The sequence below is a fragment of the Rhododendron vialii genome, chromosome 12a, assembly GCF_030253575.1.
Source record: "Rhododendron vialii isolate Sample 1 chromosome 12a, ASM3025357v1".
In the NCBI taxonomy this organism is placed as follows: domain Eukaryota; kingdom Viridiplantae; phylum Streptophyta; class Magnoliopsida; order Ericales; family Ericaceae; genus Rhododendron; species Rhododendron vialii.
The window spans coordinates 532,442-762,928 of NC_080568.1; the positions used below are offsets into that span (position 1 = coordinate 532,442).

The window sequence follows — 230,487 nt, forward strand, 5'->3', positions numbered from 1 at the left end:
TATGTTTTGACCGGCCCTTCTCCCCAATCTCACAAAAAAAAATGATAAGATTTGGTGAGAAAAGACTCATCTTTCTTATCTCTCTCTTTTTCATCATCCAAACGAGCTGTAAACTTGGAGAAACTAGATAAGAAATGAACTAAAAGATGCCAAATTTCTCACCACTTCTTTTTCTGTTGAATAAGAGAATTTTCATCTCTCAGTCATTGCCCTGGACAAATTCAAGCACAAAGAAAGTATAAGGCCCCATTCCGGAACTCAATATAAGTACTTATTTTTTAAGAAGACAATTTTAAACTAAAAAATAATGTGCTTACGTAATTAATTTTCCTACCAATATGGATCTTATTTGATACTGTAGATCTTATCGAGATCTTTTATACGGTGTAAAAAAAATCAAAAAACTATTTCTCATTTACATTATTTTTTAGTTTAAAAATGTGAAATAAATACTTATTTTTTAAGAAGGTGTTCTGGAATGGAGCCTAAGAATCACCATAAAAGAAAGAAAAAAAACCCTAGGATAAGAACGATGGTGCTTAACAAACAGAAAGTCTACACACACATACAATCTGTGCACAGATTTTATTGTGAAGTCCACCACGGATCCCACACAAATCATCCGAGCTGTTCATTAAATGTAAAACATTTTTTCAAAGGTCCCCGTAAAAAATAATCTCAATCCGATATCTATAAGTGCTCGATTAAATCATATAACTTTTTATTATCCTGAAATCTAAATGAAAAGTTAGATGGTTGGATGAAGCACCTATAGGTATTGGATTGAGTTTATTTTTTACGGGTGCCCTTGAAAAAATGTTTTACATTTAATAAACGGCTCGGATAATTTGTGTGGGACCCGTGATGGGCTCCACAATAAAATCTGTGCACAATCTGTGCACAGATTGCTGTGTGTGTAGCACAGTTCCTTAACAAAATCTACTCCTGAGCACCATCATTATTCACTACGACTCAACAGTAACTGATACCAGGTGGCAGGGGTTATGGCGGCAGGGGTTTGCAGGAAGCAAATAGGGTTGGTAGGTTTGGGCTTAGCCCATTTTTGTTGGCCACTTCTCAACGTTTAGATCTCGGTTATCCTTAAGTTATTAATATTTCTTTTCGGTTGCCATTGTTCTTTTAATTTTTATATCCTTACAAAGATTAATGAAATTTCTATTGCCAAGAAGAAAAAAAACACTAATACGGAATACCAAATAAATAATATTCCAATGCTCTAAAAAAAAGAATTAATCAGTGATTAATCGCCGATTAATCTTTGGCAATGTCTATCCAATTAGGTCCGACTAACAATTAATTGCCGATTACTAATTAATATGCACCGATTAATTGCCAATTGCTCCGTTTAATCGCTCAAAGGTGGCCGACCGCTTGACTAGCGCCTAGTGACTTTTAGAATATTGTAATATTCTCTGCGAAAAAGAACAAAACCAACAAAAGGTAGCCATAATCCAACCCCTGAATCCTCCCCTCCACCTTTAAGATACAAGTCTGCACTGATCATTTGAAACTCATCAATATTTATATTTGATTTCCTAAAGGCTAAAAAACAATTGAGTCATTCAGATCAGCGGTATTCCCTTCTTTTTTTCTTTTTCTTTTTTTACAAATATATTTCTATTGTCCCGAACCTCGTCATAACCACGAGGAGAAGGCAAGCCCAACACTCAATCTCGGATCAAAACCGACGATGTTACCATGGCAATTGTGCTGCAATTCACCTGATTTCCAGTAGACAAGAATAATGATAGCCTTTTTGTCTCCCTCAACTGCAGTAACCTTCGAGAGTTCAAGGTGTATGCTGCAACTATGAGCTGGCCATGGCATAAGTCTGGAACAAATAAGATAAAATCTTCTTGTAATCGCCGATTTGAGTTCCAGTGTTGGGATCAACTATGTAAGGCACCTGGAAAATAAAGATACAACTTTGCTCATCAGTACTTGCATGTCTTTGTATGGACGTGCATCAAATTATGCAGAATACTCTTTAACCAGATGATGTTTTGAGAATTTGATAATATTCTTCGCCCTCTGTTTTCCATTTCAAGCTGTGGCAAGATAGTCCACAGAAGAATATATTACTAGGACGCCAAGGGAGCATTGCCCAAGAACATCATGAAGAAAGGGGAAGAACGCACAAAAGATGCAATTATGACCAGAGCTAGCCCTCACAAAAGTTTAAGTCTACTATAAAATCTACTAAAGAAAAGGAGATAAAATTTCTCCTCCATCCAACACTGAAAAGCTCTAACCCACCTCAGCCCACAACCAGAAAGCAACATACTCTACAATGCTCATGCCACCTCAAAATGATTATTGAAGTGAAAAAGAGCCCTAAGACACATTCTAGCAAGTGATGTAATAAGGAGCCTGAGAGCAATCGCAGCTGATACGGGCAATTGGTATGGTTGGTATATGTGGCAAGAACAAACTGCAGAACTTCTACCAATAGTAGGCACAAACTGCAGCTCTCCAACTGTGGACCCCAAGGAACTCCCTTGCTGTTACCTTTTGTTTTCAAAACCATGATAAGTCATATTGATTAGATAGAACTAAATGGTGATCAGAAAATGTCAAGGACTAACCTCTTTCGATCCAGATGCCTCAACAAGTAAATTTGTTCGTCGGGATCCCTCTCCGACAGATTGAAGGACATAAGGAAGCTCCAATTCACAGAGTGCTTCCCGCACAATTCGAGCATACTGAGAAGGAATAGTGTCAAAAGATACTTTGCATAAAACAGAAAATTGCTCTAGAATTGCAGATTTGTAGTCAACACTATGAAGGAAAAAGTTCTTCTGAATCCTTTGGCTTTGGTTATGGCATTTTCATGAGTCGTGCATCCTTCTGGGGGCTATGACTACACTGGGATTTTCATCAGTTGGCAACTCAAATCAACAAAGTCTTGCGCTAATTACTTCAAGTTATCCAGGTAAATTATGTTTTGCAATATCTGTTGAGCATTTAAGCCATAATTTTTGTTATAACACCTACGTAATGTGCCTTTCCTTAACCCAGAGTAATCTTGTTCTTCCACATTTTCAGCATTATTGTTATCTTTTTGTTGCATTTCTAATTTCTCATCACAAACTTTTCAATTTGGACTTGCCCAAAAAATCTTTTCAATCTGGAAAAGCAGGAAGTGGAAAAAGAAAGGGACAAAAATCTGAATGATTTGCCCACGGATTTACCACACATTCGTTGTCTTACTGGATTGTTTTCATAGGAGAAAAGTTCCAACTTCTTGGGTGGTGGCTCTGTTCGGGCCTTTTCCCATAATGACATCCCTCTTCCTGCTCGAAGAATGGTTGGCATCCATCCTGTAAGCAGTGTGCTGTTTGATAAAAGATGACTAGTTATTAATTAAACATTTGAAAAAAAGAGATAACAAACTTACGGACATGGATTTTGAATGAAGAAGCAAGGTAGCGAGCACATAAATTGAATCGAATCTCTAGGCCTGCTCCTTATGATGCTTTCCAGCTTTGATTTGGTGCATGGTTCCACGACATAACGTCCCTTGAGTTTCTTGATTTTTGGAGGTGTAGGGAGGTCACTATCTTAGTGATAAACTTTCTAAGAGCAGCCACTTCGTGCATTTGTTGCCAAAGGTTAGGTGTGTTTCCAATCGTTCCCCTCCCGTATCTCCAATTTAGGGATGGCAATCATACCCGCCCCGCCCCGAACGGGGCGGGTTTTACACCTCTTTTTCGGGTATTCGGTCGAAATAAGAAATCTGAAACCTGACTGGGTTCGGGGTGACAGTGCCCCGCCCCTAAACCCGCCCTGCCCCGAATCCCCTTTATATATATACATACATTAGTTAGGGTTTCCTTCATTTTTTTCTTAATTTTAGACCCTTACAGCCGCACCCTCTCCTCTCTTCTAAGGACCGATCTCTCGTTCTCTCTCTCTCGGATGCCGAGTATTAAATATATATGGACATATCCAGCTGATCCATTCAAAATGGCAGTGCACTGGATGCCATAGTTGTAAAAAGTACTCTCCTAAACCATATGGTGGAAGCCATCTTCCATTTGTGTCAATGTTCCAGCAGCAGCTAGTCCTTCACGGCGGCGGCGAGCCCTACGCCATCGGATCTCAAGCGGAAGCATTTGAGCCGCTGCACAGAGAGATGAGGGGGTCGAGGAGGTTAATGGAGATGCTGCTGATTCGGACAAGTTCGAAGCTAAACGGCCTGTTTGGACAAGGATCCCGATGGCTTAATTCCTCTCATTTCTCTTTGGTGGTTTAATTTTGTTTTCCGACAGAACATTTTCTTACACTCTGAAGATAGATTTTAAATTTTTTAGCATAAATTTTGAGTTGAGATGTGAAAATTGTGAAGCTTACCCAAGATTTTTTCAGCATTTTTGCATTCTGATTGAGAATTGAGGAAAAAGGAAGGGGCGGGGCGGGGCGGGTAAACCCGCTACCCGATAGGGGCGGGAACGGGGGAGATTTTTATTACCCGGTCGGGTTTCGGGGCGGGGGAGGTCGGGAATTTTAGGGTCGGGGTCGGGGTACGTCAAAACCCGCCCCGTTGCCATTCCTAATCTCCATTGATTGGAGATTATAAGAGTCCTATTATTGTTGTTGATATAACGAACTTATGGATAAAAAACCAGACAAAAACTGGAACATAGATAATCAGAAGAAAGTTGTTAATGTGTCCAATGTGTATATATACCAACCACTTTGACAATTATAAACCATCATCATCATAACTATTGTTCACTTGTTAAATGTGTTAAAAGGATGACAGGAACCAATAAAAAAAATGCTCATTTTGAGAGAGGTGCTAGCCTAACCTGTCTTCCTGTCTATGCAAACTTCTTCATAGACTTGTGATACCAAAAAAATCAAAATATATACTTCTCAATGATCTCCGAGTCTCCTGCCATTTTAGTTTCCTCCCTAGAACCACTTGTGAACTTACAATTAATAAATCATAACATGGATTTGGAATCTGATATGCTTACAGCCCAAGAATTCAAGGTTCAAGCATTTTCCTTGTCAAACAAGAGATTTGCATGTTGGAATACCTTTCTAGAAGACCAATTGAAGGACTTCTTCCGTTACCATATTGCTGGAATAAGTATTTGACGATCTCACCTGGCAGACAAAGAAGCATGATAAACATCTAAGGGATAAAACTTGGCCAAGAAGCATGAGAAAGAATAGAGTTTGAACATGAGTAGAAATCTTGGAAGTTGAACATAAGAAAAACAAGGTGTGGAAGAAAAACTAAACAGCGATGTATAATGATGCTTATAAAACCGGATCCTCCAACCTAACAAGGCAGAGTATACCCCAATAAATGCATATTTGGTGCAAAAACAGAACAAAATATCCTAATTCATCCTCCCAAAACCTCAAAAAAGACAGTGACTAGACAATGATGGAATGAGTGAACTACAAACGAACAACCCATTTCCATCGGTCATTCTTCACAGTGGTTGCCTCAATAAATGAATACATATATTGACAACTTAATCGACAAACTTAAACCCAATAACCATAAAATATATAGACTATAGAGCCACAAATACTAGACAATAAGGATATATACATCAGAGGAGTAAGGACAATGGAGTTCACTACTTACCACTTTCATACATTGACATTCCAGTATTTGGGTCCATGAGGAAAGGAAACCTGCAAAAGAACCTCTGTTTAAAATTCTAAAGATGACAATTATGATTACAATGACAACTGTGATGAAGGTAAGATGTGAAATGTGATCTAATGGAAGTTTCACTTAATGCGATAATAAAGATGCATTATGTCTACAGAGAGTAATTGTCAATATCGTGGTCCATGATTCCAGACATGATTACTAATCCGGTATCCATTTAATATAGTTGATCAAAAAATAGGACTTGAAATGAATATGGGACGACATGAAACTGTTTCTGTCAGAGCCAGTTTTCTTCTTTAAACCAATAATTCAAGAAGTTGTCCCGAATTAGAAGGTCAAAACAAGAGAAGAAAAATTTGATCGAAAAATATTCCAAGGAAAAGTTACATACTGCTCTTTGCCACCAACACTCCTAACCATTTCCCTGTGTCTTATGGAACCTTTTGGGCAAGGATAGATCTGCAAATATGTAAGAAGTAAATTATTTAGATTCAGACAATACCAAATGGAAACATTCTAAAACTTCAGTTTTGAAGTAATCTAGTTGAATAACAGGCTGTCAAGAGGGGCATGCAAAATGGTTGGCATCTATATATTAATTGATGCTGGAAGAGAACTCTATAAGCCAAAGGCCACTGTAAGACTACACAGAAAACAAAGCTACTGAGGCTGCTCTAGAGAAGCTTCCTTGAGAGTGTATAAGCAACTAAACTCAAATCTCTATTTTTGCATTATACTTTTGAACCTCCCACAATGGGGCGGAAAAGAAATACCACTCAAGCTATATGGAAAGTTGCAGATCATGGTTTAATTAAAGATGAACTCAAAACCTCATTGTATCAACAGAACCTGTTCCTCACCTCTACTGAAAGATCAAGCTCAGTTATGGCCTCTCGAACCCTCCTGCAAAAAGGGCATGCCTCTGTTGAAAACCCTTTAAATAATAAGTATCCCAAAAACAAAGGCACAATAGTCATTCTCTTTATGGCATGCATCTAAAACTTAGTTGGAAGTTATCTCGAATGGTTAGTTCCATTATTGTTTACACCCATTTTTGGCCAAAAATCAAGAAGTGGATTTACGGGTTAAAAGGTGGCCTTGAGGGTCACAGCTCTAGCCTTGAAAGACCTTACGACCGGTTGCCCACGAATTAGGGCCGGTTCTTAAGAAATGATAGGCCTCCCATCATGGCCCAACTCAGTTAAAAGGCCCAAGGATTAAATTAATCCACTAGCTTGAGTATTTTGTCCAAGCCTAATCCAAGTTCCTAAAGGTAACAAGGCCCACGAAATAGGCCCAAATTGATAGAAACCCTGGTTTTTTCTCACCATGCTTGGGCTCAGAAGGCTTACAATGGGTAAAGGCCCGTGACTTACCAACAAGTTCAGGCCTAATTAAGAAATAGGCCCATTACTTTAAGAGAGCATCTTTAAAAGCCATTGGGCAATGAGGGGGCCTCAAGCTACTCACAAGTAGCTCAAAGGCCTCGAAGCTGCTTACAGGCAACTCAAAGGCCCCGAAGCTACTCACAAGCAGCTTAAAGGCCTCAAGCTGCTCAAAGGCCTCGAAGCTGCTTACAAGCAACTCAAAGGCCTCGAAGCTGCTCACAAGCAGCTCAAGGGCCTAGAATATTCTTGCTGGGCAGGAATGGGTAAGCTGCTCACAAGCAGCTCAAGGTCTGAGCTGGCGGGACCCCATTCTTCAGGATGATGCAAAGACCAGCAACAGGTGGTGTGCATGCAACCCATGAAGATACTAGTGAATGACTCCTACAGACCTAAGCAAGCTGCTCACAAGCAGCTCTCCTAGGCCTGCTTGATCTTTTTCTCGATCCTTCTTCCGTAAAGAATCAAGCTCAAAGGGTTTTTGGGACCCACTAGAGGTGAAAGGCCCAATGAAATGATAGGAAGGCCTGGAATATTTTTAGTCAACAGCTGTGGTGGGCCCGGAAGGTGGCCATGCAAGCAATAGCTTGAGTAGTGAAGCAACTCAAATGGTCTGGATGCTGCAGGGCCTGAAATTCTTTGTGCCCTTTTGCAGAGTTTAGCACAAAGAGGGAGGATTTCTCAAGCCTTTGCTGTATTCTTGGAGTATAAGGCACGTTTTGTTCAGAGAGCAGCCCCCTCATTGGAGCATTTTGGAGCTGCTCAAGCCCAAGCCTTTGCTAGAAGGCCACTTGGCAGCCATGCATTGGAGCATTTTGAAGCAGCTCAAGGCCTGTAGTCCCTATAACTCTCAGTTTTGGAGGCCTTGGAAAGGGTCCACAACCTCAAAGCTCACAGCTTATGCACTTACATTTTCATTCCTATCAAGCAATACTTGTATTCACTCTAAAAATAGTTTAAGTTTTCATCACTTTCCCTGTACCCAAACCTCATTAAACCGTTAATGGAGTTTGTTTAGTTCAAGTTTAGCTACGCTTTCCCTTTCTTTCCATTGTTCTAGCTGACGATAAGAAAACTTTAAGTCCTTAGCCCGCAAAGGCAACCAACGAACCATCACGAGGCCTTACCCTTTGGGCCTAGCACTATCGTTTGAAAGAAGTCAGATTTTTGAGGCTTCCAGGCCTTAAAAACAACTTGGACAGCGGACTTGTCCTGGCACGCCCGCAACACATTTGCCAATTCGGTTTCGAAGCATTTTGTGGAGAAACAATTATGTAACCAATAATTTATTTAATTTCTACCTCTATGAAATGACTAACCAACAGTTCAACTGTGGCAATATGCCCCCTCAGCACATCATCAATCACGGTTTCCAAAATGGAACCAGGTTCCTCTCATTTGATCATAACGTGAGGAAGATGGGGCCTGTCACTGTCCCATTTTAATGATCTGATGTTCATTTTAAAGGTTTCAATATGAAAATCATTCAAGAAAAAAATTAAGTTAACCAAACATCGATTGCCATCTTAACAAATCAGACGTGTCTTGAGCAATAATCAGAATTTTGAAGATCCGTTTCAATTCTGAACATCTATTTCCCTTGAAACAAATATAATTCAACTAGGCACTCACCAATGGAGTATCAGATTAACTGAGTTTCTTATGGTGATGATTTACATACTAGGATCTACAAAATCAACGGCTTGGATCATCAAGATTAGACAGTTGGCGGTCCTGTTTCTTCTCACATGAGGGAATCACATGCGAGGATTCAAATTCAAACAAGGGAGACTGAAAAGAAAGTCTTTTCTGTCTGTCATGAGGAGCACGTGCAGATAGCTATCTTAAAGATCAGAACAAATCATACCAAATTCAAAAAGTTGCAAATTATTTGGAGGATCCACTGCACTCATCTCTTGGCTGTGCAAATTGTCTGTTAGTGACCTTGAACCCCATGGCAACCTTGCCAAGGTAGACAAGGAAGATGTCGCAACCTGTTGTCAAGAAGAGTCAATAGGCATCAAAACAACTAGAAAGATAAGAACTTGAAGCCATTGAAATGAATACAGCTGTCAATACAGTGTTGGATATTAAAACAAAGTAACTATAACCTTAATTGAGCCGTTAAATAAAATGGAGACAAGGTATTCTCATTGATGCTTTCTCCAAACCCAACAGATACAATTAGAAAAGTCAATTGCTCTTCTCTTGTACATATCACATATCACAATCCTTACATTCATCCATGAGCTGGATTTTAGGTATGTTCCTCAGTGTTATCCATATGTATGTTCAAATCTCCGACCACACTGAATAGAGGGTTTTGTGGCCCGCAAGATGCCATACCAGGTCATATGCCGTATTATCCAGATTGTAAGAAGCTGCACACGTACTTACCAAAGTCCTTTATTTTAAGTATATCAAGAAATATCCTTCTACTTATTTTAGTACATTTGACTGGTTCTAGTTTTTTGGATTGGTATCCTGAAGTTGGGCCTCTCTTGCTCAGGAAAAATGAGATCACGATTCACAATTAAGAGCAATTGAGTTATCATCACATATAACCAAGAAAATGCTAAAAAAGGAATTACATGATTGACAAATAGTACCTCCAAAAAGTAATTCCGTTCTTGAGCTGGATCCCCTCCCTGAAAGAAGCAAAGCACACTAGCAAATAAAGAGAAAATCATAGAAAAGCCCAGATGAATCTAAGGCCATTAAGCTACAGCCCTCTGAGACATGGGACATCCGATCGCAATCTTTTTCTTTTGTTTCACCTTTTCAAACTAATCAGGTGGTAACAAATGCACACAAGAAGATCACTTCCGGAAGAGACATGAGTATACAAAACTAAACTACATGCATGTAGTGTAGGAATTCAACAATTCAGGCAAGAAGCAATGTGGAGTCAATAACACACTAAGTGTATGCACTATGCACATATACAGATCCACGCACAGTGAATCAACCCATGCTAAGCACGATAGAAAGATAACACATGAACACACTTGGAAGGAGTAAATAAGGGGATGCATCAGTGTAACACTTTGCTGCTTCACCTTTGAAAATACTAATAAAGAAGGGATCATAATATGTATGGTTGATACTTGATAGTAGAGCAATTTATTGGCAGCAAAAATTTTCAACCTCAGCACAATTTCCTCCAACATTTGACGCCCTTCATCCTGGCAGCTTATTCATTTTATTTTGCAATTTGCCGGCCATACAACACCACTTGAAATTCTGAGCAAACAAGCCAAAGACTTGAAATTTGTATTGCCAAATCTCGTGTCAAACTTGGCACAAGGTTTGGTGATGCTATTTTTGCCTCATGATCATAGATGGTATTGTGCAAGAGCGTAAGTGAGCGACAAAGTGTAGGAGGCGTGACAGAGACATGGAAGATATGGTGATAGTTAACAGAAAAATGACACTGATAATAAAATGGCCTATGCACCATTCGAGCAAAATTTATAGCATTTTGGCACGGTAGCATGCCAAATTATTGCTTTGGGATTGCCATTTTGGCAATGAGTCAAGGGAACAGCGCACTTGCTCAAATGAGGCCACCAAAAACAATTGATGAGCAAACAGAATAAAAAGACTTCCTCTTTGTTTTTTCTTCTGCCATTTGCAATAATATCATAATCTTAAAAAGAAAATGAAGAGAGATAAGAATCTAAAAGAGCAAGCACAAAACTTCAAAAACAAGAAATGGGGATGAATAGAGACTTACGGAGAAAAGCTTGAGCAAGGGACAGAGAACAGACAAGAAGCTAGTTGATGGGTTGCTCCCACTAGTATCTTTGGAAATTCCATCATTCCCCTGCGTGAATTGGGTAGTAATTTGGACATCCCCATCTGGGTCAGCCGAATTCGCACGAAATCTGTTTCTGTGAGAATTCAAATTCCCATTGATCGATAGTCTTGGAGGAAACCCAGAAGATTTTAGAGTAGAAACTGGAGTTGGAATGGTCGGTGAAGATAAGCAGCCATGGATTTTTGAAGGGGAGAGGGGTGGAAGTGAGAGAGTGGGGGAGGAGTGAGAGTATGCCACGGATAACATTGTCATGATTCACAAGTGGCTGTGGTTGTTGCTCTTTCCCTCTACTCTTCATATGCCCAGAAATGCTACTTGTACAGAAAATGGGGCACGGACAGTATGTACAGCGGGCGTTTGGGCCCGTCTCGAGCCCAACAAAGATAATCGGAGCCGCTCATTTTGTTCAATATATTTTTCTTAAGGTCTCCATGAAAAATCAGCTTCATCCGACATCGATAAGGGCATTTACAAAGCGTCCAAAATTGCTTTAGAAAATTTCTAAATCGATTTTGGATGCTTCGTAAACGCTTTTGTCAATGTCGGATGAAGCTGATTTTTTACAGGGACCTTACGCAAAATATATTGAACAAAATGAACGATTCCGATTATCTTTGTTAGACCTGAACGGGCCCAAACACGGACTGTACGCGCTGTCTGTGCCCTATATGCTGTACCAGTAGCAGCACTCATGTGCCCCATTCACATTTTGTATTGAAAGTTTTTACACTTAAAATTTCCCATAAAAAAAACGGTACACTTAAAATTTTTTCATCTTATTTGTACTTTATAAAGTCATGTGATTTGCTCAAACTTTATACTAAAAGATTGGTGACAACAAAAAGTTGACCTCAATTTGGATCGTGAACACTTGCTATGCGAAATGCACAACATACAATCAAATACTTTCCTTTAAAAAAGTTGGTTGGCCGACCATCCAAATCATAATTTCTTGGAGCAAAAAAGAAATTTCCCTAATGAATTTTGAGCAAATAGTTCACAGCCTTTCTACTGATCAGGATGATTTACTTTTGTAGGATCAGAATATTTAGGTTTCTAGTGTTTTATCTGAACGTTGGAAATACGCTATAACGGGTGATTGGAAGAAAACCTGATACTTTGTTAAGATGTCATGGAATTCACATTGGCCTTGACTCGAGCTCGAATCCTGGATTTGTTAGGAAATTTACCAAGGGAAGGAAAATTAAATGCCAGGAAAACCAAACAAACAAACAGCTCCATCACATCAAAAACTTGGTACGTTTTCCCTGAGCTTATCCTTTCACCCGAAGCTTCCTCCGATACTATCTCGTGATCAGAGGTTCAAGCCAAAGAAAAAGCGTGAACGCAATGATGATATAGGACTGCTTACATGATTACATCAACCGGTTCACTTACCTCGCAATGAGGGAGCCTTGAGCATGCAGCCGTCCCCAAACACAGCTATCACTAACCCATAGGTTCATACAATATTATAGGCTTAAACTAAGATACATTACAAAAAAAAAAAACATGGCTTGTATAAAAAAGAATACACAATAGCAGATCATCCATCTGGTCATAAACCACAAACATACTAATTTCCCATACAAAATTCCCAAAAGTGTGAATCAAGTTTCAAAATAAGTCACATAAGTCTAGTAGTTGAAACAGAATAGCTGTCCTCATATATTGCAAAAGATAAGTTAAAATCTAAACGAGAAAAGTAGTTCGCAGAAGGAATCACTCAAAGATGGCAGTGAGGTTTCCTGGAGATGGAGGATTCTGCCGTAGAATCGAAATATTGGGGCCAGCTCTTCTAACAGCATCAGGATCTGTTACAGACAAAATTTCCACCCGCTCGAGACCAAGCTGCCGCTTTAGCAACTCTAAGTTCTCCTCCAAAACCTCTACCTCACCGAATGGCAATCTCAAATCCAACGCCTGAACCCCAACAGCCATAACCTCCTCTTTCTTAAACCTTAAGAAAGGCATACAAAGATTCTGGGTCTGCTTAAAATTTGCTTCCTGCCCAACTTCACTCTCCTTCAAGGCCACCATGATCTCCTGGTCGGGAGCAAAACTGTGTGTGGCAGTGTCAAAGTTACTTCTAAGGATATTTAAGCATTCCCTTTTCCACCCGTCATATTGCTCATTCACGAATATCAAACCATCTGTCGGTTTGCTTTGTTGACTTGACACATTTACCTCTGCTTTCTTTGACCCAGAAACTTGTTTCTGAAGCAACTTCCTCATCGAAACAATCGAGTCTTGCAAGTATGTGTTGGCCCTTTTAAGGGTAAGATCAGGTAAATCACATCCAGGAAACCCCGCTTTAATGACAAACCCTTCCTTCTTTAAAAGCTCCTTCCAAACATATTCGGCATAATGAGGGCAAATTGGTGTTATAAGCCTTGTCTGCACATCCATAAACCTCCACAATAGGTCCCGGTTCATGCCCCCGGACCCACAAGAAAACCTGTACTCGTCCCTAGCAGCCTGAAGATCATAGAACCCACTTTTAAGAGCTGCTCTAAATAAGTACTCACCATAGTTCTTCTCCGTCATTTTCACGGCAAAATTTATCTCATTTGCAAAAACGCGATCAGCGTAAGTAGTAGGGGGACCACTTCGTAAAGAAGATTCAGCAGCAATAACCTCCTGCATCCATGCGATCTCTTTCGTGAGCCTTAGGATTGCAGCATTGGCCGTTTCGAAAACAAAGTTGGCATCATCCATTCCATCACCGGCATCAGCAAGGGAGAATCGTGTGGCATCCGCTGAGAACTCTTCAATTGCTTGGCGCAATGTCCTAAAATTCCCTGTTGACTTCGACATTTTCTCGGCATTCAACATAATGTGACCATTGCATCGAAAGCCTTGAGGCCAGTGATGGTTGGGCAAAATTGCTGTGTGGTTATAGATGCAGAAGGTGAGATGATTTTGGATCAGATCCTTACCTAAAAGGGTAAAAAAAAAGCCATGAAATGTTAGTATGATTGCACCAAGAAAGCTGCGAACGGAAGGAAAAGGCAAAGAAAGAATGCAAGAATGGGCTGTTAAATCACTAGGCAAAGCCAAAAAATGGCCATCACCAACATAATGGTCTTCAATGTTGCTGAATCAATGCTCTTAATTTGGCAAAGGCCAAATGAATGCCATATCCGGCATTTGGTACCAGTATCTTCCAAAATCTTGGCGGTACTTCTCTCTTTCTCTTCCTGATGGGATCCACAAGTACAAGTGGGAACTGACCTTTTAAAAAAGGAATTGAAGAAATAGCATTTCTAGAATTGGAAAAGCATTGCTTAAACTTTGCATCAGATGAGGTAAAGATGAATAAAAGCTATTTTAGCTAATCAAAAGTACAAAAGTTCTCCTGCAGCAGATGAGGTAAACACGTTGGTATAGTGACTCCAGCTACGGTTCTTCAGTAGAACAAGCGAACAATTATTCAAAAGTTACCCAATTTTTTATTGTTTCCTCTCTCTGTCTCTCTCTCCCCTCACCATTCATCGTCTGAAAAAACAAGAGGTCGATCTATTTGGTTGCACCAGGCCGGACCGCCGCTGCCGATCCAGCCTCTCGACCCCTCACCATTCATCGCCGGGCCGCCGCTGCCGGTTCCGAGTGGTCGATTGTGAGCTGCGACCCACGCAGAGGTTTCTCTAACCTCGTCCATGGCGAATCCAAGTCCCAAAGCCAAAGTCGCCACCATATTCTTCGTATGTGTATCAGTGTAAGCATTAATAGGGATGAAATTGAGCCCTAGATATAGATAGGTGTACAGGAGGAAGAAATGGGATGTGGTTGTTTTGTTCTTTCCTGAAATGAAATTGAACCCTAGATAGATATAGTTGTTTTGTTCTATTTGCTTCAAACACAAATCTGGGGAAGGAGAAAATATTAAAAAAAAAGAAAAAAAAAAGATACTTTAATAGTATATAGGTAAAATAGATAGTATTGGTGTTGTGTTGAAAATGATGAATAGCAAAATATGCACTATTCACTAGCATTTTTAGCTAAACTGGTGTACATGTTAGCATTCTATACTGTTGCCTTTGAATAGCTAAAATGACCAATTCCACGGGAGGTGCTGTAAATATAGTACTATGCGACATAATGTGGTATATCAATCGATCAACAGGTAACTTAATGACGATGACAATGATGATGATGATGATGATGATGATGATGAGATATGCCTGCAGATAAAGGTGATGATCACAGAGCTACTGTTAAAATGAAAACAGACTAGAAAACATGCAAGAAACAAACGAAACGAAACAAAACAAAAAAAATCTATACATACCTGAAACCCGTAGATCAAATGGATACCAGTACTCAAACTCTTGTTTCATCTTATTAAGAAGAGGAACAGAAATATTGGATGATAGAGGGCAGGGCCCACCACAGAACAAGAAATCCCAGACCTCATCGGTCAGCTGCTCTGGTTTCACTGACGATGTATCAGAACCATACATATCACCTCTTTGTAACAGATGACAGACGGTATAATATGCCATGTAAAGGGTAGAATCAGAAAGAGACTCTACAAGAAACTGTTCGTCCCAAGGAATATGAGTGCCAAGCCCAAAATTACGAGAACAAGCCCATTGATTTAGCCAACTCAAAGTATGCTCAAAGCCATGCCGTGTTTCATCACAAAAGAGATTCATACTAGCCAAACACTCCTCTGCTGCCTCCTTCCAATTTGATTCCCCATAAGTGATGTACCACTGATCAGTCAAAGCCACAACACACTCATCCCCTGATCTTGAAATGACCTTCTTCTCAGGCTCACTGTAAATAACAGCTTCTCCATGCTCTACAAGCCTGTTCTTGATTAAATTCTTCGCATCCTGGACTCTTATCCCTGCATGTTCTCCCACAAGCATAGTTCCCTCATAGAACCCTCCTTTATATATTTTTTTCTTGGCCTCATCAAGCTTCTGCCTCTCATTCGGGCTCTTCATCTTCATGTCTAGGCAGACCTTCTCAGCAGCTTTATCTCCGAATTCTGGGGTGTTAATGATTGGAATGACTTCAAATGGTAGGATCCACTCGTCCTTCACACCAAGCTTGGCCCTGAAAGCTGGTTTTGATTTCAATTCATAAAGAGACATGAAATCATCAGGTGAATCACTGGGGACACTGGTCACAATCCCAGTACCCTTGTCCGTGAGAATTGACAACATGGGCAGAGAGTATATAGTCTCATTGAAAGCTAAAGGAGCCCTCAAAGGCAAACCAATCAAATCATTCCCAGTCAACTCAACCAAACAAGTAGGTTTTTCTGGGACCCGTGACAGTTTCTGATACGCAAGATTAAGAGCCGCCCTCTCTGTCGAGATAAAAATATCAGTTTCATTGATCTCAAAAGCTCCATATTTCCCCTCTGGTAGTACCCATGCATTAGTTTGACCATACATAGTCTCGGGTCTCAATGTTGCAGCCACCAGGTACACTTTCCTTCCCTCCAGAGCTCTCAATTTTGGAGGAAGAGGTGGAATGACCTCCATTTTTATCAATGTGTATTCTTGAGGAATAACACCTTCCCCTGAAGCTCGATCATGATCAGCGCATGGTTGACCATCTAAGGGGGAGTATACAGTGTATCTCAGGTCCTTGACAATTTTACCCAACTTCTTCAATTTCCTCAACTGCCACCGGACAAAAGAGTCAAAAAATGGGTTTATGTAAGTCGTGATGAAAGTCCGTCTCCAATCACAGCCAAGGCCGAAAGCCTTAAGGTCTTCTACAGCCAGAGGGGGAAAATAAGTAACCCAGTAAGATGGATCTTGAAACTTGGAAATGTCCTCATCAGAGAGGCCATAACTTCGCATTATCTCCCACTGGTACTTATCGCCACCTGTTTTCGCTGTTGCCTTGGACTTTTTTCCCTTAAATTTATCTGGGGCAACCTCATTTCCAGTATTAGCTTCCTCTGGTTGCGGTTCTGGATCTGTGATCTTCTCCTCTGCTATGGTAGGAAAAACAGGTGGATTACCAAATTTTTGAATTTCGCGACAAAGTTTGTCAGCAGAGGCCTTAATGGGCATCCCAGTACAGTGGAAACCAAAAGGCAAGAGCACATTGGCACCTCTCAATCGGTGATAGCTTGCGGCAAATTCAAGCTTGGAGAGAGAGAATGCATGTCCCAAGTGAAGGTAGCCGTTCATGTAAGGGAAAGGGAAGTTCCCAAAGAACTTCTCACCTGGTTTGGGAAGAGTTTCTAGAGAATCAGCCCTGAAAACTTCTTTCTCTTCCCACCACTTCTGTACCTGTGCCTCAATTTCCAGAAGCTGGTCTCTTCGTGCAAAGCTCTTCCCACTCTCTGTGTTTGATGCCATCTCCTTATCAGCTGTTGCCACCTCTTGACCAGCAAATTTACAGAAACTGCAGAAAAGAAAAAAAAAACCAAAGATCTTCAGGAATCAGGACGTACTAAATATAAAGAGAAAGTCCAATATCTTCAAATTGTCAGAATTTTTTTTCTTAGCAAGTAGATCCAAGGTATAGGAAACATAACATACAAGGAAAAAAGCCAGAAGAATAGGAGAACGCAATTCATATTTGATGGATAGAAGAAAAGAATTAAGGGAAAAAAAAATCTACACATCAATTGAAATCTACATGCTGATTAAGAATAAAATGACATGGGCCTGAACGGCTGATCTGACATGTCATATTTGCAAAACCCAGGAGAGAAACTGACGTAAAATATCCCATTGTCTAAAGACCAAGGCCATCCCTTACTGGAAACATATTGGTATCAATATGTAATACCACACTATAGGTCTTATATATTTCTCAAACATTGTAATATGTAGTCAGAGAGCTTGAAGTACATAGTTAGACATTAAGCACCGAACCACTTCTGTCCCTGACTCCATTTTGATTCCTGTGCACTGATCCATTTCGCGTAAATTGCTCCTATATATTCTCTTACAAGGTCAGCATACTAGTTTCTCAGGTAAATTGAAGTGCTTGCCATATGAGACTCTCACAAGATAAATTATATTTCTACTTGGTATATATTCCTGCAAAACTGGGCAGATAGATGAAGGCATCTGTCTGCTAGGACCAATCAATCATTCAAGTCATAATCAAAAAATGGAATTATGAAAAACCTTTTGCTTGGTTATTATTTGTGGAATTATCTGATAAGGTGGTCATGACAAGACGGTCAGTTTAAACGTGATAAAGAAAATAAAACCAGGAGAACAAACGGTATATGTAGACATACATGCATTATGCATACAGCATACTATATTACCATCTCTAGTTTAGTATACATACCGTCATTCTGTTTGTCGAATCAGATTGTCAAAGCAATAAAAATATAACCCCATAAATCAAACTGAAACCCGCATCAAATGGTGTTTATATTCTCACCTTAGTTTTAACTACAATTTACAAAGAGTCCGTCTGAAGCTTTGGCTTGTAAAGATGTCTGGGTCATAGGACTCCATAATGTGCGCGTGCGCGCGCGCGCGTGTGTAGAGTGTAGAGTGTTTTTCTACACACATCTACTCCCTTACCATATGCAACAAACAAAATTACCCCATCCATCTGCGCATAGTACATTTTCAAAACTTGGAGACCCTTCAGCAAACGGAAAAAAAGATTGGTAAAGGGTCACTATTTCAACTGTCGGTTTAGCCAGAACTGAACCAGGCAATCATAGACTCATAATCAAACCATAAATTCATTAAAGTATGTGTATACGCATAGACACGCATACAGTGGTTTGAAATTACATAAATCATAACCCCAAAATCCAAAATTTCCCCAAGTAAATGGTCTTATGTTCCCCCCCCCCCCCCCCCCCCCCCGAAACGTAATATAGGAAAGCATGATGAATATTGTATACAGAAAATCTCAACTAAACAAAATGACTCCAAGTCTCTCACAATAAGAAAATAAGAAGTGCAAATACAAAATACCAACCGAAAGAAGCAAGATTGCTGAACCAAGCAGACATTGCACCACAATACCACATCTATGCTAGCAATCTAACAAAAGCATCATTGTTTACCAGCTTAACAGTGTACTTATATCAGAAAAATAAAGCAGAATTAAATAGCTCACAGCCTAGCATTGAGAAATATCAAGATTCTCGACCATCAATCATTTACAAAGCTTAGTGGGAAACCCTCTTGGGCTATACAAGAAAAACGAAAAGAAAGCAGCACTTACGCAAGAATTCCACTAGTCAAAAGGTCACCAAACTGCACACAAAGCCAATAAAAAATATCATTCATTTCTGTGATGGTTTTGCCTAAATTCAGAGATAAGGAAATAAACTGAAACTCACAACGCAGGGATAATTTGTAATTCGTGGATGCCACCAGAGCAACTGCTTGTACCAAATGCCAGAGAGATGATGTTTGCCAAACCTTTCATTGATTTGCAACAAAAACACGTCACATTGAAATTTTAAAATGATGAAAAACAGACAGACAGATGAAATCATGAACCAGACCCTTTGGATTGTGATAAAGGAAATGAATAAGGAAGGATAGTAGTTTCACAGCCAAACAAAATGTACCAATAAAAATTCATCGTTTGTTTTCATTTTGTTTTATTAGTTATTAGAAATTAGTTAGTGGGGTTATGTAGTTTTACCCACTAGGAGTCGTGTTGTTAGTGGCGTTATGTAGTTATCCTACTATTTAGATTCAGTTATTGTTATCTTGCTCTATATAAACAATGTTTGTTCATGAATAAAAGAAAGTTGAATGTTATTAGAAGCAAGGTTGTCAAATCGTGAATCGAATCGAGAATCGAAATGGTTCTTTTCTAAATCGCGAATCGAATCGAATCGTGAATAGCTCCGATTCGGTCATAATTTTTATAATGCATGGAAACATGTTTATTGTTTAAGGTAACAAAAAATGTATACTATAAATAAAAGTTTTAGACCTAAATCAATAAAAATCTTTCTTCTAAATGATGATTTGATAACAATGTGGATTTATAGGTAAGCTACTTCTATTGCAACTTCCAGGAGATGAGGATTCGTGAATCCTACTTATGGTCATTTTTGTGAAAAAAAGTGTTTGTAGACACCCCAATCCGGGCCCCCGAATAATCTTCAAGTTCCTCGATGATGAAATAAGGAAAAATATACCTTCAAGGCTTGGATTGTTGCTCCTTTGTTAATCCACTAAACCTCAAGAAAACTCATTTTCTAAACATGTAGGGTGACCCCCGGTTTAATTGCAAAGAGAAAGATGCCTTTGCTTGGTCAAAAACAACTTTTTCCATGACATACTAATGGTAAAATGGTCACACATTTCAATGTATAAAACATCTTTGAATGAAACCAATTGGGTTAGAAAGAAGACTCGACAAGCTTTCCAATGCTTTGAACCGCGCTCAAATCCAAGTTCTGGAGTGTCCAGGGTGCCCCCGCGAAATTTGGTGTACTGTGTTGTCACATAATACCACGTGGCATTTCAGAAACACCGCGCGGCATTCCAAAAATCACTTCACCATGCGGCCTTTTCCCGCGCGGCATTCCAAAAATCACTCCACCATGCGGCCTTTTCCCATACGCGTCAGCAGACTGGTCAGAGCGCATTTTTTTGCCTTTGGGTGCACTCCAAGCATATTTTTGCCTATAAATACACCCCTCCTTTAGTTGAAAGGCACCCCTTGAATCCTGAGAAAAGCCATTCTAAAATTTTCTGGGATCCCTCTTCTCTCTTTCTCTTTCTCTTTCTACATCAACTCACAACCCACAAGCTGGTCCATTACAAAATCAGTCTAACACTGATTTCTTTCTCATTCTTCCTACAAAAGCTCATCAAATATTCACAAAACTCATACAAATCTCCCTAAACTTAGAAACTCAACTGATTTTAGGAGTTTTCAGTCCAAGTCAACCTCCATTCCTCCATCTTCAAGCACATCCAAGCTTCGATCAAAATGTATAAACAAATTCCTTGGGCTAAACCACGTTTAGCTTTGAGGGGAGCCGATCGAGGCCCTTCTCGCTCTTTCTACACTAAGTTTGGGTTTCAAACAAGATTCAAAGCAAAAAACAGTCAAAAACCAAAAACTGCACTGAACTCGGTGAGCCGTATAGTGCTTTAAGGCACCACACGGTTTACCACGGAACGCCGTGCGGTATTTTAGCCTTGGTTTCCAAGTTCATCAATACTTGTGAGATATGAGGAGTCTTCAAACATTTTTGTCAGAATAGCTTTTACGTCAAAAATCAACTCTACATTCGGAGAAACCTTCTTAAACATCTTAAAAGGGGTTTTGACATGTTTCTATGTGACAAAACGAGCCGAATAGACTAATAAAAACATTTTCAGTTTTCATAATTAGTAAAAGTTCATTTTCCAAATTAAAAGGCAGAGGCTCATGCTATTGCATAAAAGCAAGGCTATTCTGAAATATGTGAAGGCCAAATGCCGTGTGGGGTTATGGTTTAACCGTTTGGTGTTTTATGCTACACTTAATATCTCCTTTTTGTATTTTGCAGTTTCTATCCTCACATGCATCCACATATGTTGTACACTGCTCACCTACATTTATTGTAATAGTTTGGTTAACTTAGAATCTTGCTTGCTACTTGTTTGATCAAAGTTAAGTTTTTCGAACGATATTAAATTCCCTATTTAAAATGCTTAGTAGAGACCGGTTTTCACTGGGCGAGACAAAACCTTCCCTGCTCGTAACGTGGCTCCCAAACCCAAAATCTCAACATTTTTCTGAACCAAAAGCCTTGTCATTTTTCTAAAACAAGCTCTCGGTTTTCTCGAATCATCCATATCAAAAATCCGGGTGGCAACTCTCGGGCACACCGGTCGGGGAGCCCATAGAGTTAAAAGTACAAAACAAACCTTTAGAAGGTCTATAGGGTGGTTGTATTCTATTTTTTCTTTGTTATTTGCTATCACTCTCGCAATAAATCTCTCTTTCTTATTACCTATAATACTACATGAGGAGAAACATAGACTAAGTGAATTGAAAGATTCACCGATTCGATACACCGATTCGGATCACCGATTCATAACTATTTCCGATTCAGGCAGTCTATTCGTATCGATTACCTACTAAATTGTACGATACGAATCGTGAATCGTATGATTCTAACAACCATGATTAGAAGTCTTTACTTGTGAAAAGCATAGGTCCGGTTCTCCTCAATCAGAACCAATTGGAGGTCTTCCCCTCTCGAAGTGGGACTCTTCTCTCCTTTCATTCTATTATAAATTTTTGTTACAAAAAAGTTGGTATCATTGTTTTTATTCATTTACAATTTCTTACAATTTATCAACATTTCAAGTTATCCAAACCTTATTCACATAATCATTCCCCAGCTCCCATTCAATACTTCATCTGCGCTCGCGCTCACAATCATCGCTCTTACGAATTTTTGTAGTTTCAAATGTTTTTGATACACGCTTTCATGCAGGTTATGCACACAACTTAGTTTCGTTTCGTTTCTTTTCTTTTCCTCTCCTCTCTCACAATCTATTCTAATCTAAAAAAGGGCTATCCTATTTGATATGAACCAAAAACAAAACAAAAAAAATTGAAGTTGTGTCACTAAAGCTAGCTCTTTCCAAAATTTCCCAAAAGAAAATACTGTACATGTTTTAAAACTTCTTTCTTTGCAAGAATGATTAACTGCTTGGGCCAACAAGTAAAACAGAAACCCAATAACTTGACCAACGTAATCGCTTGCAAATCATTAACTTCTTGAGTTTGAGTTGTGCGAATAGGGTTGCAACTGCAATTCTAGCCAACTATGCTCTTCTGTAAGTTTTCTCTCTTTATCTCTCGTACATTTACAAGTTGTGAAATCAGTTTCCCCATCCATATTGGTTGAAAGAAAAAATTCTGACCTACCTTCACTTTGTGAGTTCAATTTTGGACGGTGGTTGCTTTCTACTCTACACGGGTGAATCGTTTATGAGCAGAGACGGAACTAGGATTTTATCCTAACAGCGGCGAAATGTATACTAAAAAAATAAAAAAAGATGCATTACAATATTAATAATCATCGACCCATAGAAAAACTTAAAATAACGTAACAAAAACTATAATAAATGATATTTATCATTTGCACATGAAGTAAAAAAAAGACTAACTTTAATTTAATCTATCCACTAAATTGAGGCATCTTGAATTACACCTCGTCTTTAATATTATTTCACTTTGGCCCATTAAATTTCGTTTTGGAATACTTTTTTGGGTCTCATTTCTTGAAAAAAAAATAGAGAATATAGGACTAGTATATAACAAAAAATAAAGGAAAAAATATAGCAGTAGCGAGATTATATAAGTTGAGAAGAAAAAAATATTTTTACATATAATAATTGTATTTTTTAAAAATTTTGTTGTGAGAATCGCCGCCACTAGACCTCCTGGTTCCATCCTTGTTTACGAGAATAAAATAGATTTCACACGCATCATGTTAATAAATGTGCACGAGTGTGTGTGTATATATATTTCTCTAGAAGAGAATGCTCGATGTGGTATTGGCCACCTTGTAGTCGAAAGAAAGAAGCTGAGATGATGCTGTGGTGTACCTGGAGACAGGCTGCTGCCAATTGCTGGGTGCTGCCAGCCGTCTTCTTTCTTCCAAGTCGAAACCCGAGCAGTCAGTCAGTCTCTCTCTCTCTCTCTCTCTCTCTCTCTCTCTCTCTCTCTCTCTCGGTTTGCAGGAGTAGAAGTTTATCGACAGAACTGAGAGAGAGTGGCGCGCCCGAGCAGTGGAAACAAGGACTCTTCTACTGGTTAGTTTTTGGGAGTGTTTATTACTACTACTTTACGTTTTATTCATTGCTGTCATAATTTTCTCAAGGTAGAATCCCCTTTTCCCTTTCTTTCATTTTCATACGCTACAGCTATTAATCCTTTCTGTCATTTTCTCAAGGTAGAATCCCCTTTCCCTTTCTTCATTTTCATAGCTACAGTTATGAGAATAAATTTTATCCTTCCCTTTCTTCATTTTCATACGCTACAGCTATCGGAATAAATTCAATCCATCGTTGGAGTAAAATTTCATTTTTTCACTACCGTCTATTATAGGTCCTATCGAGTGTCTATTATTATGATCTGAACCGTTCTTATTTTAAGACCCGTAATACAATATTGTCATGCAAAAAATCAGCTTGGTCAGAATTCGATAGATATATCAAAATTTGAATTTTGGTTTATAAAATGGACGATCTGATTTCTGTTAATAATAATTAAGATAAATTATCCATTTTACATTGATACACTACTATGTGAAGTCTATAAGATGAACGGTTCAGATCAACAATAAATATATGGTATGACCGAAAAAGATGGTGGAAAAGTGAAATTTTCCAACGCTGGTAAAAAAATTTTAATCTCTGGAATTTATTCTCATAGCTGTAGCGTATGAAAATGAAGAAAGGGAAAGGGGAAGAGATTCTACCTTTATTTAGAAGAAGATTCTACTCAGAACCGGAAAATAGATAAATCGATAAACCCAACATAAAAAAAAACGTAAAAACAGATTGCCTCAAAAAGTACCTCATATTTCAGGCTGTACTCAGATTTTTCATCAACCTAAGCTCTACACCAACACACAGAGAGAGAGAGAGAGAGAGAGAGAGAGAGAGAGAGAGAGAGAGTTCACGCTTGAAACAGAAATAGAGTAGCAAATAGGAATATCTAGGGCTTAGGTTGTTTGGATTTGGATTTTGAGAGAGGTTTTTTGAGTAATAAATGGGAAGAGATTGGACGAAAAATATATATGTGATAATAGAATCATGCACAGAGGGAAATGGTGGAATCTAAAGACTTTCTGATTGAGTTTTGGCTTCAATAGATGTGTTGTGGGCTATTAGAAGGCCCCGTTCCACAACTGAGAATAAGAACTTATTTTTTAAGAAGGTAATTTCAAACTTTAAAATAATGTGTTTACGCAAATAATTTTCCTATCAATATGGATCTTGTTTAATAGATCTTATCGAGATCTTTTATACGGTGCAAAAAAAAATCAAAAAATTATTTTTCATTTACATTATTTTTTAGTTTGAAAATGTAAAATAAGTACTTATTTTTTAAGAAGGTGTTCTGGAACGGAGCCTTTAAGCTTGTTCCATAAATCATTTTTAGTTCTTTAGGGTTAGAGGGGAGAGAAAGATAATCTTAGAGTTTACGAGTTACAAATTTGGGTAAATTTGGAGCGGCTCGTAGTTTGGTAAAAATATTCGCAGCCCATAATTTTTTATTTGGTTCGGTTGGTTTATCTAAGATTGTTAGATCATGTGACCGAACCGAAAATCGAAACCAACCGAACCCTACTTTGGACCCACTGTACTAATATTTTTGCCCCCACTAATTTGTAAAGATTATTGAAGTGAATCATGCAAAGCCACTTATATTTTGTTAAAAATCATCTATGTTGAGTCCATATTTACGTTATACTTTTCAAATAAAAATTAATTATGTCTACACATTGCACATTTTCACAGACATCGAATCAATTAACGAAAATCCATGATCAAATCATGGCAAATTATATAAAGGAAATTGATGACTCCCTTTTTTTATTCCTTTTTTTTTTATTGTTAAAAATGTGTATTTTTTTTTTTGTGGAAAAATAGGAGTAAAAAAAATTAATAACAAAAAAAAAGGGTGCGAATATCAATTTCGAAATATGAAAAAGAAACACAGCAATATGTTTGAAATCTCCGGTGAGAGTATCCAACGGTGACAATTGCCGACACCAAAGGACGCATCTCACTGTCGGTCAGAAAGGGCGAAAGAAAGATGAGAGGAGTCGTTGGTGCACGCGGGAGAAGTTATCTTCAAAGGCTATGGAGAACGAGAACGACGACGGGTACAGGAACAAGATCGGTTTCCACTGGGGATGAACATGGCGGCGATGAGGTCCTTCAGAGCTCAAAGGTCAAGATCTTCGACCGAAATCTCAAACGCAGACAAGTTAAGCTCCCTCCCTTACTATACTGTACACCTCAAAACCTCCAATTTGTAACCTTTTTGCATTTTTCTGTTTGGGTTTCTGGGAAAGTGCGAAAAATGTAAAATTCCCAAATTTTTTTTTTTTTGTTGGTAACTAAAAGGAAGGTCTGGAAAGGGAAAAAAAGATCTTTTGCTGACTAATTTGCTACCGAGATTACAATCCTTGTAAGAGGCATTGACAATGCGAAAGCCGAAATGGGATACGTCTTGAATTATCAAATTTTTGGGGGGCGAAAGTTAGTGTTGGAGAATAGTTAGATTAGCACGGCAGAGGAGTTGAACTACTGAAATTCTTACTCTTACCACGTAAGTGCACCCCTTATGCCATTGGACCAAGGCCTTTTGGGCCCGACATTATGGAATTAATCTTATTGATCGTATTACGACTGGTGGATGATATTCTCCTACTAGAAGAAAATCTAGTTCCGGTGGGTAGATGCAATTTTTAAAATTTTGATTTTCTCTTATTTAAGTTGTGTATCTCCATCACTTGTAGTGGCGCTCTTGAATTATCATTTGATTTTGAGCCTGGTCGAGTTTCACTGTTTTCTTTCTAATTTTAGCTCTTTTTGAGTACTTTTGATAGATGCTAATTCTTGTAACTACGTTTCAATGGAATAATGAAACCTCTTGACGTGATACCATTCTGTAAGGTCATGGTTGGTAAAGAATCTACTGTTTTACTAGTTCTCAAGCTCAAATTAATAGAACCATGCAGCTTGTGCAGAATTATAGTATTATGGTTATAGCTCTGTTAGGTTTTGTTCCCCAATGTTGCTTGGATGATTGATTTTTGTCATTACCAGTAAGTTACTCAATTTAGCAGTTTACAAATTCCTATGTAAGGTTTTGAAAAGACCTTGCTGATATTAAAAATTATCACCATCCGTTGCTCTCTTGGACTTATTATCCAGACCAACTTGTTGGATGGCTTAAACACTTTTGCTTTGCTACTGATTCCCATGCAGCTTTATGATATGCACATATTCCTTTTGTCTTTTCGTGATTAGAGCCTATGGAAGTTTCTACATATGCCATTCAGGTCTTTACCATTATCATACATATATGATATAACGGTACCCTCTCTTTATTTGCAGCGTGACAGAGCAGCATGGTTAATGCGCACGAAGGATTCTCTTGTCGACACTGTGGCGGATAATCTTTTGGATAGGTTGGAGGTATCGAGCTATTTTGCGTACAGAAGTTATTGGCATGCGATGATTTATAATTGCTTCAAACCGACAGAAACTCACTTTTCATAATACCTTACTCTTCTAGATTTCTTTTTTAGCCACAATGGTTAAAGATTCTTCTTTTTCTCTATTGTACAACTAGGGACTCTCAATATGTCCCTTGCTCTTTTTTTTTTTTTAATGAAGAAGCTGAGTTCCTGTAGAGTATGAAGCAACTTGTCATAAAAACATAGAACTATGTGTTGTCAAAAAAATTCTAGATAATTTGGTATTATCCGGTGTATTATTTGATAGTTCAAGGGCATGTTACTTTCACTCCAACCAGATGTAATTGGATGGTTTCCTTCTTAAGACATTTTGCCTTTTTTAATCTCAATATATATTCTTTTTTTTTTTGGGTTACAAATATATATTCTAATAAGTTTGTATCTTTCCTTTGTCTTGTAATGTGCTTATTTCATATAAGATCATTCTTATCACGTGTGCAAAACATACTACGTCTTATAGGACTTTTGTGCTCATATAGAAGTGTCATTGCTGTTTGTCTAGGACTGCAAGAAAACATTTCCCACAGCACTATGTTTGGGTGGTTCCTTGGAAGCCATTAGACGTTTGTTACGTGGACGCGGTGAGGATTTAATTTAAGCTTTTCGATAAGTTCTGACCATTTTTATTATTTAATTGGTATGTACCAGTGAAAAGCTGATTATGATTCATGCCATTGGATTAAAAAGCTTGTGTTTAAGGTTTAGAATTCTAACGAAACATACTAAACTAAGCACATTCTTCAATGTTAGGTGCCGTTGAAAAGCTGATTATGATGGATACATCATATGATATGGTGAAGTTGTGTAAAGATGCTGAGCAAGATGTGACTGACAAAAACATTGAAACATCATTTTTGGTTGGTGATGAAGAGTTTTTGCCCATAAAAGAGAGGTATGCATGTCTTTATAGATTTATATACCATGCGCTAGGATGATTTAGAGGAGATATATATTGATGCTGGCATAATTTTGCACTTCTTGATTTGAAGTTCTCTAGATCTGGTGATTAGCTGCTTGGGACTCCATTGGACAAATGATCTGCCTGGGGCTATGATACAGGTATGTGGTTCTCGTAGTCTGAATGATGTTTGGACTGCAAAAACTAAGCTACCGATGTTTTGGTTGCCTGCGTGTATCTGTGTGAGACACAACAACATATTAAATCTTTTTTTCAGATTTTCTTTCTTTGGGCACTAGACACTTACAACATCTTAGTTTTATTTGTAACAGTCTAGGTTGGCACTGAAGCCCGATGGCCTATTTTTGGCTGCTATTCTTGGTGGAGAAACATTGAAGTTATTTCTGTTTCCTTTTTTTTTTTTTGGTTGGAAATCTGAAGCTAATGACTTATTTTGCTGAATGTAATGCCTGAATTTTTATTTTTTTTTCTGTTTTCGTTAAATTGTGACCAGGGAGCTGAGAATAGCATGCACTGTGGCACAGATGGAGCGTGAAGGGGGCATCAGTCCACGATTATCCCCCTTGGCGCAAGTATAGATTTTTGCTGAATACTTCTTTGCTGGATAGTTAGGACCCTAATCTCTATGGATCTACAGTGGTAGCCTTTTTGTGTGCATGTACTTTTTTTTGGGGGCTAATTATATTGGACTTTTGTAGCTTAATTTGACGCAAAATAGCTTCTGAGGTTCAGAAGAAGTTGTAATCCTGGTTAGCCACAGAATGTCTAGAGTTTCAATATTGTTAACAACATAACATTCAAATGAGCTCTCACATACTAGTTCTAGTTCTAAAAGTTTAAGGTTAAATTGAATTTTTTCCCTTTTCCCTCTGGATGCTCGTTATATGGGAGGAAAGAAAGAAAAACTACATACGGGTGACTTGCCATGAAAAATGCCTGCCTTTCCCAGCGTGAAAGAAGTCCTTCTCTTTACTGCATTACTTGGGCCTCTCTCTAGCATAAACCCGGCCTTCAAGCCCAAGCCCAGGGAGCTCGCCCTACTGAAGTACCAAAGGTGTGCTCAGCCCGGTTTGTGCTTGAATTGACGGGATGAGGTCACAAAGAGGGCAGTAGCGCTTCCATTGAAACGCTTCCCCCCTCCCTCCCTCCTCTCAAAAGATGGTCAAGCTTTCAATACTAGTGGTTATACTGCCATTTTTCCAATATTGTTGAATAGCATGGCTTGGGGCTGTGGTAAGTCAGTAACTCTCGTGAGAGAGGGCACGGGTGTTTAGTGTTTGACCACAACAAATAAGATAAAAAAATGTCAAACTACTATACGTGTCCTCTATATTGTTCAATTTGTGCAGATTTTTGGAGTTTATCATCATCATCATCGTCAAAGATTTACGTGGTAAAACACATCTTTCGGTATTTAGGTGCACAGAAACACATTTTGTTTCTTGAGGTATCAGTCTGTTGGATGCCTCTGAGTTGAATAATTTGGGCAAAGGATGGCTTCTCTGCACCTTCCTCACCTTGTCTTTATTATATTTTCTGTTGATATTTATTTCCTTCTCTGTACTCTTTTAGCATGATCGGCAAAGTTTATCTTTTTATCTTGCATTGTCAAGGCTACACCTACTTATACATAGCTTATGACTTAAATTACTCTACTTATTATTTATGTTCTCTGGGTCCTTTAGTTGGGCAATTCTGAAAAACATAGTGCTATGGATCGTTAAGACTTTTCTCCTGTGACAGTCTTCCCTCATGATATATTTTTTGAAAAAACTTTTGCGTATATATCAGAGGTTGATAACTTGTCTCTTCTCTTGTTTTCTTGCATGTGTTATAGTATCTATTCTATGAGTAAATTTTAGTCATACTTTTCCATTTTAGAGAATTCTTGTTAATTATGTGGTGCATTGCTTTGTATTATGATGATGATACTAGGTGGTTTCTGTTGTTGCTGTTTTGGCTCATTTTTGTCGTTCTTATCCAGGTGCGGGATGCGGGCAATCTTTTGACTAGAGCGGGCTTCAATCTTCCTGGTGTTGACGTTGATGAATACACTGTTAGATATAATAGTGGTGAGCTTTTTCCTCTGCTAGTGTGATGAATAACTGAACATGAGTTGCATTTTGTTTACATGATGTTATCCCTGTGATCTGATCCCATAGTTTTAATAGCCTAGTCTGGTAAGCATGGCGTGGACATGGCATACAGTCATAACATCACCCAGCCACGCAACATGGCAATTTCTAAATATGGTTAGGATGTAAACATCTATACTGAGAATAGTAATAAGTAATTGAAGAAATGGTTAAAGCCTAATTTCTGCTGTAATATTTCACAAGTTTGAAATTGTAAGTCTGAGGGTGTCAAAATTCTAAGGTAAAGCAGGGATTAACCATCCAGTTTTCTCTAATATTTGAAGTCTGCAATAAGACTTCAGATGCGTCCCGTGCATGTGGAAGCGATGAATGTGTTTCGTGCATTTGTTCAAGGTGTGTTTTGGTTCTAAAATGTTGGGAGAATATTGGACGTGTTGGTGTATATGTCCGACATTGTATTTGTGTGTATCCATAAGTCACCTGTCTCCTAGGAGGTGTCTCTGCTTCCAGGATGAATTACTTGGAAGTCTAGACTTCCCTCTTGTAGGAATTGCTGCTTTTCCAACTTTTCATGGTTCTTTGTTGGATTCTAGTTAGAAAACTCGTCTTGGCTTCAATCATGTGCATGAAAACTGTAGATAAGTATAGAAAGCAAAAGAAGATAAAGAGAAGAAAGGGCAAGTTTGAAGCCCCGGCATGCATTCCCAGTTCCATTAGCAGCCTTGGGACTGGGAGGCTTGTAATGCTGATTTTCAGAGTTGTTTTTTGGTTTGCCCAAGCCAATGTTGGCAGGCATAAAAAAGAGCTGAACTTTTAATGAACAACTTGGGCTCAGCTCACTTAAAATATTGTACACTTGTGGGTGGGAATTCCATGTGTGTTTTCTATTTCAACACTCCTTAAGCACCTCTTGCCAAAGATACTTATCATCAGTTGTTTTAGGCACACCTTTAAATAAGCACCTCGACAAAAGTATAGCCACCACTAATTGGCACAAATTCTCATATCTAGTTATGGAAAGCCTCTTTCAAAACTGTATGTCCTCGAACATGAACAATGAATCAAATGTGTAATCCTGGTTTTTGTTGTGGAAACTCTGTCCCTGCTCCTCTCTTCTTTGTTGATGGAACTTGAGGATATATATTCTAATTCCAAGTTTGCTCCTTCATTTTTTCTGCTTTGTAATGTAGCTCTGGAGCTAATTGAGCATCTGCGGACAATGGGTGAAACCAATGCTCTTTTACAAAGGAACATCGTAAGCTCTACTGGAAGACCATTGGCTTTAAATTGTCTTTTAGTTTTACAATTGAGAGCAGGGCTTGTTAAAAAGTGTTCTTCTTTTGTTTTGTTTTTACTCTTGACCAAACAATGTCAGATGTTGAAGAGAGAAACAGCGCTAGCAACTGCAGCTATTTATGAGTCAATGTTTGCTTCAGAAGACGGCACCATCCCTGCAACTTTCCAGGTGAAACCTCATAGATTACTTTTCAGATTTATAAAATTCCACAGGCAGCATAGTCGTTGCAAAAGATAATGATGGTTAAAAACATTGAGATAGTCTTGGGTATAACTTTACCCCAAAAGCTAGCTATGCCCTTGTGCTTATACATTGCACATACCCGAGCAAGGTGAAAACTTGAGAGGATCTATGTCACGCCCCAAATCCGGGAGCATGACCGGCCGTGTACCATGAAGCAATCATGGGACACGAAGCCTAATTAAAAATATTTTTTAACAACTTGAAACAAATAAAGAAAAACTGGATATTTTATTAAAGCAAAATGTGCAAACTCAAAACCAGTAGTTTTGTTAAACAAGATGGACACAACATCCAATATTCTCCAACTCCAAATTTAACAATGAACTGCCGATAAATAAAAGTGAGGAAGCTATTTGACAATATAAAAGAAATAAAAATGCAGACGCCCTAGAGGTCCAAACAGAAGGTCCCGACAATGCCACAGAGTTCACTACAATGCTCCATGAACTAACCTGAAAAAAAAAAGTGGAATAAATCCGTCAGCTGACGAGCTCAGTGAGTAGTTAAGCATGCTAAGGGTGATAATACAAAGTGGCATACTTTTGAATGAACGATAATGAGGGTTCCAAAGAAATGGTGTCAAATTAAGGAGGGTCGAAGGTGCAACGAATAATACCAACAAATTAACGAAGTCAATAGCTCAACAAATAGTATCCACAAGACGAATACAGATTAACGAATAACATGAACAATAATCAAATCAACACAATAATTATACCAAACCATGAGTCCAATAATATCCGAACGATGAACAACGATAAACGGGAGTCTAAACCAAAGTGGGAACCATAATCACCAATTACCAAGTACCAATTACCAAATCATCAACTGTCAAATATTTTCTCAGGGCTTAGCCCGTTGGATCCAACACCGCACTTAGAGTCACCACAGGATGGCGCCTGGGACCTTTTCCCTAAGCCGATCCGGAATAGGGCCACATGGTATTTCACAAGTCTTTTCCCTATCCGTTGAGCACTAGAATCACAGGGTATTTCACAAGTCTTTTCCCTAGTGGTCAAAGTCACCATGATATCTCACGGGTCTTTTCCTTGGACTTTAATAAATATCAACACAATTTATGGTCCCAAACACAAATAGAACAACGGCAAGCTGGAGGCACCTGCATCAGGATTATTCTCCGTGCCGTTGCAGAGTCACAATAATATGAAGAAGTCAACGAATCGACGACAATAAAAGTAAGGGCAATCAATCAATCACAAATATTATCAAATAACCTTGTATGCCAAAGGGTACGTCAATTGTCAATAATTATGAGAGCAAAGAACAAGATTAATATTTATCGGATTACAACAAATACCGAATTGTCAAGAATAGATTGGCTCAAGAGGATTTCCAAAGGGATCACATGCTTAACCACTCACCTTAAATCCGAAAGGATGCAACCAAATGCCACGACGTTGATAACAATCCACTAGTCTGTATCGCAAATAAAAGAAACACATCGAATTATAAGTGCTTGAATGATCCCCTATGCTGTAACTAGTCAACAGTTAATGAATATATATACTACTAGTAATTGAATTCCTAAGCCTAAAACTAGACTAACTTACCAGGACCTTTACTAATCAAATTAACTCCATTGCCTGATCAACACCACATTAAAAATACCACCATCACCTCTCGCCTTCACGCACGGCACACACACAGCACTACATGCACGCACCTATCTCTCACTCTCTCCAAACAAAACTCTAATTTTTCTAATAAATGAAGAGGAGAGCCATAAGGGTAATAGAATAAAATACTTATAAGAAAAGTGATCAAAGTCTTACCGAAGAACAAAACTTCTCGACCACTACTGCTCTATTTCGAAGAACTCTCAACTGCCGCTTCTCTCTTCCTCCCTCTCGTTCTCAACATTTTGGAATAAAACAACCCTACTTCTCAAATGTTTCCTCATCCTAACAAACTGCCCACGTTCAAACTTAAAACTTATCTTGTCTATTTACACAATCAACCCAACATTATTCTTTACGTTAACTAATCACTTGCGGGGACCCATTCCCAATTTAACCAAGGGAGAACCATTAGAATTAAGAAAGCTACGTCGCAGTGTGCCATCAGCAGGCCTTTTGTGACATCGTCTTCATCCTATTAGCCATTTCTAGCATGAGATCAATGTCGCTAATAAAACATAAGGCTACGTTGTACAGATTCAGGTGTCTAGGTGAACCTACTTGGTTACTTCTCAGAAGTATAGTATTTTTTTGGGCAGTGATTTCTTCTTTGCTGCACTAAAGCAAATATCTTAATTGCTTTCTTAAAGGAACTCTTATGGGGAACTTTAGGATGTTCTTTATAGTCCTTGCGAATAATTTCCCTACGCGAACTCTGGAATTTGCAGGTTATCTATATGACAGGGTGGAAGGAGCACCATTCACAGCAGAAGGCTAAAAGGAGGGGATCTGCAACAATTTCGTTTAATGACATACAAAAGCAATTTACCAGGGGTAGAAGCGGCTGACTCTCTCTCTCTCTCTCTCTCATAAACACATTTTATTCCATCAATTTCTACTTTTTTCTTCTTATTGTCGGCAAATGTGAGAAATGTTTGGTTTTGTAATGTTTAATGGGCAAGTTGTTAAATAGCTTGTAAAAGCAGCTAGCTGTTACGTTGCTTGCTGAAATGAGTGGGTTAGAGAGGGAGGAAAGTACTGGAGTTGGGGATCCCGCATTTAATTGTTCACTTATTTAACCCGGAAGAGTTGGCCAGCTGGTTTTGGCATGAGATTTAGAGTTTTGCTTCCTTCAGAGTTGTAGGCGCAAGTGCTCTCACTCGATTTTGTAAAATTATAATAAATTTTTAAATATTTAAATAATTTTATATTAGTGTTCCAATTGAATATTTGTCTGATTTATTTCATAGAGTGCTTGAATATTCGTTTTGGATCTTGATCCCCTGTGAGGATTTTCACAGAGGATCCGGATCCCTTTTTTGTGTGCGAACACACTATTTTTTGTTAATTATAATTGTTTGGGAAACGCTTTCATTTTAGCACATAAGTTTTTATTAAACTGGAAAACAGTTTGACCCCATTCCACTTACAATTTTTTTCACTTTTTTAATTTTTTGGTTTTGTACTTATTTTGATTTTTTTTTTTTTTGCGTATGTTAGTTTTGTGTCAAATTTTTTTTGACTTTTTCATTCGACTCAATGAAATTCATTGAGACGAATCGAAAAAGTAATTTTTTTTTTACTTTTACTCAAATATTTTGAACAATGACCACTTTTAAGTAAAAATAATTAATGCAAAACGAATAAATGCAAAAAAAATTTAAATAAAGACAAAACAACATTTTTCCTTAAAGTGTTTTTTTTTTTTTTTCCCTAAAAGTGTTAGCGGAACACTACCTTAAAGTATTTTGGGAGAATCCTAATATGGTAATGGTGGATCCCAGTGCAGTAGGAAGACACGTGAAAGTAATCAATTGGAGCTCCGTTCTATTGTCCATAACTTAAAATTTAAATTTTTTATCCTTATTTGACTTTCATTTGGATAAGTTTGTCCTAAAAATCTACAATAAAGCTTGCTTTGACTGGACTGGAGTATATTACATGGGGAAAAACTTTTTCACCGGGTGTGCTGTAAAAGAGTATTCGCGGAGGTGAATCTCAATTATTCAAAGTGTTTTGAACGATTTGAAATTTAATGCTACACATTTTTGAGAAAAAGTTTAATAGTTTAACTTAACTATTCCGCAAATTTTTTCAAAAAAAAATCTGAACTACTAATTGCCTAGACAGTGGTTAAGATTGAGCATCCCGCAAATGTCTTATTCCCGTAAATTGCTAATCCCCAGCCCCACCCCCCACACCCACAGCCACACACACACACACACCGGCCCCACCTCTCTTTTCCCGAACTACCCCGCCTCCCCCTCTCTCTCTCTCTCTCTTCTTTCTTTTCTTCCTTACAGTTTCCATTTTTTTTTTTGTCCCTTTTCTTTTCAGTTTGGTTTTTTTTTTTTTTCATTTTATTTCCTTTTCTTTCTTTCCAGTTAAAATTTTTTTTTCTCTTTAATAATAGGTTCAAGTCTAATTTTAGGTTTTGTAAAGTAATTAAGAGAAAAAAAGTGTTTCAATTGATCATGTTTATACGACTATTTTATTTTTATTTTTTTGTCCTTTATAGATTAAAAAATATAATTACAAAAATAAGTGTTTCAATTTTCAATTCGTTTGAAAAGGAAAAAAGAAAGTAAAAGAAATAAAATTTCTGTCCCAACCACACTTCTTGATTGAAAAAAAAAAGAAAGTAAAAGAAATAAAATGAAAAAAAAAATCAAACTGGAAAGAAAAGAAAAAAAAAGAAAGAAAGAAGGAAACTGTAAAGAAAGAAAGAAAAGGAAGAGAGGGAGAGGGAGCGAGGCGGGGGTAATTCCGGAAAAGGGGCGGTGGGCCCGGGGGGTTGTGTGTGTGTGTGTGTGTCCGGGGGAATAGCAGCTTTCCTTATTAATGAACGGATTGGATCGTTTGTGTGGGACCCGTAGTGGGCCCGACATCTCGATCAGTGCAAGATCTGTGTAGGTATCATTTCTGTATGAGTCCTGCTTCCGGTACAGATTTTTGTGCACAGATTGTGCACAGATTTCGTTGTGGGGCCCACCACGGGTCCCACACAAATCATCCAAGCCGTTCATTAAATGTAAAACATTTTTTCAAGGGTCTCCGTAAAAAATAAGCTCAATCCAATACCTATAGGTGCTTCATCCAACCATCTAACTTTTCATTCAAATTTTCGGATAATGAAAAGTTATACGATTGGATCGAGCATCTAAAGGTATCGGATTGAGATTATTTTTTACGGGGACTCTTGAAAAAATATTTTACATTTAATGAACGGCTCGAATGATTTGTGTGGGACCCGTGGTGGGCCCCACAACAAAATCTGTGCACAATCTGTGCACAGATTGTATGTGTGTGTAGCATTTCTGTTTCTGTATATACATACATACAGTGAACAGTAATGCTACACGCACACCGAATGTGCACAGATTTTGTGCACAGATTTTTTTTGGGGCCCACTACGGGTCCCACACAAATAATCCGAGCCGTTCATTAAATGTAAAACATTTTTTCGAAGGCCTCCGCAAAAAATCAGCTCAATTCGATACTCATAGATGCTTGATTCAATCATTTAACTTTTCATTATCCTGAGATTCGAATGAAAAGTTAAATGATTGAATCAAGCATCTATGAGTATCGGATTGAGCTGATTTTTAGCGGGGGCCCTTGAAAAAATGTTTTACATTTAATGAACGGCTCGGATTATTTGTGTGGGACCCGTAGTGAGCCCCACAAAAAATCTGTGCACATTTGCTGTGCGTGTAGCATTACTAAAAAATAAGCTCAATCCAATACCTATATACTTCATCCAACCATCTAACTTTTCATTCAGATTTTCGGATAATGAAAAGTTATACGATTGGATCGAGTATCTATAGGTATCGGATTGAGATTATTTTTTACGGGAACCCTTGAAAAATTATTTTATATTTAATGAACGGTTCGGATGATTTGTGTGGGACCCGTGGTGAGCCCCACAACAAAATCTGTGCACAATCTGTGCACAGATTGTATGTGTGTGTAGACTTTCTGATGAAACGGTGTACTTCCGATGAGCTCAGTCATTCAATCTCACAATTCCACAACCGAACACCCCCACCAACCCCCAGATCATCCCAATTGAAATTTCTGTCCCAACCACACTTCTTGATCCACCGCCAAAAAACCACAGCTCTCCATGGGAACTGCTGGATCTACCCATCAACCCCAATCTCTCCTCAACGAACAAGGAGAACAACATCTACTCCCAAAAGCCACCAAACCCCCCACCAAACTCTCCCTCCTCCCCCTAATCTTCCTCATCTATTTCGAGGTGGCCGGCGGCCCCTACGGCGAAGAACCCGCCGTAGCCGCCGCCGGCCCCCTCCTCTCCCTCCTCGGCTTCCTCATCTTCCCCTTCATCTGGAGCATCCCAGAAGCCCTCATCACCGCCGAGCTCTCCACCGCCTTCCCCGGCAACGGCGGCTTCGTCATCTGGGCCCACAAAGCATTCGGACCCTTCTGCGGGTCCCTCCTCGCCACGTGGAAACTACTCACGGGCATCTTCAATCTAGCCTCCTACCCAGTCCTCTGTGTCGACTATCTCCAGTTGGTCTTCCCTTTTTTCTCCTCGGGTGTGCCTAGATATCTAGCTATCCTGTTCTCAACTCTGTTCCTGTCATTCTTGAATTACACTGGGTTGACCATAGTTGGGTACACTGCAGTGTGTTTGGGACTTGTTTCGCTTTCCCCATTTGTAGCATTGACATTGTTTTCAATTCCTAAGATTAACCCTATCAGGTGGGTTAGCTTGGGTGAGAAAGAAAAGGACTGGGCTTTGTTTTTCAACACACTCTTTTGGAACCTAAACTTTTGGGACAGTGCTAGTACATTAGCTGGTGAAGTGGAAAACCCACAAAAAACATACCCAAAGGCATTGTTTTCAGCCGGGATTTTCACTTGTTTGGCATACTTGATTCCTCTAATGGCTGCAACTGGGGCTGTACCTCTAGATCAAGAGGATTGGGTTAATGGGTATTTCGCGGATGTCGGCGAAATGGTTGCGGGGAAGTGGTTGAAGTACTGGATCGAGATCGGTGCGGTTTTATCTGTCATTGGGCTGTTTGAGGCTCAACTGAGTAGTTGTGCTTATCAAATTCTTGGTATGGCTGATTTAGCTGTTTTGCCTCGGTGTTTCGGGGTACGGTCCAAGTGGTTCAACACACCTTGGGTTGGGATTCTGGTACCAACATTGGTGGCATTGGCAGTTTCTTATCTGGGTTTTGAAGACATTATATCTTCGGTGAATTTCTTGTACAGTTTGGGGATGTTGTTGGAATTCGCATCGTTTCTTTGGCTGAGGAGGAAGATGCCGGAGGTGAAGAGGCCTTATAAGGTTCCGTTGCCGTTTTCCGGGCTGGTGATCATGTGCTTGGTACCATCTGGGTTTCTGGTTTATATTATGGCTGTTGCTAGTAAGGCTGTGTGTTTGGTGAGTGCATTGTTGACTCTGGTTGGGATTGCTTGGTACTTTATTATGAAGTTTTGCAAGTCAAAGGCTTGGATTGAGTTCAGTAGTGGTGGAGAAAAGGATGGAGATGAAGATTAGGGTGTTGAAGGGATGATGTTTGCTTTTTTTATCCTTTCTGGATTGATGAAAATATTATTACTATAACGTTGGAGTTTTTAATTGACTGATTAAGCTGCTGCTAATTTTTATATCTCGCCTCTAAATCTTGGAATTTGCTCAATTTGGATGACGGAAATTTAAAGAGGAGTGATAATGTAGTACCGTATCCTCATGACTTCGGCGTTTGGAATAGACCACAACTTCCCAGATTATGACCTGATTTGTGTTTGTGGAAAATTGATGGTCTGGTAGCGAAATGCTAGTATCAGAGTTTCGATTCTGTTTCTTCGATTCCATCTCGAGAGTAGTTCTTCCATTAGTTTTCTCTGAAGTGCAAAATGGCCATACAAGGGGGAGGGGGGTCAATCATGTGCATTTTGCCCAAAAGTTACAATGTTAATCCGATTTGACAACAGTGCATCCTTGGTACTTGACAGGGCTACAAACGAGTTGAGCCGAGTTTTCACGTGTTTGAGCTCGGCTCTTTCAGAACTAGTCTACCTCGAGTCGAATCAAAATGATTGAGCTTGAGCGCTTAAGCTTGGCTTGTTTGATATTGAGATGTTCGAACCTCTATAAACGAGTTGAGTTTTTACAAACGAGCCAAATTTTTATCGTTGAGCCGAGCAACAATTAACTCAAGCTTAACTTTGTTTATCAAACGATTTTTAATACGAGAACTCGAGCTCGCCTCGTTAATTAAACTGAGCCGAGCCAAATCTATAAGGAGCCAAACTTGATACAACCGAGCCAAATTCATAAAGAGCCGAACCTCAAACTACTCGCGAACTGCTCGAAATTTATCGTTTTCACCACTACTATGCATTTTGTGGTGTCCACCGTCCACCAACCCAATACCTTTCGTTAGAATATAGTAGCATATGCTCTCTCGCTCTCTCTCTCTCTCTCTCGATTTTACCCAATTTCTCTGTCCCACACTTCTCCTCGTTCATAACGCTCGCAAACTGAATCGGACCCAAATTTCCCACATAAGTTGAGCTCTGGAATCCATTTCTCGCGAAACTAGTTCCGAGTACCCATGGATTTATGTCCTGTGCATGTCAAGAACACGCCCCAAATCCACTCTTTGCTCAGAAATTCCGTTCCAGATCGGCCCATTTCGTTCAATTTCGCGATCAGAGTTTCGAGAGGGAAAATTCCCGTGTATCGGTCGTTGGTTGTGAGAGCTGCTGGAAAGAAGAATCACGGCGGTTCTAATTCCTCTTCCTCTTCTTCTTCTTCTTCGGGTACGACGTCGCTAAATTTCTGGTTTTTATGAAGTTTGTATCCTTGTTGGATCTGATTGGTGATTTTCAATTTCATGTTTTTGGGTTCACGCGCATCATGTTTTGGTAGATTTGTCGCTGTTTAGAGCTTGTCCTGCCCTTAGTGATATTTTTACTCAAATGTGAGTAAAAAACCTTCATTTAATATGAAGCAACTTGGTTTGATTCAAGTAATGAGTGCCAGTGGAGAGAGACAGATAGAGAAATGAGAGTAATAATTGTAGAGAAAATTTGTTGTGACCGTGCCGAGAGAGAGGGATGGTTCTGGAAAACCAAAGCGAAGCACAAATTTGGGTAGAAGCTTCTATAATTGCATGGTTTTGAATATGATAGGGAGAAATAGCCTTGCAAAATTTGAGAGAACTGTGACGGGACTAAAGAATGAAGCTTTTCTTAGTCTCAAAAAAATTGCATTCCCTCGTCTATTGTTTTTTTATTCCTGAGCATACGAAGGAATCTGATGGATTAGTTAATTTACATGACGTAAATGTTGTGAGAATACGGTTATTTGGGTACCATAGTAGTAACCAGCAGCCCCTTTGGATTGAAGGGTTTGGTGAGAAATGGAAAGGATAGAAAGGATAATCTCACCACTTATTTGGTTATATTCGTGAGAAATGATGTGGAATGTGTGTAAATTCAAGGATTATTCTTTTTTTGGATTATTTTTTTTCCTCACATTTCTTTCAAAAAATGATGAGATTTTGTGAGAAACCATAACTCTTTCTTTCTCATGAAATCAATCAATCTGAACGGTTTGTGAGTAATAAACAATGAAAAACAAAACAAACATCTGATAGAAATGCTTTGTGGTTCGACTAGTTGCCATGTCCATGGGGCAAGACGGCAGTGGGATTCTGCTATGGAGAAAAAATTTACTGGTTGTCTCAATTATTTCTCACAATCTAACCCCGGATCCCCAGTGCACCTGAAAACATGCCCTAACTCTTTTATACCAGATACTTCATATACGAACTCTGTGGATCGTTGACTCTGTCTCCATGATTTCCCTCTTCTTCTTTTTTTGATAACTCAGGTGTTGGGCTAGCTTACGCGTACCTCAAATAATCTTACGGGACCAATCTCACCGCCCACTTGCGGGGGTTCCATTTAAACTTTTGCTCTGTATGGACGAGCCCCAAAGGAGTTGATAGCACCTGAGGGACACAAAACTGAGAAACTTTAATGGGCTGATTATAATTACCCAAAAATCAAAACTTTTGTAGAATTTGGCAGCAGACACGTGATTGAAAACATGCTGGGGGAACCCGTTCAACAGTCAAAAAAGTTTGGACTGCATCTGCACTAGATGGTAATTATATCCAGTTTTTTGCTTTACGAAATCAAGCTTGGTGCACCAGGTTTAAATTGTGATCTCCAGCCAGTTATATACCATTTACTGACTCCATCTGACTGATTGTTGGTTCATGCAAAACGAGAGAGTGTATCTGAAGCATCCTGTTAAGAAAAATGGTCAAATTTGTGCGATTTAGTTTAGCAAAACAGTAATGTGGTAAATTTGAGCTATATTTCTGGGCTTCGGGAAGGATCTGTACTATTGTCCAGAATTCATTGACTTTGTTAACTTCTCAAATGAAACAAGTTGTGTGTACTTGGTATTCGTTTTCTAAAATTGCAGGGGATGGTGAGCACTCGATTCCAGAAGGAGATGGTGCGAAAAGAGACGATTCTTCACGAGATACCACCAAATCTAATGACACTAGCTCACATAATTCTCATCGTAAACCCTTGGACTGGAGAGAATTTAGAGCATTTCTCTGTGACCTGGAGAAGGTATGATTAGTGTTTTCTTTATTATCTTGTTATTATTTCTTTGTGGAAGATTTATTTTATTATTATGTTTTAACTCAAAGAATAGAACATTGATGAGGAAAAGATTACAATTTACAAGCATAAAGAGTACATAGCGTAGAGCCGTAGACTACAATACTACAATAGCTACCTAGCAATAGACACAAAAGAGCTAGAAGTCCGTCAATCAATGGACAAGCTACCTGCTAAATACTAGTTTTTTGAGAGGCTGGTTAGACGGATGGCTTCTCTGGGAGCTCTAGAGTTCCCACAAATCCAAGCCTGTCCATAGCTTCCCAAGTACTGCATAGCAAATGGCCAAGTGCGTAGTTGGAGTCTTGACGGGACCGGATTAAAAAGTAGATTTTATACAAATCATGAAAACATTGAAAGAGCATTGTTGAACCCATTTGATTGCAAAAAGGATAGCCCTGCAGTAGTAAGCATTTTCCAATCCTGCTGAGCTAAAAGAGATTGGTTGAGGTCCTGGAGGAGACCGAAGTCTCTCGGTGCTTACCACCTTCCATTTTAGAAGCACATAAAGATTTACAGTCTGGCTAATAACTTGGCCTTCTTTTATTTACTAGTTTGAAATCAGAATGATTCACAGTTGATGATAGGACATAATAGACTAAAGAGAGGAGATTACTGATTTAATTGATGTTAGCCACTCACCTTGTGATTGCGTGAGAGCTTTCGAAACTTGGAGCTTAGAGGAAATGTCGTGTAATAAATGCAAAAGAATCTTTATTCCCCTCAAAGCCACTTTAAGAGGAATCCCAAGGTAATGAGGGCTTTGGTCGAGGAGAGGGACCTTGAAAAAACTATTGAATATCCTCCATGTGGCTATTCTGCAGTGCTGAAGTACAGTTATCAACAATTGGAGTTGCTGAGACCAATACAGTTATGCTGTTTTAAGATATACTGCATTTGTGTAGGGATTCGTTGAGGATAACAATTGCAATATTGAAATTCTTTCCTTTGTTTGAGATGATGGACAGTCTATTTTTGTGAAAAACATGACCTTGGGTGGTTGGACAAAAGAATTTTGACTTGTTTGTCATTTTGTCAGATGGGAGTCACTGAAATTCAATTTCATTTCTTGTGCCTGATGTGTTGTATTTTACCATGATAATGAGTTGTCTGCCAATTTGGTCGATCCTGTTCATAATTGTGGCCTGAAATATATGCCTTTCTCTGAACATTTTTATTTACCAGTGGTCTTTCTCTGATGTTGTAAATCCACTTGTGTGTTTTTAACTGATTTACAATACAATATCTCAATTGAATTTGGCTTATTTTGGAGAGAAGTCAATTTTCAAATAGTAGAGGGTCTTTCTTTTTTCTTCTATATGATCAGGATATTTAACACACGTGCTCTCTAAATGCTAAAATTTGCTTTTGAGAACTTCACTAGGCTGAAACTGCAAGCACCGGCTCTCACAACAAAGACAAAGACGGTGCTCATCTCAATTCAAAACCACTTGGTCTGAAGTGGGCCCACCCAATTTCATCACCAGAGAACGGCTGTGTTCTTATTGCCACAGAATTGCTTGACGGGATTCGCTCGTTTGAAAGAACAGTTGTTCTCCTCCTCAGATCTGGAACCAGGAATCCACGAGAGGGTCCATTCGGAATCATCATAAACCGCCCGCTTCCCAGGAGGATTAAAGACATGGAACCCACAAATCCCAATCTTCGAACGACATTTGCCGAATGCTCTTTGCATTTCGGTGGAGTTCTCGAGACAAGTACGTTCCTTTTGAGAACAGAGAAGAAAACCAAACTTCCCGGTTTTGAGGAGGTGGTCCCGGGTTTGTATTTTGGCGAACGAAACAGTTTGGATGACGTTGCTGGGTTGGTGAAGAAAGGGGTGCTTAAGCCTCAAGATGTAAAGTTCTTTCAGGGATACGTGGGGTGGCAATTTGATCAGTTGAAAGACGAAATAGAGTCGAAGGGTTATTGGCATATAGCTGCTTGTAGTGCGAATTTGGTACACGGGGCCTCGATGGAGGGTTTGTGGGAAGAGATTTTGCAGTTAATGGGTGGTGATTATTCAGAACTGAGCCGTAAGCCAAAGCAAGATATGTAGATGTTTATATGGTAATTGGAAATAGTTTGAGAGGTGGCATTAAGGTACGTGTTGATCTAAATGTACATATCATCGGTGGAGATTTGAACGAGTAATTCTTGTTTTGTTTAGTGACTGAATACTTGGTAATTTTGGTTTACTTATGTAAGCATGCTCTTAATATTATGAAAACAGGCTAGTAATTATGAAGTTCTTTTTGTTGTGGCTGGTTTGGATCATTGATGATTTCTTGCGTTTCCTTAAAAATGAATAGTTTGAATTATCCAATTAGTTTGATATGACCTTGAAGCAAAACGCCCGGAGAACTAGTTTGGAATATTGACGTCTTGTGTTTTAGAGGGTGATGTTTGCTGAATGAACGATTTCGATCAATGTTTTGTGGGTCTAGGATGAGACCGTATATATTGAGTTTTTACTTTTTAGAGGGTCTTGAGATTGGAGTATGCAGGTAAGCGTCTCTCCTATTTGGGTGGCTCACTCTGCATTCATCACATTGATCTGAACATTCTTAAAATCATCCAAGCCACACGAATGGATTAATGCATCATAAATATCAGAATAGTCTATTTTCAAAATTATACTCGACCTTTGGTTTGGTTACAATAACGAACTTCTGATGTTTGATCGACTCGATGCTGCTTGTCGATGAAAATATGAGAAATGCAAATTGCATCGTTTAGTATATAAACACAGTATCAAGGTCAGCTTGCAAGTTGTTTCAACATAATTTCTCTCCAGGAGCCTCTTTTGCTCGATTTTGGGTTGTATTCTAAGCATTGTTCAATGAAGTATCAGATACATTCGAGATTCCATTTCCCAAGCTGTTTACGCAATAACATGCCCTCTATAAATGTAATGACACCAAACAAACACTGAATCTGTTCCCGTGGAACCGTCACAAGGAAGAACTGGATATGCGTATATGCAATGACTAAGAAACAGGAACCTTCAGCTGTACATACAATGCAGATTTCCTGCCCCAAACAACTTACAGCAAATCGAAGGAGTCGTCAGGGACAAAAATGGAATGTAATACCCCTAGTACAGAAGTGCAGATATGACCACCTCGCTCTTGGATTCAACCATATCAACTGCTTCCAACTCCCGGCAAAGACTGATTACAACTCCCAGCAAAGACTACTTCCAATTCCCGGTTAAAAAAGCAAGTTAGCTCGGAGACTGATATGGCTGAATTTGATGAGATTCTTTCCTAAAAGGATGGCAGAATCTAAGGACTAGGGATACCGAGCGTTTCCATTTTGGTGCTGTGTATTGTTATTTTGATGATCGTAGCAGTTCCTCTTGGTCCTTGCCTTGTCAAGGCGTGCTTTCCGAACTGCCTCTTGAATTTGTCTTTCGTGCTCCTTGAGCATGTCTTCCATGTTCCCACCTGGGGGCATCAATGGTCCAGAACAGTGGATCCTGCTTTTATTTGGTACATAAACCTGAGTAACAACAAAATGGCAAAATGATGTTGTGAACAAACGGCGCACCAAAAATACGAAGCAGTGGAACAAGAATAACATTTTCCTGATCCAGGCAATGGCAAATTCGTGTATGTGTAACCCCAGCTAAGAAGTACGTGTACTGATACAGGATAAGGGCATGTAACGACACACTACAGACAAGCGGACAATCATTTTCTCAGAAATTAAGATACGAATGAGTGGAGGATACTTTGAATAAGGAAATGCATATTCTATATATAAATCAAGGATTGACAGAACAAACAAAACCATTATTTCTACCGAGGTAGAGATAAAACTGAAATAAGATAATGATTATGAGGATGCGCCTGCGCTTCTTAGGTAGCAGTGTTAGTCCCAACAATGCAAGATTTTGAGAATGCTTATGCTGCTATGCATGATCAGGATGGGTAATTAAACTTCAGATTATGGGTTATACTGGATAGATAGTTAAATCCCAGAATCTGCATGCAACATTATTAGAAATTTGATTTAATGATACAGAAGCAGCATACCCTATCCTTCCCAGACATCCCTTCATCCTTCTTAGAACAATTGGTGTACAAGCCTGCTCCCTCCTGAGGCATGTAAGATGTCTGTCTTCTCAGATCTGTCCTGCGTCCCGAGGAGCCAATTCTTCCCTCTGGACAATGATGCCGATCCGCTACCTTTTTTGTCCATGTATATCCTACTGCACTGGGATGAACCATAGAGGCAGAATGGGAGAATCCATTCTTTCCAAGTCCTCCGGGCGGGTCAATTGGGAAACCAGACCCACCATCCTCGTGGGGATGATATTTCACACTGATACTTTTAGGATTTGGCTCTCCCTGTGGTCTCTAAGTTAGCCATGAAATTTTTTTGAAGAAAATATGGAATACTAAAGGACCTAATAACTATTTGGAAAGAGATACCTGTAAAGTGACCAGTCCCTGTGTATCAAATTCAGGCGTAGGCACCTCTTTGCATTCTCTTGAACCTCGTCTTACGGATTCATGTCCGCGTCCTTGTACAGTCTCAGCTTTTCTCCTGTCGTAGTTATTAAACAAATATTAATGTCCGGAGAAAATAACTTGTCACTACAATGCAGGAAAAGGAGCAAATGAACAATAAATTTTCCATCTACTTTTAGAATTATCAACGCTTCTATTCAAGTGGTTGTCTCCTAGGAAAAGTAGCTGTCAACAAATCCTGGGTTCGGCCTCTTCGAGGTTACAATGACGCTTTCAATGGTGCTTACAGAAAAGATATTCAAAAGGGAGGTTATGTCTTTTAGCTGAGGCTTTGCTGCTAGAGAGAGAATTAAAGTATTGGAGATCTCGTTAGGCTGGTCTTCTGTGGTCATTGACAGCGATTCTCAAGTTCTTATTAAGATGCTTGCTCCTGAAATTGTTGTAAGCCAGCAAGTTTTCATCATATTCTTTGCTTGCATGGTTCTTTCCATGCTTGTTTGTTCAGGTTTTGCGATGACAGGTCACAATTGTGCAGCTCATCTGAGCTAGTTTCACTATCAGCTTGGAGGGTTCTTTTTGGAGAAAATTCCATCCTTTTCAGGTTACTCTCAAACACTCTAAGACCCCTTTTTGTGAAATCAAGTAGAAGGGTAATTCCAAGAATTGACTGAGTGAAATCATGCACTGCAAAACACAGCAAAGGCTTTTTAGAAGAGGTAGAATAATTGCACCAGCATGAATGTGTTAGCATCAAGCTATCAGCTCTGCAAGTAATTTCTGCAGATTCACAACTAACACCATTTAACACATGTCACTAAAAACCTACCAAGTCATTCCATATCGACAAAGAATAGATGGAAAATGTTATGCTTCAATATTGAGCCTCTGAATAAGACGGCTCATCCTTTACGCAATGTGAGTTCACACTTGACACGTATATTTACTAGAATTATGATACATGCATAAAAGAGTGTACCTTCTTGCTTCCTCCTCTCGAACCTTGACATCAAACTCCTTGCTTGGAGGATACTTTGGTAAACTTGCTGGATCACAAGGGAATGGCTTTGTCGTGAAGAACTGAACAGCAGAATTCACAATTTTCTGAGAGTGGACTCCAAATGAAATAAATAACGGATGCAAAAAGGCAATATACAATAAGGGGTGCATAAACAAATGTGCATCAAAATATTTTCAAACTTTTGACCAGAGCTGCAACCGCAGGATTCAAGAATTACTCAATGCATGAAAAATATTCAAACCCAAGAACCAACTTATGAAGAAAAGGAATTCACATAACTCGTGCCACGAACATGTGAAATTTTAAAGGACTTGACATAGCTAGTTCTTTTTCCCACTTGGAGCCCCTGATAATAAGATCAAGGATGCCACCGAGAAGTGTTCTGTTTTCTACCCTTTGCCTGGGTTATAGAATTTTTTGATTTTCTAAATTTGTTTTGTTGCATGTCAAAGTTTCATGTGAAGAGCCAAATTCCAGTACTCTGGGAAACCACTTTCTCAAAATTACCTCACTACCAAGTGCAGAAGCAGCAGTGCCCCGCTGCTCAGGTTCAATTGTGAGGAGGACATCAATAAGAGCCAAAGCTGAAGAAGGGAAATCCTTGAATGTCTCGGCAACACAGCGCCTGTAAGGATGCTGAGGCTTAAAACTAGTAGCATGTGGTAACTTTGATTTCCTCCAGTATTCCTCAGACGGTGAACCACAAAACTTGAAAATCTTATGCATTTGCTCAACCTGAGAATAGTTTTGGATGAAGCTATTATGAGTTAACTTCCGTATTGAATCACTAGCATTTTCATACCAATAGAGCTTGTTGAACAACCTTAATCATCACTGTGAACAGATTTAAAAACTTTCAAAATAAGTATAGCTAGCTACTAAATAAACCATAGATTGCCAAACCACCAAAGCATAACCAATCAGAAAAACATTTGGATGGCGTATGATGTGAAAGGGTCATAGTTAAACATGAGGTGGGAAAATCTTGCAATTTGGGTATTATTCAGATGAATAAACATGCAAACTATGGAAGCTAGGAGGAGGAGGTAAAATAGTCCAACAAGTTCTGAAATATGAGATGGAAAACACTAGCAATTACTGGTAAAATCACGTTTGTTGCAGAAAATGACCCAAAACCAAGGTGGCAATCTAGAATTGTACAGAAAAGAATCAGAAACTAATATCATTTCCAGGACTAAACACTTAATGTGACTGTAAACAGAATAAGGGTGTGTTTGGTGTTAGAGCTTGTACCTCCAAAACTAGTATACGAGCTTGGACAGCCTCTCCACTCATTGTCAAATTGGTTTTGAGTTGGATACTTTAACAAAAGTTGAGGAAGGGAGGAGAAATGATAATTACCCTCCTTTTTTGGCTCTTAATAGGGGAGGAAAGAGAGCAAAAAAACTAATGAATCCTATCTCCCACCTCTTTTCCATAAATTATCTTTCTGCTTCTTCTTTGCTAGATTCATTGCATGTAATTTTCTTCCCCTTTCCTCTTGAAAACTAGACATGAGAAAATATTTTTCTTCTCACTTTCCTTTTCAGTGTAAAACCAACCAAAGGAAAATTAGTACTTATCGCAGAATTTCTCCCTAATTACTTTCTCTTTCCCTTCCAAAAGTTCCAACACCCTAAGAAAGATTCAAAGAAGAAGATGAAGGATGACAAGAAGAACCTCAATGTCATGCACAAGAAGTACCAAGTAACAAAATCAAACAATGCAAAAGGAAAATACCTCTGTTCTTCCGGGCATGATTGGCTTCCCTGCGAACAACTCCGCAAGGATGCAACCAGCACTCCAGAGATCGATGCCAACTCCATACTCAGTTGCACCAAGCAAAAGTTCTGGAGCTCTATACCATAGAGTTACTACACGACTTGTTAATGGCTGCTTTTGATCATGCTGAAAAAAGTTTGCCAGACCAAAGTCTCCTATCTTGAGAACCCCATTGTTGTCAATTAGAAGATTTGAACCCTTGATGTCTCGATGCAAAACCCCACGACTATGGCAGTGTTCAAGTCCACAAAGAAGCTGTTGCATGTAGCATTTAATCTGCAAGCCCACCACAGTATCACATATATGGGTACCAAGGAAATCAAACAGTCCCTGTCCCAAATTTTCTTCCCTTTTTTTTTCACCTTTTGATTTCCCAAATCATTTGATGATTTCAAATAGCTAAAGAACAATATTCTAAGGTATCCCCTTTTGCCCTTCTCTCTTGAAGTTTAAGTGATAAAGAGCCCAACTAGTTAAATAAACAAAACAGCGGGTAATTTTGGAGAGTTGATAAAATGGACACAAAAATTTGGGCAAGTATCAAGTCAATCATCAGGTCTTTTGTTTGATATACAAGTTGGCATACAAGCGGTCCAGTCGACGTACTAAACTTCGCAACATAATTGACCAAACCAATCCATTTGGATTCATCAGATAAGAACTGCCATATACTTTTCCAAATACAATCCAGTCAGATTCATCAATTTCTTCTCCGATTCTCTATTTCAACTAACCAAATTACATTCTTATTTTCTTCCAAAGCTCATAAATTTTAAAATGGATAGAGAGATAAAGAATGAGTTCTAAACAACCATAGTTGTGCCTTCACAATACAAGCTTAAAATTTCCAGCAATACATGTCATTCCTGTAAAATTTCAAGGTTCAACTTTACATTAAGGGCCCTTGTGTTTGACTGGAGTATTAATGAAGGGACTCATTGGATAAGTGATCCTGTCGGACTAAAAGTGATGGGATTGATAATACCACATCCCCAAGGTATTACGTGCCCATGGTTTGGGAGATAATATATGCAATGACAACAGAATCAACCAAATATTATACGTTCCCTTTAGATATGTAGTCCAAGCCAATGAATTATGACAAAGACCTCATGATTAGAAAAAAATGAAAGGCATTACCTGTGGTTCAGTGAACTTTATCTTAGGAGATGCTGCAAGACCGGCAAGATCGTGTTCCATGTATTCAAATACAAGGTACAAGCTTCCTGACACCCTCGAAGTGACTAGACCCTCAAGCTTCATTACATTTGGGTGGTCCAGTTTCCGCAAGACGTGGATTTCCCTAGCCATAAAACGAACACTCTCTGGATCCATATTTACAAATCGCACTTTCTTCATTGCAACAACTTTGCCAGTTTTTAGGTCCCGGGCCTTATATACACTGCTATAAGTTCCTTGTCCGATCTGTATAAACATAAAAATCAATTGAAAGTCAATGAACATCCGTCAAGAACATTAGCCTATGGAATTTTCCAAGTGTAAAACTGACTTCAGAAGTTACAAACCTAAGTTATTAGAGAAGTTTTCATGGTATCAAAGGTCACACAAGCATCTATTATTGTTGTCTTTGGCTTCATTTCACAAGACTCTATACCACTTATGCATGCCTGTAATTTAAAACCATATAGATGTTTCGAGTACTGCTCCACAGAATTTAGCTAGAAGGGTAACTTGTGTTCAAGAATTATCATTTTGAATTGCATTCATCATATGACAACATGCAGCTCAAATTGCTCAATATATGTGAATCATTTCGTGCTTTATACACCTGTTCTTTCGGTACATCTATGCCATTTAAACTTAGGTTGCAAAGCTTAAGATCAAATTGTGTTCATTTGGCTGCATGATACACCTGGTTTTATGAGATATCACTTCCAAACTTCATGGAGGTCAATTCACATAAGTAATGCATACCATGCGGAAAATGATTTTATATCCACTGATGCAGTATGCCCGCTAAACAAGAATCATCCACAATCAAAAAAGAAAGCCACACCCTCTTCGACATAAATAGAGAATAATTTGGTGTTGGTTGGTTGTCTATTCTAGTCCAGATATCTCTTATCATAAGTCGGTTAAGTAAAGGAACAACCCATTCACGTGGAAAAACAAGAAAAACTACAATCTAGAGAATCTACCCGTGTATGCCAATCAAAACGCAATTTCAAGAACAAGCTAGTAAATGTAAGAGAAGTAAGAAACTGACTTTGTTTAACTTCTCGAATGAATCTGCGCTTCGAGGAACCCATCCCTGGATGGCCTCTCCGGCAACTGAAGTTAGCCAAGATGGCCACCCTGCAGCAATTTGTTCTCCTTCTGTCCCACGTGGCATGCTGATTATCCGTGACATCGCCGCTTGTCCTTCCATGACTACAACATCCAATGTAGCTCGCCTTTGATGGTGGCCGCTTATTGGCCTTTCAACAATTCTCGTTTTCTTCTCTTCGTCATCTTGTTTACTCCTTACAGAGCTCCTTACAGAGCTCATACTGGCTTGTACCACGGGCTTAGATATCGTGTGAACAGACTCATCGTAAACTACAATCTCCTCTCTCTTTGAGGGAGCAAATGATGGTTCTGAAGATTTATTTAGCTCTTTCTCAGTCTCATTATCGACAACATAATCATCTGCATTGGATCCTTTAGAGCAAATGCAGCCCATCTTTAGGAATTGCTACCTGTTTTTATCAAATAGGTAAGCCCTCCAAATTTGCACTACAAGTACCCTTGTGCAATTCCTTTTTCCAATTCTTAAGGCGCCTTTCAATTTTCGATATGTAAAACCTTGATACTCTCCAATTCATCCCATTTCTCAATAAGACCACATTCATCCCCAGCGCCAATTTGATGATAGGAATCAAGCCACGACTCGGAATCCTCTTGTAATTCAATGGCTTAGCTTTTGAACGTAACATAAATCAGAAATTTCTCAAAACAAAGAGCATAGAGCCTATAACTCCAATCAATTTCCCCTCAAACATCCAGAAATTTGCCTCGCCTAGCGAAAATACCCAGTTCTTCAAAACAACACACGGGTAACGTGAAGAAACAAATATTGAGGGGAAAAGGAGAAAAAGAGGCTCAAAGTGGGCAGGCAGAATTCAAAATCTGTTGTTACAATCAAGAACAGGAAAATGTCATTAATGTGAAGTTCTCCTGAGGGTGGAATTGAAAAATGTATTTCAAAACAAGAATGGTAAAATTGCTAAGAAAGAACGAAACCTGACAAAGGCCCTCTCACAAGAAGAATAAAGAATCAAAACCCAGACCTGAAATCCAGCATTGATAGCATTTATACAATATGTTGACCTATATGTACATATCCTTCTGGTTGATGCAGGATTTCTGGTCAAGGTGTTAACCTAAGGGGGAGATTCTGGGTTCCCAAAACAAAAAAAGTTGTGTTATTGTGTAGTATATTTATTCACAGCCAAAATGTAATCGTTTTGATTTTTTAGAAAATGGGAAATGGGGTGAGAGAAAAAAAACAGAAATTGAAGGAGATGGACAAAAATGGCAAAAAAATGGAGAAAAAGGTAAATAAGGAAAGCTTTGAGGGTTTTGAAGATTGATCATTCATTTGGGTTGTGTGTGTGTGTGAGAGAGAGAGAGAGAGTGCAGTGAGTTGGGTAGTCCTAGAAATGAGCATGGCCAGAGGTTTTGCAGCATGGTAGTATTGACAATGAAAGGTCGTGGTGGTTACAAATTGCCGCGTTGAATTGGAACAGTTTTGAGCTCTTCCCAGTTCCCACAGGGCTGGGATCCTATATCCCTTGTCCCTACCCAAATGTCTACAGTCTACATGTCACCCTTGGTCACAAAATATGCATGCATGCGTGTGCTAAAGCGGGAAACAGACCTCAAAGACGAGCTTGAAAACATCTTTTGAAAATTTCCTAAAATTCTAAAGTTTATGAGAGAAAAAATTGAAAGTGCAAGCGTAAAACAATAACCGTGAGTACAAGCAGTGGATCCTAGTGTAAAATTGTGAGTAAAAGTCACAATCTATCACCACCAAGTTGCTAGTTCAACCGCTTGAATACTTTAAAATTCGTCACTCAGTGCATAAATTCGGGTCTTTATAGCCATTTGATGGAGCTGAACATATTATTTCGTGTTCCTAATATACTTTGGAACCTTCACTTTTGCTCGACGCAGATACGGTAAGTCAATGATGCAAATGAATCGAGTCAAATTCGAGCTCAAATTTTAAATTCGTTAAAGAATTAGTCGAACTCAAACGCTGCGATGTTTGGTAAGGGCCGTAAGGCTATGCTTTGCATTCATAACCAAGTAGCCTATCTATTTAGCTGATACAAAAAAGTACGTCACCACGTGTCCAAGATTTTGATGAAAGAACTCGCGCCTTTACTCTTTCCTGATCCCGGCAAACCACCTCCGTCTCCGACCGACGAGCCCCTTGTTACCCAAATAATGGCAACCTAAAAGGGGAATAGAGTTGCTATATAAAAATGCCACTAAAGATTATCTCTAACAAATTTTTAATCAAAATAATATGAGCAAATAAAAAGGATAATTAGAGAGATAGAACCCGATTATAGTGGTTCGATCCGGATTTGTCCACGGTCCGGCTTAGTCCACTTCTCCTTAAGTAATTACTTGAAGGTTTCTTTAATCTTAAAAAAGATTACAAGCAGTAAGTCTCGCGGGTGTTTACAACGACCTTATCCCCTAGCTTTCCCGAGAAGCTAGTGCAACCGCAAGAGTTTTCTCCGAAAACCTCTAAAAAACAATAACACCCAAATTCAAACCCGAATTTGGTCTTCTAAGCTTTTAAGTGATTGACTCAAACATTCGCTTAGGAATTAGGAATTACAAGTACGTGGAGAAAGTGTGAAAATTATCGCTCACGACTTGTACAAATTTTCTCTCAAGAAAAATATGAAAGTGGAAGAACAAAGAGAATTTAGACTTTGATCTTTGGAGAATTTTCTCTTGGAATGATATGGAATGATGTAGCTAGGATTGGTACTCATTAATGAGCTCTTGAAAGCTTATATAGTCATTCAATCTCCTAGTAGCCGTTTTGTAGAGTGATAGAGCCGTTGTAGAGTTAATTTAGGAAAAATATAGCCGTTGAGATTTTGCTGATCTGCAGAAATCTGTATAAATATATTATACTACCTGTCGTCCGGCCGGTTGACCGGGAGGTAATCCGCTCTCTCAACCAGTTTGTCATTCAGTGAAGTTCGGTTGACAACCTCTTCTGTTCAGACAGTCGACCTGTCAACCAATTCGTTCGTCAACCTGTAGCTCAAAATTCAAAATTCATCTGAATAATTCCGTTAAAGCATGTATTAAGCTTACTAAGTATTTGTAAATATTAAACATTAAATCCAAGAGACTTTATGCAATGTTTCAAAGCCTAGAAAATTTAGTCCGAAAAAGACTTTTCGATAGATTAGCATTTACCGAAATATCATCAAAATAGATAATATTATTTTTTCAATCATTCATCAAAATAAATATATAATTATATTACGTATAATTTTCCAACAAATTAATATGCTTACGTTTTTCCAACACCCCTCGCTCCACCGCCCTTTGCTTCCCTTCCGTCTCCCTTATCACTCCTATCATCTCGTAAATCTCTCTCAACAGTAACATGCATCTCTGTAGTCTATATCCACACAAGCTACATTATCAAATTCTCCAATTTTCCAAGCTGAAATCGACCGCATAAGCGCAGGCTAGTCGAATCACTGAGCCACTTCATTGACAACAGAGGCACAGAGCAGCCTCTCTCTCTCTAAATCAATTTGAGATGCTGATTCGTAACTTTGAAACTCTACTGCTCGATATCTTCTTTGTCTCGGGTGAAGCTCTAGCTAAGGCTAAGGTTTCGAAAGATTCGTTTTTTGGTTCAAAATCTGGAATCAATTTCAGGGGAACTGGTACAAACGGATCCCAGCCTGGGTAATTTCTGCAAATTTTTACGCTTCCCTGAACTTTACTCTATACTGTTGGGATTAAATTCTTCCACCGGCGTGGCGAAGGTGGGTTTTCCACCACTGCCATTATGGCCCTATCGGGGGTCTATTGTTGTTATAATCTGAACTTTCATTTTGTAAGGCCCACAAAATTTTATATCATACACAAAAAAAATCAGCTTGAATTTTATTTATAAAATGGACGGTACAAATTGTCAATACTTTTAAAGTTAAATAAATCGTCTATAATTATTTTATGAACAAATTCAAATTTTGATATACCCATGGATATCTAATCAAGCTAAGTTTTTGAAATAAATGTACTATTCTGTGAATTCTATAAAATGAACGGTTTAGATGACCAATAAACACATGATGGGGCTCATAACGACGGTGTTGAGAACCATGATTTCCGTGGCGGTGAAAGGAATTTAACCTCCTTGTATGTTGCTCTACTAACAAAACAAAAACCTTTTAAGAACCTCTACTAATGTTGAAGTTGATGGACTGAGAGCAAGACAGCTAGTAAAATGAAGTATATGGTTACTTCGTAGACTCTCATAGCAAAATAATTCCTGAAGCTATTAAAGTTTTGTTCGGTTCTTAATTTGAAGGTTAATGCTAAGGACATGGATATCTGTGCACAAATCCATACAGATGTTTTTGGAATCGTTTAATGTATGTGGGTCCTACATGTTAAATGTAGAGCTTACACATCAAACGATTCCAACCATATTTGTGCTGAATCTGTGTCTGCAGCATTTTTTTAATTATGCAAGTTCATTCGAGAAAAAAAAATGTTATCTTTATATGGTAAGAGAAAAATATTCATCTTGATGAAAAAGTTCAGTTGATAAGTTTGATGGAGAGTTTTGCCAGTACAAATTTTGAGTCAGAGAGAGGCGTAACGTACAAGATGCCAAACTGGGGAGTTGGATTGGCATCAGTTTTCTTTTTCTTTTTCTTTTTTTTGCATGCAGAACCTCCAAACCAGTCCTCCATTCGTCACACCACCAGCCTGCAACCCCCAACACGTGTGTTCACCACTTAATTGCCAACCCATTTCCCCCTTCTCACCACCCTCTTCTTATCTCTTTTTCTTCTTCTTCTTCCTCTTTATTTCTCTCAAAACAACTAAAAACCCAACATTTATCTCTTCATAATATTTGTGGGTTTGATCTTTCTGTTGTAATGGATTTGATAAACTCTGCGCTGAATTGGGTGGTACCGCCGGCAAGCATGGTGATGCTGGCCTTTGCATGGCCGGCCTTGTCTTTCATCAGTGTCTGTGAGTGGGTTTACAGCTCTTTGTTTAGTGAAGACATGGAAGATAAAGTGGTTATTATCACTGGAGCTTCTTCTGCCATTGGGGAGGTAACCCCTTCAACCCCCTTCTTTCTTTTAATGCTGTCAACATACAATTAGCCCTGTTAAGATCAAGATTGGATAGATTGGATTTCAACCTAAGGTTGTGGTTGGTAGGATCGGTTTCAGATTATCAAAATAGAAAAAAAGAAAAGAGAGAAGAAGTAAAAGATAAAATGTTGACACATGGGGACCTTCTTATGTCCTTTCTTGCTCTTCTTTTGGGCATCCAAGTATCTACTATCTTGATCTTTTTTCATTCCACTTTTGTGATGACAACATCTTCTTAACTTGCTGTTTGGTGTCTCTGTTTTCTATTAAGCTATTATTTCTCAATCAATTTGGCTTAAGCAAACACCTCCTGATTATAGGCTTTCTATCATGCAAACTGTCGTTAAATCATCTTAGGCACCTTAATATAGTACACGAGTGGAGGGAGAGAAAGTTAGGGCATTGCAGTATAAAACCTTGAATGGAAGAACCTTGATTGGACTGACTGAAGAAGATATTAGAGCTTCCATAAGCTCTTGGAGAAATGTAAAGAAGACTGATTGAAATAGATTGATAGCTAGATTAGATTGGTGGGCCTCTTGCAGGATTTGATCCTTGAGTTGGCTTTGTCTCTAGCTCAGTTCTGTTTTGGTAGTTTTGGTTTGCTTGGTCTGTTGATGCCGTCCAGGATTGTCTCTGGCTGGCTATGGTTGTCATGGCTTAGGCCGTTTTGGTTTGGGGTTTGTTTTCTTAAATGAAATCAATTTACCAAAAAAATAGTATCAGAACACGAGGCCAAAGATGTTTGGCGTTTAATTTACCAACAGCCAATATAATGATACATTTCAGTTTCTGCTTCAATCAGCTTGCTGCCAATTGACCATCTAGTCTTCTAACACCATCCCCATGTACTAAACCAAACTTTTCGCCGAAAAAATGAACCCCAAAGCCTTCCCTTTTATTACTTTACCCATCGTATTTGGTTTTAGTTTGTGCTGACGGTAGCAGATCAATCAAATTGCTGTGTGTCCTTCCATATAGACACATGCTTCATCACTCATCTAAGTTAGCATCACGTGGACTGTGCAATTTTTATGCCATTTTCCTGATCAAGTCCTAGAATGTCTTCTTTTTTATATGTAGCAAATAGCCTATGAATATGCCAAAAGGAAAGTCAATCTCGTATTGGTTGCTCGGAGAGAGACGAGGCTATGGGGGATTGGTGAGAATGCAAGATGTCTGGGTGCAAAGCATGTCATGATAATGGCTGCAGATGTTGTCAAGGAAGATGATTGTAGGAGATTCGTCAATCAGACCATCAACTTCTACGGGCGGGGTAAGTCTGGATGCTGGCCCCTATCACTTGTTATGGATGGATGTATCTAGACAGTATCATGGATGCATATATATCGTGGTTATTTTAGTAACAGTGCTTATTGTCAACATGAATTGAAGAAAAAAATGGGCGTAAAAGCAAAGCATGCCTGAAATTATGTGTAATCAATCAAAATGCTTACATCGTGGCACTTGCACCAATCCTACTGAATTTGTCCACGGCCATGGATTCTTGCAGAATCCACCAATAGGAAAGAAAATGATGGGGAAACTCGGAGTTCGTGTCGTCCTTACTTCAAGTACATTTTACTGTATACCTTTTTGTTTCTATCTATTGTCTTAATAAATCTGTCCACAAGTCCAAGATCCAATCACAAAGCAATGCAGTCCATCTAAAGGAGCATCTTCTCCAACCAAATGAAGAAAATTAATTCTGTAATTTCTGTTGTGCTTTTTAGTTTCTTTTAGTTAGTGTGGCATATTATTCTTATTTTGAATTTTCTGCAGTGGATCATCTGGTAAACACAGCAAGTTTGGGGCATACGTTCTACTTCGAGGAAGCTCCTGACACATCCGTGTTTCCCGTTTTGATGGTAATGATAGAAAGAAGCAATCTCAATTACAAGAAACCTTAAGCAATTCGCTACAAATTAGATGTACAGATTAAGATGCACCTTTATGTTAGTTGTCACCGAGAGGCTTTGATTTTATTTCACTTCCAGGACATAAACTTTTGGGGAAATGTTTATCCTACCTATGTTACTCTTCCTTACCTACGGCAATACAATGGCCGGATCGTAGTTAACGCATCGGTGGAGAGCTGGTTGCCCTTGCCAAGAATGAGCATATACTCCGTGAGTAATTGTGAATGGTACAGTGCATGATGTTTTAATATCCCTTTAAAAGATGAATCAATCTGTTTGTTCTCTGTAGCTTGTGAAAGGAAATATTCTATCTTGCAGAATGATTTTAGTCATGATAACTATTATAGCCTTGATGGCATAAAAAGAAGAGGAAAATGTGTTTTTAAGCCGGTTAAAGAATCAGGTTGTCAAAAATAAATTCACGGTAGGACTGATGAGGGGACTGTGCGAACATTCCAACATAACTTGAGCACAGTCTAATTACAAGCTAAAGGCAATATGATAATTATCGAACTAACTGGATTGGGCTTGGATTCCTTGGAATGACATTTTTTCTTCAGTCATAAGCAAAATTAGTATCATAAAATTATGAAATCTATCATGGAGGTTCGTAATATACGTTTAGTTTAGTTTTGAAGATTTCAACCCCTTATGGAGATTAAAAGCTACGACTAAAATAGGTTGAATTGGAAAAATGCTAGAATCCCTACTTTGTGGGTTATGTAATGCATGATTCGAATTTCTGAATTACCAAAAAAAGAAGCAGCATGATTCACACAAATATATGGATGAAATCAACCAATCTTCCCAATGGCAAAGGAACTTCATAAGCATAGAAGATAGATTCTGCCAAACTGCGAAGGTCCTGGCTGCCGCCTTAGTCCTCCCAGAAAATTCTCCTTATCCAAAGGCCCCAGTTGTCCAAATGCCTTACAAGATAGGCTATTTGGTTGTTGAGTCTGAGGCTGCCAAAAACCTTAGGCCACCACTCTCTTCTTCTTTTTTGAAGAAGGAGAAGGGACGAGACATGTGGTGCAGACCGTGCGGTGGTGCCAGTGGATAGGTTTTATGCACTGTTCTGTGTGCTCTGTTGATTGTTGTTTTACTTGAGAGGTTAACTGGGATTCAATGGACATTAAGTGATTCTATCTGAGTTTATTTTATATGTTCTTCGTACGGTTGTCAGAAGCTCATTCGAGCATGTTTCCTGGTTTTTTCAACTGCAAAGCAACTACTTAGTGGTGTTGTTCTGTGCTTGATTTGTTCTACTAGGCAGCGAAGGCAGCTCTAATAAACTTTTATGAGACCCTGAGGTTTGAAATTAGAGAGGATGTTGGAATAACACTTGCAACTCATGGTTGGATGGGGACTGAAATGCACAGGGGCAAATTAATGGTAGAAGAAGGTGCAGAGATGCAGTGGAAGGAAGAAAGAGAAGTAAGTTGCTTGTCATATAGTTTGTGCTTCTCCATTGCTACATACAATTTGGGCTGTCTTGGTAAACATTTTCTCGTGAAATAAATGGCTTTTAGTTCCTACTCACATTTGGAAACAAAAGTGATCTGAATGATACCTTTAGCATTTCATTCCACTCTACAACTTGCAGCCGTGTGATTTAAGTCTTCTATATGATCAACCAGTGACATGTTTCGCATTTGGATTATAATGTGGGTAATGATCCTAGTTGAGTTCGCAAGTTGGATCTGTAGAGGGATTTTTGGGTGATAATGATTAGGAATGGAAGAAGATATTCTTTGTTGGTGTTGTATTCCTCTCTCAAAATTGCAGTTACGTGATTAAAGTATCTTATATGATCAGCGAGGGACGTGGAACTTTTTGTATCATCATGTGTTAAGGACCTTAGGTTGTTTTTGGATGTTGGATTTGTAGAGGGTTTTTTGGCAGGAAATGAAAGGGATGGGAAAAGATATTCAAAGGTATCCAAATCTTTTCTTATCTATCCACCTTGCCTTTCTTTTTCCTTCACAAACCATTAATGTGAATACAGCCTTATGGAATTCGGTTGTTCCTAGAATGGAATCTTTGAGTTCGAATTGCCAAATTAACCAATACGCTTTGGGTGAAGGTACATGCTGCCGACAGAAAAGTGGAGGCATTTGCAAGGTTGATTGTTTCCGGTGCTTGTCGAGGAGATGCATATGTGAAGTACCCAAGTTGGTACGATGTGTTCCTCCTTTACAGGGCATTTGCGCCGAATATCCTAAATTGGACATTCCGCCTGCTTTTGTCAAACAATGGGGCAAGAAGAACGTCCCTCGTCGGAACAGGAAGGCCTCTTCCAGAGAGTTCTCCTCCTAGGAAGCTTCTCACCAGTCCTTCTAACTTCTCTCAAGCCCCTCTTCAGCAGCAGCCGCTGCAGATGCAGAGAATGGAATAGAAGTGTTACTGCACGTATCACTTGAGTTTGAGTTTGCTTCGCACACATGTTTCTGTTGTGTTGTGTTTTTAATGCTGTTGTCAGATTTTTGCGGAAAACATTTCAAACGGATTGATTTTATTGTGTGGTGAATAGTGAATAAGCCTTTGGTTGGTCTCTCTGATGTCTGAAGGGAAGAGTTGGGAATTGACATTTTGAATGAGGCAGATGAAAGAAACTCTAAAAGAGGCTTTGGTATTGGTACTGATAGAGAATTAACGTCAGATGATTTCCTGCAAATTCTCTTGCTCTTAACAGTTGAGTGTGTGTTGGGCCACAAAGTTATGGTGTTTTACTGAATTATCCATCTGATATTGGCCCTTCAACTTCCCAATTCCTTTCATAGATTTTCCTGATCTGTTTGTAACTTTAACGCAAGGGCCATAATCTTCTTGCAGGCAGGGTTTCTCCTTGTGCTAGGAATGGTCCTTCTCCAGTTGTGTAGTGTTTCCGTTTGGAGAATTTCCATTAGAATTGCCAACGAACCTCTTCCATTTGGAGAATTTCCATTAGCATTGCCAACGAACCTCTTCAATTGAGTGTTAGGGTTTTGGTCTCAAGTGTTTGGGTTTTGCGAGACCAAAATCAGCTGGGTCCTCCATCGATCAATATGTTCCTATCTCCTGTTTTTCTGTTGGTAAAATCTGTGTTCCTTCTAACCCATTAGAAGGCGTTTGTTAATGTTAGGGCACGCATGACGGTTATATACTACAGATTCAAATTGTTAGGGCACGCGTGACGATTATGTACTACAGATATTACCAACCAATTTCCTTCTTGATTCCTGGACAACCCAAATCACCCTTTCCAGAGACAAAACAGAAGGGACTAAAAAACTATCGAAAACAAAACTACGTCAATGCTAATTCTCAAGACTCGAGAGAGAGAAAAATTACAAACAAATGACAACTGAATCAATAACCCTTTTCTCTAATTTGTTATCTGCTTCAATCATTGGTGTTCCTCAATCGCTCTGAATCACTGGAACTGTTGGTTTTTCAGGTTCGCAATATTGCCCCATCATTTTTGCAGCCAATGGAAGCCCGGCACACTTCTCAACAATCTTCCCTTTCAAATCCTCCAACTGTTTGTGATATTCCCTGGCTGAATCTACGAAAATCTTCCAGCAACTCTCCGGATCAAAAAAAGGCATTCTATGCAAGTTATCCTCACCCACCATTTCAAACGCCAATTTCTCAATCCTAGTATTTACAATAACCGCTCCCCCATACCCTTTCGGCAATCCGTAGGCAAGTTTTTCAGAGCAAATGTATACATCTTTCTCTAAAGAACAGAAAGTACAAAAATCAACGGACTGTACTTTTCTTCTTCGCTCCATACATCATCTAGTACAATTAGGTACCTCTTGCCTGTTAATTGCATGCGGAGTGCCAAGAGAAGCACTTTAAGGCCGTCTTTCTCTTTTGCCGAATCAGTGAGGGTTTCTTCAACTCCAAGAGATATCAACATTCTCCTCACAATCTCCCTTCGAGGATCAGAATCATCATTGGGCTGTTTTGACACGCATACCCAGATTCTTGGAAAAAAGTGGTTCTTCACTTCTGGCTTGTTGAAAACCAATTGGGATAGTGTAGTTTTTCCTATTCCTATCATCCCAACAACTCCAATCACACTAAACCGAAGATCATCGTCATCGTTCCCCGAAATGAATCTTTTCTGAAGATACAAGGCTTCGACATGAATTCCATGAACCTTAGTTTCGTCCACGAATTCATCACTCCATCGATAAACTTGAATTTCTTCACCCAAGATGGGTTCATTGCTAGTTCCACCCACTGAATGAGTAATATGGCTTCCATCAACCACATAGAGTTGCTTACAAATCATATCCAACTTTGCGAATTTGAAAACGAGTGAAAGGGATGTCGGGGAGTATGGGTTTTTGTTCTTCTTTAGCTGCGTTTGCCGTCTTCCCAACAAGTTTTCGAGGGTGTAAAGCTTTTCCCTCAGATTTGTTGTGTGATTTGGAAAGTCAAGTAATTCCTTCACACGCTTGAATTTGGGAGAGAGTTGAGCTGGTTTGGCATGGATACGGTGTTCTGCTCTCTCTGATTCATCAAGTGCTTTCTTTAGTTTGGCTACAAGGTACTTTTCAACATCGCCAGCAATTTCAGGACTCCCCAATAAGATAGCCTTCTTGTTTCTCTTTTCCCTATTAGTGGGATTGATCCTCTGATAACCCCCTCCCTATACAAAAACAATTGAACACTTGGCCCCACTTTGGGGAAAAACTCCACACGCACACAAATATTCAATATATCGACATCAACATTCGTGGCTCCACCACGTGTTGAAAGGGGTCAAGCGATTCAAAAAACTAACTAAAATTTTGTACATTTTACATGTAACTCAATTTTTCTTTAATATTTTTGGCACTGAATAATTCATCCTTAACCAAAGTAAATCAAAAGTCTCTTAAATTTGTGAGTAAGTAGATAATATGCCTCATCAAAACAAAAGAAAACAAAATGGGCCACAATTTTTTTACCAACTCGTCTATTGGAGAAATGAGCAACTGTATTACCAAACTTTCCTCCAACAGAATGCAGGCTAAACATGCCAAGTATTTGTAGGATTTATTTCTTGAACCTTAAGATCTAACAGCGAGTATCTGCATATGTATTCACACACACATATAATATTGTGTGTGTGTGTGAGAGAGAGAGAGAGAGCACATATAATATTGTGTGTGTGTGTGTGCGTGTGAGAGAGAGAGAGAGAGAGGACCTTGTTCGTTGAGGCCTTCCTTAATTCTGCTGTAAAAAAAAGGCGTTGGTGTTGAGGAAAAATCAGCATAAACCTGGTGAAGCCTTGTTCGAAAAAATCACTCTTGGCTTTAATAAGTCACAACAGCGCTTGATTCTTCAATGAAGAATCAAGAAGACACATATAGCAACAAGAAGACACATATTCAATGCAACAAGAAGACACATATAGCAAATACAAACAGTTAGAGACACGTACACACGAGCTTTAGTCACATAATCCTTCAGTAGAACTGTCTGCTCTCGTTCTCAATCCTCGCTCTCGCGAAGTTAAGTAGATTGGGATGCTTTTTAAAAGATGCTTTCACGCACGCGCATTATGTGACTTAGTACATGAGATACAACCAGCTAGTGAATCATGAAACAATTTACAAAGGATTTTTTTTTTGATCAAGGAAATAAATCCATTCACAGAAACAAAGCGGCACTTACAATGGATCCCAACTGAAAAAACAAAGATAAGAACAAACAAGACTTCTAGCAAATAAAAACAGAATAGAGACTAATATCTATGATCTATATATGAGCCTAAAACTCTTAACGCATACTGCAAAACAGACCGAAAACAAGTTCAGCAAGCTATGACCAAAAACCCCCGAGTGTTGCTTAGCTGCAAGCCTGCAACTCAAAGTATTGTAACGGCAATGTGGAATCCAAGCAATACAAGATATAACAAACCAAAAATCCAAACACCATTACCATCACCACCACTACTGTTGAATATTGAAACAACACCGCGGTGATGCAGCAGCAGCTGAGATAAAGGAAAAAGAGCAAAAAACACAGAAACTCTCAAACCTGAGATTGGGAGAGAAGAACCCTCACCAAAAAGGAGAGGTTACTAAATTGAGAAAAGTCATCACTGATGAGGAAGGAAAACACCCATCAAGGGTAAAGCCCTTCCCTCCCGCCCCTGCATATGGGTGGTGAAGACCCTACTGGGAGTGAGGGGAAGGAAGAGAGCAAGGCAGTTAGGTTTTTATTTGCTTAGGGAGAGAGGATTTGGGTTAGAGAATGGGGAGAGTTTCAAATTGAATGGTGCAACAGAAATATATTCAAAAGAATAGCCCAAAAAGAAATCACATACTGTTGTTTATTTTGGCGTACACATTGTTTGTATTGCTCATCTCATTTTTTCTTCATCCAAACTCCACACTCGTTGCATGGGAATGAAGTCAGTCTCAGGCATTCTACCTTCTCCAAGTATCTCAAGTTCGGAAATAAATCCTGCAGTTCCCTCTAATCCAGTCAAGTACTTAAGACTTAATTTCTCCACTTCCCACCTGACCTTTTCTAACCCCACATCTACTACATTCTTGCCATCAAAATCCTGGATTGGACCCAGATCAGAGAATTTACCTCCTCTGATATCAAGCTTCCTTAAGCTCTTCATATTGCTAGCCATCAGCCATTTGGGTAGAATCATCTTAGGGAAACACTGAAGTTCCAGTTTTATCAGTTGCAAGGTAAGCACTTGCTCTACTCCGCTGTCATCTTTCTTGTCAGTCTTACAACCCTTAGCTCGTACAGAGCCCCTTCCCCAAGCGATTGTTAGCTTCTTCAGAGCGTTGTACTGATTCAAAGCATGCAGATCTCTTTTTGATGGAAAATCATTGTCACTGGTGTGAACACCCAATTTTCGGAGGTTTGTTAATTTTCCCAAATCCGTTCGATTGCAGGAGGTTTTTCGATCAGAATCTCCAACCACAAAGCCACTAAGGACTTCGAGTTTGGAGAGCAATGCAAGTCCCTTGGGCATATGATCCAAAAGGTAACACTGCGACATGTCCAAGTGTGTAAAATTCTTGAGCAACCCAATTCCTTCTGGAATCACCTCAAGGTTGTGACAAGCCCTAATGTCAAGGATCGTGTGGTAAGCTCATTGAGCTTCAAAATGGACTCAGGAAGCTGCACAATTCTAGAGATTCCTTGAAGACTCAAAAACCTGAGGTCTTTGACATGTTCCAACCCATCCAAAACAATCACATTTTTCATCTTCAGAGTAATGGTGTCCTCAACTTCAATGTGATGCTTGCCCGAGGCTTGCCACCTTCCCAGGTAAAGAACAATGACGTTGTTCATCTTTGCAAACAATTCTGGCGAGAATTGAAGAGTGTCCTCATCAATATTAAATAATGAATGAAGTTTTTCTAAATGCTCGATCTTTGTTAACCCTTTACCCTTTAAGCATGCCCGAAGAGAACTACAGTCATCCTCTTTAATATTGCCCTCATCATTAAAATCGAAGAAGTTATCTCTCTTGGCAAGCTTAATCACCATAGAGCGAACAAAGGGTGCATCTTGCATATGTCGTCCTCAAGGCTAAGATTTTTGCGCATGTGCGCAACAAATCCCTTTGCAACAAGATTGTTAAAGTACTCATTGGCGAGGGAGACTCAAATTCTTGCTCAAATTTTTAGAAGGCTATTTTGATGCCGCTTAAATTTATTCAAATTTTAGAGTGCTGAAATTTATATGGAACTTTTACTCAAATAGAGGCTGGAGATGCTCTTAGGAAAGAAAATTGAAATACTATCAGAGAACAAATCATTAAAACTATTTCAAAACAAATCAATAATGTCACAAATTCTATGCTAGCAATCCTCAACTATAAAAAAAAAACTCCAACAAAACACTACGTAATAAAACCCAGAAATAAAAACCAAAAGAAGAAAAGAAATCTCACGTCCGCTGCCGTCATTTGGCCTGGTTTCGTTTCTCCCGCCGTTGTTTTCATTTGGCTCTGGCTCCGTCAATCTGGGTTCGCCGTTGTTGTTGTTAACTGATTTGGGTTTTGGATTTTGGTGCTTGAATGTGAGAAGAATGCATATACAAGTAGATTTGGTGGATTCCTTTTTCGGTTTTGGTAGATCTACGACTAGTGGTTTTGAATTTTCTTTGGGATTGGTCGGCGGGATCAGGATTGAGTTGCTGGAAATGGAGTAGGAAGAGAAGTTTGTGTCTTCGATGGGAAAGATCTCGTGAGAAGTGCCCGAGGAGGAGGGGACATCAGATGGCAAGGACATTTTTAGTGGTTTATTTTGAATTTTGACGCAACAGAGAGAATTGAGGAGAGTGATGCGTTTCCGTTAATGATATACGTACCGACAGATTTGTAGGGAAACCGTACTGACCGGCCGCGCCGGGCTGTCTCCGGCTCTCGGACGGCCGATCCGAGCCGTCCAAAAATTTTATAAAAAAAAATCGAGGAGCCTTTGCAGGAATCAACGGCATCCGATGTGTGCATGGTGCTTGATCTAAACACCCTTTTTTCATGTATATGTAGATTGGCCCCGGCGCGGCCGATCGTTACGGTTTCCCTACAAATCTGTCGGTACACATAGCATGACTCGTGGGTTTCAATGGAACTGGGAGTGGGAGTAAGGCTTCGTTCCAGTTTCGGAAAAAAGAAATTTTTAGAAAAGTACGGTAATTTTAAACACAAAAATTATGTAGTTACATAAATAATTTTTTTATTAATATAAATCACGTTTAATATATTTTATTGAAATTTTTTAAACAGTGAAAAAAAATTAAAATTTTATTCTTATTTTTATTATATTTAAACTTAAAATTATCTTTTTTTTAAAAAGAAAGCCCAACCACACCTGATTGATGAGAAGATGTGAAGATGGGGTTTATTTATTTCTTTACCAACCTGTTTACACACACTGATGTTCAATTTTCGGGTCAGAAGAATAAAAAGCCCAGTTGGTTTCTACTTATGTCGGCATGTTTGATTCGGAGGGAAAATTTCAAAAAAACCTCTGAACTTTCTGACAACTTGCAAAAAAACATCTGAACTTTCACTATTTACAAAAAAACACCTAAACTTAGCATTCCGTTAACAATTAGGTCCTTGCCGTCGAATTCCGTCTAGTCCTAATGGATGGAGCTAACGGAAGGCGTTAACTTTTTTATTTTTTTTTTACTTTTTACATTCAAAAATTACTTTTAACTCTTTCTTTTTTTATTGGTAAATAAATATGCAATAAAGTTCTTTTTTTTCCTTACTATTTATCAAAAATTACTTTAACTCTATTTTTTACTATTTACAAAAATAACCTTAACTACCATCTTTTTTGTTACTTTCAAATTTTACGTTTCCCCTTCTTTCTCTCTCTCCTCCTCTTTTTTTTTAGAACTTTAACCCCACTCCACCAATCAATTGCCAAAGCTCTAGTTGTAATTTCAGAAATTCAAAATTGCTTTTAACCTCCTTTTTTTCAGCATTCTTGTTTTTTATATTTTTTACTTTCAAAATTACTTTTAACTCTTTATTTTTAGTAGTAAATAAATATGAAATAAAGTTTTTTTTTCTTACTATTTATCAAGAATTACTTTAACTGTAATCTTTACTATTTATAATAATAACTTCAAGACCCATTTTTACTTTCAAATACTCTCTCTCTCTCTCTCTCTCTCTCTCTCTCTCTCTCTCTCTCTCTCTCTCTCTCTCTCTCTCTCCACTGATGAAAATCCTCCCCCCTCTTCTCTCCACCGATCAGTTTGGAGAAACCCAAAATTCCTCTATCAATTGGTTGTGGGGTTAAATTTGAAAGTAAAAAAAAAAAAAAAAAACGGGGCAGGTTGCGGGGAAGCAGGGGGTGTTAAAATAATTTTCGTAATAGTTAAAAAATGGGGGTGAATAATTTTTGGAAAAGAGAAAGCAAAAAAGAACTTTATTGCATATTTATTTATGACTAAAAAAATGAATGAGTTAAAAGTAATTTTTGGAAGTAAAAGTAGTAAAAAAAAGAAAAGGTTACAAAGAGGAGGTTAAAAGAACTTTTGAATTTCTGAAATTGTGGCTAAGGCTTAGGCGGTTGGTTATGGGGTTAATTGGTGGTGTGGAGTCGATTCTAATAAGAAAAAAAGGGGGAGAGAGAGAGGGGGGAAAGGTAAAATTTGAAAATAAAAAATAGGGTTAAAGTAATTTTTGATAAATAATAAGAAAAAAAGAACTTTATTGCATATTTATTTACCAATAAAAAAATAAAGATTTAAAAGTAATTTTTGAATGTAAAAAGTATAAAAAAAAAAAAAAAATTACCGCATTCCGTTAGCTCCATCCGTTACAAACTAACGGAATTGGACGGCATGGGTCTAATTGTTAACGGAATGCTAAGTTTAGGTATTTTTTTGTTAATAGTGAAAGTTCAGGTATTTTTTTGCGAGTTGTCAAAAAGTTCAGGGGTTTTTTTGAAATTTTTCCCAAATTGGATGGGCTAAGATGCCAGCAATGAAAAGCCCAACCAATTTGGAGCATCTTGGTGTAAACACCCTATTTTGGATTATCTGGATTAGTTTACTTACGTTTTTTGATTCTGCGATGATGATCAAGGTCAAGAACATCTCGAGATTGTTGGAATGTTTGAGCTTTGAGTATCCCGAACCCCATTCAAACCTTTGTCGAACCTCTTTCAAACCAGAACCAAATGGTTTCAGCAAAACCTGACTGGCTTATGCCAGTGCTATGCTGGCGTGCACTAGTAAACTGCCACGTGTCAGTCATCGACTGTTGACTCAGTTACCACCGGCGCACGCTGGTACAAAGATGGTGTATGCCAGTCAAAGCTAGTCAAATCGTGTCACGCCCTCGATTTTCAACATAAATAAATATAGCTTGTCATAAATAAAACTCCTCACATTTTTATTTTTTTTTACATATTACTCCAAAAGAGTCTACCATATCCTAGTCATTAAATTACATATCCAACTCTAAGATTTTGAACAGATTACATCATTAAAAGAAATAGAATTAAGGTTCTATTACAGTCCAAAAATATGTTTTGCCAAAATGTCCATGAGTCTCATTTACCACTTCTTTCGAAAATATGCACTAGAATGCATACACTTCACTCCATGCTACTGCTCCGGGATCACACCTGAAAAATAATAGGTTGAGCTACACTAGCCTAGTAGAGAAATCTATACAACCATTATATGCAAATAGGAGGACAGGCAGAATGAACAAAATAGGTATGCTATGTCTCAATTTTAAAACGGAATGGAAGATTATAGATATCTCACCGTCGTTCATGATAATATAACACCAAGGTTCTAGGCTAACCACAATGTCCTATTCCGAATACTCCATCTGCTCCCCGACTTCACCTTAGTCATAACAACACACGTTTAAAGAAAACAACCTATCGATATATGTCTCTATGGTAGTGTTCGACGATCAATCACTTCTATTGTATATTCATCAAACAAACCCTTACATTTACTTATATCAATCACCATTACAAAATTCACGTCACACGTCATAAACGAGTACTCTTCCCGGGCCGTTTGTGGAGTCCCGCTACTCCCTACAAGTACTTCCCTCACAATAGGAACTGAATCACATCACATTATATAGGTCACCGTACCACAATTCCTCTAATACATTTCACAACTCAACCATTGATCTCAATCACATATAATGAATTCACAACGAATAGTTATTCACATAGAAATAGTACGGATAATCTCATCTCAATCAACTCGCCATCATTACGTTATTAGTTTCTTATCACCATACAAGCACTCACATTTCAAGGGATATTCTCTTACAACAAATCATAGACTTCTACCTTACAACTCATGCAACCATACAAGTTACGCAAGAGATGTAGCACATATCAAACATAAGAAAAATGTATCATGTACCCGCGCCTAGCATTGTTTAACCTAAAGGAGTGTTCTACATGTTTGTTCCTCATATCGCATGTTAACACATACAACCTTAGCCCACCTGTATTCCTTTTGTTCTGTAAACCCTCGTTTCGGTGTCAAATGACTCATACGGAACCCAACGACCACTACAAAGCCTAGTATACCACTAGTCTCGTCGAATCACTCAATTAAGTACTTAGATGAACCTAAAAACATCCGTGTTTCACTCCACGATTCTAAGGAAGAATGACTACCCAACGTATATGAACATATCTATCTTATTTTGGCTACCAAACCTTATCGGTTAAGAATTAGGAGATGAGACCGCCACCATTGGAAAGTAGATTTCCAGTACATGAATTTCGATATAAAATTTGCCCAAAACGGTGTTCGGATGAAAAAAGTTATGCCCTTTCGAAGTTTTCCAAAAATGCTGATTTTTTATTTCCTACCGGTAGGAGAATGAATTTCACGAAAATAACATTTCTGGACAGCTTTCCTACCGGTATGGCCAAAACTCCTACCGGTAGGACTTGGGTTTTCAGCGCACGATTTCAGATTTCGCGAGAACAAGTCTAGCAACAAAACCAACGATTTAAGGCATGATTCAAACACCAAATCATCACATTAACACATAATAGAAGTGAGAAATCCATACCTCAAAGATCAAAGCCGAACTCACGAACTCCGAGCAAGCCCTGGCTATCCTAGACCCGAAATCCACCGAGAACACCTCCTCTGAATTTCAGTCCACCGATACAAACTCAAGATCGTGGTTATTAGGTGAAGGAGGAATAGATCCCTACGGATTTGAGGAGTATTGAGCTTGAGAGAATGAAAGAGCAAGAGAGAGAGAGAGAGAGTCGGATGGGAGAGAGAGAGAGAGAGGCGTGAGTTGTGTGGGTGTGTTTTGGGGAAAATTTTACCCTCCACACTCACACACTCCTTTATATATATGTACACATATGCATAATACATTAACACCTCCAAACTCCCAAATTCGAGCACATTGAACCCAATTCACATATTCACATCATATTTCTTTTTACGTAAGCAATTATACAACATCAAATTTATTGAAATAAAAATACGGGTCTCTACAAATCGTCACTATTCAACCACATGCTCAAGACTTTTGCAGCCACCCAGTACATTGCACAGTATCCTGATGATTGCAAAAAGGCCGGGCTGTCCCCTTCTCTCCTACATCTCCTTTCAACCTAAGTCCCATGCATTTAATGCATAGGAGGCTCCTTTCTTAACCTAACCAGCCTAAAACCAAGCTGGTTACCAGCTTCTTCAGTCCTCCCTTGAGCTATAAATACCTCCCTTGCATTTATATGCAAGGGGTTCACAAGGTTACACTCATTTAAGACTCTAAGTCTCTTTTTCTCTTCATTTTCCTAGCTTTCTTGCTCTTTCTTCCTCTTTTACTTGTAAGAGTAAGCAAGAAGTCTTTCCATATTCCCTTCACACCCTTTCACTCATCATTCATCCCTCAAACCTCAAGTTCAAAGCTCAAACACATCCATCAAACTCAAAACCAAAGGTATATCACATTTCGTAACTTCCTGTTCTGATCCCTGAGGGGGGCTAGCAGTGTCAAGGAAGGTAATTTATACCAGTCCTGGTCCTAAAGCTGGTAAGATTTCAAATATCGTGCTGGGTTATTAGTGGCGCACGCCAGGATCATTAAGCCGTACGCCAGTCATGGCAGTATGTGCAGTACTGGCGTGGGGATCATTGATCATCCATCTTATGTTTTTCTTCATTTTACCACCTTATAGCATGCTAACAACCAGTTTACTGTTTTCTGTATCTTAGCGCTGTGTAGCTGTTTATTTGTTATTTCTGTGTTAGAAGGCCTCTGGGATCCTTCTGGTCATGTTCCAGAACCCAGACGATGTAAAGCTAAGCACTAGGCAAATGAGAAACTGGCGTACGACCATTATATCATGGTCCAGTGACTGGCCCTTGCATGGCTGTTAAGCTTTGGCCTCTGTTTTTCTTCCCCACACTGTTTATGGGATGCTCTGTTTATTCTTATTGCCCAATGTCATTTCTCTTGTCTGTGACCCCATATATTTTGCCTTATAAACTGTGTGGTTTATCCTGGGTGTGCACTGGTCCTTTCCAGAGCCCAGAGGGTTGAAAACAAGAACTATAAGTTTAGGTTATTAGTGTACGCCAGTCATGGTGTGACGTGCGCAGATCAGGTCAGCATGCAGAGGTTCATCCAGTGCATGCAGGTTTTTTCCTGAGCACGATATTCCCGACTATTGTGTCCCAGTCAGTTTAAAATACTCACACAAGTGCTTGTTCTCAATCTATATTTATTGCTTAAATTAATCATTCATCACATTTTGTCACATAATGCTACTGGCTACGGTTTTAACTCTATTTAACTATTCCCCCGCCCTAATTGGTTAAAAATGATTAATGAGAAAAAAATGCAAATGTTTTACAAAAATGCCCGAGTAGAGACCGATCTCCGGATTGGGCGAGAGGGCTGCCATAAAACCCTTCCCTTCTTGTAACCTAGCTCCCGAACCTCAGATATCGAATGTGACGACGGTCCAGTCTATGCATTTTTTAAAATCAAACAACGTAGCAAACGTTTCAAGTTCGGTTCATTGGGTGCATACCGTGAAACCCGAGTAGCGGATCTGAATTGTAGCGTTTCGTCTCGCTTTTCCAAAAAGGGCACACCCGATTTTATCCACGAAAGTTGAACTTTCGGGGCGTGTGCCCACACTTGGCCCATGACAGAGTTTGTTAGGTCATTGTTTCTTGGGAAAATGACACCTAATGACGTGTTTGATAATTAATATCCACCAAGGATATTCTCAATATTAACAAATGTTCTCAGCATGTTCTTGGCAGGTATTAATTATCAAAACACGTCATGAGCCCGTCATTTTCCCTTGTTTCTTGGGCAATTAAATTAGGGAAAAGACTAGGGATGTGTATCATATGCACCCCCAAAAATATTATGCATTGTAGAGAAAATGTTACAAATCGTATAAAAGTTATGAGATACACTAAAATGTTATGAATCATAATTAAAATATTACGAAACAAAAGTTACAAAACACACTAAAATGTTATGAATGAACTATAAAATAAATGCATATAGTACATCTTTTTTAAAGGGTATGTATTATAGACTTTCCATTAGATTAGATTAGTTAAAGCAAGCCCCAAGTAAATTGTGTTTTCTATCCAAATTTTGAGAAAGCAGTTGGCGACCCGTGAAAAGGGTCCCTCAAGGATTCGGAGGGATTGGTAGTTGAATTAGGTATAACAAAGGATTTCTATGGGACAAAATTTTAAAGTGGGGTTGGCTGAAAATTTCCAAATACAACTACTGATATCGATGAGAATGTAACAAAACTATATACAGATCTGTGGGCACACGCCCCGGAAAATCTATTTTCTGTGCATAAAATCGGGTGCGCCCTTCTTGGGAAGCGCGGCAAAACGCTTCGATTTAGAGTCACCACTCGGGTTTCGCGGTATGCACCCAAGGAACCGAACTTGAAACGTTTTGCTACGTTTGTTTGATTTGAAAAAGGCTTGTAGACTGGACCGTCGTCACCTTCGATATCTGAGGTTCGGGAGCCAAGTTACGAGAAGGGAAGGATTTTATGGCACCCCTCTCGCCTAATCCGGAGATCGGTCTCTACTCGGACATTTTGTAAAACATTTGCATTTTCTTCTCATTAATCATTTTTTAGCCAGTTAGGACGGGGGAGCAGTTAAAGGGGATTAAAACTGTAACACGTTGCAGTTATGTGACAATGTATGACGAATGATCGATCTAAACAAGTATAATAGATTGAGAACAAGCCCCTGTGAGGATTTTGAACAAACTGGAACATGCTGTCCCGGAACAAGGCACGCAAAAGGAAACTGTATGCACTGGCCAGGCCACTGCATGCAGAGACTACTTGCATGCGCCACCGGTATACTGGCTTGCGCCGGTGAATCTAAACTCACAGCTCATATCCCTCAACCCTCTGGGCTCTGGAAGGACCAGTGCACACCCAGGACAAACCACACAGTCAAAATGGCAGGATAAAATACAGTTACAGACAGCAGATATGATTTTGAGCAGAAGAAAAGACAGTATACCCCATAAACAGTGTGGAGAATATAAACAATGACCAAGGCCTAACTGTCACGCAAAGGCCAGCCACTGGATCCATCGTGACTGTCGTACGCCAGTCCAAAGACAATGTACGCCAGTTATACTACTTGGTCAGTGCTTGGCTTTGCATGATCCGGGCTTTGGAACATGACCAGAAAGGTCCCAGAGGCCACTTAAAGCAGAAATAAGAAATAAACAACTACACAGCTCTATGATACATAAAGCGATAAACTGATTCTTAACATGCAAAAAGGTGATAAGATAAAAAGAAATGAAATAAGAACAGGATGATCCGTGGTCTCCACGCCAGTGGTGCACGTACAGCCATTACTGGCGTACGGCTTGTGGTTATTGCGCGCGCCACTTATCATCACACACGATCATTGAATCTTTGCTAGCTTTGAGGCCAAGACTGATATTGATTACTAGCCTTGACCCTGCTAGCACCCCTCATGGGTCAGAATAAGGCACAGAGCAAAAGGTGGTATACCTTTTGGATTGAGCTTGGTGATGGATTGAAGCTTTGAGCTTGAGGTTAGGAGGATATATGGAGGGTGTGGGGTGTTAGAGAGGTGTGTGGGTGATGTTTCCTTGCTTGTGCCTTAAATGGATGAAAGGAAACAACCAAGAAAACAAGAGAAAAGAAAGGAATGGCTTGAGAGTCTTAATGGAGCCAACCCCTTGCAAATGAATGCAAGGGGGGTATTTATAGCACAAGAGTGACTGAGGGAAGGGCAGTAACCAGATGGGTTAAGGGCTGGTTTGGCTAAGGAGAGAACCTCCCATGCATTAAATGCATGGGACTAGGTGATGGGGGATGTAGGAGAGAGAGGGGAACGTCTCTGCAGAGTATAATCATCAGGGGAACTGTAGCCTACGTCAGGGTGGCCACAAAAGTCCCGAGCACGTGCTTGAATAGTGATGATTTGACCGGGTTTTACTAGCGTACACCGTAATGGTACCTGCGTGCGCCGGTGATAACTGAGTCAACGGTTGATGACTGACACGTGGCAGTTGACCAGTGCACGCCATGAAGATACTGGCGCAAACAAGTATGGTTTTGCTGAGGTCTTTTTGGTTTTGGCTTGAAGGGTCTGGGCAGAGCTTGACAAAGGTTTTGAGTGAGATTCAGGACGCTCAAAACTCAAACACCACTAGCCTCGGGGTGTTCTTGACCGTAATCATCATTGGGGAATCAAAAGATTGTAAGTAAATTAGTCTGGACAGTCCAAAATAGGGTGTCTACAAGATCACGTGAGGGCTATTTTTGGGTCTCACACAAATAATTCAAATAATTTATTTACTTTTAATTTTTTTTAAAGTGGCTCAAGGATCGGATAACTGTAAATGTTTGATCCAATATTTCAATTTTTTCATTCACAATACAGGATCCTGGATGCTGAACGAAAATTGGTACATTAAATCAAGTACTTGACTTATCCAATTGAGTTGATTTTTTGTAGAGGCCAATCGAAACGATATTTTAAAATTAATGAATTATTTGTGTGGAGCTCAATGTGGACAATGCGCCATGTTCAGTAGATTCTCATTTGTACTCGTAGACGGGTTCAGGGATGTGAATAAAGACAAATCACGACAGTTATGGTAAAGGAAGATCATTCATAGATGTTCCGAAATTCCTTCATTAACGACATTTTTGAATTAAGAATTAGTTCATTCCTATCATATTCCTTCGTTAAAAATTTCTCCTTTTTTCCAACCCATTTGGACATAATGAAAGGACGTGCCAATTCTTGAAATGAAAGATATCACCCCTAAAATTCCGATAACACAACCTTATCACATCAACCTTATCAGGGGGCAGGATGACAATTATGTTAATTTGGCTATGTTAAAACTCATGTTTTAATTTGGCTATGTTGGAGAAGTTTGGCTGGCGGCTCTTGACTTGTGATCAATTATCTCTTGTAAGTCGGGGGAGTCAGATTTTTTTTTTTCCTAATCGATAGAAAAAATCGTTTTACATCATATATAAAGTACAAAGTAATAACCCGTGACACTATATCAATTGTGAGAGTTCACGAGACAACCAAATCTAACAATTCAACCAATACAAAAAATAAGCCAATTATAGGGTAGAAATAAAGAAAGAAAAAAAGTTTTCGTGTTTCGTGATCGAATCTTTGTTTGCATGATTGTTTTGGTTCATTTTTGTGTTTTGTGATCAAATCTTTGTTTGCCTCTGAGCTTAGTTTTGTAAGTGTCGGATGGCATTTTATTGAATGCAATGCCGCATAAAAAAATACAGTAAAAAATAAAGTTTAATAAACGTGCATGGACATTTTTACCTGAATGGAGATGACTCAGTCAAACCATGACTGGTTTTCAAACTGCCAGCTAAATTTCAATGGATAATGTAATTAGCTGGACTTTTTGTTGCTCTGAGCAATACATAAAGTCATCTGACCCGGTCTAAGTCCAAATTAATCACGTGCTAGCTCTTTGGTTTCCTATCTCTCGTCAGCAGAAAATTACTAGGACGCGGGGGCTCTAGGCACAGCACCCCTGCTCACACCAAAAAATGGTAGTACATTTGAAGGGAAAAAAAATTTATTCTTTCATATTTGTAATCCTATGAAGAAGAAACGTGATTATAAAAATCTTAGAAATAAAATTAAATTATGTCTTTTTAAAATAATATGATCAGAATAATAAGATCTTCACACTGATTTAAACGGATTGAAAATTGGAGCAGATAATTTTTTAACTGTATTTTTAATATATAAACCGTCTACAAAAATTAAGTGCTCCAATTTTTAATCCGTTTGAACAAGTGTGAATATTTTATTATTCTGAACATATTATTCTAAAGGATCATAATTAACTTTTGTCTCTAAAACTCTCATAATTAAGAATCTATTTTTTATTTAAGATCCTGTGATACAGAAACATGATTATTAGAGCCTTAAAGACAAAAGTTAATTATGACTTTTTAGAATAATATGTTCAGAATAATAAGATCTTCGCACATATTCAAATGAATTAAAAATTGGAGCATTTAATTTTTAGATTGTTTATATATTAAAAATACAGTTAAAAAATTATCTGCTCCAATTTTCAATTCGTTTAAACCAATGTGAAGATCTTATTATTCTGATCATACTATTCTAAAGAGACATAATTAAATTTTATCTTTAAAGCTCTTATAATCACGTTTCTGTTTTATAGAATTGCAAATAGGAAGACTAAAATTTTTTTTCTCCAAAATGCTACCGTTTTTGGGTGTGGGTAGGGGGTGCTGTGCCTCCTGGCAGCCCCCGCGTCCAAATTACTAATGCGGTTTAGAGAAATACTTCAGACCAATTGCATGCATTGTTAAAGTCATTTTTTGGTCTGTTTTTTTTTTCTCGAAAAACAAAATATTTTATTAATTCCAAAAGAGTTATATCGAGAGAAAAAGATAGGCGAGCAAAACTTGCTCAACCACAAAACAAGAAACACAAAATCTCGAAAGGGGGTCATTTTTTGGTCTGTTACGATGTCAAAAAAAAAAAAAAAAACAGCAATAGTGTTGGACAGTTCTAGCCCTGTTTTTGTACAATTTAAATCCAGATGATTCGAATTCATCTCTCTCTCTATATATATAGATCAAATGGCTTGGATGATGTGAAGAAATGACAATTAATGCATTCGACAACAAAGATGGCATTACCAATATTTTTGGCATCAACAAATGACAAATAGTGAACTTAGATTTTGCTATATACTGTACAAAAAACATCTCGATTGGCCAAAACTGCATAGGATTTTTGTATACGATTTAAGGGTAGAAGCCAGCTGCCAAATTATAGCATGCACTAGCTAAACAAATGAGGACTTGCTCCTATGAATTACTACTCACGTACTAATTAAAGGCAATTAATTCAAGCATGACTCTCGGTCCATTTCATTTCATGAACAATTTTATGAACTGAAAGTCATGTATCCTAACATTTTTTAAAATAATCGCCAAACAGGATTAAATCGTTCAACCAAACTGAACACCGAAAACAAATCGGTGAAATTTAGTCGCGTTTTTTAATAGTAGTTTTGAATTGTTTGGTTTTGAAACACGAAGAACCTGTTTGATTTTAAGAAGTTAAATTATTTCAAGTTTTAAGTTGTATAGCTTTTTTACCCCCTTTATTGGATGAGCACTTAATTTAGGAGTAGTTCAATTTGTAATATGCAATTATACAACTTATCAAGCAAAATTGCATGTACTTTCATGATGAATTATAAAAACCTACACCAAACTTATCTAGAATTTATTTTAAGTTTTTAAGTGATCGAATACTCATAATTTAAATCTAACTTGTAAGTGATAGCAAACGGATCTTAAATAAACTGGCATTCGCTTCTATTTCAACTGAAAGGATTTATACCTATCCTCGTAAACACACATCCCCTTAGGATAGAGTACATTATGTTTAACGAATGAAAAAAAATTTGAAAGAATTTACACACGGAAGAAAGCCGAAACAACCGATTTCTTTATATTATCTGCATAACATCTGGTACATACTTCATGATTAGTTCGAGGGAGAAGTAAAACATAAATAGCACCCTAGCTTCCATTCATTTTGGAGCTTTCCTTCAACTATTGCTGTGAACTCACTGCTAGGGTTTTCCCCCTGACCATACAAAATAATTCTGGCATTGTATTAGCTGGCTCAGATATCTGGTTATGAAAATATACAAATATTGATCAGTAACTGCACAAATCGATCACGTCAAACCAAACAGAACCTCGTGTCCAATAATTCCTCCCTTCATTGTGGCAATATCTGTGTACATTATTATATTTCTTTACGTTTTAATATCAACTGTATATATTTCCCAAAGACCAAAATAATGGCTTTGTAAACACTTACTCAGAGATAATCTTCAACTGAAATATTCAAACTCTCCCCTCCTCTCACCTCACTACTCCTCGCCTCCCAATTCCCAAAACTCCCCTCTTCATTTCGCCAAGTTTCGTTTTCAAAACCATCGACCACCTTCTCTCCACTGATCATCTTCCCGTCGCAACCGTTCGTTACTTCAACGGACGGCTGCTTCATCGCAAACTGCGCATCAACCGCCATCCCAGCGTCCGAGGCCGCCTTCTGCACGGACGTTGGCGACATCCCCGTACGCACCGCCGTGGGCAACGTTAACGGGAAGTTAAGCTTCTCGAGCGAGGAAGGGCCGCGGAGGCAGTAGGACGCGATGTCGTGCGCCACTGCGGCCGCCTCGGGAGTGGAGTAGGAGCCGAGCCAGAGCCTGTGTTGGGTTCCGGGCACCCGGATTTCCGACACCCATTTCCCCCACTTACGACGCCGCACTCCTCTGTACTTCTTCTGTGAGTCCGGTGTGCTGCAATTGCTTGTGCTTCCACCTTGATCATCTGAGCTACTCATTTGAACTAGTAGAACGTAGTTGTAGATATATATACGTTGTTTCTAAATTGAAAAGTTGCTGGAAATGGGAGGAGTGGTGAGTGCTGGAAATGGGAGGAGTGGTGAGTTATGAAGGGAGGAAAGTAGAAAGGAGTAGAAGTTTATATAGGTTGAAGAAGGGGAAAGTCAGAGGAGAGGAGGTGGGATATTTATGGTTTGTGGTTGTGGGAGTGTTTGGGAGGGCTGACCTTTTAGATAGAGAGAGAGAGAGAGATAGATGTGGGGTTGGGTGGAAAGTCAAGATTTTCAAAGGTCAAAGAAAAGAAAGGATTTTGAAGGCAACTGTTCCACTCATTAAAAATCAAAAGGCTTTTTGTAATTCAATGGGTGTGGAATGAGTCTTTTGGTTTGCCAAGTGGGGCTAGTGGGTTATTACTATTACTACGCGACGTTAAGCTCACACGTATATTAGGAGTACTTGGTTGGCCCCTTTCAAAAAAAAGAATAAATTCTTTACACGAGTCCGAACCCCTTGTCCGAAATTGTCTGTCCCCCTCCTTCGTCCCGGTCCTCTATTTCCGCCACGTATCAACTCCTTTTTTCCCTCTAACAGCGTCAACTGCTCCCTTTTCTATTCGATTTTAATTTCATCCTCTTTTTGATATATATTACAAAATATTGTTAAAACATTAAGTGTTTCAAATTTTAATCTGTTTCAACATGTGAAAAGATTTTAATTTTTTGATTATTTTATCCTAAATGGTCATAATTAAATTTTGACTATAGAGCTCTCGTTGATTAATCCTAAAAAAGGTCGTAGAATCAAATATCTCTTAGAGCTAATCAACGAGCCATAGAGTCAAAATTTAATTATTACCATTTAGGATAAAATGATCAGAAAACTAAAATCTTTCCACCGGTTCAAACGGATTAAAATTTAGAACACTTAATTTTTTAACCATATTTTTTACAATATATAAAATGTCTAAAGAGGTTGAAAAATTAATTATTCCAAATTTCAATCCTTTTGAACCAAATGCATTTTTTAATTTAAAGGCCTAGATTTGCGCGTCGAACACTTATTTATGGATGGAGAGAGTAATTACTAATAAGAAGAAAGCATATTAGGATTAGCTACCTTCATTTATTTTCAAGTAATAATAGGTGGCATAATTAATATTTTCTAAAAAAATAATGATTTAGTTAATTTAAGGGCCATTTGTTGGTCCAAATATGAAATGGGACGAACTTAATTGAAATGCAATGCATTAGATACTAATATGCATAGCACAAGGAATGAATACGTAACAATTTTTTCAGTTACACCTCATCATGTGTACAATTTTCTTGACAATTTAAGATGTTCGGATAATTTACGTGTAGCTCGACTAATTTTCAAAGGACTAATCTCATTGTTCACTTTCAATGGCCCATGTAAAACCAATGCAAAGTCGGCCCGTATTGATAGTAAAGATTTTGAACATGAAACTTGAAAAAAAAATATACACCATTAAGTCACGTACAGATCTAGAACATTAGACCAACCACAGGTGTCTCCTAAATTCCTGTAATTCATAAAAAAAAGTTATTAAAAAGATTTCAATTTATATCGGCACATGCATTAGTACATCACTACATCATGGGCATTCATGGCTGCAACAGTAGCATATATAAGATCAAATAGAGTGTGTGTGCAGTGTGTCTATATAGATATATATAAAAGGTATCCGTCGGTGGGAAATATTAAAATAAGGATAAGGTTATAGGTGGGGTGGATAAATATTCCATTAATGTCTCAACAAGAAATTAATTAATCCCTAGGCTTTTGACCAAGTTCTCAATCAATATTAATTAATACTTCTATCTAGGTTATAAGGTCAGCTAGCCCACCCAGCAACTTTCATGATGCATTCATTTCTTTCTGGTCAATTTCAGGTCGGCTCAAATATTTCAATTAACGTTTCAAGGCCCCGTTTAATTGGTGCAGCGTATGGGGTAATTTAATTTGGCCCTTTCTTCCATTGAAAGGCTAGTACAACTTTTATTGGAAGCTTATATGTCGACAAGGCTATAAAAAAAAATTAAAGAATAAATAGAAATGTTGTTTCACTCAACACATAGTTTAGTTACCAATGGCACACCCACTACGGAGAAGAAATTTCACTGCAACGGTTATTTATAACGTCTTCTCTTATGATATGGGTCCCATCCCATGCACGTAAGAGAGGCGTTACAAATAACTTGCGTTGAAAATTATGTATTGAAAATTTTGTAGTCAGTAAATTAGCTAAAAAAATTGAACCGCAGTTTTAGTGCACGGTATTTTTGTTACTCCATTGGAAATGCTCTAATTAACTCATTGTTTTTCTTCTTTCTTTTTTTAAACAGGAGTCCGGGGACAGTTTACACGTACCTCATCTAATCTTCAGGACTATAAACCTACCATCTACTAGCGGAAGCCCCACTTAAGGTCAGAGCAAAATACTTCGCATGGACTAGCCCCAAAAGAATTAATAGCACATGAGATCTTTTCGAATCTGAGATCTTAAGAGAGAATGAACTCTTAAGTACATACCTTGATCACTAGGCTAACCCTTGGGATTACAGGATCATTGGTTTAAGGAATGATTATTAGTGACACATTGCCAAGAAAGACTCAGTAAGAGCATTCTCATTATAATAAGCAAATGGATGTGAATAAACAAATTTAATAACAATGCTAAAAAAATATCTCACATTGTAATAAGTAAAGTTACAAGTCTTTTAGCAGATAACCAAATTTTACCCATTTCATAACCAAACTTAACAACTTTTACAAATAACCAAAACTCAATAACTCAAAAACACCCCATATTGCAATCGTCTCATTGAGACGAATAATTTGATGTGGTCAGATGTGTGATTGGAACTCATTTGCGATGGGACAAATGTGCATTGTATATTGGGTTTTTTGTTGTTGTTGTTAGGGATGCAAAAATAACCAATGTAGAGATAGAAGTTGTTAAATTTGATTATGGGCTAAATGAATAATCAAATGCTGACGTGACATATTTTGGTTATTGATTTTGATTATTAGCATTGCGGATGCTCTAAGAATATACTTTGCCGGAAGGTCATCTTAATTTGGAGCCCATCCGGCCGGATTGCGGAGAGTAATTACAAATTTCAAAACTTGGACCATAATGGGCAGTCAAATTGGAGATTACAAATACAACAAGTTGTAGTAGAAACTTTTGTACCCAACGACTTGGCTTGAATAAAATGACTAGCATACTTTTCCTGTACAAGAGACTGTTGATCTTTTCGGGAAAGAAAACCTATTCATAGATAAAAAATTTCGGTAAACCTGAGGGGTTGAACAAGCGGTGGTGCTTGAAATTTATTTATAAGCTTATTCAGAAGGACGTGGCGCTTGTATTTTACTAATTGTAATGGACTTTTTTGGTTGTTGGTATTCAACCGTGTCTAAGGATACTGGTCTATTCCATGTGTTTCATGTTTGATTAAGACTGAGCAAAATGTCAACTTTTGCATGCCTGTTCTTCCATTAAATTTCTACAGTATATATTTCGGATCTGGGGACGCTGCCAAGCAGTCCCTGTCGAACGGGTGAAGGGCGCATCCGGACCGTTCAAAAGTGTTTTCAGCATTCCGAATTAAAAAAAGTCTATATTTTAATCCAGACCATTGATTGCTGAGATGGACGGTCAGGATGTGCTTGGCAGCGTCTCCGATTCCCATTTATCCAACCTTGTCATGGACCGAGTTATCCAACTTCAAGGTACATGGTATTCTATCATGTCATTCTATCCCAAGTTGAAATCGCATAACCAAATTTAGGATAAACGGGATTAACAGATAACTAATCCATTCAAACAAAGATATTATTCTTTCTATTATTTTTGGTGAGACTTTCATCCTAATCAAATAGATGTGAGAAAAAAAGGTACGCCGTACATTTTCTCTCGCCACCCTAACCCCTCTTGAGGCTCCAAGCAGTACCACCACCTCCGATGACTTCCCCTACATCTGGTGACTCCGCTCACCCGCAATCCCTCTCCACGATCATACAACCATGCCTGATTTAGGGGCGGAATGTACAACATTACAAATCGTCAAAACTTCTTCAAAGAAATAATGCAGCAGATAGAAAATTTTCGGGATAAGCTAACGAGATCAAGTCTGGAAAAGATACAATTAGCTATTGCATGAAAAGTCCAATTAATGTTCTAATTAAAATGGGAGATGAGGGGTCAAAATGACACAGGATCGGAACATCCATAATGCAGCAGGGATATTACTAAATAAGGAATCGGGTAAACAATCACGCAAATTAACAAAGCATATTCGGAAGAGATCGATCGATCTAGTTACAAGCAGCATTCTACAGTTAAAAAGGATGTGGAAAGCCTGGCCAATCAACCATCATGCTATATATGTAGAGGGGAAACAAGAGGAAGGAAAGGGAAAATAATCAGCTTAATTGCTTGGAAAGCAACAAAAGGAAAAGGGAAAAACTCAGTTACAGAAAGCAAATGGGAGAAAGCTGAGACTTCATGCATATAATGTTGCACCTAAAACTTAGGTATTGTCTCAACTACCAATATGAAGATATATATTCTGAGGGAAGGGGGGAAACTTCTTACAAGTTTTGCCCCAACTTTGTTTTCTTCTCCTACCAAGTGAATCAAACGATAACTCCTTCTCTTCTTTTCTCATACGAATATATCACAGCATTGAAGTCACAAAAATCTGGATTGCTGTATCGTAGACAAATGGTAATGGGGTTCCTTGTTCGATCTGATTCAATTTGGTAGCTATTCTCAGGCTCTCCATTTCCATATCCGATGCAAAATGAACAGAAGAGTACAGAAAGGATTGCTGAAAGAAATACAGTGTATATTACATATGGTACTTCTCATAAATACAGCTCAATGAAATCACACAGTTTCAAACGGCTGTGACCCTCCCTGCTCCTTTTGGCATACTGCATATGTGAAAAAGAAGGAAAGAAAAAAGTGTACAAGATTAAGGTGAGAGAAGCAACATGAATTAACTTAAAGCAATTGAAAATTGACAACGGAAAAGATAAAACAAGGAAACGAAACTGACCGCGTCGTTCCGTGTCAAAAATAAATTTATAAAAACTTGGAGTTAATTACTACTCCGTAGAATAATGGTCAAGACTGAGTGTCGATCCACAGGGACAGTATGACCAAGTTACTATAATTTCAATTGATTTCTAGATTAATTCGGAGGAAAAAGATTTGAGTTGTTTGATTTCAGAAAACTAGTACTAATTAAGAAAGCTACTAATTATTTGATTTGAAAACTGATGAGAAAAAGACTTAGGGTTTCGAATCCACCCCGACCACGCAACAACGATATGCATAGGCTAGGTTTAACATTCAAATCATTAAAGACTATTGTTAGAGCTTGCAATCCCTTCCGATAATCGTCAAGAAGATAATTGAATTGTTAAAAAAGCATAGACTATCCCATAGCACGTACCGTCTCACTAGCCCGGTCTGGCCGCCTAACAGCACGATCCGTTTAACGAGCATAATCTATCTCAGAACTCCAACCACAATCAAAAAATACCATTATTTAACTCCGTATTTGAAAACCGCGAATATTACGAAACAGATTGAAAGTAGTAAAATCATTCCATAAAACTGAAACGAGTTCTAATTAAACAATCGATCCGAATATTAAAACCTAAACCTATACATATACAAAGTTACTTGGTACGGTGCTTCATCTTCTTCCTAGGGAATGGAGTTAGCCGCTCATGGTAACCGGGTGTTCCTCGCGAAGTCGTGATCATCCAGCTGAACTCCTCTTCTTCCCTTTATATCAGTGATGCCGATTATTTTTTCCATGTCAAAAGAAAGACATCTTTTCCTATTCCGACTCCCTCTTTTATGGTAGTACTTTCCAAACCAATCTATCCCTTCCTTTGGGTTTCCCAGCACAATTTTGGCAAGGCAATTACACTGGGATTAGTTTTTGATTGCCGAAATTCCTCTATAACCGAAATTGGATTTCACTAAACATCTTTTATTCATATAATAATACAGCTGGCCCATCTCTTGAATTAAGTGGTCGACTCTACTTATTAGTTTGCACATCGCGTAAAATTGGATTTATTCGCTTATTTTTGTACCAAATCCTCAAATGCCTACAATCACCGCAAAACACTAAAACGTGTTAAGTAACAATGTATACGGACCAACAAATGCATAAATTAATGGGTACTTTTCAGCCAGCACCCATCAGAAACGTTTTCTGACTAGAAAATATGTCATCTGTGAACACGATTTCTTTGTCATTCCACAAAGAAGAAATTGGAGTCTAGTTGAAAGCAAACAGCAAACCACCATCCTCACCTACAACACATCATCATCTAATTTATCGCATATCACAGACAACTAAACATCATGAGCAGCACTTTCTGCCTTTTTTGTTATTTACATTTTACTGTTCTTCAAATTTTACCTCATCAACATTGACATCACTTGCAGTTATGCCAGACTAGCTGAGCCCTTCCGCTGAAGACGATTTCTGCGGATGCATCAGCTATTGCACCTCCTTTTATGCTGATGTATATATTTTCGTCATCAGTTTTCACTGGATAAACGAACAGATCCCCCAAAGCAGGTGTGAGAACTCTCAGAACAGGATTCTTCGGATACCATTCCTTGATGGAGCCAGTTCTAAGATCAAACGTGGTATCAGTTGTTGGGCAGATGATACCGAGAAAAAGTTTCTGGCATTGTATAGTATCAGCCGGCTCAGATATCCGGTTATGAAAATAAGTATTGATCATTAATTAAACAGCAAAAATCGATCACGTCTAAGCAAACAGAACCACGTGCCCAATAATTCCTCCCGTATTATTCCTTTACGTTTGTATATCAACTGTATATATATATTCCCCAAAAGACCAAAATATTTGCTTTGTAAACACTTATACTCACAGATAATCCTCAACTGAAATATTCAAGCTCTCCCCTCCTCTCACCTCACTACTCCTCCCCTCCCAATTCCCAAAACTCCCCTCTTCATTTCGCCACCTTTCGTTTTCAAAACCATCGACCACGTTCTCTCCACTGATCATCTTCCCGTCGCAACCGTCCGTTACGTCAACGGACGGCTGCTTCATCGCAAACTGCGCGTCAACCGCCATCCCAGCGTCCGAGGCGGCCTTCTGCACGGACGTTGGCGACATCCCCGTACGCACACCAGCGGGCAACATCAGCGGGAAGTTAAGCTTCTCCAGCGAGGAAGGGCCGCGGAGGCAGTAGGACGCGATGTCGTGCGCCACCGCAGCCGCCTCGGGAGTGGAGTAGGAGCCGAGCCAGAGCCTTTCTTGGGTCCCGGGCACTCGGATTTCCGATACCCATTTCCCCCACTTGCGACGCCGCACTCCTCTGTACTTCTTCTGTGAATCCGGTGTGCTGCAGTTGCTTGTGCTTCCGCCTTCATCCGAGCTACTCATTTGAACAAGTAGAATGTAGTTGTAGATATATGTATGTTGTTTCTAAAATTGCAAAGTACGTTGCTGGAAATGGGAGGAGTGGTGAGTTATGAAGGGAGGAAAGTAGAAAGGAGGAGTAGTTTATATAGGTTGAAGAAGGGGAAAGTCAGAGGAGGTGGGATTATGGTTTGTGGTTGTGGGAGTGTTTGGGAGGGCTGACTTTGAATTGGGTTGAGCTAGCCAATAGGGGAAAGGAGACGGTGGTTTTTGAAGAGGAGAAGAGAAAATAAGGAAGGGAGACTGTGACAGTTTGTGGGTGGTTTTTTTGAAGAGGAATGTCAAATCTCTAGTGAGAAGGCGACTGTTCGTGATCCACTCATTAAATATCAAAAAAGGCTTTTTGTAGGAGTAATTGATTGATGGCTGTGGAACGAGTCTTTTGGTTCGCCAAGTGGGGCTATTGCTATTACTAGACGACGTAAGCCCACACGTAAGCTTATTTTGTTGTTTCAAAAAAGAAGTGCGATATAAAATACAGAAACACTACAGTCACCGACCGGGAAGGTCGGTGACCGGCCACCGACCCTGTGTAGGGTCCACTCCGGGCCCCGCACGAATGATCCAAGTCGTTCAATAATTTTTTTAAAAAAAACCGAGTGGGCTACGTGTAAAATAAGCTCAATCCGATGTGTGTATATGCTCGTCCGAGCTGTTCCAAAATCAGATAATCCGAGCCGTTCAAAAATGAATGTTTGGAACGAGCATGTACACATATCGGATTGAGCTTATTTTCTCACGCAGCCCACTCGGTTTTTTTTTTTTAAATTATTGAGCGGCTCGGATCATTCGTGCGGGGTCCGGAGTGGACTCCACACGCGGTCGGTGGCCGGTCACCGACCCCAAGGTCGGTGACTGTAGCATATGAGTAATTATTATTCTACTACTAAGAGCATCCGCATTATAATAAGTAAATAGATGTGAATAAGCAAATTTAACAACAATGTTCAAAAAACACCCCACATTGTAATAACCAAAGTTACAAGTCTTTTAGTAAATAACCAAATTTCACCCATTCCATAACCAAACTTAACAACTTTTACCAATAATCAAAACTCAATAACTAAACTCAACAATTAAACTCAAAACTCAAAAACACCCATATTGGAATCGTCTCATCGAGATGAATAATTTGGTGTGGTCGGGTGCGTGATTAAAACTCATTTGCGATTGGACAATTGTGCATTGTGTATTACGGGATTTTTTTTGGTTAGAGATACAAAAATAACCAATGTGGAGGTAGAAATTGTTAAGTTTGATTATGGACTAAATAGATAATCAAATGCTGACGTGACACATTTTGATTATTGATTTTGATTAGTACCATTGCAGATGCTCTAAGAAGAAAGCATATTAGGATTAGCTACCTTCATTTATTTTCAAGTAATAATTGGTGAAATAATTAATACTACTTGCTAAAAAAATACTAGTAATGATTTAGTTAATTTAATTAAGGGCCATTTGTTGGTCCAAATATGAAATGGGAGGAACTTAATTGTAATGCAATGCATTAGATGATACTAATATGCATTGCACATGGAATGAATACGTACGTGACAGTTTTTAAGTTACACCTCATGATGTGTACCAGTTTCTTGATATTTCAAGATATTCGGGCTAATTTACGTATAACTTGACTAATTTTTAAAAAACTACGTAATTCCATTGTTCATTAGCAAATGACCCATGCAAAGCCCCCGTATTGACAGTGGAGATTTTGAAAAAACATACACCATTAAGTTAAATATCTAGATCTAGATCAACCACAACTGTCTCCTAAATTCCTACTGTAATTCATAGAAAACTGATGATTTATTTAAAAGATTTCAATTTCTATCGGTACATGCATTGGTACATCATGGGCATTCATGGCTGCAACAGTAGCATAATAAGATCAATATCTTTTTAATTTTTTTAGTAAGTATCAGTCGGTGGGAAATAATAAAATGAGGACTGAGTGTATAAATGGGGTCGATAAATATTCCATTAATGTCTCAACAAGAAATTAATTAATCCCTAGCTAGGCTTGACCAAGGTCTCAATCAACATTACTACTAGGTTAACTATAAGGTCAGCTAGCCCACCCAGCAACTTTCATGATGCATTCATTTCTTTCTGGTCAATTTCAGGTCGGCTCAAATATTTCAATTAACGTTTGAAGGCCCCGTTTGGTGCAGCGTATTGATAGGGTATTAATTGGAGTATTTATTAGTAGTACAACTTTTATTGGAAGCTTATATATGTCGACGAGGGCTATAAAAAAAACAGAAAAGAATAAATAGAAATATTGTTTCACTCAACACATGCATAGTTTAGTTACCAATGGCGCACACTACGGGGAAAAAAGTTTCAATGCAACAGTTACTGTATTTGAAATGTCTTAGCACCTGATATGAGCCCTATGTATGTGTATGTATCATCCCATACACATGAGAGAGACATTATAAATAATCGTTGCATTAAAAATTTTCTCGAGGATTTTTTGTCTAAATAAGCCAATTGGTTTTTTTTTGTCTTTAATTACTCAAAAATTTTTTTCTTCTGTATTTGTTAGTTTTTCGACAATTTTTTGTGGATTATTGTGTCGTTATGACGAAATGAATCTAAAAAGTAAAAAATTACGATTGAAACACAATTTTTTTGAATAAAGACAAAAATGAGCCGATAAGCCAATTAAACCTACCGTCCACTAATCCTCGAGACCATAAACCTACCATCCACTAGCGGGAGCCCCACTTAAAGCCAGAGCAAATGCTCCACATAGACTGACCCTAAAGAATTGATAGCACATGAGATATTTCGAATATAAGATCTTAGGAGGGAGTAAACTCTTAAGTCCTGACCTTGATCACTAGGCCAACTTTTGGGGTTACCGGAGCATTGGTTTCAGGAATGAGATTAGCAGTACAAAAATGCTACTTACACAACCGTTGTATTGGTTGTGTGCGTAATTCTGATCGTCCAGATGTATTTGGACGGTCTAGATTTAAAAAAAAACTCTTCTAAGGAAAAGTTTAACTTTTATGGAGAACAGTTTAAACGAATCCTGACCATTTATTATAGCAATGAACGGCTAGAAATTGATTATTTGTTATGTTTTACACAACCGTTGTGTATGTAGCACTTTTGTTAGCAGTAAGAATATACTTTGCCAAAAGGACATCTTTGAGTCTCCTCTCTCCACCCCTAACAGCTGCCGCCCCTCCTCCCCCTACCCTAGAGTTACAGCGGTAGGAGGGAGGAATTTCTCCGGTATTTAATTTCCTTCTCCCAATCCTTGATCTGGGAGTTTTCCTCTCTTTCCTCCATCACTAAGGCCCCGTTCCACAACTGAGAATAAGAACTTATTTTTTAAGAAGGCAATTTCAAGTTTAAAAATAATGTGTTTACGCAAATAATTTTCCTATCAATATGGATCTTGTTTGATAGATTTTATCGAGATCTTTTATACGGTGCAAAAAAAATCAAAAAATTATTTTTCATTTATATTATTTTTTAGTTTGAAAATGTGAAATAAGTACTTATTTTTTAAAAAGTTGTTCTGAAACGGAGCCTAATTCACCCCATTCTCCTCCTCCCCCAACCTCCATTTGGCCCATCCACTCTCCTCCATAGCCCCTGCTTCGGATTGGGCCAGATTTGGGGATGAGATGAAGCAAGGTGGCTCCTCCCCCAACCTCCATTTGGCCCATCTACTCTCCTCCATAGCCCCTGCTTCGGATTGGGCCAGATTTGGGGATGAGATGAAGCAAGGCGGCTCGGTCTGTTAAACAGAACCACTGATATAATTTTAGTGTTAGTTAATTCCACTTCTGATTAGCATTAGTTAAACTGTGTTTAGTTACACGTGTAGCAATTCTACGGTTAGTTCGTTAGTGGAATGTGTTGCTGAGAGTTGGAATGGGTGATCACTTAATAACATTTGAGACTTCTCCACTTATTGTCAATTGGTTTTGAGATGGATATAAAGTTTTTATATGACATCAGAGCAGAGCCCGTTCCACTCCACATTTTATAAAAAATTTACAATCCACATTCCACTATGACAGACCAGTAAAAAAGCTGCACGATGATAGAACCCAAAAAGTGGTCACGCGTGCAGACCTCAAATGCGGCTGCATGTGAAGAGAGATGTTAAGAAAATGAATCTCACATTGCTAGGAAGTGGAATGAGTGATCACTTAAAAATATCTGAGACCTTTCCACTCATTGCCAATTGATTTTGAGATGGATATAAAGTTTTTATACGGTCTTCTCCAGCAAATAAGTTGCTCGATCATAGGTGGTGAGTTCCGGCGACATGGACGGTGGCTGGAGGTTTTATTTCTCTAGTTTTCTTTTCATTCTTCTTTTCTTTAGGGATGGTTTGTTGTGATCTCCCTTGAGGAGTGTTTTCTCACTTTTGCGGGCAGTTTTCTTTCCAAAAATGATACTCACACAACAATCAAAATATAATAACTTACATAACCTCTCCCATGCATATGGGCTCCACACACACTACTATGTGTGGGCCCCACATATATGTGAAAGGTTGTATAAATTATTGTGTTTGGATTATTATGTGAGTAACGTCTTTGTTTTCTTTCCCTTTGTGGGTGTTTTTCAATGGTAAATTGGCGTGTTATTTCTATGTGTGTGAATTTAATTTTGTCAGGAGTGTAGGTAATAGTGCGATTTATTGCATGCTAGTAAGGGTTTTGAAAAATAGGTGTTTTTACTTGGGACTTGTAAGAGTTTTGAAGAATAAGTGTTCTACTTGCGAAGTCTACCTGCTGTCGTGGCTGTCCACACCTTTTTGAAAGATATAGATGTCCTCTTTATTTGTTCTTTTCAAGATTATCAATGGTACTGGTTTAGGGGGAAAAAAAAAGTCATACTTTGGAGCCTATCCGGACTACTTTTCGCAGAGTAATTAGAAAATTCAAAACTTGGACCATAGTGGCAGTCAAATTAGGTCCCGTTTCATAAATTTTTAAAAAAAATACTAAGTAGCTTATTTCATATTTTTAAACTTAAAAATAATAAAAATAAAAATTTTTTTTTAATTTTTTTTTGCATCGTATAAAAGATCTCGATGAGATATTTCAAACAAGATCTATGTTGCATATTTTTAAATTTTAACAAGTTCATAATTTTTGAACTTGAAGTTACCTTTTTAAAAAATAAAGATTTTTTTTGCTTTCTGAACGGACCTTAGAGATTATAAATACAAAAAGTTGTAATAGTAGAAAGTTTTGTATCCAATGATTTCGCTGAATTTGGACGATTAATTTTGAAATGACTGGCATAGTTTTCCTGTACAAGAGACTGTTTCTTTTCGGGAAAGAAAACCTATTTCATATCATACTAGATAAAATTCTGGTAAACCTGAGGTGCCAAGCAGTCTTGCATGGGACTTAAGAATTTGTTTTTGTTCTAAGTTGAATTTTTTTTGTCAATAACTCTTAGAATTATCTTAGGTTTAAGCGTGTGAAACGACTGTGGAAAAGACTGTATGAATAAGTTCGAAGTAGTATGCATAAACTAGTTCGAGACACTTTTCATTATCACAAAAATAATTTTGTAATGATTTTTGTGGCCAGAAATTATCCTTCAATGCTTAAAATTACACACAACACAAAGTCACAAACACTAACAAACAAATTTTGAAATGCATTTCTAAGAAAATGAAATGCAAAATCATTTTTTAAAATTTATTCAGAAGCAAGCTTATTCAGAAGGACGTCACCCTTGTATTTTACAAATAAGTGTTGTGCGGCACAATGTTATGCACATTCGGACAGCCTGTTCGGTAATCATCGGTTCAGATTTCAGCTCGGCAATGAACGACTTAAATGCTCAGATGGTAGAGATGAGATTTGGACCGTTAAATTATCGAATAAACAATTCAGATGCCGCACATCACTGTGCTGCTGTGCGGCTGGTACTATCCCCGAGTTCCAAATTGTAAGCTAAAACATTGGACTTTTTTGTTGGTATTCTACCGTTTCTAAGGATACTAGTCTATCCCATGTTTCTTCATGTTTAAAACTGAACTAAATGTCAACTTTTAAATGCCTGTTCTTCCTTTAAATTTGTACTACCTCCGTCCCAATTTAATTGTCACTTTTGAGAGTTCGTGCCACTTTTCAATTGATTATATCTTGTAATTTATAATGTTTTAGGTGATTTTGAAAACATTGTATTATAGAACAAATCGAAATCTATCAAACAAGATCTATATTGGATATAAAATTCATTACCAATTTAAATATATAAATAATTTTTTTTTATCCAGTTAGAATAGAACTGAGACAAGTAAATTGGGACAGAGTGAATACCATATATCTGACCGAGTTATCCCAATTTCAAGGTACATGGTATTTTATCACGTCACTCTATCCCAAGTTGAAATTGCATAACCACCGTATATCTGACCGAGTTATCCCAATTTCAAGGTACATGGTATTTTATCACGTCACTCTATCCCAAGTTGAAATTGCATAACCAAATGTGCAGGACAAACGTGCAGGTTTAACAGATAACTAATACATTCCAACAAAAATATATTGTATTTTTTTCTACAATTTTTTTTTGTGCGACTTTCATCCTAATCAAATAGATGTGACAAAAAAAAAAAGCTGTACATTTTACTTTTCTTTTCTTTTACTTCACTTTAAATCATTCTCACTTTTTATAATCTTTTTCTCGCTAATCAAACATGCCCTTAGTATATAAGGCTGTTTTTGGGAACAGAACAAGTTTTATGATTGTGAAAACAGAGAAGATGGTTCGACTTATAGTCAAATCAAGTTTCCATTCTCTCGCAACCCTAACCCCTCTAGAGGCTCCAAGCACTACCCCTGCATCTGGTGACTCCCCTCACCCGACATTACAAATCGTCCAGCTTCTTCAAAGAAAATAATGCAGCAGACAGAAAATTTTCCGGATGAGCTAATGAGATAAAGTCTGAAAAAGATACAAGTGCATGAAAAGTCCAATGAGACGAGGGGTCAAAATGACACGGGAACATCCATAATGCAGGGATACAAAATAAGGAATCGGGTAAACAATCACGCAAACAAGCGTATTCGGAAGAGAGTTACAACAGGCATTCAGCAGTTGAAGGATATGGAAAGCCTGGCCAACCAACATGCCACGTTTCGCAGAGGGAAACAAGAGGAAGGAAAGGGAAAATAATCAGCTTGCTTGGAAAGCAACAAAAAGGGAAAAGGGAAAAACTCAGTTACAGAAAGCAAATTGGAGAAAGTTGAGACTTATTTCTTTTCTAAGTCACAAAAATGGGGATTGCTGTATCATAGAAAAATGGTAACGGGGTTCCTTATGCTCATTCAATTTGGTAGCTATTCTCAGGCTCTCCATTTCAATACCCGATGCAAAACGAGCAGAAGAGTACAAAAAGGATTGTTGAAAGAAACATATTAGTGCATATGGTACTTCTCATATATACAGCTCAATGAAATCACACAGTTTCAAACAGCTGTGACCCTGCTCCTTTTGGCATACAGCATATGTGAAAAAGAAGGAAAGAAAAAGTGTACAAGATTAAGGTGATAGAAGCAACATGAATAACTTAAAGCATTTGAAAATTATGAACGGAAAAGATAAAACAAGGAAACGAAATGTTTTCTGACTAGAAAATATGTCATCTGCGATCACGATTTCTCTGTCATTGCACAAAGAAGAAATTGGAGTCTAGTTGAAAGCATTTGTAGCAGAGTAAATGAAGTCCAAGAAACCTGTTCCTTTGAGTAGACCTTTACCAGTTAATAGCTCAAAATCCAACAGCAACAGGAAGCCGATTACAGCAGCCTTTCCATTTATCAATTCATTCTTCTGCGTGAAACCAAACCCCTCTTGATCCTCATCAACCACCATCCTCACCTACAACACATCATCATCTTTAATCGCATATCACAGACAACTAAACATCATGAGCAGCACTTTCTGCCTTTTTTGTTATTTACACTGTGCTTCAAAATTTACCTCATCAACATTGACATCACTTGCAGTTATGCCAGGCTGAGCCCTTCCGCTGAAGACGATTTCTGCGGATGCATCAGCTATTGCACCTCCTTTTATGCTGATGTATATATTCTCGTCATCAGTCTTCACTGGATAAATGAACAGATCCCTCAAAGCAGGCGTGAGAACTCTCAGCACAGGATTCTTTGGATACCATTCCTTGATGGAGCCAGTTCTAAGATCAAATGTGCTATCAGTTGTTGGGCAGACGATACAGCCATCCTGAGGAGAAAAAATTTCCATTCAGATTTTATGATGCCAAGGAAAAAACTGCATGCAAACGTTCTTCTTCCATGAAGACAAGTCATATGCACATGTTACACGAGAGGGAAAATAGAAAATAACGAAGATAAACTTTGTGACTGACATTGAAAGGGTCACAAGTAGGAGCATATCAATAGTTTCTCACAGTGAGTTCAGACCTCATCCTTGGAGTTTCTGGGAATAGTTACAGATTCCAACCATCATCAGACCATGAAATTATCCAAGGGAAGAAATCGACTCAAATACCCATTGAAACATGAACGTAGTAGAATTGACTGGATCGTATATCTCTTGCTGCCAAGCAAATGCCTATAGTTTCCATCCTTTTGGCTAAAAACTGCCAAAGATGCATAGTTGCAAGGACAAATTTGGTAACGAGATAGTTATCAGCAAAGCATGCACTTTTAGTGCGAAGGATACAGGAATATCTATTATTCTAGCAGACAAAGAAAATCAAATTATGGACTGCCAACTTCTTTTCCACAGCAATAGACTTTGAGCTCTTAGTGTTCTTTGGTCTACCGTCTACCCGAATTGGTGGATGGGACGGGAGCCATAACAAAAAAAAAAATGGTTACTATTTGATAAGATTTTGGGAATGAGAGGACTGGTCATTCATTGGCCTCCTAATGGAATGGTAATATGCCTAAATTAGTGAATGACGATAATATCCACCATGTCATCTTTCTAGCTAACCAGACTATGAATTGACCAATTTGATAAGATTTTGGGAATGAGAGGATTGGTCATTCATTGGCCTCCTAATGGAATGGTAATATGCCTAAATTAGTGAATGACGATCATCTTTCTAGCTAACCAGACTATGAATTGACCAAATATTCCTAAGAATATTTAGGTAAAGGTGATGATAATGCATTTTACGGGGGGGTAGAGGCGGTGTGGTGGACCATTCACCCATACAGAAAATTGAATACCATACAGAAAATTGAATACCATACAGACATGTATAAAGGAATGGCAGGGAAGACTAGGAACTAGTGTCACCAAACTTGATAGGTCCACATTGCATACTTTCCAGCACAATTGCATTTATTTAAACTTTAAACCAAAGGGAGTATGCACGACAAAGTTTTCGCTCATGATTCCATCGAACCACCACTCCCACAACCAGCTGGTGCTTCTCTCCCAAGTTCTCAACTGCTCTCTTTCTTTCTCATATCAAGTATGTATGTCTTTTTTTCCCCCTTTCTGCCTCATACTAAATTGAACATATTCTCTACTAAAAGTTGCAGGAAATAGTCTCCACAAGCAAACCGAAATCTAAGAAGCAAAGTCTACAATCTTTTCCAGAGCATCATTCTTTGTACTTTGCTCACATTTGTAGTTACTAATACTAGTAAAGAGTTCTTATTTCATCACACTTTTTTTTTCGACAGCTCAAGTGTATGTGCCAGCTTACACTCACCTCGAAGTAATCTCGGGAGACCAATCCTACTGTTCACTAGCCGGAGGCCCAATTAAAGCCAGAGCAAAGCCCATATGGAACACTTGAAGTGTGTTAGTACGTCCACTCCCGTTGGATGAAAGGGTTTCATGAGAAAAGAAAGGGAAGAGTTATGGTTTCTCGTGAAATCAATCATTTGGATTGAGCATTTTGGTGAGAAATGGGGAGAAAAAGTACGAAAAAGAAATATTTTTATTGGCCCTTCCCCTTTCTTGTCTCATCCTTTCCCACCATCCAAAGCGACTGCAAGCCATAGTATGAGAAACCAAATTTTAATTTTTAAAAGTTTTCTGCATTTTCGATAACAGACACGAACCGGGTAATGCCCCATTAAAATAAATCTTAATATAAAGACCAGGGGTTTGCTCCCTAGTCCCTCCTATGGCCTCCATTCGAAACTTCCTAGCTCCTTTGGGGACATTTGCTAGGTTGTTAACTTTAGGGCCCGTGATTAATCCAGGTCAGGGGCCGACCAACGAGGTGCAAGTGGGCCGGGTCCTTGCACACCTCCCAATTATCCCATTGTTCCTACTACATTTTAGGTTTTGTTTGTAAAAATTATGAAGAAAAAGGTCTCTCAAAATTGTGTTTTTGTTATATATAAGGTACAAATACATGTGATTTGGTCCCCGCAAGATAGCCCAGACCTCAGGTTATCATAAAATAAAATTCTTAACCGAGTAATTAAATGGGGCAATGGGCATTGACATAGATTACCTGAGTAAGCTTGGCATTGAGCAATCCTTCACTGTAAGCCCCCTCAGCAGGTGACTTGTTCTCAATCGCGAAAACCTCATCTTTATACCACAAAAGCAGTATAGTCTCCCCGTCTTGAATTATCACCCGCCGCTCTCCCCTCGGCAGCGCCGTCAACGGCACCACCGGGACCCACTTCTTCCCCAACTCACGTGACTCCTCCGCCACCGACACTTCAGTGGCCTTACAAACCGTTTTCAAACGGAGCGAGATAGCGGGTGAAAAACTTACGGGTCTGGGCCGGCCCAATGGGAGCAGCAGCGAGCGGTGATGGGGAGGAGAGGGGATGGCGAGGAATCCTGAGGTGATGTTTGGGGCTGCGATGGCCATCGATTATTTGGGGGGTAGAGAGAGAAAGCTTTGAGTTGGAAGAGTGAGAGGAAGGAGAGGAGAGAGAGAGAAAGCAAGGGAGGAATTTCCATGGCCACAGAAACTGGATAATGAGCAGAGTGGGGAAGGGAAGGGTTCGGGAAGGTTTAAGGCGTGCGTGTGTGCGTCCGCGCCAGACGTTGGTTACAAACAGTGTGTTCGGTTGCTAATTAGTAAGTTTTAGTTTTAGTTTTGTTTCTAATCATTACCTTATATCTTTCTTCAATTATTATCTTATATTTTTAATTATTAATTTTATTTCTGTCTCCATCTCTTTCCAATGATTACCCCTTTCTCTAATTATTACCATATTTCTCTCTCTACCTACTACCAAAATTAAACTAAACTAAACTACCAACCAACCAAGCAAAGCCAAAAGCGACCGAATATCAACATGTGTCGAGCTTTGGAGTGTATGAGTTCGGCCCCATTCCAGTTTATAGAAAAAGAAGGCAATTTCAAGTATAAAAATTATGTGTTTACACAAATAATTTTTTTACTAATATGATTTTTATTTGATAAATTTCATTGAGATCTTTTATAAGGTGCAAAAAAAAATTTTAAAAATTATTTTTCATTTTCATTATATTTGAATTTAAAAATTATTAGAATAAGGTAAACCGGAACAGGTCTTCAACTGTTATAAGAGGGTTCAACTCAAGCTCAAATTGAGCATAGATGTTCAAACTCGAGCTTGATTGATATTTGAAAACTTTGAGCTCAGTTTTGATAGCTAAACGAGCTTCTAAAAACGAAATTGAATTTATTTAAACGAGTCGAGTTTATGGCTAGCTTGAACTCGGCCAAACAAAGTGAAAAATTCTTTTCAGGCTCGGTTTGCTCAGTAGTAGCAAATGTGTCGAGTCTCGAGTTGCATACAAAAAGCGCAGGTCCTTTGCAATCCTAATTGTGAAGTCATGTTTCAATGCAAAGTTGGGAGATATTTGATGTACACAAACTCTTTATTCATTATTTCGTGGGGTTCTAATGGATCAGACAATTTTGGATATTTTTGTAGCCAAATCTGTGTACATAGATTTGTGCAAATAATAACATTGCTCGTTTTTCCATACTTTTTCACCACCGTTTTTGACATAATGAAAACACATACACAATTGGCCTTGTTCGTTTGAGAGTTTTGGGGGAGATTTTTAATAATAATAAATAGAGAGATAAATAGAGAAAGTTTGTTGGAGACCATGCCCAAAAAATTTGAGTCCCCCAAATGAACAAGGTCTTGACCATGATTGAATTGATATGTGATATTTAAATTTTGAAATGCTACAATATTTAAAATGCCAAAACTCATTAACCTTCTTCTATTGGTAGAGAAATGCTTTCTTATTTTTTTTGGTTAAATGCAAATTGCATGTGTGGGCTCCATTAAGATAGAAAGAGATGTGACATTGCCTAACTCTGTTGGGTCTTGCATGCTAGTCAGTAAAAGGTCGATATAACTACCGTCATTGACCGTAGAAGAGCTCTAAAACATGGAATACAATTGAAAAAACTCTGGTTGTGTTTGGCTGAGAGTTTAGTTTAGTTTAGTTATGGTAATGGGTGGAGAGAGAAATAGAATAATGATTGAATATAAGGGTAATGATGAGAGAGACAGAAAGATGTGAAAGTAATAATTAAAAAAATAGAATAATGATTGAAGAAAGAAATAGAGTAATAATTGAAAAACAAAACTAAAACAAATGGCAAACGAAAAAAAGAAGATCTATGCTTTGAACAAATGTAGATGACCGTGCATTTGCTAACTGCGCACGCAGTTTTCATTTATTAATCAGTCAGGTAATTGGTTTTATGTGGTTTACCCATGCGTAACGAATTGAGTAGCAGTAACTTTAGAGTTTGGGATCTCAAGGTTATCCCCCTTGGCCCTTGTTTTTTGTGTATTTTCTTTATTAGAGGTTTTTTTTATATTTTTATTCCTCAAACTATTATCTTCCTCTTTTTTTTTATTACATCCTTAAACAATCAAAGTCATTTGCTTTTTTTTCTTAAACTATTCAAATCTTTTCCATGTCCAATTAGTCCTTTAATGAGTCCAAACATCATTCTTTTGGACTCAATAGGTGAGATTAAAATAATTTAAAGATAAAATAAACCATAATAAATATTTATGATAGTTCAATAGGTGAGATTAGAATAATTTAAAGATAAAATAAACGATAATAAATATTTATGATAGTTTAAGAACGAAGTAAAAAAAGTAACCATAGTTTAAGAGACTTTTATGCAGTAATGAGATTCTGAGATGGATCGAATTCTACGTATTATGACGGATCGAAACTTTTTTGTGCCGTAGTTGTCAATACTACTTGTCAATTGTTCTTCTTTCAACGCCATTTCTGTTCTGTTAGTTTGCTTGGCTTGGCTTGGCTTGCGGGGAAAGACATCGAACCAGGTAGTGCACTGAGGGAGGGGCCTCAGTACCCACACGCCGCGTTTCAACGCACAATTTACATACGAGTATTTTCTTTGGTATATGCCGTCTCCTTCTCCATGTTATCTGCGACTGAGAGGCCTTTCTATATCCCAAATCCAGAAGTTCATCCCTAAGGAGTGGAAACAAATCAAGTCATCCGCAACCGGGGAACGTGATGGTTCCAGGGTCGATTCTCTTCTCACATCTCTCCAAGACTTTGGATCGAAAGGCCGTCTTTTTCAAGCCTTCAGGACCTTCTCTCTCATCCAATGCCAGTCTTCTTTTGGTGTTACCCGCGACGCAATTTTGAAAGCCGTTTCTTTTCTTCTGCTGTCTTGCTCCGACCTGAAGTCACTTTCAGAGGGTAGACAGCTCCATGCCTTCATTATCTGTTTAGGTCTTGACAAACATCCCGTATTGATTCGCAAGCTGATCAACTTTTACTCGGTCTTTAATCTCCTTGCCGATGCCCATCTTGTAACTGAGACTTCGAAAAGTTTGCACCCTTTTCACTGGAATTTGCTTATCTCTGCTTACGTGAGAAACGGGCTTTCGCGGGAGGCTCTATCCACCTATGGGCAAATGGTGAACGCTGGAATTAGACCTGATAATTTCACATACCCATCTGTTCTCAAGGCTTGTGGTCAAGAACTAAATCTGGATTTAGGGAGGGAGGTTCATAAGTCTATTGATGCTAGCCGTCTTGATTGGTGTTTGTTTGTGCAAAATGCCTTGGTCTCGATGTATGCCAGGTGTGGGGAAGTGGATGATGCTCGGAAGTTGTTTGACGAAATGCCCGAAAAGGATGTTGTTTCTTGGAACTCAATGATCTCTGGATATGCCTGCAAAGGTAGGTGGCGAGAAGCTTTTGAGCTTTTTGAAAGCATGAGAATGCAGGGAGTAGAATTGAATATAATAACCTGGAACACCATAGCTGGAGGGTGCTTGAAAACTGGAAACTATGAAGGTGCAGTTGAATTGCTACCACAGATGGAAACTTCTGGCATTCCTCTGGATTCTGTTGCATTGCTTATTGGTTTGGGTGCATGCTCCCATATGGGTTCACTGATAATGGGGAAGGAGATTCACTGCGTTGCAATTCGTAGTAATTTTAGTGGACTTCATAATGTTCAAAATGCTTTAATCAATATGTATGCCAGGTGCAAAGACCTAAGGCATGCACACAATTTATTCCAATCATTAGAAGCTAAGAGTATGATAAGTTGGAACTCTATTATTTCTGGTTACGCACACTGGGACTTATCTGAGGAGGCCTCCTATCTATTTAGGAAGATGTTGTTTTCTGGCATTGAGCCTAATTATGTGACAATTGCAAGTATTCTTCCTCTTTGTGCCCGAGTGGCTAATCTGCAACATGGTAAGGAGTTTCACTGTTACATTATAAGGCGTGTTTGGCTCGATGATTACTTATTACTATGTAATGCTCTTGTGGATATGTACGCAAGATCTGGAAAAGTTTTTCTAGCAAGAAGACTTTTTGATATGCTAAGCAAGAAGGATGAACTGACGTACACTTCATTAATAGCTGGTTATGGGATACAAGGAGAGGGACATGCTGCAATAAAACTTTTTGAAGAGATGATCAGGTTCCAAATAAAGCCAGACCATGTAACCATGGTTGCTATTTTGTCTGCTTGTAGTCATTCGGGTCTTGTAACCCAAGGTCATATGCTTTTTGAAAAGATGTTGACTGTCTATGGTGTAATTCCTCGTTTAGAGCACTATTCTTGCATGGTTGATCTCTTTGGTAGGGCTGGTTTACTGAAGAAAGCAGAAGAGATTATCAGAAGGATGCCTTACCACCCAAGCCCTGCTATGTGGGTCACTCTTATTGGAGCATGTCGCATCCATGGAAACACAGAGATTGGGGAATGGGCGGCTGAAAAATTGTTGGAAATTAGGCCTGAAACTTCTGACTACTATGTTCCGATAGCTAATATGTATGCTTCAGCTGGATGTTGGAACAAGCTAGCTAGGGTAAGGACCTTCATGAGGGACTTGGGTGTGAGAAAGGCTCCAGGCTGTGCTTGGGTTGATGCGGGTGCTGGATGTTCCCCTTTTTTCGTGGAGGACACATCGAATTCCCAATCAAATGAGATATACCCTTTGTTGGGGGGATTGACAAAGCAGATGAAAGATGCTGGTTATGTTGTTGCTGAGGATTTTGATTTGGATGATGAATTTGAGGAGTATGATGAACAACTTCTGTTAGCAAAATAAGCTCTTTGGTAATTTTCTTGCATACTCTTCTCAAGAATCTTCTGAAATGCCATGCTACATCCAAACGGTAATATACTAATAACCAATAGCATTAATGGAATTTTAGTCCTCATTGTTTTGTTATTGTGGGACATCCTCTGATCATCATTGTATTAACTTTTATATTTGTGTATGTTTTTGTATCTTGAATCTGCGATCTTGCTCTCTGGTATATAGTTGATGTTTCAGTGGTAACCACTGGTTGAATTCCCCCTCTGCACATATGGTAGAGCTAGTTAGTTGGTTACATTCAAGGTGGTTATTTGTTTTTGTTTAACCCAACTGGTAATTCTTTTGTCCCTACAATTACCGGATTTGACAAAGCATCTCTCAGCTTAAACTATCTCCCAGCTTCTGTTGCACAAGGGTGAATTGATATGCTATCATATGACCCAATCCAAGGTCCCACCCAGTGTTAAATTTTTTAGTGCTTGTACTTATGATGAAGACTACGGATACTGTATCAAGATTCATGGAAAATACAATGTTTTGTTTGGGTTGCATTCCCCCATAGCTAACCTGTCACAACCAAATGGCTGTAATAAAACAATGGAGGGTAAAACCCCTAGCTGTTGAAACCATTGCTTTGTCCCATTTGGTGTTTTTTTATTCTAGTGTTGGTTGGATTCCCCTCCCCTCTCCCCCAACTTGATGTATCCTTTGTCAAGTTTTCCTTAATAATAAATTTATTGCCGAAAAAAAAAAAACGAAAATGTGAAGTTGAGGGGTGATTTTGCAGAACTCTGAAAGCACTTTATTTTGTTACAGTACCCTAGCAGACTAAGTTTCAGATACATACAACTTGCAATCCTAGGAGAATAATATTCATTTTCACCCGCTAATTCTGTCCTACATGTGAGACCAGGTTTTCTTCTCTGTATTTTTTTTTGTTTTGCAAGAAGAAACCTGGAGTCTTCAGTTCCATAGTGAGATTTTTCCATTGTGCTAATTGTTGTTTTTAATTAGACTGGTCATTTAGTTCTAGGCATCTAGTGCACTGGCTGATTTCTGCAAGCTGCCAAATTTGGTATAACTGGTTGTTTAATTTTTCTGTTTATTTTCTTGTTAATTTCCTTTTTAGTTTTCTACTGTAGGATAGCAAAGAGGAAAAGCTAGCTTGATCTATGGCCAGCTAAATTTGCACAAGTTTTATGACGAAGTATGGCGAATACTTGGAGAAAGACTGCATAATTTGACGCATTTGAAGAGGTATGCTAGGATGCTACACTTGATGAATACTGTAACTAGTTTTTAGATGGAATTGGTGCTCTAGGGTATGTGATTTTCTTGATGTGCAAACTGAGCTCTGCTTCGTAATATGCAGCAAAGAGGAAGTCGCAGCTCGCAGCAACAGAACTGGGGCATCATATCAGGTATGGACGCTTTACCCACTAGCCAAACCACCACCATCTTATTATACCTCCTTTTCTCCCGATAATATCAATGGATAGGTTTTGACAAAGCATCATCACACATGCACTATCTCAGAGCTCTTGTTGCACTCAAAGCATCACCCAATCTAGTGTATGATTACTTGTGGAAATCTGGGTCTTCTTCGTTTGTTTATTTTCTGGGACAAAACAAAAGCAGCCGAAATAGTGCGGCAGAATTCAACATTTGGACCAATGTGGGGTACCAACAAACATATGTGGACCCACCGTCTGTTTGGCCCACATGCTATAATAGAGACTCCCTTTTTGACAAATCATGGCCTCAAGTTCAAAAGCTACCTCTTGGGCATTAAAAAAGCTAAAAAATTCCTGCATAATACCCCAACAGATTTGATGATGTCTTACTAACAAGAGGGTGTTTTAAGAAATCACATAGTTGGATGGGTTTGGTTTTTGTTGAATTTGGTTTTTTGACTAAGGACTTTTGTTGAATGGTAGTTGTGCCTTAGTAGATAAGTCCAAATATTCGGAAATACAAACATGTCAATGTCGATGCAGTATACAAAACCAACTTGAATTAAACCTTGCTTCACAATCAGTTAAGGTGGGCTTATATGAATCTTGCTCGCCATTTGATTTGTCAAGGTCTTTGCGTTCAGGTAGATATAATGGATTGGAATCTTATCTACCATATTATCCCATGTTAATAGTCTTTTCATTTTTCTTTACTTTTTGGATCGGTTCTTTTTGTTTCTGTGACCAGTATACCTTTATCTGTTTCACTCATCGTAATTGTGGTATTAAATACTTTCTGAGATCAGAACATGATTTAAACCCTTTGCAGTTGAACTCAAGAAGTTATTTGCTCACAAAAACGCAGAGGGATTGGAATATGGCAGTGGGTGATAAGCCTCATGTGGTTTGTATACCATACCCATCTCAAAGCCATATCAAAGCAATGTTGAAACTTGCTAAACTTCTCCACAATAAAGGTTGTCACATAACCTTTGTCAACACAGAGTACAACCACCGACGCCTACTCAAAGCGAGAGGACCGAATTCTCTCGATGGCTTGCCTGATTTTCGATTCGAAGCAATTCCCGATGGGTTGCCTCCTTCGGATGCTAATGCCACCCAACACATACCGTCTCTTTGTGAATCCATTAGAAAGAATGCACTAGCACCATTTCTGAGCCTTGTTTCCAAGATCAATGATGGTTGTGCTTCTCCACCTGACGTGCCTCCGGTTACTTGTATCGTCTCTGATGGGTTTATGAGTTTCACCCTTACAGCTGGTGAACAGCTAGGTGTCCCTGTCATATTGTTCTTCACCATGTCTGCCTGTGGTGTTATGGGCTTTTATCAGCTGCATGTTCTATTGGAAAAAGGGCTTACACCACTGAAAGGTACATTTTGACTTTTTTTGTGTATGAATCTATGGACACTCGTATAAGACTAAAGCTCCGTTTGTATATGAATCTATGGTTTCTTATGTTTGGTTGCAACTTCAAAATGGATGATACTATAGGCTTTGGAAAAAAAAAATGGTTAGAGCTGGTGGTTGTGGGTGATGGGTGGAAGATACAGTTATGGGTGGCGGTGGGTTGTGGTTGTGATAGAGTGTTAGTGGTGGCGGTGTGGTAACCTGAAAACCTTTTCCCCAAGTTCGACTAATTTTCCTTTGAGTTTTATTTTTCCATGTACCAACACCAGCTAAAGTAACACAAAAATCATTTTTTGCCGAAACAAATGAAGTGTATAATCTATGATGCACGGACACATACACGGAAATTCTAAAAAAATGGGGACACGGACACAGCGGGAGACACGCCGCGTGTATATTTATTTATATTTTTTTTCAAATTTTTTCCAAGTTTAAATGGTAAAATGTGGACAAACGAAAAATCCATAATTCCAATATCATTCAAACAAAACAAGACATCCATAAGTTCAATACAACTCTATTAAAAAATTACAGTCTGACCCCTAAATTTTTAAAAAAAATTACAGTTTGGTCCCCAATTTTTTTAAAATTACAATTTGACCCCCATTTTTATAAAAAAATTACACTTTGACCCAGCTGTGTCCCTCTCAAAAATTTAATTTAAATTACGTGGCGTGTCCTATACGTGTCCCCGCGTGTCCGACACTGCAATACGTCGACCTCTAGAGGTGTCGGTGCTTCATAGTGCATAATTGAATTCTTATTTTGGTATTCTGATGAAAATCACATGTTTCCTATGCTAAAATAATATTGTTGGGCGCAGATGTAAGCTATGTAACAAATGGGTACCTTGATACTGTCATAGACTGGATTCCTGGAATGAAAGATATTCGTCTGAAAGATCTTCCAAGTTTTATTCGAACCACGGATCCAAACAATATACCTTTTAACTTCTGCATGGAAGCAGCCATGAGGGCTTCCAAAGCTTCAGCAATCATTCTCCACACCTTTGATGCGTTGGAGCAGGATCTATTGAATGCCTTCACTGCCATCTTTCCAATTGTATATTCCATAGGACCACTTCAGTTATTTTTGAATCACATATCACAGAAAGACAAGTCGGAGTCCATCGGATACAATCTATGGAAAGAAGAATCCGAGTGTCTCAAATGGCTGGATTCCAAGGCACCCAGATCCGTAATTTATGTGAACTTTGGTAGCATAACGTCAATGACCAAGGAACAACTAGAAGAGCTTGGGTGGGGACTTGTGAATAGCCACCACAACTTTTTGTGGATAATTAGGCCTGATTTGGTAATGGGTGATCAATCAGACTCTGTAACTTTACCGCCTGAATTGGCTGCGGAAATCGAAGAAAGAGGTCTAATAGTAGCATGGTGCCCACAAGAGGAAGTCCTGAACCACCAATCGGTTGGGGGATTCATGACTCATTGTGGGTGGAATTCAACTATAGAGAGCTTGTCAGCGGGAGTGCCAATGATCTGTTGGCCGTGTTTCGGTGATCAACAGACAAATTGTCGTTATACTTGTACAGAATGGGGGGTGGGGCTGGAGATTGATAGTGATGTGAAGAGAGAGGAAGTGGAGAGGCTTGTTAGAGAGGTAATGGGAGGAGAGAAGGGGAAGAAAATGAAGAGCAAGGCTATGGAGTGGAAGGAATTGGCAGAGAAGGCTACTGGTTCAGATGGGTCATCCACTTTGAGTTTAAACAAGTTGGTGGACAAACTGTTACTCTCAATGGGTGGCTAGGATCTGCAACTGTTTGCAGCATTCCAAAATATACCTCTGTTTTCTGTGTGAAATCACACTAGATGTGATGTATGTGGTTGTTTCATGGAGTAGTTACTTGAAGGGGGGAAAAACCTCTATTTAATCATGGCATCTTTTTCTATTATTGGGTTTTCCTTCGTTAACGGTTGCTTGTTTTGGGGGATCGACAGCCCCTCTTATCGGTTCATATAGTGAAATGTTTCAAAGTGGCTTGGCTTCTACTATGATGGTTATTTTGATCGTTTTTGTCCATGCAACTACCTCTTATGCTGGGCAAATTCGTGTGTTTTGTGTAAGGTTATTTTTATGGATGTATCGCCATTGCTAGGTAAATGTCTAAATACTTCTGTTTGTTCTTTCTTTTTGTCCGATATGTGAGATCTGGTTTTCTTCTCTGTATTATTATTATTTTATTTTATTTTTATTATTATTTTTTTTTGAAAGAAGAATCCTCAAGTCTACAGTTCGAGATTGAGATTTTGCTATTAAGCTAATAGTTGTTTTTGATTGGGCTGGTCATTAAGTTGTAGGCATCTGGTGCACTGGCTGATCTCTCCTGAGCCACCAAATTTGGTATAACTGATTGGTTGATTTTTCTTGCGTATTTCCTGTTAATTTTCCTTTTAGTTTGTTACTGTAGGTCCATCAAAGAGGATTCTACGTCTGAGTGTGTAAGACTTGAAGCCTACGTTGATCTATGGCTAGCTAAATCTGCCCGAGTTTTAGGACAAAAATTGACACATACTTGGAGATAGAGTACATAATTGGACATATTTGAAGAGGTATGATAGGATGCTACACTAAATGAATATTGCAAGTTATTTTCTGTCTGAATTAGTGCTCTAGGGTGTGGTATTTTGTTATTGCACAAACTGAGCTCTGCTTTGTTTCATTTAGCAAAGAGGAAGTTGCAGCTCGCAGCAGCGTGGCTCGAACCGGGGCATCATATCAGGTATGGACCCTTTAGTCACTAGCCAAACCCTTGGTCACACCTAAATGGTATTAACCATCTTCTTTCTACCTCCTTTTTGCCGATAATATCAGTTGGTAGGTTTTGAGTCTTTTGACAAAGCATCACTCTGACATGAACTATCTCACATCTCTTGTTGCACTCCTGTGAATTGACATCCTGCCATAATCACAAATCAGGAGCCTATCATTTTTTCTTCAAGTTATTGGCATGTTTGTTTTTAGAATGCTTTTACCGAAGATGAAGACTAGAAATGCTGAGGGAACCCCCAACTCAAGTATTGCTATGTTAGGGATAGTCGAAAAGCCTGGCTTGTTTCGGAACTCTCTTGTTCCCATTGTGACACTTGACGGACTAGATATGTAACATAACGTCAAATTTGGCTAAAGTCTAGTAGAGATGCAAAAAGGCCACAAAATATTGATTTTTTGTTTGTTTGAGTTGTCTTTCAACCCGTCTATGGGTACCATTCCAAATTCACATAGATTGGCATGTGGGATTCACTTGCGGGTTCCGCACAAATGATCCGAACCGTTAATTGATTTTAAATATTTTTCCAAGGGGCCTTGTGAAAAATTAGCTAAATCGGAAAATTGGTACTTTAGATCAAGCACGCGCAATTATTGAAAACAATACTTTAAAAGTAATGAACGGTTTGGATCATTTGTGCGAGACCCAGAAGTGGATCCCATGCGCCGATTCGTGCACATCTCGTCGGCTCCAATAGTATTTTTGGTTCAGTGGTTTTTAACCTCCCAAATCTGGTCTAAACTCTTTTAGTACTTTTTTCGGTTCCTTTCATTGAGACAAGCCGATAGAATTATGACCAAAATACAAAGCAAAATCAGAGAAGTCTCAAAAAATTCCAAAAAAAATGCCAAGCTTTTAAGCTATCCGAACCCAAACCAACAGTTTGTAAAAGTGGCCCTTTTGGCTCTTGTCTTTCACAATATATTCTGGTAATAACATTTGTTTGTGTCACTACTGTGTATTTCAATGATTCTACAATTTATGCTTCTGTAGTTCAAAGCTGACAGGGCCACCAGAGACTGTTCATCAGATTAGTGGTTCTTGTTGCTTTACTGATTCTTCATCAGATTTCGATAGAGAGGTATTTGGAAAGAGTAGTGCTACAGGTGAAATCGTCGGGACAGCCACGCCGGGCAGTCTCCGGCCACCGGACGGCCGATCCGAGCCGTCCAAAAATTCTAAAAAAAAAAAAAGGGGGCCTACGCGAGATTCAACGGCATCCGAGGTGTGTAGGGTGCTTGATCCGAGGTATATATACATATATTCACGAAAAAAGGGTGCTCGGATCAAGCACCCTACACACCTCGGATGCCGTTGAATCTCGCGTGGGCCCCTCGTTTTTTTTTTTAGAATTTTTGGACGGCTCGGATCGGCCGTCCGGTGGCCGGAGACTGCTCGGCGCGGTTGTCCCGAAGATTTCGGTACCGACCCCGTCGGTACCAATAGCATTTTCGATTTGGAATCAGAATTGGTAATACTGAAATAAAAAGTCAATTGAAACCTTACTTATATAAGAAGTTTTTTGTTTGTTTTTGGAGCATATGTAAACAAAAAAAGCACAAAATCACACACATCAGAAAAAAGATGGTGTAAGCTAGCATAAGAAGCTAACACGTGCCCGCTATAATTACCAAATTCAGAAACACTACAGTCACTGACCGGGAGGGTCGGTGACTGGCCACCGACCCTGTGTGGGGCCCACTCCGGGCCCCGCACGAATGATCCGAGCCGCTCAATAATTTAAAAAAAAAAACCGAGTGGGCCATGTGAGAAATAAGCTCAATCCGATGTGTGTGCGTGCTCGATCCGAGCCGTTCTAAAATCAGATGATCCGAGCCGTTCAAAAATGAAAGTTTGGAACGAGCACGTACACACATCGGAATGAGCTTATTTCGCACGCTGCCCACTCAGTTTTTTTTTTTTAAATTATTGAGCGGCTCAGATCATTCGTGCGGGGCCCGGAGTGGACCCCGCACGCGGTCGGTGGCCGGTCACCGACCCCCGGTCGGCGACTGTAGCACTGCTCTACCAAATTTGGTGGATGGTTTTTCATTTTCTGAGAAGACAACGAAAGGGGCCCAAATAGTACAACAGCATTCAAAACTTGGACCAATGCACAAAACAGGTACGGAGCCACTGACTGTTTGACCCACATACTATGTAACAGAGACATTATTTTCGACAAATCATGGCCTCTAAATTCAGAAGCTACGTCTTGGGCATGTAAAAACAAAATCCATGATATCCCAACAGTTTTGATGAGGACTTACTAACCAGAGGGTGTTTTAAGTTATCACAGATGATTGTATGGTTTTGGTTTTTCTTGAATTTATGTTTAAAAAATGCTAGCATCACAAACAAGTACGCACATATACAAACTCACTCACGTTCGCTGTGGGTACCATACACACTCATTCACTATGAGCTCACACAGTGCACACCTCCAGTGTTTGTGGGACCCATAGTGAATGTGAGTGTGTTTGTGCATTTGTTTGTGGTGCTAGAATGATAGAATGATTGTGTTTGTTCTGATTAAGGGTTTTGTTTCTCTTTAAATGAAAGATAAAAAATTTGGCAATACGAATATGTCGTTGTCAATGCAGTATACAAAACCAACTCGAATTAAAACCTTGTTCCCCAATCAGTTGTGTGTGTGTGTGTGTGTGTGGGGGGGGGGGGGGGGGGGGGCGCGGTGTGTGGGGGGGCTTATATGGCAATTTGATCTGTCAAGGTCTTTGCGTTCAGAAGGATTTAATGGATTGGACCACACGGGTCCAGGTTAATCGAGGCCTTTCCTCTTCCTAGCATTTACAAAGATAGTAACCTTGTCCTTTTAAACTTTGACTTTTGCATTAGCTGTTTCCGTTGTATGTGATTGATATGCTTCAATCTCATTCTCGGCTTAATTATGGTGTTACATATTTCTTGAGATCAGAACATGATTTAAGCCCTTTGCAGTTGAACTCAAGAAGTTTGTTTGCTTATAACGAAAGAGGGATTGGATATGGCACAGGGTGATAGGCCTCATGGGGTTTGTATACCACTCCCAGCTCAAAGCCATATGAAAGCAATGATGAAACTAGCAAAGCGCCTCCACCGTAATGGCTTCCACATAACCTTTGTCAACACAGAGTACAACCACCGACGTTTACTCAAAGCTAGAGGACCGAATTCTCTCGATGGCTTGCCAGATTTCCGATTCGAAACGATTCCAGATGGGTTGCCTCCTTCGGATGCTAATGCCACCCAAGACATGCCTTCTCTTTGTGAATCCATCAGAAAGAATGCTCTCGCGCCATTTCTGGGCCTTGTTTCCAAGATCAATGGCAGTAGCGCTTCTGCATCGGACGTGCCTCCAGTTACTTGTATCGTCTCTGATGGATTTATGAGTTTCACCATCACAGCTGGTGAAGAGCTTGGTATCCCCGTCTTGCTATTCTTCACTCTGTCTGCCTGTCGTTTCATGAGCTTTTATCAGTGGCCTGTTCTAGTGGAAAAAGGGCTACTCCACTGAAAGGTACATTTTGTATTGGTTCTGATGAATCTATGCATACTCATGTACGACTAAAGCTCTGTTTGTTTTGCCAAAAATTGTTTCTTATGCTTGGTTGCAACTTTCAAAATGATGGTACCATTAGCTATGGAAAAAAAGGAGATTACGGGAGGTGGTTGTGGGCTTGTGAGTGATGGGTGTAAGTTATGGTTATGGGTGGTGGTGGTGGGTTGTGGTTGTGATTGTGTGTTAGTGGTGGTAGTGGTAACCTGAAAACATTTCCCCCCACGATGGATTAGTTTGCCATCGTACCAACACCAGATTAAGTAACCCGAAAAGATATTTTTGCGGAAACAAATGAAGCGCATATTTGAGTCCTTATTTTGCTATGGTAATGAAAATAACATGTTTCTTATATTGTTGGCCGCAGATGCAAGCTATCTAACTAATGGGTACCTCGATACCAACATAGATTGGATTCCTGGAATGAAAGATATTCATCTGAAAGATCTTCCAAGTTTTATTCGAACCACGGATCCAAACGATATTACTTTTAACTTCGGCAGGGAAGCAGCTGAGAGGTCTTCCAAAGTTTCAGCAATCTTTCTCCACACTTTTGATGCGTTGGAGCAGGTTATACTGAACGCTTTAACTGCCATCTTCCCATCTGTATATACGATAGGCCCACTTCAGTTACTTTTGAATCACATATCAATGAAAGATGAGTCAGAGGCCATCGGATACAATCTATGGAAAGAAGAATCTGAGTGTCTCAAATGGCTCGACTCCAAGGAATCCGGATCAGTAATTTACGTGAACTTTGGTAGCATAATGTCAGTAACCAAGGAGCAACTAGAAGAGTTTGGGTGGGGTCTAGTGAATAGCCACAACTTTTTGTGGATAATTAGGCCTGATTTGGTAATGGGTGATAAATCAGAATCTACAATTTTACCGATTCAGGCTGCAGAAATAAAAGAAAGAGGTCTAATAGTAGCATGGTGCTCACAAGAGGTAGGTAGTCCTGAACCACCGGTCAGTGGGGGGATTTTTCACTCACTGTGGATGGAATTCAACTATTGAGAGCTTGTCAGCAGGAGTGCCAATGATCTGCTGGCCGTTGTTTGCTGATCAGCAGATGAATTGTAGGTATGCTTGTACCGAATGGGAGGTGGGGCTGGAGATTGATAGTGATGTGAAGAGAGAGGAAGTGGAGAAGCTTGTTAGAGAGCTAATGGGAGGAGAGAAGGGGAAGAAAATGAAGAGCAAGGCTATGGAGTGGAAGGAACTGGCAGAGAAGGCTACTGATTCAGATGGGTCATCCACTTTGAGTTTGAACAACTTGGTGAACAAACTGTTAATCTCGAAGGGTGGCTAGGATCTGTAACTGTTCCCAGCATTCCAAGATATACCTCTGTTTTCAGTTTGATATCGTACGAGGTTGTTTTTGTGGATGTATCGCCATTGGTTGGTAAACGTCTAAATATTGGGCGTCCTTTCTGTCGTATTTCCATTTACTTTCCCTACCCATTTTATGAGAGGGGTATCAGAGCTCTGTAACATCATACTGTAATAATTGGGATTTTATAATAATTGTTGGAGCTTTCTAATGTGATGATTAAGATGGAGTTATGAGCTAAGTCCTTTTAGGTCCCATTCCGGAACGGGTTTTAAACCCTTATTTTTAAAAAAATCAATTTTAAGCTAAAAAATTATGAATTTATTAAAATTTAAAAATATGCATTATGAATCTTGTTTGAAAGATTTCGATGAGATTTTATATACGATGCAAAAAAAATTAAAAAAATATTTTTTATTTACATTATTTTTGAGTTTGAAAATGTAAAATAAACTGCTTATTTTTTAAGAAGGTTTCTGGAACGGAGCCTTAATCTGAAGACTGCAATTTTATGACAAATCGCCTTTCTTAGGGTCTGTTTGGGATCTAATTACATTTTTTTTAAATTCTCAATTCTAAATTGTACAGTAGATTTTAGAACTTTGAAATATAATCGAAGGGGCACTTATTAATGTCACACATGCGACACTTTTCAAGAATTTACAATGTCATGGAAAGAGGAAAGCAATTTACACGTACATAGAATCCATCATTTACGAGGACAAGTATACCCCTGTACATGAAGCACAGGCAATTGCAGGACTAGGAGAAAACAAAAATTTGCCATTGTTCTTATTTTTAGTATGGCCGTTGTTCTTATTGATAGGCATTAAAGATAATTTCTCAATTTCACCCTGCTTAATTAGTAATGTTGTCCCAATCAATGAGTCATCAAATTATCCAACCAAATTATCAAAAAAACAAACAAATAATCGTGTTTCTACTATACTCCTATATAAATTGTGATAAAACCTATAGTGATATTGGATGGGAATCAATGTCAGAAATGATAGATTGCTGAGATACTCGATGAGTAAGATATTGTTAGTAGCATCCCCAAATGATTTTAACACACAAACACATGTATGTTTCTCAAAACATGAAAAATCATCAGAGACTTTTACGAATTGATTTCTGAGAGTGAATTATAAGAGAGTAGCATTGTGATAACCCGAATTTTTGTTATAAAAATTTGAAAAGTAACTTTCAAGCTTCCTTCTTGGAATTCCGCTATCGTGGTTAAACTCAGAATAATTTTTACAATCTACAGTGATTTTTGGTATTTTTCTGAGAATGGAACCCGGATAGTGCTACCGGACGGTCACCGATTTCACACTATTGGTGGGATTATTTTCCCACCTTAACGCCCTGTTCGGATGCCGAATTTGGAGGCCGGATATGGAGCCGCCTGGATTTCATCTCCTAGTCCCGCTCATATCCGGTCTTTGGTTGCATTTTTGGGAGGGTGGATTAAAACCCTGTTGGGACTACAAATCCACCTCCAACAACAGTGTTTTGGGTGGATTTGCCAAGCGGAGCTTTGCACCTAAATCCGGGGGATTTGGGACTCTTTTATCCCTCCAAATATACCCTCATCCCCACACAGTGTTTTACGAAGACGAAGAAGAGAGAGAGGAGGTCGAATCCAGCAACCTTGATCTTTAGCTACGGCAACCTTGAGATCTGTTCACGGCATCAAGAGATGAGAGAGAGAGAGAGAGACCGACGAGAGAGAGAGGAGGAGGAGGACGAGAAGTGGTACCTCACAGAGCTCGTCGGGGTTAGAGAAGAAGGTGTACCCCTGTCGGCGTCCAAAGAGGAGTGGTACCTCTGGCCTCTGGGATGGGGTTTTTTGTTTTTTGGGAGGAAACGATAGAAACGAGGATGGAGGCCATGGGGCTGTGAATATCTTACATATACATATGATGGGGTTATATGTGAATTGTTTTTTTAGCCATAACTGTGTATTTTTACTTTTTTTTAGCCATAACTGTGTAAGTGAATTGTATTTTTTTATATAAAAATTTCACCTTCCAATTAATTTTTTTAAAAATATTCCGGAAAATACTATTTTTTTTCTAATAAATAATATGGTTTAAATATTTGTAAAATAAAATGAATTTATTTATCCTACAATTAATGACAAATATGCATTTACTTTAATTATAATTAAGTAAACGAATTTTGATTATTTAAAAATCTAAGTGGGGGCAATTTAGTTATTTGACATCTAATCCCATCATATTCACCTTCTGTATCCTTCTTTTCAAAAAATCATCTAAACACTTCATTACAAATCTACCATTTTTAATAGGTGAAATCACCATTCTCAATATATCACCCCTCATTACATATCCACCTTCAAATTTACTTTTATTACATATCCACCTAAAAACAAATCTTCCATCTAACCGGACAGCAAGTTTCCGTCAGTGGAGGACTTCATGCTTGCAGATAAGGTTGAGTTGGATGTGGAGCATACTCATTAAGTTTTGTCTAAATCACTCTCCATTTCGTTATAATATTCGGAGCAAAGTACAGAATACCTCCCTGAGGTTTGGATGTTTGACAAATAACCTCCCTGACGTTAACTAATGAGCACATCACCCCCTATAGTTTTGGAGTAAACTGCAACTGTTAGATTTTCCATCCAAACTAACGGAAAGTGTAAGACACGCGCTAGTTACGAGACTTGTCCTGAGCAAAAAAATTAAATAAAGTTGAATTTCAATGTAAGAAGACCACATTACCCTTCTTCCCCAAAACAATGTTGAAACTTTTGAGTGTTCTTTTTTTTCAAAAATCAAGTCAAAAAGTTGATTTTTGAAAAGGAAGGTAAATTTTTCAAGTTCAAAAATTATGTGTTTACGTAAATAATTTTTCTACCAATATGAATTTTGTTTGATAGATTTCATTGAGATTTTTTATACGATGAAAAAAAAATCAAAACATTATTTTTTATTTTCATTATATTTGAATTTGAAAATTGAAGAAAAAAAACTTTTGTAAAAAGAAGGGTTAGCGGAACCTTCCCAATCCCACTGCTCTCGTCCATCTTCTACATACCAAACCCTCTCCATGTAACATAGCTGCTCTCTCTTTCTCTCTCTCTCTCTCACGCACCAACTCTAGCTCACAAACTCCAGAAGAAATCCAATTTCGAACTCGCCGCCGGCGCCGGCGCTTCCAGCAAAGATAAGAACATTTGCTCTCTCTCTCTCTCTCTCTCTCTCTCTCTCTCCTCTTTTCTTCGTTGGACTGGGTGTCTAATTTTTGGAATCTGCCTTATTTGCTTTGGGCAGATAGGAACATTTTTGCTTTGGGTTTGGCTTGGGGTCGATCGAAACAAATTCGGATTTGGTTTGAGAGAAAACGAAACCAATTTAATTTTAGTTTCAGTTGAGTGGTTTTGATTTGTTTTTGATAGCTTTGTAATTTTTTATTTGGGTTTGGCTGGGAAAAAAATTGAAATATATCTGGGTTTGGTTTGGGAGAAAATAAAACCAATTGAAAATTTAAAAAGCCCTTGAAGGTTCACACCAGTTTCTTTCTCCCTAAACCCAGACTTTCCATGGCCATCAATATCTATCTGAATCAAATTCATCACTTTGACTTTTGTTTTCATTATCTTTCTAAATCCTTTGGTAGCAAGGGGGATTCTTCCATTTGATTTCTCCGTCACTGGTTTGGTGGCAAGGAGTAACGTGTTAATGTCGATGTCGTATGTCGTGCTTCTGGCCTCCGGCCATCGTTAGACATGGTGGGTTTTCTCTCCGGTGATAGTGCAAGAGAGGGGTTTTCTGGAGATGGGTGTTTCAGATTTCAGAGAGAAAATGGGTTTTGTTTTTGTTTTTTTAACAGAGTTGGGGAAAGGGTAGCGTGGTCTTTTTACTTTTGCCATTAACGGAGTTAGGTGTTGCAGTTTACTTCAAAACCAGAAGGATGTGATGTGCTCATTAATTAACGTCAGGGAGGTTATTTGCCAAATGTCCAAATCTCAGGGAGGTAACTCTGTCACAGCAAATACATTTCCCTCTTTCCCTCTATGCCATGATCATTCTCTGATCTCCTCGTATCACACGGAAATTACACTGCCCCACCTTCTTCTCCGGCAAAAAAACCTCCGCCTCCGGAGACCTCTCACTCCTCCGGCGGTCCACCCTCCGAGCTATTCCGCAACCACCCCACAGTTGTCTAATATAAGCAGCCCCCCTCTCTTTTCCAAGGTTCCGACGTAAATTATTAGCATTTGTAAGCGGGTAGCTTTGGTTCACACTGCAAATGTGAGTTACGAATATACTCTAGTTAGTAGTTACATAGTTTATTTTTGACTTAAAGACTTATTTGGTCCTCACAAAATTGACTCGGTTTCAATTTCGTCCTCCTAAAATTTTTTATTTCAATTTTACCCTCACAGTTTTAACACGATTTCAATGTTACCCTTCCCATTAAGTTTGGACAAAAATTTGCCCGTGTGGCAAACGATTTTGTTGTTTGTGGGCCTCTCTTTTACACGTCAACTGTAAACAAACCAGTCATCTCTTTAATGCAAAAAACAAAAATTTAAACAAATTAGTAGAAGTCAGTCAATGTGGGACTACAAAATACATAGAAAGCCAGATGCATTGATTGCCAACAAAAAACGTACTTGGGACTACAAAAACCTTAAATTACTAAAAGATACTTATAAAGTAATTAAAAAGGCCAATATCTTCTTTGTTTTTTCAACGAATACAAAAAAGGCTTAGGAATTCTCTACACAAATCACTCTCAGTCTCACCACATGGGTGGCTTTTGTTTTTTCAACGAATACAATACAAAAAGATGGTGTTTAAAAATAAAAATACTATAATACTTAGTATTTGTTGCCCAAGTATTATTTAAGATAGATTTAGCCGAGAAACCAAAAACCTCAATACCATTGATTTACCTTGGCTTTTAGCATGTACCACTCCTGTTCGAGTTGTTGACCCTTGCGCGTTGATCTTCTCTTGATTTCGCCAAGATTGTCTAGTTAAGGGGTGGGTTTCGGCAGAAACATTTAGGGAAGGTGTTTGTTCGCTGGGTTTGGAGGGAAATGATTTGGGGGATTTAGGTTTAGGGTTTTTAGTCTCTGGGGGACGAAAATTGAGGGGAAACGAAGAGATAGGGAATGGATTTTGGTTTTTAGGATTTTTTCTTTTACAGGTGGAGGATGACTGTGTAAAAGAATGTCCCACAATCACCCAACTGTTTGCCACACAAGCATTTTCCATCCAAATTTAACAGGAAGGGTAACATTGAAATAGTGTTAAAACTATGAGGGTAAAATTGAAATGAAAATTTTTAGAAGGACGAAATTGAAACTGAGCCTTATTTGTAAGGACCAAATAAGTCTTTAAGCCTTTATTTTTAATGTGTTGCAACAATGAAATGTTGAATTTGTGAAATTAGACGACTTGTACAGAAGTGTCTAGTGCATAATGAGCATACTGGAAAGATGGAATTTCAATGATAAGCATGGGATTTGAATTTGAAAGGAAAAAGAATGAAATGTATTACGCATATCGAAAATAAAATCTGGGCGTTGAGATTTGGCGCCCAAAGTGTTAAAGGATATAGCCGGGTATCCTATTCCTAGGTCTTGATATCATTTCCTGCCTATGGGGTCGCTCCCCAGATCAGTTGCCGGTGTTCCGCTCATGATAGATGCATCATTCGATATGCGTATTTTTTCAAATGTGGTTTAGCAATTTCGAGCCTGAAAACTAACTTTTCTTTTGATAGTGCGGTTTAACAGTTTCATGCCTTAAAACTGACTTTAATTTCTCCCTTAAACAATTGTTTATCATTTTCTTATGAGAATATCAAATTGTTATCTGATTATTTCCCATGTTAATTATGCAATCTTGGTATATCGTGACGCTGAATGGAATGGTTTTGTGCTTATGAAACCATTTCAGGACATAGGGATAAAGCAAGCTATGCTATTTGGTTATCGTACAGTTAATAGTTGGTAATTGTTGTTTCTAGACTCAAAATTGTAATAATTAAAAGTTGTTTTTATTTGGTGGTGTTGTAGTTATGGGCCACGGTATTGTAAATTAACGCGGTTAGACGAGAATGCTTTTTCTATTGCACATTAGACAGCTCTGTATGTATTTTTATGCTCCTATTTATCAATTCATTAAATTGGTATATGATTCTCAAAACATGAAAAATCATCAGAGACTTTTATGAATTGATTTTGAGAGTGAATTATAAGAGATTATGAGAGTATTTCAAGATTATCCAACTGCTCGGATTCAATTTTTGGTATATGGGATGGATTGGTTAGATTCAAGGTAGATGAAGAATCAAGGAAGAAGATGATGGCATATTGGACATTTCATAATTTCCTTTAGCAAATTTTGAATTTTTCCCAATTAATTGGGTGCATCTGCATGTTTTCACAAAGCACAGGGGTGCATCCACACCAAATTAATCCTAAGGGCGTGTAGCCACACGTGGTCCAAACCACGAGGGTAGGACTTTGCCAAAAAAAAATTTGCAAAACCTGCCACAAGATCCGCATTTTGTGGAGTAGACCAAATTGTCTTTATCATTACAATAAATTAAGCTTATCGCCCAATCAAAGTTTACAACCTCACAACAATTTGGGACTGCAGATGATGCGTTTCCTTGTTGAAACATATATGTGCAGTAGATTAATTGCATTTACTCGTCAACTTTGTTCTAGGATATTGATTTCAACCTACGAATTTGCAGTGCAAGAAGTGATATACGAACTCATTTCAAAGAAGCAACAGGAGGGATACTGCAGATGGAAGTACTGAAGAATGGTGATAAACCTCATGTGGTTTGCATACCATCCCCTTTCCAGAGCCACATAAAAGCTATGTTAAAACTAGCTAAGCTTCTCCACCATACGGGTTTCCACATAACCTTTGTCAACACAGAGTACAACCACAAACGCTATCTCAAAGCTAGAGGACCCAATTCTCTTGACGGTTTTCCAGATTTCCAGTTCAAAACGATTCCAGACGGGCTTCCTCCTTCGGACAGTGCTGAATCCTCTCAATGCGTACTTTCTTTATGTGAAACCATTAGAAAGAACATGCTATCGCCGTTTCTGAACCTTGTTGCCATGTTGAATGACAAAAGTGCAGCTGCCTCATCATCTGGTGTGGCGCCTCCGGTTACTTTTATTGTATCAGATGGATTTATGAGTTTTACTATCACAGCTGGTGAAGAGCTAGGTATCCCTGTCGTAATGTTCTTCACTCTGTCTGCCAGTGGTTTCATGGGCTTTTATCAGTTTCATGCTCTAATGGAAAAAGGCCTTACTCCATTGAAAGGTATGATTCTCTTGATATAGTTTGTAGAATTATGTGTCCTTGATGGTGCTTATGAAATGGCGGTGGTAGAGATCGAGGGTACTGGTTGTACTTGAGTGTAGTGATGGTGTTGTCGTACTAGTGCTAATCGGGAAAGGATTTACGGAATTGATAATCGCACTCTCCAAATTGTTAACCACACTCCCTTTTGGGAGTGCAAAAAATCAAGTCCAGTCGATTTTCGCACTCCCCTTTTGGAGAGTGGTTAACAATTTGGGGAGTACGAAAATCACTCCCGAAAGATTTATTATGTTTTGAAGATTTCCTATATTTTAAAGCATAACTAGAACTTAATTTGCAATTGTGATTGAAATCAATTCTTCTTCTTTTTTATGCTTGTGTATTATTTGTTTGCAGATGCAAGCTATTTAACAAATGGGTACTTGGATAATGTCATAGATTGGATTCCTGGAATGAAAGATATTCGTTTGAAAGATCTGCCAAGCTATATTCAAACTACAAATCCTGATGACATCGCTTTAAATTTTTGTATGGAAGCAACTCAGAGGGCTTTAAGAGCTTCAGCAATCATTCTCCACACTTTTGATGCGTTGGAGCAGGATCTATTGAACGCTTTAACGCCCATCTTCCCATTTGTCTATTCAATAGGCCCACTTCAATTACTTTTGGATCACTTTTCAAAGAAGAATGAGTCGGAGTCCATCGGATACAATCTATGGAAAGAAGATACTGAGTGTCTCAAATGGCTTGATTCCAAGGAACCAGGATCTGTAATTTATGTGAATTTTGGTAGCATAGCGTCAATGACCCAGAAACAACTGGAAGAGCTTGGTTGGGGACTTGTGAATAGCCACCACGACTTTTTGTGGGTAGCTAGACCTGATTTGGTAATGGGTGATGAATCCAACTCTGTACTTTGGTCGCCTGAATTGGCTGCGGAAATCGAAGGAAGAGGTGTAATAGTAGCGTGGTGCCCGCAAGAGGATGTCCTGAACCATTGGTCGGTCGGGGGGTTTGTGACTCACTGTGGGTGGAATTCGATTATTGAGAGCTTGTCGGCAGGAGTGCCGATGATCTGTTTGCCCTTTTTCGGTGATCAACAAACGAATTGCAGATATGCCTGTAGTGAATGGGAGGTTGGGTTAGAGATTGGTGGCAATGTGAAGAGAGATGAAGTGGAGAAAGTTGTTAGCGAGGTAATGGGAGGAGAGAAGGGGAAGAAAATGAAGAGCAAGGCTATGGAGTGGAGGGAACTGGCACAGAAGGCTACTGGTTCGGATGGGTCATCGACTGAAAATTTGAGCAACTTGGTCAAGAAATTGTTACTCCAATCTGCTAGCTACTAGGTCTATCTCTATCTAGGACAAAAACATCCAATATTTTTTTTTTTTGGGTCAAACGGAATTTCAAAAGCATCCAATATGGTAGTGTATCAGTATTCCAAAATTTGGAGGAAATATTAATATAGAGATTAAATTATGTTATGTCCACCCCAGGTGGGAATCCCACCATTTCCGTTACCCCAATTTGCGGGGCCCATCCTACGATTATTGCAGTAATTTGAGTCGTTCATGTTGTACGATCCGCCGAGTAATATATTCACGTGAAGAATCAGTTTGATTGAACTTAGAGAGGTATATCAAAAATAGAATTTTGGATTATAAATTAGACAATTTGATTATATCAATAATTTAAGTTAAACTGTACATTACCATATCTATTATAAATCAAAATTCCGATGATGTCTGATAAGCTAATTTTTTGCTTAAATGTAGTATGCTCCGGGTTCTACAAGATGAACGGTTCATAAATGCAATATGGGTGGTGGAAATCGTGGGGTTTTTTGTAAGGCGGAAACAATTTTCTCTCATAAGTATAAATACGTGGAATCATCCTGTCTGTCAATGCTTCCGGTCAAATTTTGCGGTATGAACATTATCATTATATTTTGGAAAGTGATCAAGAGACAAGAAGTGACCCACATTAATTGTGGGAAGTACCATATGACAATACCATACGGCACTCTGCAAGTATATATATCCAATAAAATAATTAGCCGGTCAACTGGTTGTGACGGAGAGAACTATTACACGAGATCCGGCCTGGATCATTATTATTTTTGGATCTGAATCCGGCCTGGAGTTTAAAAGCTACGTCTTTGTCTTTGTTTTTGACAATTGACATATAAAAAATACGTAGCCACATGCAAGATCCACAACAGATTTTATTGAATAAAAGATGAGCCGTAGTGGACTCATCTAAAGTTTTGGAATGGAAAGATACTTGCGAAGAACCAGGTGGGTGTTTTATCTTTTTAAATAATTCCGTTGGTGTTTGGATTTTATTGAATGAAAGGCGTGCCGCAGTGGACTTATCTAACTTTTGGCAAGATCAAGAAATCATCACTGTGTTATTGGAATATGAAAATTGCTATCCCCCCCCCCCCCCGCGCGCGCTCTCTCTCTCTCTCCCTTTTCTTTCTTTCTTTCCTCTCCAGTTTGTTCTTTTCTCTCTTTTTTTCCCCCTTTTTTTCTGGTTTGGTTTTTTTTTTTTTTCATTTTATTTTATTTTCTTTCTTTCCAGTTTGAATTTTTTTTTTAATAATAGGTTTAAGTCTAATTCTAGACTTTGTAAAGTAATTGAAAGCAAAAAAAAGTGTTTCAATTGATTATATTTATCCGACTGTTTTATTTTTATTTTTTTGTCCTTTATAGATTAAAAAATATAGTTACGAAAATAAGTATTTCAATTTTCAATCCGTTTGAACCAATGCAAATATGTTATTTTTCTGATCATTTCATCCTAAATGGTCGTAATAAATTTTTGGCTCCAAGGCCTTTCAATGAACACCCTAAGAGAATCCTTAAACTAAATAATGAGTCTTAAGGTGCTAGTTGAAAGGCCGTAAAGCAAAAAATTCATTAAGATTACAATTAGTGTTCGGGAACTAATTACGAAATGTATTTTGCAAATACAAATGTTATATTTAGGATTACTTTTTTTTAACTATAGTACAATTTAATAAATTTGTTAACCATTATTTAGCATAGATCATCTTAACTGATTCAGTAGTATGTTGCTTCAAATTACTTTTCTACTCCATATGATTGCAAATGGCTGGTTTCTATTTTTTTTTAAAACTAAAACGGAAACGTTTTAGGGGCTTCGTAGGGGCTACTGTGCCAATGGAGACAGCAGAGCCCTCGAACCCCCCTACTTTTTAATTTTTTATTTATTTAATTACTTATATCTTATTTATTTAATTTCTATAAATACACCATTTGTATATTTAAAAATATAATTCAAGAATTAAGTGCTTTAATTTTCAATTCAGTTAAATCAGAGCAAAGATCGTTTTATTATTATTATTTTATTTTAAATGGTTATAATGATTTTTTTGGTTTAAGGCCTTTCAACAAACACCCTAAGGCTCATTATTTAGTTTCAAGACTCTTTTAGGGTGTTCATTGAAAGGCTTTGAAGTCAAAAATTTATTACGACCATTTAGGATGAAATGATCAGAAAAATAAAATCTTTGCACTGGTTCAAACGGATTGAAAAATGAAACACTTATTTTACTAACTATATTTTTTAATCTATAAAGGACAAAAAAAGAAAAATAAAACAGTCGGATAAACATAATCAATTGAAACACTTTTTTTTTCTCTCAATTACTTTACAAAGTCTAGAATTAGACTTGAACCTATTATTAAAGAGAAAAAAAATTCAAACCGGAAAGAGAGGAAAAAAATGAAAAAAAAAAAAAAAAACCAAACCAGAAAAAAAAGGAAAAAAAAGAAAGAAAAGAACAAACTAGGAAGGAAAGAAAGAAAGAAAAGGGAGAGAGAGAGAGAGAGAGAGAGAGAGAGAGAGAGGGGTAATCTGGGAAAGGGAGGTGAGAGAGAGAGAGAGAGAGAGAGAGAGAGGGGTAATCTGGGAAAGGGAGGTGGGGCCGGGGAGGGGGGTGTGTCAGGGGGGGGAATAGCAGCCGTCCATGGTGGAATATAGTATGCAGTAGACTAATTGTCTTTCTGGGATAAGGAGATGATATCAACTATTGAAGCTTCGATACTGTTGAAATTTGGGCTGATCCGGGACCAAATCGGGTCGCTCATGTGGGCATGACCCGATGACCCATTAATTAGAGAGTTCTAATCTCTTAAAATTAGAATATTTTTAAAGCATCTAGGATGTCCTCTCTATTTAAGAAAACCCAAAAACCGTTGAAGTTCTCCTCATTTCACAGGCCTGGGGCACACTTTCTGAAAGAAACACAGAGGGGTTGGATATGGCAGTGAATGGTAATAAGCCTCATGTGGTTTGCATACCATTCCCACTTCAAAGCCATGTGAAAGCCATGTTGAAACTAGCTAAGCTCCTCCACCATGGAGGCTTTCACATAACCTTTGTCAACACAGAGTACAGCCACAAACGCTTACTCAAAGCCAGAGGACCGAATTCCCTCGATGGCTTGCCAGATTTCCGGTTCGAAACGATTCCGGACGGGTTGCCTCCTTCGGATGCTGATGCCCCACAACACATACCTTCTCTTGCTGAGTCCCTTCCAAGGAACGCACTTGCGCCGTTTCTGAGCCTTCTTTCCAAGCTCAATGACGATAGTGCTTCTACGCCGGGTGTGCCTCCGGTTACATGTATCGTCTCTGATGGGTTTATGAGTTTCTCCGTCACAGCTGGTGCAGAGTTAGGTATCCCCGTCGTAGTGTTCTTCACCATGTCTGCCTGTGGTTTCATGGGCTTTTATCAGTTTCGTAATCTATTGGAAAAAGGGCTTACTCCATTGAAAGGTACGATCTTTATGAACTGCGTAGAAAATTTATCAATACTATGTATGAGGTTATCACTGTTTGTTTCGGCCAAAATATATATTTCGTGAAAGTTTTGGTGTTAATTGCTATGAATAGAAGCAGGGCGACGAGCAATGACACGAAATGCTAGTGGTGGAAAAATATGCTGATGATGGGATATATGTAGGCGGTGAGTGATGGCGGTGGCCGGGTGGCTATAGTTGAGTGCTAGTGCTGGTGGACATTGGTATGGTAGTAACCGTAGTATTGGTGATCCGGAAAAGGTTTCTCAGATGTTGAAACTGCAATTAATATGTTTTTGATCCAAATCAATCCATTTTCCATTGACCTTGGCACATAGATATTTTATTGACTTTGTTTTTTTTTGGTACAAAACACTAGAGAATGCTTACAACCTAAGAAAAATTCTTCGCTGATAAACAAAGTGTAATTGAAACCTTATTTAGCGATTGTGGTGAAAATTAATGACATGTTTCTATGCTCATTTATCCCTCGTGGGCGCAGATGCAAGCTATGTAACAAACGGGTACCTGGATACTGTCATAGATTGGATTCCAGGAATGAAAGATATTCGTTTGAAAGATCTTCCTAACTATATTCGAACCACAGAGCCAAACGACGCATCGTTTGACTTCTGCATGAAAGAAGTCGAGAGGTCCTCAACAGCTTCAGCAATCATTCTCCATACTTTCGATGCGTTGGAGCATGATCTATTGGACGCTTTAACGTCCATATTCCCATCTGTGTATTCCATAGGCCCACTCCAGTTTCTTTTGAATGAACTATTAAAGAAAGACAATTCAGAGTCCATCGGATATAATATGTGGAAAGAAGAATCTGAGTGTCTCAAATGGCTGGATTCCAAGGAACCCGGATCCGTAATCTATGTGAATTTTGGTAGCATAGCGCCATTGACTCCAGTACAGGTGGAAGAGCTTGGGTGGGGACTTGTGAATAGCCACCACAACTTTTTGTGGATAATTAGGCCTGATTTGGTAATGGGTGACGAATCGGACTCTGCATTTTTGCCGCCTGAATTGGCTGCAGAAATCGAAGAAAGAGGTCTAATAGTAGCATGGTGCCCCCAAGAGGATGTCCTCAACCATTGGTCAATTGGAGGGTTTGTGACGCACTGCGGGTGGAATTCAACTATTGAGAGCTTGTCGGCGGGAGTGCCGATGATCTGTCTGCCATTTTTTGCTGATCAACAGACGAATTGCAGATACATTTGCACTGAATGGGAGGTGGGGATGGAGATTGGCAGTGATGTGAAGAGAGATGAAGTGGAGAAGCTTGTTAGAGAGCTAATGGGAGGAGAGAAGGGGAAGAAAATGAAGAGCAAGGCTGTGGAGTGGAAGGTATTGGCAGAGAAGGCTACTGGTTCAGATGGGTCATCCACTTTGAATTTAAACATGTTGGTCAAGAAAGTGTTAGACTCAATGGAAGGCTAGCTAGAATCTCTACATTAATTTTCCAAAGCACCCCCTGGTTTTGGTGTTAAATCGTGCTAAATTTGATGTATTGTACGGAATAATAATTTCTTGAAAAAAAATTAAAGCAGACAATTATCTTCATTGAATTTGCCCCGATGGACTTGACTCCATCCCGAGGGTCTTGCAGAAAAAACATTTCTGTAATTGTATCCATTTTTATTTTGAATTTAAAATATATATATTCAATTCATAAACCTCTTGATGTACGTATCTATGAGGGCTTCAAGAAAAACGATTTGAACAGTCATTTTAGACTTGGGTTGGAGCATAAAAATAGAGATTTGGTTTGAGATAGGGAGTGATGATATATTTGCCAAATAGCTTTAAGGGCTTCTTCAACTAATTGCCTTCCATTTTTAATTTGTTTGAAGATATAAACACTAGAATATAAAGCGAGAATCCGCACGGTGAAATATCATACTAACATTACGTGCCCGAAACAAAGAAAATATTCACGAACAAGATTTGATAAGATTTTCGTGTTTGAGTACGTTCTTAAAATATTGTCGTAACAAATTACTGATTAGCGCTTTATACATTTTTCTTTCACGGTAATGCAGAGTGTCTCGGCCCAGCTTGCGCGCACCTCGGACTAATCTCTACAGCCCCTCTTGACCTGCAGCCGTTTCACACGCTTTTGCGTGGGGGTGAGGTGGCCCCAAGAGTTGTTGACAAAGTGAGACGAACCTGAGACCTCAAGATGGAGCAAACACCTAAGTCTCAGGTCTTAGGTTGCACTTTATACATGTTAAACTTGCCACTCAAACATAAATGACTTAAATTTGTTAAATAAATGACTTACCCCTTTGTGAAGACATGTCCCCAGTTTCAAACATTAATTTCTCATATTTAAAAATTTGTGAAGACATGTACCCACTTTCAAACGTTAAGGGGTGACTGTTCGCAACCCTGTATTTTCTCCCTTAGCCCACTACATTTTGGTAAATGGTTGTTGAAAATCATACATAACATTTCGGTAAATAGCTGTTGAAAACAAGATTATATTTCGGTAACTACATGTCGAAAATATGTTTAACCTTCGGTAAACAACTGCCGAACATATATTTTCGGTAAATAGCTGTTGAAAAAAATATTATATTTCGGTAATTGTATGCTGAAAATGTATCTCAATTTCGGTAACTAACTGTCGAGTATAATTGAAAATTTTTAATAAGCTAAGGGAGAAAATACGGGGCTGCGAATAGTCGCCCCCAACATTAATTTCTCATATTTAGAATAAGTAGTCTCCGAATTTTTTTTTGGGTAAATAGTAGTCTCCGATTTGATCATGAATAAGTTACGTAGTAAACTTTCGACCAATGATTGAACAGACACCTCCTTCTATCTTTCTTTTTATTTGTTTGGACTAATAATCAATCACTTGGTTGATTGTTGATTTTTCTTTCAAGAATCAAGTATGGCATTAGCTGCCATGACCAAAATGAATCTAGCTTGTCTGCTGTCCAAATGTGCAGTCCAAGTGATCGCACTCAGCGGTTAACGTTTTCAATGGTCCAGATTTACTTTGAATATTTTATCGGTAATAATATACTTTTAAAAAAAAGATATAATAGATCTGAATCATTAATTGTCAATATAAACGGTTCAGATTAGACTGTATACCCTTCTCTGCGGTCAATTGCAGAAAAGCCAGATCCGACCAATATTGTATAATATTAATAGTCCAAAATTTTGAAAGAAGAGTAACAACATACGTGGAAACCGACTAGTTTCTCCGGCCAACTGGCTATGAGAGAGACAGCCACTCCACGAATAAAATACGGCCGGCCTGAAGTTTAAAATCTTTGGCATATAAAAAGGACCAAAAAAAAGAAAAGGAAAAAAAACCCTGCCACAAGCTCCACAGCAGATGATCAAAAAAAAAACTCCACAGCAGATTAGGCTATTGCAAAAAAGTAAAAATAAATAATGCAATTGTAACCTGAACAAGCCAGTGTGTTTATTGGAATATGCCCTATTTATTATTCGGCCTTTTTCTGGGATAAGTATATGATTTCAACCACTGGAGTTGGAAGCTTTTTCAAAGAAACACATAGGGATTTTTGATTTTGCTTTTTCAAAGAAACAAAGAGGGATTTGATTTTTGATATGGCGGTGAATGGTGGTGATAAGCCGCATGTGGTTTGTATACCATTCCCAGCTCAGAGCCATATGAAAGCAATGTTGAAACTAGCTAAGCTCCTCCACCATGAAGGCCTTCACATAACCTTTGTTAACACAGAGTACAATCACAAACGCTTTCTCAGAGTTAGAGGACCCAATTCTCTCGATGGCTTGCCAGATTTCCGATTTGAAACAATTCCGGATGGATTGCCTCCTTGGGATCCTAATACCCCCCAAGATTTACTTTCCCTTCGTGAGTCAATTAGAAAGAACGCACTAAAGACGCCTTTTCTGAGCCTTGTTTCCAAACTCAATGACTCTAGCGCTTCTGGACCGGACATGCCTCCGGTTACTTGTATTGTCTCCGATGGTTTTATGAGTTTCACCATCACAGCTGGTGAAGATCTGGGTATCCCTGTTATATTGTTCTATACTCTGTCTGCTTGTGGTTTCATGGGCTTTTATCAGTTTCGCAATCTTCAAGAAAAAGGGCTTACTCCGTTGAAAGGTATGATATTTTTATGAGACTAACACTGTTTGCTTTGATGAAAAATATTTTCCCTCAAAGTGATGGTGCTGATGGTCGTAGTGATGATGGTGGATTGGAGACAGCCGAGTTATGGGTGGTGGTTGTAGTTGAGTGGTAGTGGTGGTTGACCGGTGGTATGGTAGTATAGATGATTTCAATGAAAATCAATCCATTATTCAGACTTTGGCACATATTTTTCATTGACTTCTTTTTATTTTTCGCTCTAAACACTAGAAATGTATAACTTGAAAAAAGTTCTTTGCTGCGAAGTGTAATTGAAACCTTATTTTGCGATTGTGGTGAAAATTGCATGTTAATTTCTATGCTCATATATAATTCCTCTTGAGCGCAGATCCAAGCTATGTAACAAATGGGTACCTCGATACCATCATAGATTGGATTCCGGGAATGAAAGATATACGTTTGAAAGATCTTCCAAGCAATATTCGAACCACGGAGTCAAACAATATAGGTTTCGAATTCTGCATGGAAGCAACCGAGAGGTCTTCAAAAGCTTCAGCAATCATTCTCCACACTTTTGATGCATTGGAGCAGGATCTATTGGACACTTTAACGTCCATATTCCCATTTGTGTATTCCATTGGCCCGCTTCAATTACTATTGGATAAACTATCAAAGAAAGACAATTCAGAGTCCATCGGATACAATCTGTGGAAAGAAGAATCCGAGTGTCTCAAATGGCTTGATTCTAAGGAACCCGGATCCGTAATTTATGTGAATTTTGGTAGCATAGCGTCATTGAATCAGAAACAACAGGAAGAGCTTGGGTGGGGACTTGTGAATAGCCACCATAACTTTTTGTGGATAATTAGGCATGATTTGGTAACAGTTGATGAACCTGACTTTGCATTTTTGCCACCTGAATTGGCAGCAGCAATCAAGGAAAGAGGTCTAATAGTAGCGTGGTGCCCACAAGAGGAGGTCCTAAATCATTTGTCAATCGGGGGGTTTGTGACGCATTGTGGGTGGAATTCAACTATTGAGAGCTTGTCAGCAGGAGTGCCGATGATCTGTCTGCCATTTTATGCTGATCAACCGACGAATTGCAGATACATTTGCACTGAATGGGAGGCTGGGATGGAGATTGGTGATGATGTGAAGAGAGATGAAGTGGAGAAAGTTGTCAGAGAGCTTATGGGTGGAGAGAAGGGAGAAAAAATGAAAAGCAAGGCTATGGAGTGGAGGGAATTGGCAGAGAAGGCTACTGGTCCAGATGGATCATCAACTGAGAGTTTGAACAACTTGGTCAACAAATTGTTGATCTCCATGGGAGGCTAGCATATGCAACTGTTCTCAGTATCCCAATGAGTACCTCTGTTTTCAGCCTTGTTATAACTATAATTATGGGATCTGATGTATATATTTTAGGAAGTTAATCCCCTTAATGATGTGATTTGATGTAGATAATTTAGGAAGTTTGAATCCCCTTGATTATGGGATCTGATCATTGTACTCTTGTATATATAGATGACTGAATATGAATAATATGTATTGAGAGTTTCTCTCAAACTTGTCATGGTATCAAAGCATTAAGATCCCTGTTTACCGTTTTGAGTACGTTCCCTTTTCTCATAATCCTTCTCAAGAATTTCATTTCATAAGAACACATTCCTGCTCTCTTTCTTCATAGAACACATTCCTATTCTATCTCTCCTCTTTTCAGTTGTGAACCTAATGGCTACAGTTAGTAAAACCTCATCTTCCACTATAGAAGTAATAAAGAGTGCTGATGTCGTAGCTGCAAGTATTGATTCTTCCAGTCCCTATTTCCTACACCACTCAGATAGTCTAGGCACTATACTAGTTTCTCATCCTCTAAATGGAGATAATTATTCTTCATGGAGTCGTGCTATGAGCACAGCGTTGAACGCTAAAAATAAACTATGTTTCATTGATGGTTCTTTGGAGATTCCTCCATCATCTACAGCAAACCATCAGATTTGGAAACGTTGCAATGATATGGTGAAGATTTGGCTCCTCAACTCTCTTTCTGCCGAAATCGCTGATAGTGTGATGTATGAGACCTACGCTTCTGCTGTCACGTCCTCGATTTTCAACATAAATATAGAGGGTTTTCATAAATAAAACCTCACAATTATCCTTACGATATCCCAAAAAGGATTTAACAAGTCCATTTCCATAAATTACACTTTAAAGTTCAAATGTTTACAAAAAGTACATCATTGGCTCAATGGCCCCAAATTCAGCAAAAGTATCAAACGGAGTTACAAATACATCTTCCAAAAATAGGTTTACAAAGATGGCTAAGTAACTTCTTCAATGTTAGCTTTCAAAACCGTGTCCACATCCAAGCACTCCAAACATGTTGCTACTGCCCTGTGTTAGTACCTGAAAATGATGGAGGGTCTGAGCTACACTAGCCCAGTAGAAAGCTCTAATCTAACAACGTATGCATATGAAATGTAGGAATAGTCACGAGATGAACAATGGCAGCAAGATCAAACGGATGGACAATAATAGCAGTTTGAATCCAACACTCCAATTTCAAAACCAATCGTGAGTCTTACCGAACAATCTTTGAAAAAAACACCATATGTCAAGACGTGTCTCGTACATGTGTCATAAGCCGAAGCTCTAACTGGGCCAATTAAAGGACCCCAATGTCCTCTGCCAGGCTCTTTACCCTTTCGGGATGTCTTGAAATATCAATTATGAGCTTATAACTCATACCGGGCCAATTAAAGGACCCCGATGTCCTCTGCCAGGCTCTTTACCCTTTCGGGATGTCCTGATATGTTCTCGTCGTGTCCGTAAGTTTCAAAATCCTTTTATCAACACGTTCGTATCGTTCAAATCCAACTTTGATTTATAAAATGACTTTCGTAAAATCAAGTTCAAATGAGCTTTAAGGTCATGGATACGTCCAACGAAGTCATTAAGTACGAGTAATCAAGTCAAGGGATCATTCAGGGAGTATTAGAATGGGTTGGAAGTGATTGGAACCCAAAACGGTGAAGTACGAAGCAAAACAGAAAATGCTGGAGATAAGCAACAGATATCGATACCAAGGGAAATGGTATCGATACCATTTGGTCCAGAATCATTCCAGACGCAAGGGTATCGATTACAAGGGCCAAAGGTATCGATAACAATAGGTTTTCTGGGTTTTGGGGTTCAAAGGTATCGACACCTATGAAGATGGTATCGATAACAACAGGTTTTCTGGGCTTGGTAACGTAAAGGTATCGATAACGATTACCAAGGGTATCGATAACATAGCTGTTCGAGCAGATTTTCTGCAGATTTCAATGGGTTTCTCAACAACAATGACATCAACAACAATAACCACGATCAATGGCACAAATCAAGCAATAGAAACAAGTCATAAACATATATTGATAGTTAGAACTCCCTACCTCAAGATTGAAGAACGAATTTGAATGATTTTCCAAGCCCTAACTCCAAATTTGGAAACGGAAGGATTCGGCCTCCACCGAGCTCAAATCGGCGATATACGGACGAAAATACGCGAAGGAGATGAAGGATTTGAGGTTGCTTTGTTGGAGTTTTGGGTTGTTTGGGTGAATTTTGGAGAGAGTGTAAAAGAGAGAGATGGGAGCCGAGAGGGAGAGGGGACGGGAGAGTGGTAGAGTGGAGATTGGGGAATTTTATTCCTTATGCTCACACACACATATGTTATACACACTTAGCACAAATCACACACTCACCCTTCAAATGCAACACTTTAACACATTGACCCCAATCCTCAATTTTCCAAATCATTTTCCTCCTTTTATTTCTCGTAAAATATTTAAATCAATTTTACGAATTTACGGGTCTTTACACCCTACCCTCCTTAAAAAAAATTTCGTCCTCGAAATTTAAACAACCATGCTCAACTAAACCATACATCACATAGATATGCAATAAGTCAAATAATATGCGACGTCGGTATTAAACACTCACATCGATTCATTCCGGAAATAGATGCGGATACTTCTCCCTAACCTCATCTTCTCGTTCCCACGTCGACTCCTTGCTACCCTGATTCTTCCACAATACTCGCACTAGTGGTATCATTTTACCCCTCAACACTTGGTCACGCGTATCCAGGATACGTATCGGTTCTTCCCCATATGATGCGTCGGCTTCCAATTCGAGTTCGGACCATTCTAACACATGCGACGGATCCGGTTCGTACTTTCTTAACATAGATACGTGAAACACATCGTGCACATTCGATAATCTTGGCGGCAAGGCCAAACGGTACGCAACCTCCCCGATTTTCTCGATAACGTCAAATGGACCGATATAACGCGGTGAAAGCTTTCCCTTCTTCCCAAAACGTGACAAGCCTCGATGTGGCGATACTTTAAGGAACACGTGATCTCCCACTTCGAATGATAATGGACGACGACGACGGTCGGCATAGCTCTTTTGTCGGCTTTGAGCTGTTTGTAACCTTTGGCGAATTATCTTGACTTGTTCGGTTGTTCTCCTTTGAGCCTCTAAAAGTCGTTGGCGAATCGATCTCATACTCTCGGTAGACTCTTTGATCATATCCGGCCCCACTAACGTAGCCTCTTGTAGACACCCCATTCTGGACTATCCAGATAACGTTATTTGTCGATCGTTTATTTCCCCAATGATGATCTTAGTCGAAAACAGTTTAAGGACAAAGGTGTGGTTGAGCTTTGAGCGTCCAGAACCTCCCTCAAAACCCCTTTCAAACCCTTCAAACCAGAGCCAAACAGCCCCAGCAAAACCCAATTGGCATACGCCAGCGTCCTAAAGGCGTACGCCAGTCATCTGCCACGTGTCAGTCATCGACCAGTGGCCCATCTTTTACTGGCGCACGCCAGTTAATACTGGCGCACACCAGTCAAACCCAGTCAAATCAACTTTATTCAGCCACTTGGGCGGGACTTTTGTGCCACCCTGACGTCGGCCACAGTGGCCCCTGATGATTATATCGGCCAGGCCCGCTCCCCCTCTCTCCTACACCCCCCATCAAGCCAAGTCCCATGCATTTAATGCATGGAAGGCTCCATTCCTCTTCCAACCAGCCAAACAAGGCCTTGGTCCCAGACTGATCTCAGTCTTTTTCCCCTATAAATACCCCCCTTGCATTCATTTGCAAGGGGTTAGCATCATTAAGAAGCAAAAAAAAAAAAGCTCCCCTCTCCTTTCTTCTTGCTTCTCTTCTTATTCTTCCATTGAAAGAGAAAGAAAGGAAGCCCACTTCCATATACCTCCACTGATATCCAGTCACCATACAACATTCATCTTCAACCTCTAGGTTCTAAACCACCTTCAAACTTCAACACTCAAAAAGGTATACCACCTTTGCATCCCTTTCTGTTTTCGGCCCCTGAGGGGAACTAGCAAGGCCCAGGCTAGTAAACAATACTAGTCCTGGCCTTGAATTGGTAAAAATATAACAATCGTATCAGATGGAACATGGCGCACGCCAGTAATTCTATGCCGTACGCCAGTCATGGCAGTACGAGCACAACTGGTGTGGGGACCATGGATCGTCGTTCCTGTTGTTTTATCTTTCTGTCAATCACCCCTGCATGCTAAATAACCAGTTTATTGCTTTCTGTATGTTTAGAACTGTTTAGATATAAAGGTTATTGCTTATTCTATATCTGTTTGGAAGGCCTCTGGGATCCTTCTGGTCACGTTCCAGAGCCCAGATGATGTAAAAGTCAAGCACTGGATCAGGATCAAACCTGCGTACGGCAGTCCATGACTGGCGTACGGCAGTTAAAGCCAGGTTCCAGTGGCTGGCTCTTGCATCTTAGTTCAGTCTTGGCCTCTTTTCTGTCCCCACTCTGTTTAGGGGGTTTCTTGTCTATGTTCTTGGCTTCAAGCTGTCTCATCTGTCTGTAAATGTATATATCCTGCTTATTTAACTGCATGGTTTGTCCTGGGTGTGCGCTGGTCCTTTTCCAGAGCCAAGAGGGTTGCAAACAAGGACTGTGAAACCAGATGAGTGGAGTACGCCAGTCCCCCTGTGGCGTGCGCAGGTCGTATCAACATGCAGTGGCTCGGCCAGTGCATGCTGGTAGAACTTGCTCACGCCCTTGCGGGGCAGCGTCCTGCAATTTGTCCAGTTTGCTCAGTGCTTGTTCTCAATCTATATTTTAGCATTGCAATCAAGCCATCCATAAGCATTTTTATCACATAAATCACAACTTGTTAAAGTTTTAACCCCCCCCATTAACTGCTCCCCCGCACTAACTGGCTAAAGAATGATCAAATGAGAGAAAAATGCAAGCGCTTTTACAAAATGCCCGAGTAGAGACCGATCTCCGGATTGGGCGAGAGGGGTGCCATAAAACCCTTCCCCTCTCGTAACCTGGCTCCCGAACCTCAGATATCGAAGGTGACGACGGACCGGTCCATGCCTTTTTCAAACTCAAACAAACGTGGCAAACGTTTTCGAGTTCGGTTCCTTGGGTATTCTTACCGCTAAAACCCGAGTGGCGACTCTGAATCGAGGCGTTTTGCCGCGCTTTTCCAACAACAAAAGGGGGCCGCACCCGATTTTACGAATAAAATTTCCGGGGGCGCGTGCCCACAGTGGCGACTCCGCTGGGGAACTATTGCGTTGATTGATATTTGGCGATTAATACATAATTGAACAATTCTCAAAAAGCTTGTCAAAACAGTACGCTCCGCGCTACTGAAGAACGGAATGGTAACGTAACAGGATCTCAGCATCCGACCAATCCGAACTGGGGCTTTTACTATTGTTCTCTTGTGTAGTTTTCTACAAGTATCAATTAACAAAAGTGAGCCAAGCTTCAAAAGGCATTTGTTTTCAAAAGCGTTGCATCTCTCTCTCATTTAATCATTCTTCGGCGTTCTCCGTTCGTATCGATGGTTGGTCAGCCCCGTTGAGGTGTTTTGGGTAACCGGCACAGTTTACTGGAGCCCGGGGTCCTCGAACGCCCAACAACCTTGGACGATGATGAGTCGTACTACCGTTCGACCGTTGCTTTGCTCCACGCGTTGCAATGGGAGGTATATCGCGGCTCTAGTCAGAGGAACCCCTTTAAGCCAAAACCGGCCTCTACAGCGCGTACAATGCATTAGAACCTTTCAACATAAGACAGGAACCCGCAGGGTAGGATTACTTGTTTCTAACCCCATATGTGTTACTGCTTTCCCTATCGCATGCTTGTACATACATTCATGATCGTTTTGCGTAGGAGCATGCTAGGGCGGCTTTTAGGATGTCTTTTGTCGAGTCTGTCTTGCGCCCACTCGGCGTTTGCCTTGGACCGATGACGAGTCGTGCATCTCGATGTTGCACGTTACCAGAATTTTCAAATCCTTAATCCATGAGACTTCGGGAAATCGATACTTCCTAAGTCCTTGTCTTAAACCCCATTGAGGTTTCAAACCGAAAACTAGGAACAACGGAGAGAATGGCATGGTGCTTACACCACTCGGGTTAAAAGTGCTAATCACTTACACCAGGCTCCGGCACAGTGCTGCTTACGCCATTTCGGTTATAGTATCATGCCATCTACGCCGAGGTGTTCCAAAATCCAACTTTGAAACCTCGAGAGGGGAGGAAGTCAAAGACTTAGGCCGTCTTGGCATCCCTTAGTAACATTCGATTCAATCAAGGATACACCGTCGAAAAGAAAGTCCGAGGATTCCATGGCAATTGTCCGAGTGGCGTGAAGCAGACTCCCCCTAGTTGTAGAGTCTAGGAGGACACCGACGACGTTGGCATGATCATTTTTCCATTCTTGTCGATTCTATTCAAATAAAATGACCTGCAGGCTGTCACTGAGCTCTTATACTTTGCCGTCTAGTCATGTCGATGTCAAAGCAGAATTCCAGAATCAAGAGCCAAACCTACTTGGGACCGTCCGTCGAGTCTGTTTGAGGATCTGATTTGGGGTTCGTCTTTCAGTCGACCGCGACGGAAGCTCTGGCCTGCACTGTGTCACGAGAGGACTCGCCACCGACTACTCCGCACGAGTCCCCTCCGTCTACTCCATCTCCGCCAGCATCTCCCAAGCTTGTTAAAAAAGAAGTACTAGTCATGGCGGATATCCCACCTCCGAATCTTGCAACCGTCCTAGCCGACCTGCAGCGCAACCTGGCCATCATGCAACAGAGAGCCGACCAGGCCGACGCCTCTATGGCCAATCTCCAAACCCTAATCGAGGAGCGACTTCCCCTGGTAGCAGGAGGGGAAAGAGGTGAAAGGCATGAACAGGGAGCCGCTGGCCAAGAGGAACCACTGATTGAGAATCCCGCTCCAAGCCCGGAAATGGCCGCTTTGGTCGCCAAAATGGCCAAGTTGGAAGAAACCGTAGCCAAATCCGAAAGAAAGGGTCGGGAGTACTAGACATGGACCGCCTCTGCCCATTTCCGAATGCCCGGTTGCCCGATCGGTTCAAAATGCCCGACTTTGCAAAGTTCGATGGTACTGGGGACACGAAAACTCACTTGTTGGCCTATCATGGAGCCATGAAGCTGCATGGCGTCGAGGAGGATGCCATGGCTCAGCTATTTCCGCAAACTCTTGCCGGTCCAGCCTTCCAATGGTTCTTGTCGCTCGACATCTCCAAGAGGCGGACATGGGAGGACATTGGCACGGCCTTCAATGCTCAGTATAGCTACAACGCCCAACTCAAAATGACCACTCGGGAGTTGGAATCCACCAAGATGACTGCAAAGGAGTCCTTTGCAGACTTTATCCAAAGATGGAGAACCAAGGCCGCTCTCATGCCCGATCGCCCAAGCGAGAAGGATCAGATCCGCATCATCTCCCGTAATCTGCAGCCCGACTTCGCCAAAAACCTCGTGTTGGTTCAGGGTGCAAACTTCGAAACCTTCTATGACTCCGGGCTGGCCATCGAAGAAGCCCTTCAAACCGGCGTTCTGCCTAGGAGTGACAATTCCTCCTCCACCTCAGCCTCAAAATCAAAGCCCCGTGCATACACCGGGAACAGCACTACTTTGTTCGGTGGCAACAGTTACGCCAATGCGAACTCTGCTAACAGCCCCTCTGCCCAAAACCACATTGCCGACATTAACCAAGTTCAAACCCCTCAAAGACCCCGAAATCGCAATCAACCCCGTAACTTCGTCAACTTCGAGGCGCCTCTCTCTTCGGTGTTGGAAAAGCTAATCAAAACCGGGCACCTCAGGCCTCTAGCCCCAACTCCACTTCCTCAAAATCCACCCCCTAGCCATAACCCCAACGCTTTCTGTGCGTATCACCAAATGCCCGGCCATTACACCGACTCATGCTATCGCCTCCGTCATGCGATACAGGATTTGGTGGACAATGGCACCCTTCCAACTCCACCCACAAAGCCCAACGTCATCTCCAATTCCTTACCCAAACATGACCCTAACCCTCAAGTAAACCAGATAAACCTCAGCTCCACCATATTCAACCCCACCGACCATATTACCTCAACCTTCAACCCAAGACCAATTGTACCCTTTCCCTCCGAACCAAGCATTAACATGATGGCGGCCGGTTGGGCCATGGAAGACAGAGCCAAGGAATGGGAAGAGCTTTGCAGTGATTGGACTGAACAATATAACATGGGATTCCCCGCGCACCCTCAGGTCAATCAAATGTGGCTAGACCAGTGGCAGGTAGAATGGAACGCGGCACAGGCTGATCCTCTGGATGGTCTCTCTTTGTTCGCGCTCTTTTACCAGCCCGAATTAAACCCCGTCGAAGTGGAAGCCGAGGAATACGTGTGGGATCCACAGCCTGGTGGATGGCAACTGGGTCAAGGTCTCGAGGCTGATGTGGACCAAAACGACTTCGATGAGAAGTACTGGGACTAGTTCCAAGAGGGGGAGGTTGTGCCCGATGTTCGTCGCCCACTAGGTGCCATGTTACCCTTGGTAAATGTTATTGCTGACACGATCGACTGTCGCGTCCATGAATTCAATCCTACCCTCGACATCGTCTCTGTGGAACAGCCTTGCCCTATTGTTTCGGCTCCTGGGGACGACTGCTCAATCATGGTTCTAGATGTGCTTCCGGCCGACGTCTGGGACGCGGAAGAAACCGTTAAGACCTCACCGCCAGCTGATATTTGGGACGTCGACAACATTGTTGACCTAAACATGGGGAACGAAGTGTGGACCGTCAATGCTGCTCTCGTTGATGGAGGATTTTGGGACGTTCCATTCGTCACTAACCCGGGAGCGCCATTTGAAGAAGAGGCTGCACAGGATCCCGCCTTTTGGGAAGGTCTAGTGATGGAAGACTTGGAATGGGACACCGCCCTGGGGACAGACTCGGCTACAACGGTGGCATCAACGGACAGAGGGAAGCGCAAGCTGGAAGAAGTACCGGCCGATCTGTGGGATTCTATTGACTCATCATCTTGGTGGGACGTGGCCAATGTCACTAGGAGCGGCCGAGTGTTTCAGCCATCCAACCTCCAGGCTGGGAGCTCGTCCAATCCGCCCGGTCAGAAAGCCACTGTTCCCGCTGCTCAGAGAACTGATCCGCTCTTTCCGAATGGGGTCCAGAAGAAGACGCCATTTTGAAACAGCTCGAACGGATTCCTGCCGCCGTCTCTATCTGGGGTCTGATATCGTCATCAAAGGAGCATCGTGAGAAGCTCTCCTCCGCGTTGGCCCGGCTCATTGTACCGATCGACATCACCCCCGAGGCCATGATTGCTCTCGTGCTGCCACTTCTCTCTAAACACTCCGTCACTTTCACCGAGAGGGATCTGCCCGTTGAAGGAACTGCTCACAACCGCCCGCTGCACATCACCGTCAAGTGCCGGGGACATTGGGTGCCAACCGTGCTAATTGACAACGGCTCGGCTATCAACGTTTGCCCGATGAGGGTTGCCTACCGTTTGGGATTCTCAAAGAGTGACCTAACGCCCTCCAATCTGGCCGTCAAGGCATACGACAGCACTCGCCGCATGGTGGAAGGAACTCTGATGCTGAAACTGGATGCTGAGGGTTTCGAAATGGATGTAGAGTTCCACGTGGTCGACGTCCCCGCCACCTTTAACCTGCTGCTGGGCAGGCCTTGGCTTCATAGGGCCGACATTATGGCTGTACCTTCAACCCTGCACCAGAAGGTCATGCTGGGGCTGCCTACCGGAACCTTAACAATCTGCGCAGACTCTGGGATCCGCCCGCTCACGGATGACGGCACACCTGTTTTGGGCATTATGCACGGGGAGGAAGACTCAGACTTCGGGGGTTTCTCTTTCGACACATCTGGCTCCGTCCTCGCCATTGCCATGGATGACGACTTCACCATAAGCTCAACTGTCCTCGAAATGATGAGGAAGATGTCATTCATGCAGGGCCTAGGACTCGGGGTCAACCAACAAGGGATCGCTGAGTTCCCTGTCTTTCCTTCCAACAACGGTCGCTTTGGTCTTGGTTACACTCCACCGGCCAAAGACGCCGAAAGGAGGAAAGACACGGGAAAACCTCGAACCCTTTTTGGTAACCCCGACAGCTACTTTGTGCGAGAGGGAGGAGGCTCTGCTTATTCGGGACAGATAGAGCCGTTTTGGGATCCGGAAACTTCCACTTGGCTGCCAGGATTTGAAATATTTGCTACGGACACCTGGTCCGATGAGGAGACGGCCGAAGACAAACTGGCCAAACAGGAGTTCGAGAAGCAGCTGGATCAGACCAAGGGAGATTTTGACTGGCTGAAGGCTTTTGATCAAGGGGATTTGGAGATGCTGTTTTCCCAGGTAGGTTTGGTTGGCAAGGGCGAAGAAGCTGAAGTGCTGATGCTCGGGCCCGACTCCTCAGATGCTCTCGAGGATCCTACTTCTCTCATCGTGAAGGCACAGGGAAGTCTCAATAACTGCATTTTCACTCCGCGTCTAACATGCATTGACGATGAGTCTGAGTCTGACACAGAGTCTGTCAAGTCTAAGTCTAGCTCAGAGTCGGAGATTGTGCCTCTTGGCCCTCCACGTCGTAGCTTTTACTTCGAGTTCGAGTCTGTTGTACTTGGCAACCCTGTGGGGTTTTATGAAATGCATGATCCTACTTCTGACTACTTTGCTAGCTTCTATATAAACTGTGTCGACCCTGACGATGAAGGAACAGACTTCGACGGGGACATCCCGGCTGAGTTGCGTTCCCTCATCGAAAAGGAAGACGAAAGGCGTGCTCAGCCTCTAAAAGAAGAAGTAATTTTTGTAAATTTGAAAGACGAGGGTGACCCCCGCATGATGCAAATCGGTGCAAATCTGTCCCCGGAAAATCATGCCTGAACGATCGAGCTCCTCAAGGAATTTCCCGAGGTTTTCGCGTGGTCTCACAGGGATATGCCCGGCATCGATCCCGAAATAGTGCAGCATCGGATCCCGTTGGAGCCTGGGGCTGTCCCCGTCAAACAGAAGCTCCGCAGGATGAGGCCGGATTGGGTCGGATTGGGTTCAGAAGATCAGGGAAGAGGTTACAAAGCAGATTGATGCAGGATTCATAAGGGTTGCAGAATACCCCAAATGGGTGGCCAACATTGTGCCCGTTCCTAAGAAGGATGGAAAGATCCGAGTCTGCGTCGACTTCCGGGACTTAAACAAGGCAAGCCCCAAAGACAGTTTTCCCTTGCCACACATTGACGTGCTTGTGGACAACACGGCGGGGCATGCCTTGCTCTCTTTTGTCGACGGATTCTCCGGATACAACCAGATCTCTGTGGCACCCGAGGACTAAGAGAAAACGACATTTGTCACGGAATGGGGGACTTACTGCTATGTAAAGATGCCGTTTGGGCTGAAGAACGCCGTGTGCACTTTCCAACGGGCTCAAACGACCTTGTTTCACGATTTTATCCATAAGACCGTCGAGATCTACGTCGATGACATGATTGTGAAGGCAAAGGAGGAAAAAGACTATCTCCCGACACTCAGGCAATTTCTCGAAAGGCTCCGCAAGTACAACGTGCGCCTGAACCCGCAAAAGTGCATGTTTGGGGTCACGTCAGGCAAAATGTTGGGGTTTCTGATCACCGCGAGGGGAATTGAAGTGGATCCTTCCAAAATCAAAGCAATTCTTGAGATGGAGCCGCCCAAGTCTGAAAAAGGTGTGCGAAGTTTTCTAGGGAAGGTCCAGTTCATCAGCAGATTTATCTCCAAGCTAACTCTAACCTGCGGGCCGTTATTCCATTTGCTCAATAAGGGGGTCCCATTCGAATGGACGGAGAAATGCCAGGCCGCTTTCGAGTCTATTCAGAGGTATTTGCAGAACCCACCGGTGCTGATGCCGCCAGCGCCGGGTCGGCCGTTGATTCTCTATCTGTCCGTCTCTTCAACAGCTATGGGGTGTCTGCTAGCACAAGAGGGAAGCAATGGGGTCGAGAAGGCTGTGTACTATCTGAGCAAGAAGATGGTCGGATCTGAGGAGCGCTATACCCCTCTCGAAAAGACGTGTTGGGCGTTAGTTTGGGCTACAAGAAAGCTTAGACACTACATGCTAGCCTATTCGGTGAGACTGATTTCTCGGATGGATCCTATCAAGTATCTGTTCGAGAAGCCTGCACTCACCCATAAGCTAGCACGTTGGTTGCTTCTGCTGGCTGAGTTCGAACTCCAACATGTCACGAGGAAATCTGTAAAGGGGCGCGCTGTGGCCGAATTTCTAGCCGATCACCCGATCGACGGCCCGGAAGATGTGGATTTCACATTCCCCGACGAAGAGGTTCTAACAATGGTCGAGGAAGTATGGACGCTCTATTTTGATGGGGCTGCTAACCAAAGGAGATTCGGGATCGGAGTGTTGTTGATCACACCCGCTGGTGCTCATATTCCGCTCGCCTTCAAACTGAATTTCGATGTCACCAACAATCAAGCCGAGTATGAGGCCCGCATCGTCGGAATGGAAGCTGCTATCGCTTTAGGGGTCAAGAAGTTGGAAGTAATTGGCGATTCGAACTTGGTGGTTTCCAAAGCCAATGGAGATTGGAAGGTTCGTGAGGAAAAGCTGAAGCCTTATCACCAAGATTTGGAAGAACTGATTCCTCGCTTCAATAAGGTGACTTTTACCCATGTCCCACGCTTGAAGAATCAGTTCGCCGATGCCTTGGTGACTTTGGCTTCAATGATCGAACTTCCAATAGGAGTTAAGCTGCGGCCAATCGTGATTGAACAGAGGGACTTACCCGCTTACGAGTATATCAACGCCATTGATGATGTCGATGATGGCCTACCATGGTACCATGACATTTGGAACTTTGTGGAGCGTGGGGAGTTTCCTACTGAGGCCACGAAAAAGGATCGGATTGCTTTGCAGAGGTTGGCTTCTCAGTACATCATCTGTGGGGGGAAGCTGTATCGAAGGTCGCACTGCGGAATGCACAAGCTCTGTGTCAACGGCGTCGAGGCAACAAAGATAATGGAGGAGGTCCACGAAGGAGTCTGCGGACCTCACATGAGCGGCGTCATGCTCGCTAGGAAAATCCTCAGGCAGGGTTATTACTGGTCTACAATGGAGACGCAGTGCATCGACTATGTCCGGCGCTGTTACAAATGTCAAATCCACGCGAACTTGCAGCATGTCCCTCCGTCTAAGTTATATGGCATGACTTCTCCATGGCCGTTCTCTGTTTGGGGCATCGATGTAATCGGGATGATCAGACCGTCTGCTTCAAACGGCCACAAGTTCATACTAGTGGCGATAGACTATTTCACCAAATGGGTCGAGGCTGAGTCTTACAAGACACCGACAACGGTTCAGGTTGCTCAGTTCATTCGAAAGAACATCATTTACCGGTACGGGGTTCCTCAGGCATTCGTATCAGATAACGGAAGTCATTTCAAGGGGAGGGTTCTGGAGCTCTTCCGAGGAATTTGGCATCGAGATCCACCATTCAACGACCTATCGCCCACAGACAAATGGAGCGGTCGAAGCTGCAAACAAGAATGTCGAGATGATCATCAAGAAGACTGCCGAGTCTGCCAGGGATTGGCACGAGCAGCTGCCTCTCGCCCTTTGGGGGTACCGAACATCTATTCGCACTTCAACTGGTGCAACTCCTTTCTCTTTAGTCTATGGGATGGAGGCAGTACTTCCCATCGAGCTCGAGGTACCGTCGCTGAGAATCATGGTCGAAAGCGGTCTTGAGGAATCCGACTGGTTAAGCGGAAGATTTATCGAGTTGATGTTGTTTGATGAGAGAAGACTCCGGGCTTTGTATCATGTTCAGGGGTATCAACGTCGAATTGCCCGTGCATTCAACAAAAAGGTGAAGTCCAGGGGCTTGGTCGAGGGAGACATGGTCACAAAGGAGATCCGGGCTCCAGTGTTTGATCCCCGCGGGAAATTCAGGCCGAAGCGATCCGGGCCGTACATCATCAAGACCATCCTATCCGGGGGTGCTGCTAAGCTCATCGACCTCGACGGCAATGAATTCAACACCCTGGTCAACCTGGATCAGCTCGAGCGTTATTTTCCCTGAGAGATGCTCGTTGGATCGAAAACCACAAGGGTGGGCGATTCCAAGCAAAAGTTAGAGCAGCCTGCTAGACCGGAAACCTAAGGAGGCGGTTCTAGGCAAAAATAAATAGGCAAAAGTCGAAAGCTCGCTAGACCGAAAACCTGAAAAGACGGTGCTAGGCAAAAGTTAGAGCGTAAAAGGAAAGGTAAAATACACGAGTGAACCTTAGCCTGAACTACGTTCTGACCTGATTCCCTGAAAAAGGGATACGTAGGCAATCTCACCTTGAGATTCGGTCACATTCCATCAAAATTTCGATCCAGGTTCGACATTTTTGGTCCACATCGCAGTTTGAGGAGGACGAGCACAAGTCAAAGGCTGCACTGAAGCGAATCAGAAAGGGGAAACCCGTTGTCTTTCAACTTTATTGCAAATTACTACTTCTAATACATAAGCTGAGCATAAAAGCCTTAAAAACAGTTGAAGCATGAAAAACAGAACAAAATGCTTAAGAAGCCTAACGGCTCGCAGTTTATTCTAAGCATAGCAAAGCGGCCCGGAGTCAGTCAATATTTTCCCTTGCATTCACATCTGCCCTCAGCCACTGTCTGTAGCGGCTCCTCAGCCCTGTTGAAAAATCTGGCATCTCAGCCTGAAAGGCTCTAAGGCCCCAGCGCCGTTGGTAACCATGGAGTGTTTGAGCATTGAAGTTCGGGACACGGAAATCCCCAATGCTGATGCGGTGGTTCTCTTGAGAAGCACCCAACTATCGAAGGACACGGCCGGGAATGTAGAAAGTGAAGCTCGACAGGCCCGCGATCACCACCCTGTCGAACCCATCGGAGCGAATGGCCATGTCCGGGAGATCCAACCAGGGGCACCTCCAGGCAATCTCGTCAGGCTGCATTTGCCGCATGAACTCGTACCAGCCTTCTGTGTCCATGTCAGGGTAGCGCATCTCCCTTTGATGAATCCTCTTCGGAAAGAGATTCCAACCCGCCACCGGAGGGTGCAGTAGATTCAATTTGTCCGATAGCCACAACTGCATGAGAGGAAAAGACAAGTAAGAAGCCAGATAAAACCTGAGCGAAAAGACAAGTAAGGAGCTAGGGAGCAGCCTAAGCCGAGCGTCGAGGTAAAATGAGAACGTGAGAAAAACCGGAAAAAGGTGAGCTGAATGAGATTACCTGAAGCAAAAGCGGGCTGCCGCTGAAAACGGCGGACTGGCCCGTATACACCAAATCCAAACCCAAGAGAGTTTCGGCCAGGACCAAAGGGACCACATTCCTTCGCGCCCCCATCTGTGCAGCAACGCTCACCAGGGAAAGGTTGACCTGCCCGTCGGCCGGCACGAGCAAATAGGCGGCCAGCAAGCAAATTACCAAGGCAAAGCGGCGGCGCGCCTGGGCGTCATCATTATCCAAGTCGCCATCCGGGCTGTACATTTCGATCAACCGCAGGGTATTCATGTGGCCGCCCTCGAAGATAGTATTCGCCAAGCCTCGGGAAATGTTGAGTGAACTGGCCAACAGTTTAGGCATGCTCGCTTGGTAAGGCGGGACAACAAGCGTAGGGGACGAGAATGTCCGAAGGTACGCCTGAAATTCCTCGACAGTCGGGCACATCTCGTCGTCGCCAAAGCGAAAGACATGGACGTCCGGGTCCCAGAATGTGAGAGCAGCCTGCAAGAGCGCTGGGCGGAGTGGCACATGTCGAAGAAAGCGGAACGAGGCGAGGCCGTGGTATTGAAAATTGAGCCAGTCAACGCTTAGAAATTGCGCTAACCAGGGCCTAAGTAAAGTCAGGAGGGGGTTATTCATGGCAAATGTTGAAGTATACTGGGGAAAAGGGGAGCCAGTGCAGTCCTGAAGACTACAATACTTATGCCTCTGCTTTATAGGCCTTGGCCTTGGCCTTTCATCACCAATAAGCCACCAAAGCTTCATGCTAGCTTCCAAACCTACCCTCTGCAAAGGACACTGCCCCCTGAGAACCCAGAAACCGTGTGCAAACCGTGTGGGAGTAAAAACAAGGTGACCCCTGAAAAAGGACAGTGGGTCAGTCAAGTGGATCTGGCGTTCAAGAACCTGGCGTACGCCAGTTTATAACTGGCGTGTCCGTGTCCCCCACTTACTGGCGTACGGCCCTCAACTCTTGGCGTACGCCAGTAGGTTTCACCAGAAACCAGTTTGCAGCAGCTACTGCCTCCGCATGTTCGTTTTTGATTCCGGGGTTGGTTTTTGCCGTTTGAGGATTCATACAGGTCACAAACATCATTTAAGGCTATGGCAGTGCGTCGGATCTTAAAAGCCACGCCCGATGAAGATTTTGGACCCCCGGTGGCCCGTATCAAGCTAAAATCAAGGATACGGATGGTCAAAACTCATTTCTGGGGCTTTTGCCAAGTTTTGTCATACCATACATGTTACATAGGCCTTGTGTGACTGTGTGGGGGTGTCGGTTTCGGTCCGGGACCATATCGAGTCATTTTTGGCGTTTTATGTCCATTTTTGCGACATTTTTAGCTTTTTCTTAGTATTTCTCTTGCACCGGGGCAAGTTCACCGGCTTTGATGGCTCGTGCAAGTCATTGTATGTCTATGCTACCTTTCAAAAGGGTCAGTTTCTTTCCCCGGGGAGAACCTTGGAGTTTGGCCTACCGGCGCCCAAAACTCCCGTATCCCCCGCGTGTTTGAGATACGTGTCGTATCCTGGGACTTTTCTATCCATCTTCTCTTCGAGCAAAGTCAGTTATGTGCGTATGCAAGTGTTTGTTGTCGACTCAAAGTATTCATCAATGCATGTTAGATATTAGCGGATGTTTTGTTCTTTTCCTTTACCAAGTCTCACCAAAGTAATGGGAAAGCGATAAAACAGAAAATGCATATGTTATATACTACTGTGTCAAAACTAACGGTGGAAATGTATCAAGTATCAAACGGCACAACGGCCCGGGCAGAGCTAAATGTATCAGGGCACACTCGCCCACAAAATCAAGAGGCACGCAGGCCCCATCCAAAATGTCGAAGTATCAAAGTATCTATCCAAAAGTGGCAAGTACTGGCAAAACAAACTAAGGCTCGGTGACAGCCCTCAGTCATCAAAAAGGTCTTCCTCGTCGTCGTCGTCCTCGCTGTCCTCTACCTCCCGAGGGTCTATCCGGAACCTGGGGTCGCTCGCTGAGTCAGAGCCGCTGCTAAGGGACATCCCCTCTTCCTCTTCTTCCCCTGCCTCTTCTTATTCTATCCTCCTCTTCTGCAAGGGTCCCTCGGCAGGCTTTTTCTCTGCAGGCCTCTTCCTCAGCTCCCGACGGAACTGGAGCTCCTCGCTGGCCGGAGTAATTTGCACTCCTCGTTCCACCCTTGCCGCTGGCCGGGAAGAGCTCGAAGCTGCTTTCTTTGCTGGGGGAGGTCGCACGCTTTTCCTCCTAGGAGCCGCCCTAGCATGTCCCTGCATAGTCATTCAATTCAGTTAACATACATTGTGCATATTGTATATATTGAAATGCTAAGTGCAGGAAATGTCAAAAGCAATCCTGATCAAAAGTAAAAGGAAAAGTTATACCTGAGGCTGCTCAACGGGAGCTGGAACTGGTGGTGGGTACTCCAACTGCAAAGAGGCGCCGCCGGCTATCCTGTGGAACTCTTTCTCCATGGCCTTCATCAGGCGAGCTGCCTCCCGTACCCATTCTATCGGAGCCTGTGACAAATTTCGGGACAGAATCAGAATGCAAGCCAAGTATACATACTGAAAACAAATACGGGAACTACAAAAGGGCAAAGGAATGTCTTACCGGCCCTGTGATCTCTGCTGGGTCTGTCCTGGCGGGCTCGAACCGAACTATAGCCTCCTCTCCTGCCGTGTCCCGCACAGCTAGGGTCCAAGAAAGCCGAGGCAGCCCCGTCGCTGTGGCATAGTCGCTCCTCTCTCTCGGCTGGGCTGTCCTGCTCTCCCGGCTCCGCCTCTCCTCACCAGCCTCAAGCGCCTCGCTCTGCACGGCAACATGCTCCAGCACTCCAAGCGGCCTAGCCAAGCGCTGCCTCCGATAGACAGCATAGTCATGCCCAGGCCTCAGAAAGGCAGCGAGCCCGGCCGGAACAGTGAAACGCCTCAGCTCGGCCAGCGTGTACTTGTCTGTGTGAGAAGCGTGAGGAGGCAGTGGCCCGGGCACCTGATACTCAAGAGAGCCCAGTGACTGCCGTGTCATCCGATCACCCAGGTACCACCGCCACCCGAAAGCAGACTCCAACAACACCCGGCTTGCTGTCACCACCCTGCTTTGTGCTAGGTACTCAGGCTCAGGCTCGGCGCTACTCCACGGGTTCCAATCCACCTGCAGGACAATGGCACAGATTTCAAAACATCAGCGACAGCATTAAAGCAATTCCAAAGGGCAGGATAATCAGTTTGGCATGTTATGTACCTGAGTACCCGACAGCTCGTCCAGGTACGACCGGAAGGCTAGGAGGCTCCCTCTCGACTTCTTCTTGCCGCTGTACATGGGACCCCAGATCATGGCACGAGGGAGCATCCTCAGGTTCGGGCACTTGTTCTCCGGTGGGTACATCTTCAGCACTTCATAGGCCCACAGCTGCAAATGGTCAGACAATCAAAGCATTAGAATACAGTTCATATGCAAATCAAATACGAGTGCAAGAAACGAAAAAGCGGGAAGTAAATGACGGGTTTTATTTCTTACCTCCCACACTCTCCAGTAGCCGGCTGTCGCCTTCTTCCCACGAGAGAACGCCCCCATAAAGCCATAGCAGGTGCCCAGGGCTGCTCCTCCCCAGTCAAGCCTCGAGGCTGTGCTCAGGTCATAGAGAGCCGACAGGTAGGATAGGTGCACCGTGGATCGCTTGTTCGGGTACAAAGTGGCCCCGAACAAGTACAGCAAGTAGGCCCTCGCCATCTGTTCCGCCTCCAAGTCTGACTCCGGCTCCCTCCCATGCAAATACCGCTTAAACTGGTCATAATGGACGGTCTCCACCTCACCCGCCGGCGCCTGCCCCAAAAACCACGTCAGAGCCTCGGGATCCCTGTAAATCTCTGAGTCAAACGGGATAGGCTCTCCACCTACCCTCAAGCCTGTGAGCGCTGCAAAGTCAGACGGGGTCACTGTCATCTCCCCAATCGGCAAGTGGAAGGTATTTGACGAATCCCACCACCTCTCGGCCAACGCTGTCAGCAGAGCGTGGTCGCTCTTCACGGCCGTCAGAGTGAGGATAAACGGCCGGAACCCTGCAGCGTCAACCAAGGCCCTGACACGCTCGGGCAAGCTCCTGTACAACTCAAGCGAACTCGCCGGACCTCCGTGGCCCCGAGTGCTGGCCGCCCCCCTCTGCACAACAAAGACAGACAGCAGAAAGAATTTCATCAATAAATTGCAAACCACACAGTTAGTCGAATTCGGAATTTCAAAAGTAACTCTACAGGCGAAACAGGTATCATCAAGGTCGAACAAAACTACCGGGCAATTGTATTCGCCTGTCCAGTTCTGCTATCAATCGAATCAGTTCCAAGGTATTTCTTAGTCAGGTTCCGAGCTACGGGGCCTCTCTTTTCTCAAGGTACATCTCTTAGTCGATTGCACGAGTTTTCAATTTATCAATATGGTCGATTCAAGCTATTGGGCACGCCATCCGGGCGTCCGTCATGTCATGGCAATCTACTTAGTCGAATTCAAGTTCAAAGGACAGTCTTATTGATCAAAGCCACTTATGGTCGATTCTAGTCTGGCACTAACCATTTCCTCAAAGTTATTGGGCATCCTACAAGTCGATTCAACTACTTCAAGTGTTCTATCATTCAAGTTAAGTTTTAAAAGTCGAGGTACGCTATTCGAGGTTCTGCTTTCTCCGTCAAGTTACAGTTCAGGGTTATAGTCAACATGCATTACGAACTAAGCTACGACAGTTCAAAACTACCTTTGGATTCAAATGATAAGACATGCATATCAAAGGAAAAGTTCAAAGGAATACCTGCGCCCAGTTCACGGACAGGTGTCTCTGAGGGTCTCTCAAAACAAGCTCTGCGTCGTAGCTCTCCCTCAAAGGTGCGAGGCTCTTGACCCCGGACGGGATAAACACGTGTGGCTCGGGCAGAACGAACATGGCCGCGTCAAACCTAGCGCGGGGTGCCAGCCGTACAGACTCTGCAAGCGTCACTGCTCGCTCAAAGGACCACACCTCCCCCTGAGCCTCCTCTGCTGCCCCGGTCTCGCTCACAAAGGCCTCCTCTTCGGCCCTGGCCCTCTCGGCCTCCTCCCTCAGGCGCTCTTCCTCCTGCGCTCTCTCCACTTGCCGGGCCCTATCCTCTCGTGCTGCCAGCACTGCAGCCACTACCCCCGGGTTCTCACGGAGCAACCGGCCGAGTTCTTCCTCGGACACAAACTCGGCAAAGTCCCCCCGAGTGATGGGTACATGCACCGAGGACCCTGCTGCAGGCCTAAACTCCACCTCCCCCATGGGTACCTCTCCGGACACTCCCTCCTCGACCACAGGACTTTGCCCCTTGCCGGATCTCTCACCGGCGTCTCCGGCCGCTCACCATCATCGCCACTACCCCTACTGCTACTGCCGGCCCCAACCGAGCCTGTACCCGTGATCACCACACCCTCTACCCCACTGCTTGGATCCAGTCGCCGAACCTGAGGACCCACTATAACAACGGAACCTGGCGTACGCCTTATCCCTCCTGGCGTACGCCCCTCCTCGCCACCAACCACCTCCTCTGCATGGCCGTCGCCGCCGCTCGAGCCGCCAGAAACCCCTGCACCAGTCGCCGACGGGGCTTCGCCTGGCGTTTGATCATCGATTTGAGGGCTCTCGGGCTCGCCCCTTGGTCGAACTTCGTCACCACCGCCTCTATCACCGCCATTGCCCCCATTGCCGCCTCCGGTTTCTGCCATGGATGAGTATGGGTAAGTGTTTTTGCAAGGAGGATGAAAGATTGAGGGAGATTGGGATTTTGAGAGAGCTTTTGGTGTTTGGAGTTTCGAAAACCGAAGGAATGGCGGTTCTTTGCCATCTGCAGAAGTTTATATGACGTATGGGACGTTTGGGCCGGGTCTGGACTCGGGTCTGGGCTCGGATCTCTGTGATAGATGGCGTACGCCAGTTGTGTGTACCGTACGCCAGTGATTTGTGGGCCTCAGGCCCAATCCATATCCAATACTGAAAATTCGTCCTCAAGTGAAAGCCCGACTTGTTCTGGGAAGCTCTGGACCTATCCCCAGGCAGAGGCTCGTCCAATTTCAAATCAACGACGATCTATCCGTCCAAATTCAAATCAACGACGATCTATCCGTCCAATTTCAAATCAACGACGATCCACTCGTCCAATTTCAAATCAACGACGATCTATCCGTCCACTCGTCCAAATTCAAATCAACAACGATCTATCCGTCCAATTTCAAATCAACGACGATCCACTCGTCCAATTTCAAATCAACGACGATCTATCCGTCCACTCGTCCAAATTCAAATCAACGACGATCTATCCGTCCAATTTCAAATCAACGACGATCCACTCGTCCAATTTCAAATCAACGACGATCTATCCGTCCAAATTCAAATCAACGACGATCTATCCGTCTATCCGTCCAATTTCAAATCAACGACGATCCACTCGTCCAAATTCAAGTCAACGACGATCCACTCGTCCAATTTCAAATCAACGACGATCCACTCGTCCAATTTCAAATCAACGACGATCCACTCGTCCAATTTCAAGTCAACGACGATCCACTCGTCCAACTTCAAATCAACGGTGATCTATCCGTCCAATTTCAAGTCAAAGACGATCTATCCGTCCTACCATCTGCTTTCCCGAGCAGAGTCGATGCTTTTGCAAAAAGGGATCATTCCCCAGGAGAGTCCACATTCCGTGATCTGGCTGTCAAAGACAGCGAAACAACGGTCTATCCGCCCCTGCATCGAATCAAACAGGTTCTTCAAAATTCTTGCATTCTAGATAGCCTTGAAAGAGGGTGTCTAGAAAACCTTTGACGTTACTTATCTCCAGTCAATGGTGCATCAAGTGCCGTCAAAGGGGGGCTTCTGTAGACACCCCATTCTGGACTATCCAGATAACGTTATTTGTCGATCGTTTATTTCCCCAATGATGATCTTAGTCGAAAACAGTTTAAGGACAAAGGTGTGGTTGAGCTTTGAGCGTCCAGAACCTCCCTCAAAACCCCTTTCAAACCCTTCAAACCAGAGCCAAACAGCCCCAGCAAAACCCAATTGGCATACGCCAGCGTCCTAAAGGCGTACGCCAGTCATCTGCCACGTGTTAGTCATCGACCAGTGGCCCATCTTTTACTGGCGCACGCCAGTTAATACTGGCGCACGCCAGTCAAACCCAGTCAAATCAACTTTATTCAGCCACTTGGGCGGGACTTTTGTGCCACCCTGACGTCGGCCACAGTGGCCCCTGATGATTATATCGGCCAGGCCCGCTCCCCCTCTCTCCTACACCCCCCATCAAGCCAAGTCCCATGCATTTAATGCATGGAAGGCTCCCTTCCTCTTCCAACCAGCCAAACAAGGCCTTGGTCCCAGACTGATCTCAGTCTTTTTCCCCTATAAATACCCCCCTTGCATTCATTTGCAAGGGGTTAGCATCATTAAGAAGCAAAAAAAAAAAAGCTCCCCTCTCCTTTCTTCTTGCTTCTCTTCTTATTCTTCCATTGAAAGAGAAAGAAAGGAAGCCCACTTCCATATACCTCCACTGATATCCAGTCACCATACAACATTCATCTTCAACCTCTAGGTTCTAAACCACCTTCAAACTTCAACACTCAAAAAGGTATACCACCTTTGCATCCCTTTCTGTTTTCGGCCCCTGAGGGGAACCAGCAAGGCCCAGGCTAGTAAACAATACTAGTCCTGGCCTTGAATTGGTAAAAATATAACAATCGTATCAGATGGAACATGGCGCACGCCAGTAATTCTATGCCGTACGCCAGTCATGGCAGTACGAGCACAACTGGTGTGGGGACCATGGATCGTCGTTCCTGTTGTTTTATCTTTCTGTCAATCACCCCTGCATGCTAAATAACCAGTTTATTGCTTTCTGTATGTTTAGAACTGTTTAGATATAAAGGTTATTGCTTATTCTATATCTGTTTGGAAGGCCTCTGGGATCCTTCTGGTCACGTTCCAGAGCCCAGATGATGTAAAAGTCAAGCACTGGATCAGGATCAAACCTGCGTACGGCAGTCCATGACTGGCGTACGGCAGTTAAAGCCAGGTTCCAGTGGCTGGCTCTTGCATCTTAGTTCAGTCTTGGCCTCTTTTCTGTCCCCACTCTGTTTAGGGGGTTTCTTGTCTATGTTCTTGGCTTCAAGCCGTCTCATCTGTCTGTAAATGTATATATCCTGCTTATTTAACTGCATGGTTTGTCCTGGGTGTGCGCTGGTCCTTTTCCAGAGCCCAGAGGGTTGCAAACAAGGACTGTGAAACCAGATGAGTGGAGTACGCCAGTCCCCCTGTGGCGTGCGCAGGTCGTATCAACATGCAGTGGCTCGGCCAGTGCATCCTGGTAGAACTTGCTCACGCCCTTGCGGGGCAGCGTCCTGCAATTTGTCCAGTTTGCTCAGTGCTTGTTCTCAATCTATATTTTAGCATTGCAATCAAGCCATCCATATGCATTTTTATCACATAAATCACAACTTGTTAAAGTTTTAACCCCCCCCCCATTAACTGCTCCCCCGCACTAACTGGCTAAAGAATGATCAAATGAGAGAAAAATGCAAGCGCTTTTACAAAATGCCCGAGTAGAGACCGATCTCCGGATTGGGCGAGAGGGGTGCCATAAAACCCTTTCCCTCTCGTAACTTGGCTCCTGAACCTCAGATATCGAAGGTGACGACGGACCGGTCCATGCCTTTTTCAAACTCAAACAAACGTGGCAAACGTTTTCGAGTTCGGTTCCTTGGGTATTCTTACCGCTAAAACCCGAGTGGCGACTCTGAATCGAGGCGTTTTGCCGCGCTTTTCCAACAACAAAAGGGGGCCGCACCCGATTTTACGAATAAAATTTCCGGGGGCGCGTGCCCACACCTCTCCCAATTCGGTCCAACACACGGGTGATCGACACGGTCTCCCATATAGGGCTTCATATGGCGCCATTTCGATACTCGACTGATAACTATTGTTGTACGCGAATTCGACTAACGGTAGATGGTCTTCCCAATTACCCCGAAAATCCATAACGCAAGCCCGAAGCATATCTTCCAGAATCTGAATCGTGAGCTCGGATTGACCATCGGTTTGCGGATGATAGGCGGTACTAAACAAGAGGTTCGTGCCCAAAGCGGCCTGCAAACTTTGCCAAAAACGTGCGGTAAACCTTGGATCTCGATTAGACACGATAGATACGGGAATTCCGTGAAGTCGAATAATCTCCCGAATATACAAACGGCTAAGCGTTTCTACGGAATCGGTAACATGGATAGGTAGAAAGTGGGCTGTTTTGGTAAAACGGTCCACGATAACCCAAATGGCATCATGCCCCTTCGGCGATCTCGACAAACCTGTAACAAAATCCATAGTCACATTTTCCCATTTCCACTCGGCCACCGGTAACGGTTGTAGTTCCCCCGCGGGTCGTTGATGTTCGGCTTTCACTTGTTGACACGTAAGGCATTTAGACACAAAGATCACAACATCCCTCTTCATCCCAGGCCACCAAAATTGCCTACGTAAGTTGTGATACATTTTAGTTCCTCCCGGATGGACGGCTAACGGTGAATGATGAAATTCTCGTAAAATTTCCCCCCGACACGAAACGGGTACAAATAACTTCCCTTGATAACGTAAACTCTGGTCGGCGTGAATCATCCACCCATCTCGAGCATTCCCACTAAGGAATTTGGTACGAAGTTCCTCCGCTTCTTCATCATTTTGTTGAGCCTCCACTACTAGTGATGATATGGTCGATTGAACAGTGAAATTGCACAATGTAACCCCTTCTTGAAGTTCCTCGAAGTACGAAGCATAATGGCCTAAGTCGTTCACCACTCACATATGGCTAGGCTCGCTAAGCGTATTGGTTTTCTACTCAACGCATCGGCCACGACGTTCACCTTACCTGGATGATAAAGCAATTCAAAATCATAATCTTCTAAGTGTTCCATCCAACGACGTTGATGCAAGTTAAGCTCCTTTTGAGAAAAGAGATACTTTAGGCTTTTATGGTCGGAGAATACTTCAAATTTCTCACCATAGAGATAATGACGCCAACTCTTCAAAGCAAAAACGACGGCCGCGAGTTCTAAGTCATGAGTCGGATAGTTTCGCTCGTGAGTCTTTAATTGTCTCGAACCATATGTTACCACTCGCCCTGCTTGCATCAATACGCACCCCAATCCTTCTTTAGACGCATCACAATACACGGAGTAGCCAACTCCACGTTCGGGCACAATCAAAACAGGTGCAGTAGTCAACCTCTTCTTCAATTCCTCAAAAGCCATCTCACAAGAGTCACTCCAAACGAAACGGGTCCCCTTACGCATTAGCCTAGTCACCGGTGCCACTAAACGAGAAAAGTCAAGAACAAAATGACGGTAGTATCCGGCCAACCCCAAAAAGCTTCGGATTTCAAACACGTTCTTCGGTTGCTGCCAGTTCATAATGGATTCTATCTTCCCCGGATCGACGGATACTCCCCCCTTCGAAACCACATGACCCAGAAATTTAACTTCGGGTAACCAAAACTTGCACTTACTAAGCTTGGCATATAAACGGTGTTCCCTTAAGAGTTCTAGAACGATGGCAAGATGAGTTTGGTGTTCCTCTTCCGTGGATGAATAAACGAGAATGTTGTCAACGAATACAACCACAAAATGATCGAGGTAGGCACGGAAGATGCGGTTCATTAGGTCCATAAAAGTAGCTGGAGCATTAGTCAAACCGAATGGCATCACAACAAATTCGTAATGACCATAGCGAGTACGGAAAGCGGTTTTAGGAATATCCTCTCTACGAACTCTCAATTGGTGATAACCGGACCTCAAATCAATTTTGGAAAAACAAGTGGCACCTCGGAGTTGATCAAATAAATCATCGATTCTTGGCATGGGATACTTATTCTTAACGGTCACGCGGTTGAGCTTACGATAATCGATGCACAAACGAAGTGAACCATCCTTCTTTTGGGCAAATAAAGCCGGTGCTCCCCACGGTGATGTACTAGGACGAATAAACCCCAAATTTTCTAACTCTTGCAGTTGAACTTTCAGCTCTCTAAGTTCGGCGGGTGCAAAACGATAAGGAGGAATTGATATAGGAGCGGTGCCTGGAAGCAAGTCTATCGTGAACTCGATTTCTCTCTCGGGAGGCAAATCGGGTAACTCTTCCGGAAATACATGGGGAAACTCGCGAACTACCAAGGGTAACTCCCCACGCGTAGACATGTCCTCATCTAACGTCAAGCTTGCTAACAAAACATAAATCGACTCTCTTTCCCGAGGCCCACACAGGTACGGTACTAACGGTTCCCGACGTTCCCCATGGAATTCGAAACAAACACCCTCAGGCGGACATATGCGAACACGACGCTTGAAACAATCAATCGTAGCATGGAATGTAGATAACCAATCCATCCCAAGAATGAGGTCAAACCCCGACATATCCAGCACAATGAAATCGAAAACGAAGTGATGGTCACAAATAACAAGCTCACAGCCTTTACAAATACGACTCAAAGATGATTTTCCCCCTAATGGTGTCTCGACGGATAATGGCAAACCAAGATTCTCGGTGTACAATTCCAATGCACACACAAATGATGTAGCGATGAAAGAATGGGATGCTCCAGAATCAAATAGTACTCTAGCAAAAGAATTGAATAGAAGGAAAGTACCCCTTACAACCGATGTCTCTGGAGCCTGAGAAACAGAAGGTGATGCATTGGTGTTGATGTTGAAAACACGCCCCTGAGTTCCCTGACCCTGCACAAAACCTCCTCCATGACCGGAACCTTGAGAAGGTGCGGACGAACTCGCTCCCCGGTTGACCCCAGAACTCTGAATTGACGATGTTTGACGGAAATGAGGCTGCTGCTGCCTTTGAGTACCCCTGAAAGACTGATGGTCAACACCACGCCCTGCCCTCGACTGTTGTATCGAGCCCGACTCACTACGCGCTCCCGCCCCTTGAGGGCAATTCCAAGCAAGATGATCCGCCTTACCGCAATTATAGCACGCCTTAGAAAGCTGAGGACACTGAGTACGGACGTGCCCGGGTTGGTTACACCTGTAACACACAATCGGGGTTCTAGACAAGGCACCCCGAGTTCCCAAAGAAGAAGGCACCCTAAAATTGGATTGATTGGGTGGTTGTTGAGACGGTTCCCTCTGCCTTTTTCGTCCTTGGCTACCAAAACTACCAGAAGAAGAACTCAAACTTCCCACTGGTTGCCTTGGTTCCCACGCCCTTGCATTTCGTTGAGCTTCCTTTGGTATTTCAATACTTCTCGCGCACTCCACCACTTCAGAAAACTTCATCTTACGTTGGACCGTCACCATTCTTCTCACGGTGTTATGCAACCCCTTCTCGAACCGTCGACACTTCCTTTCCTCTGTCGCCACCAACTCTGGAGCGAAACGTGACAAGGATTGAAATTTCTGTACATACTCCGAAATAGTCATATTACCTTGCTCAAGTTTCTCAAATTGATCTCTTAGATTCTCACGTGAAGTTTCCAGAAAGTATTGGTCCTCAAAGAGAGTCTCAAACTCAGCCCACGTCAAATTTTCAACATCTGGTTCGTTCACTTGAGCTGCGGTCCTCACCGCCCTTCTTGCATCTTTCCTACTCTCCAAAATGGATTCCCACCATTCACCGGCCTCACCAACAAGTTGAACGGCCACAATACCCACTCTGATATTATCTTCAGTGATGTTACGAGCTTTAAAAAGCTTGCGAATTTGAGCTAGCCAGTGGTCGGCTACCAACGGGTCGCTACTAGTTCCATCGAACACCGGAGGGTTCCTACGGCTAAACTCCCTCATCGCTACCATAGCGCGATCCTCGACGCTCTCCCTAGGAGCTTGGTTCAAAAGATTTGCAGCTGTAAGTGCTGCGACGAGGTCCCTAGCAAACTGAGTTTGATTTGGAGGTACTCTTGCACCTCGACCGACCCCAGCCCCCGGATTCCCACCAGGATTCTCCCCGAGCTGACTAACCTCATCCTCAGGTGGCATCCCATGGCCACGGCCACGGCCCCTACCACCCCGATTTCCTGTCGCACTTCGTCTACCACGCGTCTTTGGAGGCATCTTACTACATGATATAAGAAAGGAAGACTATTAATCACAACACTATTACCATGGGGTCAGGCCCCACCTTCCCAACGCGGGCTAACAACTCTACACCACTCTACGATAATGAAAAGGCAATGCCAAGTAGTCTCATGAAAGTTAGTCACATAAGCATGCACAAGTTATGTTAGAAGGCGCGACATTTTGAACCCATGAGACGAAACGTCTCCCCACGGTCTCTAGGTGTTCTAAACTTAAGCTTTGATACCAAGTTGTCACGTCCTCGATTTTCAACATAAATATAGAGGGTTTTCATAAATAAAACCTCACAATTATCCTTAAGATATCCCAAAAAGGATTTAACAAGTCCATTTCCATAAATTACACTTTAAAGTTCAAATGTTTACAAAAAGTACATCATTGGCTCAATGGCCCCAAATTCAGCAAAAGTATCAAACGGAGTTACAAATACATCTTCCAAAAATAGGTTTACAAAGATGGCTAAGTAACTTCTTCAATGTTAGCTTTCAAAACCGTGTCCACATCCAAGCACTCCAAACATGTTGCTACTGCCCTGTGTTAGTACCTGAAAATGATGGAGGGTTTGAGCTACACTAGCCCAGTAGAAAGCTCTAATCTAACAACGTATGCATATGAAATGTAGGAATAGTCACGAGATGAACAATGGCAGCAAGATCAAACGGATGGACAATAATAGCAGTTTGAATCCAACACTCCAATTTCAAAACCAATCGTGAGTCTTACCGAACAATCTTTGAAAAAAACACCATATGTCAAGACGTGTCTCGTACATGTGTCATGAGCCGAAGCTCTAATTGGGCCAATTAAAGGACCTCAATGTCCTCTGCCAGGCTCTTTACCCTTTCGGGATGTCTTGAAATATCAATTATGAGCTTATAACTCATACTGGGCCAATTAAAGGACCCCGATGTCCTCTACCAGGCTCTTTACCCTTTCGGGATGTCCTGATATGTTCTCGTCATGTCCGTAAGTTTCAAAATCCTTTTATCAACACGTTCGTATCGTTCAAATCCAACTTTGATTTATAAAATGACTTTCGTAAAATCAAGTTCAAATGAGCTTTAAGGTCATGGATACGTCCAACGAAGTCATTAGGTATGAGTAATCAAGTCAAGGGATCATTCAGGGAGTATTAGAATGGGTTGGAAGTGATTGGAACCCAAAACGGTGAAGTACGAAGCAAAACAGAAAATGCTGGAGATAAGCAACAGGTATCGATACCAAGGAAAATGGTATCGATACCATTTGGTCCAGAATCATTCCAGACGCAAGGGTATCGATTACAAGGGCCAAAGGTATCGATAACAATAGGTTTTTTGGGTTTTGGGGTTCAAAGGTATCGATACCTATGAAGATGGTATCGATAACAACAGGTTTTCTGGGCTTGGTAACGTAAAGGTATCGATAATGATTACCAAGGGTATCGATAACATGGCTGTTCGAGCAGATTTTCTGCAGATTTCAATGGGTTTCTCAACAACAATGACATCAACAACAATAACCACGATCAATGGCACAAATCAAGCAATAGAAACAAGTCATAAACATATATTGATAGTTAGAACTCCCTACCTCAAGATTGAAGAACGAATTTGAATGATTTTCCAAGCCCTAACTCCAAATTTGGAAACGGAAGGATTCGGCCTCCACCGAGCTCAAACCGGCGATATACGGACGAAAATACGCGAAGGAGATGAAGGATTTGAGGTTGCTTTGTTGGGGTTTTGGGTTGTTTGGGTGAATTTTGGAGAGAGTGTAAAAGAGAGAGATGGGAGCCGAGAGGGAGAGGGGACGGGAGAGTGGTAGAGTGGAGATTGGGGAATTTTATTCCCTATGCTCACACACACATATGTTATACACACTTAGCACAAATCACACACTCACCCTTCAAATGCAACACTTTAACACATTGACCTCAATCCTCAATTTTCCAAATCATTTTCCTCCTTTTATTTCTCGTAAAATATTTAAATCAATTTTACGAATTTACGGGTCTTTACATCTGCCATCTGGAATGATCTCAAGGAGCGTTTTGCCGTAACAAATGCTCCTAGAATTTATCAGTTACGCCGCGATATTGCTCTTCATTCTCAAGGGATACTTTCCATTTCTTCTTATTACACAAAGTTGAAATCCTTGTGGGATGAACTTTATTCTTATCTTTCTATTCCTACTTGTCATTGTGGTTCTTCAAAGGCCCTACAAGACTACCAGCAACAGGAGAAGCTAACCCAATTTCTTATGGGTCTCAATGATACTTACGGCAACATTCGTGGCCAAATTCTTCTTATGGATCCGCTTCCATCTATTAATCGTGCCTATTCTCTTTTGCTTCAAGAAGAGAAACAACGCAAGATTTCTGCAAATCCATCGGTTGAACTAGAATCTGCTGCATTTCTAGCTTCAAAAAACTATGCTGCCCCTTTCCCGTCTAATTATCAGATTGCTCCATCGCCAACTGCTAGTGGTCATCGCAAACCACGTCCCATTTGCAAGCATTGCAAATGGGTTGGACACACCAAAGCAAATTGCTACAAACTCGTTGGTTACCCACTCGGCCATCGTCTTCATCAGTCCAACAAACATTCCAAAAATGAGGGAGTTAATAAGCCCACTATCAGAGCACCTCTCTTTCATCAGACTAGCACTCCAGCACCGGCCAAAGGTTTTGCAACTGCTGCTAATGTTTGTTCTTCTCAAGAGTTCCATGCCGACCAAGGTTTTGTGGATGGCTCGGGTTCCTTATCGCGTCAAACTCCTAGTCATATAGTTCCAACAAATCCAGTCAACCTCACCCACACGGCTCAAGCCTTCACTGCTGAGCAATATCAACACTTACTCAATCTCATCAATACTGGTAATACACCCCCATCAACTCAATTTGCAGGTAATTCTGTTTCTTACCCATCCTCTTTATCCTTTGGAACATGGATAGTGGACACGGGTGCATCAGATCATATGGTATTTGATTCCTCACTTTTCCATACGTTTACACCCACTTCTACCATGTTATCTGTTAAACTTCCGAATGGAACTACTGCTGCAGTCACTGGTGTTGGTTCTGTTTTTCTCACTCCAACAATTTTGCTTGACCATGTTTTGTGTGTCCCTTCTTTTGGTTTCAATCTACTTTCCATCAGTAAGCTCACGGCTTCTACATCTATTTCCGTTTTATTTACTCAAAACTCTTGCATCTTTCAGGACCAACCCCAGAAGAGGAAGATTGGAATAGCTGAGCAGAAAAATGGTCTTCACTACTTTCACCATTGGGATGCTTCTAGCACTTCTTTTGTTTCTATTCGTCCAACTTTTGACTTGTGGCATTGGAGGCTTGGTCATGTTTCTTCTAGTCGTTTACAAGCATTGTCAAAAACTGTTAGTGATATTTCAATTCAAGATTCTTGTCATTGTGATATCTGTCCGTTAGCAAAATTTAAGCGACTCCCTTTTCCTAGGAGTTCAATTTCCTCTCTTGGCCCATTTGATTTGATACATTGTGACATATGGGGTGGTTATCGAACCCCATCTCATTGTGGGGCTCATTATTTTCTCACCATCGTTGATGACTTTACTCGTTGCACATGGGTATTTTTGATGCGACATAAATTTGAAACTCCTCTCTATCTTAAGTATTTTTTCGCATTTGTTGATACCCAGTTTCAATGCAAAGTCAAACAAATCAGAACAGATAATGGACGAGAATTCTTTTCCAAATTAATCAATCCATTTCTTCAAGAACATGGTATTTTTCATCAATTAAGCTATGTTGCCACTCCCCAACAAAATGGAGTTGTAGAACGCAAACATGGTCACATTCTTGGAGTTGCTCGAGCTCGTCGATTTCAAGCACATCTACCCCTTGCTTTCTGGGGTGAATGCGTCTTAGCTGCCACATATTTGGTCAATCGCATTCCCACTCCCATACTCTCAAATAGATCACCACACGAAGTTCTGTTTAATAGAAAACCTGATTACTCCCATCTTCGAGTATTCGGATGTCTTTGTTATACAGCTAATCTTAACCCTTCTCGAGATAAATTCAGTCCAAGAGCTCGCAAATGTGTTTTTGTTGGTTATCCTCTTGGTAAAAAGGGTTATCGTGTTTATGATCTCAGCACTCATGAAATTTTCACGAGTTGAGATGTTATATTTCATGAAACAATTTCCCCCTTTCAATATTCTTCCCAAACATTCAAGTCAGATTCTGTTATTCCCCTCCCTATACCTGACTATCACAATTCCCTTGATATATCACATTCTTCACGTTCTCTGCTTGAACCATGTGATACACCTTCTTGCATCTCTAGTCCACTGCATACAGATTCACATGATTCTCACCCTTCCACTTGTCCAGATATATCCACTATACCTCCCTTCGTCCCTCCTACTTCGACATCCTCTCGACCACAACGTGTGCATCATCCACCTAGCTATCTTTGAGACTTCCACTGCTCTCAAGCTTAATTGCCGGCTGTTCCTTTCTCTTCTTCTGTGCTTGGTTCACAGAAAGGTATGTCTTATCCATTATCCTCATGCATATCCTATCAACAATTGTCTCTTTCTCACCATAAATTTGTTGCAGCAATTTCTTCTGTTGTGGAACCCAATTCCTTTTGTCAAGCCATGCAAGACCCAAATTGGCGTGCTGCTATGGCTAATGAATTTCTCGCTCTTGAGCAGAATTGTACTTGGCAACTAACACATTTGCCTCTTAGTAAAAAGGCTATCAGTTGTAAGTGGGTTTATAAAATCAAATATCGAGCAGATGGCACCATAGAACGTTACAAAGCTCGTCTCGTTGCTAAAGGTTATAATCAAACAGAAGGCCTTGACTATCACGAGACGTTTGCTCCAGTTGCAAAACTAGTTACTGTACGCTGTCTTCTTGCCATTGCATCAGCTCATTCTTGGCCCCTACATCAGCTCGATGTGCAAAATGCTTTTCTCCATGGAGATCTTGAAGAAGAAGTCTATATGTCCCTTCCTCAAGGTTTTCGACGACAGGGGGAGACAAAGGTATGTTGTCTTCTTAAGTCCTTATATGGTCTTAAGCAGGCTTCACGCCAATGGTTTGCTAAATTCTCTACTGCTCTTATAGACGATGGGTTTATCCAATCCAAAACAGATTATTCTCTATTCACTCGCTCTCGTGATCAACAGTTCATTATTGTCCTTGTCTAGGTGGATGACATTATTGTCACCGGAAATAATGAAACTGACATTCGTCATCTCAAGGAATTTCTTCACCAGCGATTTCATCTTAAAGACCTTGGACTTCTCAAATATTTTCTTGGTCTTGAGGTTGCGCGATCTGCAAGAGGTATTTGCCTTTCGCAACGGAAATATGCTCTTGAAATTATTGAAGAAACTGGTTTACTAGGTGCTCAACCAGTTCATATTCCAATGGAGCAAAACCATAAATTGAATGCTTCTGATGGTGCCTTGCTTACTGACCCTTCTTCCTATAGAAGACTGGTAGGTCGCCTCATTTATCTCACCATTACTCGGCCGGATATTGTGTATCCTGTTCATGTTCTAAGTCAGTACATGAGCCAACCACACAAGCCGCATCTTGATGCTGCTCTTCGCGTAGTGCGCTACTTGAAACGAGCACCTGGTCAAGGAATTCTTTTATCTTCAAGCTCTGATCTTCAACTTCGGATGTATTCTGACTCTGATTGGGCCAGCTGTTCAGATACACGACGTTCGACTACTGGTTTTTGTTCATTTCTAGGCACCTCACCTATTTCGTGGAAAACCAAGAAACAACACACCGTGTCTAGGTCGTCCGCAGAATTCGAATACCGCGCCATGGCCTCTGCTGCGTGTGAAATCACTTAGTTACTATCTCTTTTGAAAGATATGGGAGTTGACCATCCTCAACCTACCATACTCTTTTGCGACAATCAAGCAGCACTTCATATAGCCGCCAATCCGGTCTTCCATGAAAGAACAAAGCACATTGAGATCGATTGTCACTTCATTAGAGAAAAACTTCGTCAAGGCTTCATCCGTACTGCATATATGCCTAGTAAAGAGCAACTTGCTGATATCTTTACGAAGTCCTTGGGCAAAGATCAGTTCCAGCTTCTTCTTCGAAAGTTGGGCGTTCTTGACATTCACGCTCCACCTTGAGGGGGAGTGTTAACTATAATTATGGGATCTGATGTATATATTTTAGGAAGTTAATCCCCTTAATGAAGTGATTTGATGTAGATAATTTAGGAAGTTTGAATCCCCTTGATTATGGGATCTGATCATTGTACTCTTGTATATATAGATGACTGAATATGAATAATATGTATTGAGAGTTTCTCCCAAACTTGTCAAGCCTGAAAACATACTAGATGTGATGTACTATGTGTAATGGTTTTACATGGACTATTCACTTGAAGGTGGGAAAAAACTGGATTTGGTCATATGTCATATGGTTTTTGTGTTTTTGAGATGGGGTCTAGTTTATATGAGTCTGGGCGACCTCTCCACTTATTGTCAATTAGTTTTGAGTTGAATCAGAGTTCTGAAAATCGTACCAGCCAAAGTACCGTTTTTTCTACCGGTACCGGTGAGATACCGGGTAACATTTCAAAATTATTGCTATTAGTGTTATTTTTACACATCAAACAATTTAGTATAATATATTATTTAAAAGAAAAATAAATGTAATAATAATCTGGTACCGTTCGGTACTAGAAGAGAACAATAAATTTAAAAGTAGTCTGGTATTGTGTGGTACCGACCTGAATTTTAGTGGGAACAAAATTAGAGGTATAGGATACCAAATTAGCTCAATCTGCTACATACCGACCGATACGGTATGAGATTCAAAACCTTGAGTTAGATGGTTTAATATGGTTTTGAATTATGATAACTATTTGAGGTTGTCTCACATTGGTTAAGTTACGTTGTGAGATGTCTTGGGTTCGAGTCTCTCTGTTTGCAATTCTTTCCTGTTTGCATTCTGCTTCTCTCCTTAGTATTATATTCGCTCTATTAATGAAAATTTGCATCTTCAGTGCACGACAAATGTATTTGATATGGCAGTGAATGGTGATAAGCCTCATCTGGTCTGGTTTGTATATGATTCCCAGCTCAAAGCCAAATGAAAGCTAGGTTGAAACTAGCAAAACTTCTCCACCATAAAGGCTTTCACATAACCTTTGTTCGCACAGATTACAAACACTTGCTCACAGTTAGAGGACCCCATTCTCTGGATGGCTTGCCAGATTTCCCATTCGGATTGCCTCCTCCGGATTCTAATGCCACCCAATCTATTAAAAAGTGATAGCCGCGTAAATGTTCACATTAGCGCTTTCTAATTTATCTTTGCTAAGTCTGTTTATATCGTTACTTGGGGTTTGATGCTTGATTTTTGTGTTATATGTATTTGGATGCTGTTATAAGAAAAAGAGGCAAAATTGAATTCTACTCGGAATTAAGTGTCGGCTGGGATTTGGAAAAAAGAAAGAAAATAGAACAGGGGTTTTGTTAAGTCGGTAACTGGAGGAATGAAAAAGGGTTTTTAAAGACAGCAGTTCGAGAGAAGAATAGAGGACGGGGACGCAAGGCAGCAGCAACTGGAGACCGACGGACAGACAGCAGAGAAGAGAAAAAGGAGACCCACGGCTGGAAATCAGTTGGTTCCCATGTCAGCGCCCAACAGAACCCCGACGATTTTCCATCCAATGTCCGGCTAATCTCCTATTCTTGGGTTAGATAAAGGTTTCTTTCCAAGTAGTTTGAATTTTGTTTGTGTTTAAGAATTATTCATTCGAACATTGGTTGTATGACTTAAAGATAAATTCATTTTTGGAATGAATGGTTTGAATGCTTCATACTCTATCAATTTCTTTTGTTTGTATTCTAGACTTCAAACACTTGCATACACGATTTATTATTGATTGGATATGCTTTATAAGACAAGGCGTGCTATTAGACGAACCGTACTTAGATACAACTCGAGCTAGTAAGACAATTTGTGTTATACGAAGATAATCGATCTATGCCAATCCATTATCCGTGAATATCTTGAATTGATTTGAATGAATAGTTCTTAACCAAGCAAAATCAAGCTACGAGGGAAAAATCGGATTCAAAGCACTAGAAACTTTTTCCACTTGTTTTCTAAATAAAACTTATTTTGTTTTCTTAGTTTAAAATTCAAAAACCAAACTTGAATCTCGTTCTTGAATTGAAGTAGGAATTAGTTGAAACTGATCAAATAACGTACTATTGTCCGGTTGTCCCTGTGGAATGATACTTGGACTTTTGTTACTATTCTACGGAGTAGTTGTAATAGTTGTGTTTTAATTAATAATTTTGATACGGTAACGACACAGTCAAAAAGAACGCACTAGAGTCGTTTCTAAGCCTTGTTTTCCAGCTCAATGACGATAGCGCTTCTAGATCGGATGTGTATTACTCGTATTGTCTCATATGGTTTTATGACTTTCACCGTCACAGCTAGTTAAAAGGGTTCTTCACTCAGTTTACTTGTACTTTTCACGGGCTTTTATCATTTTCGTAATCTACAAAATCAGGTATCCCTGTTGCAATTTTGAGGTATCATTTCTGTAGAAAAGATAAAAATTAATTTTAAAAAAATTTGTATGTTTTGAATTACTTTTTCCTTAGTGAGCTTTTAATACTTTTGGTTACTTTTAAGATTCCTCACAGGAGACGAACCAATAATTACAAAACTTTGAGATAAACCTAACAATTAGTACGAAATTTAAATTTCAAAGTCGATTGCAATTTTAATGGAACGAAAAAAAAAAGAAAAAAGAAAAAACTCAATAAAAAAAAGAAGGCGAGTAGAAAATGACTTGCACTTAAAATACACTAGAGTTGTAGCATACTCATAGATGACTTGCAAGTTACAACTATTACACAGCAATATCGTAGTTTTCTTTTTTCCTATTTTTGATGTGGTATTGAACCAAACACATGTCTATATATAGATGATTTGTACTAGATGTACAAATGAAAATACAGTGAAAATGGCCTCTTAATGCATAAATTACTGATTAGCACTTTTTACATGTTAAACTTGCCACTTAAACATAAACGATTTAAATTTGTTAAAATAAACGACTTGCCCCTTCGTGACGACACGTCCCAGTTTCAGACATTAATTTCTCATATATATTTAAAACAAGTAGTCTCCGATTTGATCATGAATAAGTTGCATGGGGGAAACAGAGACCTACTTTGTTCTTTCTTTTTATTTGTTGGAGTAATAATCAATCACTTAATCGATTGTTGATTTTTCCTTCAAGAATCAAGTATGGCATTAGCTGCCATGACCAATATTCTAATGTGGTCCTGGTGGAGCTTTCTTTATACCTCTATTTTGTTATACTAGGAGGACAAAAACCATCCAAAATCGACTAGTCTGTCCGGCCAACTGGCTATGAGACAGACAGCGACTCCACGAATAAAGTACGGCCGGCCTAAAGTTTTTGGCATAAAAAAAAGTTGCTCAAAATGAAAAGGAAAAAAACCCTGCCACAAGCTCCACAGCAGATTAGGCTATTGCAAAAAAATAAAAATAAAAAATACAATTGTAACCTGAATAAGCCAGTGTGTTATTGGAAATTTGGAATATGCCCCATTTATTATTTGGCATTTTTTTGGGATAAGTATATGATTTCAACCATTGAAGTTGGAAGCGTTTTCAAAGAAACACGGGGATTTTTGATTTTTGCTTTTTCGAAGAAACACAGAGGGATTTGATTTTAGATATGGCAGTGAATGGTGGTGATAAGCCGCATGTGGTTTGTATACCATTCCCAGCTCAAAGCCATATGAAAGCAATGTTGAAACTAGCAAAACTCCTCCACCATGAAGGCTTTCACATAACCTTTGTTAACACAGAGTACAATCACAAACGCTTCCTCAGAGTTAGAGGACCCAATTCTCTCGATGGCTTGCCAGATTTCCGATTCAAAACGATTCCGGATGGATTGCCTCCTTCGGATCCTAATGCCCCTCAAGACATGCTTTCCCTTTTGGAATCAATTAGAAAGAACGCACTAGAGGCGCCGTTTCTGAGCCTTGTTTCCAAGCTCAATGACTCTAGCGCTTCTGGACCGGACATGCCTCCGGTTACTTGTATTGTCTCCGATGGTTTTATGAGTTTCACCATCACAGAGGGTGAAGTTCTGGGTATCCCTGTTATAGTGCTCTATACTCTGTCTGCTTGTGGTTTGATGGGCTTTTATCAGTTTCGTAATCTTCAAGAAAAAGGGCTTACTCCGTTGAAAGGTATGATCTTTTTGTATTGTGTATAGAATTATGAAAACTAGTACGAGACTAACACTGTTTGCTTTGATGAAAAATATTTTTCCTGAAAGTGATCGATGGTGTTGATGGTCGTGAAAGTGATGATAGGGGATTGGAGACGGCCGCGGTGAGTTATGGGTGGTTGTTGTAGTTGAGTGGTAGTGGTGGTTGACCGGTGGTATGGCAGTATAGATAATTTCAATGAATCAATCCACTGTTCACTGACTTTGGCACATACTTATCGTTGACGACTTCTTTTTTTCGTACCAAACACTAGAGAATGTATAACTTGAAAAAAGGTTCTTTGCTGAGAAACAAAGTGTCATTGAAACCTTAGTTTGCGATTTTGGTGAAAATCACATGTTTCTATGTGCAGATGCAAGCTATGTAACGAATGGGTACCTCGATACCATCATAGATTGGATTCCGGGAATGAAAGATATTCGTTTGAAAGATCTTCCAAGCAATGTTCGAACCACGAAGCCAAACGATATAGGTTTTGAATTCTGCATCGAAGCAATGGAGAGGTCTTCAAAAGCTTCAGCAATCATTCTCCACACTTTTGATGCGTTGGAGCCGGATCTATTGAACGCTTTAACGTCTATATTCCCATATGTGTATTCCGTTGGCCCACTTCAATTACTTTTGAATAAACTATCAAAGAAAGACGATTCAGAGTCCATCGGATACAATCTGTGGAAAGAAGAATCCGAGTGTCTCAAATGGCTTGATTCTAAGGAACCCGGATCTGTAATTTACGTGAATTTTGGTAGCATAGTGTCATTGAATCAGAAACAACAGGAAGAGCTTGGGTGGGGACTTGTGAATAGCCACCATAACTTTTTGTGGATAATTAGGCATGATTTGTTAACAGTTGATGAACCTGACTTTGCATTTTCGTCACCTGAATTGGCAGCGGCAATCAAAGAAAGAGGTCTAATAGTAGCGTGGTGCCCACAAGAGGAGGTCCTCAACCATTTGTCAATCGGGGGGTTCGTGACGCATTGCGGGTGGAATTCAACTATCGAGAGCTTGTCGGCGGGAGTGCCGATGATCTGTCTGCCATTTTATAGTGATCAACCGACGAATTGCAGATACATTTGCACTGAATGGGAGGTGGGGATGGAGATTGGTGGTGATGTGAAGAGAGATGAAGTGGAGAAGGTTGTTAGAGAGATAATGGGAGAAGAGAAGGGGAAGAAAATGAAGGAGAAGGCTATGGAGTGGAGGGAACTGGCACAGAAGGCTACTGGTTCAGATGGGTCATCCACTTTGAATTTAAACATGTTGGTCAAGAAAGTGTTAGACTCAATGGGAGGCTAGTATCTCCAATTTTCCAAAGTACCCTTGGTTTTAGTGGGTAATCGCGCTATGTATTTGTATTTGTATTTTTATTTTTTTAATCTTTTCTTGTTCTTTTTCTGGAAAAGAAGTGCTTTCAATACGATTTCGTCATGGAAAAATGTCATGCATGATTTGAGATGTAATTTTTTACCGCACTATCCTTGATTTTTGGCTCCGCCCCTGCCCAGAGCGGTTGTGGAGATTTGTATGTTTACTTTTTCCGCGGTTTTGTGAAATGTATAAGGAAGCTTGAATTATGATAGCCAACATCTATTAGCTCGTACTAAACAACAATCAGTTGAGTTATTTTCACAAGGTCTCCACTGTACCCTTATTTAGAACCTTGGTCTAGCTAGTTAGTGTTGGTCCAAAAGCAACCCAAGAGGGGGTGAATTGGGTTTCTCACTGACTATTCGCAAATTAAAAAACTAATTGCAAGGTGAAACAAAAACAACGCTGTAGCACAATATTTGAGTCGACTCAAACCAGACAATATTTGAGTCGACTCAAACCAGACAGCAATACTATAAACAAAGTAGATGGAGTGAGCTCAAAATCTAAAACACAGCAGAAAGCCAAAAACAGAGAACTAAGTAACAGATTTTTAGAGCTTCAATAAATAGGCAAATCAACCAATTTAGCAAGCTATTCTACACCAAGTCTGTTTTCAGTGATTTATCAATTAGCTTATGCAATATAGAAATGCAAGAACATAAAGGAAAAAGAGTAAGGGATAGAGAAAATTAACACGAGGATTTTATAGTGGTTCGGTCCGCAACTTCACGGCCTACTCCACTCCCCAAGTGTCTTACTCGGGAATTGCTGCACTATCTCCAATAGTCGTTACAAACCTCTAGCTTCGCGGGTGCTAGAGAACCTTACAACGAGCGACCACTCCGAATCCACTCCCAACTAGCTAAGACTCCGGCGCTAGTTACACCTAAACCCAAATGATTTTTTTCTACCAAAAAATCACTCACAAAAAACAGTCTCAATCTCAGACGAGGATGTGAAAACCCTTTTACAATATGGTTCAAAGATAACACTCAACCTAGTGTAGAATAATCAAGATGAAGAACAAAGTTAACTGATAGAATTTCAAGTAATAGCTCACTGAAATTTTTGCTCAAGAGATCTGTTTTTTTCGACCTTGCTCCTGCTTTTCTTTTTAACGTGGAAAACCCAATTGAACGTTGGAGACTTTCTCATAGCCGTTGCACACAATCAGCCACAATCTTTCCTTCTTAGAGCTATCTGTGGGCACGCGCCCCGAAAATTCCCGATTTCGGATTCCTTTTTAAAGACTGGGCGCGGCCCCCCCCTTTTTTTTTTGAAAAGCGCGGCGAAACGCTTCGATTCAGAGTCGCCACTCGGGCTTTAGCGGTGAAACACCCAAGGAACCAAACTCGAAAACGTTTGTCACGTTTGTTTGATTTTGAAAAAGGCATGGACCGGTCCGTCGTCACCTTCGATATTTGAGGTTCGGGAGCCAGTTTACGAGAGGGGAAGGGTTTTATGGCACCCCTCTCGCCCAATCCGGAGATCGGTCTCTACTCAGGCATTTTTCTTCGTAAAACGTTTGCATTTTTCTCTCATTTGATCATTTTTTAGCCAGTTAGGGCGGGGGAACAGTTAATGGGGATTAAAACTATAACAAGTTGTGATTCATGTGGCAAAATGGTTTATGGATGACTTGATTGCAATGCTAAATATAGATTGAGAACAAGCACTGAGCAAACTGGATAACTTGAAGTACGCTGCCCTGCAGGGACGTGAGCAGATTCTGTGTCAGCATGCCTTGGCCGAGCCACTGCATGCTGATAGAACATGCGCACGCCACCCCATAACTGGCGTACTCCACTTATTTGTTTGCCCAGTCTTTGTTTTCAACCCTCTGGGCTCTGGAAAGGGACCAGCACACACCCAGGACAAACCATGCAGTTAAATAAAGCAGAATATATATTTACAGACAGATGAGATGGCTTGAAGCCATGAAAATAGACAAGAAACCCCCTAAACAGAGTAGGGACATAAAAGAGGCCAAGATTAAGCTAGAATGCAAGGGCCAACCACTGGATCCAAGTTTCAACTGCCGTACACCAGTCATGGACTGTCGTACGCACGTTTGATCCTGATCCAGTGCTTGGCTTTGCATCATCTAGGCTTTGGAACATGACCAGAAGGATCCCAGAGGCCTTTTGAATAGACGAGGAGTAAGCAATAACTATTACATCTAAACAGTTCTAAATATACAGAAAACAGTAAACTGGTTATTTAGCATGCTAAGGTGATCGACAGAAATGTGAGATGACAGAAATGATGATCCATGATCCCCACACCAGTAGTGCTTGTCCTGCCATTACTGGCGTACGGCATATATATGCTGGCGTGCGCCAACGTCCATCTCATACGATTGTTGTATTTTTCCAGTCCAAGGCCAGGACTAGTATTGTTTACTAGCCTGGGCTTTGCTGGTTCCCCTCAGGAGTCGAGAACAGAAAAGAACGTAAAGGTGATATACCTTTTTGTATTGAGGTTTGAAGGAGGTATTGAGCTTATAGGTTGAAGATGGAGGATGAGATGATGACTGGATGTCAACAGGGTGTATGGAAATGGGTTGCTCTCCTTTCTCTTTCAATGGAAGAAAAGAGATAGAGAGCTAGAAGAGAGGAGAGGAAGATCTTTTCCTTTTTAATGTGTCTAACCCCTTGCAAATGAATGCAAGGGGGGTATTTATAGAGAGGGAGTGACTGAGATCAGTTGGGACCAAGGCCTTGTTTGGCTAGTTGGAAGAGGAAGGGAGCCTCCCATGCATTAAATGCATGGGACTTGACTTGATGGGGGGTGTAGGAGAGAGAGGGAACGCCTCTGCCGAGAGTAATCATCAGGGGGACTGTGGCCGACGTCAGGGTGGCACAAAAGTCTCGTCTATGTGGCTGAATAAAGTTGATTTGACTGGATTTGACTGGCGTGCGCCATGTATGGACTGGCGTGCGCCATGTATGGACTGGCGTGCGCCACTTATAACCGGGTCAACGGTCGATGACTGACACGTGGCAGTTAACTGGCGTACGCCTCCAAGACACTGGCGTAGGCCAGTTGGGTTTTGCTAGGGCTGTTTGGCTCTGGTTTGAAGGGTTTGGAATGGGTTTGAGAGAGGTTAGGGACACTCAAAGCTCAAACACACCCATCGTCCTCAGACTGTTCTCGACTATAATCATCATTGGGGTAATAAAAGATCGACAAATAACGTTATCTGGACAGTCCAGAATGGGGTGTCTACAGAAGCCCCCCTTTGACGGCACTTGAAGCACCATTGACTGGAGACAAGTAACGTCAAAGGTTTTTCTAGACACCCTCTTCGAGGCTATTCAGAATACGTGAATTTTAAAAGACCTGTTTGATTTGGGGCGGACAGACCGCTGCTTTGTTGTCTTTGACGGACAGATCACAGAATGTGAACTCTCTTGGGGAATGATTCTTTTGCAAAAGCATCGACTCTGTTGGGGAAAAAGACCGTGGGGCGAATAGATCGCCGTTGATTTAGAAAATGGGACGGGTGGACCGTCGTTGATTTGAGACTGGGCGAGTGGATCGCCGTTGATTTGAAATTGGACGGATAGATCGCCGTTGATTTGATTGTGGACGAGTGGATCGTCGTTGATTTGAATTTGGACGAGTGGATCGTCGTTGATTTGATTGTGGACGAGTGGATCGTCGTTGATTTGAATTTGGACGAGTGGATCGTCGTTGATTTGATTTTGGACGGACAGATCGTCGTTGATTTGAAACTGGATGAGCGGATCGTCGTTGACTTGAAATTTGGACGGATAGATCGTCGTTGATTTGAAATTGGACGAGTGGATCGTCGTTGATTTGAAATTTGGACGGATAGATCGTCGTTGATTTGAATTTGGACGGATAGATAGTCGTTGATTTGAATTGGGACGGATAGATCGTCGTTGATTTGAAATGGGACGAATAGATCGCCGTTGATTTGAAATTTGGACGGATAGATCGTCGTTGATTTGAATTTGGACGGATAGATCGTCGTTGATTTGAATTGGGACGGATAGATCGCCGTTGATTTGAAATGGGACGGATAGATTGCCGTTGATTTGATTGTGGACGAGTGGATCGTCGTTGATTTGAATTTGGACGAGCCTCTGCTTGGGGATGGCTTCAACTCGGGTACCAATGGGACTCATGGCAATTTAGAACACCATTTGCGAACGGACTCCGTTGTATGGGGTGATTTGGGCCTCAGGCCCAATATGTACTGGCGTACGGGAGCATAGCACTGGCGTGCGCCATGTTTCAACAAAACCCGAGCCCAGACCCGGCCCAGATCCGGCCCAAAGCTGCTCCCATGTCGTATAAACTTCTAAGACGGTGCAGAAACCGCTCTTCTCTGGTTTTGAACTCCGGAAACTGTCAAACCTTCTCAAAATCCTTCAATCTCTTCCTCACTCTCCCATTTTTCCCAAAAATCCACACCTCTTCACCCATCTATGGCGGAACCCAGTGGTGGAGGCGGCAATGGCAATGCCGGCGAGGAGGGAAATCGGCCACGGGATAGTGTCGAGACTCCGGAGTCTCGAATCGACGATCAAGTGACTGCTGAACCTTCATCGAGTGTCAGTGCAGTGGTTGCAAGCAGCGGCGGCGACAGTGGTGGCCATGTAGCGACGGTGGCTGGTGGCGATGAGGGGCGTATGCTAGGGACGGAGGGGCGTATGCCAGGAGTGTTGGGTACAGGGGTCCCCGGGTTCGTCGATTGGATCCAAGTAGTGAGGTAGAGGGTTTAGTGATCACGGGTTTAGGCTTGGCCGGGGCCGTCGGCGGCGGCAGTGGTGGAGGTGACGGTGGTGGTCAACCGGGGACACCACCGAGGGATCCGGCGAGAGGCAAGGGTCTCGTGGTTGAGGAGGGAGTATCCGGAGAGGTGCCCATGGAGGAGGTTGAGTTCCGGCCTGCAGTAGGGTCCTCGGTGCATGTACCCATTACTCGGGGTGACTTTGCAGAGTTCGTATCTGAGGAAGAACACGGCCGGTTGCTCCGGGAGAACGCGGGGGTGGTGGCTGCAGTGCTGGCAGCGCGAGAGGATAGGCTCCGGCAGGTGGAGAGGGCCCAAGAGGAGGAGCGACTGAGAGAGGAGGCCGAGAGGGCCAGGGCCGAGGAGGAGGCCCTTGTGAGTGAGACCGAGGCGGCCGAAGAGGCTCAGGGGGAGGTGTGGTCTTTTGAGCGGGCGGTGACGCTTGCAGAGTCCATACGGTTGGCACCCCGTGCTAGGTTTGACGCGGCCACGTACGTTCTACCTGAGCCACATGTGTTTATCCCGTCAGGGGTTGAGAGCCTTGCACCTTTGAGGGAGAGCTACGATGCGGAGCTAATACTGAGGGACCCACAGAGACACCTGTCCGTGGACTAGGCCCAGGTATTCCTTTGAACTCACTTTGATATGCATGCCTTATCATTTGCACCCATACATAGTTTTGAACTGTTGTAGCTTAGCTCGTAATGCATGTTGACTAGAGCCCTGAACTGTAACTTGACTGAGAAAGTAGAACTTTGAATAGCATGCCTCGACTTCGAAACTTGGCTTGAATGATAGAACACTTGAAGTAGTTGAATCGACTTGTAGAATGCCCATGACCTCGACAAAACCGTTAGTGCCAAACTCGAGCCAAACATAAGTGGCCTCGACTTGATAAGATTGTCCTTTGAACTTGAACTCGACTAGGTAGATTGCCATGATACGTCGAACGCCCGGATGGCGTGTCCATTAGTCTGAATCGACCACATTGATAAACAAAATACTTGTGAAATCGACCGAGAGGTGTGCCTCGAGAGAAATAAAGCCTTGTGGCCCGGGACCTGACTGAGAAACACCTTTGAATTGATTCGACCGATAGCAGAACTGGATAGAATAATACAAGTGCCCGGTAACTTTGTTCGACCCTTATGATGCCTGTTTTGACTGTATAGTTACTTTTTGGAATTCTGAATTCGACTAACTATTTGGTTTGCCATTACTGATGAAACTCTTTTCACTACCTGTCTTTGTCATGCAAAGGGGAGCAGCCAGCACTCGGGGCCATGGGGGTCCAGCGAGTTCACTTGAGTTGTACCGAAGCTTGCCCGAGCGAGTCAGGGCTCTAGTTGACGCTGCAGGGTTCCGGCCGTTTATTCTCACGCTGACGGCCGTGAAGAGCGACCACGCTCTGCTGACAGCACTGGCCGAGAGGTGGTGGGATTCCTCGAATACCTTCCACTTGCCGATTGGGGAGATGACGGTGACTCCGTCTGACTTTGCAGCCCTCACGGGCTTGAGGGTAGGCGGAGAGCCTATCCCGTTCGACTCGGAGATTCATGGGATCCCAGGGCTCTGGAGTGGTTTTTGGGGCAAGCGCCAGCTGGTGAGGCGGAGACCGTCCACTATGACCAGTTCAAGCGGTACTTGCACGGGAGGGAGCCGGAGTCGGAGTTGGAGGCGGAGCAGATGGCGAGGGCCTATTTGTTGTACTTGTTCAGGGCTACCTTGTACCCGAACAAGCGATCCACGGTGCACCTGTCCTATTTGCCGGCCCTCCATGACTTGAGCACAGCTTCGAGGTTTGACTGGGGAGGAGCAGCTCTGGGTACCTGCTACGGTTTCATGGGGGCGTTCTCACGCAGGAAGAAGGCGACGGCCGGCTACTGGAGGGTGTGGGAGGTAAGAAATACAGCTTGTGATTTATTTCCTGCTTTTCCCATTCTTGCACTTGTCTTTAATTTGCATACGAATTGTATTTTGATGTCTTGATTGTTTGACCATTTGCAGCTGTGGGCCTACGAGGTGCTGAAGATGTACCCGCCAGAGAATAAGTGCCCGAACCTGAGGATGCTTCCCCGTGCCATGATATGGGGTCCCATGTATAGCGGCAAAAAGAAGTCGAGAGGGAGCCTCCTAGCCTTCCGGACGTACCTCGACGAGCTGTCTGGCACTCAGGTAAGCAACATGTCGAATTGATTATTCTGCCCTTAGAATTGCTTTAATGCTGTCGCTGATGCCTTATAATCTGTGCCATTGTCTTGCAGGTGGAGTGGAACCCATGGAGCAGTGCCGAGCCTGAGCCTGAGTACCTAGCACGGAGCAGGGTGGTGATAGCGAGCCGGGTGCTGTTGGAGTCTGCTTTCCGGTGGCGGTGGTACCTGGGTGACCGGGCGACACGGCAGTCACTGGGTTCTCTTGAGTTCCAGGTCCCTGGGCCACTTCCTCCTCATGCTTCTCACACGGACAAGTACACTCTGGCTGAGCTGCGGCGCTTTACTGTTCCGGGCGGCCTTGCTGCTTTTCTGAGGTCTGAGCGTGACTATGCTGTCTACCGGAGGCAGCACTTGGCGAGGCCGCTTGGAGTGTTGGAGCACGTCGCCGTGCAGAGCGAGGCACTTGAAGCTGGCGAGGCAAGACGGAGCCGGGAGAGCAGGGCAGCTCGCCCGAGAGAGAGGAGCGACTACGCCACAGCGACCGGGTTCCCACGGCTTTCTTGGACGCTAGCAGTGCGGGACGCGGAAGGAGAGGAGGCCGTAGTTCGGTTTGAGCCTGCCAGGACAGACCCAGCAGAGATCACAGGGCCGGTAAAACATTCCTTATCCCTTTGTAGTTTCCGTATTTTGCTTTCAGTATGTACACTTGGCCTGTATTCTGATTTTGCCCCAAAACTGTACCACAGGCCCCGATAGAATGGGTACGGGAGGCAGCTCGCCTGATGAAGGCTATGGAGAAGGAGTTTCACAGGATAGCCGACGGCGCCTCTCTGTAGTTGCACTACCCACCACCAGCTCCAGCTCCAGCTTCTGCTGTACAGCCTCAAGTATAACTTTCGGTTCTGCTTTTGAATAAGGTTGCTTTTGAAATTTCTGCACTTTGCATTTCAATATATACAATATGCACAATGTATGTTAAACGACTTTGAATGACCATGCAGGGACACTCTAGGGCGGCTCCTAGGAGGAAGAGCGTGCGACCTCCTCCAGCAAAGAAGGCGGCTTCGAGCTCCTCTCAGCCAGGGGCAAGGGTGGAACGGGGAGTGCAGATCACTCCGGCTAGCGAGGAGGTCCAGTTCCGCCAGGAGCTGAGGAAGAGGCCTGCGAAGAAGAGGCTTGCCGAGGGACCCTCACAGAAGAAGAGGAGAGAGGAGGAAGAAGCAGAGGAAGAAGAAGAAGAGGAGGAGACGTCCCTCAGCAGCGGCTCTGACTCAGCGAGCGACCCCAGGTTCCGCATAGACCCTCAAGAGGTGGAGGACAGCGAGGAGGACGACGACGAGGAGGACCTTTTTGACGACTGAGGGCTATCACTGAGCCTTAGTCTATTTTGCTGCTACTTGGTACTTTGAGTAGGATACTTTGATACTTGACATTTGGATGGGGCCTGCATGCCTCTTTGACTTTTGGGCGAGCGTGCCCTGATACTATTAGTTCTGCCTGGGCCGTTGTGCCTGTTTGATACTTGACATTTCCACTGTTACACTTTGGACACAGTAGTATATAACTTATGCATTTTCTGTTTATCGTTTTTTCCTTACTTTGATGAGACTTTATAAAGGAAACGGATAAACCCTCCGCTAACATCTAACATGCATTGACGAATGCTCTGAATCAACAAAAGACACTTGTATATGTACATGGTTGACTTAGCTCGTAGGAAGAATGGACAGGAAAGCCCTAAGATACGACACGTATCCCAGACACGTGGAGGATACGGGAGATTTGGGCGTAAGCAAGCCAAACTCCGAGATTCTCTCCGGGGATAGAAGCTGACCCTTTTGAAAAGTAACATAGATGTATAATGACTTGCACGAGCCATCAAAACCGGTAAAATTGCCCCGGTGCAAGGAAAAATACCAAGAAAAAGCTAAAAATGCCACAAAAATGGACATAAGACGCCAAAGATGACTCGATATGGTCCCGGACTGAAACCGACACCCCCACACAGTCACATAAGGCCTATGTAACATGTATGGCATGACAAAACTTGGCAAAAGCCCCTGAAACGAGTTTTGGCCTCCCGTGTCCTTGATTTTAGCTTGAAACGGGCCTCGGAGGGTCCAAAATCTTCATCGGGCATGGCTTTTGGAATCCGACGCCTTGCCATAGTCTCAAATGATGTTTAAGACTTATAAGAACCATCAAACGGCCAAAGCCATCCCCGGAATTGAAAACGAACATGCGGAGGCAGTAGCTGCTGCAAACTGGTTTCTGGTGAACCCTACTGGCGTACGCCAGAAGTTGAGGCCCGTACGCCAGTAAGTGGGGGACACGGACACGCCAGTTATAAAATGGCATACGCCAGGTTCCTGGGTGCCAGATCCACTTGACTGACCAACTGTCCTTTTTCGGGGGCCACTTTGTTTTTATCCCCACACGGTTTACACACGGTTTCTGTGCTCCCAGGAGGCAGTGTCCTTTGCAGGTGCATGGTTTGGAGGCTAGCATGAGGGTTGAATGATTCATGGGTGATGAAGTGAAAAGGCAAGGCCTATAAAGCAGGGGCATTGCATTGGTCTTCAGGACTGCATTGCTTCCTCTCTTCCCTAGTATATTCCAACACCTTCCATGGATAACCCCCTCCCAACTTTACTTAGGCCCTGGTTAGCACAATTTCTAAGTGTCGACTGGCTCAATTTCCAATACCACGACCTTGCTTTGTTCCGCTTCCTTCGCCATGTGCCGCTCCGTCCGGCGCTCCTACGGGCTGCTCTCAGATTCTGAGACCCTAACGTCCATGTCTTTCGCTTTGGTGACGACGAAATGTGCCCGACCGTTGAGGAATTCCAGGCGTACGTCCGAACCTATTCGTCCTCTACACTTGTTGTTCCGCCCTATCAAGCAAGCATGCCCAAACTGCTGGCCAGCTCGCTCAATATCTCCCGGGGCTTGGCGAGCGCCATCCTTGAGGGTGGCCAAATGAACATTCTGCGCCTGATTGAGATGTACAGTCCAGACGGCGACTTGGACAGTGACGAAGCTCAAGCACGCTGCCGCTTTGCCTTGGTGATTTGCCTGATAGCCGCCTATCTGCTTGTGTCGGCCCACGGACAGGTCAGTCCTTCACTTGTGACCGTCGCTGCCCAGATGGGGGCACAAAGGAATGTGATCCCTTTGGTCCTGGCTGAGACACTCTTGGGTTTGGACTTGGTGTATACGGGTCAGTCGGCCGTTTTCAGCGGGAGCCCGCTTTTGCTTCAGGTAACCTCACTCAGCTCACCTTTTTTCGGTTTTTCACACGTTCTCATTTTACCTCGACGCTCGGCTTAGGCTGCTTCCTAGTTCCTTACTTGTCTTTTCGCTCAGGCTTTATCTGACTTCTTACTTGTCTTTTCACTCATGCAGTTATGGTTGTCGGACAAGTTGAACCTACTGCATCCACCGGTGGCGGGCTGGAATCTCTTTCCAAAGAGGATTCATCAAAGGGAGATGCGGTATCTTGACATAGATATAAAAGGCTAGTATGAGTTTATGCAGCAGGTGCAGCCTGATGAGATTGCCTGGAGGTGCCCCTGGCTGGACCTCCCGGATATGGCTATTCACTCTGAGGGGTTCGATAGGATGGTGATCGCGGGACTGTCGAGCTTCACTTTCTACATTCCCGGCTGTCTTCTTCGACAGCTGGGCGCTTCTCAAGAGAACCACCGCATCAGCATTGAGGGCTTTCGTGTCCCGAATTTCAATGCTCAAACACTCAACGGCTACCAGAGGCGTCGGGGCCTTAGAGCCCTTCAGGCTGAGATGCCAGAATTTACCACAGGGCTGAGGGGTCGCTACAGATAGTGGCTGAGAGCGGATGTGAATGCAAGGGAAAATATTAACTGACTCCGGGCCACTTTGCTATGCTTAGAATAAACTGCGAGCCGTTAGGCTTCTCAAGCATTTTGTTCTGTTTTTCATGCTTTAACTATTTTTTTTAAGGCTTTTATGCTAAGCACATGTATTAGAAGTAGTAATTTGCAATAAAGTTGAAAGACAACGGACTTCCCCTTTTCTGATTCACTTCAATGCAACCTTGATTTGTGCTCGACCTTCCCAAACTGTGATGCGTACCCAAAACGTCAAACCTGGATCGAACTTTTGATGGAATGCGACCGAATCTTGTAGACACCCCATTCTGGACTGGCCAGATAACGTTATTTGTCGATCTTTTATCTCTCCAATGATGATTATAGTCGAGAACAGTTTGAGGAGGAAGGTGGGTTTGAGCTTTGAGCGTCCCGAACCCCTTTCAAACCCATTTCAAACCCTTCAAACCAGAGCCAAACAGCCCCAGCAAAACCAAACTGGCCTGCGCCAGTGTTGTGGAGGCGTACGCCAGTTAACTGCCACGTGTCAGTCATCGACCGTTGACCCAGTTATAAGTGGCGCACGCCAGTACATGTGTGGCGCACGCCAGTCAAATCCAGTCAAATCAATTTTATTCAGCCACATGGGCGGGACTTTTGTGCCACCCTGACGTCGGCCACAGTGTCCCTGATGATTACATTCGGCGGGGGCGTTCCCTCTCTCTCCTACACCCCCCATCAAGCCAAGTCCCATGCATTTAATGCATGGGAAGCTCCCTTCCTCAACCAACCAGCCAAACAAGGCCTAGCCTAAACTGATCTCAGTCCCTCTCTCCTCTATAAATACCCCCCTTGCATTCATTTGCAAGGGGTTAGCCACATCAAGAGAAAAAAAAGAGGAAGTCTCCTTCTCCTCTCTTCTTGCTCTTCCATTTTCTTCCATTGAAAGAGAAAAGAAGGCAATACACTTCCACATACCCTACTGAAATCCAGTCACCATATAAGCCACCATCTTCAATCTTTGAGTTCAAAACTACCTTCAAATCTCCACACAAGAGGTATACCACCTTTGTGTTCTTTTCTGTTTTCGACCCCTGAGGGGAGCCAGTAAGGCCCAGGCTGGTAAACAATACTAGTCCTGGCCTTAAACTGGTAAAATACGACAAACGTATGGGATGAGAAAATGGCGCACGCCAGTATAAGCATGCCGTACGCCAGTCATGGAAGTACGTGCACTACTGGCGTGGGGTTCATGGATCGTCATTTTTGCTTACTTTCATTCCTGTCAATCACCCTCGCATGCTAACAACCAGCTTACTGCTTTCTGTATTTAGAACTGTTTAGTGGTGACATTCAATATTTGTTCATATCTGTTATAGAAAGACCTCTGGGATCTTTCTGGCCATGTTCCAGAGCCCAGACGATGCAAAGCCAAGTACTGGATCAAGGCCAAAGTGGCGTACGACCGTCTCGGACTGGCGTACGGCAATTTGTACCCGGGTTCAGTGGTTGGCCCTTGCATCTTAGTTTAGTCCTGGCCTATTTCCGGTCCCCACACTGTTTTTGGGGTATTCTGTTTTCTTTCATGGCCTAAAGCCGCTCCATCTACCTATAATTATATATAGTCTGCTATATTAAACTGCGTGGTTTGTCCTGGGTGTGCGCTGGTCCTTTTCCAGAGCCCAGAGGGTTGCAAACAAAGACTGAGTAGGTAAACAAGTGGAGTACGCCAGTCGTAGAATGGCGTGCGCATGTCTAAGTCAGCATGCAGTGGCTTAGCCAGTGCATGCTGGCAGGGTCTGCTCACGTCGCTTTGTGACAGCGTACTTCAGTTTGTTCGGGTTGCTTAGTGTTTGTTCTCAATCTATATTTAGCATTGCAATCAAGTCATCCATAAAACATTTCATCACATAAACTGCAAGTTGTTACTGTTTTAATCCCTATTAATTGTTCCCCCGCCCTAACTGGCTAAAAAATGATAAAATGAGAGAAAAATGCAAACGTTTTTACAAAATGCCCGAGTAGAGACCGATCTCCGGATTGGGCGAGAGGGGGTGCCATAAAACCCTTCCCCTCTCGTAACTTGGCTCCCGAACCTCAGATATCGAAGGTGACGACGGACCGGTCCACGCCTTTTCAAAATCAAACAAACGTGGCAAACGTTTTCGAGTTCGGTTCCTTGGGTACTTCACCGCTAAAACCCGAGTGGCGACTCTGAATCGAGGCGTTTCGCCGCACATTTCCAAAAGGGGCTGCGCCCAGTCTTTAAAAAGGGAGCCCAAAAATCGAGTGATTTTCGGGGCGCGTGCCCACAAATCTCAAGGCGAGATTGCCTACGTATCCCTTTTCAAGGAATCAGGTCAGAACGTAGTTCAGGCTAAGGTTCGCTCGTGTATTTTACCTCTCCTTTTACGCTCTAATTTTTGCCTAGAACCGCCCTTTTCAGGTTTTCGGCCTAGCGAGCTTTCGACTTTTGCCTATTTAGTTTTGCCTAGAACCGCCTCCTTAGGTTTTTCGGTCTAGCAGGTTGCTCTAACTTTTGCTTGGAATCGCCCACCCTTGTGGTTTTCGACCCAACGAGCATCTCTCAGGGGTAGTAACGCTTGAGTTGATCCAGGTTGACTAGGGTGCTGAATTCGTTGCCATCGAGGTCGATGAGCTTGGCGGCACCCCCGGATAGGATGGTCTTGATGATGTACGGCCCGGATCGTTTCGGCCTGAATTTCCCGCGGGGATCAAACACTGGGGCCCGGATCTCCTTTGTAACCATGTCTCCCTCGGCTAAGCCCCTGGATTTCACCTTTTTGTTGAATGCGCGTGCGATTCGACGCTGATACCCTTGAACATGATACAAAGCCCGGAGCCTCCTCTCATCAAACAACATTAGCTCGACGAACCGTCCGCTTAGCCAGTCAGATTCCTCGAGACCGCTTTCGACCATGATTCTCAGCAACGGTACCTCAAGCTCGATGGGAAGCACTGCCTCCATCCCATAGACTTAGGAGAAAGGAGTTGCACCGGTTGAAGTGCGGATAGACGTTCGGTACCCCCAAAGGGCGAGAGGCAGCTGCTCATGCCAATCCATTGCAGACTCGACAGTTTTCTTGACGATCATCTCGACATTCTTGTTTGCGGCTTCGACCGCTCCATTTGTCTGCGGGCGATAGGTCGTTGAGTGATGGATTTCGATACCGAACTCCTTGAAGAGCTCCAGAACCCTTCCCTTGAAATGACTTCCGTTATCGGACACAAACACCTGAGGAACCCCGTACCGATAGATGATGTTCTTTCGAATGAACTGAGCAACCTGAACCGTTGTCAGCGTCTTGTACGATTCGGCTTCGACCCACTTGGTGAAGTAGTCTATCGCCACTAGTATGAACTTATGGCCATTTGAAGTAGACGGTCGGATCATCCCAATAACATCGATGCCCCAAACAGAGAACGGCCACGGTGAAGTCATGCCATACAGTTTAGATGGAGGGACATGTTGCAGGTTCGCGTGGATTTGGCATTTGTAACAGCGTCGGACGTAGTCGATGCACTGCGTCTCCATTGTAGACCAGTAACAACCCTGCCTGAGGATTTTCCTAGCGAGCATGACGCCACTCATGTGAGGCCCGCAGACTCCTTCGTGAACCTCTTCCATTATCCTTGTTGCTTCAGCGCCGTCGACACAGAGCTTGTGCATCCCGCAGTGCGACCTTCGATACAGCTTCCCCCCACAGATGATGTATTGAGAAGCTAGCCTTTGCAAAGCAATCCGATCCTTTTTCGTGGCCTCGGCAAGAAACTCCCCGCGCTCCACAAAGTTCCAAATGTCGTGGTACCATGGTAGGCCATCATCGACATCATCAATGGCTTTGATATACTCGTAAGCAGGCAAGTCCCTCTGTTCAATCACAATCGGCCGCAACTTTAACACCTATTGGAAGTTCGATCATTGAAGCCAAAGTCGCCAAGGCATCAGCGAACTGATTCTTCAAGCGTGGAACGTGGGTAAAAGTCACCTTATTGAAGCGAGGAATCAGTTCTTCCAAGTCTTGGTGATAAGGCTTTAGCTTTTCCTCACGAACCTTCCAATCTCCGTTGGCCTGGGAAACCACTAAGTTCGAATCTCCAATTACCTCGAGCTTCTCCACACCTAAAGCAATAGCAGCTTCCAACCCGACGATGCAAGCCTCGTACTGGGCTTGGTTATTGGTAACATCGAAATTCAGCTTGAAAGCAAGCGGAATGTGGGCGCCGGCGGGCGTGATCAACAACACTCCGATCCCAAATCCCTTCTGGTTAGCAGCCCCATCAAAATAGAGCGTCCATACTTCCTCGACCACTGCCAAAACCTCCTCGTCGGGGAAAGTGAAATCCACATCTTCCGGGCCATTGATCGGGTGATCGGCTAGAAATTCGGCCACGGCGCGCCCCTTTACAGACTTCCTTGTGACATGTTGGAGTTCGAACTCAGCCAGCAGAAGCAACCAACGTGCTAGCTTATAGGTGAGCGCAGGCTTCTCGAATAGGTACTTGATAGGATCCATCCGAGAAATCAGTCTCACCGAATAGGCTAGCATGTAGTGTCTAAGCTTTCTGGTAGCCCAAACTAGCGCCCAACACGTCTTTTTCAGAGGGGTATAACGCTCCTCGGATCCGATCATCTTTTTGCTCAGATAGTATACAGCTTTCTCGACCCCATTGCTTCCTTCCTGTGCTAGCAGACATCCCATGGCTGTTGAAGAAACGGACAGATAGAGAATCAAAGGTCGACCTGGCGTAGGCGGCATCAGTACCGGTGTGTTCTGCAAATATCTCTAAATAGACTCGAAGGCGGCCTGGCATTTCTCTGTCCATTCGAACGGGACCCCCTTTTTGAGCAAGCGGAATAACGGCTCGCAGGTTAGAGTTAACTTGGAAATGAACCTGCTGATGAACTGGACCTTCCTTAGAAAACTTCGCATGCCTTTCTCAGACCTCAGTGGCTCCATTTCGAGATTTGCCTTGATTTTGGAAGGATCCACTTCAATTCCCCTTGCGGTGATCAGAAATCCCAACATTTTGCCTGACGTGACCCCAAATGTGCACTTTTGTGGGTTCAGGCGCATGTTGTACTTACGAAGCCTTTCAAGAAACTGCCTGAGTGATGGAAAATAGTCCTTTTCCTCCTTTGCCTTCACGATCATGTCATCGACGTAGATCTCAACGGTTTTGTGGATAAAATCGTGAAACAGGGTCGTTTGGGCCCGTTGGAAAGTGCACCCGGCGTTCTTTAATCCAAATGGCATCTTCACATAGCAGTAAGTGCCCCATTCCGTGACAAACGTTGTTTTCTCTTGGTCCTCGGGCGCCACAGAGATTTGGTTGTATCCGGAGAATCCGTCAACAAAAGAGAGCAAGGCATGCCCCGCCGTGTTGTCCACAAGCACGTCGATGTGTGGTAAGGGAAAACTATCTTTAGGGCTTGCCTTGTTCAAGTCCCTGAAGTCGACGCAGACTCGGATCTTTCCATCCTTCTTGGGGACAGGTACGATGTTGGCCACCCATTTGGGGTATTCTGCAACCCTTATGAATCCCGCTTCAATCTGCTTTGTAACCTCTTCCTTGATCTTCTGAACCCAATCCGTCCTCATCCTGCGGAGTTTATGTTTGACGGGGACAGCCCCAGGCTCCAACGGGATTCAATGCTGCACTATTTTCAGATCAATGCCGGGCATATCCTTATGAGACCATGCGAAAACCTCTGGGAACTCTTTGAGAAGCTCGATTGTTTCGGCGTGATTTTCCGGGGATAGATTCGCACCAATTTGCATCATGCGGGGGTCATCCTCTGTAGAGACCCGTAAATTTCCGTTATATGTTTTAATAATTTATAAATGAATAAGTGTTGGATTATTGAGAATATTAAAGTTGGGGGTCAAAGTGTGAGAAGTTGAAAGCCATGGGTGTTTGTGTGATTTGTGCATGTGTGTGCCGTGTATACCAGGGAAATGTTTTCTTTTTTTTTTACTTTCATTTTCCATTTCTTATCTTAGCTCTCTCCCGATCTCTCTCACTCTCTCACCCAACCACCCAAAAATCCATACCAATCAACTCCCAAACCATCTTTAATTTGCATATTCGAGCTTGTATCGTGTTGGACAAAGTTTGGTTCGGAGTATTTTCGCTTGATTTGAATTCCGGAAGCTAGGGTTTGCATAATCTCTTTGATTCCGGTTTGGATACTCGAGGTAGGGAATTCTACCTTTCCTTATATGTTATTTGGGTTCTCATATGTCTTATTTGAGTATTTCCATGTTTTGTTTGAGCTTGTAGTGGTTGTTGTTTGGTCTGGATCAAAATCTGTAATCTGATGAAAAATCGCCAAATTCTGGATTCCTACCGGTAGGCCCGTTCTTTCTACCGGTAGAACAGTGTTGTGTTGCTAGAAAATTAGCTTCCTACCGGTAGAACTTTTCTCCTACCGGTAGCCTGTCTCAAGTTTTTCTCGTGCAAAATGGTGGCCTTTCTGATCAGTTTTTGTACCGGTAGGAATTGTTCCCTACCGGTAGGATTATAAAAAAATTTCTTGGAACCTACCGGTACCATTTTTCCTCCTACCGGTAGAATTCTTGTGAATCAAAATTTTGTACCTTCTGTTCTGGGTTTCTACCGGTAGAATCCAAATCCCTACCGGTAGGTCACCAGTCAAATGTTGAAATCTCCTGTGTCGGTGCAGATTCTTTCATCTTAATGCATTGACCTTTTTCATGGGCATACATCATCATTTATACATAACATGGATTCATGCAACCATGATTGCCTTCGTATGCCATGTGATAAGTATGGACGTGGGAATTATTTAAATTGGTGGAAATATGGAAGGATAAACATGAATTTCACGTACGAACGACGATGCACTTGAACTTGTGAATGACGCGCGAACATTCAGGGCCCATCGACGGGTGGGTGCCTGGCAGGGGATATCAGGGTCCCATAATTAGCCTGGCAGGAGCTAATGCTCAAAATATTTTTTTCAAGGCCTAACCTTCAAGGTGGGTGCTTGGCAGGGGATATCGGGGTCCCAAAATTAGCCCGGCAGGAGCTTCGGCTCAGACACATAAATGACACGACATGTTGAGACACGATTTGAACGGATATGATTTATGGGTTGAATAAAAGAAAATTTGGAGATTTTGGGACACTTGTTCATGAAAGTTGTGCTTCCTCCGTTGTCTTGTGATCTTTTATCATTTGTTCATTCGTCTCGCTCATTTGCATATAGAGTTTGCGTAGACTTTTCTACTGGGCTAGTGTAGCTCAAGCCTTATATTATTTTCAGGTGCTAACCCGGAACCCTAGCTTGCATTGCTTGGCGTGCTTGGAGTGTGGTCATTATTTTTGAAAGCTAACCGAAGGAGTTACTTGTTCATCTTTGTAAATTTATTTTGAAAGATGTATTCGTAACTTAAATTGTAATTCTTTTGATTTGGAATATTGTAACCCTTAATCCTCCTTCGACATTTGATACTTATGATAATTTGGGGCCGTCGAGCCAACGTTGTAATATTTTGGAAACTTTGTGAACTTGGAAGCTTAACTAAGGGAATGAGAACACAGTGATCTTTTAGGTACCGTACGGATATTTGTGAGTATTTTTATTATGTAAATCCTTTATAATTATGTTTAATTTCGAGGACGTGACATCCTCGTCTTTCAAATTTATAAGAATTACTTCTTCTTTTAGAGGCTGAGCATGTCTTTCATCTTCCTTTTCGATGAGGGAACGCAACTCAGCCGGGATGTCCCCGTCGAATTCTGTTCCTTCATCGTCAGGGTCGACACAGTTTATATAGAAGCTAGCAAAGTAATCGGAAGTAGGATCATGCATTTCATAAAACCCGACAGGGTTGCCAAGTACAACAGACTCGAATTCAAAGTAGAAGCTACGACGTGGAGGGTCGAGAGGCACAAACTCCGACTCTGAGCTAGACTTAGACTCGACAGACTCTGTGTCAGATCCAGACTCATCGTCAATGCATGTTAAACGCGGAGTGAAAATGCAATTATTGATACTTCCCTTTGCCTCGACTATGAGAGAGGTAGGATCCTCAGGAGCATTTGAGGAGTCGGGCCCGAGCATCAGCACTTCAGCTTCTTCGCCCTTGCCGACCAAACCTACTTGGGAGAACAGCATCTCCAGACCCCCTTGATCAAAAGTCTTCAACCAGTCAAACTCCTCCTTGGTTTGACCCAACCGCTTCTTGAATTCCTTTTTGGCAAGCTTCTCTTCGGCCGTCTCCTCATCAGGCCATGTGTCCGCAGCAAAGATTTCAAATCCCGGCAGCCAAGTGGAAGTCTCCGGATCCCAAAATGGCTCTATCTGTCCCGAATAAGCAGGGCCTCCTCCCTCTCGCACAAAGTAGCTGTCGGGGTTACCAAAAAGGGTCCGAGGTTTTCCCGTGTCTTTCCTCTTTTTGGCGCCTTTGGCCGGAGGAGTGTAACCAAGACCAAAGCGGCCTTCGGTGGAAGGAAAGACAGGGAACTCAACGATCCCTTGTTGGTTGACCCCGAGTCCTAGGCCCGGCATGAATGACATCTTCCTCATCATTTCGAGGACAGTTGAGCTTATGGTGAAGTCATCATCCATGGCGATGGCGAGGACTGAGCCAGATGTGTCGAAAGAGAATCCTCCGAAGTCCGAGTCTTCCTCCCTGTGCATTATGCCCAAGACAGGCGTTCCATCATCCGTGAGTGGGCGGATCCCCGAGTCCCCGCAGATCGTTAAAGTTCCGGTAGGTAGCCCCAGCATGACTTTCTAGTGCAGGGTTGAAGGTACCGCCATGATGTCGGCCCTATGGAGCCATGGCCTGCCCAACAGCATGTTGAAGGTGGCGGGGACGTCGACAACATGAAATTCCACGTCCATCTCAAAGCCCTCGGCATCTAGTTTCAGCATCAGAGTTCCTTCCACCATGCGGCGTGTGCTGTCGTATGCCTTGACGGCCAGATTGGAGGGCATTAAGTCACTCTTCGAGAGCCCTAAACGGTAGGCAACCCTCATTGGGCAAACGTTGATGGCAGAGCCGTTGTCGATTAGCATAGTTGGCACCCAATGTCCCCGGCACTTGACGGTGATGTGCAGCGGGCGGTTGTGAGCGGTTCCTTCGACGGGCAGATCCCTCTCGGTGAACGTGACGGAGTGCTTAGAGAGGAGTGGCAGCACAAGAACAATCATGGCCTCGAGAGTGATGTCGATCGGTACTGTGAGCCGGGCCAATGCGGAGGACAGCTTTTCACGATGCTCCTTTGATGACGATATCAAACCCCAGATAGAGACGGCGGCTGGAATCCGTTCGAGCTGTTTCAAAATGGCGTCTTCTTCTGGAACCCCATTTGGAAAGAGTGGATCATTCCTTTGAGCAGCGGGAGCAGTGGCTTTCTGACCGGGCGGATTGGATGAGCTTCCAGCCTGGAGATTGGATGGCTGAAACACTCGGCCGCTCCTAGTGACGCTGGCCACATCCCACCAAGAAGATGAGTCAATGGAGTCCCACAGATCTGCCGGTACTTCTTCCAGCTTGCGCTTTCCTTTGTCCATTGATGCCACCGTTGCAGATGAGTCTGTACCCAGAGCTGTGTCCCATTTCAAATCCTCCATCACGAGTCCTTCCCAAAAGGTAGGATCCTGTGCAGCCTCTTCCTCAAATGGCGCCCCCGGGTTAGTGACGAACAGAACGTCCCAAAATCCTCCATCGACAAGAGCAGCGTTGACGGTCCACACTTCGTTCCCCATGTTTAGGTCAACAATGTTGTCGACGTCCCAAATATCAGCAGGCGGTGGAGTTTTAACGGTTTCTCCTGCGTCCCAAAGGTCGGCCGGAGGCGCATCCAGGACCATGATTGTGCAGTCGTCTCCGGGGGTCGTAATGATAGGGTGAGGCTGCTTTATGGAGACGATGTCGAGAGTAGGGTCGACTTCATGGACGCAGCGGCCGACCATCCCGGCAATCGCATCCACCAAAGGTAGCACGGCGCTGAGCGGGCGACGAATATCGGGCACAATTTTCCCTTCTTGAAATTGGTCCCAGTACTCCTCATTGACGTCGTTCTGGTTCAAATCGGCCTCGAGACCCTGACCCAATTGCCATCCATCAGGTTGCGGATCCCACACGTATTCCTCGGCTTGCACTTCGACTTGGTTTAATTCGGGCTGGTAAAAGAGCGCGAATAAAGAGAGACCATCCAGAGGGTCAGCCTGTGCCGCATTCCATTCTCCTTCCCACTGGTCTAGCCATATTTGATTGACCTGAGGGTGCGCGGGAAACCCCATGTTATACTGTTCGGTCCAATCATTGCAAAGTTCTTCCCACTCCTTGGCTTTGTCCTCCATGGCCCAACCGGCTGCCATCATGTTAATGCTTGGTTCGGAGGGAAAGGGTACGACTGGTTTTGGGTTGATGGTTGAAGTAATATGGTTGGTAGGGTTGAATATGGTGGAGCTGAGGTTTATCTGGTTCACCTGAGGGTTAGGGTCATGTTTAGGTAGGGAGTTGAAGATGACGTTAGGCTTTGTGCGTGGAGTTAGAAGGGTGCCGTTGTCCACCAAATCCTGTATCGCATGACGGAGGCGATAGCAGGAGTCAGTGTAATGACCGGGCATTTGGTGATACGCATAGAAAGCGTTGGGGTTATGGCTAGGGGTGGATTTTGAAGGAGTGGAGTTGGGGCTAGAGGCCTAAGGTGCCCGGTTTTGATTAGCTTCTCCAACACCGAGGATAGAGGTGCCTCGAAGTTGGCGAAGTTACGGGGTTGGTTGCGATTTCGGGGTCTTTAAGGGGTTTGAACTTGGTTGATGTTGGCAATGTGGTTGGAGCTTTGGGCAGAGGGGTTGTTAGCAGAGTTCGCGTTGGCATAGCTGTTGCCCCCAAACAAAGCGGTGCTGTTTTCGGTATATGCACGGGGTTTGGATTTTGAGGCCGAGGCAGAGGAGGAATTGTCACTTCTGGGCAGAACACCAGTTTGAAGGGCTTCTTCGATGGCCAGCCCGGAGTCATAGAAAGTTTCGAAGTTTGCGCCCTGAACCAACACAAGGTTTTTGGCAAAGTCCGGTTACAGATTACGGGAGATGATGCGGATCTGATCCTTCTCGCTCGGGCGATCAGGCATGAGAGCGGCATTGGCTCTCCATCTTTGGATAAAGTCCGCAAAGGACTCCTTTGCAGTCATCTTGGTGGACTCCAACTCCCGAGTGGTCATTTTGAGCTGGGCGTTGTAGCTATACTGAGCATTGAAGGCTGTGCCGATGTCCTCCCACGTCCGTCTCTTGGAGATGTCGAGCGATAGGAACCACTGAAAGGCGGGACCAGCAAGAGTTTGCGGGAACAGCTGAGCCATGGCATTCTCTCCAACACCATGCAGTTTCATCGCTCCATGATAGGCCAACAAGTGACTTTTCGGATCTCCAATACCGTCGAACTTTGCGAAGTCGGGCATTTTGAAGCGATCGGGGAGCCTGGCATTCGGGAATGGGCAGAGGCGGTCCATGTCTGGTACTCCCGACCCTTTTCTTTCGGATTTGGCAACTGCTTCTTCCAACTTGGTCATTTTGGCGACCAAAGCTGCCATTTCTGGGCTTGTAGCGGGATTCTCAACTAGTGGCTCCTCTTCGGTAGCGGCTCCCTGCTCGCGCCTTTCACCACCTTCCCCTCCTGCTACAAGGAGAAGTCACTCCTCGATTAGGGTTTGAAGATTAGCCATGGAGGCGTCGGCCTGGTCGGCCCTTTGCTGCATGATGGCCAGGTTGCGCTGCAGATCGGCTAGCACGGTTGCAAGATTCAGAGGTGGGACATCTGTCATGGCTAGTACTTCTGTTTTAACAAGCTTGGGAGATGCTGGGGGAGACGGAGTAGACGGAGGAGACTTGTGCGGAGTAGTCGGCGGCGAATCTTCCCGTGACACAGTGCAGGCCAGAGCTTCCGTTGCGGTCGATCGAGAGACAAACCCCAAATCAAACCCTCAAACGGACTCGACGGACGGCCCCAAGTAGGTTTGGCTCTTGATTTCGAAATTCTACTTTGACATCGACATGACTAGATAGCAAGGTATAAGAGCTCAGTGACAGCCTGCAATCATTTTATTTGAAAGAATCGACAAGAATGGAAAAATGATCATGCCAACGTCGTCGGTGTCCTCCTAGACTCTAGAGCTAAAAAGAGTCTGCTTTACAACACTCGGGCAGTTGCCATAGAATCTTTGGATTTTCTTTTCGACAGTGTATCCTTGATTGAATCGAATGTTACTAAGAGATGCCAAAACAGCCTAAGTCTTTGACTTTCTCCCTTCTCGAAGTTTCAAAGTTTGAGCTCGGAACAACTCGGTGTAGATGGCGTGATACCGTAACCGAAATGGCGTAAGCAGCACTGTGCCGGAGCCTGAGCGGTGTAAGTGATTGGCACTTTTAACCTGAGTGGTGTAAGCATCACGACATTCTCTCCGTTGTTCCTAATTTTTCGGTTTGAAACCTCGATGGGGTATTGGGCAAAGATTTAGAAAGTATCGATTTCCCGAAGCCCCATTGATTAAGGACTTGAAAATTTTGGTAACGTGCAACATCGAGATGCACGACTCGTCATCGGTCCAAGGCAACGCCGAATGGGCGCGAGGCAGACTCGACAAAAGACATCCTAAAAGCCGCCCTAGCATGCTCCTACGCAACTCGGTCATGAATGTATGTACAAGCATGCGATATGGAAAGCAGTAACACATAGACAGGATATGGGGGTTAGATACAAATAGTCCTACCCTGCGGGTTCCTGTCTTAGGTTGAAAGGTTCTAATGCTTTGTAAGCGCTGTAGAGGCCGATTTTGGCTTAAGGGGTTCCTCTAACTAGAGCCGCGATATACCTCCCACTGTAACGCGTAGAGCAAAACAATGGTCGAACGGTAGTGCGACTCATCATCGTCCAAGGTTGTTGGGCGTTCGAGGACCCCGGGCTCCAGTAAACTGTGCCGGTTACCCAAAACACCTCAACGGGGCTGACCAAACATCGATGCGAACGGAGAAAGCCGGAGAATGATTCGACGAGAGAGAAATGCAATGTTTTTGAAAACAAATGCCCTTTTGAGCTTGGCTCACTTTTATTGATCAACACTTGGAGAAAATTACACAAGCGAACAATAGTAAAAGGCCCAGTTCGGATTGGTCGGACACTGAGGTCCTGTTACGTTACCATTATGTTCTTCAGCAGCGCGGAGCATACTGTTTTGACAAGCTTTTTTGAAATTTGTTCATTCATGTATTAATCGCCAAATGCAAATCAATGCAATGAGTCCCCAGCGGAGTCGCCACTATGGGCACACGCCCCAAAAATTCTCGATTTCGGATTCCTTTTTAAAGATTGGGCGCGCCCCCCCCCCCCCCCTTTTTTTTGAAAAGCGCGGCGAAACCCCTCGATTCAGAGTCGCCACTCGGGCTTTAGCGGTGAAACACCCAAGGAACCGAACTCGAAAACGTTTGTCACGTTTGTTTGATTTTGAAAAAAGCATGGACCGGTCCGTCATCACCTTCGATATCTGAGGTTCGGGAGCCAGTTTACGAGAGGGGAAGGGTTTTATGGCACCCCTCTCGCCCAATCTGGAGATCGGTCTCTACTCAGACATTTTTCTTCGTAAAACGTTTGCATTTTTCTCTCATTTGATCATTTTTTAGCCAGTTAGGGCGGGGGAACAGTTAATGGGAATTAAAACTATAACAAGTTGTGATTCATGTGGCAAAATGGTTTATGGATGACTTGATTGCAATGCTAAATATAGATTGAGAACAAGCACTGAGCAAACTGGATAACTTGAAGTACGCTGCCCTGCAGGGACGTGAGCAGATTCTGTGTCAGCATGCCTTGGCCGAGCCACTGCATGCTGATAGAACATGCGCACGCCACCCCATAACTGGTGTACTCCACTTATTTGTTTGCCCAGTCTTTGTTTTCAACCCTCTGGGCTCTAGAAAGGGACCAGCACACACCCAGGACAAACCATGCAGTTAAATAAAGCAGAATATATATTTACAGATAGATGAGATGGCTTGAAGCCATGAAAATAGACAAGAAAACCCCTAAACAGAGTGGGGACATAAAAGAGGCCAAGATTAAGCTAGAATGCAAGGGCCAGCCACTGGATCCAAGTTTCAACTGCCGTACACCAGTCATGGACTGTCGTACGCACGTTTGATCCTGATCCAGTGCTTGGCTTTGCATCATCTAGGCTCTGGAACAGGACCAGAAGGATCCCAGAGGCCTTTTGAATAGACGAGGAGTAAGCAATAACTATTACATCTAAACAATTCTAAATATACAGAAAGCAGTAAACTGGTTATTTAGCATGCTAAGGTGATCAACAGAAATGTGAGATGACAGAAATGATGATCTATGATCCCCACGCCAGTAGTGCTCGTCCTGCCATTACTGGCGTACGGCATATATATACTAGCGTGCGCCAACGTCCATCTCATACGATTGTTGTATTTTTCCAGTCCAAGGCCAGGACTAGTATTGTTTACTAGCCTGGGCCTTGCTGGTTCCCCTCAGGAGTCGAGAACAGAAAAGAACGTAAAGGTGATATACCTTTTTGTATTGAGGTTTGAAGGAGGTATTGAGCTTATAGGTTGAAGATGGAGGATGAGATGATGACTGGATGTCAACAGGGTGTATGGAAGTGGGTTGCTCTCCTTTCTCTTTCAATGGAAGAAGAGAGATAGAGAGCTAGAAGAGAGGAGAGGAAGCTCTTTTCCTTCTTAATGTGTCTAACCCCTTGCAAATGAATGCAATGGGGGTATTTATAGAGGGGGAGTGACTGAGATCAGTTGGGACGAAGGCCTTGTTTGGCTGGTTGGAAGAGGAAGGGAGCCTCCCATGCATTAAATGCATGGGACTTGCCTTGATGGGGGGTGTAGGAGAGAGAGAGAACGCCTCTGCCGAGAGTAATCATCAGGGGGACTGTGGCCGACGTCAGGATGGCACAAAAGTCTCGTCCATGTGGCTGAATAAAGTTGATTTGACTGGATTTGACTGGCGTGCGCCATGTATGGACTGGCGTGCGCCACTTATAACCGGGTCAACGGTCGATGACTGACACATGGCAGTTAACTGGCGTACGCCTCCAAGACACTGGCGTAGGCCAGTTGGGTTTTGCTGGGGCTGTTTGGCTCTGGTTTGAAGGGTTTGGAATGGGTTTGAGAGAGGTTAGGGACACTCAAAGCTCAAACACACCCATCGTCCTCAGACTGTTCTCGACTATAATCATCATTGGGGTAATAAAAGATCGACAAATAACGTTATCTGGACAGTCCAGAATGGGGTGTCTACACTATCCATCTTCATATTCACAACAATCAATCTTCTTCTTTCCATACGAGTTGATTTCCAGCCGTTAGAAATTAGGGAGAGATTTTCCTTAATCTCTCTCCTTCAATTTACTTGCCTATTGGAGATAGGAATTGTGAAGAAGAGAATCCTTTCAATTGAATCTTTGATTGAGTCGAAGAACCCCTTTGATTTCGGTCGCCTCGTTCTTCTTCGAACCTCCTCTCTTGTTTTCATCGCCTCATTCTTCTTCTCACACGAAGAAACCCAATTTCTGGAAAATGATATCCTGTGTAGGGCACACCTTTAGATATGAGGGAATTGCTTATAAGTCCCTATAATAAAGAGTAATAGCATAATGAGTTCAATAGACACATATTATTCCAACTAAGCCCAAAAGACTAATTTAATCCCAATTAGGATGTGTTTGTTATCATCAAAATCAAAACCATGGGGCTAACAGTTAGGACACCGCCACGTGTTGTCTCTTAACTGTTATTTTCTCACCACATATTGATATGAGACCCATACAATTAGTTTTAAGCTCCATACAAATGTGTAGTGGTGGAGGTCCTGAAACACCACGGATTGTGGAAAGTGAACACTACTTAATTTTTCGAATGAGAGCGACAACTATTACAAAAAAAGCCTGCAACGCGATCCACGAACCATTCGACTACTTAAACAAAACACAAGTGGGTGTTTTTATCTATTTATTAGAGTAGCAATTTGGTTGGTTTTGCAGTCCTACATAATAGTCACATAGATCAGTCATATCTCCCGAACTCTGGTTTTCCCATACTTACTGCGTAGGCGGTTGCGCACCTTCCTCAAAAGAAACACAGAGGGATCGATTGGATATGACAGGGAAGGGTGACAAACCTCATGTCGTTTGTATACCATTTCCAGCTCAAAGCCATGTGAAAGCAATGTTAAAACTAGCAAAGCTCCTCCACCATAATGGCTTTCACATAACCTTTGTCAACACAGAGTACAACCACCGACGCTTACTCGAAGCTAGAGGACCGAACTCTCTCGACGGCTTGCCAGATTTCAGATTCGAAACGATTCCGGATGGGTTGCCCCCTTCTGATGCCAATTCCACCCAAGACATTCCTTCTCTTTGTGAATCCATTAGAGAAAACGCGCTGGAGCTGTTCCTGAGCCTTGTTTCCAATCTCAATGATACTAGTGCTTTGGATGTGCCGCCGGTCACTTGTATTGTCTCTGATGGGTTTATGAGTTTCACCATCACAGCTGGCGAAGAGCTAGGTATTCCTGTCGTAGTGTTCTTCACTCTGTCTGCTTGTGGATTCATGGGCTTTTATCAGTTTCGTAATCTACTGGAAAGAGGACTTACCCCACTGAAAGGTATGTTTTTTTAAGTGTATAAGATTAGGCTTACTCAGTGATGCTGTCTTTATTTCACTGGTATGCTACCCTTAAAATGACGGCGTAAAGGGCTACGGAAGGGATGGCGTCGGGTTATTGATGGTGGTTGTACCTCAAGTGTTTGTGGTGCTGACATGGTAGTAGCGTGTGGAAAATGTTTTCAACCAAAATCTATCCATTTTCTATTGACAGAAGAAAACGTTTCCCGTTGAGAATAATTTTTGTCACGCTAAACACCCAAAAATAATTTTGTATTTTTCGCCTGTAATGAAAATCACATGTTTCCTAAATGATATTATTTGTCTGTGCAGATGCAAGCTACCTAACAAATGGGTACTTGGATACCATTATCGATTGGATTCCAGGAATGAAAGATATTCGTCTAAAAGATTTGCCAAGCTTTATTAGAACTATGGATCCCGATGATATCATTTTTAAGTATTGCATGGAATCAATGGAAAAGTCATCAAAAGCTTCAGCAATTGTTCTCCAGACTTACGCAGAGTTGGAGCCTGGTCTATTGAACGCTCTAACGTCCATGTTCCCCTTTGTCTATTCCATTGGACCTCTTCAGTTACTTTTGAATCAGATATTAGCTTACGACAAATCAAATTCTATTGGATACAATCTATGGAAAGAGGAATTCGAGTGTCTGAACTGGCTCGAATCCAAAGAACCCGAATCCGTTATTTATGTGAACTTCGGTAGCATGGCGGTGATAACCCAAAAACAATTGGAAGAGCTTGGCTGGGGAATTGTGAATAGCTGCCACAACTTTTTATGGATTATTAGGCCTGATTTAGTAATGGATGATGATTCGGACTCTGTATTTCTGCCGCCTGAATTGGCTATGAAAACAAAAGAAAGAGGTCTAATAGTAGCATGGTGCCCACAAGAGGAAGTCCTAAACCACCGATCCGTGGGGGCATTTATGATGCATGGCGGGTGGAATTCGACTATTGAGAGCTTGTCGGCTGGAGTGCCGATGATCTGTTGGCCGTGCTTTGGTGATCAACAGACGAATTGCAGATACATTTGCACTGAATGGGAGGTGGGGATGGAGATTGGTGGTGATGTGAAGAGAGATGAAGTGGAGAAGGTTGTTAGTGAGGTAATGGGAGGAGAGAAGGGGAAGAAAATGAAGGAAAAGGCTATGGGGTGGAGGGAACTGGCACAGAAGGCTACTGGTTCAGATGGGTCATCCTCTTTGGATTTAAACATGTTGGTGAAGAAAGTGTTAGACTCTACGGGAGGCTAATGGTACAATTTTCTGACCAAAGCACCCCTGGTTTTAGGTGTGAAATCGTGCTAAATTCAATGTATGTGTGATGAATTTTTGGAAAAAATTGGAGAATGTTTAATTGGATTTGCCCTTGCCCAGATGGGCTCTTTGTTTACGCTTAGGAAAGCGCTCCTTGAATTCTCTTACAAATCTTTTTTGCGTTCATTTTTTTACGAAAAAAATGCAATCTTTTTAAAGGTTGAGATTTACACATCTAACATTTATTTAGGGACGGAGGGAGTACTTGTTAATGTTGAAATAGTGGTTGATCAAAACCTTTTACAATTGAAGTGGAGATTAAATCCAAAGTTAATGAGGGGTTGTGGAGCTGTATATTTTTAGTTTTTTTGGTTTTTTTTTGGAGTGTAAAGCAAGCTTGAATTATGAGAGCCAATATCTATTAGCTTGGATTAAACAACTAGTAACAATCATTCAGGTCTCATTTGGCTACAAAAGTCATTTGGCTTATTTTTTGTCCTTATTCAAATTTTTTCACATTTGTTAGTTTTTCGTCGATTTTTTGGAAATTATTGTTTTGTCATGATGAGAGGAATCTAAAAAATAAAAAATTACGATAGAAATCTATTTTTTAATAAAGATGAAAAAATTGGCTTATTGGCTTATTTTCGTCTTTATTCAAAAAAATTATATTTTGATCATAATTTTTTACTTTTTAGATTCCTTTCGTCATGACAAAACAATAATCCTCAAAAGTCGACAAAAAAACTAACAAATTCAAATTTTTTAATAAAGACAAAATAAATAAACCAAATGACTCATCCGAATCCGAATCCGAATGGACCCTCAGTTGAGTTATTTTCCCAAAGGTCTCCCTTGAAATTATTGTTGACTTGGGAGGCCCTTGTGGCTCCATCCTCTCACTTTCAGCAGCCATTGCACCCAAGTGGGCTTTCACCTCAGCCTCCAGAGAAGACTTTAGCAGCCATGGAGAAATGGCTAGAGCTGCGCCTTTGTCTCCCTTGACATGCAAACAGTTCCATAGCTTGGGTCTATAAGACCAGCCTTGGATTTGGTTTATTTGTATCTGTAAAATCTGTGTAGTCTGAGTGAGAGTGTGTGAGACTCTGTAAAACTTAGACCGGTGAGGTTTTTCATGGTTTGTTACGTTTGTGAATAAATCGGAGTTTTCCTCAAAATTTGTGTGCGTGTGCTTGTGGTTTGCTTGGTTTAGATCCTATTGCACATCACAATTATAGGTCTATTATTGAAATACCATCAGTATCCATTATTCACCACAGATTTGAGTACTTACAAAAGATGTAGGACCAAAGTCTCTTCAGATAAGCTTATCTGTTGAGATCCACAACTACGCCTTACTCTAACTTTTTCTTATTTTCATTTAAATAAAATAAAAAAGATTCATCTGGTTAAGGAATTATAATTCCACATTGTTTGAGAGTGAAATGGGTGCACTTAATAACATTTGGAACCTCTCCACTCATTGCCAATTAGCTTTGAGTTGGAAATAAAGTTAAGTTTTCACATAGTATCAGAGCGGAGCCCATTACAGCCACACTTTAAAAAATTCATAATTCACACCCCGCGATGACATATTGGTAAAAAAACTGCACGATGGTAAATCCAAAAAGAGGCTACATTGGAAATGATATCAATCACTATGTTAGGATCAAACGCTTACCATCTTACCAAAATTGGTAATGGTAAAGTAAAGGTGCAACTCTATTTCCGTATACTAAAGGCGTAGCAGGCCTCAAGCGTCACGGTTCGACCCGCGTGGACAGAATGCTGGCCCGCGACCAACACTGGATTTGTTTAATTGAAGGGAAAATGCCGGCCCAGGACGTGTTTTGATAATTAATACCCGCCAAGGACATTTTCAATATTAACAAATGTTCTTAGTTTGTCCTTGGCGGATATTAATTATCAAAACACGTCCTGGACCGTCATTTCCCTTAATTGAACTCCCCGCTAGTGAAGGTGGAATTGGGTATTGGGTCCTCAGGGATTTGTCGGGTTGCATGTAAAGACACCCTGAGTTATCAAAAAAGAGAAGAAGTGATCTTGAAAGATATAGTCGTCTCAAACAAACATCGGAGGGATGTCTGATATGGAAGTACTGAATAATGGTGATAAGCCTCATGTGGTTTGTATACCACTCCCAGCTCAAAGCCATATGAAAGCGATGTTGAAACTAGCAAAGCTCCTCCACCGTAAAGGCTTCCACATAACCTTTGTCAACACAGAGTACAACCACCAACGCTTACTCAGAGTTAGAGGACCCAATGCTCTCGATGGCTTGCCCCGTTTCCGATTCGAAACGATTTCCGACGGGCTTCCTCTTTCGGACAATACTAAACCCTCCCAATATCCCGTTAGTAAGAACATGATACCGCCGCTTCTCAAACTTCTTGCCATGTTGAATGACACAAGTACAGCGGCTGCCTCATTGCCCGGTGTGGCGCCTCCGGTTACTTGTATTGTCTCTGATGGGTTTATGAGTTTCATCACCGCTGAGGCCGGTGAAGAGCTCGGTATCCCGGTCGTAATGTTCTTCACTCTGTCTGCTTGTGGTTTCATGGGCTTTTATCAGTTTCGTAATTTACTCGAAAAAGGTCTTACTCCACTAAAAGGTATGATTCTCTTTTCTAAATACTCCAGTTCGTGTAGAACTATGCATACTTGTACAAAACTAAACACTCGGTTTATCTCGGCAAAAGAAAAATTCCCTCAAGAATGATTCTTCTGAGGGAAAAATCAAAAGAAAAGAAATTCAGAACCTAAAAAATGTCTTTTGGTTGAAACGAACAAAGAATAACAAAACATTACTCTGTGATTGAGATGAAAATTACATGTTTCTGTGCTCATATCTTATTCGTGCGCGTAGATGCAAGCTATGTAACGAATGGGTACCTAGACACTATCATCGATTGGATTCCAGGAATGAAAGATATTCGTTTGAAAGATCTGCCAAGCTATATTCAAACTACAGAGCCAAACGATAAAACTTTTGAATTCTGCATCGAAGCAGCCGAGAGGTCTTCCAAAGCATCAGCTATCATTCTTCATACGTTTGAGGCGTTGGAGCAGGATTTATTGAACGCTTTAGCATCCATCTTCCCATTTGTCTATTCCATAGGCCCGCTTCAATTACTTTTGAATCACATATCAAAGAAAGACGAGTCGGAGTCCATCGGATACAATCTATGGAAAGAAGAATCCGAGTGTCTCAAATGGCTTGATTCCAAAGAACCCGGATCCATAATTTACGTGAATTTTGGTAGCATAGCGTCAGTAACCTCGAAACAACTGGAAGAACTTGGTTGGGGACTTGTGAATAGCCACCACCACTTTTTGTGGATAATTAGGCCTGATTTGGTAAAGGGTACGGATGAATCAGACTCTGTATTTTTGCCGCCTGAATTGTCTGCAGAAATCGAAGAAAGAGGTTTAATAGTAGCGTGGTGCCCACAAGAGGAAGTCTTGAACCATCCGTCAGTTGGGGGTTTTGTGACGCATTGTGGGTGGAATTCGACTATTGAGAGCTTATCGGCAGGAGTGCCGATGATCTGTTGGCCGTTTTTTGCCGATCAGCAGACGATTTGCAGATATGCTTGTACTGAATGGGAGGTTGGGTTAGAGATCGGTGGCGATGCGAATAGGGATGAAGTGGAGAAAGTTGTGAGAGAGCTTATGGGAGGTGAAAAGGGGAAGAAAATGAAGAGCAAGGCAATGGAGTGGAGGGGATTGGCAGAGAAGGCTACTTGTTCAGATGGGTCATCCGCTTTGAATTTGAACTTGCTGGTGAAGAAATTGTTAGATCCAATGGGAGGCTAGCTACAATCTGCAGCTGTTCTCAGTACTCCGAGGTATACCTCTGTTTTCAGTGGGAAATTATAGAACTAGATGTTATGTATTTTACATAGAATTATTGCTTGAAGGGGATGCTGTTGTACATCTTTGGGGGTGTTTCGGTGCTGATTGTTTTGGTGGATTCTAGTTTGTGATTCTGCTTTGTTTGGATTGGTTTGTGATTTAAGACTTTGAGTAGTGTTTTTAGATAATGAATGGAGAGAGAAATAAGAGTAATGATTGGAGAGAGAAATAAGAGTAATGATTGGAGAGAGATAGAGTGAGAAATAAGAATAATGATAGAAAAGTAAGAGAGAATTAAAAGTAATGATAGAAATATTTTTTGAGTAGAGTAATAAAGTGAACAATGCATATTTTTTGGATTTTAGAAAACTTGTAATGTTTGGTGTATGTATGAAAAATAAATTATGCATCTTGAAAGTGTTTGGTAATATAATCTGATTACTAAATTGTGCGTACATTTGAAAATTTGGTGATCAGAAATAATCGCCGAAGTTGATCACTAAAGGTGACAGGAGTTCGTGGGTGCTCGGAGCAGTAGGAGAAATTTTTTAGTGCTGGGTGGGTACCACGTCACCCGGCTGATGTGGTGCCCGAATGAGCACATCTGAATCATCCAAAGTGTATTGGACGGCTCAGATTGAAACACTCTCTCTCCTTTTTCTCTCTCCAAATTCGAACCGTCCAAAATCGAAATGGACTGCCCGGATGCTCCGGGCGGAAACCACGTGATACCCGCTCAGCACTTAAAAATGTCTGTAGAGGAGAGAGGAGATGTCATTACGTTGAGGTTTTACAGCCCTCCGATATTGTTACATACACTAGATGTGTTTCAAAAACTTCACACATGTATCGTCAATTTCTGATGTGAATCTTTTGTATCTAATTTTTTGCCCGCTTCACAGCCGATATGCGACTGCTTCAGCCACTTCATTTGCTCAGGCGCTAAAAATAATATTTAAAAATTCACGGATGATGCTAATGGCAGACCCGAGGGAGTGTCCGGGCCAGTGCACAACTCCCTCTATATATATGACATTTACAAGTTAATTTTAAAAAATGTGTGTGGAATTAGCCACTGCAGGCCTCTTGCGTGAAATATATAGGCTGCGTGTATAAATTTAAATGGCTTCTACGCCCGTACACACAATCTCGTCTCTTCCTCGTACCTCACAAACTAGTATCGATATATAATTGGGAAAAATATTTCTTGCTATCATCAATATGTACACGTGGTTTGACCCCAGCCAGTTACAAATTATGCGTCCGCCACTGGCCGGCCGCTACACTCACGTCCCTCCATGTATCATTTGGAACTCCCGCTACTGTTATATTGTTACCAATACTCTTACGTTGTCTGCTTCCGCTATTTAAAACTTTTGCTAGACTTCTAGGTAGCTAAGATACCACCACGTGTTGTCCTAGCTCTTTTCTCACCAAGCATTCATTGACATGAAAACCATACAATTAGTCTTGAGCCTCACATAAAAAATGTTGAGTGATGGATAGACCTAAAGCACCTCATGATTGCGATGCTCCGGGAGCAAGAGCACAAGGCAACGTTACTATTGTACAAAATCCTTCCACGCTATCCACATTCCACAACCAAATTGAATTTTCTTCTACAGAAATAAACAGGAGGGTGTTTTTTTTATCTTATAAATGATTTGGCTGGTTTGGGATTGATAGAAGAAAGATGTCGCGTAGTTAATTAATTTTAACATTTGCAAACATCAACGGATCATCGTGTTATATATATTGAAAAATATATGCAGTAGGTGGTAGTTATTATTATTCAGCAGTCTTCAGGGATGAGGAAATAATTCCAACCATTGAAGTTTGCAGTCATACTTCCATACTCTGAGGCCTTGTTTTTGTTAAGGTTTTTATTTTTTTAGTACTTATTTTTCGTTTTACGAGACATGCAATTCTCTCATAATATATTATTTTTAATTCAAAAGATAAGTGGTTATTTTAAAAAAAAAGTATTTATTTTAGTTAGTGGAATACACCCTATAAGTCATGCATAGTTGTTTGCACACTTTCTAAGTATTATATTTGCTTCCAATTAATGTTTATAGTAAAGTATAAGAATCAAACATGAATATCACCAATAAGATAGATTTTTTCACGGCCGCTCCGTGAACAGGATGTTTACGGAGCGGCACAATCTCAGTCGTCCATTTGCGCAATTAATGGCTGAGATTCGTTTTCAATTATGACCGGTCACAATTAACTTTTTCCCAAAAAAATTTCATTAAAATCTAAACTGTCCAAATCACTTTTGGATGGCAGCGATTCACTTCCGTAAATTTTCTTTACGAAAACTTCCGTAAATAAGTTTTTCTCATCCCGAACTATCGACGCATCATTGCGTCCTTAACACACCAAGCACCATCTTCCCTTTTTTGTTTTACCACTGATCGAGGAGGTGGTACGTAAGTCAAGTTGGCAAAGATGCGGGGTGAAGCGCTCCCTAGCCTCCTTATCCACGCAGTCGCGCGTTCGAAGCCGCTTATGGTAATAATTCTCATGAACTAGATGTTTTGCGGGAGGACGCGCGACTTTGATCAGTATGCATGATATGATTTAGTGGGATTGTGGTGACGGAATGTTCCTTTTGAGATGGTGGTTATATTGCAAGAGCACCTCCCCGTCAAACATTTCACAATAGGACGGACCGAGGGATTCCTATGTTGGTTGCTGTTCTAATTGTTTTATGCATGAGATGATAAAAATAAGATCCATCTTCCTTTGCTCTAATCAGATTCAACGAACACACAATTCACGAGTTCAAAGTCGTGATGATATTACAGGCCTGTATGGTGGTGATGGTATGTGGCCAGAAATTAAATATACATAATTGTTTCTATCTACAATGATGTTTGTACTGCATGGTTTATAATTAAGAATACAGACCTGGTAAAGTTCATCAGAAAAAAAAAAAAAAAAAGAAAGAAGAGGAACTATCCATGACAATAAATCAACGGTCCAAAACTCTTTTCTGAAAGATCAAAACTTTTTTTTTTTTTTTTGGTAAAATGCGATGCATTAACCAACTACATAGAGTTTACAAATCGGGGATAAACAACCCCTATCAAATCTGCATAAAAAAGATTAGCAATACAACTAGGGAAATACGGGTAGATCTACAAATCTCCCACCGAAATCAATGCGTCCTTTGCTAATGCATCCGCACAATAATTTGTTTCACAAAAAACATGTTTGATAGAAACCGTGTCAAACTCCGCCATTAGAGACATCAGACAGACCTGCAATCAAAGAATAATATATTACCCATTGGATAAGTTTCAGTTTGCTCATTTATAGTAGTTGAACTACCCCCAAAGCATCCACCTCAATTTCAAGTTTTTTCACCCTTTCGGCCTTAGCAAGACTCACTCAGCCCATCCCGCAAGGCCCAAAATTCCGCCATCAGACTAGAGGTTGCCGTCATGTTTCTATGAAATCCTCCCAGCCAATGGCCAAAGATGGTCATGTAGATCCCTCCCGTACAATACAAACTGTACCCGGAATATATTTATGCAATTTCGTAAAAATTTCTTTATGAGTTAGACATTATTTGTTCTAACTCCCGTTGAAATGCAAATTCCCCTTCTACAATTGAAGAAATCAATGTCAGGTAGGACCCAGTCTCTGTCATGCAAGAAATTTGACAAATCAATTTAATTTCGCTGGCCATCTGAAAATCTTGTGGTTAGCGCAATCATATCCAATCAAAGTATTTCAAAAAAACGGACAATGTGGGATTTGATTCCTTGTAAAGTCTCATGATAATTAGACTTTACACACAATATATATACACAATAGGTTTGAGTATAATGATTTAAAAGTGTGGGTTGCATCAATTCTGAGTCACTTCTGACAGTGCCCGTGCTTTAAGGCAGAGAAAATCTCAAAACAATTAGACCAAATTCCAGAACACTTTTTAAAAAAATAAGTACTTATTTTATATTTTTAAATTTAAAAATAATGTAAATAAAAAATAATTATTTGATTTTTTTTTACACCGTATTAAAGATCTCATCGAGATCTTTTAAATAAGATCCATATTATATATTTTTAAATTTCAGTAAGTCCATTATTTTTTAGCTTGAAATTACTTTATTAAAAAATAAATAACCTAGTAACCTATGAAAGAAAAGAAAAAATAAAGTAAATAGACATAAACTTCCGGTTTTCAATTTTTTTTTAAATCATCGTTTTCAAATAAGAACTACTACCCACACAGACAAGTTGTGCACAGATTGTGCACAGATTTTATTGTGGAACCCACCCACACAAACAATTCGAATCGTTCATTAAATGTAAAATATTTTTTAGGAGTCCTCGCTAAATATCAGCTTAATCTGATACCTATAAGTGTTCAATCCAATCATCTAACTTTTCATTACTTTTCATTCATACTTCAGGATGAAGAAAAGTTCAATGAATTGTATCGAGCACCTAAAAGTATCGGATTGAGCAGATTTTTTAGCGAGAACTCTCGAAAAAATATTGTATATTTAATGAACGGCTCGGATTGCTTGTATGGGACTCATGGTAGATCCCACAACAAAATTTGTGCACAATTTGTACATGACTTTTCTGTGTGGACCATAGTTCTGAATACCGTTTCGGACAAGGTACCGATTTTCCTACTAGTTCGGTACGTACCGGTACCGGTCAGGTACTGGGTACCGTTTCGGATTTACCGCAACTACAATATATATAACAATTATATATAATTATAATTCAAAAAAATCCCCCATATCATACAATTCATCATAAAATATCTCCACTAGAGATTCTCTAATCCCACATTGCTTAGTTACAAAACTCTTTTCCACTTTAAATGACTTTGCACACTAGTGAACTTGTGAATGAGAAACCAATAAAAGGTCTCGCGCGCACGGGAAAATGTGCCGTGGCTGAAGGCAATTTGGAAAAACTGATTCGGAAACCAATTAACCGGGTGCGCGTCACAGGTTATTCATGCGCAAGGGGGGTGCAAATCCGAAATCTAAGCCTCGCGCACGTACTATGGTTAAGCCCATATTTTGATAAAATTTTTAAAAACGTTTTTTTATTTTTGTTTTTTTTGGGACCAGAACAAAAAAACGTAGCGTAAAAAAAAAAATTATTGGCAGACATCCTGTTTTCAAATACATGGAACACTGAATATTATTGGCAGCCCACAGACCTATTTTTGGCTGTTTTCTTTTGTTGAACTATATTCAACGTAAGCCAAGTAACTAGTAATTATGAAAGAAAGGAAAAAAATAGTAACTAGTCAGCATTGTTGATTAGTTGTAATTAATGAGATTAGTACTCATATCAAATCCTTGAGTACATGGTGCCTATCACTTGACAACCACTCCGCTTGCAAACGACCCACTTGAACATTACTGTTGTGTCGAATTGCCATACGAGCCTAACAAATTAGAAACAAGTGTAATGTTCACCCACTTATTCAGCAAATGAAGCAAATTATATTTGAAAAAAATTCAATCAGAGAAGTCGATCGATAACAAGAACAAGTAGAATTTTTTTTCGATGGATTGAAATAAATAAGTCGTCGATTTTTCCCCTGATATTAATTAGTTAAATAGAACATGGCGGTACTCCTAGACTATATGTATAATTTCTTGTTAGCCGGTCCTTGTTCCATCAAAAAACAAACAAACAATATCAGGGTGTTTAAAATGCACTCTAATTTGGTTTTATACCAACAAATTTAGGGCTGCAATCGAACCGAGCTGCTCGCGAGCAGCTCGTAGCTCAGCTCGTTAGTGGCTCGTTCAAGCTTAGTTACAAAACTCTTTTCCACTTTAAATGACTTTGCACACTAGTGAACTTGTGAATGAGAACCCAATAAGAGGTCTCGCGCGCTCGGAAAAATGTGCCGTGGCCGAAGGCAATTTGGAAAAACTGATTCGGAAACCAATTAACCGGGTGCGCGTCACGGGTTATTCGTGCGCAGGGGGGGTGCAAATCCGAGATCTAAGCCTCGCGCACGTACTATGGTTAAGTCCATGTTTTGCTAAACTTTTTAAAAACGTTTTTTTTTTTTGGTTTTTTTGGGACCAGAACAAAAATACGTAGCGTAAAAAAAAAATTTATTGGCAGACATTCTGTTTTCAAATACATGGAACACTGAATATTATTGGCAGCCCACAGACCTATTTTTGGCTGTTTTCTTTTGTTGAACTATATTCAACGTAAGCCAAGTAACTAGTAATTATGAAAGAAAGGAAAAAAATAGTAACTAGTCAGCATTGTTGATTAGTTGTAATTAATGAGATTAGTACTCATATCAAATGCTTGAGTACATGGTGCCTATCACTTGACAACCACTCCGCTTGCAAACGACCCACTTGAACATTACTGTTGTGTCGAATTGCCATACGAGCCTAACAAATTAGAAACAAGTGTAATGTTCACCCACTTATTCAGCAAATGAAGCAAATTATATTCGAAAAAAATTCAATCAGAGAAGTCGATCGATAACAAGAACAAGTAGAATTTTTTTTCGATGGATTGAAATAAATAAGTCGTCGATTTTTCCCCTGATATTAATTAGTTAAATAGAACTTGGCGGTACTCCTAGACTATATGTATAATTTCTTGTTAGCCGGTCCTTGTTCCATCAAAAAACAAACAAACAATATCAGGGTGTTTAAAATGCACTCTAATTTGGTTTTATACCAACAAATTTAGGGCTGCAATCAAACCGAGCTGCTCGCGAGCGGCTCGCAGCTCAGCTCGTTAGTGGCTCGTTCAAGCTTAGTTACAAAACTCTTTTCCACTTTAAATGACTTTGCACACTAGTGAACTTGTGAATGAGAACCCAATAAGAGGTCTCGCGCGCTCGAAAAAATGTGCCGTGGCCGAAGGCAATTTGGAAAAACTGATTTGGAAACCAATTAACCGGGTGCGCGTCACGGGTCATTCGTGCGCAGGGGGGGTGCAAATCCGAGATCTAAGCCTCGCGCACGTACTATGGTTAAGCCCATGTTTTGCTAAACTTTTTAAAAACGTTTTTTTTTTTTGTTTTTTTTTGGGACCAGAACAAAAAAACGTAGCGTAAAAAAAAAAATTATTGGCAGACATTCTGTTTTCAAATACATGGAACACTGAATATTATTGGCAGCCCACAGACCCATTTTTGGCTGTTTTCTTTTGTTGAACTATATTCAACGTAAGCCAAGTAACTAGTAATTATGAAAGAAAGGAAAAAAATAGTAACTAGTCAGCATTGTTGATTAGTTGTAATTAATGAGATTAGTACTCATATCAAATCCTTGAGTACATGGTGCCTATCACTTGACAACCACTCCGCTTGCAAACGACCCACTTGAACATTACTGTTGTGTCGAATTGCCATACGAGCCTAACAAATTAGAAACAAGTGTAATGTTCACCCACTTATTCAGCAAATGAAGCAAATTATATTCGCAATCAGAGAAGTCGATCGATAATTAACAAGAACAAGTAGAATTTTTTTTCGATGGATTGAAATAAATAAGTCGTCGATTTTTCCCCTGATATTAATTAGTTAAATAGAACATGGCGGTACTCCTAGACTATATGTATAATTTCTTGTTAGCCAGTCCTTGTTCCATCAAAAAACAAACAAACAATATCAGGGTGTTTAAAATGCACTCTAATTTGGTTTTATACCAACAAATTTAGGGCTGCAATCGAACCGAGCTGCTCGCGAGCGGCTCGCAGCTCAGCTCGTTAGTGGCTCGTTCAAGCTTAGTTACAAAACTCTTTCCACTTTAAATGACTTTGCACACTAGTGAACTTGTGAATGAGAACCCAATAAGAGGTCTCGCGCGCTCGGGAAAATGTGCCGTGGCCGAAGGCAATTTGGAAAAATTGATTCGGAAATCAATTAACCGGGTGCGCGTCACGGGTTATTCGTGCGCAGGGGGGTGCAAATCCGAAATCTAACCTCGCGCACGTACTATGGTTAAGCCCATGTTTTGCTAAAAATTTTAAAAACGTATTTTTTTTTTGTTTTTTTTGGGACCAGAACAAAAAAACGTAGCGTACAAAAAAAAAATTATTGGCAGACATTCTGTTTTCAAATACATGGAACACTGAATATTATTGGCAGCCCACAGACTTATTTTTTGCTGTTTTCTTTTGTTGAACTATATTCAACGTAAGCCAAGTAACTAGTAAGTATGAAAGAAAGGAAAAAAATAGTAACTAGTCAACATTGTTGATTAGTTGTAATTAATGAGATTAGTACTCATATCAAATGCTTGAGTACATGGTGCCTATCACTTGACAATCACTCCGCTTGCAAACGACCCACTTGAACATTACTGTTGTGTCGAATTGCCATACGAGCCTAACAAATTAGAAACAAGTGTAATGTTCACCCACTTATTCAGCAAATGAAGCAAATTATATTCGAAAAAAATTCAATCAGAGAAGTCGATCGATAACAAGAACAAGTAGAATTTTTTTTCGATGGATTGAAATAAATAAGTCGTCGATATTTCCCCTGATATTAATTAGTTAAATAGAACATGGCGGTACTCCTAGACTATATGTATAATTTCTTGTTAGCCAGTCCTTGTTCCATCAAAAAACAAACAAACAATATCAGGGTGTTTAAAATGCACTCTAATTTGGTTTTATACCAACAAATTTAGGGCTGCAATCAAACCGAGCTGCTCGCGAGCGGCTCGCAGCTCAGCTCGTTAGTGGCTCGTTCAAGCTTAGTTACAAAACTCTTTTCTACTTTAAATGACTTTGCACACTAGTGAACTTGTGAATGAGAACCCAATAAGAGGTCTCGCGCGCTCGAAAAAATGTGCCGTGGCCGAAGGCAATTTGGAAAAACTGATTCGGAAACCAATTAACCGGGTGCGCGTCACGGGTTATTCGTGCGCAGGGGGTGTGCAAATCCGAGATCTAAGCCTCGCGCACGTACTATGGTTAAGCCCATGTTTTGCTAAAATTTTTAAAAACGTTTTTTTTCTTTGTTTTTTTTTGGGACCAGAACAAAAAAACGAAGCGTAAAAAAAAAAAAATTTATTGGCAGACATTCTGTTTTCAAATACATGGAACACTGAATATTATTGGCAGCCCACAGACCTATTTTTGGCTGTTTTCTTTTGTTGAACTATATTCAACGTAAGCCAAGTAACTAGTAAGGATGAAAGAAAGGAAAAAAATAGTAACTAGTCAGCATTGTTGATTAGTTGTAATTAATGAGATTAGTACTCATATCAAATGCTTGAGTACATGGTGCCTATCACTTGACAACCACTCCGCTTGCAAACGACCCACTTGAACATTACTGTTGTGTCGAATTGCCATACGAGCCTAACAAATTAGAAACAAGTGTAATGTTCACCCACTTATTCAGCAAATGAAGCAAATTATATTCGAAAAAAATTCAATCAGAGAAGTCGATCGATAACAAGAACAAGTAGAATTTTTTTTCGATGGATTGAAATAAATAAGTCGTCGATTTTTCCCCTGATATTAATTAGTTAAATAGAACATGGCGGTACTTCTAGACTATATGTATAATTTCTTGTTAGCCAGTCCTTGTTCCATCAAAAAATAAACAAACAATATCAGGGTGTTTAAAATGCACTCTAATTTGGTTTTATACCAACAAATTTAGGGCTGCAATCGAACCGAGCTGCTCGCGAGCGGCTCGCAGCTCAGCTCGTTAGTGGCTCGTTCAAGCTTGGCTCAGAAGTTAAACGAACGAGCTCGAGCCAATTTTTGGCGAGCGGCTCGGTTCGTTAGTGGCTCGTTCAAACTTGGCTCGGAAGTTAAACGAACGAGCTTGAGCCAATTTTTTTAGCTTGTTTTGTAAACGAGCCGAGCTCGAGCTAGGATAAGCTCGGCTCGAGTCGGCTCACGAGCTAAGATATATATACTTAAGTTTAGTATTTTTATTGTTATATCATAATTTGTTCTTTTCGTTTTTACTTTCTAGTCAACCAAGGGAAGCGAGAACACATGCACATCAGTACACCCACGTTCCATAGGAAAATGAAAGATATATATACATTCACAATCAAAATATTTTTGGTTGTATTAGGCCTATGCGATGATATATATACATTTTTTTGTTGGTTTGTTAAAACCCGTGAACAAGCTTGAGCTCGAGTCAAGCCAAGCTTGATCTAATTAGATAAGCTCGGCTCGAGTCGGCTCGAACTCGTGTTTGTTAAAAACTTAATAAATAAGCTTGAACATCGTAAAACTCGGCTCGTTTGCAGCCCTACCAAGAATATTATATAGTCCTACAACACTTATTGTCGTTGAAATTATGAAAGCTAAGTTTTACACGAGATTCCCTAGGGTACAAAATTTGCGTTATTTTTATTTCGCAGATCCCAAAACTTGATCTACATGCATTTAAATGATTATCTAAAGAAATTAAAAAAAAATTTGGCGTAACCTTTGCAATGTTGTGTAGGGTATAAAAGGAATAAGTTTTCTTGACCATAATTTACTACGTACAACTGTGCGTTCGAGTTAGATCCTTTTTATTTTTTCAATAAGATCATTCTATTTATATTAAAATAAAAAAATTACAAATACAATAAACAAAGAAAATAAAACAAAACAAAACAAAAGAAAACAAAAAAAAGCCACAAGAAAACATAACCGAAGTCAAACCCATCGATCAACATACTTGTGAAGAAGGATGGAGTGACCAGATTTGCATCAAACTAAAGCTCGTTCCCATCGTAGGCCAAAGTATTACCACCGAATCCGCTGCCGACGCTGCCATCTCTGCCGTTGGAGAGCTCAAAAATTCTTCGTCAAGGCCGATCGGATCTAAAACTAGAAATGATTGGCCCAATTTACCTGAAGGACTTTCCAAAACTATAAATGATAAGGCCAAAAAAAAAAAAAGCAAATAATATCCGAAAAGCACATGGGGTAGGTGGCTATTTACTTTGACGGTGATTCTTCAGAAATCTATTGTCTGATTTCGTCTTTCTAAGATCAGAAAGCACGTGGGGTAGGGGTTTTTTTTTCCAGAAAAGTTAATAGTGTTACGGGTATTTCCGGTAGTGAAAATTTTGTAAATTTTTAATTGTAATTGAGAAGTTATTAAGTGTTTTCGGTAGTGAACAGGTTATTGAAAAATGTTAAGCTGTTTGCAGAAGTGAAATAGTTGTTAATGGGTTTATGAGTAGAGTTATTGTAGCAAAAAAAAATTTGTTGACAATTTTTTTGTTACTAAAAACGAAATTGTAAAATGCTGGAATTTTTTTTTTACTTGAAACGAGATAGTAAAATGTGTTAAATTTTTAGTATTTTTTGTTAATGAAAACACTCCATAAGTTGTAGTTTGAATCTCGGTTAAATGCATAAGAGTATATGATGCCGGCCTCGTTTGATTTGTGGACTAAGAATGATGGGATTAATAGTCCATGGGCTATTTGTCCTAGATTAATTTCATCTCTAATGTCACCCAATTCCATGTTTGATTCACATGGGATTAATTATGGGATAAGGAATTATATTTTTTTTAAAAGTTTTCTTAAAACATTTTCAGAAATTTATATTAAAGAAAATAATTCTGAAAATACTTTTTGAAATCAATCTGTATATTATCGAGTTTTTTTTTTGAAAACAATCCCTTCTTTGTAAAACCTACGTAATCCCACCTCCCCCTAGAATAATATAGTACCCTCATATAGGGACAAAATTAATCCTGAGATTAATAATCCCGACAGTCATTTCGGAAACTAAACATGGAATAACTCAAGATTAGGTACAATTAATTCTATCCCAGGCAGTTAATCCGTGAATCAAATAAGGGGATTTACCTTTACATAATTACTTCTACCTTCTAAAAAGAGAATTAATCAAACAGAAAATATAAAATATAAGTGCTACCAAACATAGCCTAGTTAAAGGCCAGTTTAATTTGCTAGCTTAGATTTACAAATCTCGGGAAAAGCCATGCCGGTTGGTTGAAATCACATATCGTATTTTGTGAAATCACTAATGGAGTATTTTGTGAAATCACATATCGTAAGCTTAGTGTTGAGATTTCCAAAAAGTATCAATATTTGTTAATAGTTTCTGTTTTTTTATATAACCGGATGTCCAAGCTAGTTTAAATGCACTTCGACTAATTTCAAGATCCTGAAATTAACGATCGAAAAATTTTATATGTAAACCCAAAATGTGAAATATTTGACCTCTTGGAATTTCAAACTTGCTGACTTTTCAAAGGTGCAAGTCCTTTAATTGCCAATACAGCCAAATGTGAGAAACTTATTCAAGGCTTAGTCGTGAACAAGTTCTTTGCAGTAATAATTAATCATGACCATTCAAAAGTGCTCTAGACGGTTTAAATTTTTTTCTGAAAATAGTTGAACTCTTTTCTAGAAATTTTTTTTTAACTTCCGAACCGTCTGAAACACTTTTGGTCGACGGTCGTGAGTGATTCCGTAAACAACTATGACTCTGAGGTTAAAAATATCTTCTCTTTCTTAAAAGTCCTGTTGAACAGAGCATGCAGTCGATGTCGGCGGATTCACGATAATTGTGTAGGGTACTCATATGTATGTGTCATATCTTGGAGTATGGAGGATCAATTAACGATTATAAATTTGACACGACATACACAGTGGATGTACTGATACTTAACATTGTGACATTTCGGTTAAATAAGTTAAGATAGCTTATTTATTTTTATTTTTATTTAAATTTGTTTCATATTTTTTAGTTTTTCGTCGATTTTTTAAGAGTTATTGTTTTGTCATGACGAGAGGAATCTAAAAACTAAAAAATTGTAATCAAAATCTAATTTTTTTGAATAAAGACAAAAATAAGTCAATAAATCAATTTTTTCGTCTTTATTAAAAAAAATGAATTTCGATCATAATTTTTTACTTTTAAAATTTCTCTCGTTATGATGAAGCACTAATCCTCAAAAATTCAATGAAAAATTTAACAAATACAAAAAAAATTTGAATAAAGACAAAAAATAAGTCACCTTAACTTATTTAGCCGAAATAAGTTAAATTGTCAAATATCATTTGTCATCTTCTCTGGTCAAGTCAAATTTGGCAAGTGAAAAAAGAAAGGTGCCAATTTTTTTCTTTGGATACCTATATTTGGATGGGACACAATCCTGTTCAAAACTTTACAGTAATATAAAAAAGAAAAGAAAGATTAAATTAAAGTTAATGATGTCTTAAAGTAATAAATTGATCTGTCATATTGGTTGGGGTGGGTATTTTCAAAGGTGTCATATTTGAACATCTTGGTTAAATTGTTACATAGAGGCTTTTAAAATATTTGACACCCTAAAATTTAAGCCAAGATTTGAGATACTTTAAGCAATTCGAGTTTGAGCTTATATTTAGTTCATTAAAAGTACATTCAAGATCGTTTTATTACATGAACGAAATAAAGATTGAACAATTTGTGAAGCTTGTTAAAGTTAGGTCTCGTTCAGCTAAGAAAAATAAGTACTTAATTACTTTCCAACTATGTATTTATTTTTTAAATTAAAAGTGATGTATTATGAAAGAATGATCTGTCTTGTAAAACATCAAATAAATACTTTAAAAAAAAACCTTAGCAGAAAGAGGTCTTAATTTCAAACTAAACATGAACGTATCTAGAACTCCACGTTTATCTTATGATGTTCAATGTATTCAAGAAACTCGAGATTAGTTCAAGATCGATTTGGTTAAAGCTCGATCTTTTGAGATTATCTGCCCGGTTAGAGCTTGTTTGTGATCAACTCGTTTGATAAACAAGTCAATCTTAAATATATTTTAAAAGACATCAAATTTGTAAGCTAAACTCAAATAATTCACTCATCCTCTCATTTATCAGCCCCAGAAAATAGTTGGAGCCTGGATATAAACTTTTTGAAATCTCCTATTGTATTTGTTTATAATAGAAGAATCTTTCGATTCTTTTTTAGCTAAATTAAAATAATACGCACATGAGCAACGAAGATATTATTTATACCTGCACATTATTATTGCCTAGCACATTAAAATAATACGCACCTTAGCAACGAAAGATATTATTTATACGGTGAGTCGGTGACTATACCTGCGCATTATTATTGCCTAGCACTTCATACCACCCCCCCCCCCCCCCCCCCACACACACAATAACCCACAGACACAACCAAATAGAGAGAGAGAAAGAGAGAGAGAGAGAGAGGAGAAGAAGAAGGTCACACAATAACCCACAAACACAACCAAATAGAGAGAGAGAAAGAGAGAGAGAGAGAGAGAGAGAGAGAGAGAGGAGAAGAAGAAGGTGGAAATGGCTGTAGCTGCTGATAATGAAAAGCCCCATGCAGTGTTCATACCATTCCCAGCACAAAGCCACATGAAAGGACTGATGAAACTAGCAAAACTCCTCCACCACAGGGGCTTCTTCATCACCTTTGTCAACACTGAATTCAACCAAAACCGATTCATCAAAACCACGGGACCCGATGCTCTCTCCGCATTGCCGGATTTCCAGTTCAAAACAATCCCAGACGGGCTTCCCCCCTCTGATCCTGATGCCACCCAAGACGTAGCTTTGCTGTGCGGATCGATTCGACGGAACTTCTTAACCATGTTCCGGAACCTTCTCAAAGAACTCAACGACCGGTCCGCTAATTCCGAGAATCCGCCGGTGACGTGTATAGTCGGAGACGGTGTGATGCCGTTTACAATAACGGCAGCTCAAGAGCTTGGGATACCGGTTGCTGTTTTCTGGACTTTCCCGGCTTGTGGGTATATGGGGTTTTATCAGTATCGGGCTCTTCTCGACAAAGGCTATACACCACTTACAGGTAAAATTATTTGCCTATAACGAATATTAGAGGCAATTTTTTTTTGAGAGATATTCACGGAGTAGTGCAATCACAATTGTCCATTCGCGTAATCAATGATTGAGATTCGTTTTCAATTTTGACCGGTAAACAAATAAGTTTTACCGGTCAAAATTGATTTTCAATCGGCACCATCTAAAAACAGTTTGAACGCGCTCGATTGGGCTTCGTAACTCTCAGTTTATAGAGCCCTCTGTAAAAAAAAGATTTTCTGTTTTTTTTTTCACCGATGTAGCAGTGGAATTTCCGAAAGAAAATGATTTATTACACTGTATAGACATTTAGTTGAAAAAAAAAACGGATAAGGAATTTCCCACCAAAGTTTTCATTAGATAACTGAAGTACTCCCTCCGTCTTAATTTAATAGTCCCTCGTTCTATTCTAATCGGATATAAAACTAGTTATATCTTTAAATCGGTAATAAATTTTATATTCAATATGGATCTTTTTTGTCAGATCTCGATTAGTTCTGTAATACAATATTTTCAAAATCACATACAACATTATAAATTACAAGATATAATCAATTAAAAAATAATACAGACTTTCATAAAAGACAACTAAATTGGAACAGAGGGAGTATGTTATATATGCTTGTAGTTTATGCCTGTGAACCGATCTTAATCTCTGCAAATTTCTTGTCTGATACTATTATAAAAATTTCTCCTTCGCTGTTAAAAAAAAAATTGCTCGGAGTTTATTACCGTACAATGTTCATATAGAGATGACTACACCTCCATTATGGAGACTTATTATAATACTAGAAAATGTTGGAGAAACAGAAAATGTATTCATTATCAGAGAGACACAAACCTAATAGATAGGGAATGGAAGATGTTCTCGAGCAGTTCTTTATAAAGCAGTGCAGTGCGGTCGATTCGATCGTTCATCTTGACAATTGACGTTTCAGATCTTAACCGATTGAGCAACGGAAGGTCCCAATTTGCATGCGCTCAAATTCGATCCGAATCATCCGTATTAAATTGAATAACCGAATCGACCGCTCTGCCCCTGCCCTACAAAGACTTGCTTGGCAGCATCCCTGTAACAGAGATACTAGTGCACCAGTTCTGGACACAATCATATTTCTGCACTTTATCTCTGCACTTTGAGGCCCTACCGTAATTAATTTTGCACCAATAATGCTAGGACAACTCTAGAAAACAAATTAATAATGATAGGACAACTCTAGAAAATTTATTAGTGCAGGTCTATACAGCCCCCATTATTACTTACTATTATATTTACTATTGGAAATTTGATTTTTGAGCTGTTTTCCTTAAACACTACTCCATTACTTTTGTCGTACCTTAATCATAAAACAAACTTTTGGCAATCATGTTTATATATCCACTTCCAGTAAAATTCAAAAAATTTATTTCCACATTTAAAGTGAGCACCCATTAATTGGCTAAAGCTGATTTTTTTTTTTTTTTTCTGGTAATAACATGCAGATGCGAGCCAGCAAACAAATGAGTATTTGGAAACAGAAATAGACTGGATTCCTGGAATGAAAAACATCCGCCTAAAGGATCTTCCGACCTTTTTCCGAACAACTGACGCATTAAACGATGACATATTCTATTTAGCCATGGAATCAGCACATAAAGCTTTGGAAGCTTCAGCGTGCGCTATCCAAACTTTTGATGCATTGGAACCGGATGTGTTGGATGCCCTCCGTTCGATGTTTTCCCATGTTTACACCATTGGCCCTCTCCAGTTTCTTCTCAACAATGTGAAAGATGAAGAAAAAGACCAGCTGGATTCTCTTGGATACAGTTTGTGGAAAGAAGAACTGGGGTGTCTCCAATGGCTTGATTCCAAAGAACCTGAGTCTGTCGTCTACGTTAATTTTGGTAGCGTCACAGTCATGTCGCAGCAGCAGCTGGTATGAGATTACATCCTTTCCATCCTTAATTTTAGCCCAAGAAGTCATAGCTCAATAAATTATACTAAAAAGTTATACTAACTGTACGTAAGAGCATCATTGAAAACTAGAATTCCCTAAAGCATTAATCAAGCAAAGTTAGATCTGTATTCAAGAACTGAAAGCTCATCAATAGATTAAAATGTTGTGACCCATTTGAAACTCAAGTGCACTTATGAAAAGTAATACTAACTGTAAGAGCATCATTGAAAACTAGAATTCCCTAAAAGCATTCACGAAATGGAACAGTGAGGAGTGGAAAATATGGGAAATGCTACAATACACACATCTTATTTGGGTGTGTATCATATGCATCCCCAAAATGTTATGATTCATAGAAAAAAATGTTACAAAACATATTGCAAAAAAGTTACGATTTCAGTATAAAAGTTACGAATTGTATTGCAAAAAATTTACGATTTCTTAGTATAAAAGTTATGAGATGGATCAAATGTTATGAATCGTATTGCTCAAAAGTTATGAATTCTAGAACAAAAGTTACGAAACATACTAAAATGTTATGAATGAATCATACAATAGGTGCATATGGTACACATTTTTAAGACGTGTGTATTGTAAATTTTTCCAGAAAATATATACGGACGCCACGCTAGGATATATGGTAAGATGATGGTAACATCCTCAAAAGAAGAAATCCACCTCAAACGAACTTTTGGAATAGCAAACCACCAAAAGGGTAATATCATAAGATTAAACTAATAAAAACAAAAAGGGGATCTGTATATATATATATATATATGATAAAAGGGTGCCTGAAAATAGTCTAGGCACATATGGGCAAACTTGAACCGCTGACTTCTATATTAATCCATTAAACTAAACTAATTTTAGTTGTATTTTACGAATTTGACCCCGTGATTTCTTATGAAATTGTCCAGGTATGAAGCAACCCCACTAAAATTATCAATTTGCCCTTAATTCCTTTAGTTTGACACTAGAATTTTGCTAATTTGCCCGCCCTTTAGATTTTTGCAAACTCCTATATATACAAATATTCAGTTATTGACTGGCAAATAGTTAATATAATCAAGAACGTTTCTATATTGACTTCACTGTCCCAGATTCCTAGCTCCTCCCCTGAAATTAAATAGCCACCTTTAAGTTTATTAGATTACTTAGGTACATGTACTAAAGTTATCTCCATCAGGTTGAGTTTGCTTGGGGTCTTGCAAATAGCAACCACTACTTCTTATGGATAATTAGGCCTGATCTGGTCACCGGCGAGTTGGCAATGCTGCCACCTGAATTTGTAACAAGCACAAAAGAAAAAGGTCTTATAGCAGGGTGGTGCCCCCAAGAGGAAGTCTTAAACCACCCATCCGTTGGAGGGTTCTTAACACACAGCGGGTGGAACTCAACTATCGAGAGCTTGTCTTCAGGGGTGCCCATGATGTGTTGGCCGTTTTTCGGGGATCAGCAGACGATCTGCAGATATGCTTGCAATGAATGGGAAGTTGGAATGGAGATCGATAACGATGTGAAGAGGGAGGAGATACAGATACGTGTGAGGGACCTAATGGGGGGAGACAAGGGGAAGAGAATGAAGAAGGCGGCTATGGAGTGGAAGGAACTGGCAGAGAAGGCTACGGGTCCACATGGATCGTCTTCTTTGAATTTGGAGAAATTGGTGAATGTGTTGCTGTCAAAAACCTAGATGTTACAAGTTAAAAGCCGTGTTGATCAAATGTTTTGAGGCGGGTTTGGTTTGGGTTATGAATTGCTCTCAATTTTTTGTAACACATTCGTTATGATCAAGCTTGAGCCTCGATCTTGCTTTGTTTCTGTTTTGATCTTTTCTTTTCAATAAAAGTTTATGTCAACATTGGATGGAAATTGAACTACTCACTCAAATTCACCAACACAAAAGATTTCAAGAACTTAGGATGTTATGAATCACAGAAAACACAAAAGAGAAAATAAAGCAAACACCAGATATATGAGGTTCGGAAACATGCCTATTCTGTGTGAGTCATACCAGTATGAATCAATGGAACAAACCCACAAGTTCTTTTATAACCCTAAGAAACGCATTAGGGCTTATAAAAAGTTCCCATTCGGATGGTAACTCCTGCAGGCTCCCATTTCTGATCCTCTTCGCGGACGTCCGAACAGCCTTCTGCTTCATCCACGCGGAAGCAGCTGCATGCGAGCACAAAATCTTGGCTTCACGCCCCAGCAAGAGCATCCGCATTGAACACTTTGTGAGTTTGTGTATACAAAAGGGGATGAAAATGTGTCTTGATAATTTGTGCTAAGGGTTTGTTATTAGGATAAAACTGATCATTCTGTATGAAAATCATTTAAATGATACTGTCTCTATAGTGAAAACTCAAGGTTCTTTTATGGGATGCTGGTGCTCTGAATCTCGATGGGATCCGCAATAGTGTCTGATAAAATGCGTGATTGTGTCATTGCCAAACCAAACTCTTGCGGCTGCCATGAGCTTAACATTGAAACAAACAGATGCCCTTGCGGCCAGCTTGGTCTCTCAGCATTATGAGCGAGCAGCATGACCAGAGACACACACCCTTTTGGCCCCGAGTACCTAGCTATGATACCATATTACACATTCTTAGATTGAGCAGGCCATAAAATTGGAAATCACAGGCCTATTTCTCTGGGATGACCCCACATCCCAAATATGGAGTCCAATAGGTACTTAGTGTGGTTTTCTTTGTAATCATCTGGGAAATCTTTAAGAGACATACATATAGCATTGCTGAAAGAAATTGATAACACAATTTAAAAGTGCAAGTATGCACAAATAACTTTAAGCTCCCAATCAGATTACAGTATGTACTTTTACAACACCAAGCTTCACCTAACAATAGCAAAACAAAAGCTTCTTCACTGCTTACACTGAATTCATACTATGCCAAAGTCGGCCGGCCAATATGCAAGAAAATAGACTTTGAATCTATGTCAGAATTCCAAAACTAAAAACATTAGCGAAAAGCAAAAAGGATTTAGACGAGAACCTGTTCTTTCTTTCCGTGCTTGTTTGGAGATCTGAAAGGGTAAGGCTCGGCATCAACCAGCATCTTAACCACGTCCTTCATGCTAGGGCGAAGATTGGGAAGCTTGGTGGTGCAAAGAATCGCGATCTTCAATACCTTTATCATGCCATCTCGGATACTGTCAGATACGATCTTGTTGTCAAGTACTTTCAGGACATCTTTGAGATTATAGAGATGTGTTGAAACCCAATAAACCAAATCCTTTCCTTCTCCGTACTCATGCTCTATTGGCCTTCTACCAGTAACTAATTCAAGTAGTACAACACCGAAACTGTATACATCGCTCTTTTCGGTGACATTCAGAGTATATGCCAGCTCTGAAGAGGAAAATCGATGCCCACATAACAAAAAGAAAAGGTCAGAAGATTCGCAGCTTGAGTGAAGAAAACTCGTAGGATGTACGAATAGAGATGTAGAAAGGCATTATCATCACAGGAGAAAAAAGAGCAAGTCCTTATTAGTTTGCTGATAGTTATGAATCATTTTTCCTCATGGCATGTCTTTGGATTGATGGGAATCTAAGGAAAAAACAAAATTCAGGGTGGATGATTTGATTGCAAAATTATTGAAATAAAGTAGGAACAAATTCAAAAGGTTGCAAAATACTAAAATAAAGAACTGCTTCTATAAAACAAACTGATATACCAGTCCAATAGGCAAAAAAGAGAAGAAGAAGAAGAAGAAGAAGATGCTTTCCTAAATCTAATCACTCTCCAGTCAAAGCAAAGCTTCAACAAATTTCCAAATAGTTTTCAATAGGCGAATACTGAAATAAAACAAAAACTCATGTTGGCTCTGAAGAAATCACATTTAAGAAACTCACCAGGGGCGATGTAACCATGAGTACCGGCAAAACAGCTGGTTTCAGATCCCCCATGGGAGTAGAACCCTTCTGCAATCTTTGCGACCCCAAAATCAGCAATTTTTGGTTCGTAATCCTCATCTAACAATATATTAGTTGATTTGATGTCCCTGTGAATAATAGGAAGGGAACAGTCGTGATGCAAATACGCAAGTCCTTTTGCAGCTCCTAGAGCAATTCTGTACCGTTTATACCAATCCAACTCCACTTCCCCACCCTTGATTTCTCGATGAAGTGCTTGAAAAACATTGCCATTTTCCATATACTCAAACACCAAGAAACTTGAGCCTCCTTTCAGTAAACATGCATAAAGCTTCAATACATTTTTGTGCCTTATCTTTCCCAAAATATTCATTTCTGTTGCCGAAACCTTCACCGCATTCCCTTTCCATAGTTTCTTCACTGCCACCGTGCCAACTCCTTTCTTCAAATCTAATCGGTAAACTTTTCCCGTACCTCCACTTCCAATCAAGTTTTCCTCATCCAAATTGCATATCTCTTCCGCATCCAATTCCACCGGATGGAAAGACTCAAGATTCCACTTGGGATTCGTTTCCTTATCCCATCTTAGATCATTTTCCATGTCATTCGCTTCACTGTGCTTGAAGTTCCAGTAATTCACTAGCAATAAACCGCCCAAAATAACAACTAAGGTGGCCAATATAATGCAGAAAATAACCCGTTTATTCCCAATGAATCTTTTGTGTAGACTATTACCACTACAAACAGCCAACCCCGAACTAGGATCAGTTTCAGAACTTCCATCAATACATAGCCCCTTGTTTCCAACAAATGCTTGGTCGCCTCCCATGGAGAGAAGAAAGACTGGAATTTTTCCTGTCAACTGATTTTTCGACAAGTCAATCGAACTCAACTTCAACATCTGTAAATTTTCCGGAATTGAACCTTTAAGTTCGTTTCTAGAAAGATTCAGAGAATTCAGCGAGTTGATCTGTGATATTGCATTGGGTATAATACCACTTAGAGAATTAACAGCAAGGTTTAAGTCCACAAGTCTAGCACATTGCCTCAATTCTGCTGGGATTTGTCCAGCAAATGAATTCTCTTCCAAATGCAAAGATGATAACTGCTTCAGAGAGCCAATTTCTGCTGGTATTTCTCCAGAGAACTCATTGTTATTTAACTGCAGCCTTTCCAATTGTGTCAATTTGCCAAGTTCCGCTGGAAGCTCACCTGAAAACCTATTGTTAGTCAAAACCAACTCATTCAAGCTAGTGGAAATCCCAATATTGGGAGAAATCCCACCAGTGAATCCATTATCGCTGAAATCTATCATTTTTGCACTAGGAAGTGCCCATAACCCATCTGGGATTTCCCCAGAAAGGTTGTTCTGATTAATCCTCAACCTCTCCAAAGATTTGCACCTACCATAATTATCTGCCAACTCCCCAGAAAATTTGTTTTCTAATGCAAGCAAAAACTGCAAATTCCCAGTTTCGCACAAGAATTTTGGAAAGCCCCCGGAAAATTGATTCTCTGATATGTCTATAGTATTTAAAGGAGAGAACCGACCGAGATTCTCAGGAAACTGTCCTGTGAACCTGTTTCTGTAGATCGAAAACGATTTGAGATGGCGCAAATCTCCAAATCCCATAGGGAGTTCGCCAGAGAAGTCATTCTCGTACAGTTGAAAGACTGTCAAAAGCTTCAGATTTCCGATCTCTTGTGGTAATTTTCCGAACATCTGATTCACAGAAATATCGATTTCTTGCAAAAGGGATAGGTCTGCTACCTCAACCGGGAGTTCTCCCGTCAAATTATTTTGAAACAGCTCAATTTTCCATAGGTTACGTAGTTTGGCTATCGATTTTGGGAAATTACCAGAAATATTGTTCGTAGAAATATCCAAAGTCCCCAATGCGCTCAGCTCAAAAATAGATTCAGGGATTTCGCCTCTCAAATTCGAACCGGCGAGGAAAAGCCAAGTTAAGTTCTTCAAATTTCCAAGACTCCTGGGAATTTCACCCTCATCATAGTCATTATCCCCAAGGCCTAAAGAAACCAACTGAGTTAAATTCACCACCCAATTTGGGAATCCACCGGAAAAGTAGTTTACCGAAATATCAAGAATCTCCAAGTTTCTCAGACCAGATAAATCAGGCAGGAAACCATTCATATTGTTCCCGGTGAGATTCAAAACTCTAAGATTGGTGCAGTTGCTCAATTCCCACGGGATTTCCCCGGAAATCGAATTCGAAGGTAGCACAAGAGATTGGAGGCTTTGGAGCATGGAAATGGAGGGAGATAATGAACCGGAGAGGGACTTGTTGTCCAGGGAAATTTCAGTGACTAGACCCGTGTTTGGATCGCAAGAAACTCCGAAAAAGCCACACGGAGAATCTGAATCTTTTCCCCAGGAATCCAAGTAATTCAAGGGGTCTTCTAGCTGGTTTTTGAAATCAAGAAGGGCTTCAGTTTCAGCCTTCAGGGGTATTGAAGGGTGAAAAAGGGAAAAGAAAACCGTTAAAGTAGTTAGGATTTGGAGGGAAAAGAGAGGCGGGTTTTTGGCCATGGCGTGAATTGGGAGGGGCAAAAGGGTCATTTGACTGCAGAAAAGGTTTTGGATCACATACCAAGCACCATCATTGGAACAGCTGAAAACAAACATTTAAAACTAAATCAATCATTACCCCACATAATCAAAGTTAATTAATTAGTAGTAAGATGATCTTAAACAAACACACACAGAGAGAAAACATCATGAATTCGCTTTTAGCTGTGGATTATAATACTAAAGAGCGGTTTGTCTCTTTCAAGCAACTCATGAGTAGTTTCACCAGATTTCTTGATTCCCCCGTTTGGTGTCCGAGATAAGGCAGTAAAGAAAATAAGAGAACAAGACCCAGTTTTTTTTAAAGAACATATCTCAGTGTGCTCGGACTAACTTACAAATTACATGCGCCTCAACTAATCTCCGGACCAATCTCGACGTCTACAGCCCGTTTAAAGCTCAAAAAAGTCTCTGTCGATTGGTCTTGTAAGAGTTGATAGCACATCTTAGGTTTCGAACCTAAGACCTAAGAGAAGCAAACCTTGAAGTCTCGTACCTTGGCCGCTAGGCCAACCCAATCCATAGAAAAGAGACACAAATCGAAATCTTTGTTACTACTCCCTCCATCCAGATTTAATAGTCCCTCGTTCAATTCTAACCGGATATAAAATAAGTTATATTTTTAAATTTGTAATGAATTTTATATCCAATATATCCAATATGGATTTTGTTTGAAAGATCTCGATTAGTTCTATAAGACAATATTTTCATAATTACATAAAATATTATAAATTACAATATATAATCGATTGAAATTGACACAAATTCCCAAAAATAACTATTAAATCCAAACGGATGGAATATTTGAGAGTCAAAAAGAAATACGGTAAAGTCCCTCAGAAATTGCAATTGCAATTAACAAAGCAGAAAGTGTAGAGAACAAACAAGGGGTAGCTCAAGTGGTAAGTTGCTCCCTTATCACGACAAGGTCCTGTTTCTTGCATGTAAGAACACCTATTGTCTAAATGGACAAACGGGCCAAATCCTAAAAAAACACAGATTTCAAGGTAAGCCATTCTCCTTATATACATCAACTAAAAGTCCATTTAGCGATCCTAGTTCAAATCTCTTGTAACGGCCCGTTTCTCCATGTACGCACACCTATTATCTAAACGGCAAAAATTCCAAAAAAAAAACAATTTTGAGTTAAGTTATTCTTCTCACATACATCAACTAAAAGTTCATTTAGCGGAACAACTAGTCTAAAGTTCTTAAGCTATAGACAAACATTTTAGGGGAAACCCATCCTAATTTAATAAACAAAGCAGAACCCAACATGAGTCCTGATTGTTAACGAACGCAAATCACAATCAAGAAAGTTAAGTAGCAAATTAACCAGAAAAGCAGAGTTGATGAGATAACAGAAAGTTGGTATAACTTTTTGTGGCTCAGAATCCTCGTACACCATCAAACACCATCCCAACTTTTAGATCTCACTCTAGATGTGTGCGTATACATAAACATGCACGTATAGAATTTCACCAGTAATCTGAAGAGGAGAGAGAGAATCTTACCTCGAAAATGAGGGATGTTGGAAATCTGAAGCTCACCACTTTGAAACTATGGATTTATCACAAAACCCAGAAGCAGGAGCTGCTTCTTCTGATCATATATATCTGTATTTAGTTTATGAAATTGAATTAGGAGTACCCTTCTTCTTCTTTCTTCTTCTAATGATGTGGATTTCCGTGGAAACAGAGGAGATGAGACTATGAGCTGGAGTGAGTGAGCTTAGAAAAAGAAAGGTTTTTAACGTGTGAGTCTCTCTGTGGTTTATAGGGACTACTGAATATTGTATTTTTGGTAGTTTATTCCATATGATTAATGAGGAATAAATCTGTGCATGCTTACAGATAAAAACAAACAGAGATGGGTTTGGTTCAATAACCCCACACGCATCTTTAAACAGGATATCGATTACAATTGGCCGGGTCCAATTCCGTGAGTCAGGACGTACGATTTTTTTATGAATGTCCTAGTCCCGGTATAGACGACCTACTTTTGATTAAAAGGGAACTATTCGAGATTCGCCAAGGCTTGGTATCGATTACAATTGGCTAGGTTCGATTCTATGAGTCAGGCCGTACGATTTTCTTATGAATGTCTTAGTTTCTGCACAGACGACCTACCTTTGATGAAAGTGAGTTAATCGAGGTTTGCGTAGACTGAACCATCGAAACAGGAAAAAAAAAAAAAAAGGATATCAATTATTGGTGCTGAGCATATATATCTCTACCACAGTATGTGGTTTGGAGAACTATATAGCTGGAATTTATATTTTTTTGTGGTTTTCAATTGACTTGCTTCAGTTCTCTGAGTTAGACATTTGAGTCACATTCTAAGTCCAACATATATGTTTTGATTAAGACACATAATCATCGAAATTACCGTTAACCAGGGGAAAATTCTGTTGGGATTCCCTTAATTTTTTAAGCACTCCTGTCTTTTCATTCAATTTATTTTACCTATATCATTCACCTTCTCCGCCATATTAAACCTCATCCATCCAACTCATCCGGTGACCCACCTCCGGCCACCACCTCTTTGTCACCTTCCGGCCACCAACAATTTCACTTACCCAACAACCAAAACTTCATCTTACTAAGAGGAGGGGGGAATATCTAAATCTACGTCAGCGTTGGAAAATTGGTTTGGTTTTTGTGTGCAGAGAGGGAAGAGTTGATTTTAGAGACCCAAAGCGAACACAATCAATTTTAAAGCAATTGAATAGTCGCGGTGTGGGCAAATTGGCCCAGATGTCCTGTTTTTTTTTATTAAAAAAAAAAAAAGTAGTAAGTGGTAAGTAGTAAAAGATTATATGAAGACCTGGAACTCAACTTTTCTTGTTTTCCTATGGGAGGATTGTCTACACTGGGGTGGACATATTATTATTGGGTGGGTGTTCAAGATTTGAGATTATTAGTAATTAACTAGCTAGTTCTATTCTTAAACAGCAAAGGTTGTGCTTTCAGTAGTTGTTGAAGCAGTTGTGGCTTTCTTTCTCTTAAAATTTGTTATCCTTTGACTGAAGTAGTTACTACTTGTTTTCCATTTTTCGATCATGTTTATTCTTCCCTTGATTGAAGTATTTATGACTTTCATAAAAAAAAAATTAGTATCTACTTTCATGATCAAATAGAAAAAGAAAAGAAAAGATTCAAACCGCAAGTTATCATCTCTATTCAGAAGGGCTGGTTCAGAATTTGTAGGGCCCTTTGCAGGGCTCCTACGAATGCTGAAAAAACCCTTACAGATATTGGATTGACATAAAATTTTACAATAACCCATAA

At 41.0% G+C, this 230,487-nt stretch overlaps 23 protein-coding genes, 1 long non-coding RNA gene and 1 pseudogene across 32 annotated transcripts; 15 read left to right on the top strand and 10 right to left on the bottom strand.

Annotated features, from left to right (window-relative positions):
• Positions 1-1,602: 1,602 nt before the first annotated feature.
• LOC131311938 (glutathione S-transferase-like protein tpcF) lies at positions 1,603-11,153 on the bottom strand. Of its 3 annotated transcripts, none has more exons than XM_058339589.1 (10): positions 10,784-11,153; positions 9,657-9,695; positions 8,915-9,041; positions 6,523-6,584; positions 6,054-6,121; positions 5,630-5,679; positions 5,067-5,136; positions 3,232-3,355; positions 2,607-2,723; positions 1,603-1,927 (listed from the first exon to the last, which is right to left on the bottom strand). In XM_058339589.1, the coding sequence occupies exons 1-10, from the start codon at positions 11,117-11,119 to the stop codon at positions 1,829-1,831; spliced, it is 1,092 nt and encodes a 363-aa protein (XP_058195572.1). In that variant the 5' UTR covers positions 11,120-11,153; the 3' UTR covers positions 1,603-1,828. The 3 variants fall into 3 exon arrangements, with proteins under 3 accessions (XP_058195572.1, XP_058195574.1, XP_058195573.1); XM_058339591.1 differs by having other exon boundaries at positions 9,657-9,714; positions 10,784-11,055; XM_058339590.1 differs by lacking the exon at positions 2,607-2,723 and having other exon boundaries at positions 10,784-11,146.
• A 1,191-nt stretch (positions 11,154-12,344) lies between these two features.
• Positions 12,345-23,603, bottom strand: LOC131311937 (leucine--tRNA ligase, cytoplasmic-like). The gene is made up of 5 exons (XM_058339588.1): positions 23,404-23,603; positions 19,167-19,248; positions 19,049-19,080; positions 15,159-17,245; positions 12,345-13,806 (listed from the first exon to the last, which is right to left on the bottom strand). Exons 4-5 carry the CDS (start codon positions 17,197-17,199, stop codon positions 12,590-12,592), a joined length of 3,258 nt encoding a protein of 1,085 aa, XP_058195571.1. The 5' UTR covers positions 17,200-17,245; positions 19,049-19,080; positions 19,167-19,248; positions 23,404-23,603; the 3' UTR covers positions 12,345-12,589.
• Positions 23,604-25,491: 1,888 nt separating this feature from the next.
• Positions 25,492-34,495, top strand: LOC131311519 (putative methyltransferase At1g22800, mitochondrial). Of its 2 annotated transcripts, XM_058339015.1 has the most exons (11): positions 25,493-25,795; positions 26,932-27,012; positions 27,577-27,655; positions 27,825-27,966; positions 28,064-28,133; positions 28,305-28,369; positions 28,487-28,565; positions 29,978-30,065; positions 31,280-31,344; positions 31,465-31,554; positions 33,995-34,495. In XM_058339015.1, the coding sequence occupies exons 1-11, from the start codon at positions 25,622-25,624 to the stop codon at positions 34,112-34,114; spliced, it is 1,053 nt and encodes a 350-aa protein (XP_058194998.1). In that variant the 5' UTR covers positions 25,493-25,621; the 3' UTR covers positions 34,115-34,495. The 2 variants fall into 2 exon arrangements, with proteins under 2 accessions (XP_058194999.1, XP_058194998.1); XM_058339016.1 differs by lacking the exons at positions 28,305-28,369; positions 28,487-28,565 and having other exon boundaries at positions 25,492-25,795.
• Positions 31,741-33,613, bottom strand: LOC131311520 (uncharacterized). The gene is made up of 3 exons (XR_009195499.1): positions 33,423-33,613; positions 33,012-33,066; positions 31,741-32,081 (listed from the first exon to the last, which is right to left on the bottom strand). It is a non-coding gene; the product is annotated as an uncharacterized LOC131311520 (long non-coding RNA).
• A 2,762-nt stretch (positions 34,496-37,257) lies between the features above and the next one.
• Positions 37,258-38,886, top strand: LOC131311455 (probable polyamine transporter At3g13620). Its single transcript, XM_058338927.1, has one exon. It carries the CDS (start codon positions 37,396-37,398, stop codon positions 38,803-38,805), a length of 1,410 nt encoding a protein of 469 aa, XP_058194910.1. The 5' UTR covers positions 37,258-37,395; the 3' UTR covers positions 38,806-38,886.
• A 774-nt stretch (positions 38,887-39,660) lies between these two features.
• Positions 39,661-44,234, top strand: LOC131310657 (uncharacterized). The gene is made up of 3 exons (XM_058337810.1): positions 39,661-40,073; positions 41,752-41,906; positions 43,342-44,234. The coding sequence occupies exons 1-3, from the start codon at positions 39,866-39,868 to the stop codon at positions 44,014-44,016; spliced, it is 1,038 nt and encodes a 345-aa protein (XP_058193793.1). The 5' UTR covers positions 39,661-39,865; the 3' UTR covers positions 44,017-44,234.
• A 501-nt stretch (positions 44,235-44,735) lies between these two features.
• LOC131310656 (probable serine/threonine-protein kinase At1g54610) lies at positions 44,736-52,822 on the bottom strand. Its single transcript, XM_058337809.1, has 8 exons — positions 51,463-52,822; positions 50,376-50,660; positions 49,194-49,511; positions 47,961-48,188; positions 47,412-47,512; positions 46,397-46,511; positions 45,998-46,312; positions 44,736-45,461 (listed from the first exon to the last, which is right to left on the bottom strand). The coding sequence occupies exons 1-8, from the start codon at positions 51,916-51,918 to the stop codon at positions 45,252-45,254; spliced, it is 2,028 nt and encodes a 675-aa protein (XP_058193792.1). The 5' UTR covers positions 51,919-52,822; the 3' UTR covers positions 44,736-45,251.
• Positions 52,823-54,808: 1,986 nt separating this feature from the next.
• On the top strand, positions 54,809-61,216 carry LOC131311764 (11-beta-hydroxysteroid dehydrogenase B). The gene is made up of 6 exons (XM_058339334.1): positions 54,809-56,581; positions 57,707-57,899; positions 58,406-58,491; positions 58,621-58,752; positions 59,815-59,979; positions 60,629-61,216. The coding sequence occupies exons 1-6, from the start codon at positions 56,399-56,401 to the stop codon at positions 60,938-60,940; spliced, it is 1,071 nt and encodes a 356-aa protein (XP_058195317.1). The 5' UTR covers positions 54,809-56,398; the 3' UTR covers positions 60,941-61,216.
• Positions 61,217-61,737: 521 nt separating this feature from the next.
• Positions 61,738-66,846, bottom strand: LOC131311799 (putative disease resistance protein RGA1). Its single transcript, XM_058339375.1, has 3 exons — positions 66,452-66,846; positions 63,728-63,862; positions 61,738-63,187 (listed from the first exon to the last, which is right to left on the bottom strand). The coding sequence occupies exons 2-3, from the start codon at positions 63,794-63,796 to the stop codon at positions 62,264-62,266; spliced, it is 993 nt and encodes a 330-aa protein (XP_058195358.1). The 5' UTR covers positions 63,797-63,862; positions 66,452-66,846; the 3' UTR covers positions 61,738-62,263.
• Positions 66,847-79,098: 12,252 nt separating this feature from the next.
• LOC131311422 (ethylene-responsive transcription factor ERF020-like) lies at positions 79,099-80,028 on the bottom strand. Its single transcript, XM_058338884.1, has one exon. It carries the CDS (start codon positions 79,978-79,980, stop codon positions 79,453-79,455), a length of 528 nt encoding a protein of 175 aa, XP_058194867.1. The 5' UTR covers positions 79,981-80,028; the 3' UTR covers positions 79,099-79,452.
• Positions 80,029-86,826: 6,798 nt separating this feature from the next.
• Positions 86,827-87,635, bottom strand: LOC131311012 (ethylene-responsive transcription factor ERF020-like). The gene has a single exon (XM_058338317.1). The coding sequence runs from the start codon at positions 87,458-87,460 to the stop codon at positions 86,936-86,938; it is 525 nt and encodes a 174-aa protein (XP_058194300.1). The 5' UTR covers positions 87,461-87,635; the 3' UTR covers positions 86,827-86,935.
• Positions 87,636-94,900: 7,265 nt separating this feature from the next.
• Positions 94,901-98,456, bottom strand: LOC131311420 (uncharacterized). Its single transcript, XM_058338882.1, has 3 exons — positions 97,968-98,456; positions 95,483-95,743; positions 94,901-95,380 (listed from the first exon to the last, which is right to left on the bottom strand). Exons 1-3 carry the CDS (start codon positions 98,334-98,336, stop codon positions 95,192-95,194), a joined length of 819 nt encoding a protein of 272 aa, XP_058194865.1. The 5' UTR covers positions 98,337-98,456; the 3' UTR covers positions 94,901-95,191.
• Positions 98,457-100,617: 2,161 nt separating this feature from the next.
• LOC131310154 (pentatricopeptide repeat-containing protein At1g71490-like) lies at positions 100,618-103,304 on the top strand. The gene has a single exon (XM_058337002.1). It carries the CDS (start codon positions 100,870-100,872, stop codon positions 103,048-103,050), a length of 2,181 nt encoding a protein of 726 aa, XP_058192985.1. The 5' UTR covers positions 100,618-100,869; the 3' UTR covers positions 103,051-103,304.
• Positions 103,305-104,188: 884 nt separating this feature from the next.
• Positions 104,189-113,827, top strand: LOC131310155 (7-deoxyloganetin glucosyltransferase-like). 6 transcript variants are annotated; one of them, XR_009195133.1, is made up of 5 exons: positions 105,146-105,886; positions 106,748-108,497; positions 108,613-108,667; positions 111,674-112,232; positions 112,639-113,827. XR_009195133.1 is itself a non-coding variant. In XM_058337005.1 (4 exons), exons 3-4 carry the CDS (start codon positions 105,373-105,375, stop codon positions 107,692-107,694), a joined length of 1,461 nt encoding a protein of 486 aa, XP_058192988.1. In that variant the 5' UTR covers positions 104,189-104,298; positions 104,414-104,462; positions 105,325-105,372; the 3' UTR covers positions 107,695-107,972. The 6 variants fall into 6 exon arrangements, 4 of the variants coding, with proteins under 4 accessions (XP_058192988.1, XP_058192989.1, XP_058192987.1 ...); XR_009195134.1 differs by having other exon boundaries at positions 108,618-108,667; XM_058337005.1 differs by lacking the exons at positions 108,613-108,667; positions 111,674-112,232; positions 112,639-113,827 and adding exons at positions 104,189-104,298; positions 104,414-104,462 and having other exon boundaries at positions 105,325-105,886; positions 106,748-107,972.
• Positions 111,720-113,827, top strand: LOC131310156 (7-deoxyloganetin glucosyltransferase-like; annotated as a pseudogene).
• A 5,968-nt stretch (positions 113,828-119,795) lies between these two features.
• LOC131311504 (7-deoxyloganetin glucosyltransferase-like) lies at positions 119,796-122,566 on the top strand. The gene is made up of 3 exons (XM_058338998.1): positions 119,796-120,941; positions 121,338-122,276; positions 122,342-122,566. The coding sequence occupies exons 1-3, from the start codon at positions 120,407-120,409 to the stop codon at positions 122,407-122,409; spliced, it is 1,542 nt and encodes a 513-aa protein (XP_058194981.1). The 5' UTR covers positions 119,796-120,406; the 3' UTR covers positions 122,410-122,566.
• Positions 122,567-125,217: 2,651 nt separating this feature from the next.
• On the top strand, positions 125,218-127,346 carry LOC131310179 (7-deoxyloganetin glucosyltransferase-like). The gene is made up of 2 exons (XM_058337064.1): positions 125,218-125,746; positions 126,272-127,346. Exons 1-2 carry the CDS (start codon positions 125,230-125,232, stop codon positions 127,216-127,218), a joined length of 1,464 nt encoding a protein of 487 aa, XP_058193047.1. The 5' UTR covers positions 125,218-125,229; the 3' UTR covers positions 127,219-127,346.
• A 1,858-nt stretch (positions 127,347-129,204) lies between these two features.
• Positions 129,205-131,443, top strand: LOC131310177 (7-deoxyloganetin glucosyltransferase-like). The gene is made up of 2 exons (XM_058337061.1): positions 129,205-129,892; positions 130,266-131,443. Exons 1-2 carry the CDS (start codon positions 129,370-129,372, stop codon positions 131,210-131,212), a joined length of 1,470 nt encoding a protein of 489 aa, XP_058193044.1. The 5' UTR covers positions 129,205-129,369; the 3' UTR covers positions 131,213-131,443.
• Positions 131,444-133,867: 2,424 nt separating this feature from the next.
• Positions 133,868-134,494, bottom strand: LOC131311522 (uncharacterized). The gene has a single exon (XM_058339020.1). It carries the CDS (start codon positions 134,492-134,494, stop codon positions 133,868-133,870), a length of 627 nt encoding a protein of 208 aa, XP_058195003.1.
• Positions 134,495-164,368: 29,874 nt separating this feature from the next.
• On the top strand, positions 164,369-165,842 carry LOC131310180 (uncharacterized mitochondrial protein AtMg00810-like). Its single transcript, XM_058337065.1, has one exon. The coding sequence runs from the start codon at positions 165,042-165,044 to the stop codon at positions 165,477-165,479; it is 438 nt and encodes a 145-aa protein (XP_058193048.1). The 5' UTR covers positions 164,369-165,041; the 3' UTR covers positions 165,480-165,842.
• Positions 165,843-169,241: 3,399 nt separating this feature from the next.
• LOC131310178 (7-deoxyloganetin glucosyltransferase-like) lies at positions 169,242-171,528 on the top strand. The gene is made up of 2 exons (XM_058337063.1): positions 169,242-169,904; positions 170,299-171,528. Exons 1-2 carry the CDS (start codon positions 169,382-169,384, stop codon positions 171,243-171,245), a joined length of 1,470 nt encoding a protein of 489 aa, XP_058193046.1. The 5' UTR covers positions 169,242-169,381; the 3' UTR covers positions 171,246-171,528.
• Positions 171,529-198,191: 26,663 nt separating this feature from the next.
• On the top strand, positions 198,192-200,201 carry LOC131310841 (7-deoxyloganetin glucosyltransferase-like). The gene is made up of 2 exons (XM_058338072.1): positions 198,192-198,783; positions 199,116-200,201. Exons 1-2 carry the CDS (start codon positions 198,273-198,275, stop codon positions 200,060-200,062), a joined length of 1,458 nt encoding a protein of 485 aa, XP_058194055.1. The 5' UTR covers positions 198,192-198,272; the 3' UTR covers positions 200,063-200,201.
• A 1,853-nt stretch (positions 200,202-202,054) lies between these two features.
• Positions 202,055-204,129, top strand: LOC131311567 (7-deoxyloganetin glucosyltransferase-like). The gene is made up of 2 exons (XM_058339060.1): positions 202,055-202,698; positions 202,953-204,129. Exons 1-2 carry the CDS (start codon positions 202,167-202,169, stop codon positions 203,900-203,902), a joined length of 1,482 nt encoding a protein of 493 aa, XP_058195043.1. The 5' UTR covers positions 202,055-202,166; the 3' UTR covers positions 203,903-204,129.
• A 13,895-nt stretch (positions 204,130-218,024) lies between these two features.
• Positions 218,025-222,579, top strand: LOC131311502 (7-deoxyloganetin glucosyltransferase-like). Its single transcript, XM_058338996.1, has 3 exons — positions 218,025-218,759; positions 220,253-220,686; positions 221,894-222,579. Exons 1-3 carry the CDS (start codon positions 218,240-218,242, stop codon positions 222,398-222,400), a joined length of 1,461 nt encoding a protein of 486 aa, XP_058194979.1. The 5' UTR covers positions 218,025-218,239; the 3' UTR covers positions 222,401-222,579.
• A 908-nt stretch (positions 222,580-223,487) lies between these two features.
• LOC131311972 (receptor protein-tyrosine kinase CEPR2) lies at positions 223,488-229,006 on the bottom strand. Its single transcript, XM_058339644.1, has 3 exons — positions 228,712-229,006; positions 224,587-227,240; positions 223,488-224,080 (listed from the first exon to the last, which is right to left on the bottom strand). Exons 2-3 carry the CDS (start codon positions 227,186-227,188, stop codon positions 223,713-223,715), a joined length of 2,970 nt encoding a protein of 989 aa, XP_058195627.1. The 5' UTR covers positions 227,189-227,240; positions 228,712-229,006; the 3' UTR covers positions 223,488-223,712.
• Between the last annotated feature and the right edge of the window lie 1,481 nt (positions 229,007-230,487).

Coding starts and splice junctions, on each gene's coding strand:
- LOC131311455 (XM_058338927.1), top strand. CDS start 37,396: ATGGGAACTGCTGGATCTACCCATCAACCCCAATCTCTCCTCAACGAA.
- LOC131310180 (XM_058337065.1), top strand. CDS start 165,042: ATGGAGCAAAACCATAAATTGAATGCTTCTGATGGTGCCTTGCTTACT.
- LOC131311972 (XM_058339644.1), bottom strand. CDS start 227,188: ATGACCCTTTTGCCCCTCCCAATTCACGCCATGGCCAAAAACCCGCCT. Junction 224,081..224,586: donor TCATGGTTACATCGCCCCTG/GTGAGTTTCTTA, acceptor TTTCCTCTTCAG/AGCTGGCATATACTCTGAAT.
- LOC131311420 (XM_058338882.1), bottom strand. CDS start 98,336: ATGGCCATCGCAGCCCCAAACATCACCTCAGGATTCCTCGCCATCCCC. Junction 95,744..97,967: donor TCAATGCCAAGCTTACTCAG/GTAATCTATGTC, acceptor TTTTCTCCTCAG/GATGGCTGTATCGTCTGCCC. Junction 95,381..95,482: donor GTGATGTCAATGTTGATGAG/GTAAATTTTGAA, acceptor GATGTGTTGTAG/GTGAGGATGGTGGTTGATGA.
- LOC131311504 (XM_058338998.1), top strand. CDS start 120,407: ATGGAAGTACTGAAGAATGGTGATAAACCTCATGTGGTTTGCATACCA. Junction 120,942..121,337: donor AGGCCTTACTCCATTGAAAG/GTATGATTCTCT, acceptor ATTTGTTTGCAG/ATGCAAGCTATTTAACAAAT. Junction 122,277..122,341: donor GAAATTGTTACTCCAATCTG/CTAGCTACTAGG, acceptor TTTGGGTCAAAC/GGAATTTCAAAAGCATCCAA.
- LOC131311567 (XM_058339060.1), top strand. CDS start 202,167: ATGTCTGATATGGAAGTACTGAATAATGGTGATAAGCCTCATGTGGTT. Junction 202,699..202,952: donor AGGTCTTACTCCACTAAAAG/GTATGATTCTCT, acceptor TCGTGCGCGTAG/ATGCAAGCTATGTAACGAAT.
- LOC131310179 (XM_058337064.1), top strand. CDS start 125,230: ATGGCAGTGAATGGTAATAAGCCTCATGTGGTTTGCATACCATTCCCA. Junction 125,747..126,271: donor AGGGCTTACTCCATTGAAAG/GTACGATCTTTA, acceptor TCGTGGGCGCAG/ATGCAAGCTATGTAACAAAC.
- LOC131310656 (XM_058337809.1), bottom strand. CDS start 51,918: ATGGGCTGCATTTGCTCTAAAGGATCCAATGCAGATGATTATGTTGTC. Junction 50,661..51,462: donor CATTCGAGAAGTTAAACAAA/GTCAGTTTCTTA, acceptor ATGTTTATACAG/ATCGGACAAGGAACTTATAG. Junction 46,313..46,396: donor AGGGACTGGTCACTTTACAG/GTATCTCTTTCC, acceptor TAGAGACCACAG/GGAGAGCCAAATCCTAAAAG.
- LOC131311937 (XM_058339588.1), bottom strand. CDS start 17,199: ATGGCATCAAACACAGAGAGTGGGAAGAGCTTTGCACGAAGAGACCAG. Junction 13,807..15,158: donor ATTTGATCTACGGGTTTCAG/GTATGTATAGAT, acceptor TTACCCTTTTAG/GTAAGGATCTGATCCAAAAT.
- LOC131310155 (XM_058337003.1), top strand. CDS start 105,181: ATGTTAATAGTCTTTTCATTTTTCTTTACTTTTTGGATCGGTTCTTTT. Junction 105,887..106,747: donor AGGGCTTACACCACTGAAAG/GTACATTTTGAC, acceptor TGTTGGGCGCAG/ATGTAAGCTATGTAACAAAT.
- LOC131311799 (XM_058339375.1), bottom strand. CDS start 63,796: ATGCTGATTTTTCCTCAACACCAACGCCTTTTTTTTACAGCAGAATTA. Junction 63,188..63,727: donor GGAAGGCCTCAACGAACAAG/GTCCTCTCTCTC, acceptor GTTTTTGTATAG/GGAGGGGGTTATCAGAGGAT.
- LOC131311938 (XM_058339589.1), bottom strand. CDS start 11,119: ATGACAATGTTATCCGTGGCATACTCTCACTCCTCCCCCACTCTCTCA. Junction 5,680..6,053: donor AGTGTTGGTGGCAAAGAGCA/GTATGTAACTTT, acceptor GTTCTTTTGCAG/GTTTCCTTTCCTCATGGACC. Junction 5,137..5,629: donor AATGTCAATGTATGAAAGTG/GTAAGTAGTGAA, acceptor TTTGTCTGCCAG/GTGAGATCGTCAAATACTTA.
- LOC131311522 (XM_058339020.1), bottom strand. CDS start 134,494: ATGGGGTGTCTACAAGAGGCTACGTTAGTGGGGCCGGATATGATCAAA.
- LOC131310657 (XM_058337810.1), top strand. CDS start 39,866: ATGGATTTATGTCCTGTGCATGTCAAGAACACGCCCCAAATCCACTCT. Junction 40,074..41,751: donor CTCTTCTTCTTCTTCTTCGG/GTACGACGTCGC, acceptor CTAAAATTGCAG/GGGATGGTGAGCACTCGATT. Junction 41,907..43,341: donor TTCTCTGTGACCTGGAGAAG/GTATGATTAGTG, acceptor GAACTTCACTAG/GCTGAAACTGCAAGCACCGG.
- LOC131311519 (XM_058339015.1), top strand. CDS start 25,622: ATGAGAGGAGTCGTTGGTGCACGCGGGAGAAGTTATCTTCAAAGGCTA. Junction 27,013..27,576: donor ATCTTTTGGATAGGTTGGAG/GTATCGAGCTAT, acceptor CTGTTTGTCTAG/GACTGCAAGAAAACATTTCC. Junction 30,066..31,279: donor CACTGTTAGATATAATAGTG/GTGAGCTTTTTC, acceptor TTTGTAATGTAG/CTCTGGAGCTAATTGAGCAT.
- LOC131311012 (XM_058338317.1), bottom strand. CDS start 87,460: ATGAGTAGCTCGGATGAAGGCGGAAGCACAAGCAACTGCAGCACACCG.
- LOC131311502 (XM_058338996.1), top strand. CDS start 218,240: ATGGCTGTAGCTGCTGATAATGAAAAGCCCCATGCAGTGTTCATACCA. Junction 218,760..220,252: donor AGGCTATACACCACTTACAG/GTAAAATTATTT, acceptor AATAACATGCAG/ATGCGAGCCAGCAAACAAAT. Junction 220,687..221,893: donor TCATGTCGCAGCAGCAGCTG/GTATGAGATTAC, acceptor TATCTCCATCAG/GTTGAGTTTGCTTGGGGTCT.
- LOC131310841 (XM_058338072.1), top strand. CDS start 198,273: ATGACAGGGAAGGGTGACAAACCTCATGTCGTTTGTATACCATTTCCA. Junction 198,784..199,115: donor AGGACTTACCCCACTGAAAG/GTATGTTTTTTT, acceptor TTGTCTGTGCAG/ATGCAAGCTACCTAACAAAT.
- LOC131310154 (XM_058337002.1), top strand. CDS start 100,870: ATGCCGTCTCCTTCTCCATGTTATCTGCGACTGAGAGGCCTTTCTATA.
- LOC131310177 (XM_058337061.1), top strand. CDS start 129,370: ATGGCGGTGAATGGTGGTGATAAGCCGCATGTGGTTTGTATACCATTC. Junction 129,893..130,265: donor AGGGCTTACTCCGTTGAAAG/GTATGATATTTT, acceptor TCTTGAGCGCAG/ATCCAAGCTATGTAACAAAT.
- LOC131311422 (XM_058338884.1), bottom strand. CDS start 79,980: ATGAGTAGCTCAGATGATCAAGGTGGAAGCACAAGCAATTGCAGCACA.
- LOC131311764 (XM_058339334.1), top strand. CDS start 56,399: ATGGATTTGATAAACTCTGCGCTGAATTGGGTGGTACCGCCGGCAAGC. Junction 56,582..57,706: donor CTTCTTCTGCCATTGGGGAG/GTAACCCCTTCA, acceptor TTTTATATGTAG/CAAATAGCCTATGAATATGC. Junction 58,492..58,620: donor CCGTGTTTCCCGTTTTGATG/GTAATGATAGAA, acceptor TTTCACTTCCAG/GACATAAACTTTTGGGGAAA.
- LOC131310178 (XM_058337063.1), top strand. CDS start 169,382: ATGGCAGTGAATGGTGGTGATAAGCCGCATGTGGTTTGTATACCATTC. Junction 169,905..170,298: donor AGGGCTTACTCCGTTGAAAG/GTATGATCTTTT, acceptor TTCTATGTGCAG/ATGCAAGCTATGTAACGAAT.